The 260,500-nt window shown below is 51.6% G+C and overlaps 6 protein-coding genes across 14 annotated transcripts; 4 read left to right on the top strand and 2 right to left on the bottom strand.

Annotated features, from left to right (window-relative positions):
* The first annotated feature begins 56,805 nt into the window (after positions 1 to 56,805).
* SMTN (smoothelin) lies at positions 56,806 to 125,792 on the top strand. 3 transcript variants are annotated; one of them, XM_090062087.1, is made up of 22 exons: positions 56,806 to 56,876; positions 58,071 to 58,271; positions 80,779 to 80,939; positions 83,138 to 83,231; positions 84,000 to 84,078; positions 84,209 to 84,306; positions 87,621 to 87,723; positions 88,226 to 88,596; positions 91,149 to 91,215; positions 94,138 to 94,239; positions 94,928 to 95,620; positions 96,482 to 96,609; positions 110,103 to 110,261; positions 113,192 to 113,267; positions 113,578 to 113,742; positions 115,165 to 115,227; positions 115,537 to 115,597; positions 116,291 to 116,461; positions 116,548 to 116,671; positions 117,006 to 117,157; positions 118,882 to 119,051; positions 125,653 to 125,792. In XM_090062087.1, exons 2-21 carry the CDS (start codon positions 58,221 to 58,223, stop codon positions 119,024 to 119,026), a joined length of 3,063 nt encoding a protein of 1,020 aa, XP_089918213.1. In that variant the 5' UTR covers positions 56,806 to 56,876; positions 58,071 to 58,220; the 3' UTR covers positions 119,027 to 119,051; positions 125,653 to 125,792. The 3 variants fall into 3 exon arrangements, with proteins under 3 accessions (XP_089918213.1, XP_089918216.1, XP_089918214.1); XM_090062088.1 differs by lacking the exon at positions 56,806 to 56,876 and adding an exon at positions 57,289 to 57,489; XM_090062090.1 differs by lacking the exon at positions 113,578 to 113,742.
* A 3,750-nt stretch (positions 125,793 to 129,542) lies between these two features.
* On the bottom strand, positions 129,543 to 135,544 carry SELENOM (selenoprotein M). The gene is made up of 5 exons (XM_090062091.1): positions 135,342 to 135,544; positions 133,597 to 133,632; positions 133,156 to 133,190; positions 132,583 to 132,661; positions 129,543 to 130,571 (listed from the first exon to the last, which is right to left on the bottom strand). Exons 1-5 carry the CDS (start codon positions 135,450 to 135,452, stop codon positions 130,332 to 130,334), a joined length of 501 nt encoding a protein of 166 aa, XP_089918217.1. The 5' UTR covers positions 135,453 to 135,544; the 3' UTR covers positions 129,543 to 130,331.
* Positions 135,545 to 142,926: 7,382 nt separating this feature from the next.
* INPP5J (inositol polyphosphate-5-phosphatase J) lies at positions 142,927 to 175,441 on the top strand. Of its 5 annotated transcripts, none has more exons than XR_016444061.1 (14): positions 142,927 to 143,190; positions 147,159 to 148,006; positions 149,777 to 149,887; positions 152,427 to 152,535; positions 154,469 to 154,585; positions 154,670 to 154,845; positions 158,412 to 158,523; positions 159,718 to 159,827; positions 160,233 to 160,422; positions 160,899 to 161,036; positions 169,750 to 169,827; positions 171,349 to 171,453; positions 172,068 to 173,463; positions 175,305 to 175,440. XR_016444061.1 is itself a non-coding variant. In XM_090061818.1 (14 exons), exons 1-13 carry the CDS (start codon positions 143,035 to 143,037, stop codon positions 172,704 to 172,706), a joined length of 2,889 nt encoding a protein of 962 aa, XP_089917944.1. In that variant the 5' UTR covers positions 142,927 to 143,034; the 3' UTR covers positions 172,707 to 172,712; positions 175,305 to 175,415. The 5 variants fall into 5 exon arrangements, 4 of the variants coding, with proteins under 4 accessions (XP_089917944.1, XP_089917943.1, XP_089917945.1 ...); XM_090061818.1 differs by having other exon boundaries at positions 172,068 to 172,712; positions 175,305 to 175,415; XM_090061817.1 differs by having other exon boundaries at positions 172,068 to 175,441.
* Positions 175,442 to 175,491: 50 nt separating this feature from the next.
* Positions 175,492 to 213,361, bottom strand: PLA2G3 (phospholipase A2 group III). 3 transcript variants are annotated; one of them, XM_090061823.1, is made up of 10 exons: positions 212,480 to 213,361; positions 201,910 to 202,054; positions 200,907 to 201,014; positions 182,530 to 183,008; positions 181,814 to 181,946; positions 180,979 to 181,113; positions 179,034 to 179,617; positions 178,589 to 178,718; positions 177,652 to 177,786; positions 175,493 to 176,557 (listed from the first exon to the last, which is right to left on the bottom strand). In XM_090061823.1, the coding sequence occupies exons 4-10, from the start codon at positions 182,867 to 182,869 to the stop codon at positions 176,272 to 176,274; spliced, it is 1,743 nt and encodes a 580-aa protein (XP_089917949.1). In that variant the 5' UTR covers positions 182,870 to 183,008; positions 200,907 to 201,014; positions 201,910 to 202,054; positions 212,480 to 213,361; the 3' UTR covers positions 175,493 to 176,271. The 3 variants fall into 3 exon arrangements, with proteins under 3 accessions (XP_089917947.1, XP_089917949.1, XP_089917950.1); XM_090061824.1 differs by lacking the exon at positions 212,480 to 213,361 and adding an exon at positions 202,701 to 202,947; XM_090061821.1 differs by lacking the exons at positions 200,907 to 201,014; positions 201,910 to 202,054; positions 212,480 to 213,361 and having other exon boundaries at positions 175,492 to 176,557; positions 182,530 to 183,453.
* A 128-nt stretch (positions 213,362 to 213,489) lies between these two features.
* LOC149857463 (2'-5'-oligoadenylate synthase 1-like) lies at positions 213,490 to 226,883 on the top strand. The gene is made up of 6 exons (XM_090061825.1): positions 213,490 to 213,754; positions 220,302 to 220,584; positions 221,143 to 221,318; positions 221,724 to 221,974; positions 222,989 to 223,136; positions 224,420 to 226,883. The coding sequence occupies exons 1-6, from the start codon at positions 213,575 to 213,577 to the stop codon at positions 224,591 to 224,593; spliced, it is 1,212 nt and encodes a 403-aa protein (XP_089917951.1). The 5' UTR covers positions 213,490 to 213,574; the 3' UTR covers positions 224,594 to 226,883.
* Positions 226,884 to 229,067: 2,184 nt separating this feature from the next.
* P2RX2 (purinergic receptor P2X 2) lies at positions 229,068 to 256,054 on the top strand. Its single transcript, XM_090062766.1, has 12 exons — positions 229,068 to 229,282; positions 234,650 to 234,785; positions 238,053 to 238,124; positions 238,936 to 239,011; positions 239,180 to 239,276; positions 239,677 to 239,757; positions 240,282 to 240,420; positions 249,741 to 249,871; positions 250,361 to 250,451; positions 251,671 to 251,736; positions 251,825 to 251,902; positions 255,842 to 256,054. The coding sequence occupies exons 1-12, from the start codon at positions 229,068 to 229,070 to the stop codon at positions 256,052 to 256,054; spliced, it is 1,395 nt and encodes a 464-aa protein (XP_089918892.1).
* Positions 256,055 to 260,500: the final 4,446 nt, after the last annotated feature.

Raw genomic sequence — 260,500 nt, 5'->3', positions numbered from 1 at the left:
ATGAGCCAAAGCCCCCCCTTGCCCAACCTTTGCAACCCTTTCTCTCAGGCGCCTGCAAATCTCCTGTCCTTCTGGAAAGCAGGCGAGCTAAAACTGTTATCTGTGGAATGCAAGGGCACCGCTGGGAGGGAGAAGGGAAGAGGGAGGAGGGAGGAGGGGGCTAGCGGGGGAAAAACACTGACAGTGAAACTGACCGGGGTATAAAGATCTCGCTGTTGCAGGGTTAGGTGTGCAGGATTTGAGACAATACAGTCTCCCTGTGCCTTTTACTTGAGCTCAAATAAACTCTGTCTGCTTCTCCCCCAGTGTGTTTATTTGGTGCCACGCACACCGGGCAACGAACCCAATTGTTGCCTCCCTCGGGCACCTTGTGCCGGCAACATCGGGATGAGCTCTGAGAGGGAAGCGGGGAGGCGCAGTGCGAGCTCGGCCACGTGCCGGTCTCGGGACCCCGGGCCAGGGCAGGCGCCCCGCCCGCGCCGCTCACCTTGACCACCTTGAGCACGCGGGGCCGCGGCGGCGGGCGGGCGGCGAAGCACTGCTCCCGCAGGAACTCGCACACCTCGTGCACGGCGCGGCCCACCTGGGCCAGGAAGACGGCGTCGGGCTGCAGGCTGTCCTGGATCAGCCAGTCCAGCCTCGACGAGGCCGTCTCGTACAGGGCCATGGCGGCGGGCGGCGGCGGCCCCGGCTCCCGGCTCACTCTCGTTTCCTCGCCGCGGGCGGCGGCTCCCGGAGGCGGGGCGGGGCTTGCGGCCGCCCCGCCCCGCCCCGCCCCGCCCGGCCGCAGGAAGCGGGGGCCAGCCGCGCCACTGGCGCTGTCGGGTCCCCGCTGTGTGGTTTGAAACGCAGCCTGTCTGGACAGGGCACAGCTCCAGCCCCGACTCGTCCAAGGCCAAACGCAAGTCAACCCCCTGGGGGCTCCTGGAGAAGCTCTTCTGGCACCAGAGGATTTCTTCAGCCTATTGAGCAAAGACAGACGCCGCCCGTGGCACCACGGTCTGGCCCCTCTGTGGCATGGGCCCGGGCCCGGTGCCCGCAAGCCCGTGGCAGTCGCTCTGCAGCCTGCGCCGGGGAGGAGTGACTCCTGCCCTGTTTCTGGTGCTGCACAGAAATCCTAGGGGCTGTCACGCGGCTCTTCCATTAAAAAGCGGCACAGGGCTGGATTCTGGATGTACCGGGGGACCGACCACTTCAATCCAGCGCCTCACTTCCTGGAAGCTGGCTCCTTGCGCCTCACTCCAGGCCAGATACTGTCTCCTGACAACCAGCTCCTGGCTCTTGGCTTTGCTTTGGTGACTGCTCACATCCCAGTCCCTTGAAAGGCACAGCCACCTGTTCCAGCCCCCTCGCTAGTGAGTCCAGTGGATCCCTTTGTCCTGTTCCTGATCCCCCAGCTCAGTGTTTCTCAACCTTTTGAGTAGCAAGTACGCCCTAACTTCTGATAATTTTAATAAGTACCCCAACACTCACTTTTCCAGGGGATTTCATACAGGCAGTCCTCGACTTACAATGTTTTGCGCTTACAATGTTTATAAATTGACACCATTTCAACTTTCTGACGTCAATTTAGACTTTACAACACTTTATCCGATGTGACGCCATGCCAGCGAACAAGTTCATTCTGTTGCCCATCTCCCTGGGGAACATCTGTCCAAACTTCCTTATAGTTTCATAGTTAGTAGGGTTGGAAGGGACCTGAGCAGATCATCAAGTCCGACCTCTGCCATGGCAGGAAAGAGTACTGGGGTCAAACGACCCCAGCAAGGTGACTGTCTAGCCTTGTCTTAAAGACCCCCAGGGTAGCAGCCAGCACCACTTCACTTGGAAGTTGGTTCCAGATCCTAGCCGCCCTGACTCTGAAGTAGCGCCTACTGATGTCTAGTCTGAATTTACCCTCTGCCAGCTTGTGACCATTATTCCTAGTCACTCCTGGCAGTGCTCGGGGGAACAGGGACTCCCCCAGTGCCTGCTGGTTCCCTCCAACTAGTTTGTAACAGGCCACTAGATCCCCCCTCAGCCTTCTCTTGTGGAGGCTGAACAGGTTCAGGTCCTTTAGCCTGTCCTCATAGGGCCTGCCCTGCTGTCCCCTGATCATGGGAGTGGCCCTCCTCTGGACCCTCTGCATGTTGTCCACATACCTCCTGAAGTGCGACGCCCAGAATTGGACGCAGTACTCCAGCTGCGCCTGACCAGTGCCGCATAGAGGGGGAGGATCACCTCCTTGGACCTGCTTGAGATGCATCTGTGGATGTATGACAAGGTACGGTTGGCCTTCCTGACTGCATCCCCACACTGCCGGCCCATGTTCATCTTGGCATCAATGATGACTCCAAGATCCTTTTCTGCCTCTGTACTGAGGAGAAGGGAGTTCCCCAGCCTGTAGGTATGCTGCTGGTTCTTCCTCCCCAGGTGCAGCCCCTTGCACTTCTCAGTGTTGAATCCCATCCTGTTCTCATCCACCCACCCCTGTAACCTGTCTAGGTCCAATTGCAGCCTATTCCTCCCTTCTAGTGTGCCCACATCCCCCCATATCTTAGTGTCATCAGCAAATTTGAACAGGGTGTTTTTTACCCCCTTGTCCACGTCGCTGATGAAGATGTTGAACAGTGCGGGCCCAAGGACCGAGCCCTGGGGGTCCCCACTGCCCACATCCCTCCAGGTCAAAAATGACCCATCAACCACCACTCTCTGGGTGCGGCCCTCCAACCAGTTGGTGACCCATTTGACTGTGTGGGTGTCGACACCACAATCCCCCAGTTTTTTAATGAGAACGGGGTGAGAGACAGTGTCAAAGGCCTTCCGAAAGTCCAGGAAGACTATGTCCACTGCTACCCCTGCATCTAAGAATTTGGTGACCTGGTCGTAGAAGGCACCAGGTTGGTCTGACAGGACCTGCCTCTAATGAACCTGTGTTGGTTGCCTCTAAGCATAACCTCCCCTGCTGGCCCCTCCTGGACATGTGCCAGGATAATTTTCCAAAAATCTTACCTAGGATTGAGGAACTGTCCTATAGTTTCCCAGGTCCTCCGTCCTCCCTTTTTTTGAAGATGGGAACCATGTTGGCCCTCTTCCAGTCCTCTGGCACCACACCAGAGCACCACGAGTGCTCGTAAAGCCGTGCCAGGGGTCCTGCAATGACCTCAGCTAATTCCCTCAGCGCTCTGGGGTGGAGATCGTCCAGACCAGCTGACTTGAATATGTCCAGTCCCTCCAGAAGTTCCATGACTAGATCCTCCCCGACCCTTGGACTAGGTGCACCTCCCCTGGGCCTGAGGGGGGCCGGGTGTGGGGGCTGATCCGGTCCCTGCTTAGGAAAATGGAGGCAAAGAAGTTGTTAAATTGGTTAGCTTTGTTGTCTGGTGTGATGACCAAATTTCCTAGCATGTCTTGCAGGGGCCCCATGTTACCCAGTACCTTCTTTTTGCCCCCTACATATTTAAAAAAGGACTTCTTGTTGTCCTTGATCCGGGAAGCTAGTCCCAGTTCCATCTCTGCCTTGGCCTTTCTGACCATCCCCCTGCAGCCCCGAGCAACCGCAGTATAGTCCTCCCTGGTGATGGCCCCTCCCTGCCATTGGGTGTGAGCCTCCCTTTTAGCTAGGAGACATTCCCAGATGCTTTTGGTGAGCCATGGGGGCTCGTGTGCCCACCTGCTCCCTTTGATCCGTATTGGGATTACCTCCCTTTGGGCTTGGAGTATCATCTCCTTAAGGAGCAACCACTCTCCTTGGACACCTGGCTCCCCTCCCCTCTGGGAACTCAGTGCCTCCCCAACTATTCTCCTTAGCTGGTTGAAGTCCGCCCTCCTGAAGTCCAGGGCTGCTGCCTTGCTGTAGGCCTTTGCCACCTTGCGCTGGATGATGAATTCCAGCAGCCGATGATCACTGTCGCCCAGGTGGTTGAGCACCCCGCAGCCCCCTCACCAGGTCATCGCCCGTGGCCAGCACCACATCCAACAAGCTGTCTCCCCTGGTGGGGCTGTGCATCTCCTGGGTTAGATGGAGGTCCTGCATTTGGGCTAGGAACCTACATGAACGATCAGACCGGGCTGACTGCTCTTCCCAGAAGATGTCTGGAAAGTTCAGGTCATCCATGATGACCACGGCCTTTGACCTAACTACCTCCATGAGCTGACTTAAGAATTCCTGATCTAGCTCTTCCCCTTAGTTGGGTGGTCTGTAGTAGACCCCCATCGTTAAATCCCTTTCCCCTCTACTGCCTTGTATTTTAACCCAGAGCACTTCCGTGTGCCCCTCCTCCGACTCTGTCCTACCTGGTGAGGATGTGTATTCCTTCTTAATGTAGAGCACCACACCCCCGCCTTTCCTCCCTGTCCTGTCCCTGCTGTACAGCCTATAGCCCTTGATATTCACCACCCAGTCATGCGTTGGGTCCCACCATGTTTCAGTGAGCCCCACTATGTCTGGGTTGATGTCAGCTAGCAGGAGGATAAGTTCCTCCTGCTTGTTTCCCATACTCCAAGTGTTTGTGTAGAGGCATTTGAGGCCTCCTATGGATATGTGCACTGGCCCCCTAATATCAGCATTGCCCTGGCCCCTGTCACTTACCTGTGTATATGTTCTGCTCGTTGGCCTAGGCTGGGCTGTACTTGTGGGTGTTGCTTGGTCTGGCAGTCCAATGTTTCCTCCGCCCTCATCTTCCCCTTCCCCCAATGAGCCTAGTTTAAAGCCTGCTGGAGGAGATCCACCAACCTAGAAGAAAACACACGCTTACCTTTAGGGGAAAGGTGGAGCCCATCCCATCCGAGCATGTGTCTTGTTGTGATGTGCCAGTCATTGTCAAGGAAGCCAAAGCCTGCCTCGAGACACCATTCCTGAAGCTGCCAGTTGGTCTTTGTGATGCATGTCACATGCCGTCTTCCACGTCCGCTCACTAGTAGGACAGAAGAGAAAACCACCTGTGCACCTCTCTCCTTCAGCACGCCCCCCAGAGCATGGTAGTCCACCATCAGGTGATCAGGGCTTCTCCTGGCTGCATCATTAATACCCACATGGATTAGGACCATGGGGTAGTAATCGGTGGGCTGGATCATGGCCTGAATCATCCCCATCACGTCCTGAATCTTTGCTCCGGGCAGGCAGCAGACCTTGTGTGTCGAGGGGTCCTGGCGACAGATGGGGCACTTTCTTTAAGAAAGCAGACAAGGCTCCAGAAAAACCTGCAGCTAAGACTTCCAAGAAGACTCCAGCCAAGAACCCTTCAAAAAGTCCAACCAAGAGCCCTTCAAAAAGGCCAGCAAAGTCATCTTAAAGAAGTCCTTCCAAATCAATATGGTTGCTATTTACAATATAAATACATTAATGTAGCTATATTAGTCATCTTTAATTGATTGCGTACAAAATTCTGGGGTATTTTTGGTGAGAATAGGCTATCAGGCCTTAGTTCAGAAACGAATCCCCATTTATAACATTGTTTCTTATGAGAAAATTGGTTCCAAGTTACAACGTTTCGACTTAGGACACAATTGGTTCCTGAAAACCGCATCTTAAGTCCAAGGACTGCCTGTATTTCCAGACTAATGTGTGCTGTATGTTGGAAGAAGGGCTGTGTATATAAGGCTGTTATATTACATGTCTGAGCTGGTGTGGGTAGGGTTGCCACCTTTTACACCAGGGGTGCACAACTCAAGTATATACCTGGGCTAGAGGTGATGTTGCCCAAAGCTAGGAGGGCTCAACCCAGTGCCATGCAAAACTCAGCATGCCAAACTCTTACTGGGGAATTTAAAGCACTGCACAATGCACAGCACACCAAATATTTGCCATAGTTTTGAGAGGAAAAGGTGAGAGAGAGCATTGAGGTACTTGTGTACCCCCTGCCTGTGTCTTCCGTACCCTCAGGGGTATGCGTACCACAGGTTGAGAAATTATGCCCTAGCTCATGGCTCTGTCTTGGTGACTACCCATATCTTGGTCCCTCAGCCTCCTGGCATCAGATGCCTCCTGACCTGTGTGCTTCCAATCCCATGGCTCATAACCTAGCTTGGACCCTTGCTTCCTGACATTGTTTGCTTCTGACTCCCTGGCTTATGACATTGTAGTCTCGAGCATATTCATGAGAGGCTGCATGGGTTTGATCACACTAGCACAAAGACGGCAGTTCAATCAGCTAACCCTGACCCAGCTCTAACCCTTTCCTTAATGTAGACCCAGGCTTGCGCATCTCACCTGGCACAGGGAATACTACACGTTAAATCTACTTTGCTATATGCACCTGAATAGGATATACACAGCTGTCAGCTTGCAATTTTGGCACTTGTGCACACGCATGCATATGTCTGCTGAATATTCAACAAGTGCTGTGCTCTGGTGGGGAAGTACATGGTGCTGGACACTTTCCTAGGTGTGCACATAGGACTGGGCAAGTTCCCAAATTATATCTGTCCAAAAAACCATGACTAGCAGGTATTAAATGCTGATTGGGTGTAGGGAGTCATCCCTTAGTTTAGCATGATAATCTAATGCAGGGGTTCCCAAACGGTGGTATGCATACCCCTGAGGGTATGCAAGACATCTCAGGGGGGTATGCGAGATAAATTGTGTAATGGCAGATTTAATTTTCATTATAATGACAATTGGCATTTAAGGGGTTTAAATAGGTCAAAACAGCAAAATCAAAATGAAACAAAGGCTGTTGAAATAGCCTTGAAACAAACCAAGGCTAGTCAAAATGTTTCACAAGATCCAGCAGGGTTGGCGAGTCAGCCACAGCTCAAGAGATAAAGACCTGAGAAGTGGGAGCTACTGTCATTTCAAGCTGCAGCCTCAGAGCCACACTAGGTCATATGCAGAGTGTTCACCTGCACCTGTACGTGCTGCACTGTGGAGCTAGTGGGTCTGCCAGAGAGCAGCAGAGCCATGAACCCAGCAGACCTTGACCTCCCCCCTCCAGAGAGAGCCATGACTCCTCAGAGTGCTGGGTGAGATAACATCAGTCATCATGGACAGAAGCACAGTTCATATCCCCTGCAGCTTCAATCCAAAAGCTCCAGTCTGCATCTGTTCTCCAATGGGAAGTGTACTGTCATCAGCAAGGCCCCCAGGTATGTGAGCAATAGCAGGATTAGGCCCCAAAGTCCAGCTGCCCTACTGGAGGAGATGCCCACAGCTCACCCTTCAGACAAAGTATTTCTGGAGTTGTGATGGTTCCTCCAAAAGGGGTAACCGAAGGATAAGGCAGGAGACATCTTCCTGTGAGCTGTTCGGAGCCAGATGAATGGGATGGGAGGTCAAGCAGCCTATGCCAAGAGCTCTGCATGCTTAGCTTGTGCCATGGTTCAGGGTTCATAGCTGGATGCAGGGGTATGAATTGGCCACCATATAAAGGAAACTCAACAACATAATTCCATCTGGGAGCTGGCCAGCTCAGTGAATATAATGTCCATAGCATGCCATGAAAGCACACAGCTGTGCACCAGAAGCCTACATTTGTCATTATTCCTTATCAATATTGCTATGAGAGCACAAGGGAACCAGTGCATTTTACGGAGAGGGATGTTGGTCAGCCGGCAGGTGGCACTCTCGCTTCTGAGTCAGCCAGCATCCAATGAACAACATGGTTGTTGCGGCTGCTGTGCTGCTGGAGCAGTGATTCTCAGCTGGGCTGCTGTACCACTGTGCCTCTGTTTCAGTGAGACCCTGAATGGGACTGGATGGGGAAGCAGCTGCAGCAGGAGTGGGTACTGGCCTGCAGCTGGGCCCAATGGCAGCGGCTGCTGCTGACAGCCTGGCTGAGATCCCAGACTGGCAGCACCTCTAACTAGACAGTAGTCAGGATACAGTAAGTACCACTCCTGTCCCTGCACTTCCCAGGCGTGGGGGGGGGGAGGAAGACATGAGTCTAAGGAGTTTGAGAACCATTGCACTGGAGAGTCCAGCTTCAAGTGAGCCATAAAACCATGGTCCTGATATGAATGGGCACTTAAGAGTCCTCTGGTGCCCCATAGGCCACTTACATGTGGTGCTACAGAGTACCCACCTCTAGAAGCCTAATGGTACCTACAGTCACCAGTCTCTCCCCTGTTCAGTAGCCTCACCCTCCACACCTTGATGTTAAAAGTAGTAGGGGAGGCTGCACAGAGGGCAAAGCATGCTTTTGAAGAGGTTGGCCCTATCTGGTCTGAGGCTCTCCCCCCACCAGCCTCTTCCTTGCCAAGGGCCGCAAGCTCCTGGCTCAGCTTCACTCATGCCCCATGAGTTTGCCACTGGCACAACCACTGAAGCACAGGCAGAAGAGACACAGATGTGAAGTGGAAGGAAAGAAACAAGAGGGAAGCAAGGCCGGGGCGGGGGGTGGGGGTGGGTCAGAACCACATAACCAGAAAACCAGGGAGGGAGGGACCTCTACACCAAGGAAAAGATGCATTGACAAACACACAAGAGGTAAGAGAGGAAAAGGTGGAGGGAGAGGCGTGAAGGAGAGGAAAAGGCCCAGGGACCCCTGGATCCCCTTCCCATTCTGGTAATGGGGTGGGGACCTCATTACAGGCCCAATGTAGGAGAATGGCCATTAACTTTCATGCTTGTATGCTGGATGAACTCCAGCTCCATTTCTGCCTGCCTTATAAATTCCCTGCCATTCCCAATGGATACAGGTTTCTTATTTGCTTCCTGCCCATTTAATAGTTGCTTGGTATTATTGCGTGCTGTTAGGCGGGTGTTACTTTCCATCCCAGAAGTAATTGCATTCCGTACCGCAGGAAGTGATCAGTCCTTATCTTCCATCTGCCTCAGAGTAAGGTTACCATATTTCCAGTTTCAAAAAAGAGGACACTTGTCGGGGCACACCCCACTCCCAAACCACAGTTCCTGGCTCTGCCAGTGCCCCTCACTCCCGACCTGCAGCCCCTCACTCCTGACCTGCAGACTCCTCTTTCCTGACCTGCAGACCCCTGGCCCTGCCAGTGCCCCTCACTCCTGACCTGCAGACCCCTGCTCCCCCCAGCCCAGCTGCCCCCATCCTGACTGGGCCAGAGCAGTGACGGCTCTGGCTCATGTGGGCAGCAGTGGAGCAAGTTGAGCCCCAATGCAGGCTGGAGCGAGGAAGAGGGGAGGCCTGTGGCACCCACTCCCCTCCCAGTCTCGGGCTTCTGCACTGCACCAGGCAGCCTGGCTACACCCTCCTCCCCAGGGCAGCATCTGCCAGGTGCCACATCCCTGTGAGCACAGGCACTGAGGCTAGTGCCAGCAGCCCAGCTGAGCAGCTCCCTGCTACTCTTAAAGGGCCCCCCTGCTTCCTTCCCCCGCTGGAGGGGCAGGCACCTTCCCCCCTGCCCCTGTGTCCTGCCACAGCCCTTGCACCTAGATACCATTCCCCAGTACCAGCAGGCACATGGCCCCCTTCACACCCTTCCCCTCCCCCCCAGCCTAAGCCCTGGCCCTCCAGCTCCTGCTCCCTATAGACTCACCTGCATGAAGTTGCTCTGGCTGCAGACATGCATGATGCCTCTGCCTCCAATCACTTTCCCCTGCTTCCACCAGTGGAGCAGAGCAAAATCCTGGATATTTGTTCAGATTTATAAAACTGCCTGGATGGAGATAGGAGGACTCAAAGGGAGGACGTGTCCAGGAAAACCCAGATGTATAGTAACCCTGCCTCAGAGCATTCAGTTTCTGAGTGGAAGGGGCCCACATGCCGAGCTAGTTGCAGGACCCGAATCCAGAGCTATACACCATGGGGACTGCACAGCACAAGGGCCACCACTTCCCAACTAGCACTGGACCCCTACTGCACAGGCAGCATAAGACCACCACCCCCATGATGGCCACACAAAGTTTGACCCCAGTACTCTTTCCTGCCATGGCAGGGGGTCGGACTTGATGATCTGCTCAGGTGCTTTCCGATCCTACCAGCTATGGAAACAGTATGAGCACCAGTGTCCCATCCCTCCCTCCCCTTCCCCCCTGGCTTGCTGCCATGCAAGCAGTACAACCCCTCTTGTTGCAGCTGCCCAGGGATCCCTCCCACCATGCTGCCCTGACCCAGAGATTCCAGCCAAGCAACAGGGGTGTGACAGCCCTGGATGCAGCCCATGGACCAATTGTACATCCCTCATCTACCTTGTAGGCACACTGGTAAGCTGAATTAATGGTTGTGCAGAGCTCCAAGAGCCTTGGCTGAAAGTTGCTCCAGGAGTATTATGACAACACCATGCTCACAGGAGGGGATCTAGAGTACTTCCACAATGGTGAAAGCTACCAGGTAGATTTAGGCTGAGGAAGAGGTATGCTCTTAGTAGGTGCTTAACTGGCTCTTTAGGCAGGGTATGGGAGAAATAAAAGGCTGTTTCTTCACAGAGATCCAGCAATGATGAACTGTTGTGGGTAAGAGGTAGAGGTGTGTTCAAACAGAAACCTGGCACAGGGAGTGGTATTATCTCATAGCATAACTCCTACAGGGCAAGACTGAAGGCTTGAGGAAGTCTGCACGTGCAACCATGAGTTTAAATTCCTTCATCGCAGGATGTGAGTGAGGCTCAAATCAGCAAGGGTTGCTGTGACGCATGCTGTCATAGAGACTGAATACTGGGCAGCACGTGGGCTGGTGATGTAGGCAAGCTGCCTGCCTGCAGGATATGAGCTAGACATCCCTGCTAGGAAATCAGCCCTTGTAACTGCATCCTGTTCTGTACTGTTGATGCTTCCTGACAAAGACAGCAGGAATCATGTATTTAGTGTACAATGGGGGCCACACACAACTAGGAAACCCATTCTAAGACCAGATATGATATTAAAAAGAAGCTCAGCACAGGTAGCAGCAAATGCCTTTTCCACTTGAACCCTCTGATCAGATCATTCCGCTTCCCAGAACGCTTTGGATGTGAAGCAGCCTCACCCAGCCCCAAGCTAGGAGCCCAGCAGGAACATGGAAAGCATCAGCACACAGACTAGGGCTTGGAGTGACCCACTTGCTAGAAACAGGCAAGGACTGCAGAACACAGCAGGGGTTCAATTTTGCTAATGCTGTGTGGGATGTAAACCAGGCATAAGGGAACAGGGAAACAACACACGACAGGCTCAAAATAACAGTAATGCCAACTCATAAGATTCCTGATTCCCAAGTCAAATTAACCCTGACTAGTGGTCTCCTGATAGAGAGGGCAAATCTCAGGATTTTTTCTTCTGGCACATATAGAGAGCACAAAGCTGGTAAGTCTGTGAAGGAAGGGAAATCAAGGCCCCCATAGTGGGGCAGGGACTGAGGTGGCTGTGTGCATATGTGTCTGTGCATCTGCCCCTCAGTCTCAAGCCATGGCCCCCCCAGCCCTACTGCTGCCCCACAGAGTACCCTGCATCCTGCTAGAGTGTGCAGGGACCCCCACCCTCCTCGGGCTCCAAAGTCCCCAGCACACATACCTACAGCCCCCCACACCTTCACAAATAACACTCACCCCACCACACACACACACACACACACACACCCTCATCTCATGATTTGTATTCCAAATCTCTTGATTTTTAAGAGTTTCTCTCATGATTTTTGACACGGTTGGCAATACTGAAATAATTTACCTGTAGTAAGATAAGTCAGTATATTGCAATCACCAATCAGGCCAGGCAGCTCATTTAGCATGCCAAATACCCAAGTTAGAAAACTCAGGGCACATGACAGTATCACCCTCCCCATGGGCAGTGTGGGGGCTAGAGACCTGAGAAGTGAGGGCTTTGTGATATAGCATCACTTCTTTGCTCATAGCCTGATCCAACATCGTAAGTCCAAGCATGATGCTGTGGCACATAAGCCATGGATGAGAAGTGAGAAATTAGTCATATATAATACTGCCCTGCCCAGTCTTCCTCCAACCAGGACATGAGTCATGCCTAAGAAATGAGAACCTCAACCTGTGGAACAGCAACACAATCCATTTCCTTTGTTCAAGGGATGAGCCAGACATAAGTACTGGGAAATACTACACAGGTAATAAGCTAGCTCTCTACAGGTACAAGTCAGATCAATGCATGGGAAAGTGCCCCTGTCCAACTCCTGCATGCAGACAAGAATGGCCAGAGAGGAAGTCGGTGTAAATAAGTGCCACAGCCCTGTAATCAGAGAAATAAGAACAGAGACTCAGTACAAGCATGTTGCCACATAAAGTGAAGAGGCCCAAATTGGCTTCCAGCAAGGAGAGAGTTAACTCCAACTGCAGAGCTCAAACAGAATGATTTTAGTAGGGGAAGATTTCACCTTTAGAGCATCTTGTTCCCAGCATCCTCTCAGATTGCCCCAAAGCCATGAAGCTTAGAGAGGAGGAGGAGGGAGGGAAGTGATGAGAGTTCATGACCTTCCTTCACCAATGACTCCCAGCCCAAGCACAGGCTTCTGAGTATGAACTGCAGCTTGCAGCCTGGCACTTTAATAAGCAGATCACCTTATGGCTCCCCCTTCACACTGTTGTCCCTTTTCCTCAGAAGGTGGGTTGCTCAGCTGCCCCTGCAGTTTTTTCTGATGCAGGGAGGGCAAGTTATCCATAACAAGAGGAAATGTGTCCATGCCAAAGTTAGAAGGACTAGAAGGCTGGACTACCCTGCTTTCTGCAGCATCAGCCTCCTCCTGGAGCCTGACAGGTAACTCATTCGCATACACAGAGGTGAACTAGCTGTGCATCATCTTCAGACCACTCTCTGGGCCCTTCACTCACTTTTCAGACCATATGCCACACAGATGGTGCTTGAATTGCACTCTCTACATCAGTCACTCAGCTGTTTTAGACTCAAGGCACACTATAACTTTTCTGAATTTAGTGGTACCCAATTTGAAAATATAGTTATTACAGTGCAAAAAAATATCATCATGACTGGAAACAAATGAGAAGAGACATGCATAAATAACCATAATATTAAAATAATGCAACACTGACCCTAGTAGTGAGAACCACTGCTCTAGACAAATAAAATTATGACTCTGAACATCTCAAGCCTTTGGTGCATTTTATGCCTGAAACAATGTTATGATCGGCATAGAGATAAAGGGTCAGGTTCCCCTCCCACTCTGAAGATGCTCTAATGGCACATATGACCTTGTGTGTAAAGTTTAGACATTGGATTTTTTAATCCAAAGAAGATTCCTGCTTGGAAAATTTTTCCACAAAAATTTCCAATGCCCTAAATAGAGCGTGAGCCAATTTAGCATGTTTATTTGACTTGTATTTAGTAAACAAAACTAAAAAAGTACCCCCATGTTAATTTTATGTCCCAAAAGCCATAAGTATTTGAACTGAAATATTTGATTGGGGAAAAAACAAAATAACATTTAAACCATACTAAGTGTGCTGTACATTCAAACAAATTCAAAGCTTTCTGTTGAAAGAAATTATTTTTATTGGCATACTTTTAAAAATGTAAAGACAATACACAATAGCATGTACTTCCCTTACATTGTTTGTTTAAATTTAAGGGGAAAAAACGAAGGCACTGAAAACTGTTGACAATAACTTTAGCACAGCCAAGGAACTGTGCATATGCCATGGTTGTCCACTCATCTACTTCAACAGAGTTTAACTCTCGTCCGCTGAGGACATTGTGGCATCTCCAGTTTCACTGTCACTGTCTGGAGAGTCACTTGCACTACTTATTCGTTCCATTTCAGAATCAGATTGAGGCAAATCTGATTCAGAACTATTTGAAGCACATTCTCTTTTACTAAAGGATGGTTTTTCCAATGAGTCTATGGGCACGGGCAACTTATCATCACACTGCGTCTTCTTCACTAATTGTGCTTCTGACTAATTCTCCAGAAGCAAGAGATTGAAAAATAGAGACAAGCATAGCAGTGCGTTCATTTGTTAGTCTGTTCCTCTTTTTAGCCTTGATTGAGCTGAAAGCCTTCCAGTTCCATTCCCGAGAAGCTGCTCTTGGTGGAATGCTTAGGATCCTTAGAGCATAGTTTCTCAACCTGTGGTACGCATACCCCTGGGAGTACGCGAGACCCAGGCAGGGGGTATGCAGGTACCCCAACACTCTCTCTCTCTCACCCTCTTTTCCTCTCTCTCTCTCTCTCACCCCTTCCTTCTCTCAAAACCATGGCAAAAGATTTGGTGTGCTGCACATTGCGTGGCGCTTTAAATTCCCCAGTAATAATTTGGCATTCAGCCCTCTTAGCTTCCACCAACATCACCTCCAGCCCAGGTACATACTTGAGTTGTGCACCCCTGGTGTAAAGGTGGCAACCCCAGCCACACCAGATCAGACATCTGTCATACCATGGCCTTATATACCCAGGCCTTCTCCCAACATATGGCACACATTAGTCTATAAATATAAAATCCCCTGGAAAATTGAATGTTGGGGTATTTACTAGAATTTTCAGAAGTTAAAGGGGTACGTACTACTTAAAAGGTTAAGCAACACTGCCTTAGAGCTATCCTGGACAACAGCTGGGTGTTACAGTATCCCTTCCACCATGTGAGAGGAAACATTCTCTGCTGCCCACCAAAGGATGTCTTTGCTCCAAAGTTTTTTCTTGTGTGTGGTACTTGGCAATGTATGTCATCACGGCTACTTTGTCAACGTTAGTGACATTCTTAGCTACTTCCATAATTATAATCAAGAGTGATAGATAATGCATCTTCTGATAAATGTTGCCTTCTGTGTTGAGATCCAAAAGGTTTGCTGCCATATAGATTTCATAGACATTAGGGCTGGAAGGGACCTTGGAAGATCATCGAATCCAGCCCCCCTCCCAAATGGCAGGAAGTCAGCTGGGGTCATAGGATCCCAGCACAATAAGTATCCAAATTTCTCTTGAAGGTGTTCAATGTAGGTGCTTGAACCACCTCCGATGTCAGGCTGTTCCAGACCTTGGGGTCTCAGACAGTAAAGAAATTCTTCCTTATGTCCAGCCTGAAACGATCTTGTAGTAGTTTATGACCATTTGACCTCGTCATCTCTTGGGGTGCTCTGAGGTCAGAGCAAACATTCCCCCAAGTACTGGTGGTCACCCCGATAAACTTACAGGTGGCCATCAGATCACCCCTGAGCCTGCACTTTTCCAGGCTAATGAGCCCCATGGCTCTCAGCCTGTCGTCGTAAGGTCTGTTTTCCTGACCTCTGATCACGTGCGTGGCTCTTCTCTGGACTCTCTCAAGCTCCTCCGCATCCTTTTTGAATTGTGGAGCCCAAAACTGGAGGCAGTACTCCAGCTGCAGCCTCACCAAGGCTGAGTACAAGGGGAGAATGACATCCCGGGATTTGATTGAGAAGCATCTATGGATGCAAGCCAGCGTTTTGGTCGCTCTTGTAGCCGTAGCATCACACTGCAGGCTCATGTTCATCTTGTGGTCAATGATGACCCCCAAAGTCTCTTTATTCTGTAGTGCTAGCCAGCATAGCACTGCAGAGCCTATAAGGGTGCAGCAGGTTTTTCCTCCCAAGGTGGAGAACCTTGCATTTTTCAGTGTTAAACACCATCAGGTTCTCGTCCAACCATTTGCTGAGCTTGTCCAGGTCAGCCTGGATTGTCCTCCTGTGTTCAGGTGTGGACGCTTTGCCCCAGTGTTTGGTGTCATTGGGAAACTTGGCCAGTCCGCTTCTGACTCCAATGTCCTCATCATTAATGAAGATGCTGAACAATATCAGTCCAAGGACAGACACTTGGGGGACCCCAATGGTCACAGGACACCATGATGATTGACTTCCATCAATTACTACCTTCTGGGTCCGACCATGGAGCCAATTTTCCAGCCAGTGGATCATGGTGGACCCAAGGCCACAATTGGCCAGTTTCACCAAGAGGTGATCATGGGTGTAGCAGGGCACTAGGGTGCTTGCTACTGGAATCGGAGAGTGCAGACTTAGCTGTCAGTCAGCAGGGCAACACAGCAGGAGGTTGCCAAGGCAACTGACTGGGTCAGGTGACTGAAAGGGGGCAGGGCCTGGCCTTTATAAACAGCCAGGCCTAGGCCAGAGAGTCAGTTCCCCTCTGACAGGTTGAGAAGCAGGAGCTCTGCTGCAGAGCAGAGCTGCCTGAGCATCTGCGTGTTGACGGGATGGAGAGGCCTTTATCACGGAGGCTTGATGGAGAGCCAGGGTGGCGCAGAACGTTATAGCCAGTAGGCTGATTTTGTGTTACAGCCGGTGGGCTCAGGGCTTTATGTTTGTTGTTGTAATGTTTGTGTAACACCGGAGGACCAGGTGAGGCTATAAGGGGATGGTGGAGGCCTCATTAGGAGCGCCCCAGTAATGTGGGGTGTTCCTGGCACCACAGAGGGTGCAGTGTTTTGGGGTGTTCTAACCCCGGCGTGGCAGTATTGGAGAGGGCCCAGATGGGCAAGACCCAGAGAAGGGTCTGGGGCCAAGTAAGGCTTAAGCTGCCTGAGCCCCAATTGAGAGAAACCCTGAGAGGGCACAGTATTTGGGTGCCAGAGGGAAGGCACAGCAGTGTGGCGCCAGGGTGGAACTGCGTTTGGGGGTGTGTTGACCCCAGCCCTGTGTGGGCAATAACTGGAGAAGCCTGAGCAGGGCATAAGACCTGCGAGGAGGGTCAAGGGGGCCAGGCATGGCTACACGCCACCTGAGCCCCAACCACGGGAAGCGCGGGCGACGAAACCCCACTGTGGGGAACCTACTGTGGGAAGCGCGGGCGACGAAACCCTAGTGGGGGTAATCGGGGTGCAGGAAGCGCGAGACAGAGGCCTCAGTGTGGGCAAACACAAGAGGCACAAGCATAGGCCCCAGAGAGGGTGTGAGTATGCGAGGCCGTGGGGAATGTGGAGAGACAAGGCCCGAGTACGGGCAACGGGAGACAGGCCCCAATGGGGCACAGCCCGTAAGGGAAAAGACCCGAAGGGGGGGCGCAAAACCATTGAGAAGCCTGAGTACAGGTGGATGTGTGGGTAAGAGCCTGGAGAGGGCGCATACAGAGAGTAGCCCCAGGAGAGGGCGCGTACAGAGAGTAGCCCCAGGAGAGGGGAGCAAGCCCATTGAGAAGCCCGGTGAGGGCGAGGGGCGCGTACGGAAAGAAGCCCCAGCAGAGAGGCGCGTATGAGAGTGAACGGATTGAGCCCAGGGAAAGTGGACATTAGGGCGGAGGTCTTTGGCAGGATCTCTAGGGAAAGTATATAGGCAAGACAATGTCTGGAAGTACTGCGAGGCTTGGGGCATGCTACAGGGGAGGTAGGAGGCACACGACACCCATAGGCTTAGGGCACCAAATTCATCTGGTACAGAGCTGGGACCGGTAGAGTAAGAGCACTGGGTCCAAGGGGCCAAGTAAGGCAGCCTCCCATTAATCTTAGAGAAACAGCAAAGTCGTGGCGGGCGAGAAAGAGGGTGCTAGATCGGCAACTTGGCACGGTAGGGGCGCCAGGGGAGATCACGGCCACTCCTAGGTCCCACGCTGTGACAATGGGATACCGGATCGAAGGCTTTTTTTGAAGTCAAGATATATTACATCAATCTTTTCTCCCTTGTCCAGATGATAGGTCACCTGGTCATAGAAGGAAATGAGATTGGTCAAGCAAGACCTACCCACAACAAACCCGTGCTGGCTATCCCTCAGGATGTTGGCGTCGGCCAGTCCATTAAGGATGGCCTCTTTAATAAACTTTTCTAAGATCTTCCCCAGGATAGAAGTCAGGCTGATGGGCCCATAGTTAGCTGGATCCACTTTCCTCTCTTTCTTGAAGATTGGAAGAAGGACGATGTGGTTCCTGTCTTTGGGCACTATACCAGAGTGCCAGGAGTTTTCAAAGATCCATGCCAGGGGCTGGGCTATGATGCTTGCCAGCTCCTTGAGTACCCTGGGGTGCAGACTGTCAGGGCTGGCTGACTTGAAAGTATCCAGCCTCTCAAGGTGTTCCTTCACAAGGTCAGCATTGATGGTGAACTGAATGAAAACAAAACTCAGATCTTAGTAAACATTTGTTTTACTACTACTACTTTTTTTGGATAGAGGTGAAGGCAAAATCTCAGTTAGATTTTCATTCAGTTGTCTGAATATCTCTGGAATATTTGAAAGGTTTGGTGCATCTCCTTCAAGTTTCTTGATAGCCACTGAAACTGGTAGTAGCAAACTGAATGCTCCTTGAACTCAAACCCAGAATACATTGTTGTTGAGAATCTGCTTCCAAATGGTCATGGGAATAATCAGGGATACTGTGTCATCTATTGAAGCACACTGCAAACAGTTCTTTGTGTGCAGCAAACAATGTAAACACTTTGTAGCTGAGCCCCGCCTAGTTTCTCCTGGCAATAAAAGTGCACTTTCCTTCCCTTGCTTCTCTGTCTGTAATTTCTTCAAAGTCTGATTAGCAACATGATGATGGTTGACATGTTACTGTCACAAATCACTTTGCAGTTTGCCAATATTCTCTTCAATGTATTCACACTTACCATGTCCTTTGCCAGAAGATTCAACCCATGAGGATGCAGTTCAACAAAGATAAATGTAAGGTACTCCACCTAGGAAGGAGGAATCTCCAACACACCTACAGGTTGGGGGATGTCCTCCTCAGCAGCTCAGAGGCTGAAAGAGATCTTGGAGGCATAGCTGACTCCAAGATGAACATGAGCTGGCAGTGCAACAAGGCCAGTCGCACCTTGTCATGTATTGGCAGAAGCATGACTAACAGATTGAGTGATCCTTCCCCTCTGTGCAGCACTAGTCAGGCTGCAGTTGGAGTACGGTGTCCAGTTTTGGGTACCGCACTTCAAGAGGGATACGGAGGATCTGGAGAAGGTTCAGAGGAGGGCCACTCGCATGATTAGTGGTCTCCATGAAAGACCCTATGAGAGAAGATGGCTGAGGGGTGACCTGGTAGCCACCTATAAATTTATCAGGGGAGGACAGCAGGGAATTGGGGATGCACTGTTTTCCAGAGTGCCCCACGGAGTAACTAGGAATAACGGGTGCAAACTAGTGGAGAGTACATTTAAGTTAGACATTAGGAAGAATTTTTTTACAATAAGGGTGGCCAGAGTCTGGAATGGGCTTCCAAGAGTGGTGGTGCTGTCACCTAACTTGGAGGTTTTCAAGAGGAGGCTTGACAATCACCTGGCTGGGGTCGTCTGACCTTGGTCGTCTTTCCTGCCAGGGGCAAGGGGTCGGACACAATGTTCCATCGTGGTCCCTTCTGGCTCTATAATCTATGAGCAAGACAGTCAAATACTATTAAATAAGGATACTTTCCTCTTTAATATTTTTGTCATGCAATTTTCATGTTACTCTCATTATCAGTTATAAGGGCTTGTGCCCTGGAGGGACCTGCACTTTCAATCTCTTCACTCAGTAATTTAGCTATGTATTCACCTATATGACAAGACGATTTGGTAGCAATTGCTTTCAGGAATATTGGTTCAAGTGTTACTAACATAATGCTCAATAAATTATTTCCTTGTATATCAGTCCATCCATCTGACATCAGAGTCAGTGATTCTGCTGACCAATCCTCTGAATAACCATTTGAGTTTGTTTGAATTCTGTCATACTCTGTATTTAAGACAGAATGTGATAAGCAATAACATGACGGTAAGTTATAGGATGGGAGAGTTAGTTTGTAATGTTCCTTCCAGTATTAATTATCAGTTATGGAAAGAGGTGTACTACTTGCAAATATACCTTGAGCTAGTGTCTCGCATGCTTTTTCTTGATCTTCTTTTGACATTTTGTCCACAAACCTTGATAAAAAGCTTGACTGTCTTGAACTGCTACTCATGGTGGATCATATATCTGGTGACAGGATCTTAAAAGCGAGAATCTTGCTGCTTCTTCCCCCAGACCTGGCACCTCAACATTTTCACTTTCCGTTTTTTGCAAATTCGCTATTCCACTTGAGCTACCAAGTTCCTGCAACAAAAGGGGGAAAAGATTTTTAATTGTAGCCTATTTTAGTCTGGCCTCATCCATCAAAAGAAGGAGAAGCAGCAGGGAGCTTGCTTCCCCCCTCCCTGCCGGAAAGAACACTGTGCTGCTCAACTTGCTGCTCAGTTGCCCTGCGACTGCAGAGCCAAAGGGAAGTATAGCCCGGCCTCTGCCATTGACCAGAGGACTAAGCTTGCACTGCTGGGTTGAAATACTTAACTATTTATATGTAATTTAAAAAAAAAAAAAAATTATTGTTAAGCCTAAGCCACTTTGGGTGCTTAATGCAAGCAGAAAAAGCAGGATACAAGTCTTTTAAGTAAATAAATAGTCCAGAGTTGCATTAACAATTTTTATAATTATAATGTTTTAAAACAATATAGGTGTTATTTTATACTGTGTGGTGTTTAACATATTAATTTGTTTACTTACATAGGATTCCTGAAGTAGACTTTTCTCAGATTATGTTGTTCCACCACTTGGTTGTATTAGCTTTATGTATATGGCTTGTACTCTTTCGGGACAGTTTCTATATGTTATTAAATGTTTCTTCATTCTCACTGCATGGTTAGCATATTTTTGCTCCCAATATTGACATCTACCAACTTTCTTCCTTCCTTCAGTGGCTTGAACTTCACTATAATGATGCAACAGGCTTGTTTTTTTTCTGATTAGGCATTATTATGCCTTCTTCAAACCAACAGCATTAAAAAGGTAACAGATCTTATGCAAACACTTCCAACTTCCCCAATTCAGGAAAAGAAATGAGAGACTGCTCTGTGTGTTTGCTGAACTGAAAGTGAATAAAAAAATTAATCAGTTTTAGTTTTGGTTTGGTTTTCACTTACAGTCTGAGATGAAATAACAATTTTAGCTTTGGTTTTGATTTGACCTGCACAGCCAATTAAGTGAATTCATAACTTGATTTTTGGTTTGTATTATTATGTGAGTGTATTTACCCTCCTGTTTACAAATTAATAAAACATACACACGCATATATATCCCTAGGAAGTGAGAGAGAGAGAAAATATATACATATACACAAATATACATATACTCCCTCTCTCTAGGAATCATCACCAGAAAAATAATTACAGTTTTGAAACTGCCAAGCTTGCCTAATATTGTATAGGAAACCATTCATTGTTACTAATGAACTTTATGAAACAATGAATTTTTAGAAATGGAAAATTTCCCAAGGGAAATTAAAGCACTGGAAAATTTTCCATTTTGGAATATTTTCCACCCCACATCTCTGCTGCTGGCCTATGAGGACTTGCCAAGCAGGGAAAAAGCAGAGGTACTGATGGGAGCAGAGAATAAGTATGTGATGGGCTGAGGGCCTGAAGCCAGTCCCAGCTCAGGAATCAGCATGCATGAGGATGCCAAGAGCAAGTGGCTCTGGCTGAGCATAAATCAAGATGGGCATGTCTGCTGACCTCAAGAGCAGAGCACTCACCAAGGCAAGACACGGATTAGCCCCAGAAATGCAGCAAGAAGAGAGAGCTGAGGAGACAGCAGGAGAGAAGAGAACTAAGCAGGGGTTGACCCCCACACCCTGATGTTCCCTAAAAATGATTGGGGGAGGGGAGTGAGATGGAACAACAAACTTGAACTCACTGCAGGCTACAGGAAGTCATAGGCAGACCTCAGCAGTATTTTGGACTGATTGAGTGGGCTCTATATTGTACTGTCTGCTAGAAGAGGAAAAAAAAGCCAGCGACTCCCACAGAGAAATATGACTGAGTTCTTAGGAGTGAGTTCCTGAGTGCATATGGGGAACCTGAGAGTCAGAGAATGGGAGCAGCAAGAGTAGCTCTTACAAGTCCTGAAGCATCATTCATTAGTAGTTGTAACACCATGCGACCCTAGATGGAAGAGGCAGTAGCATGGCAAATTGTCACTGGCACCTGAAAAATCTGTGGGGTGAACTAATGATGGTGACTGTTTATAAACTCACTAGGGGGGACCAGAAGGGTTTAGGGGAGACACTGTTTCCCCTAGCACCCCCTGGCATGACAAGGAACAATGGACACAAATTATTAGAGAGTAGATTTAGATTAGATGTCCGCAAGAACTACTTCACAGTTAGGGCGGCTAGGAGCTGGAACCAACTTCCAAAGGAAGTGGTGCTGGCTCCTACCCTGGGGATCTTTAAGAAGAGGCTTGATGCCTACCTGGCTGGACTCATTTGAGTCCAGTTTTTCTCTCGCCCAGGCGGGGGTTGGACTTGAAAATCTACAAGGTCCCTTCCAACCCGACTTCTATGTTTCTATGAATGAAGCAGAGACAGGACATAACTCCAGTCCTTCCCCCTCTGAGCCGTGCTTTCCTCTACAGGGATGGCTATGAAAGCCAGGGGAGCAGAAGCACAGCTGAAAGCAAAGGATGGGGGCAGAGAGGGTGGGGGCAGGAGGGAAATTTATGCATCACGCAAAAATACGAGTGCGGGAGGAATTTTGCAATTACTCCATCTTTGGCCTCATTCCAGAGTCCCAGCAAACACTTGTACACCCATCACCTTGTGTGCACAGGGAATCAGAGAAAGGTAGGGCTGAAAGAGACTTATAGAGGTCATCCAGTTCAACCTCCTGCTGGAGGAAGGATCATCTTTATATAAATCCTGTCTAACATGTTGCTACATCTACGCAAATCAGCCTTGTTGCACAGCTACAAAGCATATTGCCCAAAGACACCATAAGCACCCTAATCTACACCACAGGTAAAGCAGGAGACCAAGGGATGTCAGTGTCCCACTGCTGCAAAGCTTCTTAAAAGGAACTTGAGAGATGCAAGGAAGAGGAACATGTGTTCCTGCTGCAGAAGGCAGAACATGTCCCCAGGTCTGTACCAATCTGACCATGGGATAACAATTCTTTTCTGATCCCAAATGTACCCACCAGGATGACCCTGAGGGCAGAAGCAAGACCCTACAACTAAGAATCAAGTCAAGTGTGCATGCAGCTCTGCATCATTCTTCTGTTGCTGAATATGGTCTTTCCCAATATCTGCCTGCCCTGATTACAGAGCTCTTATTGCCTAGCAATTGTGATGAAGCAGGGGGATGCTCCTGGGCTTCCATCTGTTGCAGTTTACAGAGCACTCCAGCCATGGCTATTCCTAAACATTCCTGACTAATGCTCATTCAACCTCTTCTTGGACACCTCTAATGGCAATGCAACCACAACATCTCTAGGCAGTCTATTCCACTGCCTCACCACTCTAACAGTGAAGTCCTTCCCCACCTCCGAGATCCAATCTAAGCCTATATTCCTGCAACTTCAGGCCACTGGTATGTATTCTACTCTGCAGCAACAGAAAAAAAAAAATGTTCTCCCTTTTCTTTATAGTATCCATTCAGATACTTGAAGACTGCTATTAAATCTCCTCCTAAATTGCAAGAGGTAAGCTAGTTGCCTGCAGGACAAGCTGGGCCCTCCATTTGGGCCTTTGTTGCTCAATGCCTCACACACACTACAGCAGCTCCCAGCCTTTACCTCTTGTGCCTTGTTCCTGCCTAGCCACTACCTTGGACCCCAATACCTTGCTCCTGCTTATCACAGTGTGTGTTCTGGACTCCTCAGTACCCAACCTCTGGCCTAGTCCCCAAGCTTGGATATCACTATGGACTAGGAACATAAACTCAGACTCCCTGGTTCTGACTGCTTTATGCCACCTCAGCCCCTAATCTGGATTTCCAGACTCAGATACTGATTTAACCCCATGCTCTTTAAGATTGCTTATGCCTCAATCCTAACAGTTTGAGCAGCCACACAAGGATCCTTCCCCTACAGTCTCAGGGAACTACTTGACTACCCCCATATAGACTCCTGTTCTCCCTGCACCACTCCCCTCTACAATGGGTGTTTTGATTGCTAGCCTGCAGAACCATCAGGCCCAAGAAGAATCAAATAAGTAGGGGTGGAAGGATCCCCAATAGGTCCAAACCTCTGCCTGAGGCAGGGTAATCTCTGTCCCAACCATCCTATTCAAAGTAGGCACAAAAAGCAGCTCTTAAGTTGAAGGAGGAAAGTGTGGCCCTCTGGTTTGCTTGACTCTGATATCTTAGCTTCCTAACTGCTTGCTCCTAGACCTTGCCCTCAGATTGACCACCTGGGTCCCTGATCTGGTTTGTCCTTGGACTCTGCTCACTCATCCTGCCCCTGGTTGGCATCTCAACCCCTGAGTGACTCCAGACCTGACTGCCCACATGGCAGTTTGCCAGCACCCCTATTTGGTGAAGAAGGTCCAGCATGGAGCCTAATCTCCTGCCAGTACCCTCAGACCTATGCACTTTGGATAGTACAACTCAGGGAGACCCACAGATAAAGCAGCACTAGCTAAACTACCTTTCCTTTGCCCAACAAACCCTGGAAGACAGGGCACAGCAGCTGCAGGATATAAATGAATCCCTCCACTCCAAGACAATGTACCACCAGAAGAATAATCAGTGGTAGTATGAGGAACCACAATGGCTATGGGAAGAGACTGTTGTGCTCCAGGCCCATTCCATGGAGTCAGAGAAGTAGGGCTGGCAGGGATCTCAAGAGGTCCTATAGTTTAACCTCCTGCCTAAGGCAGGATCATCCCTATCCGAACCATCCCACACAACCATAATCCAAACTCTATATAAGACTACTGTCAAACCTGATGCAACATAAACCTAACACCCTAACCTGCCACAGGTAAAGCAGTGTAACAATGGCAGCCAATGCCCTGCTTCTATGAAGTGTATGCTCAAGAGGTCCCAGGTAGATGGCCATGCCCCCTGCTCCCTCTTAACTACAAAGGCAGGCAGAAAAACTCACAGTCCATACTGAGCTGACCATAAGGTAAAATTCCTTCCTGAATCCTAATCTGTCGATTGGTTAGACCCCAAATATAGGTGCAAGACCCTCTAGCCAGGAGCCTCCAGCTTTGGCCCCAAGAGAAGCATTGGCACACCCCAGTCAAAGTCCCCAGCCCTGGGGACCCAATGCCTCTGAGGCAGCTTTAAAAAAATCATAATATACAGCAGAACAGGGGGCAGGTGGTCAGGAGCAACCAGACACCCAGAAGCATGGAAATATCCATGGTAGAACACAGGCATAGCTACACTATAATCATCCCCAACCAGTGGCTATCCAACCTCTTCTTGTAGACTCCCCATCACTGGAGGTGTTCAACTTCCCTAGGCAGTCTATTCCCCTGCCTCGCTATTCAAACAGTGACATTCTTTTTCCTGTCTAAACTTACTTTGCTACAACTTCAAGCATTTGGTCTAGGCCATCCACTCTGCAGCAAGAGAATAAAAGGTGCTTTCCCTCTTCTTTATGGCAGCTGTTCAAGTATTTGAAAACTGCCATCAACATGTTTCCTCTTAAACATCTCTTCTGCAAGCTAAAAAGCACCTTTTCCTGTGCCCCATTCCCATTACCCAGAAGGTACAATGGGGACTGCAGCAGAACCAGACCCCAGAGGTGACCATGATGCCCCCTGGTGACTAAGGAACTACTGCTCCACTCTGGGTCTTTGGAGTCTTCCTTTTTTTCTACCTCACCTGCACACCTTGATGTATTTTATAATACTTAGAGAGGCTGTCCCAAGGTCCCAAAGTGGGTCTCAGTCACTCTGCTGTCTATTGTCCATGTGCCTGGCTAGCACCAGCCTCTCTGGTGCCAAATTGTGGCCCTCCTGGCCACAATCCCTTAGGGGCAGTAATTGTGACTTCTGTTCTCCCCCGTAGCTATGCCTATGCCTCACAGGTGTTATTCAATTCATGTACCAGCTTGTATAGATTACAGTCCTCCTGGCCATAGCCCCAGGTCACCCTAGCTGCTGGCTTTTAGCCCAATCCCACCTCCTCTGGCCTGGCTTCAGCCTCTCCTCTGTTGTGCCTCACTCTCTCAGGGCACAAGCTCTGGCCCTCTCAACTCTAGCCTGCCCCTTTCCCTTGCTCTCAGGGTGTAGGCTCTGGCCCTCTCAGCTCTAACCTGCCCTGTGTTGTTCACACACTGTCTCACCCTTTTGTGGGGCATAAAACCCTGAATGTCCTCAGGCACCCTGGTGTGTGGCCCCCAGTCCTCCCCAACAGCCACAATTTGGTCTTCTGGTGTTAAACATAAACACAAATATAAGCAACCACTTCAATTAAAAATTATCCACACTCTGGGTCCAAGCCATTACTTCCCCCTTAGCTGTCTCTATCCAGCTCCCCTGGGTAGGTTGGGTTTCCATGGGCTGGTTTCCTGAAGCCTCTCTCATAGGAGCACCCTCCCCCTGCAGCCTAGTGTCAGACTGCTCTCCTTGCTCCAAGCACTGAGTTTATATGCCTCTGAGCACCTCCCTGTCCAGTCAGGTGGCTCCTCAGCCACTGTCCTCTGCTATAGCCCCACCACAAAAACTTATCCAGCTTCAATTTCCACTAAAAGCAAGAGGAGGCTCTGGCTCCTTGTCACAGCAACCAGTGGCATTCTTGGGGGTTCCTTATCCAATATCACCTTTTGTTCTTAGCCCAACCTACTCCGGTGATCAGGTGAAGTGAGCCTTGTCATAAGTCTCCTGATGGGGATGCTCTGAATTGGGCCTCCCTGCTGGCAGAAGAGAATAGTCCTATTCTATGGGACTAGGAGGCATTCCTTTGGAAATTCTCCATTGTTTGGGGAGCCCCACCAGGCCCTGATAGTGGAATATGCATTAAGGAACCTTCACCAAGAGTAGGATACTACTCCCACATGCACATCTCATTTCTGCTGCTATGCAGCAGACACCCACTGTAGCCCAGCTTTACCAGTTCTGGTGGGGTCTGCAGGAAAAGGTAAAAACAAACTGGCATTGGGTGGAACCACCCGCAGGTGCCTTTGTGCACCTGACAATCCAAATAGCCTGCCATCTCTAGGAGTGGAAGGAAGAAAAATGGTATTCGCTACCCCTCTGGTTCCTCATCCTGCTGCTGTTATTCCCAAACTTACGAAGATTGATTGGAGATGTCATAATTTTACCCCAGATTAACAGGAGCAACACCAGTCTCTGTGGTGGAGGCTTCAAGTGTATCCACTGCCCTGAGAGCAAGGACAAGGGAAATAAGCCACCCTAGACCCAGTAAGGGGGGTGGCTTCCTTCACTCTCTCAATAATGGCGATGTGCAGCAAACTGGACTCTTGGACACCTTGAATGGTAGTGGTCACACCCCACAAGTTCTGTCACAGCAGTGGTCCAATAAAGGACAGCGATTATAGGTGGCTCACTCTTTGCATCTGGCCATATAGAGTGGGAAACCACCAGCCTGAAAATCCATGGTCATTGTAGATGCTGTGCATTGGGGCAATCCATTCTCTGCATAATCCCTTGATTCTGGGATTCCCTTGGCTTGCTACCACATCTGCCTGTTCCCGTGGAAAACCCAAGAAGTTCACTTTGATTCCATTTAACGCTGACAGCACTTCCTGAAACCTGGGGCAGGCAACTGTCCTGGAATTCAAGAAGGGATTCTGACCACTGCAGCTCCCCAGGGGAGCTCAGCCTTGTGAAGCCATACACAGCCAGCCCTGGAAATACCAGGATTACGCTGATATATTCAAGAAAAAACCTAGAAATTCTTCCCTCCTCCCCCACCCAATACTGGTGGTCCTGGGGTTCACAAGAAAGTCAACCTCATTAGCTACCCCGCCACCCCCATCCTATTCATAAAAAAGAAGGATGGTAGTCTCTGCCTCTGTGTAGATCATCAGGCCCTGAACCAGGTTGCTATCTACAATCAGTTTCTCTTCTCTCTCATAGATTTCATAGACATTTGGGCTGGAAGGGACCTCGGATGATCATCAAGTCCAGCCCCCTGCCCCAGGGGCAGAAAGTCAGCAGGGATCATAGGATCCCAGCAAGATAAAGATCCAGATGTCTCTTGAAGGCATTCAAAGTAAGTGTTTGAACCATCTCTAGCAGCACTCTATTCCAAGCCTTGGGGGCTCGGACAGAAAAGTAGTTCTTTCTTATGTCCAGCCTGAAACGGTCCTGAAGGAGTTTGTGACCGTTCGACCTTGTCATCCCTTGGGGTGCTCTGGTGAACAGACGTTCCCCCAGGTCCTGATGAGCACCCTGATAAACTTACAGGTGACCATCAGATCACCCCTGAGCCTACACTTTTCCAAGCTGAAAATTCCCATGACTCTCAGCCTCTCATCATAAGGTCTGTTTTCCTGACCTCTGATCATGCGCGTGGCTCTCCTCTGGACTCTCTCAAGCTTCTCCACATCCTTTTTGAATTGTGGAGCCCGAAACTGGATGCAGTACTCCAGCTGCAGCCTCACCAAGGCCGAGTACAAGGGGAGAAGGACATCCTGGGATTTGCTTAAGAAGCATCTATGGATGCAAGCCAGTGTTTTGCTCGCTTTACTAGCTGCAGTATCACATTGAAGGTGCACGTTCATCTTGTGGTCAGTCATGACCACAGTCCCTTTCATCCGTACTGCTAGCCAGCATAGCACTGCTGAGCCTATAAGCATGGTGCAGGTTTTTCCTCCCAAGGTGGAGAACCTTGCATTTTTTGGTGTTAAACACCATCTGGTTCTCATCCACCCATTTCCTGAGCCTGTCAAGGTCAGCCTGGATTGCCCTCCTATCCTCAGATGTGGACGCTTTACCCCATAGTTTGGTGTTGGCAGTGAACTTGGCCAGTCCACTTCTGATACTAACGTCCACATCATTAATGGAGATGTTGAATAGTATAGGCCCAAGGGCAGAGCCTTGAGGGACCCCACTGGTCACAGCGCACCACGATGATTGACTTCTGTCAACCACCACCCTCTGGGTCCGACCATGGAGCCAGTTCCCCAGCCAGCAGATCGTGGTGAGGCTGAGGCCGCAGTTAGCCAGTTTTGCTAAGAGGTGATCATGGGATACCAAATCGAAGGGTTTTTTTTAAGTCAAGATATACAACAATCTCTTCTCCCTCGTTCAGGTGATAGGTCACCTGGTTGTAGAAGGAAATAAGATTGGTCAAGCAAGACCTACCTGGAACAAACACGTGCCGACTAGCCCTCAGGAGCTGCTCAGTTAGACTAAAAACTGCCTGTGTATGCACTAGACTCTACTTCCAGGAAGCATATAACCTGGTATGAATCAGTGCTGGTGATGAATGAGGGCAAACCATCACACACCCCAAATACAGTTTGGACTTGGTACAAACACTTTGAGTATTTAGTTATGCCCTTTATGCTCACCAGTGGTCCAGCTAAATTCCAGCACTTCATCAATGATATACAAATGGGACCTCTTGGACCACTTCGTTATAGTCTACCTGGATAACATTTTAATCTTCTCAGAAGACCCTCACCCTTGTGTGTCTGGGCAGCGTTGAAGAGGTTACACCAACATGGCCTCTTCCCAAAGCTGGAAGAAATGTGCCTTTGACCAAGCCTCCACTGGGGTTTTATTTCATCCCAAAAGGACATAAAAATGACTTTAGGCTGCAGCCTCAAGTAGGGTGGCTATTAAGCTACCTCAAGAATAAAGGACACCACCATGAACACTGTGCGCCTTCTGAGACTGGGGGGTCACAGCAAGTTCCCACAGGCAGCACCGTCGGTGGCAAGTTCCTGCAGGCAGCTGCGGTAGTGGTGTCAGTGGTGGGGGTGGGGGGGCAAGTGGTGAAAAATAGAGGACATAGAGGCATCCGGTTTCATATCAATAGGAGGACAGAGGACCAGACTGTCCTCTATAAAACCAGACAAATAGCCATCATAGCCTCAAGCCTGAGACCTAAGCCTGGCAGCACACCCACTCACCAGGGACCCAGGTTTCCAGTTCCCCATGGAACAATGAGGATTTTTCTCTTTAAGAAGAGCAAGGGGGGGAAAACAGCAGGTTTCCCCTTGCAGACAGGCAGAGTCCCAACCTTCAAGGGGCACCATGTCATGTACCTGGCAGCCAGGCAGCATAGGGAACAGCTCCCTACAGGTAAGTGGGGGGGATTGAGGTGCCTATATTGAGGGAGTTGGGCAGCAGTGGCATAGTGCTGGAGGCCCAGGGTGGGAATGTGGGACCACAGGGCCTGAGCAGGGAGTGGGATGGAGCTGTAGGAGGCTGATCTGGGGTGCAGTGTAGGGGCTGACTCCCTGCTGCTACATGCACTGCTGGAAGTGGCATGAAAAGGCACAAACCTCCTAGACCTGTGCACAGGGCAGAGGCAAATGCAGACTGGCAGCTGCAGTCAGGACTCCCTGCCCTACTGCTCCCCCCCAAGGCCTCTGCAGCCCAGTGGGTGGGACCCAGTGGGGGAGGCTTAGTGCCACTGGGAGCCCAGTGCTGCCATGCAAGGGACCCCACACCTGCCTGGCAGCAGCACAGATAGCAGTGCCCAGTTGTACCCCCTGCTGCTGCTGGGTGGGCAGAGAGGGCCTGGCCATGGTGGCACAAGATGCCCAGCAGTGGCATGGAGTTTCCCCACCCCACTCTGCTCTCCTGTGCTAGGTTCCACCCCTGGGCTATGGAGGCCCCTTGGAGAGATGGCAGCAGGGGAGAGAGCCCCAAACCTGCAGCAGGCAGCCCATAGCTGCCTCCACCCCACAGGTTCCTCTCCAACCATGCTGCCTGTGGGCCAGGGGATGCTGGGCTCCGCGCTTTGCTTTGACTGCAGCAGGCACCACCTCCCATCTGTAGCAGCCAGGGCTCAGGTGCTGTGGACCTGGGTCCCTGGCCCTGTAGTTTTGGCAGGGCTGGGACAGAGGGCAGTGTAGGGCAATGGCATGAGCAGGGCACCCACTGGCATATCAGGGCTGCTTAATGGTCGCACCCAGAGAGTCGTGGTGGATGGGTCGGTTTCGACCTGGAAGAGTGTGGGCAGTGGGGTCCCGCAGGGCTCGGTGCTTGGACCGATACTCTTTAATGTCTTCATCAGCGACTTGGACGAGGGGGTGAAATGTACTCTGTCCAAGTTTGCAGATGACACTAAGCTATGGGGCGAAGTGGACACGCCGGAGGGCAGGGAACAGCTGCAAGCAGACCTGGACAGGTTAGACAAGTGGGCAGAAAACAACAGAATGCAGTTCAACAAGGAGAAATGCAAAGTGCTGCATCTAGGGAGGAAAAATGCCCAGCACACCTACAGCCTAGGAAATGACCTGCTGGGTGGCATGGAAGTGGAAAGGGATCTTGGAGTCCTAGTGGACTCCAAGATGAACATGAGTCGGCAGTGTGACGAAGCCATCAGAAAAGCCAATGGCACTTTATCGTGCGTCAGCAGATGCATGACAAATAGGTCCAAGGAGGTGATACTTCCCCTCTATCGGGCGCTGGTCAGACCGCAGCTAGAGTACTGCGTGCAATTCTGGGCGCCGCACTTCAAGAAGGATGCGGATAACCTGGAGAGGGTCCAGAGAAGGCCACTCGTATGGTTAAGGGCCTGCAGTCCAAGCCCTACGAGGAGAGATTAGAGAAACTGGACCTTTTCAGCCTCCGCAAGAGAAGGTTGAGAGGCGACCTGGTGGCTGCCTATAAGTTCAGTCAGGGGGGCACAGAAGGGAATTGGTGAGTATTTATTCACCAAGGCGCCCCCAGGGGTTACAAGAAATAATGGCCACAAGCTAGGAGAGAGCAGATTTAGATTGGATATTAGGAGGAACTTCTTCACAGTTCGAGTGGCCAAGGTCTGGAACAGGCTCCCAAGGGAGGTGGTGCTCTCCCCTACCCTGGGGGTATTCAAGAGAAGGTTGGATGTGTATCTAGCTGGGGTAATGTAGGCCCAGCACTCTTTCCTGCTTATGCAGGGGGTCGGACTCGATGATCTATTGAGGTCCCTTCCGACCCTAGCATCTATGAAACTATGAAAATAGTAGGGGCAGGGAAGGACAGACACAGCTGACCCCGCGCACCTGGTGAGCAAGGGAATAGAGGAAAGCTCTAATCCTCCATGGTAAAAGAACCCAAAAATCAAAATACCAAGGTATATAGGTATTTAGAATTTATTTTAGTGTAGTGATTGAGAAACTGGTAGGCTTCCACATTTTTTTTTTTTTTTAAATCACAATTTTTTTAAATCATCCCCTCCCCAAATCCACACTACACCTCATGTTGCACACAATATTTTATTGATGTATTTACAACTTTTAAAACAAAGAAAACCAGGATCCCCAATTCACTCAGACTGATCCATGCTGGCCTGAACCCTCTGCCTTCTTGCTGAAACTCGAGTAGCTGGCCATGGTCAAATGACCCTCCACTTCCCCCCTAGAAAATCCTTTGCAGGAACAAGAAGCATCTGGGCAACAGACCTCAATCTGACCCAAGACTGCTTTGCTGTTCCCTGTAGTTTACTCCTCAACTCTGCTCCAGCTGATCTCCTGGCTTCCTGACTCGGCTCACTCCTGGACTTTGCTCTCAGATTGACCTCCTGACTCCCTGCCATTGTTTGTTCTCAGACTCTATTCATTCATCTCATCTCTAGCCATGATTCCTCATCCCCTGCCTAGAGCACTTGTTATCAACCTTTGACCCCCACTCCTGTCCCTGCTATTGTTTTAAGTTGTCCCAAGAAGTCAGTTAAGGCACACCTCTAGCATGGGGAAGGGGAAGGGAGGTAAACCATTCCTGTGGGGTCACATGCCCATGATCTTACTGTGCATCAGTTAGGTTTAACTGGTTAGTGCCTTGATCCCCTAGTGGCTCCAGACCAAGTCACCCATGTCCCAGCATAACAGCCTGGACTTCAAAAGTTAGAACAAACACATAGGTGGAAGAATCAAAAAAAAAAAAAAAAAGTTTCCTGGGGGGAGGGGGGAAAAGGGGGGTTGCTTGGGGGTATGCCCTCCCCTCCCCAGGCAGGAAAGTCTGCAGGGGGAGTAGAAAAGGGCAGGACTGGGAGACCAGGCAGGGATCAGAAGGGAGTAGAGCCAAGCCAGGATTGGCTATTGAGTGGCCCAGATAAGGGAAGAGGCTGCATTAAGAAAATATCTATTCGAGTCTCCTGGTGAGCCCCAAGAGGGGGAAAATGCACTATGGAGGGCCCCAAGAGGATGGACCCACAAAGAAGGGGCTGGCAGCTGGAGGACTGACCCTGGGAACCTTGATTGGCCTTCGCTGGGTCCAGGAAGGACCAAAGGGTGAAACAGACCACTGTGAGAGACTCCCAGAACTGGGAGCCTGGAGTCTCAGCTGGCCTCAAGGTGGGGCCAGGGCCTAGGAAGACCCAAAGGTCCCTGTGAGGCCACATGCAGGGAGGGGTCAAGGGGCAGGCAGCCCAGGATGATGATGGCTGGTGCTAGGCCAGTGGTTCCCAACCTTTTTAGACCATGCACCAGCATATGGTGGAACAGCAGCCAACCCTTTACAGCCTGGTACTGGGCCATGGCCTGGGGCTTGGGAACTTCTGCTAGGCAATCTGAGGAGGATAGATCAAGGACAGGGGTCTGAGAGTGAGCTGGTGGGCAGAGATAAAGGACTCAGGTGAAAGACTGAGACAGGGCCAGGGGACCCAGTGGTTAGTTGCCCAGGTGGGGCATAGGACATCTAGGGGAAGCCCAGAGAAGGATGAATAAGGTCAGATAGACCTGAAACTGTACCCGGTTAGCATGGTGGGGCTGCCTTTATTTAAAAAGGCATGGATGAGCCACTCCAGAGAAAGGTAAGGATGGGGTGCTAGAAAGCCTCAGCTCCTGCTGCTTTGTAGGTTACCTTATGGAAGTGAAAGGCTAGGGGAGCGCACACACCAACCAAAAAAAAAAAAAAGCACTTGTCAAGGAAGATCATGTAGACCATGGTTGGGGAAGGGGTGTCCAAGGGCCAGTGAGGGGCCTAAGCCACACAGTAAAGCCCAGTGAAGGGCAGGAATAGAGTGCAGGACTGGATGAGTCTGAGGGCCTGGAGAGCATCTAGGAAAGAGGAGAACTGAATGGGTCCAGGACAAGGGACCAGAAGAGGTGCTGGCAGCCCAGAGAGGGGCCTAGTAAGCCCAGGGAGTGGTTGCACAAGACTGAGGGGCCAGAAACCCCAGAGTTGGACTGTTTCAGTAATTAGGTGAACATCAGTAAGGATGCCATCTATGGAGGTATAGGACATAGTGTAGGGAATTTATGGAGCCATGTGATTGGCCCATGAAGCCCATGACCACAGTTCAGGTGGTCATTATAGTAAGATACATCAGGGCAGCCTCATATTAACAGATGTAGTGCAGGAAGGTATGACAGGAAAAAAAGCAAGGCAGACTGCCCTCAGAGCAGGTATTTCAAAAATTTTAGAGTACCCCATGACACCAATACCTCCTGATGGCCCCATAACCTGTGCCCTGTTCTGCCTCTGGGTACTCTCCTCACCTTCTTGTCTGCCATGCCTTAATGTACTTATTGGATTGAAAGGGAGGCTGCCTAGGAGTCCTAGAACAAGCCTCAGCCTGCCCAGTATCCAGGAGGGACCTTCTGGCTATGACTGGTCTCAATCCTGCCCTTAAGCTGCATGGGCACTCAGCCCATCCATGCCCCAGGGCACCTGTAAGCCTCAAGGGCCAATTACATGGCTCTGATCACCCCTTACACCATGCCCATGCCTAGCAGATGTCACTGTAATCTCATTCCTTTTGTCAGGACTTTCAAGCCACCCCTCAGTTCCTTCCACAAACTACTAGTAAACCATAAACAAAATATGGCTATAAAAACACCAGTTAACCTGCCTCAAGTCCAAACACATGCAGGAAAGTAGCCACTGCTTATCCAGGCCTCTATACTCCAGGTAATACCCCTCTGTTCCCAGGCCTTCAGAGTTGCTTAACCCAGCTCCAATGTTATCCCAGGAGCCCTACTAGTCCTGAGAGCAGGGCTGCAGACTGCCTGACTAGCTGAGGCCCTGGGCTTATATGGTTCAAGCCCGGCCCCTTTCTGGTTAGGTGGCTTGAACAGGGCAGGCAGTTTGGCCCCCCTCCCCCTTTTTGCAGTGAAAGCTTCTCAGCTTGGTGTGAGGAAGCAGGGGAAAGGAACAGTAAGTGGGCCAGCTTCCAGGAGAGGTCACTAAGGATGACGAGTTTGGAAGAAGGGCAATGAGAGAGAAGAGAGGTATATTAAAAAGAGACCAAGGGAAATGGTTGGAGAATATCACATCACAATGCTGGAGCTACTGCCCTTGCTTGCACCCATGAGGCTTCTGTCCAGGCAGGACCACTCACCCTCAAGGCTTCCACTGAGGTCCAGGTTTGACATGTGGGGACTGTAGCTTGCAGATTTCTTCATTGCCAGCCAGGTGGGGGATTGCCTGCAATGTGAGTAGTGACTCCTGGTGTTGTTTCTCAGGGAACAGACAAGAGCTACAGGAGGAGGTGGTGGGGCTCCAAAGCCTCCTCTGCCATGAGGAATCCTTCCAGAGTCCTAGAAGTCTCCTCCAGCACTGAATTGATGAAGAACTGCTTGCAGCCCGTTAGCAGGGGTGACTGATGGATACAAAGGGATCCCTGTTAAGAGCTTCCTTCCTCCATGTTTCTGCTCAGGAAGAGCAGGGGAAGTGTCAATAAAGCACGAAGATAATGAGGAATTGGAAGAGAGAAACCATTTCTCTGTAAACCACAAGTCTCATCGAGATTTTTCTTAACTGGATAAAAGGGGTGGGGCAGGGTAAGCTGAGAAAGATGGTAATAGGAAACAAAACTTTTGTTGGGGTTGTTCAACATGTTTATTAAAATGATTCAGATGCTGGCATAGCAAGTTTGCCCATGACATGGAACTGGGAAGGATTGTGAGCATGTTTGAGGATACAAGCTCAATTCAGAAGGACCTTAACCAATTGGAAAAAAAAGTTGAGCTAGAGCTAACAGGGTGAAATTCAATGCAGACAAATGCAAAGTGCTACACCCTGGGGAGCAGTGCTGGATTTAGGCACAAGGCAAGTAAACTACAGCTTAGGGCTTCACATTTTGAGGGGCCTTTAAATATGAAAAGAATATAGTCAAACCTCACAAATCTGACATGCTTGGGACTGAGCACATGCTGTTAGTTTGAAAATGCTTTTTTTTTTTTTAAGCTAGCACTGCAGCTGACATGTGCACACATGCCTGCATGCTGGACATTCACTGAATCTTGTTGGGTGAGCTGCAGTTGATTGCTGCTTAGGCAGTACTTTTTTTTTTTTTGGCGCTGTTGTGCAACAAATACATTCTTTTCTGCCTCTACAAAATGTTTGGTGATACTCAAATCACTTTTGGGTCCTGATTCCACACAGTGCCAAAACTTCTCTCTGTATATGCTTACCACCTAGTTGCAAAGGCCACAGCCAAGTTATGATTCAATTATTGATGCTCTTACCTTTTTCACTCTCATCAGTACGAACATGAGTGATACAAGGAGAGAAGCTGGCATTCTTCAAGAGAAAAAAGAAGAAGAGGATATCCCAGGGCAGAATGGGGAAAAGGACCCCAAACAGTAAGTGGGGATCCCCTGGGGCAGGGAGAACACGGTAAGAAGTTAAACATAATGCAAAGAAATGACTTACCGGCAGCAACAGGACCCACAACGCAGCTGGAGGGAGAAAGGAAATCCGTGCAGGTCATAAGCTGTGCCTTTATCCAGCTGAGGCCAGCTGCTGACATCATTGGTAAATCACTGGCCGGCAGGAATAAAGGAAACCGCCAGGGAAGCTGGCGAGGAGAGCGGAGCAGGGACAGGGAAGTCTCTGACACTGGGCGCTGCCTAAAATACACTAACAGGAGAAGGAACAAATCGTCAAAGACTCTCAAGCCCAGCGCCATGAGAGATACTCCAGGGGAGAGAGAGCCAGCAGGGGCTCTCTCTACCTGCGGAGATCAGTGGGGCGAGGAGGCTGTCTACACCAAAGGTTGGAGTGTCAGGGGGATGAAGGAGCCAGAGGAGACTCTCCCTCCTGGCAGGAACAGCCATGAGCAGCAAGGGAGGCTGAGGAGCAGGACGGCAGAAGGCTAGGTACCGGCGCACAGTATAGGAGGTCGCCAGCCACTTGAGAAGGTACCACAGGGCATTGGAAGCGAAACCCCTCCAACAGCATCCGAGGAGAGCAACACTGCATGCCGCACTTGGCAGGGTGAGGGGAGAAATGACCTGGGGCAAGGGGCTGCAGTCAACCCTGGCCAGATGATGCGTCAGTCCCAGTGGGATCCTAGGGCTGGAAAGATGCCCTGTTATCCTAGCAGTAGAGCTGAAGAGAAAAATCAGACAGGTTTTTCCCAACTTTTAGTTTGTTTTGGTTCCTTTCGTTTCCCCTTTTTGGAGGGGTTGAGAGGCAAGGCGTGATGGCACAGGCAAAACAGCTCTTCACTATCTTTCTTTTCCTTTTTTTCCCTGCTTGATTGTTGATTTAAATTTAGAGTCCTAGGTCCGAGACCGCTTTAGGGCTGGTGGAGGCCCTTCTGAAACCAAATGGCTAAGTGATTGAGTTATACCAGGAGGAAGTGTTGAGGGTGTAATAGGGCTACAGAGGTTGTCGAGCTCAAGAGACATCATCATCATGGGAATGGCCCAGAAGATCTGACAACTCACCAGAGGTTGGCATAAGATTAGGGCTCCACCTCCCCTACAACCCACAGACTACCACCAGGCAGCCTCCATGCTCCAACTGAGCCCTGGGTGGTTGGCCCCTCCCCCACTGGTATAACATTCAAAAGTTGTTACAGGAAAGATTGGGGGAAGCCACTCAGGGGATAGACAGCAGCCCACAGGCCTACAGGAGACCTTAGGATGCCCTCTACCAGCTGCCTAGACCAAGGCTGCACATGACTGGATGTTTGAGACCTGGCAGGTACAGAGGAATTAGAATTTGTGTTCTGTTAGAACTTTGGAATCATTTGTTAGATCAATTCCAGAAAGCCAGCAAGGCCCTACAGGATACACAGATAGCCCTTAGTACATGTGCAAAGCTTTACACACTCACTTCCTGAAAGAAACCAGAGAAAGTTTTGATGAAACTGAACTCAAAGTAAGAGAAGAATCTGCCTAATGTAGACTACAAGTGTGTGAATAAAAGAAAAAGAATGAGGAAAAACAAAAACAAAAAAAAACAAAAATACCCCACAGAGTCAATGATGGTGATGCACCTAATGCCGATGAAGCACTTCCTCCAAGAGAAGTTTAGAGTGAAATCCTTTAGTCCTATGATGGATGCACGTGAAACCCACTTGAAGAAAAGAGCAGTCATATACAAAAATTTTGCAAAATCATTTTTAGTTGGTTTAGATGCCTTGGAAGAGCAGCTGAGTGAAGGTGTAAAGCTTCAGATGAAAGACCATCTTGACAATGTTGATGTTAACCTCATTGGAGAAATAAAGCATTTCCATGCTTATATCAAGCAAAATTATTCAGATAAAGGACATTTATGCCACCAGGACCTGTATCAAGTCATCATCCAAGATAAGATTCAGTTGGCTTTCCCTAATGTAGAAGCAATATTGTGGCTCTTTTTGAGTCTAATAGTAACAAACTGCTCTGGAGAAGTTTTTCAGCTGTGAAAGTGACCTAAGAATGAACTACAAACAACAAAGCCGCAAGAAAAGGGGTCTACACTAAGCATTATGTAGATAGAACATGATAAACTTCATAGCTTATCACTTGAGGACATCAATGACTTTGCTCTCCAAAAGTCATGAAAGAAAAGGTTTTAAAATTTTAGGTGATGTGGAGATAGACATAGTACAGGTTGTACTGATGCTTCCATTTGGCAAGTGCTGATCTGTGCAACTGTTCTTGTGTTGCTAGAGCAAATGTTTCCATATATGCTAATTATGAAATACTTTCAAGTTAAAATATTCTATGATTTCTTAATACAAATAGGCTTTTTGCAAGATGTATGTTTTAGTTAGTATATTAGTTTTGTTGTATCTTCACCTATGCATATATGCAAACATAAAAAGCTTTAATATTTTGTATTTTCATTGTCCTGTTAGAATACACTTTTTTTGGTAAGCTATGGGGCCTCTTGAGCTTGACATAGCTTTGGCCCCCAGCATGTCATAATTCAGCCCTGCTGGGGAAGAATAATCAAGAACACAAATACAAAGTAGTCTAGAAAGCAGCTCTATGGAAGAGGACTTGGGAGTCTTGGTAGACCACAGATTCAGTACAAGTCTGCGGTGTGATGCAGATGCATAAAAGGGGAATGAAGTTTTGGCATGCAGCAATAGAAACATTAGGTGCAAGACATGGAAGGTAATAGTGCTTCTACCTGGGACTGGTTAGACCTCACCTGGAGCATTGTGTGCAGTTTTGGACTCCACTTTTTAAAGAGGACATGGAAAAGTTAGAAATTAGAGGGTTCAGAGGTAGGCAACAAAGATGATCAAGGGCTTGGAAGGCAACTCATAGGAAGAGGCTGAAGGAGCTAGGCACATTCAGCTTGCAGAAAAGGTGCTTATGAGGGGACATAATAGCAGTCTTGAAATACTTGAAGGGTTGCCATAAAGGAGGAGGAAAACACCTTCTCTCTTGCTGAGTGCAGACCAATGGCTTGAAGTTACATCAAAGTTTAGCTTGGAAATCCAGAAAATCGTTTTCATTGTTAGAACAGTAAGGCAGCATAATAGATTGCCTAGGGTAATTGTGTACTCTCCATCACTGGAGGCATTCAAGAACATTGGACATCCACTGGTCAGGGATAGTCAAAGCACGTGTAGCAGGTCCAGGGTTAATGCTTAGCTCAACTAGTCATCTTAAGTCTCTCACACCATATACTTATTCCTGGGCACCCTTGCCACACAAGAATCAATGTAAACTAGTCCTTAAAACACACTGTCCATAGAGGGCAACTCAGTCCTGAGGTCTCTCACCAGACTCCAGGAAGGTCCTGCCAACTTCATACTGCTCCCTTAGTACTGCATCGCAGTTTTCCTTCCCTCTCCTGGCTTCATAGTGCTATTGCCTCCACTAATGTTCCCTCTAAGGAATAGCAGTCCATAAGCCTGCTGCTTCAGGCCCACCTCCCCCTTTTGGTTCAGCATGGGACACTTACCAAAGGTAAGCTCCTCACTCTTCACCCAGGGCATGCAGCGAGGGCTGGGGGGCTGATGGAGGCTCCGCAAAACTGCTCCACTCCCCTGCATCACCTCAGGAAGCAAGGAGGCATGTGGCATCAGGGCTGATGAGTGGAGTACTTGCCAGAGCCTGTAGAGCAGTTCCCCAGGGCCAATGGAGCCTGTGCCAGCCCCCCGCCTCAGCCTCCATCCCTGCCTTACTTCAGGTAGGAGCCTGCCCTGAGTGAGGCTCTGCCAGCCCCAGGGAACTGCTCCACTTCCCAGCCCTGTAGCCACATACTTCCTCACTCCCCGAGGCAATATGGGGGAAGCGGAGCAGTTCCCTAGAGCCAGCAGAGCCCACGCCAGCCTCCACCTCACCTTGGGGAGGAGATTACCTTTATAAGTGTCCCATGCTGCAGCCCAGCTCCATTCTTGGTAGATGTGCAGCCTGAAAAAGTTGGTGCATGGCCAGCCTTTTACTTGTGTACGGCCATGCATGTGCATACCTTAAAGGGAACCTTGACCTCCACCCTTGCAGCCCTGAGTCTTTTGCCAGACCCCAGAAGAGCCCTTAGCTCAGTTCTGCCACCACTAACAACTCTTTTTCTCTTGAGCCCCCCCCCCCCCCCACTCTCCTTAGGAGACTAACTTTCTCTGGCCAGCTAATCATCCTCTGCAGCTGGTCTGATTCTTCTAGGCAGCCTACAATTACCCTTAACTGCCTTCAGCTGGCTATAGTATCCTGCAAGCCTACACACTCCTTCAGCATGAAGCATGCAGTCTGCTGCAAGCCAGCCTGTTATAGCATGGTGTAGCAAGGTAGGGTCCCTAAGGGTGGCCTTGTGTTACCCCTAGGCTCCTTAACCAAGCTAGTCTTGCCATACAGGCACTCTCTCACCTGCCATGATATAGGGAGGCTGCCCTTGATTTTTGGGTTTAGACATGGTCTGGCTAGATCTTACAGAACCCTGTGGTTCATAAAGCCCTTGGCATCCCACACTACAGCAGATGGTTCCCAAGCTTTAACCACCCCTTTACCACACCCCAAGCCTCACAGATGGCATTGATGTTGTCTGGTCTAGGCCCTGCTGTCCTTTGGCACTCTTGTCCTCTCTGCAGCCCCGTCTTTGAGCCTCACTGGCACCTAGGCTCTCTGCAGCCCCAAATGCTGTGCCCTCTGGTACCAGGGTCTGTACACCTCAAGTGCTACATCCTCTCTGGCACCAGGGTCCCCATGCTGTAATGGGTCCCCAATGAGGCCTCCTCTTTCCCCAAATAGCCTCACCTAGACCACCAGTGTTATCAGACAGCAACCAAACATAAGCCCCTGGGCTATAATGTAACAAAGTGCAAGGCATGCTCTACCCCTTTAAAAGAGTAAAACTCCTTCTCTGACACTGGGTGCCTGTAAGCAAGGGTACCTTATGGGCTCCTGGTGCCCCAGTAGCCCTGAAGGTACTTCATCCAATAGCTGTTGTGTCACTAAGCCCCTTCCTTCCCAAAGGCTCCTTCCCCTTCAGCTGCTGGCAGGGAACTAACAGGCCCAGTCCCAACCCTAGGGTTTATATGGGCCTAGGGCCCTGCCTCTTCTGACCAGCTGACCAGGTGCAAGTGTGGCCAATTCCCTCATTAGCCAGTTGCCACGGCCACCTGCACCTGGGCTCTTATCGGGCCCTTTGTGTTCCCTCCCTGGGCAATCTCTGCTCTAATAGGAGCAAACACCTTAGTGCCCTGTGACACATGGATATATCTAGTTTTTAATATGGGTATTTCCCATGTTTTTAGGCTTTACTGTTTGTTCCTGCCCCACTCCCTCTTTTTTCTGTTATATGTGTCAGGCTCTTTTTAAGCCTCCCTAGAGGCACTGCTTGTTGACTACAGCCAAGGCTGGGGACTTTGACTGAGGTATACCTATTCAGCTAGGAGGATATCAGAGGTTCCAGGCAAAAGGATCTTGCCCCTCCACTCACCATCAGACTGACTGGCATATTTGGGGTCAGGAAAGAAATTTACCCCATGGTCAGCTTGATACGGACTGGGAGTTTTTGCCTTCCTCTGTAGTGGGGGGCACAGCCTTCTACCCGGGACCTCTTGAGCATATATTGACAACATTTTATAGAAGCAGGGCATTGGTTGCTGTGGTTCCTCTGCTTTACCTGTGTCGGGCTAGGATATTGGATCTATGCTGTGTCAAGGTTGAGGGTAGCCTTATACAGAGTTTAGAATATGGTTGTATGGGATGGTTTGGATAGGGATGATCCTACTTCAGGCAGGGGGTCAAACTAGATGACCCCTTGAGATCCCTTCCCAGCCCTACTTTTCTATGACTTTATGGATGAAGGCCACAACCACACTAGGGACAGTATATTGCACGGATTAACAACCTTCTACAGTGGTGGGCTACTGCTTGTGACCCATCTGTTGATGCAAGTTGCTATTCTGCTTTGAGTTGTTTCCCTCCATGGTGACTCCCTCCACTGCACCCCGGCTACTTGTTGCTGCCTCCATAGCATGCCATGTACTGCTGATCCCTGTCCCCAAAGGCAGCAGAGGAGCTAAATTTGGTAGTTAAGGTGAGTGGTATATACCCTAGAGTGCAAGAGGAGTGAAGGGGGGTGGCAGGTGGAGAACACTGCAGGGGAGAACGGTGGCATAGCATGGGGTGGAAGGCGGGGTGGGAATGAGCTGATCAGCTGCAGAAAATAACATCAGAAAGATGTGCTTGAACTTTTCACCAATCTCCAAAGTTTACTGGTCGACTCAAAACTGTAAACAAGCACCTCCATCCACTTGATGTCCAGAGCCTAGAATCCTGCTGTGAGGGGTCAGTGTCTATATCTTTTCTTCAAAGAACTGAGCAAGGTTTGATGGTAGTGGTACCACCACCATTTTTAAATACTAAGCTAGAGGTTAGAACCCTGACCCAAGAAATGGGAGATTTGGATTCAGTTTTCTCCTCAGCCTGCAGAGGTTCAAACCCACCTCTCAGACCTTCCAAGAAACAGTCTTAACCATCAGACTGTAAAATAGTTCAGGGCAGGGCAACCTTAACTTCTGCTGAAGCTGAAAATGTAAAGAAGTCACAAATTCAAAAGGAGAACTTCAAGAAGTTGTTTTGTGGCCTGGTGTTTGAGGCACTTATCTGGGAGAGGAAATTCTTGACTTCTACTTCCAGAACTGTTTGTTAACTTTGTCACATAGCTATTAGATTAGAACACACATACACGCACATGCACACGCACAAATAATCCTTGGCAGGAGAGCCCTGAGTCCAGAATTCTTCCCTCCCAAGTGAGCGTCCTAACCACCAGCCGACAGATTCAGGCTCCCTTTTACGTGTTCTGCTGGTTCCATAAATCTGACTTTCCTTTCTGCATGGTAACACAGCTTCAAGGAAAGAGAGGGAGAGTGCCCCCAAATCACCCTAGTTCATATCCTGATTCTTAGGGTATTCTCCTGGGAGATGGGATATGGGTCAGAACCCTACAGGCTGAGGCAAGAATTAAACCCAAGCCTCCTTCCTGGTTGAGATCTCTACCCACCAGGGACATATTAAAAGGTAGGCACTGCCAACCTTTTTAAAAGAAAGCAACTATTACCCCTTGGAAGACTATGTCATATCTCTACCTAATTTCTGGATCACAGCAGGCTTAAGCACCCCATTTCTAAAGCCAAGGTAGTTCTGGGTATGTAGAGAAGCAGAACTGAAGGCTCATAGGGAACTTTCCAATCAAACAGGAGGTACCTACCAAATTTATTCACCTCCAGGGTTTAGTGGATACTCAGCAGAAAATTTTGGATTACAGTTTTGGATTTAAGTGCATAAAACCTGCCCAGTTTCTAGTTTGGATCTGGCTCTTACCCACTTAAGTCCTTTAGAGGTTAGAAATCAACAAGATACAAGGCTCTGATGCTCTAAATGCTTATGCACATGCTCATCTTCAGTACCAGATATAGGTGGATCAAGGATTTGTTAAGTGGGATGCAGGAGCAGAAATCACTGCTTCAGGGTAAGTTGCACCCCTGTCCTAACTTCCCTTCCAACTGGGGTAGGCCAACCAGGCTGGGAGGCCAGCAGCCAGGGGCTTCTTTAATGTCTCTGAATTCACCCTGCTTGTGGCATTGCCTCCCCTTTGTGATCAGCAGCATCTCCCCTCCCCTCCTATTCCCACTTCTGCTGCTGCCCTTGACGGCTCCAGGGGTGGGAAGAGCTCCAGAACCATTCCTGCCATGCTCTAGCTCAGTAGTCTCCAAACTTTTTTGGTTGTGCACCCCTATCAGTAAAAATTTTTTGAGCATGCACCCCCAATATATGTATATTTATATTCGCACACCCTTATCAGTAAAAATTTTTTGAGCAAGCACCCCCCACTATATGTATATTTATATAAATAGAAATAGAAGTTCTAATATTTTCTTCCCACACCCCAATGAATCATCGTGCGCCCAACTCACTTGGAGACCACTGCTCTAGCCAGGCTGGGCAGGGAGCTAGGGACAGTAACAGAGGTGGGTAAGTTCCTTGTGTCTGAGCTTGCTCCTGGGCTGGTGGGGAATATTCAGGGGACTGGGCAAGGCGGAGGAACATACTCACGACTGATGTGGCCAAATGTGTCATTGCACCCCTTCTAGATCTATCCCTGATACCATGCATTCAGTATAGCTGTAAGCCTTCTGCTAGGCACAGGTCAGCAGTGAAAGGGCCAGGCTTACATTCTGGGGTACCCGATGAGTTATACAAGTGGCTCGAGCCTCCACCCAGGAATCTGGGTATACTAAATTTGACTGGGGTATCCCAGACAAACAAATCCCCATTTTCACAAGCAATATAAACCAACACATACAAGTTTATTACCAAAATACAAACAAAAGAACAAAACTTTATACACAATATAAGCATTATCTCTATAACTACAGTTCATAGTTTGAACCCCTTTAGAGAGCCTTCACTCCAGCCCAGGCCAGTCTGGGACTTGGGGCTCCCCAAAGGGAGCAGAAAGTGACAAGCCTCACCTCAGCCCAAAGTGGGCAGAGCCACCAGCCTTGCCAGTCTATCAGAATTAGAAACTGCCAGGTTTCAACCATGTTTAAAAGCCATCAGTCCTAATTCCTGGCTGGCCAACTCAAGGAATCAATACCCTCCTCCCCAGTACTAACCCCATAAAACCTCAGAAAAGAGGAGAAGAAAAGGAGGAGAGAGGCGTTCCCAGACACGGGACAATTCTCCCTCTCCTCTCCCTACGTTCCTCCTTTCTCTAGATGCAGATTCCTTCTCCCCTTGGACGAGATTTCTCTCTTCAACAGCTCATAACAGCTTCCCTTCCCCTCCAAACCAGCCTATCTGACCTTATACCCCTTAGCATGACATCACCTTTGCCTTGTCCAGGCAGGGAGTGCCACACTTCAGCCTCTCTCTTAACCAGTCTGCCTGGAGAAGCTTCTGCTTTCCCCGACCAATCAGGCCAGAGGATTTTACATATCTTACCCGGATACATGGCCCCAACTTTCCATGTGAGGAGCACAAGACCAGAACAACAGGCACCATCCTGCCAGCCAGGCCACATGTTTTCTTCTTAAAGCAACAAGCCAGAGGAGAAATGAAAAGAAAAGAAAAAAAGCTGGTAAATAAAAAAAACAAACTCTCACACAATACACAGCAAGAATGCGCGGGTGTTACATAGCAAAGCCAGTGAATACAGGATCAGGGTGTTATTAGGCTAGGCAGGGTAAAGAGTGGTCTAGATAGGTGAAGTGATATGCTAGAAGTCACACGGAGTAAACAGTCCAAGAACAGAATTCATGCCCACCTGGAAGAACTTACATATACCAATAGGAACACGACTGAAAGGGACCTAGAGAGGAACGATGAGGCAGGGAGTGACAAGCTGAGAATCACCCAGGGAAATACATTTGAAAGCTAGAAGGCACTGGGGAAAGAACAGTGCTTAAGATGCTGCAACAACACATATTTGAGAAGCTGCAACAGCATGGTGGAGGCCAGAACTGTGCTGTTGACCCATCCCGTGCGAGAACCTTGCAGGGAGCTGTTAACTTGTTCCTCCTGATTTGCTGAGGTAGTGACAGCTATTGACTCCACCATGGGTGTAAAGCAGTGGGATTAGGTCCATGGAAAGATCAGTTTTGGAGTGCTAGAAAACAAGCTAAAAAACTGCAAAAACTGGAGTCTGTTAATAAAGCCAAAGGGAGGGTTGATCTGGGCACTAACTGAAAGGTCATGAAGCCCATACTGGAAACTGTATTGCTTAGGACATTTAACTACATAGTTGGGCATTTTTACATGTGATCTGGGGTGGGGGCACTTAATAGAGCAGTTCCCGAGAGCTGCTCTAATTAAAGTGCCTGCAGCATCTCATTTATTTAGTGTCCACCACTCAAAAGGCGCTGGGGGTGCTTTAACTAAAGCTTGTTTGAAAAACTTTAGTTAAAGCACCCCTGCTACTATTTTCAAGTGTGGGTATGCTTAATACATGAGATGCTGAGGCTGCTGGAGCATGCTGAGTGATTAGTATGCTTCAGCCATAGGCACCGACTTTTTTGCCAGGGGGGTAAGATGATGGACATGTGCTTCCAGCCCCCCAGTGTGTGTAATGGGGTGAGTGTGTGGAGAAAGGTGTGTGGCCATAGGCAATGTGTGGTGGGAGGAGGGGGCACAGACAATGTGGCAGGGGGCCATGTGCCCCCTGAGATTTCTGCACCCACAGTGGGGTGCAAGGCTGCAGCTGAGCCAGATTAGCTCTGGGCAGGAGCCGCCCCTGTGGTCCCGTGGGTTGCACCTGGCACAGGAGGAAATGGTGCACCGCCATGTCCACCAAGATGAGGCATCCCTGCCCTCCTGGCACAGCTCTGCCCTGCTGCCCTGAGGTGGATTAACACATGGGCCTGTGGAGACCCTGCCAATCAGGAGCCCCCTGGGAAAAATTTCCTGCTTCAGCTTGGGGGTTGTGTGTGGATGAGTTGGTGTGGTGCCTGCAAGGGCGCTGCAGGAAGAGCTGGGGCTGCGCCACACCCTGCTGCCATCAATGGAGTGGTGGAGTGGGCATGGCCGCTGGAGCCGGCCCGGGGGTCAGAGCATCACGGCTCCCCAGCACCTCCTGGACAGAGCTGCAGCCCGGCACCTCATCCCCACCCAGGAGCTGGGCCCACCGCCCCCAGCCCAAGCTCCTTGCAGGCACCACGCAGGTCCTCCCACATGTTCCATGCTCACCCTGCCCACTGTGAGCCCTGCCTGGCCAGAGCCAGTGCCTGCTGCCCATCAGCCCTGCCTGATGCAGCCCCCATGGCACTTGGCCTGCTCTGCCCGCCTGGCTGCAAAGCGGGACAGTAGCACTGCTGACATGAGAAGAGGTAGGGGGTTCACATTGCTGGCTGCAGCTCCACTGACCAAGGCCATCCTGCAGCATGTGGCTCCCTGTTGAGTGCAGCCCACAGCCTGGCAGGTCCTGGTTCAGCTGGGGGACAGCACTCTGCTGCCCCAGCTGCAACCTCTCTGGGGGTGGCTGGCCTGCCAGGGGGTGCATCAGGGCTTCTGCTTCCTGTGCTCTGGCCCTCCTGAGGCTCTGGGCTCTAGGCCAACCTGAGGACGCCTTTTAGCCCCATGGGGGAGGATGAGAAGACTTTATCTTCCCTGGCTGCCTGGGGACTTGGGCACCTGCCCTGGGCCAGGTGGCTTCCACTGTGTGTCTATGCCGTCATGGAGCGGGGCTCTTGCCTGCACCTCTGACCTTCAGGGACTCCGCTTGGCCCCTCCAGTCACTGGCCTGGTGCTGGGGGATGGCAAGATAGAGTGAGGCCCCCAGTTCCCATGAGCCAGTTCTACAACAAAATATTTAAACAAGAGTCTACATGACCACTAAACTAAAACATCATTCCTTTTGTATTATTATACATTTGTGGCGATCCCATGTGTCTGAGTCATTTTCCTAAGGCAGTTGTTTTATTCAGTTTTGTGTGTAGCAAAATTGAGTAGTTAATTTCAACATTGCGTGTCCTGCCTTGTAAACATTTAACAAGTCTATTTTGTAATGCTTGTTGATACATTCGTGTTTATAGTGGGGTGTGGGGGCACCAATTTTCTGTTTGTTCAGGGCTCCAATAAATCTTAATCCGCCACTGCCACTGCTACACCTCACCTTGGTGGCCATGGCGGTGTGGTGCTCCTGCCTGCACAGGGTCCTGCCCGCTGGGCCATGGAGGCCGCTTCTGCCCAGAGCTGGTCTGGTCCAGCTGCAGCCCCATGCTCCATGCCCCACTGTGGGCATAGAAATCTCAGGGGTCATGTGCCCCTCCCACCGTGTCACCTTGGCCCCCACGCCCCTCTCTGCTGTGTCATCTGTGCCCCCTCCACCTCCCCCAATGTGTTGCCTGTGCCCCTTCCCCCTGCGTCCCCATAGACTTACCTAGAGGGACCTGCAGAAGTTTTCCACTTCTACTTGGATGCCACATGCATATGCACATCCACGTGCATATGCATGTGGTGCCCCCTGCCTCCAATCACTCTCCCCATTCCCCACAGCCCCAAGTGCAGGCTGCAACTCTGCCAGCCTACAAGGGGAAACCCACAGTTTCCCATGTTTTTCTCCATTAAAGGAGAAAAATCCACATTTTCCCTCAGTGAATGGAAAACTCAAATCCCAGGCCTCAGTCATCATCCCTGAAAACAATAATTTCCCTCAAGTTTGAGCCCTGACAGCCTTCTTGTCACATACTTGGTACCTATGACTCCAGCAGACTTGATTTAAAACTAGTGATCCCTCTTGGAAAGTAGTGAAATAGTTAATGATTGCAACACCAAAAGCACAATCTCAAGTTATATTTACACCCAAATTTGGGGTTTTATAGAAAGCTGTCACAAAAGGCTAAGCTGGACAGAAATCTTTCCATGATGTGTTCCATTTGTTTTCAGTTCCAAATAAAAGAGTTTTTTTAAAATAAATAAGCTGTTCCTTTGGTATTTGCATTGCAGGACTGAGCTAATGCCTGAGAACTAGGAAGCAAAACATGTTGGAAAATCTAATGAAATTCACAAGTGTGCAGTGTCACAAATGCACAAAGCGACCAAACCCCACAAACATCCAGTAGTCTGAGTGCCAACCATCCAGGTTGATTAGTTCTCCGGTAATGAGAAGACAGCCAGATCCAGGGCTGTGGGCAGGGAACAGCTCTTGGGGAGGGGGTAAGTGTAACTTAATACTTAAGGAGCTGTCGCAAGCATGGGCTCTTCAGTGTGCTGGAGGTGGATCTACATTGCAGCAGCGGCGTGGTGGGGTGAGCCACAACGGTGGTGAGCATGGGCGATTGGTGCCTCTTGAGTCAGCAACAGATCGTGCTGATGGGGTGGGGGTCCCCCAATGGCCCATCTCACTGACCGGAGGGGGTCCCTGACACCTGATCAAGATCTCACTCACTACAAAGCAGCATGACTGCTTTTGCTGTCAGCCCCGCTCCTCAGCCAGTGCTCGCAGGGGGGGCACTGGCACTCCTGCCTGCCCCCCTGCCCATTGCCTAAACAGGGAGCGCAGCCTGACAGGGGGTGCACCAGTGCTCTAAGGGGGTGCACATACACCCCTGTGCACCCCCTCTGTGTTGCCACTGATGGTGGGAGAGAGGTTTTGAGTGACCATAGGGGGATGTCTCCAGAGCTACTTCATCAGGGTGTCCAGATTTGTCAGGTGCACATAAAGACAGGTCTTCAGGGTATGCTCAGTAGCATCTCTACAGAGACATGCTGTTGCCATACTCCAGACATGCCCCCAGCAGTTCAAGAGGAAACTACCCCGATTGCTTCTTCACTTCCAGTCAGTTTTCCTGGTCTCTGCTATCAGGGGGAGTCTATACACTTGCTCTGGAATGGAGGCAGGGACACTTTAATTAGAGTGGCTCGAAGAGCCACTCTAATTAAAGCGCCTGCAGCATCATGTATATTCAGCATCCCACGCTTCAAAATGGTGGTGAGAGCACTTGAACTAAAGCTCATTCAACAAGCTTTAGTTAAAGCACCTCTGCTGCTATTTTGATGTGGAGGGACGCTAAATAGACATGACGGAGAGGCTGCTGGGGTGCATTAATTAGCATGCTCCAGCAGACTTGATTAATAGTCTTCTCTGACACATGCTAATTTGCATACATTGAAGCAGATGTCTAGCATGTGTATAGGTGCCCAGGATTCCTAATCCCTGTACAGTTCCATCCCTTTCGATAGTAAGTCTCTAACAGCACCTTGTTTTTCTTGTTAGGCCCAGTTTTCAGGAAAGCAATCAGTGAACTTCCAGGGGCCTGGTCATCCTATCCACAGGGAGATTTACCCTGACACCAATCCATCTCTGATTCCTGGCTACCATAGGTAGGTCCACTATGCCTACATAACACATAGACCTGGCTACCACAGGGCTTTTATCTCACCAGAGGCAAGAGTACTTGATTCTGTCTCCTAGTCAGTCCCCACACCACTCTTTTTAACTTCCCTCTTCATGCCTGACACTTCCTGCAGGTATATCAAATGCATGGTTGAATGATTAGGCCCACAGGCACTCCTTAACTTTCTCCTGGCTAGTATTTGACTTGTATGCTTCGGCCAGTACCTCGAGTTATATTCCACTCTGGGGTTGGCCAGCCTCTGAGAAGCACTGTGCTAGGCTAACTGTCGAAGGCCATCCACAGTTATCCTTCTGAAGGGGAGACAGGAGTGCCCTGAGCCTGTGCCTTCTGCTACAACTAGTGGTTCAGCAGGAACCGTTGAAGCAATCTATGTTGCAGAAGGAGCCCCTTAAACTAGGGTAGACCTGATGTAGCTGTCATGCTGCAGGGAATTTGGGCCATGATTTTCAATTTGACAGTGTGTCTCTCAAAGGGCTTCAAGGTCTACCACCCTTAAGATACACCAGTTGGAGTAGGGATATCATAGGCTGGTGATTCCTAGCTGCACAATGCTGCAGATAGACCTCAAACCTAGATTCCTAGACTCCCAGTTGTTGAAAGCTTAGGGGAAGTAAACATGTGGGTTCTTCCAGGAGCTCCCTGTGGTGAGAAGAGCTTGTCCACTGGGATCTCTTGAAGCACACTTTTAGAAAGCCTCCCTTCTGGCTTGGCATGGGTTTGAGTGCCTTTTATCACCAAGGATCTGTGCTGATAAAAGGGAACTAGCCTCCCAGCTGTAGGATCTGTACATGGAAGTAGAACCAGACAGAGAAACAACCACTTTGCTTCAGTCATATACAAGTGACCTGCTAGTATGCAAACCTCCAATGACTTTCCCGGTAATATTCCCTGCACAGCCCCAACTATACAGCAGACTTCTGCACAGTTCTCTATCCATTTCCTCTACCCTCAGTCCCAGAACTTGAGCTAAGCCACTAGGCCAAGAACTATGAAGAAAGCAGAAAACATAGCCAAGAATGCTGTGTTCTCTGTGCAGGAATCTCATGGTTTGTGGTCTCAGTCATATATTCTGGCTTCCTTTCCCCCACCACCAGCATATCAGAAGGGCTGTAATCTCAAAGAACAGGCAGAGGAGGAGGGTGCTGAGGGGGCAAAAATAATGGAAATGCAGGTAAAAACAAAGTCTGGAGTATGGGGTGCAGCTGCAACCCAAAATAAAGGACCACGTGTCTATATTCCATAGATTTCATAGATTTCATAGACATCAGGGCTGGAAGGGACCTTGGGAGATCATCAAGTCCAGCCCCCTGCCCAAAGGGCAGGAAGTCAGCTGGGGTCATAGGATCCCAGCAAGATAAGCATCCAATTTACTCTTGAAGGTGTTCAATGTAGGTGCTTGAACCACCTCCGATGGCAGGCTGTTCCAGACCTTGGGGGCTTGGACAGTAAAGAAATTCTTCCTCATGTCCAGCCTGAAACGGTCTTGCAGGAGTTTATGACCATTCGACGTTGTCATCCCTTGGGGCGCTCTGGTGAACAAACATTCCCCCAGATCCTGGTGGTCACCCCTGAGAAACTTATAGGTGACCATCAGATCACCCCTGAGCTTGCGCTTTTCCAGGCTAAAGAGTCCCATGTCTCTCAGCCTATCATCATAAGATCTGTTTTCCTGACCTCTGATCATGCGCGTGGCTCTCCTCTGGACTCTCTCAAGCTTCTCCACATCCTTTTTGAATTGTGGAGCCCAAAACTGGACGCAGTACTCCAGCTGCGGCCTCACCAAGGCCGAGTACAAGGGGAGAATGACGTCCCGGGATTTGCTCGAGAAGCATCTATGCATGCAAGCCAGCATTTTGGTCGCTTTACTAGCTGCAGCATCGCATTGCAGGCTCATGTTCGTCTTGTGGTCAATGATGACCCCCAAGTCTCTTTCTTCCATAGTGCTAGCCAGCGTAGCACTGCTGAGCCTATAAGGATGCTGCAGGTTTTTCCTCCCAAGGTGATAAACATAGCTGGGGCTGGGAGCAGGAAGCTGCCAGGCTGCAGCCATCTAGTGCAAACACAGGCCAGCTGTCTGTATGGGACATGAAAATTTAGTTTGGAATACAGGCTTATTTTTGAGACCCTTTGACCTAGCTCATTAGCTCCAGCCCTCCCCCGCAGGGTTCCAGTTGCATGTATGCTAATTGGACCAGCAAGCTGTTCCCCAAAACAGCAGCCACTAAAGACATTTTCCTTTGACCCAGGGGTATCAAACATGGCCTGTGGGCTGGATTTGGCCCATGGAGCTCCACCATCCAGCCCCAGCTGCCTCTGGGTCTCATCAGATCCACACAGGGTACAGCACGCACCCATGCTGTGGGGTTGGTCTCTGGCCAGATCAAGCCCACAGACCCCCTTCCCTCCCCCTTCTCCTTTTCCTTCTCCTCCCCCACCCCTTCCCATAGCACACCGGATCCTGCGACTGCTTCAGCTCTCTGGGATTCGCACTGCAGGTGGTGCAGATCTGGGAGAAGCTTGAATGGGGACTCCACGGGTCGCAGCCTGGCTGGAGCAGCAGCCGCACTGCATGCAGTAACAACTTCAGCTGATTGTACCACATGTGGAGCATGTTCTGGGATGTGCATTGCATGCAGGGGTTACTCCAGCCAGTCTAGGACCCATGCCACGTGGTGCTCACAGGAGCTGCATGCAGCACAGGTCCCATACTGGCTGGAGCAGGCACTGTGTGTGGGGCAGCCCAGAGCTGGAGCAGCTACTGGATTAAGTATGCTGAGAGGGGGAGGGGGAGGGAAAGGGGTCTGTGGGACCCCTCTGACCAGCCCCATGCCACTCATCTAGCCTGCAGGCTAACCCTTGCTCTAACCCAAGAATTCACAAATTTTGACTGTCCAGCCTTTGAGTTGAGGGGAAATTAATGTAGCCAAGAGGGGGAGGAAGCCACCATGGCCTTTGTGCTCATATGAGCAGACAGCTGATTATTACAGGAACAGACATCTACGTATCAGAGCACATTTTGTTTCCATGACATCAGGGTAGTCGGGGGCCTGCCTCCAAGCCTGACTCCTGCACACTCAGACTGGACAGGAAGGAGCTGTGGCTAAGCTGTCCTCAGCCTCCACCATCAGCTACATGGGAATACTCCAGTATGTCTCACTATCCTTCCTTTAAGCTGCCCCCAGCCACACAACACAAGGGCCCTCCTCTCATACTGCCCATGTCCTGACAGTCACCTGCCCCAGGGACTTGCCCAACCATAACCTATCTTCTCACTCTTCTCCATGGTCTCACCCACCCTCATCAGTTTCCCTGCCGTCTCAAGGTTTGCCTGGCCCAGGGGGGATGGGGACCCAGGCCCATCACTCAGGTTGACTATCACAGACAGATACTGCTGCACTCTTATGCAGTATCAACTAACCCAGGAGTGACCAACCCACTGTATGAATGTCACAGGTCACACAGGCAGCCTCTGTGCATGCAGTGGCATGAGGCTAACTGGGGAGGGGGCAGTGACAAATAGGCCAGGGAGCAGAAATCAGAGAAAGAGATCAGGCAGGCAGCATAGGGCAGGGAGCAGAGCAATAGATCAGATAGGGAAAGGGGGTCAGAGGAGGGAGGGTGTGGGGCTTACTTTGTGGCACACCAGCCAAAACGGTTGACTCCCACTGACCTAATTCAAAACCCAGCAGTGGCACCAAGAGGGAGAGAACTTCCCCAGGAGCTGGCACTGGAGTGGCTGCCGGGGCCCTCCAATCCTGCCAAACCAACGGTGCGGGGTAGGGGGGCAGAATGTGACTAGCACGACCAGTTGAAGGCAGGGTGGGGGAGGCAGGAGGAAGGAAGCCAACACTGCGTGGAGAGGAAAGGGGAAGATAAGGGGTCTGCTCAGGGGAGACAGGCTTGGAAGCAGAGGGAAAGGGGTGGCACCAGTCAGTAGCATAATCATTGCTGGGTTACCGGGACAGCAACTCTGGGCACCCCCTTAGAGGCAATACAAAAATAGCAGCTACTGCTACTGCTGGACTAATTGCCCCAGCTGCTACAGCCCCTGCTACCACCCCTGCTGCCCTGCCACCCAGGGCACACGCTCTGCCACCACTAGTCCAAACAGGCAGTCGTAAGAGCACAAGATACTATTCAAGAGCAGAGGAGGGGATGCCCTGAGAGACAGGAACAAGAAAGGGACAGCAAGCCTTAGCAGTAACAACTCCCAACAGCTTTCTTTTTTCCTTTATAACTGCTGACTAACGGAACAAATACTTCCTCTCAGCTCTCAGCATACTCCCAAAAACCCATAGGATTGTCCAAATGTCATTGCTCTGGCTGCCACTACTGTCCAGTCTCCCAGGCTACAAAAGTCTGGGAACCTTCTTTACAGTAAGGATTTGTTTCTGGGCAGGACTGGGCCTCTGGCTTTGCTACTCACTGACCCCATGGCACTCACTACATCATTTTGCCTCTCTGCACCTCAGCCTCCTCCATCAAAAGTACCTTTTCAGAGTTAATGGGTAGTTGTAGAAACACTCCAAATACATAAAATGCTGCTGGACTCCTGGGTGGAGAAAGAAAGTACACAGTGAGGGGAGAATGGAGCATGGTGGGATGCCAGAATACTAGCAACCCCCTATTGTGCCCCCTGGCTGGAGAATGCCAACAGAACTCACTTAAATCTCCCTTCGAGCATGGACGACTGGTGCCTCTTGAGTCGGGGGGACACGTGCCCCCCCTGACACCAGTCAGCGACCAGGCAGGGGCTGATCAAGATTTTGATCACCAAAAAGTGGCGTGGCTGCTTTTGCTGGTGGCCCCGCTCCCCAGCCAGCACTTGCAGAGGTGGGGCACCAGCGCTTCTGTCTCCCCTGCTGCCTGTTGCCTAAACAGGGTGTGCACTAGCACTCTCAGGAGGTGCACGTGCACCTCCTACATGTCACCACTACCTTTGAGGGAACTTCTTACTCACTTCAAGATTAGGCATTGTGCCTGTCCTTTCCAGTTTGGCCAGTAATTTTAGGTGGATCTTACTGAAATTTGCTGGGAGCTCATCTCATGCATATTTTTTTATTTATGAAATTTATATGCCGTCCTTCCCCCTCCCCACTTCACCTTGAGGTCCGCCTGAGCCCAAGCCTCAACACTTTCTGGACCAACCTGAGCAGGTGCTTAGCACACAAAGCTAAACTAGGATATTGTTTATGGCAGGAGTGGGCAGCCTGCAGGCTGGATTTGTCTGTCAAGTTGAGGGGCTTCAATGGTATTTAGCAGTGAGGGACTTCAGCTGAGCTGCACTGTGCCATGCCAAGTCGTGGTGTGCCATGCTCAGGAAAGAGGGAGAAGCAGTTGCGTTGGTGGCGTTAGTCGAGTCCTAGCACTAGCCAGATCCTAGCACTGGCCTGCCTTGGACCTAAACTGCCAGAAAATCATTGCTGGTTTAAGGTTTTTGGTTGTAGCCGTGTTGGTCTAAGGACATAGGCAGGCAAGGTTCTTTAGGTAGATGCATTGGTGATGCGTAGGGGGTGTATGCAGGTACACGTGCACCCCCTGAGCTTGGCGGTGCATCCCCTACAAAAAGTGCTGGTGGTGGTTGCTGCTTGCCACCCCGGCCCCCCTCCCCTCACGCTGCCGGCGGTGTCTGTGGGTGGTTGCCAGAGCTTGCCACTCCTCCCCACAGCTACCGACAGCACCACGGCTGCCTGCCAGCCTCCGGGGGCACACGGTGTTCATGGGTAGATGCACTGGTGATGTGTAGGTGGGGTATGCAGGTGCATGTGCACCCCCTGAGTGGCAGTGCACCCTCTGCGAAAAGCCGACACTGACACTGCCAGCAGTGCCTGCGGGCGATTGCCACTTGCCTCACCCCCGCTTTCCACCAACACCGCTGGTGGCCCCTGTGGCTGGCCAGTGTCTGTGGGTGGTCTCTGACTGCTGGTCAGCGCATGCCACCAACCCTGTGGCCACCTGCAGGAGCTCGCTGTGCCCCCCCCCGGCCTGAAGGGGCACACGGTGTTCATGGATAGATGTGATATATTTTATTATTACTCAGTTGGTCTAATACAATATATCACGTCTACTCAAAGAACCTTGCCTTGCTGGTTTAGGGGCCTTGTGTTTTATACTTTTCTTAATATTTTAACTGCTGTTAAGGTATTTATCTCTTCCTGTCAGCTGCCCCAAGCCTTCCTTGCGCCAGTGGCTCTGGGAAAGGCCACAATGATGCTTGCGGAAAAACTAGACGAGACGAAAGGTGGGGCGGTCAGGGGGCAGCGGGGATGAGGGACGCTGGAGGCAGTGGGGCGGCCCCAGAGAGTGTTTAATGTGCCAACAAAGGGAGCCGGAGGGGCTGGCTCAGTAGCGGGCTCCCAGACGGGGGCCCGGCTCCGGCATCCTGCGGTCAGAGCCCTTCGCTTCTGCCGTCCCCCGAGGACCGGGCCCCTGCCACATCCCCAGCGCCTCCCCCTCGCCCCGGCACTGCCCTGGCGCCGCGGCCGTCCCCGCGGCCGCGCCCGGCCTACAACTCCCGGCATGCAGCCACAGGCGAGGGGCGAGCAAGGGGCGGGACACATGAATTGAAACGACCCAATGGTACAAGAAAGGCAACCCAAGCAGGCGGATCGGCCGCCGGCTGCGGCGGCGGATTGGCTGTCGGGAGACCGGGGGCGGGGCGGGCCGGGGCGGGCGGCGTGGGGCACTGGGAGCTGCCGCGGGAGCGGACTCGGCGCCTGGTCTCGGCGGAGCGGAGCGAGGTGAGGCGCGCGGGCGCTCTGCAGGGCTCGGGCGGGCCGGGGGCAGGAGCGGGCGCGGGCCGGGGGCGGGCCGGCTTCGCGGCCGCTCGGGCTGGGGCTTGGGGAGCTGGCGAAGGCGGCGCTCGTTCCTCGGCCTTGGAAACCCGGGAGTGGCGGCGGCCAGTGCTGATGCTCCCGGCTGGTGCTGCAGATCCCAGCGGAGCGGGGAGCCTGCCGGGCCGGGCCGGGCCGAGAGGGAGCCCCGGGCCAGTGGGCTGCTGTTCCCGCCTGGGGGCGGCCGCTTGCCTGACCTGCTGGGGCAGTTCCTAGTTCGTGTACTGCAGCCTGGCTGGGCGGGGAGAGCAGGGGCTGGGGCAGTTTGGACGCGGTGAGGGTGGGGCGGGTGCCGGCTTGGGTCTGCTCCCTCGGGTTGCACGAGGTGGCATCGCTGGACAGCTGCTGGTGGCTCTTGGGCGACTTCTGCAGGAACAGCTGGGGCCCAGGTTCCCATGGACGATGTCCACATGGCACCTGGCACCCACCACGGCCAGGGATGATGTGAGCTGATTTGCATCCTCCAGGTGCCACTACAGCAGAGCTGTCTGCTTTGCTTGCCAGCCGGGTGGCTGAACAGGTGTGTGCATGCAGGCAGGGAAACGCCATACAAATACCAAGTTGTTGGGTGGAGCTGGTGCAATTGGTCAATGTGGGTTAATAGAGGGGTGAATAAGAGGGCCAGCCGATCCATGTTGGCCAGTTTCTTTGGTCATGCTGAAATAGTGTATAGGGCTGGGGTGGAGTTTCTTGTATTTGGTTTTTAAGAAACTGTATTTGAGATCCCTGCTCTTGGCATCAGAAGCTGGTTGTGGATGGCAGATGGAGGGTGTCTCCAGGTAAGCAACTAGGGCAGGAGCAGAATTAAATGGTGCTGTCAGATCTGGGCATGCATGGCTGATGAAGAAGCAGGAAGTCCTGTGTGTGAGTGGATGGGTGTACTTAGTGCAGACTCTCCTTTTGGTCCCTGTAGCACATTGTTGATGCACTTGGATTAAGTAGTAGATTGGGATTTTTTTTAATGATTTGGTTGGCTCTGGGATTAGCAGCCAATAGCTGTTGATTTATTCCATTTGCTTTTCAACAAAGGTTTAAGAAGTCCAGGAATTTTTGTGAATATTTCAGCATCACTGACCAGCCTTGCAATGTGTTTCTTTTCAGAAGAACTCCTGTAAGCTGGCAGTCTTATCACAGCTCAGGATCTTACCCAGCACTTGAGTCACACGTAGCATCCAAGCCTTCAAGCTGCGACAGTCCTGAGAGCTGCCTAGAACAGGACAGTAACACTGGCTTGGAGCTGAAGGGAGCAGGATGTCTCAAGAGGATCTTTTGAGCCTGGATGAGGGAGCTCTCCGGAAACTGGTGAGTCTCTCCCTCCTGAGAGTCAGTCTTGTGTGACCATGAACATGTTTCCCAGAAGACAGCTTGTCAGTAGATCCCTAACTTCAACTGTTACCGTCTAGCAGAGTAATATCCCTCCAGAAGGAACATACTTGATTGAAACTCACCTTCCTGCTTTTGCTTTTTAGTTGATAAAGGGAGAACAGCAGCCCAGGGAAGTAACTGACAGCTGTAGCCACATGGGTGGTTGAGACTCGGTGTGAGGGTTTTACCTCTTGGGGTAGGACAAGGAACCACTCTGGGCAGAACAAATATACAGCTTGGATCTGTGGACAGAGCACAAGAATAAGGTGCTGCTGCTGAGGTTTGTGGCTCTATTCCTGCCTGCACTGTAACAGCTACTGCTGCCTTGGGGCACCTGAACCCAGCCGACTTTGGTGCAACAAAAGTTAGTGTAGATAGGCCTCTTTTTGAGGCTACCATATTCGCCCAAATCCAGGACAATTTAAAATGACAGCCAATGCTTACCTTCTAGTTATCTATTTACACACTATTTACCTTCTATTTGATACAATTTTCCATGTCTAGAATCTAAATTGGAGGTTTGTCTTAAATTATATCCTCCCCAACTGCTGTAGCGGGGAGAGCAGTGGCAGCTTATCCTCCTTCCTACCTGTTCTCCACACTTGTGCCTGCCACACTGCTGTCTGTCCCCTCTGCCTCCCTGGACACTTACTACTCCTGCCTCTGCTTACTCTGTGCAGCTCTGGCTCTGGCCCCTGGCTAACTCATGGCCACAGCAGTTCCTCTGTGTACTGTACACTGTCCCCTCCGCTGCCCTGCCCCTCTCTACACCATGCAGCATCTCCTTTGTTTCCCCAGGCCCCTGCCCTGCTCATTGTCCACTGCCCCCTTGTGCTGCCCCCCCTACTCACCTTGAGGTGTCCCCTACACAAGCCCCCCTCGCACTCTGCCCCCATGCACTGTGCAGTGTCCACTGTGCTCCCCACTGCAGACCATGTGGTAGCCCCTGCACCCCTTCCACACCATGTAGTGTCCCCTATACCTCACATCCCCTCCACTCACTCTGTGGTGTCCCTCTCACCTCTCCATGCACCGTGTAGTGTGCTCCACACTTCTGCCTCACTCTCCTCCCTGCACTCACCCTGTGTACTCCATGTGCAGTGTCCGCTGTGCCCGCTCTCATTGTTCTCCCCACCTGTGCATTGTGTGGTATCCCCTGTGCTCCCCCCTGCCCCTCTGTGCACTGTATAGTGTCATCCCCCACAACCCCTGTGGTGACCCCTGTGCTGTCCTGTACCACTGTACCTCATGCTGTGCTTCACATACCCCCTCACTTCCTGCCCCCCACTCCATGCAGTGTTCTCCACTCCCCTCCTCCCCACTCTAAGGGATTTCCCTCCTTCCCCCCACACACTGTTTCCTATCCAGTGTCCTCCATGCTCCGCTTCCCCCCCGCCCCTGCTCTGTATGTTCTTCATTCCCCCTCTGTGCACTCTGGTGTTCCCAGTGTTTTCCCACCCCCTGCCCATGCCCCACCCTTCTGTGCACCATGCGGTGTCCACTGTGCTCCCCATTCCCTGTCATGCACCCCTCTCCCACTGTGTAAGCCATCTCAAGAAGCCTGGCCTGATACTCAAATCCAAGGTGAGGTGGGGCTGGCTTTTCCCCCCGCCCATGTTGAATGGGACCTCATCTTGGATTTGAGTAAATGCTGTATTTGCCTATTTCCATTTCCACAACTTGTGTACTGTATGCTCATGCCTTGCAGAGTCTCACTGTGAAAGAGGTCATGTGATATGGCTGTGGTCACAGCATGAGTTGGTTTGGCATTGCCCAGGTCATTAGGAAGTTTTCCATTTGTTTAACATTTCTCTGCCGGCTTTTCAGGAGGCTGCGCACCAGCCCTGGTCTTGGAATGCTTTGAACATTCCCAGCTGTAGTTTGCACTGAGGCTTGCGTGTAGCAATAGTCTAAGACCACAGCTGTGTGGGGTGGGGATGGTGAGGGGAGCCTATGAAGCAGTCTGGCCAGGCAAAGACCCTGTCAAACTTTCCTGAACCTGAGACTGCATACCGTTTCTGTGCTGTGGAGCTCAAGAGTTTGAATTTGAGTGTAAAAGGTTGAGGGTCCCTGTGCTTTGGCTGGGATGTTTCTAGTTCCATTCAGTTGGTGGTGTTTTCACTGCCATGTTAGTCACCCCTTACCCTAATGCCTGGAGATGCTGCTAAATGATTTTACTGGACTTTGGCCTGTGCAAGTTCCCAGCCAGCATTCTTCTATGATGAGACCACAGGCGGGCAAAATACAGTCCTGCAGGTCGGATCCAGACTGCCAGGCCATTCTGTCCAGCTTGCTAGCCCCCTTCAAAAAACAATTACTCCTCCATGGCTGTCCCTCTGAAAGCTGGTGGGACGCATGGGCTTTCAGAGGTCAGGCACCATTGGACCTAGTGGGCTCTGTGCTTCCATGTCCATGGGGCTCCCAACACTGCATTTGGGAGCCCCATGTGGAAGCACTGAGCACGATGGCTCGCAACTGGACAGCTGGAGAATGGGGAGAGAACCTCCTGCTGCAGGAGGGAGGGATGGGTATGGGGTTTGTAGGTGGGCATAGGGGTGTTTGCAGGTGGGTGTGAGCCCCTTGCCATGGTACGTCCCCCTGCCCCCACCCCACACACAGCCCCTGCTCCCAGCAGCAGCAGGCAGTGGGCTCTTAGGGCACTCATTGCTGCAGCAGTCAGAGCCCCCTGGCAGTGTGCAGCTCCTTGAGTCCTCAAGCTAAACCAAGCTGGCTCTATGCCAATATGTGGGGTTTGCGGCACTGCAAGTAGGAGTCTCACATCATTGGGCTGGGCCAGGCCAGCTCCATGCATCTGCACAGGGCTTCCAGTCCTCTGTGCCCCCACGTGTAGCTCCTGAGACTTAGCTGAAGCTGCATGCCACTGGGGGGCTCTGCCTGCTGCAGCCATGAGTGCCCTGAGAGCCCACTGCCTGCTCCTGTTGTTGGTGGTCAGGGCTGTGTGTGTGTGTATGGGGGGGGTGACAGCAGGGACTGTGTGCATGGGGGAGAGGGCCATACCACCCCTACACACTTCCACACCCACACTCTCCCACAAACTCCACAGCTGCCCACAAACCCCACACCCCTTCACAATTTCCCCCCACAAATCCCCTTCCTTACACACAGAGACACCCCACACACAAGAGTAAGACTTTATTTTGAGCTATTATGTAATCATCTCTATAAACACTATGCAAATGCATGTAAATCAGGATAGTTTTTTAAAAAATTAAATTAAAATATATATAGTAAATGTTTGATTTTTAGTATATGATTTGTGGGGGGGGGTTCCCGGTTCCACGATGCACCCTCCCCCCCGACTACTTCCAGGGACAAGGGGAGGGACTTCTGGTGGCAAAGGTCAGAGGTTAGGAGTTGGGCCTCCCAGTCCCCAGATGACAGGTACCCCACCCCAATTGCCAAGGGGTGAGGCTACCCTTGTGGCCCTCACAGCTCACCAAAAGTTGTTAAGCAGCCGCACAGCCAAAATAATTGCCCATCTCTGGGTTAGACTCTAGCAGTCACCCACATGAAAGCTCTTTGTGGCTTTCAGGCCTTTTGATGTTGAATGAAGGCTGTGTGACTAGCCTAGTACAGCCCAGCCCAGGAGGCAGTAGTTTCAAACTTCCTGGAGCAGCTGCTGATGCTTAGTTGCAAGGAGGAGGTCCCTGGGGGATCAGATCAACCTTTTTCCCTTCAGGGCCAAATCATGGGGCATGTTTATATGCAGAGAAGACAGTCTATACACAACAAGCAACAGGATCAGTACATGATTTTTTGTGGGAAAAGGGTCTGCCCCCCTCACCTGCCGATGGCTTCATGGAGGATCCCAGCCTCCTTCCTCTTGAGCTTGGGGAGGAAGGGGTGTTCTCTGAATCTCTCATCTTTGCATGGTGGCACTATGCTCTGCGGTTTGCTAACACACACTTATCTCTTACCTTCCACTCTGCTGGCTGTGGGGTTACCATATTTCCAGTTCCAAAAAAGAGGACACTTGCTGTGCCAGGGAAGGGAGGGTATGTAACTGGGGGGGTGCAGTGGTATGCCATGACCTGCCCCAGCCGCCACCTCAGCTGCCCCCACTCATTTCCTAGCATGCAAGAGGCATTATAGTGTTTGAGAGACAAAATGTGTGTATGTGGGTTCAACAGAAATGTCCTATTCTTGCCTCTCATTTTTTTTTATAGTATTTTACAGTATATAATACCCCAGACTACTGAGCTCTTCTGCAGCAGAAGTGTATCCACCATTGCCCTGTTTCTCATTCCTTCCATTTTGGGAGGAAGCTGGGTCCCCAGGTCAGGACGTTTCTGCATCCCGCCCCCCTGCTCCCTCCCAAGTAATGACGCCTGGCTTAACTGCCTTACTGTAAGACCCAAGCACACCCCCATCAGTGTGTCGCCTCTAAAACAATTAGGACACTTGTGGAGATCTAGCATTGTAGGAAAAGGAGCTCTTCTTGGGATCATAGGAAAGTAGGGGTGGAAGAGATGAGGTCTTCTAGACCAGTGGTCTCCAAAGTGGGGTGCGCAACACTATCCATTAAGGTGCAGGAAGAAAATTCTAGAACTTCTTTTTATATTTATATAAATATACATATATTGGGGGTGCATGCTCAAAAATTTTTTACTGATGGGATGCACGATCAAAAAAGTTTGGAGACCACTGTTGTAGACCAATCCCCTGCTCAGGGCAGGATCAACCCTGACTAAAGGCATCCCAGTCAAGGCATTCCACCCAGGAATCTGCTCCAGAGCAGACCAGTGAGACAGAGTTTGGGCAGGTGAGGCTGCACCCAGCTGGCCTATTGTCTACAAGACTGGATAACTTCTTTGGCCCTCTGGGTTCTATGCTTTTGTTAGCTTGTGATATTTTTGGCCCAATTGGGAGGCTGAACCCTGCTAAGAAGAGGGACATCTGGAGGCCCCCTGCAGCAGAATTTTGAGTCCTGGCCCAGAGCTGCAAGAATAGAGTAGATGTACAGGGTGTCATCTGTGAATGGTGCTGGAGATGGGGAACTATGTGCTGTATGCAGTGGCTCTTGCCTGTTGAGCTGTGACTGGTCAGCAGGAACAGATCCTGGCTGTTGCAGGGCAGAGACACCAAAAGGTGCCACTTTTCTGCTTGGGGCCAAACAAAGTTTCATTGCTGCCCAGTCACCGGTGTTGACTCCTGCCAGCTAACCTCTAGGTGGAGGGTTTTGATCAAGTTGCCTGGAGGCCACCTAATAGTAAACAAGCTGCAGGAGCTGGAAAAGAGAGAGAGCTTGAGAGAGTCCAGAGAAGAGCCATGTGCATGATCAGAGATCAGTAAAACAGACCGTACAATGACAGGCTGAGAGCCATGGAGCTCTTTAGCCTGGAAAGGCGCAGGCTCAGGGGTGATCTGATGGCCACCTACAAGTTTATCAGGGATGATCACCATGATCTGGGGGAATGTTTGTTCACCAGAGCGCCCCAAGGGATGACGGGGTCGAACGGTTATAAACTACTGCAAGACCATTTCAGTCTGGACATAAGGAAGAATGTCTTTACTGTCCAAGCCCCCAAAGTCTGGAACAGGCTGCCATCGGAGGTGATTCAAGCACCTACATTGAACACCTTCAAGAGTAAATTGGATGCTTATCTTGCTGGGATCCTATGACCCCAGCTGACTTCCTGCCCTTTGGGCAGGGGGCTGGACTCGATCTTCTGAGGTCCCTTCCAGCCCTAATGTCTATGAAATCTATGAAGAGTGCTGCAAAATGGTAACAGCAGGAAGCTGAGCCAACTTAGAGAGAACATCCATGTCAGCAGTGGGGGAAGGCTGAGGCAGAAAGTGGGAGCAGGTGAGCTAGGTCTGCTCTTCGTGTGTAGTGGAGACCAGTGCTTGCAGTATTCCATCCTCTGCATCTGTGAGCCTGTACCCAGAAGCTTGCTAGCTTCCAGTGCTGTCCTATATAGCAATGTGTATGTGCCCACATGCCCTCCATTGAGAGGAAAAGTAAGGAATGGGACAGGAAGGGATGTAATCAAAGAGGCTTTCAGTGGAAATGAAAGAATGTGGTAAAGAAGGCTTTTGAAAACACTAGGAACTGCAGAAGGCTGTCACTTGTGAGGTAGGTGCTGGGGTGACACGAAGGAATGGAAGAATCTGACTTCAGTCGAGCAGAGTGCAAGGCTCAGGGCAGTAGATAGCAGAGTCCCAGGACATCATTTGTACTCAAACAAGGGAATGGCCTGTATACTGAAGTGACTGGAAGCTAGTTATGAAATTGCACATCCTTTTACATGTGCAGGAGTCTAGAGAAGGCTGGGGCTCAGACGAAAGATGGACCTTGGTGGAGATGGAGCAGGGTTGGGATGTGCTGAAACCATGCAGCCAAGAGAAAGTTTGCTTGAGCCATGGGTGATGCCAGCAGTAGAGCCAGGAGGCAACAAGCGGTTTTTTCCTTACCTTGAAAGAATGCTAGTCCTTGGAAGTATGTTCACTGATGGTGGAGGTAAGCTTCCTAAGTATGTGGAAGCAGAGCCTTGATGAAGAGGGGAAGCAACCATGGAGAGAGACCAGCTCATGATGTGGGAGCAAGGCCTTGTTGGTGATATAGCAAGGGCAGGTGCCTAACAATAGAAAGAGCAGCCTGCAGTGCTAGAGGGCTGGAAGAGTGCAGAAGGGGGTGATCACAGGTGAGATGCTTTTTGTTCACGCCACACAAAATAAGGCATTTTTATGTGATGCTGAGAGAGAGACCAGAGAGCTACTGCAAGAAACAGTGGAGAGGTTGGGTCTGCTTCCTCAAGGCCCTACTTAAAGCCCAAGGTAGGCAGCACTGGGGTAGGTCTTGGCAGCTGCTGGAGATGAGCAATGTGAGTGAGGTGGACTACGGGTGATTCCCAGGATGTGAGGCTCTACTCTGCAAAGAAGAGCTCTAGACAAGGATAGCAAGACTGTTTTTCGCCTGGGGCGACCTGAGAGCCTTCCCACCCTGTGTTGCTGTGCTGTGCTGTGCTGTGCTGTCCCCACTCAACCCTGACAGTCTGCGATATGCTGTGTTTATCCTGCCTGGTGCTGGCAGCTGGGAGGCAGGGGAGTACTGGGTGGAGTGGCAGTGACAGAGCTGTGGCCAGAGGGGCTGGACAGAGCAGTTGGGATCTCCAGCCAGACCCCTCTGCGGCTGTGGGGGGAACGTGCTGGGCTGCCTCAAGTTGTGCACTCTGTGTCAGCTTGGCTGGGGAAGACCTGTTCCAAGCTGGCATGGGGGAGGGATTTTTCTGCAGGCTTTTGGCTCTGCTAGGGCCCTACTGCTCTCTGGGCTAGACTTGCAGGATTAGCCCATATAAGGAAAAACGAAAAACTTTCAGCTGCTTCCACCCCCGCTCCTTACAGCGGTTGCTTACCATGCCCAAGCAGCCTTCTGCTCCCTCTCCTTGCCCACACTCCTCGCATTTTCATCTTTCCCTAAACTGAGGGGTGAGGAGTGGTAGGTTTTTTGTCGTGCTGTTTCCTCCTCATGTATTCCTCAAGGGTGGGCTTGTGGAGTGGGGGACTGTGCCTTTAGGGGTTGGTAAGTTTTGTAAAGAGGCAGCTTCTCTCACCTCCCTTTCTCACTGCTTTGCTTTGCATCTGACCTAACGAGCTTGCTTGGGAGTCCTCCTGTTCCCTAGCTGGATACTATAGCCTGACCACTGGATTGCTGGACTGGCATTCTGGCCCGTGTACCCTTCTGATCTCAGATGGTGCAAAGATTATCGGATGGTTTTAATGTTCATGCTGCTGCATCCTTTGAAACAGGAGATGGGCAGATTCCTGGTGCTGACTCAGCTCCATGAGGCAATAAAGGAAGTATGGGTATGGCTGTGATTGGAGTCCACCCAGTCTCTGGGTCCTGCACCTAAATGGAGAAGCAGCTTGCCCCAGGTCACTCATCCTAACAGCCCCGGTCCTTGCTGGAGTTTCTGGGTCACCTGATTCTGGCAGAGTTGTGGCACAGTCCAGGAGTTAAATATCTTGGAGAAACACAGATGGCATTCTTCCCACAGTTGTACTCCCTGAGGGAGCCCCCTCCCCCAGTGTAAGGTTGGGACAGGCCCAAGGTGAAGAACGGAGTTGCTGTTACCTGGTTGCCCCTAGTAGAAGTTCCAGATGCACCTGTGGATTTTGTTACCAGCTTGTTAAGGTGCATGAGACCTGCCTCATCTGATTCTGGTGGCAGAATGCAAATCTTTTTTGCACTCAGGGGCAAATTAACAACAGGCACAGGGCCAGCATAGCCCCAGGTGTAAGGTCCACCTGGTCTTGCACTGAAACAAGTTTTGAGAAGGCTCCCCACCTCCTCTTCCTCTTCATAGAATCATAGAAGTTGGGTCAGAAGCGACCTTGTAGATCTTCAAGTCCGACCCCCTGCCTGAGCAGGATAAAAACTGGGCTTGGATGACTCCAGCCAGGTAGGCATCAAGCCTCTTCTTAAAGACCCCCAGGGTAGGAGCCAGCACCACTTCCCTTGGAAATTGCTTCCAGATCCTAGTTGCCCTGACTGTTCTTACGGATGTCTGGTCTAAACCACCTCTCCAACAACTTACGGCCGTTATTCCTTGTTATGCCAGGGGGCACTAGGGGAAACAAGGCCTCTCCCAAACCCTTCTGGTCCCCACTAGTGAGTTCATAGACGGTCACCAGGTCCCCCCTCAGCCTTCTCTTGTGAAGGCTGAACAGGTTCAGGTCCTGCAGTCTCTCATTGTAGGGTCTGCCCTGTTGTCCCTGGATCATGCGGGTGGCCCTCCTCTGGACCCTCCATGTTGCCCACATCCCTCCTGAAATGGGGAGCACAGAACTGGACGCAGTACTCCAGCTGTGGCCTGACCAGTGTCGCATAGAGGGGGAGGATCACCTCCTTGGCCCTACTTGAGATGCACCTGTGGATGCACAACGAGGTGCGGCCAGCCCTGCCAGCTGTGACCTCGCATTGTCGGCCCGTGTTCATCTTGGAGTCAGTAATGACTCCAAGATCCCTTTCTGCCTCCGTGCTCTCAAGAAGGGAGTTTCCCATCTTCTAAGTGTGCTTCTGGTTACTACTGCCCAACTTGTCAGTATTGAAGCGTATCCTGTTTTTGTTAGCCCACCCCTGTAACCTGTCCAGGTCTCTCTGCAGTCTTTCCCTTCCTACTAGCTTGCTCACCTCATCCCAAATTTTGGTATCATCAGGGAATTTAAACAGGTTGCTTTTCACCCCATTGTCCAAATCGCTGATAAAGAAATTGAACAGTGCAGGCCCCAGGACCAAGCCCTGGGGGACTCCGCTGCCCGCTTCCCCCCAGGATGAATATGACCCGTCCACCACCACCCTCTGAGTGCGACCCTTCAGCCAATCTGCAATCCACCTGACTGTGTAGGCATCGATGCCACAGTCCCCTAGTTTTTTAATGAGGATGGGTGGGAGATGGTGTCAAAGGCAACTTGCTGAAGTCCAGAAAGACTACGTCCACAGCGACACTTGCATCCAATGCTTTTGTGACCTGATCATAAAAGGCAATCAGGTTGGTCTGACATGACCTGCCCCTAATGAAACCGTGCTGGTTGCCTTTGAGCATCATCCCAGAGGCCAGCCCGTTGTAGGTATGCTCCTTGATGATCTTCTCAGAGAGTTTCCCTAGGATTGAGATAAGACTGACGGGCCTATAGTTGCCTGGGTCCTCCCTTTTTTAAAGATGGGGACCACGTTGGCTATATTCTAATCATCTGGCACCTCGCCTGAGTACCACGAGAGCTCGTAAAGCCATGCCAAAGGCCCTGCAATAACCCCTGCTAGCTCCCTCAACACGTTAGGGTGGAGAGCATCTGGACCTGCTGATTTGAACATGTCCAGCTGCTCCAGAAGCTCTCTAACCCGGTCCTCCCCAACCTGAAGTCTGGAGGTGTTCCCCTCGAGTCCATCTTGCGTTGTGGTGGGGAAGTCCCAGTCCTTGCACAAGAAAATGGAGGTAAAGAATTGGTTACAGAGGTCTGCTTTCTCCTCTGGCACAACCACCAGATTGCGCAGAGAACCTTGCAGGGGCCCCACATTTCCCAGTGCTTTCTTTATTCTCCCTATATATTTGAAAAAGGACTTTTTATTAACTTTGTTCTTGGACGCTAGTCCTAGCATTTTGTCCTCCTTAGCTCTTCTGCCTGCCATTCCTCCCATTTGTTGGGAACCATTGTGCAAAAGCGCTGTTTGTGTTAAAAAGCTGCCACAACTTGCCCCAGAACTGTCTGCCTGGTGCCAGGCTGCATGTGGTTCTTTCTAGAATCGGGGGGTGCTACAGCAATCCACCCAGCTGTTGTTTCTAGGTCTGTTTGGAATATCAGTCCATCATCCATGCATCTAGGATCCCTTCTGCTCCTCTCTCCATTCTGTGCCTGTTGCATAAGCTGTGTGGCTTTGGAAATAATTATAGGCCCTAGCAACAGCTGCCTATAAATGTTCTCTAGCCTGGCTTTAGGGACAAGCCTGTGAATGGAATAGTGCTCAGGTACTGCCAAGAAAGCTGCCCACCTGTGACTCACCAGCACCCAGTTTACAAAGCTGTGTTGTGTTTCACAAGGCAGGAACTAGCTTGTAACTGTTAACATTTTTTGCTTGCTGGCAGGGGTGTGCAGGAGACTGCTGTGTCCTGAGCTCTGTGTGTGCTGCTTGGCTAAGCAGGCTGGCTAGGGTGTGATGTCCTATCCTCTTTCCATAGATGGGAACAGTCCGTGGTTGCAGCGCATTTGTTTCCCGTTCACCGCCGGCCACAGAGCGTTCAGGGAGAACAAACAGTCCTGTCTTGGGCTCTCTGCTGACGTGGGCTAGGGGCATGGATACTTCTCTCATGCTTGTTGCAATGGTCCACAGCAGACCGAATGTTTTCTAAGTTCTCTAGGAACTGAGCACAGATCAAATAACATCTAGAGCCAGCATGGAGCTGCAGGAGAGCCTGGCTGATAATTCTTTCTCCGTCCTGTCTGTCTGGCGGTGAGCTAACTCCAGGCTCCTCAAGTTCAGACAGGAGCTGGGCTTCTTGGGCCAAAACAGCTCTTGGGATATCCCTGCTCAGTATGAGGCAGGTTTCCATCCTCATACACCAGTATTTAAATAGGGGGTTTGACCCCCAAATGGAGTGTGGACTGTGAAGCCCATGCCAGTATCAGAAGATATGCATCATGGCACATGGCTATCAGCAGAATGGAGAGAGCCACCAGTATTGGGACATCAGAACCACTCTCCAGTGAGTACTCCCATCAGTGCCAGGGGTGTTTGTTGTATACCACTCACTCTACCTAGCCAAGGCTTTTGAGGCAGAGCTGTGCTTGAGACCTGAGTGGGTACACAAGCCTGTCCCAAGTGGAAGTGGTGTGCCATCCCAGCATCCAATGAATGGGGGCAGTTTCCAAGAGTGGGACAGCAACCTTGTTGAGTCGGGCAGTTTTGTCCCACTGCTGCGATCATAACGCTACTGTTCCCTGTGAGCCAGCATGACCCACCCTTCCTGTATCTCGGAGCAGCTGGAGTAGGGGGTGTGGACAGCTCTGGAACTGTCAGGAAATGGAGCTGACAGAAAAGGCGATCTCTGGGAAGTGTGATCCAGGAAGCACTGCCAAGGCCAGATACTGTGACTGCTGAGGGAGAGGAGGCATGGGTCTCTACAGCCCTGCAGCTGGGAGATGAAGGCTGGGCAGGAGGATGCCCCTTCCTTCCTGCATGCATAAGGAGCAGGTGTACAGGTATTGCAAGAGAGAGAGGATCAGCAAAGCATTTCTGGCTCCACTCCATAAGGCAGGGGTAGGCAATTATTTTGGGCGGAGGGGCCACTTACCGAGGCTTGGCAAGCTGTCAAGGGCCATGTGGGTAGCCCTGCCCCATGACAGGTGCCCTGTCCCCTGGTTGCCATCTTGTGACGTGAAGTCCTGCCCCCTAACCCCTGGCCTTTGCCACAAGTCTCTCCCCTTGCCCCCTTTCAGCAAGAGGTTTTGCAATCTCAGAACCAGAAAAAAAACAAATTATTTTCTAAAAAGTGACATCTACAACATTCATTCATTAAATATTTTTGTTCTGCTTTACATGTGTTTGTGTAGTGTACATAGAGGTGATTGCACAACAGCTTAAAATGAAATCTTACACTTGTGGGCTGGGGGGTGTAGGTTTGTTGGGGGCTGAGAGTGTTGGGGTGTGGGGGTGGATAGGTGTGGGGTGAGAGAGCCTGTGGGTGTGTGTAGATGTGGGGTATGGGGTTTGTGGGGAAGAAGTGCATAGGGAGGGGTGGCTGGGGTGGGAGGGATGTGTGTGAGGGGAGGGTGGCTGGGGTGTGTGAGGGGGTATGAGTGTGGGGGTCTGCATGTATGGCAGTCAAGGGGGTGTGGATGCATTTGTATGGTGGCGGGTGCGTGGGACTCACCCTGTGAACACACACATACATGCATACACTGCAACTCCCTACACACGCGTGTGCTGCTCCTCCTTACAGACACACACACATTGCCCCCCCACATGCACACACACACATGTACGTGCTGCCCCATCCTACACATGCACGTGTGCTGCCCCGCCCTACACACATGCACATGCACCCGCTGCCCCTCCCTACGTGCACACACTGTTTGTCAGATGAGAGGAGAGGTGCCAGGGCCTGCAAGAGCTACTGTGGGAACTTTATTGGCCCTACTCTCTCTGGTGAAAGCCAACCCCCTAATTTTATTTCAGATCCTCCCTGCTTTCAGTTTATCCTTGCTGGTAATTTAGACTGGCTCCTGCCAGGGCCACAGTGGTGCTCCATTGCCTATTGTCCTATGGTTAGCTCAGCATTCTGCACAGTCTGTGGTCAGTGGTGTCTAGCCTACCCTTGCATTTCTTGCTTGGTCCCACATTCCTACTGTGCGCTGTACCCCACTCCGTTTGTGTCAATGGGAAGGGTCTGTTTGCTCAAGGGTCATGGCCAGACTTTGACTCTAGGGAAGGCTTCTGGCCTGTTAGGCCTTCCAGCTCCAGGCTACTTGTTGAGCCAGCAGGATGTAAGGGTCACAGGCCTCTCTCAGGCAGCTTTGAAGCTTGGTCTCACAGGCAAAGGCTCTAAGAGGGGGGTGGGGAAGGGAGGTGGCTCCCAAGCTCAAGGGATACAAAACTATGACATTTCTTTTTACTTGATAGATGTTAAAATATAATCAGTAACATAATGTGGAGGATTGTGGGCTTAACTCTTAAGACAGTCAGGTCGGTGAAAAACTGGCTGCAGGATAGATCCTAGAAAGTCGTAGTGAACAGATCTGTGTCATCCTGATGAGAAGTGGGCAGCAGTGTCCCACAGGGGTCAGTGCTCGGTCCAGTACTTTTCACATCTTTATTAACAATTTGCATGTAGATAGGCTCCAGATACAGGCAGACCTAGGCAGGCTAGCAAGTTGGGTAGATCGGAACCAGATGAAGTTCAGCATCAAGAAATGTAAAGTGCTTCACCTCAGGATGAACAACCCCCAACACCCCACCAGGCTTGGCAGCACCAAACTGCCTAGCACTATGAATGAAAGGGACCTGGGGGGTGGTAATAGACTACATGTGAATGAGTGGGCAATGTGATGCTGCAACCAGTAGGGCAAATAATACTCTGGCGTTCATCAATCGATGCATCTCCAGCAAAACCAAGGAGGTGATTCTTCCACTGTACTCAGCATGGGTGAGACCGCAGCTGGAGTAGTGCATGTCATTCTGGGCACCACTCTTTAACAAGGACGTGGACAAGCTTGAGAGAGTCCAAAGAAGAGCCACCCATATGATCAGAGTTTTAAAAGGCAAGCTATATGAGGACAGGCTAAGACATCTGGGACTCTTCAGCCTGAAGAAAAGAAGGCTGAGAGGGGACCCATAGCAGCTTATTGCTACACTAGGGAAGTACATCAAGGGCTTGGTGAGCAACTGTTCACCAGGGCACCCGAGGGGAAAACCAGGAAAACACAGTTCTCCCAATGTTTCAAGGCCACAAACTCCTGGAAGATCAATTCAGGCTCAACATTAGGAAAAACTTCTTCACACATGGTGTCCAGACTGTGGAATAAGCTCCCTCCAGAGGTGGTGCAATCACCTACCCTGGAAATCTTCAAGAGGAGACTAAACAGTCACCTTGCTGGGGTCACCTGACTCCCAGTTATCTTTCTTGCTTGGTGCAGGGGGCTGAACCCCATGAGATCCCTTCCAGCCTTACAATCTATGAATAATGCAAGTAACGTGTGTAATAAAATACAAGTGTGATCTATGGATATTTATTTAAAAACTTTAGACTTGGGCTTAAAGTTCAAATAAATTCCTCTACTTTCTGTGTCCAGGATGGGAGGGGTCACTATAAGGATACACTGGGCCCCCAAATTTCTCTCCCAGCTCTGCTCACAGGGTATAACTGTAACTGTCATTGCCAGTTACAGAGCAGTCCTCCAGCTCAGTCTCCTAGTGTTCCTCCTGGCCTTTCTTCCTCAGAGGAGAGAGGCCAAGCTTGTCCAGACTCCTGTCCTCCCTTTTGGAGCTACTGTTCACATTCACATAGGCTCTGGTTACACTGCTCTCCCAATGCTCCCATCAAAGGTACAGTCAGCACCTACTCCTGGGGGCACCATGTCCCACACTTCCCTAGTTGGTTGGGACTTTGTCTTTGTGGTACTGTATACCCTTCCACACACGGGAGTCCTTTGCCCAAGGACCATGGAAGCCCTTGTGATCGGCAGTCTGATTTGCACCTTTTGTCCTGTGGCTCAGGCAGCTGCCTTGGATGGAAATGTCCCATTACTAGGGGTCTACTAAAGGAGGCAGCCACCATTTTTGTGGGCTGAGTGCAGTGCCCCCCCCCCAATGCCTCTTATTGGTTGAGGGGCCCTGGTGGCTCCATCCCTCATTGCTGATTGGTTGTGAGGGCTGTCCATCATGCAGCCCTACCTCACCCCTGGTTGGTGAAGAGAGGTGGGGCTGAATGACCAGCAGCCCCCCTCCGCCCTTGCCCACTTGTGCAACTGGGCTGCAGCACCACGAAGACTGCTGGCTACCTCTGGGGAGCCAGCATTTTATTTCCAGTAAGTTTTGGGTTTCTTTTCTTTTCTTCTCTTTTTTTTTTTTTTAGTGAGCCCGCCATTTTTGTGTGGAGCCCACCCAATTTCACATTTGCTGTGAAAATAATGCAATTGCAAATTCAGTAGGTCCTTACTTATTACACTGTGGCCTGTGCACCTGCACTGAAGATGCTTAAGAGCATAGACACCTTAAAAACAAAAGCATTTATTGGGGTGGTTGCAGTTACAGCATCATAGGGGCAGCTATTGGCAGTGAAGGAATCCCAGCTCCCACAGACTGGCTGAGCCCAAACAGACTCGGTCTACTTTGGGGGCAGTGTGAGAGAGATAAAAGACTGCCCATGATGCTGTGGGAGAGGGACGCTAGGACTCCGGCAGTGAAAATGAAACAGGTCTGAGAGAGACCCCATTAGAGAGCGTGTTGGAAGGACCCTCCTGCCCAGACATCCTCCTGGATCCAGTGGGCCTCATGGTGATCTCTTCTGAGATTCTCTTCTGTCAAGGCCCATTTCCTGCCTGCAGCTGACCACAGAATGGGCAGTCTGCCTTGGCTGAAAAGGAGGGCTAGAAGGGACCCCTGGGACCACTCCCTGCCTGAAGTAGGATCTTCTGTATTCAAACCATCCCATACAAATCTTGTCTAACTTATTAGTAAAACTACATAGTTAACCCTCTCACTCTACCACAACACATAGTATTCTAACTTGCTGGAGATAAAGTGGGGGACAATGGTGACTAGTAGGGGTGTGCAAAGCGGGCCCTATTCAATTCAGGTTCAGATTTGGCCCGAATCGGGGACAGTGATTCGATTAATTGATTTGGACATAGACACATTTTTAAATGTTTTTTCTACATACCTCAAGGTACCAGGCGCAGCTCATGATCACTGTGATGCTGGGGCACATGGAATGTCCCACAGGAGTGCGGGAGGGCCTCTACATGCTCAGTGGTGAACCTGGAAGTACTTCCAGTCCATTTTCGGGTCTGCCAGGGAATGCACTGGGCCCCCCTCCACACCTCCCTGGCTCAGTGGTCAGCCACAGAGGGACCCCAGGTACCCCACGCAAACCCAGGAGGCACCAGTCACCAAGCTGGGGGAGCATGAGGGACCCCCCCCATGCACTTTCCGGCAGACCTGGAAGGGGTGCAGCGGTTCCAATTCTATTCAGAGAGATTAAAGGGTTTGCTGGTTTGATTCGGAGATTTGGCCACTGAATAGGGCCAAATCTCCGCTGAATCGAATTGGGGACCAAAGCTTTGCACAACCCTAGTGGCTACTGTCCTGCTGCTGCAAGGTTTGTTAAAATACACTTAGAGGTCCAAGGAAGAGGAAGGTAAAACCTCCACAGTGTGTACCAATATGACCATGGGGTAAAATTCCTTTGTGACCTTGAAATGTAGTGATTTGTGTGACTGAGTAGAGGGGCAAGATCCTTTAGTTAAGAACCTCTGGGTTTTAGTCCCAGCAGCAGCCTTGGCATGCTCCAGTCAAAATCCTCAGCCTCAGCTGCAGGCAACTCCCAGTGCTTCTGAGAGGAGAAAAAAAACCCTGACAGATGTAACAACAGGAAAGGGGGGGAGGGGTGGAAATCCTTCCCGGCAAAGCCCAGGGCATAGGATATATGGGTAGTAGAGTACAGGCAAAGCTACTCCTCGATCATGTTGAACAGTCCTGAGCCCAGGATGGATCCCTGTAGAACTCCACTCAGAACATCCTGCTGTTCTGGTATGGCACCGTTTCTCATTACCCCTTCCTTGCACCTGCCGAGCTAGTTGTTTATCCATCTTGTAGCGGTTTTGTGTCTGACATGTCTCCCGTCTGTAGCATCCGGATAGCAAAGCAATTGTCTAGGAGGAAGCTGCATCTATCTTGTTTTGCTTTAGGAAAAACTTCATCCCAGGGGGGAGGTCAAACCACCAACCTTTTGGTTAATGGTTGGCTAAGAGCCACCAGTACTAATTGAATGAGCTACAGTGATGTGGGAAGGTCAAGCCCTCTCCAGGCTGGTCAGCTGTGGGTTCCTTCTCCCTCCACCTGACTTTTTGCCAAGAGGGCTGGAACCGCTGCTGAGGAAGGGAAGGGAAGCAAGGGCTAATTTCCTCCCCAGCTCCCTCTCCCCAAGCACAGCCCACCCTGAGAGACCCAGTCTTTTTCCAGGTGTTCTCCATGCTCCAGAATTCTCTCTGTCCTGTGCCAGGATTCTGGGTCATTTGCCTGCTCCAGGGGTTGAGGCAGGACACCATCCCTGGTTTCCAGCTCACCATGCCTAGCTGTGTGCAAATCGATTAAACTGGAATGGGGCTTGCAGTCACCCTACTGCTCATAGGCTGTTTCTGGCTGGGGTGAAGATGTGCAGGTTGCTTTGGATTTTGGTCATCAATGGCTGTGTTCAATATAAACTATGATGACAGGCAGTTTGACAGGGAGGGAGCGCCACAGCTTGGAAGCGTTCAGGAATAGGCTCAGTTTGAACCAGCACCACTGACAGCTGCAAAAGGGAGGAGGAAGTTCTGCAATGTCCATGCTGTTCCTGGCATGCTAGGCTGCCCTGTTTAGTGTGCCCCCTGCCATGCTCCCTACCATGTCTCTGGAGCTCCCAGTCTGAATGAGAGTCCATGCCCTGGTGGTGATAGTTGGGAAACAAATTCCCAAGGTGTGGGTGCTTTTTCCAGTGTTTTCTAGGCAGTCACTGAGTATTGCTAATAAGATGCCATGTTCTGTTCCTGGCATACATGCATGCCATGGGTGAATGGGAGAGGGATGTGCAGGACTCGGCTGCCATCCCCTCATTCCTGCATTAACCTTTATATCTTCTCCAACTTCTTCCCAGCTCTCCTGTTTCTCTCTCTGATCCATCCCTGCTTGTCATAACTTGCAGATGCTGGGGAAGAGCTGGGAACTCTGGGGAATTCTCTCCTCTTCTCTCAGATCAAGACCAGGTAGATATCTGCCAACTCAGACCCCCAACCTCTGCATGGGGAAGAACAGGAACAGCATTGACTTGGTATCAGTATAGCCTAGTTCTCTAGTCCCTATTGGTAGCCTCCTCTGTTCATCCGCTGTCTGTAACCTGGTGCCTCAGAGCTGCTCACTGGGTACTCCATCCTATAGCATCCTGGGACTTGTGCAGAACAGGGGACCCCACAGCAGCTGTCCATCCAGCTGTGCTTCTAGAGCCCAGAACAGAGTAGAGGTGCCAAACAGCTATGGATGCCTCTCAGAGTGACACTTAGGTGTTTTTAAGCTGAGGTTGTGCTTTGCTTCCAGGAGGCAGCTGCCTAAACCCATCTTCTGCAGAGTAAGTCCCAGAACAGTACTGCAGCACTCACTGGTGTTGAATGTGGTCAGGACCTAGCTTACTGAAATCTGGTCTCAGTCTATCCTTACCCTATCTACACTGGAAGGGAGGCCAGGCCAGGAGCTCCCAAGGGCAAATGGGGCCTATTAAAAACACATGGCCTCAAAGTCTAGTATCCTGGGATGGCTTTTTTGGGGAATTCCCTCTGTTATTGGACACAGCATTCCAACCAGGAGTCTGGAGTGAAGTTCCTCCAAGAAAGTTAAAGGAGGGCTATAACCCTCCACTGCACATCCCTTCCTGCCTGCTTGCACAGAGCTAGGACTTTCCCAGGCTACAGGAAACTTGAGACATTAATACATCCATACCCCAGTCCCTCAGCTGAGGAGGATAGGACTGGTGCCCTGTGTTAGTGGGCCAGCACTGTCCCCATGGGGAAGATTGAGAGGCTTTCCTATGGGGAAAGCAGGTGCCCAGGCTGGGGATTGGCATTGATGCTCCCAGCCTTTGAAGGCATTATCCCCAGCAGAAACTGTTTTGGGTCATATAGTTTATTTTTAACAAATTCCGTGAGAAATAGCCATGCAGCAGCTGGAGCCAAGGTTTCCTTTGCTGCAGGTTGATGTGAGGTCAACTTTGACGCTCTGCAGCTGGAGAAAAACTCATGATGATTACTTGTATTCCTGCTCTCACTTTCCAGTTCTCAGAGCAAGCCTGGCCTTCTACCCATGGACTTGTGTCTCTGTGGGCTGCCCTGATCCAAAATGTAGGACTCATGCTTAGGGACATACCGAGTTCAAGATTGCATGTTTTTTGTGGAAACTGAATTCAAGTGGGCTCTGTAAAAAAACGGCGGGCTTGCTGCAAAAAAAGAAAACTGCAGAGAAAAAGGCGGGAAGCCTTGCAGGCTTGGGATGTGGTCAGGGAGTTGGGGGGCAGGGTGGAGAGGCTGCACAGCAGCTGGACTGTGGTTGTGGGCTGGTTGTGGCAAGCAGCCAGAAGGCTGCAAGTGGCTGCACTGGGGCCATAGGGATGGCCTTAAACTGTGGCTTAATTACCCTGATTAAACTCTGGAAGCTATTAATCCATATTTAGCACATGGATTAATGGCTTCCCCAGGTTTATTCAGGATAATTAAGCTGTGGTTTTGGGGTATCTGGCAATCTGAGGGGAGGGGTGGGACTGCCCAGGTCCCTCGCCAGACCAGAGGCATGGGGGGACCCACTGTGCTCACCACATGAAAATGGCAGCTGCCCCTGAGATTTGCCTGCAAAATCAGCTAACTGCTTCCTTGAGTTCATTAGACCCCAGGCCTGGACCTGCACAAACCTATCTACAGAGTATCCCCAGAGACCTTAATATCTCCCCACTGGCCTGCTGCTTGTTCCAAGGAAGAGTCCAAGCTTTGCCCTGGGATAACTCCTTATCCCTGTAAATCTCAGTTCCACTGGCTGTATACTGGACCTCACATATGCAGCAGGGGAATCTTTGCCAGCCCTATATGGCTTCCCGTTTGGGCTGTGGAAGAAAAGTTAAGTCCCCCCTTTCTGTAGAACGGGCTAGCCTGAAATATCACTCACCTGGAGATCACTCTTTCCATAGGCAATCAGTTAGGACAGCATTTCTCAACCTATGGGTTGTGACCCAAAAGTGGGCTGCAAGTATATGTGAAACAGTTGTGAACAAAGTTTAAAAATGGATCATATTTTGCATGCATTTTTGAAAAAATAGATGCTGCTTTGTTTCACCATATGTTAACACTGTGCATACTAATAAACGGGTATCTGGGTTTTCCATTTGCTGTGGAGAAACATGGATTTTCTCCTTTAAAGGAGAAAAATGTTGGAAACCACAAGTTTCCCCTTGGAGGCTGGTGGAGTTCCAGCCTTCAAGAGGCTGCTTGGGGCTGGGGGAGTGAGAGGCACCAAGTGCATGTGCATGTACACACATGCCTGTGGCAGCCAGGTAGCATGGAGAGCAGCTCCTGCAGCTCCCTGCAGGTAAGTCTATGGGGCAAGGACATAGACAATGCATCAAGTGGTGGAGGGAAGCAATTTCTCCCCCTGGGACACATGGTATTCCTCTGGCTGATAGGTCATTTTTCTCAGATGCCTTTTCTACAGAGGTGTTGATTTCTCTATTACAGGCAGATAGTGCCTTAGGTGCCCAACCCAATAATGTCTCCTTCTGCCTGACACTTAGCCCCTGCTACATATTACATATATTGCACAATTTAATAGTCAGTCGCACAATACATTTAGATCAGGCACATGTGCAAAGTAATTATCACACAATAAAAATGACTATGCAGCTATAAAAAGAGCCAACCAGATATAAAGCTAGTACTTGAAAATGTATAACAACTGTATAGCTGGTTTCTATCCAGCTTTAATTTAAATGTGTAGTAGGGTCCTCACTTGCTTTCTTGTCGGTCTTTGTCTCCTTTTGTCATGTTGCATCTTTGCCTATCCCTTCCAGATAACTTTTTATGTTATCTTCCCATCATTGCTTTAGTTTACCTCACAGTCTGATACCTTCCACCTCAGATTTTAAAATCTGTCTCACAAGTTTTCTCTGTCACAGTATACCCTGTTGCTTTTATCTTGTTCAGTCCATCAGGCCTTTTGTAAAGATCTGCAAGCTGTTGATTATGTCTTCTCTTCCAAACTCCATTTTCTTGTACTGCACCAAATATTTTATTTGGTACTTTGTTTTCAAACAAAGCTTTTTTTTTCATTTGCCTTTGTCAAGGTCCAGGATTTACGTCCATATAAAAGGACAGGGTGAACAATTGAGCTATAAATCTGGATTTTAAGGTTTCTTTAGATTTTCCTTGACATTTTATCGAGGCTCAACAGGCATATATTAGCACTGTAAATTCTTGCTTTAATTTCTTCAATTATTTGATTATCCTCAGCATCTATTGTTCCTAAATATTTAAATTTTTCTACCTTTTTCACATTGTCATTTCCTATCCTTATCTTCCTGTGATCTTGCAATTTATTTCAAGATATTTATGGTCCTGGGCTATGGCAATCTGCTCATGGCTCCACACCTTCAGGTGTGCAGTCATACAAAGGAACTTATGCCCAGTTCTTGAGTGCTGTTCTGAGTACTGTCCCCCTACCCCTTATCTTCTCTGGGCATCCTGGCTTCAAATCACATGCTATCTAAGTCTTTTCTCCCTCAGGTGAGGAATAGAGAACTGCAACAGAGGCCCAGGAATGTGAGGAGCTGATGTTCCTGCTGGATACAACAGCAGCAAAAAAGATTCCCCCTGGATCCACCCCCACACATATACTTCCTGGATAGTTGGATCCCAGTAGCTCCAGCTTCTCCTTTCTACTGCTGCAGGGCTAGGGCCCCTCTGGCTACAGGGAGACAAAGGCTATGTGATCTGTCAGCCCCAGCCCATCACAGTCCTTTCAGCCTCTCTGTCCGTAACCCTTGTATTCTTCCACTCTCAAAGAGGCTAGTCCTGGGCTTCCACTCCTAACCAGGAGAGACAGGCCATGTTCACTGTGCGTTGGGGCTCACTGCTTGCTTTCCTTGTGTCCTACATCTCTTAGGCCTGTTTTGGCAAGGCAGCAAGTCCTATAATGTGACATGAAACTGCGTGAGATGGGTTTCCTGTGGGTGTGTAGTAAAGTCCTGCTTTATAGTTCGTTCTTTCCATTCTGTGCCTTGGCTCTGCTAGCTGCAGGGCTAGGAAAAGTCTACAGTGCCTTCTCAGATCCTGGTGTCTGCTCCAGGGTGGAGTACGCGTTCATATGAGGCCATCTTTTGAAGCCCTTGAGTTGTCAATGTGCATCCTCTGCTGTACTGTGTGGGGGTCAAAAGGCTGCATGCCTGGAGGTTTGGGGGGCAGGCTCAGTGGCTTAGAGGATAGTGCCAAGCAGTGTGTGCCGTGATGCTGCCATACAGATAACAGAAGAGGACAAACAGCTTCATTGTGCTGAGTGCAGGCGGGCACAGGCTGGCATGTGGGGTGGGGGAGCACAGTACATACAGTACAGAGAAGAGCTCTCTGATGGGTGGGGCCAGGATAAATAGGCATCTCTGTCAGTCCCTATGTGAACCCCTCCTTGTTCTGTTTTACTGCCCAGCTGGAAGCCACACTGGACCTTGCTGAACGGCGCCAGATCCGCTCTGCCATTCGGGAGCTGCGGCGGCAGCAGCTGGAACAGGATGAGGGGACGTTGGCATCCAAGCGCTTCCGATCTGAACGTGGCAGCCACCGACAGGAGAACAAGGAGAACTGGCTGCGGTGAGTGTGGGCACATGGTATCTTTGAGGCACAAGGTCCTGCCACCTATTATTTGAGCAATAGGTTTTCCTCACCCTGAGAGGGACCTGGATGCTGGCTTCCTCTTTCTTCTTAGGTTTCAATTTCTCCGCTCATGGTACTTGTGTGGCTTCCCAGGAGCTCCCATGCTGTAGTGTGGCTCTGTGCTGCAGGTCCAGCTGCCACAGGGCTTAGTAGAAATACAGCATGATGCCAGGAAATGGGTATCGGCTATTCCCTGTGTCACTGGGTACCCAAAACAATTTGAGATGCTCTGCTCTATGAGCAGTCTGCCCAGCTCTCACCTGCTATGCCTTGGTGTTAGTTGATATAAAGAGCCCAGACCAGGGCTTCAGACCCCTTGGCCTCTCTGAGTCCCACTCTGGGTGTTTAGACCACTCAGCCTCTTTGCACGGTCTCTTCCTGGGTTACCAGACCCCTCGGTCTCTCCTCTAGCCCCTTTGTGGGCCCTCAGTCCCTTCTGTCTCACACAACTGCTTCCTAGACTACCAGGCCCCTCAGTGTCCCTTCTGCCCCTTCTCTGGGCTACCAGCTCCTTTTTTGGTCCCTTGTCCTGGATCCTTTTAGTTCTTCATTTTCCCAGCCACTTGCTGGGTTTCTGGACACATATAGCCCTGGTCCTCCCCAGCCCCTTGCCAGGCCACTGGACCCATGTGGTCCTGGTCCATTGCCGGCCAAGTGCTTCTCTGTCAGGGTGTGCTCCCCTAGCTTTCCCCCCATGGGGTAACCCACAAGGCAGTGGCAGCTGTGGCTTTCCAGTACCACATCCTTGCTTTTCCTTGGAGTGGCCCATTCATAGCATTTCATGGAGACTGCCTTGTCACAGGCAGCCCCACCACACTAACCAGCCCTAGGAGGGTGCTGTTTGAGGTCTTACCCAGGACCTGTCTTCAGATCTGCGTGACCTTATTAGTCCCTCTCTGGATTCCCCCTACATGGCCTATACACCTCCTGGGCTGCTAACCACTGGGTCCCTGGCCCTGACTTAATCTCCCATCTGAATCCTCCCCTCTCTGGCCACCAGCTCACTCTTGGACCACTTTCCTTGATTCCTCCTCATCAGATGGCATACCACCAGCCATTGTCATCCTGGGCTGCCTGCCCCTTAACCCCTTCCTCTCTGCTGTGGCCACACAAGGATCCTTGGCCTCTCCTAGGCCCTGGCCCTGCCTCAGGCCAGTCAAGGCTCTCCCAGCTCTGGCAGTCTCTGCCATGGTCTGTTTCACCCTTCAGACCCTCTTGGACCCTGGCTTCACCCAGGCCAGGTCAGTCCTCCGGCTGTCAGCCCTTTCATCTCTGTGGGTCCGCCCTCTCAGGCCCTCCATAGATTGCTTCCTTTCCCTGGGCTCACCCTGATCCCTCCATAGACTTTCCTTAATGCAGCCACTTCCTTCTCTGGGTTCATCCTGACCCCTCAATAGGCCCCCACACTCTGCCCCACTCACTGGGTTCACCCAGACCCTCCAATAGGTCTCTCAAACACTTGTCCTCTCTCTCAGGGCTCACCTAGCCCCTTATTAGGCCCACAGACTCTCAGCCCCTCTTCCAGGGCTTGCCTGGCCTCTTCCTAGGCCTCTGTGCATTCAGCCCCTCTCTCTCTGGGTTCATCTGGCCCCTTACTAGGCCCCAAGCACTCATCCCCCTTCACAGGGCTCTGGACTTCCTCTCACATTGGGTCCCTCAGGAACCTCCTCCATCCCCTTAGTTCCTGCCAAACCTCCCAGCTGTTTCAGATGTTATTCTTCCAGCTGGCTGATGTTCCTACACCAGCTCCCAAGATGTTACTGCTAGCCCTACTCTCAGAGTCTGGGCTTGTACCCTGTCTATACCCAGCCCTCCTCCAAACAGGTGAGTCCCTTGATCAGGCCTAGCCTCATCTGCTGACCCCTGGGTCTGCTGACTCTGCAAATATGCCCTGACCCCCACCTGCCGGTGGCTCAGCAAGCTGCCTGATCTCTTCATTTGGCACACGCCTCAAGTGCCCTGCCACACCCTGGCCTCACATACCTTAGGTGGCACAAGAGAGTGAATGTCTGGTACTTGTGGTGGTAGTGTATTGTTCATTGGAGGGAAGGTCACATACTCATCCCCAGCCAGCAGCCTGACCACCCAGTTTAGTTCCTTTCTAAACTGCTTCTTGGCTTCTGTTCCCCATTCAGGTCTCAGCAGCTAGAAGAGGAGAAGCAGAAATCCCTAGCTCTGTTGTCAAGGAAGCTTGAATCCATCACAGATCTGGAGGAGCTGACAACCCTGGTGAGTTGCTCTCCTGAAGGCATCACTGCTGCCCTGCTAGGAAGGGATTAACCCTGTTCTGAATCCATGCTAGGAGGAAGTCCTGCAGTAGGCCTGGTATAGGATTAGAAGGCCAAGTGCAAACTACCATGCTATTCAGTTCAGCTTTAACCACTCTTTCTCCTTTCCATCTACAGAGTGGCCTTTAAGCTGCGAGTGGGAGAGGGAACTCTGTGCTCTGCTCCCAGCTGTGCCACTGAATCCTGTGTGAGCTTGGGCATGTCAAATCCCTTCTCTTTTTTGTGCTTTTTTCTCTTCTGCACACCAGGATAATGTCCACTTACCAAAGAACAAGGCTAAATCACAGTGTAGGATGCACCATGTAGCTGGTATTACTCACTATGCCTTGCCATGCACCATGGACCCCATTGGCATGGCAGGGTAATGCCCCCAAGCATGACAGGAGCCTGTGCTAGTGCCGTGACTAGAACCTAAGAGTTATGGTTCCCAGCTGTACCATTGGTTTGTACTCTGTTCTGTCTAGGCCCAACAGAGTAGTCTAACACCCGTGCACAGAGCAGCACAAAAGATCCATGGGGCCTGCACTGAGAATGACTGATATAACTGTCAACACCAGTGTCTGGAGAGCTTCTGAACCCTGGCCTATGTCGGAGGGGGCATGTTGTCGGGAACTGGGCCTTGCACTGGTGTTCTTGTTCTTCTGTGGGGTGGTAAGCCCAAGCCCTTCAATGTGCAAATGCATCACTCATGAGTCCTTTTCTCCCATAGCTGCGAGGAGCTGGCGAGTATGAAGAGCGCAAGCTGATCCGGGCTGCTATCCGGAAGCTGCGGGCTGAAGAGATTGAGGGTATAGCACTGTGTGTGCACAACTACTGTCCCAGTTCCCAGGACAGGCTGAACCAGATGCTTCTCCTCTCCAGGGGATGCAGTGGAGAAGCAGCTCCTTGTTAACTGACTCCTTCCTTGCTTCCTTTCAGCTGCAGCCTTGGCAGGGCAGGTGTACAGCAGCCGGAGAGGTGATGATGAGCTGTTGGGTGCCAAGGGGAAAGAGAGTGCAGATGGGGGCTACTCTGTGGTGAGTGAGGAGGAGGGGCTGGCTCCCAGTGTGGCCAGGGGGCTCAGAGAGTGATGTGGAACTCCAGTAGGGTTGGGGGGGTTGTCAGGAGCGGGGTGGGTTACTGCAGTTGAGCGTTATCTAATGAATGGGGTGCACCTTGCAGTGTAAGGTCATCTGCTTTGAGAATTTTGGGAGCCCAGCAGCATGGGGGAGGTCTCGGGGGTAAGCAGGAAGAACTGGGTGGTTGTTTTAGTGAGTAGCAAAGCCACAGAGGCTCCTTCTGGGGTACAGGGATCTGCATGTGTCCTGCTGACAGGACAGGGATCTACACACCACAAGGGGGATTTGCCCATCCTTAGAGGGCCTTCACTTCTCCACTATTTTGCCCACCCCTGCCTTAGAGTCTGCTGTACACTACAGACAGTGCCCAGACTGACCACAAGAGGCTCCTGCACTCCAGGGAAGAGATTGCTGCTATGGATTTCTGTACCCTTCTACTGTAATAGCCTTCCTGGCTATGTCCACCATCCTCCTTGGAAGGACTGTGGTTGTCAGGGGCACAAGGCTACAAGGCACTGGGGAAGTGAGTGGGGAGGAATGGGTTCTGCACAGTCGTCTTGTCTCCCTACATGAGGTTTCTGAGTATTGGTGAATGTCTGTTTCTCCCTGTGAGTCACTGGTGATCCTTGGGTCAGGAGATGAGGTGGTGGTTTTGATCCTGCTTTGGGTACACAAGTCAAGACAGAGTTATAGCATGCATCTGTGGCATGGGCTGAATTGTTTGTCTACTCTGACCCCCAGATTCTGTTCTGAGTCTCTATTCTAGGATCCAGTCCCTTCCTTCTGCAGGTCTGACCCACATGCCGTGTTCCTAGTTGTCAAACTTTGCATTAAAATGTTTATTGTTTGAATAAGCTCAGCTTGTCAGGTGATCCAGATTGCTCTGTATGACTGCCCTATCCTCATCATCTTTTACTATTCCACCAGTCTCTGGGTCAGCCACACATTTGATTAGTAGTTATTTTATGTTTATTTCCACATCACTGATAACAATGTTGAGTGGCAGGCAGGACATGTATACCTGGCACAACACAGAAACACCCACCCAGCTCTGAACAAACTAGATTGGGTACTAGGCTGAAAAAAAGGGCCTGTTAGACCAGGCAGAACTGTACTGTGGCTATTCTACTTCCAGTACCCAGACTTGCTCATTCGGAGCAAGTTTGGATATGTCTACATACCACTGCGCGAGTGTGCATACCTAGCCTAGACCCAATCCATGCTAACCCTCACTGTAACAGCCCCTCTAATGCTAATTCCCAATTGACACCTATGTTTGCTAGTCTGTCACTTTACCAGTTGTTAATCTGTTCATCAGGTGCTTTAGTGATATTGTATAAAACTGATTTTTTAAATTGGTGGCACCAAGGCAAACACCTTTGAAAAGTGGCTGTGAGTTTCTTTAGCCCCCAAAGGGTCTGTGTCTTGCCCATAGCCATCTCAGATTGGAAGGGCTGGACACCTATGTCTGTGGCTCCCTGTTAGTTTTGAGAAGAGCTTTCCACAGCTGTTGCTTTGCTGTCATCTGCATTTTTGCCTGGCCTCAGTCCTTGGGGAAAGGCTGTAGTGGTGTGATGATACACAGCTGTTTCCTGGTGTTTGTGAAGTACTTGCTGTGAGCACAGTGGCTGATTGCTCAACATAGCACAGCTCTACTGGCAGAGAGGCAAAGGGAACAACTATGGAAAACCAGGAGAGAAGCCCTAACACTGACCCAGGCCTGGAGGCTGCTTAGCATGAATTCCATAGACTTTATAGAGAAGTAAGGCTGGAAAGGACCTCCAGAGATCATCTAGTCCAGAGCTCTGCCAAGATGCACCTGCTCTTTTGTCCCTTCCCCAGATACAGGGGCCACTACTACTCAGTAAGAGGTGTTAACTATTCTGCCAGGTGGTTAGCTGTTGGTAGAGGCCGCAATATCCTGTAGACTCAATCCTTCTTGGTGGCCGCTGCTGCTGTACCAGGCAGGTGGGAGGGCCTGAGAACACTGGGGGGCCCAAAGGGAGCTGCTCCCCTGGGACCCTATGCAGGAGAGTTGCATACTACCCCAGTGCAAAGGCCTGACTATATCAGGATAAGCTATTGCTAGGGACCCAGTCTTACTTCCATTTAGATGAATGGCAGCCACCTATCCGTGACATAGTGCTGGGCCTTTTGTGTCTATGCCTTTCCAATGTCCAGTGAGAGGCTTGTGCCTGTCTGCCTTTCCAGGTACCACAGGTGTTTGGACTTCTCTGTTCTGTGGGACCATGAGAAGGATCAGTGTTGGGGTGGGTAGGCAGGGGCATAGAAGAAAGGGGCCTGGTAAGTGGCAGGAGGGCAACTATGAGAACCTCTATATCAGCAGTTCTGTTTGAGGATCTATTGTGAAGGGAACACATGCCCCAGCAGCTCATTTCTTAGAGTCTTTGGGGGAAAAAACAGTGCTCCAACACCAGGAACCCGGGCTGTCCTTGGCACAGAGTTTGAAGTATATTTATGTGAATGCAATGTCCCCCCTACTATGGTGTGTGGGTGCATGAGTCTTCCACTAGTGTGGGTGTGACAGTAGGGCACTCAGCCCCAGAGGGATGTGGACACCACAGGCTCTTTTATCATCCTTTCTGGCATTGGAGCCACTTGGGAGCCTAGGTTCACACAGACTATTTCTATCAGTAGCAGAGCCCTTGTGGTCTTCTAACAGGTTGCTGTCCCCCTCTTGTCTCCTTCCACCCCTCACACCCACATCTATGGAGGGGTTTGGGCCTGGGGACAGTCAGGAGGTGAGGGGGCTGCAGGAAGACGGGTTTTGGAGGGCAGGTGGGATGTGGGGTATGTGAAGAGGTGAGGCATGGTGGCAGAGCACGTAGAGAGGTGAGTGATTGATGAGCAGGGTCTGAGTGCTTGTGGACAGTGTATGCACAAATGAATGGTAGGACATATGAGAAGCATGTGGGGGGAGGGGAAGGGACATGAGGGGACTGGATGGGCAGGAGGTGTCTTTCATCTCTGAAGAGTCTTCTCAGGTGTATGGAGCGTCAGTTCTGGCCTCTAGCTGTACATAGGGTTGGTTGCTTCCTAGTGTGGCTGGGTGGGGATCAGGCACTGTCAGACCCCATTTTGCGTTTGGCTGTGCTGCTCTGGGTCTCAGTTCCTTCCTAGCAAGGTTGAGCTGGCAGGTCCTTTTCAGGGCCAGGGAGTGTCAGCAGGGGGCTTGTGGTTTTTGCGTACTCCTGGGGTGGGGAGGAGAGACTGATTGGCTGGCTGATCTGGCCCTCATCCCTCTCTCTTAGATTCAGGAACTAGAGAACCTGGAGGAGCAGGAGAAGATCCAAGTTCAGATTGGGGAACTGCACAGTGAACAGAGAAGAGAACCCCAGAACCCTGATGGGCAGGGTGAGTCTGTCAGCCTCCTGCAAGGGCCCAGTTTCCATAGGCAAAGAAACAGTAAAAGCATCTTGCCCTGCCCAACCTCACCTTCCCTGGTTGCACCCCCTGAGTAGAGTGGGAACCCTGAGGGGATGGGGTAGACAACAGCAGTCCCCCCCCACACCAAACCCCTGAGGTTCTGTGCTGGAGTATGGGCAGGTGCAGCGGGGAGTGCAGCATAGGCCAGGGGATTCCTTATGACCCTGCCCTTTCTCTTGCAAGAGGTGCTGGGTTGGCATAGGAAGCATTCTTCTCCGGTGGCAGGGAGTGATCAGGAACAGAAGTCTTGTCTGCTGCTTTGTCCCTAGGAGGGAGTTTAGTATGTGGGTAGTGGTGCTCAGGGAGGACTGGCATCATTGTTGCAGGGCAGAAGCCACAGTGGGGGTGGGGGGTCTCTGTGGAGAGGGCTTTGCTGTGGAGAGTGGTTGTAAGGTCTTCCCCTGTAAGAAGCTAGTTTTATGCTCTGCAGATACAGCCTCAGGGACTCTACTACTACTGGATCCACTTCCTAACCAGCATCCCCCAAGCTCTTCCTTGTCCTTGGAGCCAGAGCTGGAGCCAGAGTCTCAGCAGAGAGCTGAGAGTCCAAAGTGCAGCTCTCAGGGCACTGACTCTGAGCCTGAGGCTGAGCAATCCTGCAAATCCACCTGGAAGGAGGAGAGTCTGGAGAGCTCCTCTACCATGAGGAAGAATGGGAAGGAGTTCAGCCAGCCAGCAGGAGTCAGTGACAAGACCAGTCAGGAAGAGCCAGAGCAGCAAGGGGTACCTGCTGCCATAGAAGACGGCCAGGTTGAGAAGTCTTGCCCAAGTCTGTCCAGCACTGCAAGCCAAAGCAGCCAGGTAATTAGGGCCTGCAGGGCCTAAGGCCTGGTGAGGGTGGGATGAAGGGAGAAATGACTGTCTGGCTACTGCTGCTTCTGTTAAGAACCACAGGTCTTGTGGAGTCATGCTTAGGCAGGTGTGGGAAAAATATGGACCATGGACCAGATTTGGTCCACCAGCCCATGGCCAGTCCCTCAGTCTTGCCCAACCCAGGTGTGAGTGGCAGTTGGTCCTGTATTTTGGTCAGTGGGGCTGGGACAGCATGGCAGCTGGACTCTGTTTCCCAGCAGCCCTGGCAGCGGTAGCTCCTTCTAGCTGCCGCAACAGCCAGCCCCAGGCCCGCTGCCTAAGTTCTCTGGCCTGTCTGCCTTGCACCCACTGCCAGAGGTGTGACCCGCATGGGCAAGGTGTTTGGCCAAGCATCTGGGATGGCGCCACAGGCAGTGTCTGAAAGCAGGACAGGCTGGCAGGGCCAGGGAGATTAGAGATTTTGCAGGCCAATACTGATAGCCAAATTTTAAAGAGGCGTATCAGCCAAAACCGATCAGATTTCCGGTACAGCTGTGTGCAGTTTGTGTGTTGTAGTGGAAGGGGAGTGGGGAGGGAAGGGGCATGGTGGTGCAGATCAACGTCCTCCGCAGTGAGGGAGGGAGTGGGGTAGGGGTAGACGCTGCCCAGCTGGGGCAGGGCAGAGCACAGGACAGAGCCACGACTCGTCAGGAGGGGGGGGCCACTCCTGCCTCTGTGTGCGCCCCTGAAGGGCATGGGGTGGGTGTGCCCCTGGATCTGCATGGGGCGGGGTGGGAGGGCTGCATCTGTGGGCTGAGCCAGGGCTGTGCTGGGCTCTTCTCCATGGGGGCTGGGCACAGGGTGGGTGGTGGCGATGCTGGAAGGGGACTGTGTGGGGGAGGGGGTTATGCCCGTCCTAAGCCCAGAAAGAGCCTGGCACAGCCCCGGCTCCAGCCCACAGCTGCAGCCCGCCCACCCTACCCTGCAGATTCAGGGCACAGCCCCATCCATGCCCTTCAGGGATGCATGCAGCAGCAGGAGCTGCTGCTGCTGCCACCACCTGCGCACCCCCCCCCCCCAGTGAGCCATGTCTCTGTCCCGCATCTTGCCGCACCCACCCTAGCTGGGTAGCGTCTACCCCTGCCCCTGTTTCACTCCCTCCCTCCCTGTTGGGGGTGCGTGATGATCCTCCCTCATCCCCTTCCACTGTAACTGCCTTACCAGCTGCACCCAGCTCTTCAAGATGCTGAACTGTGCTTGCTGCTTGCATGCTGTGCTGTGGCTGCACGTGCACACAGGCATTTATTGGCCAAATTATTGGCTGCATTGGGCAAATTTCCGACGCAGACAATTTTCTTTATATCGGTGCCGATCCAATATTGGACCAATGTATCGGTGCACTTCTAAGAGAGACCCCAGGCTGCTGGGGTGGTGACAGCACGGGCCTGGGGCAGAGCCATGATCTGCTGCCCTCATGCCCCTGCAATGGGCACCAGTTCTGTGGGCAGGAGCATGTGGGGAGTGGCTTGTGGCTCTATTCAGGGCTCTATCCCCACGGTGTCACTGCCCTCTGATCCAGGGGTCTCCATGGAGACCTGCCAGAAGCTGTGCAGGCAGAGTGTGTGGGCAGGTGGACAGGGACCTGGGGTTGGGTCCATGATTTTCAGGCAGTGACAGTGGGGTTAGGGCCAGGGCAGAGCCCCGCCCATCCTATCTGGGGAACTGGGGCCATCATAGGGACATGCGGGCAGCGGACTGTAGCTCTGCCCTGGGCCCCAGCCCTGCACTGTCACCACCCCAAGATTCTGCCTCGTAATCCCAGCCTTGCCTGCCTATCCTGCTCCCAAACATCGCTCCCCTGCCCGCCTGCAACCCCATCCCACATAGGGAGTTTTGGTGAGCTATTGCATGGGCAGGGGGGATGGGAGTTCTGACCCAGCCCAGGACAACTCAGCAAAACTCCCTGTGTGTCCTCCTGTGGGCCCAAATAAATTGCTCACCTCTGTGCTTAGGGGATAAACAGGACAAAGTGAGTGTTTGCCACTAAGTGGCATTCTGGGTTAGCACACAACTGCTAGCCAGAGACCTTGCAACCTGCCCTAATTTAGGGCACAAGTGAAGTGAGTTCAAAAGGCACCATCACAGTCCCCATTTAGCAGCACCACACAGCCCCCTGTGTCTAGCAGAGTCACCACTTGCCAACTAAAGGTCATGGGAGGGATTCAGGTGAGGAGTGAGGAATGTCAGCAAATCTAGAGCTCTGTGTGTCGGGCTAGGATAGCAAGACAGCTGGGCATCAAGATTCAGAGCCATCGGCAGGGCTCTGGTGGAAAGCACAGAACTGTGTTAGCCCATGTGTGTCTGGATGGAGGGGCTTCATCAGAGCAGTATGCAGGTTGAGAAGTACAAAGGCAGATTAGCCAGAAAGCTGTGCTTGGAAGGGCATGGACCTGCCCAGCACCTGACTCACCAGCATCTGGTGTCCATCAGTTTCTGGAGCAGCCTGTTAATTTGAGCACTGTGACTAACTCTGCGCTGTCTTCCTCCTCTCCCCACCCCAGTTCATCATCTGTATCAAAGACCAGGTGTCCAAAAAACCTGCAAGCATCACAGACCAGAAGCAAGCAGGTAAGAGCAGGTCCTGTGCTGTCTTGTTCCAGCAGTTACTGTGCCCAGATCCAGGAGACTACAAGGGCCCAGTAGCTAGGGTGCTTCATGCTAGGACTTGTCTATAGCTGGTGTCATCGCTACTGTATGGACTGGGTGGTATAAAGATTTTCCTGCATGTAATAAGCCTTTTCTTGAACATAGGACATGCCTTGCAGTACTGCCCTTTTCTCATGATGCTATGAGCTGCTACACCAGAGGAGCTCTTTGGTATCCACGTGCCCTTGTGTGAGTGGCTCTCACCCCCTCTTTGGGGGTAGTTTTTAGATATATGACAGTGCTTCTGCACAGGGTGCTTGTGTGGGTAGGGCTGGGCACTACTCATGACAACACCCTCCCCAAGCATGATTGTTGTCCATGCTGCAATGCCTGTTCTGGTGTGGTAGTGCTAGTAGTGTCCTTGTTGTGGCAGTGCTGTGTCACTGCAGAACTGCCCTAGGGGCTGCAGTTAGATCTGAGCTGCCTTCAGACTTGTCATGCTGCTAGGCAGTACTATGGGCTTACAGTAGTGCTGCCCTATAAGATGAACTGCTGTGGGCTTCCTTCCCTGAGGCAGTGCCACCTTGCTGGTGGTGGGCTGTGCTGGGAGATCCTTATCCCACATTGCTCAGATCTGGCTGTTGGAATGAGCCGAATCTACTGTGACCAGTGGCTAGGCTCCAGCTGCAGGTTGCAGAGCAGAGAGGGGCTGTGGAGGTTGCACTCTTGTCCCCCACTCTGGATGGGATGGGGTGGGCTTCCCTACCAAAATAAACACCAAGAAAGCAAAGACAGGAGGGGTGGACACATGTAAGCAGAGTTGGGGGGGGTGTTAAAAGTCTGTCCAGCTTTTTCCTGGATGAACTGGTAGGAGAGGGTATCCTGTGCACCTCTGCCCCCCCCCGTGTGAGATGGAGCTCAGGGTGGCTCTGGGTCTCAGGTCAGTGGCCTCTCCCTGAACCCGCTCTTCCACTCTCTCTGGCTGAGGTTCATCTTTCCACACAGCCAAGAGGCTGGAGCACTGTTTACAAGTTCTCCCGCCTGCCTGCTGTCGGGCCATGAAAGGGAATTTCTGCCTGCAGCAAACTCTGGCCTTTTACATTCTTTATCCCAATAAGGCAGGAAATTGAGCATTGCTCCATCCTCTCCTGGCCACCAACCTCTCTGCTATATGCTTGGTCATTACAGGCATATCAGCACGCCAAGCAGGGGGAGCTGAGGGCACTGCACTGTGCTTTCAGGCGGAGCAGCATCCAGCTCCCTGTCCACTGAGCAAGGCAGCTTCAGGCTCTGGGTCTTTCCCAAGCAGCTGTTCACCCTCTGCTAGGCCCCCTGTGGGTCAGCTGCAGGGGCTCTGGGTTTCTCAGAGCAGGGACAAGAGATAATGGGAATAGCTGAGATCCAGGAGCAGGCTGTCTTGGGATCTCCCTGATTCTCCAGAGCTGCTGGGCTCTGGGCCTTGTAGAGGTGCTTTACCTTTCCCTGAAAGTTTTCAGAGGGGCAGCCAGAAGTGCAGCTCTAGCACTGGCTCTTAGGGCTCACTTCCCATTGGTGTCCCCTGAGGTGGAGTAGGGAAGATTCTTTTCAGGAGCAAAGTAAATGCCTAGCCCTTTTCCAGCATTGTGCGCTGCATTGCTTTGGTGGGGCAGACTAGCATCCCATTTTGAGATCCCAGCTCAGGACAGGCTGGGCAGGGGCAATGAAAGAGACAGACTGTCTGTCTGGGAAGAGGAACGTAAGTCCTTGGCACCTTGTGTATCCAGTAAGCCCTGTCAATGCTGGCCTCCATATAGGATGTAAAAACCTGGCTCCAAGCCCCTTGGAAACAAGCTTTCCTAGGCACTATCTCTGGTGTGGTGAGATCCCTGTAGGGATGAAGGGTAGAGTAGGGTAGGCCAGTCTTTGTGGCCCGTTCTGCTGAGGCTGCCAACATGGGCTGGTTGATGTGATAGGGACCCCTATGGAACTTGGGCCAATTCCCAGGACACCCAGCAGCCTTCAAATGGATCTAGGCTGGTGCCCTCCAGCATGCAGCCAACTCTGCTCTGTGGTGCCAGGTGACTGCTGGGATGCTAGTGTCATACTCCCTGCTGCCACAACTCCTGGGCTGGCAGGGGTACCATGGGTGTGACAGTCAGCATTTTATGGGCAGAATGTAGAGAGCAGATGAGGCCCAGCACACAACTTGGGGACTACATTCTCCATCCTACAATCATCATGGCTGTCTTTTCAGGAAGGTGGATGTATCTTGCCCTTTCTAAGAAAAAGTGCCCCTCTCAGCTCTGATCAGAGGACTGAGCCTTGCAGGCTTGGGATTGGGGCAGGAAACTCACTCGGTATATAACTATGGCATGTTGGTACTAACCCTTTTGTCCTCAGCTGTGTGGTAAGGCCAGTCAGTGGCAGAGGGACTGGGGAACTAGTGTTTAGAGACAACCTGTGGAGGGAGGGCTTGGGTCCCTGTTTGCCGATTTGCATGGCATCCCATAGGGCTAGGTCATTGTCTCAGTCTGAGTGGTGTATACAGGGTCCCCAACTCCCAGAGCCTGCCTTCCTTTCCTGTGCGCTCCAGATATGTGTGGGCTTGGCTTGCAGGCTGGTGCCCTCTGCTGGCTATAGACCCACCCAGGCCCAGTCTAGCTTGTGACCATGGCTGAGGCCTTGGTGCATGAGGGCAAGGCAGCCTGTGAGCAATATGGCTTTGCTGTGGATTTTGCTCTGTGGGGGTGCAGCATAAGGGGTGGCCTGTGCTGGGGTGAGGAAGAGCCCTGGGGCACTGATCCAAAAAGAGGCTATAGTGACTCTGGTCTCTGCTGTTTTAACATGGTTGTTGCTTGACTGTACTCTCTGAATGTCTAAAAACTCTGCCCCTTCCTTCTTCTTCCCAAACATTCTGACTACCAGCATCTACCCATGATGAACCAGGAGCCCCTGCGCACCTGGGTACCCGCCAAAGTGAGCACACACAGTCCATGCTGTTCTTCCCTCCCCGAGCCAGCAGCACAGGTAATACCGCATTCAACTTTCACTGCACTCAAGATACCTTGCCCAGGCTATGCTCCATATCAGCCTATGCTCTGCCCTTTCCATTGCCCTCAGTCTCTTATTCATCCTGTAGAAGCAAGACACCTCTAAAGAGAGCCCCCTGTGTTAGCTCACACTGCTCCCTTGGGCACAAAGTCAGGAGGTGGGAGAAGGAGGTTGGAATTGGCCTCTCCAGGAATCTTACACGGCTACTGTCTGTCCTGGCATGAATGCCAGATATCACATAGTGGGTGCTAGTAACTGTGCCAAGCCCTTGGCATGTCTGTCCCTCATGGCATAGCTGATTCCACTTGCCTCTTCCCTTAACTACTGCACTCATCTCGTTCTCACATGTCAGTTGCAAACACTGTACAATCACCAGATGCCTCTACATCCCCTGCCCTTATCTCTCCCAGCAATCCCATCCCAATTATTTATGGGGAGTGGCATCTGCCCTCCCAATATGAGGGGTTGTCCACTCATCCAGTCACTCCTCTTCCCGTTTTGGGATAGTCTGGAGTCATCAGGGTTCCCCTGAAGGGCACTGATCAGAGCTTTGTCTGGCTGGGAATGGCACGCCACCCCTCCTGGACAGACTGGATTGGTACCAATCAGGTTGGGTGCCTGTGGCGCCCAGCAGCCCAAGTTCTCAACCTGTCTCCTTTCCCAGAACCTCTGCGGGAGCAGCCTTTCCAGAGAACCAACTCCGTGCGGGAGCGTGCCCGCAAATTCACCTCAGAGTCTCTGGGGCCATCTTCCCTGGCCAGCCCCAGGCCAGGCAGCCAAAAGTGGGAGAGCATTGGCAAAGGCTCCCGGGTCCTGCAGCAACAGCAGCACTTCTTGCACCCCGAGAGTGCAAGGGGCTTGCATGGGGCCAGTGCCCAGCACATGGTAGACTTACCCACAGGCGTTCGATGTGGACTCAGCCCGGCCCGTGCCGTGCCCCCTGGAGCCAAGGCAGGTGCCCAGCAAGCCAGCAGCCCTGCAGAACAGAGCACCTCCTCTTTGGAGGAAAAAGCTGCAATTGCCAGGCATCCCACTGGGCCCCCAGTCTGCCCTAAAGAGGAGGGCAGCTCTAGGAGGAGGGGCCAGGCTGGCCAATCACAAGGCGGCCTGCTGACGTCCCCCTGGAGGCCCATTGAAAACTCGGAGGGAAGCACAAACAGCTCAGAGCAGCCCAGCATCCAGCAAGTTGTGTTGCCGCCCTGCCTCCCTGCCCAGCCCCAGCTTTCTGCCCCTGACACCAAGGCTGGTGCCAAGGACAAGGACACCATGAAAACGTGCTTCACCATTGAGATCAAGGATGGCCGAACCCAGCCTGCAAGCAGCTGCATTGTGGGCAGACCGGGCAGCCAGCAGGCAGGTAGGTGCAGCATGGGTAGACAAGCAGTGAGCAAAGGCTGTCAGTTATCTCGGGGCTGGGAGCAAGCAGCAGCCACTTCTGATCACTATCAGGTTGAATCTGTCTCTTCAGGATGTACAGTCCATCCCCAGTCATGATCCTCCAGCTCTCTGGGACATGGAGTGCTCGCCTCAGCCCCAGCCATCCTCATGCTGACCCTGAAGCTTGGCTACTGTAGGGAGCACAACCCAGACTGTCTAACTTCATGAGGTTGCCTTTGAGTACCTTCCCCATGGTTTTCCAAAGGTTTTCTGGGATGCTTGTGAGAATCAGCAGAAGCTTGTCCCTGTTTTGAAGCTGGGTTTCACAGGCTTTACTGTCCCTGCTTTCCCAGCCAGGACAGTCTTGGGTCAAAGTGAATTGTCATAGGAAGCTCCCTTGGGTTGGCTCCCAGACTGCTTTGGTCCTTGGTCCTAGGGACAGATCCAGCCTGCTCTTGCCCTGGGGTTGGGGAGTCCCTGACGTAGTCTGCATGCCCGAAGGTCTGGTTGCCTTTCTGCATCTCCTTTCATGGCTGGACTGTTCTTGGACCTCTGACCCAGGTCAGACCCATGCAGAGGCTGATGCCATTATCAACTGTGACAGGATACACTCTCATTGATGAGCCCTGGTGGTAGGAAAGTTTGTGGGAGGAACCTTTCTCAAGCCCTCTTTGGAACCCAGGATCAGTATTGAGCTCCCATAAGGTTCTGGGTAAAAGTTGCTGGATTATCAGGTTGCTGTAGAGAGCGTAGTGGCTTGGGGTGAGGGTAATATGCTGAGCTAACTGTGCAGTAGCCGCAGGCCATCTCTGCACCTCTGCCTCACATACTCTCTTTCTAGAGCTTACCCTGGGGCTGCGAAGCACTCCCATTCGGATCACCACTACCACCACCAGCAACATCAGCAGCACCAGCAATGCTGGTCCAGCACCAGTACTGCACTCCAGCAGCATCAGTAATGTCAGCAAGGTAAGAACCTCTGCTTACACCTGCACTGGCAAGCATGCAGCTAGTGCGGCCAAGCATGCCAGCATTTGAGTGCTGCCCAAGCCGTACTACCAGGGGAAGAACCATTCTATGCTGGATACTTGTCAGCCTTTGAGTACACTGCAGACTACCTGCCTCCAAGTGGATATAGCACCTCCTTCTGCCCTGCCCAGCATTGTCTAAGGACAAGAGAAAAATACTCAAGCTTTTGAGCCTGCAGGGATGGGCAGTAGAGGCTGGTGCAGGGATTTGTCTGCTTACAGGTGGGTGGTTCTTATGGAGTGTAAAAGAGGTGATTGAGCACCAGGAGGCTCAGGCTGCCTCAGTCTGTACTCAGTGGAGAGTAAGCAAGTCCCTTGACTTCCAGCTGTGAAACTTGATCAAATTCCAGCTTGGCTGTGGGCCCTGAGCCCTCCCTTCTGGAACTGGGCCAGTCCTGCCTCCCAGCCCCTGCAGGGCACCAGTCTGTGCCCTGCAGTGTATACAGCAGTTGCGGGAAGTAGGAGGTATTGGCACATGGCTTGAGGTCTCTGGTGGAGATCGAGTGTGCAGGCTTGGAGGGAATGGCCAAACCCTGCATAGCACTTTTGATAGGTAGGATATGCCCCAAGGAATGGGCCAGGTGCCAAAACTTGCCCTCAAGCTAGGGTCAAGTCACAAGAACTGAATGACCTCCCGAGCCAGGGGGCTCCTTCCTTCGGTCCAGAATTCTGGAGCCATGTGCTAAGGGCAGGGTGGGTGCTGCTGGGGCAGGTTTCTTTGTCTGCCTTGGAACCTGGGCACAAAAGGGAGCTGGCCAGGACCCTGCTCAGCCTTGTATTGGACAGGGATTCTTGGGAAAGACTAGAAAATATGCCCCACTCCCTCTGCCTTACCCCTCCTAGTGGCCAGAGCTGGCCAGCTTCAGCAGGGGAGTATTTGCCCATAACCTGGGGCTGGAGATATGTGCCATGCATGTGCTCTGGAAGAGGGGTGTAGATGTGGCAGGGAATGTTGTTGATGAGTCTGCTGGAAGCATACACACATGGTTGGGCTCCTGCTCTAGCTAGGCAGGAGGATACAGCCACATATTTGCCCCAAGCACTGATTTGGGCTGTGGCAGTGGGGCCCCAAGCTGGCTAGATTGCCATTGGTGCTTGGTGTTCCTGGCCATGTAAGGGAATAGAGAGCACTCAGGCATGTTGCTGTATTTGGTAAGAACAAAGGAAGCAGGGCCAGACTGTTGTGTTATTAGGGGCTCAGCACTGGGCCTGGTACATGCTCCTACAGCAACCCCTTGGCATAGGATTTTGCTGCATCTCCCTTTCCCCAGGGGTGAAAACACCCCACTTGCAACAGATCTGCTCCTGGCACTGATAGGAACAAGAGCCTTGAGAGCTGGACCTGGCAGCCGAGTCTGTCATCAGGTTACATGACAGGCCTTCGGAAGAAGGAACCCCTGCTAAGCCCACAGCCCGGATTCTCTGCCTGCTCCCAGCATGTCAAGCACTCTGGGGCAGCAGTCAGAAAACACAGGAACTCCTGGGCTGTGTTGCTATGGTCAGCCTGGCAAATGCTGCCCTAGGCTGTGCACCAATGGTTTGGGCAGCCTTGGTCTGCACTGACTTTCCCTGATTTCTGATTCCCCCCTGGTTAGAAAAAATCTTTGAGTCATGGCAGCTCTTCTCCACCAGCCATACATTACAGTTCTTGAGAGAGAGAGTGTATGTGTGTGTGGAGGGGGTTGGGGGGTCAGTAACTCCTGTACTAATGAGCTCATCTGGTTCTTGTGGCCTTGCTGAGGCACAGGCTCATCTTGTCAGCTTTCATTAAGTTCTTAGCATGGCCATCACAAAGCTAACTGCACTGGGGAGCTCTGCCTGCCTGGCTCTGACCAGCAGGAGAGAACAGCTACTAGGGGGGCACAAGACGGGCCTGTAGAGCAGAGGAGCAGCTACGGCCCTGCCAGGTAAGGACTCTGGGGGTCACCAAAGGGTAGGGGCCCATGCACTGAGCTGTGAGTCTGCCAGCTGTGTGGGCAGTGGGGCTAGAGCTGCAAGGTGTCATGAGCCTATGCAGAGGGCAAGGTGTTTTTGGCTGACCAGGGAGCGTAGCATGGCTGGTGGGAGGTATTTTATTCTGGGACCCACCATGTGCTGCCTAGACCTTGTGAGCAGACTATGTAGCCCCTGTTCAGAAGCAGGGAGGTCAGTATGGCCAATCATTGTCAGGAAACCCACTCTGCCAAGATGAGTTATTTAGCATCTGTGGGGCTGGGACTGCCTGCCCTGCTCTGAGTGCTGCTGGAACCCCATGAGCAGCAACAGTTGAAGGGGAGGAGCCCGTGAGTCAGGCTGCGTAGAAGACAAAGGGGCTTAGTTCAGGTGGGTGAAGCAGGGTCTGTAGCAGAGCTTGCTCCCTCCCCCTTCCCGCCAGCACTGAGCACCAGGCAGCATATACAAGATGAGGCGGTTCTATATTTCGGGGACCTACGGGACGGGGTAGGATGGTCCTAGCATGAGTAGAGGGTCCCGGAGCAGTGGGCATTCCCTGAATGGCTCATGAGGGCACTAAGGTGAGTGGGCAGCCCCAGTGAAGATAGCTGTCTGTGTCTAGAGATCCAAAGTAAATAATGCAGTTGGGGCTTGCAAGAGAATGGAGGGCCCCAACCCTGACAGTGTCACTGTTTCCTGGCTCTGCATTTTTCTAGCTAGGTACCTGAAATAGGTATAGGCTTGTCAAGGAACCTACCTGCTGCTTCCCAAATGGCTACAAACTGGTTATCAACAAAGTCAGATTGGAAATTAGAAGGTTTCTAACTAGCAAAGAAGTGAAGTTTTGGAATGATCTGAGCAAAATATCATGAGCAAAGAACCTGAATTGCTTCTAGATGGAACTTAAGAAGTTCATGGAAGGAAGGGGTAGTATGACAGGACAGAGCTGTTCTGGGGTCAGTAATCAACAAAGCTGATATGGGGTGTTGAGTGTTTGCAGTCTTGTTTGAGCTGAGACGTAGCTTCCTTCTGTACAGGAGGTACTTGGCAGTCCCACGCTTCAGGGCATCTGCTGGTTGTTCATAGGGGCTAGGGGCCAAATCTATATGTTATACAGAGGTGGTGGACCTAAGCCAGGGCTCGGCAAAATACAGCCTGCTGGCCGGATTCAGCCCACCAGTTGATTGTATGCAGCCTGCGGCTGGCTGCCCATGCAGTGTACTGCATGGGATGGAGCCCCACCCACTCCTGCTCAGGATGGCCTGTGCCACACTCCTGCCCACACCCACCCTACCGCACCAATGGCTCTGGCTCCAGTCAGCACACAGAGCTGCCCAGTGAGGCTGCTGTTGCTGTGGCTGCAGCCACCCCGTTACTGCTTGGCTCCTGCCGCCTCCAGCAGTTCCTCCTCCTCCTGCCTCTGCTGCACTGCTTTAGGCTGGGGAAAGCTGTGCTACTCCAGGTGGGGGCAGCTCCTGCCCCAGTGCGTGGGGCTCCAGCTCCAAGCCACCTTACATCCACTCTGCCAACCCAGTGTGATGTGCAGCCACCTACGGGCAGCCAAGTGGGTGGAAGGCAGCTGGAGCTGGAGCCTCATGCGCTGGGGCAGAAGCCACCCATCTGCAGCTCCCCCTGGAGTGGTGCAGTAGGGGCAGGAGGAGGAGGAGGATCCACTGGAGGCAGGAGGAGCCAAGTAGTACCTGAGCAGCAGGAGCAGCTCTGTTGGGAAACTGTGCATGCTGGCTGGGGCCAGCACTGGGGCTGGGGCTGGCGCCGGGGCCAGAGTGGTGCCGTTAATGGGTACAGGACAGCAGCGTGGCACAGGCTTTTCCAGATGGGATTGGGCAGGGCTCAGCCCCATGTGGAGTGCCATGGGGGCAGCTGTGGACCTGATTGGCGGGGGCAGATGCAGAACGCACCAGCACTGCCCTGCCCAAGCAAGCTCTGCTGCATGCGCCCCCTGCCCTCCCCACAACCTCCTTCCCTTCTCCCATCCCCTGCTGGCTCCTAGGACCTAGTGTGTGGACAGCCCCCCCCACACAAACACCACCCCCATCCCCCCACATGCACAGCCCCCGCTCACACACAATATACCAGAGAAGGACTTTATTTTGAGCTGTTATGCAATCGCCTCTATATATACTACTCAAAAAAACATAAATCAAGACAAAAAATATTTTTTGAAATAAAAGTAAAATAATTGATAGTGGATGTTTGATTTTTAGTTTATGATTTGTTTTTTAGCTCTAGTTTGTTAAAATGATATCTTCTGAGATATTTAATATGTGTGGCCCTTGACAGCTCTCCAAAACTCATTAAGTGGCCCTCCAACCGAAATAATTGCCTACCCCTGACCTAAGTCTCCCTCAGTTAGGGAGAGACTGCTGAATGCACAGTAACTAATGCTTGAGACAACAGATGAAACGTAGGAAAGGGAGTGCAGGTGAGAAGTTAATAGCAAAGGTTCCAAGGGGACGCCACGCAGGGAACACCCGCTGGCTCCTACTGCCCCTTACACATATCTGTGGAGCATGTGGACACTGCCTAATGAGACTACATGGAGGAGTGAGAGGAAGATAGCGCCATTTGTAGGGGCCAGGAAGGGATCAATTTTCCCTTCATAAATGGTTTATTAGTTCCAGGTTTTTTCTTTTGTTTTGTTCCCTACTTTGGTAGAGTTGACTTGCAGCTAGAGTTGGCAGTTTTGATTGGGGTGGACTGTTGCTTTTGCTGGTACATAGATAGGTTCCTGAGAGGTTTCTGTCTGAAGGGTCCTGCTCTTCTGCTCAGGATGAGACCAATCATCAGATTTGGGAACAGGAAGGAATTTTCCTCCAGGTCAGGTTGGCACAGATTGCAGGAAAGTGGAAGTGTTAACGTGTCAATACTTTAACTGGAGTCCACAGATGAATTTATATAGGGGTAGGCAGGCAACTAATTAAAATACTCAGGTGAAAGGAGTGGTTAAGAGCCATCAGGTTTTGCCAGGTAACCTAAGAGTTAAAGCTTAAGCTGGCTTTCTGCTGGGCTGTATGTGAGAGTTTGCACAAAATAAATACATGCACAGGAATATATTAAACTAAATGTAAGTATATTGTTAGTTATAATAGAATATAAAAGATAGAACAGACTATAACAGTAAAAAAGAAAAGTTATATTAACATATACCAGAGTACCACAGCAACCTTCAGTCTAGGAACACAGTGATAACAAGTTGCCATTGCTTCATAACCCTGGCCATTGGACCACAGATTCACAAATTCATGTTCTCTCTCATGCAGAACAGGCTCTTCTTTCTTAAATGGTCAGCTATTACTGAGGTTATGTACACCAAACCTTTCTATAGCCAGACTTTAAACCACTCAGGTAAATACTTCACGTAGATTATTAGGCAAATACACACCACCCCTGCTCCTGCCTTCTTGATCCTTAGCTTCACTTTCTCTGGGCTCCCCCATCAGAAAGCAGAGGCTAAGTCCTCAGTCCTGGTATCAGGGTTAGGCCTATGCAAATCGGCAGTGATCCGATCCGGCTGCTTCGGATTGGTTTGCCACTTTGATCTGGCTGAAGCGGCTTCAAAGCCGCTTTGGAGATCCAGCTATAGGCTATAATGGGGGATCAGTGAAATATCTATAACTTTATAGTTTTATCTCCAATTTGGGTGCAACTTGCAGGGGTGATAGCCTCTGCTGAGAGCATGCAGCCTGCCAAGTTTCAAAAAGATAGGTGCAGGGGTTTGGGGGGAACTGCACCCCAAATTTTTTAAAGCAAAACTCCTGTTATGTCTATGTGTTACACCACAGGGGGCTGAAAACTGCAAGGATGGTAGCCCCTGGTGAGGCCACAAAGCATACCAAGTTTCAAGAAGATCGGTGCAGGGGTTTGGGGGGAACTGCATCTCAAGCTGGTGACAGGCAAAACTCATGACACAAATGATCCTGTGTGCGTTAAGGCACAGCAGGCTGAAAACTGCAGGGGTGGTGGCCCCTACTCAGACCTCAAAGCCTGCCAAGTTTCAAGAAGATTGGTGCAGGGGTTTGGGGGCAACTGCCCCTCAAGCTGCAGACAGGCAAAACTCGTGATGTGGGTGGGTGCTTGGACGACTGCATCTGTCTTGGGGCATAGAGGGGTGGTTTGTACGTTCAAACCAAGCACCTAACCTCATCACCAGAACTGAAGCCAACTTCCTACAGCTCAAAACATAAAACCTGCCAACTATCTCCAGTACCCCACAAACTGCACACCAGAATCTGTCAAAGACAACAAAACCCAACTACCTGTAGGGGCACATCCCTCACCGAAAAAACACTCTGCCTCCAGTCTCTCAGGCTTGATCCTGAGAGGGAACAAATGACAATGCAAACCATTTTTCAGAGCTGGGTCTATGAACTGCACTTCATCAGCCTCCTAGGTAGTAGGTACAGAAACTCATGGACTCAATATAGACAGTGGAGTTGTGGCACACGGCGACCTGCCGGACATCTGACACCCCAGGCACCTCTGCACTTTTACCTGCACTGCTACATCCCTTTTCCCCACTACCCCCCACCCCAGCCTGTCCCTCCATTTCCATTTTCACTGACTGACTTTCTTGCCTGCATTGCGCCAAGCCAGCCTCTAGCTTCTTTACTATTCCTTCCGTCCAGGACCAACTGCAGGTGCTTTCTCAGCCTGACAACGGGGTTTTCAACCCTAAAGCTAGCATCCCGGGCAACTAAGCTGAGCTTACTGGGAGCCTCACAACTGCACTGCAACCAGCAAGCATCAGGTCTGTCAAAGGGTTTTGGGGCTGCCAGTGAACGTGCTCCCCTTCACCTTTGGGTCACACATGCCCGCCATCATGTGGACCTTACTGGACTGCAAGGGATCCAGCCGTCTCCTGATGCCCTCCTTCAGCTGCCTCACCAGGGCCTGCACATTTGGTGACAGCAGCTTCCCCCAGCCAGGAACACTGATCCCCTGGAACTTCTCCATTTGGTTCTCCAGTTCCCTTACTAGGGGGAACACCTGGGTGAGGAGGTCATCACCGGTGCTGAGGGTCTCAGTGGCCTCGAGGAAGGGCTTGAGGACCACCGAGATCTGGGAGATGATACTCCACTCAGCTCTGTTCACAGGGGCACTGATCCCAGTCTCCCCAAGCAAAGCCATCTCATGGATGGCCTTCTGTTGCTCCACCAATCTTTTGAGCATCAGGTATGTGGCGTTCCAGCGAGTCTCCACATCCTGTATGATTCTTTGCTGTGGGAAGCTCAGCTCTGCCTGTTTCTCCTGCAGCATCTTGTCCCCCTTGATGCTGTGGTGGAAGTAGCCCGCCACCTTCCTGCATTTCAAAATCAGCTGGTTTGTAGCAGTACTGGTGGTGCCGCCGTCACCAGCAGCCCTGTCTTCCTCCAAGGTATTCCTCACTATTAGGTGCAGCCTGTGTGCCACACAGCAGATGCCAACAAAGTTGGCATCATGGACAGCCTTCACCACGTTGGCCCTGTTGTCAGTAACCATGAACCCTCGGGTGAGCTCAGCCTGCCCAACGAGCCACCCCTGCACCCTGCAGTTCATTGCCCCCATGATCTCCCTTGCTGTGTGGGACTCATCCGGCATCTCAGCTTGCAGTAGAGCCCACCAATGGCCTGACTGATCGCACCAGTGCCCCGTGAGGGAGAGGTAGGCATGATTGCCACCCCGGCTGCTCCAGATGTTGGAGGTGAAGGCCCTGCCTTGCGCAGCTCCTCTCTCAAGTACACCCTGCATGCCTCATACAGGGAGGGCACCACTGCCCTACTAAAGGAGGTGCATGTGGGCACTTTGTAAAATGGGGCCAGAAGTGCTATGAACTGCCTGAACCCTGGCTGCTCAACTAGGGAGAAGTGCTGGCTATCCAGAGCAAGCATCTCCCCAGTGCTCTGGGTGATTTTGCTTGCCTTGGGAACGCGCCCCCCTTTCTGTTCACCTTTTCCCCCACTGGCCCAGGGTGGCTTGCCTCTGCTTTGGGGGAAGGGGGCTTTGGAGCAAGTGGGGGACTTCCCTTTCAGCACATTCGCACTGGTGCCAGACTGAGCAGGAAGAAGGGCAAAGGGGTGGGGCCTCCTCAGATGCAGCAGCATCGCCGTGGTGAAGTGTCTCACATCCTTGCCACAGCTCGTGTGCCTTCGGCAGTGCTGGCAGATGGCAAACCTGGTGGCAGATATGCCACCTCAAAAAGATCCCACACTACACTACTCCCCCACTTCTCGGTTGAGGGTGAGGATCCTGCCTTTTCCCCCTTCTCAGCAGGCTGAGGCTCAACGGCAGGAGGAGCTGCCTCAGCTGAGCCACTTGCTTCCCATCCCCAACCTCAGCCTCCCCCAAGGTGCTGCTTTCTGGAGGAGACCTGGGTCTAGGGGAAACTTGCGGGGTGTGGAGCACAAACTCTGATTCCCCCTCAGTCCCCAGAATTGCTTGAGCCAGCGCGCTCAGCATCCCTGGTTCCAGCTCCAGCTCCTCCGCTGGCAGTGGGAGGCTCACGCTGAGAGATGACATTGGGGTGGAGGAGACAGTGATTCCGCTGTGGTGCCCACTTCTGGACTGAGCGGAGGTGGTGCGGTGCAGGGACGTCAGGTGCAGACACTGCTCCCACCGGCAGCACTGATGTCATGGCTGCTTGGGAAGAGAATGCATCTGTTTGCAGCCCTAGCTCTCCCCCTACCCCTTCTCCCTCCGCTGCCAGAAGACCTGGCACCTGCCTTTCCAGCACGCTTCATATTGATCTTTCCTGTGCTGCAAAAGGTCTCTGTGAGTGTGTGAATCCTTTTGTATTGTGCATTTTATTCCCTCTGTTGTGTGCATGCACTGGCCTCTTCTTTGATTGTTTGCTTCAGTGTTAAGGCGTATGTAAAAATTGTGTGCTGTCTGTCTGTCTTCTTCTGCTATGAATATCTGATTTTTCTCTATATTGTCTGTGTATCTGTGTGTCTGTGCAAGCAAACTATGCCTACCTGCATAGTGATAGATCACACTGGCAGGGAAAACACACCTTTCTTTTTTCAAAGTTTCCCAAAAAAAGAGCAAATATAAATTTAAAGAAATAAATTGAATAGTAATACTAATAATAATTGAATAGAATAGCTAAGCTAAGCTAAATCCTATCCACTGGTTTGTAACAAGAAAAAGGAGCAGGCAAGTTCAACTAGTACTGACCAGGAAGCCACTCAGTCTGAGCATTCCTCTGTCATACAGTCGCTGACAGGGAACAAGCTGGGGAAAGACACAGCATGCCTCCAAACAGGCTGTTATGCTGTTTCTAGTCCCACCCCACAGACGCTGTCATTGGAAAGGCATCCAGGGAGAAATCCTACTCACTGGCCACCTTCACCCCCCCACCCCCCCCCGCTCTCTCCCCTCCTTCCTCCCCTGCTCCCCCTCCTAAGAGTAAGTGAAGCTGTCCGAAGCGCATCCGAAGTGCTTTGGATAGCTTGCCTGAGCCCTGTTATTGCAGTGGCAGTGCTCTGTTCACCCCTGCTTTGCAACTGTGGCATAATGTCAGGGGCTTTTTGGTTTTATAATCTGCTCTGTGGTTGTGTGTGCAAGATATTAGAGTGAGCTGACACTTTTTTGGACTTGTTGGATAAATGATTGCTGGCAGACTTGGGGAACTGGATGCAGTGCCCAGGAGGACCCTTCCAGGCCTGCGTTCGTGTGGGAGTTGGCACCTGCAGGGAGTGTCACCTTCTTGCAGGGATTACCTTCATGATTGGGGGACAGCGCAGGTTCTCCAGTAAGTGGTTGGCACTATCAGTACCAGCCACTTGCTGGAGATGGCCTGTGGCAGCCCCTTTCTGACTGTTCATAATAGTTTAGTCCCCCCTCCCCAGCAGTGAAGGCACATCCTTAAGGAGCGGCATGGGGGACTCAAAACCCTGAGGTGGGGTGGGGGGGTCATGTTCACATAAGGAGCCTGTTTAGTTCTTGTCCCATGTTAGGTTGCATGTCCCCGAGAAAACCCCTTTAGTGAGCCATTCAGCTTGGCTTGCTTCTGTCACTGCCCAGCCTGGGCTGGGAACTATCAAAGTGTCAGCACTTCCCCACCTAGCTCCTGGGATGTCCCTTCACTGTATCTGGGAGCCCCCATCCCTACGTGATAAGAATAGCTGGGCATGAATCCCAAGCCCTGCAGCAGGCTTAGCCCAGCCTTCTGCTGCAGGGGAGGGACAGAGCCATTTGAGCCCCTATAAAAGGGGTAAGGTCAGCTGTGAGGGGCTGGGAGTTTACAGAGTGACAACCTGGTATTGAGAGTTGCCTGGCTGCGCTGTTTGTATCTCGGTGCTCGAGAGCCCACTGAGGGCTGGGAGGGTTCGGCTGTGCTTGCACCTCAACCTCGCCAGCACCATGCCTGGAGTCAGCCTAGACAATGCGAAGGTGGCAGCACTGAAGGAGATGCAGCTGGACCTGCAGGAATTCCAGCTGGCAGTGGAGAAGCGCCTGGAGGAGGCCTTGCAGCAGGTGCAGCCCCTGGCCAGAGCTCTCAATGACCTGAAGGAAGAGCACCTGGTGCTGCAGGCAGAGCAGGCACGCCTCAGCCAGCAGCTAGAGAAACTCACCATGTGGTTGGGAGTTCAGGAGCTGGAGGAGAAGGACCTCAGCACCCTCTTCCTGGAGGCACAGGATCCCTGTGACGACTTCGTAGGCACTGAGGAACCAAACTGCCCTGTGGCACACCCACCCACCTTTTCCAGCACTCGCAGGCCATCCGTGCATCTTTCCAGGAGCAACAGCTTTGTGAGTCTGCAGGCTCTAGGGAATGGGCAGGTACAGATTGGCACAGAGAAGCGGAACAGGTTACCAGGCCAGTTTTCACAACTAGGGTTTCCCTGAAAGTCACCGGAGGGTTGGTGTCTGGCTGCACTGTGTTCCCCATTGTAGGGAAAGGGCAGTCATGGTTGGGTCATAGAGCTAGGGGAGGGAGTGTATCTGCAGCCTGCCCTTGTTATATGCTCTGGTCAGTTCCTGCAGAGCACTGGGCTCCTCCCTTCTCCAAGCACCACTAGCTAATCCATGAATCTGCTCTGGGCACCTTTTGCTGGGATCTCATGTCCCCTCCCCCACTTCAGGGCCTATATCCCTGGCTACCCTAATGTGGGGCAAACAAGGGCATGTACCTTCTGTTGACACTAAGCCTGGATCCCTGAGTGAGGAACAGCTGTTCCTGGGGGGTGGAAGGCTACTTCTGGCCCCAGTAGGCACAGTGACATGGGGGAATAGTGAGGTTGGTACAGAAGATTATAGCCTGTTGCTGGGGAAAACAGTGCCAGCCAGAGCTGCCATTCCCCAGAGCCAATCCAGACTGTCCACTATGCATTCCTAACATGCCACCAACAGCCTGTTGTGCTGGGGCATTGCTGCCTCTGTGGGTGGGGGGGCTTTGGTGACAGCTGTCCTGGGTTTCTTTACATTGGCTTTGGCCCAGTCCCTCAGCTATGGAGCTGTGCTCCACTGCAGGGGCTGGGGTGCTTTGTGTAGTCAGAGTCTCTGGGCTGGGTCAGTGTGAGTGGGACCTTGCCCTGGATGCTACATGTGTGCTGGACCCAAGTATAAAATAGTCAGCTTTAATATAAGTATTAGTAAGACTTCTGCACATTAATGGTAGGACAGGCATTTGCCTGCATTCCTCTGGCTCCCGTTATTGGCATTGGTTCAGATTCCTCACCCGCTACTTGTAAAGGGAACTGATAATTTGTCCCTAGGGCTGCTGAGAAATCCTAGCACTTGGTCCCCTGGTACCATGAGCCAAGCTAATCCTTTCCCAGCAGGCTGTTCAGCCAAATGAGGGACCTCACTGTCCCCTGGAGACACCATGCTGCCAGCATATCACACGCACTTGGCAGCAAAGACTGGGCCAAAAGAGAGCGAGAGAGCTGCTGGGTTCGGTGTTAAGATCTGTGTATCACCCTGTGTTTCCAAGGTTGCAGCCCTATCACTATCATCTCCATGTGGCACCTTGGGCTAGCAGGGGGGCTTCTGCATGGGAACTCCTGTCCCACTGTCCAGACTGAGCCATTGCTGGAATGGGCAAGGAGAGCTTAACCCAGCAACACCCGAACTTCTCACTTCTGGGAAGTGCCCTGGGGAACAGAGGTGGCCTCTGGGGCATATGAATGGAGCCTCCCCACTGCTGGTAGTTTGCTCCTTCTTCCCACTCCCCCTGCCCCCCGCCCCCCCAAGTCCTTTGTGGTGCTATTTTGGGCCTGCTTGGCTGCCTGGCATACATTGTTTGGGGGTCATGTTGACAGAGAACTGGCACTGCAGTGGTCATCCTGGAGGAGGCTGGGCTGGCCTAGTTCCTCTGCAGAGATGCCAGGGTGGCTCCTGATCCCCAGAACAGGATCCTCTTTCCGATAAGCTCTTTAATCTCCTTAGAAATCCCTTGCTGGGGCTAATGGTGCACGCTGACCTCTTCAGTTCCATGCCAGTGGCTCCTCCGCCAGGGAGCAATGGGCCCTGTCTTCTGCAGCCCTGGGCAGTTGTACTGATGAACTGTGGGCCTGACTGGCCCCAGCTGCAGGCCCCCTCATTATGGGGAGTAATATGACTACCTGGCACATGTTTTATACAAGCTTTTGTTGGGCTGGTTGGTCCCCATGTTCATGCTGTAGCTGCAGCTGAGTGACACAGCCTGTCACTTGGCTTTTCTATTTCTATCTCAGGGACCAATCTGCTCTTTGGGGGGAAGAATAGATGGATATGAGTGCAGAGAAGCCCCAGTTCTCTCAGCAGGAGTAACACCTACCTATCTGCCATGACATCTCATTTGAGGTGACATTGTCCTGATGTTTCTAGGTAGCTGAATATGTTTCCATGGTTGAGGCACAAAGCTAGAAGTCAGGACTCCCAGGTTGTGTTCCCAGCTGTGCTGTCAGCCTTGGGCAGGTTGTGACACTACTTTCATTCCTTCTGGAGGCATGTAGATGGTCCCAAGTGAGTCCCAGTTCAGTTCTTCTCGGTGTTCGTAGGGCACTTTTGGGATCTGAGAGGAAGGGCTGGGAGAATGGTAGAGACTATGGCTTTAAATTCCACCCCCCCCCCCAGTTGTGACTGGGGGAATCTCTTTGGAGTTGTTAGGAAAGCTGAGCGGGGCAGGGTGGGGGGTGGGAAGGTAGGGAAAAGCACTTGGTAGGTGGTACTCTTCTCCCTTATATTCCTGAGCTCATATGCCACAGCATAGTGCCAGGCTTACAGTGGTTCTGATGCTGCTGTGTCGTGTAAGCTGGGAAGCCAAAGCCCTGAACACTAGTGAATGTGATCTCCTGCCGCATATTTTTTTTCAGAGCTGTGTTGCTTAATTTATTGTCTTGCATCAGTCTTGGGCAGTTTTGGTGTTTTGCAGGGTCTTTGAACCTCAGGGCCTCATGTGCTGTGGGGCAGGGTGTGTGCTACCAGCATCTGCTTTGTCCAGTACTTTGTGCACCCAGGCAGCACAGGAGGCTGTAAAACTGAAAGAGCTGCTCTACTACCCATCTTTTCTCATTGCAGATGGAACCTCAGCTGGTGGAGCAGCCCCAGGTGATAGGGAAGAAACCGGAGCTGTCCAATGGGATGGAGAAGGCTCAGGTGAAGGAGCTGGAGAAAAGGAGCAAGCTGAGTGCTGAAGAACTGAGCAGAATTGAGGATGAAGACATATTGGATAAGATGGTACATAGCACCTGATTGATGCTTTCTCCCGAACTAAATGATGCTGTGCCTGACCTGTGCTGGCCACTGGCAAAAGCTCTGGGTCTCTGCTATGTGGAGTTAGGGGTATACCTCCATCTTGGAGAGTATAAGAGTGCAGTATGGTTGGACTTGGGTACGTGAAGGCACAGGAGAGGGGATGGCATGAAGGAGGTAGAGATTAGGTTGCAGTGGAGTGTGGTTTGGATATGGGGTGCAGAAGAACCTGGGATGGCTGGGTTGGGATGGGGTGCAGAGGGGTCAGGGGTAGCCGGGAGGTGAGATGCAGAAGGAATCTAGAGTGGTAGTGGGGAGACCACCATACATGCATTACTCAAATAACATGAGATGAGTTCTCCAGCACAGAGCAAATGGAAATTGGAAAGGACCATGCTTAGTAGCAAGAGAATGAAGCAGAGCTCCACAACTGGCTTAATTATGAAGAAAAGATTTAAAGGGTTGGAATAAATTTATGGCGAAGATTAGAGGGTGAAAGGGGGAGTTTTGATGTGTGGGGTTGTGTGTTCGGTCCCCAGATGGCAGAACAGAATGGAGGGAGTTCTGACACTTCTGAGCCTAGTTCTGGTAAGGATTATTTTCTGCTGCTGCTGCTGCTACAGGTGTCAAGGTTTTGTTTTCCCCTTCCTCAGAAGCATCGGGTGTTGGCTGCAGCCAAGACTGGGGATTTAGATTGAGACCTAAAAAAACAGAGATTCCTGGCTAGCATGTCTTGCTGCTCCATTCAGGATCAGACCAGTTGCCACATTTGGGATCAGGAAGGATCAAGAAAGCATTTTACTCCATTTTACTGCTGTACATGGTTCCTCTAGCCATGATGACACAAGGGAGGGTGTTCACATAGTGGACACTCAGATAGGTACTAACATCTTGAGACGCTGGCAGAGTGACAAGTGACAGAAAACCTGAGGTGACTAGGGAAGAACTCGGGTATCTTTATGGGAACACCAGAAGCATGGGAAATAAACAAGAAGCACTGGCACTCCTGGTAGACAAGGAATTTGCCATCATTGCGTTGATGGAGACCTAGTGGGACAACGCATATTATGGAGCAGTAGATATTGAGGTCTATAGGCTTTATAGAAAGGATCAGGTCGGGAAGAAGGGAGGAGGTGTGACCCTCTGTGAAAGATCACTACTCCTCCCTGCAGGTCATGTTTGATAGCAGGAAAGGGTGTCTTGAGACCCTCTGAGTCAAGATATAAGGGAGATCAGGAGAGGGAGACCTGATGGTGGGAGTCTACTACAGGCCTCCCTCCCAAGAAGAGGAGAGCGATCAGGCATTCTCCAGGGAACTGACTGAAGCAGCTAGCACTAAAGACATGATTGTCATGGGTGACTTCAGCTACCCTAACATTTTCTGGGAGGACCATTTAGCCAGCTCCAGCACGTGAGCTAACATCTTGGCAGCTATAGACAATGTTCCTGACACAGGTTGTGGAAGGGCCTATTAGGGGTAAGGCCACCCTGGATTTAGTGCTGACCAAAGGGGGAGGACATGATAGGCGACCTGAGGATTGGAGGTACTCTGGGCAACAAGGATCATGATATGATTAAGTTCACCATCCACCAAAAGGCTGGGGAATCAGTTAGTAGAACAGAAGTCCTAGACTTCAGAAGGGCATACTTTGGCAAATTCAGGAAATTAGTTGGAGAGGCCCTCTGTGACCAGCAGCTGGACAGTTCTTAAGTTTGCAGATGATACTAAGCTGTGGGGAAATGCGGGCACATCTGAGAACAAGATAAGGATCCAGGAGTGACCTTGACAGACTGGTTTTATGGGTGGAACAGAATCAGATGAAGTTTAACAGGGAGAAGTGCAGGGTTCATCATCTGGGTAGGAAGAACCTTCACCATAACTGGCTGGCACAGCATCTGAATGGGACCTGAGGGTCACAGTCAACTGGAAGATGAACATGAGCCAAATACAGCTCTGGCTGATGTGTTGCCAATAGATTCAGGGGTGTACTTTGCTTCTCCCTCTCTATTCAGTGTTGGTGATGCCACAGCTGGAGCACTGTCCAGTTCTGAGCACCACATTTCAGAATGATGTGGATAAGCTTGAGAGGCTACAAAGAAGGGCCACCCATATTAGGAGCTTGGAGGATAGGCCCTGTGAGGAGAGACTCCAGGAACTGGGCCTGTTCAGTTTCCATAAGAGAAGACTGAGAGGTGACTTGATATACACCTACAAGTATTTAGGGGTGAGCACCAAGATCTAGGGGAGATACTATTCAGAAAGGCACCTCAAGAGAGGACAAGGACCAATGGGCACAAGCTAATAGAGGGAAAACTAGGCTGAACGTAAAAAAAAAACTTCTTATCTGTAAGGGTTACTGGAATCTGGAAAACACTCCCAGCAGAGGTGTTGCAGTTTCCATCCTTGGAGGTGTTCAGGAGGAGGCTGGATAAACACCTTGCTGAGCTCATTTGAGCCCACTAACTACCTGCCCATGGCAGGGGACCAGCTTTGATGATCTTGCAGGTCCCTTCTGGTCCTTTGATTCTATGATTCTATCTTCAGACTGGCATGGATTTGGGGGTTTTTTTGCCCTCTTTTGTAGCAGGAAACGTGCTCCTATTTCTTGGATTTCTTGAGTGTATTTCACAGCTATTTCCTGTCCTTCCAATCACAGGTCATTGACAGTGCTCTCATCCCTTTGCTTTGTGTGTGATATGGTAGGGAGGGGTTTTTTTTGATGTTTCAGGTATTGTGACTGGTAGTTGTACAAGAGTGCTATTTGTGCAGTTTTACAAATAAGTTAGGCAAGCATTTGTCTAGGTTTGTTTAGATAGGGACAACTTGTGTTGAGCAGAGGCTTCGGCTACATGACCTCCATAAGTTCCCTTCCAGCCCCACTTTCTATGTTTCTGTCTCCTGGTTTCCCCTTCAGTTGGACCAAAGAACAGACTTTGAAGAACGGCGACTGATCCGTGCTGCCATGCGGGAGCTGCGCCAAAGGAAGCGAGGTAGTGGCTCCTGTGCACCACCACCCCACCCCCACCCGCCCCTTACTTACCAGCCCCAAGTTGAACTCCAGCTCCCTGCTGTAGCGGGCAGGGACTCTCATCAAAGCTCTCCAAATCTTTTCTGAAGATTCAGAGAACTTTGAATCAATTTGGTCCCCTGATTCGATTGGTCCTCCGAATCAAATTATCACCCGAAGCTTCACACAGCCCTGCTAAGCACCCCTTAAAGTACTCTGTGGTAACTTCATGTCCACTGCCCCTTTGCATACTCAGCTCCCATGTTGATGCCATCTTGCACGTGCATTTGCAGAGCAGCGGGAGAAGGAACGGGATCACCGGCTGCAGGAGATGAAGAGCCAGCCCATGGCAGGGAGAGCAGGCCATGCCACCGAGACCACCACCAGGCAAAGCACACAGTCAGCCGATGGCTCAGCCCACAGCACCATCACCAAAACTGAGCGCCTCATCCAGTCCAGTAAGGCGCCCTTGATGGTGTCAGCAGAGAACATTGCTGCTCAATGCACAGCTGGCTCTACTGCCCATGATGCACTGGCTCCTCCTCAGTGAAGAGGCCTGCCTCTCTAGCTGCCATGCCATCTCTGATGCCTATTCCTCTGGGCATCTTGTAAAGCTGAGACTTTGCCCTTCAGCTCTTTTTCTTCTTTGTCCTTTGTTGCCCTCCCACTCAGCCAGTGTTCAGACCTTCAGCAGTGCCCTCGGTTCCTCTGGACCCAACCCCTCTGAGAGCTGGCAGCAGCAGGACCCATTTCCTACCCTCCAAGATCCCGTGGCAGTTAACCAGCCAGTCTGGGCCAGCATGCCATGTTGTCCCACTTCTTGACCCCAGTTGGGCTTTGAAAGTACAAGCTCTCTGCTGTGCCTGTCTTCTTCTGCATGGCACCAGGATTACATGCTTGTGGGCTTGCCTCACTCACTGGTGATAAACACCTTGGCATGCTTGTGGGCTTACCTCACTTACCGGATGATAAACACTGGTGGCAGTGGCTCTATGTAATGAGGGGCCTACATGAAGACCTCTTAGGAAAGCACAACCCAGCAGTAAGGACAGGCAAGTTCCTTGCCATAAGCCAGTGGGAGAGCCATTGAGGCCTCTACTTAGAAGACAGGTCTAGCAGCTAGCTGTGCAGAGCTACCCTACCATTACCTATCCTTTCTCCTGCTTCTCTGCTGGCCAACATCAGCCACATGGGCTGGGTTTTCTTCCTGAACCACCTCATTTCCCAGAGCTTGCACCTGGTGGTTCTGCCTGCTGCTAAGCCAAGAGGAGCCCATCCCAGCACAGTCCCACTCCTTTCTCCAGTCAGGATTCCAGCCAGCTCCTGCCTCATTGTCCTTGACAGTCTGTACTCCTCTGCCTATTGTTGCTACCCATCATTGTCTCTGGGATCCAAATTCTCAGGGCTTTTTTTGTCACCACTCCTCTCAGGAACAGGAGGAAATGTAAACCCCTCTGTAGTTTCCCTCAGCTGTACTGGCCCCTCAGCCTGTCTGGATCTAGCTGGGTATTGCTCTTTGGTGCTGGAGCTGCCATAGCTACCTTCTTCCTTTCTGCTCCCTTTACTTGATGCCATTGGCCTCTTTTCTTCTCTCTCTGGGCTGCGGGGCTGAGATCCTTGCTGTCTGCAACTCTAGCCTTTTGACCTGGCCTCTCTGCCTCTCTCCTGTTGCCTTCTCCAGATTTTGCTATACATGTGGCCTATCATTCTGCAGTCCTCACAAAGACTAGGTTATACTGGTCTTGCCAAGAATTTTCCTGGTTTTAGTACAATGGGAGCAACTCTGGAGTTCCTCACTGTGCCTCTCTGGGACCAGTCACTTTTTATGTCCATCTTGTTCTGCCCCAGCTGACTTCCCTTGCCTTTTCTTCCCTTTGCAGATGATGGCAGCAAGACTTCCCGTATGACCACAGTAGAATCAAGCTATGTGAAGAGATCAGAGAGTAAGAATCCCTTGCCATGCTTCTGAGCTTCTCCCTCCCCAGTGCTGGTAACTCTATCCCCTTGAGCCTCAGTATAAACTCCCACTGCCTGTAGACACTGTTTACCTCCCTGGGGGACAGATACTGCCCTTTGGTACTTCATCTGTGGGAACAGCCACTCCCTGTTTGCTCTAGTCCCTTTTGCCTCTAGGCACAACTGCTGTATGCTGGTGTTCAGCCCTTGGTAGGCATAGATGCAGCTATTCTAGGCAACTCATTCCTCTTCAGCTCCTGTGCTGGTGTCTGAGATTTTCCTGTTTGTTTCTACAGATGGGAGCACATTTCGCCAGACCAAATCCTCCTACAGCTCTTCTTCCAAGAAGGTGGGCAGGTGAGTGATGCTCTTCAGCATGGTAGTGCTCTGCTGACTGGGCAGACTCTTCCAAGGAGAACACCCCACAGTCACCAGTACAGCCAAATCCACACCAATTGGCAGGGAGAATGGAGATGGGCAGCTTAGCTTTGGCAACACAGCTCCATGTCCCTTGGGCCAGGTCTCCTTCAGTCAGCTCCAGGGGTAGCATGGGCTTCCATGCTGTGGTGTTGAAGTATCTCTGGCATCAGCAGCTTTCACTGCCACTGCAGTCCAGCACCTAATGCTCCTCATCCTTTCCTGTGCATTTCCACTGGTCATCATGGCATGTCAACCTTTGGGTCCCTGATGATGAGCTTATGTGGCTGGATCAGTGAGGTGCAGTGCCCTGGGGGTAAAACCCCTCTGCCAATCCATTATACTGTGGCTTGTCTGCTGTTTAGGATGTTACAACCCACTCAGTAAAGCTTGTTCAGCCCCAAGCCATATCATCACCATCATGGGGTGCGTGAGCAGGGAACATCTCAACTTCTTTACAGGCTTTAGGTCCCTAGACCTGCTGCTGAGAGGGGTTTAAGGACTTCCACCTGCAGCTCTGGATGTTGCTAAGCTTACCCCTAGACTTGTGTTCCCTCACAGAGAGGCTGATCACACTGACTGTGCAAAGGTTTCTTACCTTTGGATGAGCCTATATTCATCTTTCTCCCTCAGTGTCTTTGACCGTGAAGATGACACCACCTCACGGCAGAGCAGTTTAGCTGCACTGGAGAGGCGCCAGGCAGAGAAGAAGAAGGAGCTGATGAAGGCTCAGAGCCTTCCCAAGACATCAGCCACACAGGCGCGGAAGGCCATGATTGAGAAGCTGGAGAAGGAGAGTGGAGGGTGAGGGTGCTAGCATGATGGGCAGGGCTGGAGAAGGTTGATGTTGTGATGCTCTAGGAACATTTACCTGTGTTTGCTTACTGCAGTGCCTCAAATCCAGCTGTCTCCCGTGTAGCTGTGCAGCGCTCTTCCAGCTTTGGTGTCCCCAATGCCAGCAGCATCAAGCAAATGTTGCTGGACTGGTGCAGAGCAAAGACTCGGGGTTATGAGGTCAGTACTTTCTCTTCTGTCCTCTCCCATTGCTCCTATCTAGGCCTTGCTGCCTCTCATTGGGTGTGTCTACACATGTATTAGGACTCTTTTCCTAAAGTGCATTAAATTTAGTAATTCAAGTGTGAGGTACTAAATAAATTTAAATCTGCGCTAATGTGCAGTAGCATAAGCACATGCTTTTTAGGTGATGCATAATGCTCAGTAGCCTATTTTACTGCACATTAGAGTAATTGAAGTTTTTTACTTGACATGTTAATGCACAGTAAAATAGGTTACTGCACATTAAAGTACATGTGTAGATGCGCCCACTGACCTTCATTCTGCCCCACAGCACGTAGACATCCAGAACTTCTCCTCTAGCTGGAGTGATGGCATGGCCTTCTGTGCCCTTGTCCACAACTTCTTCCCTGAGGCCTTTGACTACAGCGAGCTGACACCTCAGAACCGCCGCCACAACTTTGAGGTGGCTTTCTCCTCTGCAGAGTACGTATCCACCCCAAGCACCAGGTAACACAGGTTACAGGAAAGGGCCTGGTGCCTCCCTGAGTGTGGGCAAGCAGCCTTCACAGTCCACTGCTCCAGGAACATGTGCAGGACTCGCTCAGGGGCAGGGCAGCACCAAGCACCCTCGGGTAAACCTCAGTTCTGGGTTGGCTTCTCTCTTTCCTGTAGCCCTGATGCTGGGACTGGCACAGGCCCTCATCCTGGGGTACCTGTTGATGCAGGTCCCTCAGATGCCAACCCAACCCTCTGCAGACATGCCTAGCCAAACTTCTTGCCTCACAGCACAAGCCCCACAGCCCCATAATTCTGAAAATCCTTGAGCCCCAAAGCCCAGGGTGGTCCTGGCAAGGGATTGAGTGCCTTCTATGGCTCTCCTTCTCCATGTCTAGCAGCTACCTCCCTACCATGCCAGTGTGAGCACTGGCAGTGCCCAGCTTCCCTATCTAGCTTCTGGGTGCATGGAGCCCCCTCCTCTGCCACAGTCCCCCTTCTAACTGCTTTAACACTGGAGCATAAACTTGAGGAAGGCCAAGTCCTCTCCAGCAGTCTGAGCCATGGTTAGTGGGGTCCTAGGGAACCCCATTGCAGCTGGGGGGCTGTGGCACTATTGCAGCTTCCTGAGCTCCCCCTTTTTGCTTCTAGTTTTCTGGGGTGTTGAGAGAAGGGAGCGGGTCCTGCTGGAGGGCTGGGAGTCGGACCCTCTCTCCTTCCTTCTGTCTCTCCTTCCATTCATCGCTCCTTCCCTGCAGCACCAAACTGGTCGCACCCGCACTGAGCAGACAGGATAGTTTTTCTGCGGTGTCCACAGCTGGGCAGAGGGGTCTCTGACCCCACACCTTGGCATGGGAAGGCTGCCCTATTTGCCTGAGATGTTATTCTGGGTGCCCAGTGTCAGTGCAGGCCTGGAAGTTGTGCTGACTCCCCTGGGCCCCAGCACTGTGTCTAATCTGCACAGGGTGGAGTGAGCAGGGTGTGCAGACTCGCCACAAGGGAGTGACCCACCGGGGCTGCGCACCTGGGATTTCTGCCTTCCTAGTCTTATGTCTTTTTGTCTTAACCGGGACTGGTGTGTGGACCATGAGAACAATCAATCCCTCCAGCCTGGAAGCCAGGTGGCCCTCTCCCCTCCTCATCCTCCAGCCCTTGTGAGCTTCCTCTCCCGAGCTTCCTGCACCAACCGCCATGCCGCTGTGCGATTCCAAGCAGAGCCAGGCGAGGAGGGAGCAGGGTCTGGGCACCCCTCCCCCACCCCAAGCCCCTGTCTATATACATGGCTATATAGAGCAAGCCGCTCAGCTCTGGAATCTGCTCCTCAACCACTGGTTGGCGCCAGAGCACGTCACTCCCGTCCTCTCTTCTTCCTTCATCTCCTGTCCTTCCTCACGCCTGTACCTCACGCTCCTGCACCTGTGACTGCCCCTCCCTCCCTCCCTCCTGCCATGCTTGTGTAGCCCCAACCCCTGTGAGTCTCACTGTACCAACGAATGGCCTGGCAGCGCAGCACCACGGTGCCCGGTGCTGCCCCGCCCCTGCCTCGCACACCCTCCCAGAGCATGTGTAATGGATTGGGGCATTGGTCTGGCACTGGGGGAATGGGAAGTAGATTTATATATTTCTCTTGTTTTCTCTCCCTCTCTCCCCCCTCTCCAATTGGGCTGTGATCACTTGCTTCCCCACCTTCTCTCCCCTGTCCCCTCCCCCAGGAAGCACGCAGAGTGTCCGCAGTTGCTGGACGTGGAGGACATGGTCCGGATGCGCGAGCCGGATTGGAAGTGTGTGTACACATACATTCAGGAATTCTATCGCTGCCTGGTCCAGAAGGGGCTGGTAAAAACCAAAAAGTCGTAGCCTATTAACAGCCCTGGGAGCGATGGTGAGAATCTTCCTGTCGAACTACTGCCCGCACACATGCACCCGCCTGCCCATTTGCAGCTTCACAGTGCTTTTTCAGCAGGAGGGCCCTCAGGGAGCACGAACTTGTGCTGGGAGGATGGGGTATCAGCAGGGTAGGGGCAGGTGGAAGGGGGAGCAGTGGATGTGTGGTAAGGTGTGCAGATGTGTGGTAGGAGAGGGGGTGAATCAGGATCTAAATCCAACCTGTGCTCCTTCTCTCCCGAGGTTCAAAGGGGACTAAATATGAGAATTGTTAGCTGGAGGCAGATTTTTGCTGGGTTTGCCTTTCCAGAAAACACTCCTCAAGCCAGGAGCTTTGTAACAGGGTGGGGAAGGTATCCTAATAAGAAGCACCTCAGAGTAGGGTTCACTAGCCAGGGTGAGCCTCCATGTGAGCCACAGCCTGGGCATGAGCTGGGTGGCTCTCCCTGCCAAAGAAATGGGCACTGTGCTCATAGATGATGTGCCAGTGCCTCTAATCAGATTTTCCTCACTTGCTCCCTGAGACTGGGGGCAGAACGGGGACGAGCTGCTATGAACTGCTGCTTTAATTACACTTGAGCACTTTGCAGCAGGAACTGTGACTGGAGCAAAGAACAGCATGCTTGGATTATGGACGAGTCCCGGAGTGACTCCCAGCAGCCCTTATCCTTGCTTCACCCCCTCCTCCAGGCAGACCTCCATGATGCACTGAGCTCCCCACATTCCCATTGTTTTGTGCTCCTCTCACTCCCAGAGTGAAGGCTTGGATGTCCTCCGGCTTGAGTAGGGGGCTGATGAACTCATGAAGTAGCAATGGGGCTATTGTGTGCTTGGGGCTTCTCAGAGACCAAAGCCTTTGCATCCTGTGAAAGGCAGTAGTCTCTTTTCTGTACTCCCATTCCCCTCTGCCACTGCCACAGTCTTTTGCTGTAGGTCCCTGAGGTCTGTGACTATAAGCCAATTAGTCTTACCTCGATCCTGGGTAAACATTTTTGAGAAAATTATCCTGGCTCATGTCCACGAGGGGCCAGCGGGGCAGGGTTATGGGCACTGCACTTCAGGAGGGATGTGGACAACATGGAGCAGGTCCAGAGGAGGGCCACTCGTATGATCAGGGGACAACAGGGCAGGCCCTACGAGGAGAGGCTATGGGACCTGAACCTGTTCAGCCTCCACAAGAGGAGGCCGAGGGGGGATCTAGTGGCAGTTTACAAACTAGTCAGGGGGGACCAGCAGGCTTTGGGGGAGTCCCTGTTCCCCTGAGCACTGCTGGGAGTAACAAGGAATAACGGCCATAAATTGACAGAGATTAGATTTAGACTAGACATCAGGAGGCACTACTTCACGGTCAGGGCAGCTAGGATCTGGAACCAACTTCCAAGAGAAGTGGTGCTGGCTCCTACCTTGGGGGTCTTTAAGGGGAGGCTAGATGAACACCTTGCTGGGGTCGTTTGACTCTTTCCTGCCATGGCAGGGGGTCAGACTTGATGATCTACTCAGGTTCCTTCCGACCCTACCAACTATGAAACCTCCAGCACTGGAACCTGCCTTGGCGGAACTGGTCAGCACCTATGTAAGAACAGCTGAACGGAGTTACACTGTGAGATCCAGTGCAGGGACCAAGCATGCTGACTGTGAGGTGCCTCCTAGTCATATATGGTCAGGAGAGGGAGCAGGGAGTCTGGAAAGTCTGACTCAGGCACTTCCATCTTTCTGTCTTTTTGGTAATGTTTGTGCCTTTCTTCAGAGGGATCCCTACTTACAGTGGAGCCTCCTCCCCCCGGACACTGGCTCCACACTGCTCTGCGCAGGCTGAAGGATAAATAATGCCTTTATAAGGACAGGGATCATCTCCTTAAGGTTGTCTCAGCTTTTCCATCACACACCTGACTGGGGCTGACTGCACTGGGGTGTACTTCACTGCCTCTGCCCTTAGACAACCTGGGTTAGCATTTCCAAAGATGCTGAGCACTGACAGGCCAGAGGTGTTTGCTGTGGACTCCTAGGCTCCAAGCCAGTTGTAGCTCACAGACCCACTCTGATATTTGGAGTACTTAATTTCTCCTATTTGTCTCACTGAGAAGGGGCCAAGAGTTGGGATAGTGAGGGGCTGTGCTTCAAAACATAGAGGTGCTGGCCGAGCAGGGATAGTGGCTACTAGGGTTTGGGACTCAGTTGCATTAAAAGCACGATGTAGGGGTCCCAGAGTGAAGCAGGTGTATCAGCAGAACTCTTTGGGGCAGTGAGTCCAGAACTGGAATAGCAGGGGGCTGTACAGGAGGGCTGCTGGCCCTGCCAGAGGTTCAGTGGATGTGGCAAGACGGCAGAAACTATGACAGAATCTGCTGCATGGGACTGATATTCCTGTCCATACCCTGCAGCACCTTGCCCTCAAAGCACCCCCTTTCCAGGCATTTTCAATAGGGGGCATTTTCAAGGTTTTAGGTGGTGGTGGCGACAGGGTGTAACATACTGATCAGTGCTATGTCCTTCTCCAGCAAATTACACACAAGGATCTTGTTGCTCCCCAGCTGCAGGCACTATGCATCAGCCCCTGTTACACACCAGGTGTGTGAGCTGCCTAAGGATACCCAGCTAATTGAGGTCAGCATGAGGCAGGGACTGCTCCCTTAATTCTTGCCCCTTCTTGGCAGTTTGTGCATCAGCTCTCTCATTCCTGTATAGAGCTCCCAAGGTCCAACTGGAGCAGGTGGGACTGACCAGAGACCTCTGCAGCCCAGGGCACTACATTACCAAATGATCTCTGCCCCAGCCCAGGGCCCTGGGTTCTTTTCATGCTTTGTGCAGGGCTTGCAGGACACCCCTTTGCAGACCATGGCTTGACACATCTGAAACTCTGGAGTCCCATTGCTTAACCTGATCACCCCATGGTTTATCCTGATGCCCCATTAAATTCATCCTTGCTATGAAGGACCCTGACTGAGCCCTAAATGGCATACAGGTGCTGGTACAGCCTGGAACTCCTCCCCCATCCTCCAGGGAGCCCAGTTGGCCAGTATTGTGGTTTCAGTTAAGAAACTCCACATCAGCCTTCTCAGAACCTGTTTGTGATGTCTGCCAAGGTCCTGTTGATGTCGACAGAGCAACAGATCCCAATGAAATCTTCCCTGGGAGATTGTGCTGGACCTCAGGGCCCCTGGAGAGGGTGATAGCTGACACATCCGATCTTTCTCCTCCCCAGGCTGCAGTAGCAGAAGCCTGTCTGATCTTGCAGTGTTGACTGGGTGTCCTTGTGTCAGGAGCAGGCTTGGGAGTGGAAGTGGCACGGCCTTGTCAATAGTATGGCAGTTTACCCTGTCCTTTCACTGTGGCCCAAAGCCACTGTGCATGCACAGAACTTCCTCACTGGGGGTTGTTTCCCCAATAGGTACTAACATTTCAGCTGGCAGCCCCGATAGATCACATTCCCAGGAGCTTTTGGCACTTCCCCTATGAAGCAGCTGTTTAGCAGGAAGGAGGTAAGGCCCTGCCAGTAAGGGCAGAGCCAGCCAGAAGCGTTTTAGTGTGTGGTAAGGTGATGTCTAGCAAGTCCAGGGTCTTGCTCCCTGGCCAGCAGCTGTTCCATTGTGTTTGGGTCACTTTGTTATAGTGTGAGAGTGATCTGGGCAGTCTCTGACTCTGCTTTCCAGGCACCCTGCCACTTGGGTTGGTAATGGCCCAAAGCTGATCCCTCGCTGACTGCTGTTTAGTGGGGTGATTAGCTATAGGCCTCTGCACTATCGACTTCACCAGCTGCAGTTTACTGAATGATGGATAGCTCCCAGGAACAAAGACTGAAAGTTTCCAGGGAATGAGGGGGGTGATCAGTAGTAGGGAGGGTCCCCATTAGGATGTGGGAGATGTATATCAGCGGGCAATGTTGGATACACTTAGCTTGCCACTACTTTCTCACTTGGACCACAGAATATTTTTGGCAGCATCTCAGGCTTAGGCAGTGTCAGGCCCAGTGGACAGGTGGTTAAGTGGGCAGCTCTGAGGCCAGCTGTGTCAGTTACTGATGGAGTAAGTTACACTGGGGTGTTAAAGGATAGTTCCTCCATCCATAGAGAAATTGCAAGGGTTCTCCATGTTTGCTCCGGAGGCTTGGTTTCCAGAGCCCTCAGTTGTGAGTGGATGGGTGGGGTGGAGCTGCAGAGGAGGGAGCACTTGTTCATCCAGGGTGAGTAACTGAATGCAGCCATACAGCTCAAACATATCACAAGTAATATGGTACTTGGTGGCTCTGGCTCTTCCAGCTCTGCTGTTCCTTGTACATTTCTGCCATTACCGAAAATGTGTGTTGTCATGACTTTGTGTGTTGTCATGACTTTCAGTGACAATAAAGTCATCATCATATTTTGCTCAAGAAGGCTACCCTCTTCCTCTGCTCTATGATTAGGCCACTTAGGCAGGAACTGTGAGAGTGTGGGGCAGGGCCGTGCAATTGTTTGGACCCAAGAGCCACATAGGAATTTCTGGTGATCTGTTGAGGGCAGGTCAGCGTCCTCCCCACGCAACAGCTCACCAAAACTCCCTATGAGGCTTTGGGTGGGCGGGGAGCAGTGTTCTGTAGCAGGAGGGCTGAACAAGGCTGATCCACTCCCTGTATGCCCTGCCCTGGGGGAGGCGGTGTGCCTGGGCACTGGGTTCCAGAGGCCAGTTGGGGGTACGGGGGTGTTCTGCTCCCCTCCTCCAATGGCAGCCCGTCCTCCTGCTGCTGCACCACTCCAGGCAGGCAAGGGGGGCAGAGCAGCACTGGGAACAGCCCTACTGAAGCTGTGTGCACTAGTTGGGGTCTGGGTCAGCAGTTGGGCATGCAGTGAGCTCCCTTGGCAAGAGCTGGCAGAGCACTGCAGGGGCAGCTGTGGGCCGCATCCAGCCCACAAGCCATATTTTGCCTACCCCTGGTATAGGGAAATCTATAATGCAAACAAAACTGGAAGCACTGGGACATAAAGGGACAGAGAGAGAACAGTGCTAGGAAGATGAGGGAAAATTGGAGAGTTGCTGGGGGAGGTGGAATATGGTAAGACAGCAGTTCCCAAAACTGTGGGTTGTCACCCGAAATGGGGTCACAACATCAGCAGATGGGGACGTGGGGGTGGGGAGCTGTGGGTTGGGAGTGAGGGGCTATGCTAAGGAAATGGGGTCATAAATGAGGCCATGCTGAGGATAAGTTTGGGAAGCATTGGTGTAAAAGACTGGCATAAAAAGAGAGGGGGAAGGCCTGCCTGGGAAATCCCTGTGTGCTGGCTAGGGTTGGGGGTTCTGTGTATGTGTGAGAAGGTGGCACCATCCAGAGAGCCCAGGCAAGTTAGGGCAGGACTCTTACTGTGAGGTTGTGGCAGGGACAAGGCAAGGAACGCTGTGAAGAGAATTAGTCACCATTTAGCATATAGCTGGATGCAACAGTACCCAGCTGGAGGAGATGGGCCACAGTTCTGGCTAATGAGTCACATGGGGGGGAAAAGGGATTGGGGGTGGTGGGACATGGGCTGGAGGGCACAGCTGCTTGAGACAGCAGCTGTCTGAGACATTGCACTGAAGAGATCTGCTTTCATAGATTTCATAGACATTAGGGCTGGAAGGGACCTCAGAAGATCATTGAGTCCAGCCCCTGCCCGAAGGGCAGGAAGACAGCTGGGGTCATAGGATCCCAGCAAGATAAGCATCCAATTTACTCTTGAAGGTGTTCAATGTAGGTGTTTGAACCACCTGCAATGGCAAGTCATTCCAGACCTTGGGGGCTCGGACAGTAAAGAAATTCTTCCTTATGTCCAGCCTGAAACGGTCTTGTAGTAGTTTATAACTGTTTGACCTCGTTGTCCCTTGAGGCGCTCTGGTGAACAAATGTTCCCCCAGATCCTGGTGGTCACCCCTGATAAACTTACCGGTGGCCACCAGATCACCCGAGCCTGATGCACTCTTGCGCATTTGCTCCAACTAAACCTAGGGAGGTCATGAACTTTCTGGGAGGGAATGGAGGAGGACCCCTGTGTAAGGACAAAGCCCTGGTGTGTCTCTGGATGGGGGGGGTACATGGGATCTGAAAAAGGGAGGAACTTGGTGTTCCTGTACAAGGAGCCCTCTGGAATCAGCCCAAGTATAGAGGCTCTTCACGGTTTCAGCAGAGGGGAGCTCAGTGCTCCTGAACTGAGAACCAAGAGGAGTCTGAAAAAGGGAATTGGGGCCTGGTGTCCTTAAGCTGTGTTGATTCTCAGTGAACTTGGGTACCAAGCAGGTTTTCTGTAGAGGGCTTGGAGCCTGATGTCCTTATGCCATGTGAGATCTCAACAGACGGAAGAGGTGGCTGGGCATGTGTGGTCTCAGTTTTGGGATTGGAGTCTGGTGCCAATGGACTGGGACTGTAGGGAGGAGTCTTAATGGGAGAATTGGCAACTGGTGTCCCTGCACTGCTTAGGTTTCGGCAGAGGGGGGATGGAGGCCCATGGCCCAATCAAAGGGATCAAGCCCTGGTACCTCTGTGCTACCAGGGTCTTAGAAGAGGGGGAGTTTGTGTGGTACAGGAAGGGCTTTGACCTTTTTGTTAAGGGAGTGCCCCTGTGGCACACTGTACTTACCTCCATGTCTCCCCATAGGATGCTGGTGGACTGTGTGCCCCTTGTGGAGGTTGAAGATATGATGATCATGGGGAAGAAGCCTGACCCCAAGTGTGTCTTCACCTACGTACAGTCTCTCTGCAATCACCTGCGGCGCCATGAGCTACGCTTGCAGCAGAAAGAGTTCTAGAGCCTGCCCTGTTGCCCTGTGCAGCTGCAGCGGCTAATAGACACCCTCCCAATACTCTGCCTCTCCCCTCACAGGGACCCAGTTGTGCAGAGTGGGGCTTCACTTGTTCCCAGCAGTCTAGCCCTGTGGGGAGGCTGTCACGAAGGGTCCGTGTGATGCTGAGGGATTAGCACTGCATTGACTTCAGCTTTGGCCTGAGCTCCCTCCACTGTCTTCTCTGCTTCAAGGCAGGCTGAAACTGAGCTTCCTGGCCTGGCCGATTGCCCAAAGCCAAACCAGGCCAATAGTGCTGTAGAGGGCTGAGGAGGCAGCACTCACTTCTGCAAGCTTGGGTCTCATCCTTCCCTCCTGCTTTATATAGTATTAAGTTATTCATCTTAAAGGAGTTGCCTCTATCTTGTACAATAACAATGCCCCACTCCCTGGGTGTGGGGAAGCACTGTGTGTGTCTGTTTCAGGCTATGGATGCATTTGTTTCCAAGGCCCAGAGTGACCATCTGAGACCCTGGGGGTTTGTCTACCTGGATCCATGCACCCCCAGGGTGTCTGGATGTGCATGGATCTCTCAGTACTGGCCTCCAGGGCCCACAGAGATGTCTCTGGATATGGTGCATTGTATGCAGCCCTGCAAAGTTGTGGTCCTTAGAACTTCAGAAGGGAGTCTCCCTGCCCAGTGCAACCTTTACTTGGTGCCCTCTCCCTCAGTAAGTAGAGGTGCGTTGATACATCGGTCCATATTGTATTGGCACCGATAAAAGGAAAATTGACATTATTGGCATTTGGCTTTTTTTGGCTGAGGTGGCTGATAACGTCACTGATAAATAATGTGTGCATGCACACAGCCACAGTATGCACACAGTGCAGCCTGGCAGCTCAGAGAGCAGCATCCAACCAGTAAGTCTGTTGGGGAGGAAGGGGCATGGGGCAGGGAAGGAGTAGATCAAGGCTCCCATGGTAAAAGAGGGAGTGGGGCTGGGGCAGGCAGTGCCCAGCCAGGATGGGTGCCCAGCAGAGCCGGTGGCTTATCCAGAGGGGAGGCTTCCGCCGCTATGTGCACCCCTGTGGGAAGCATGAGGAGCATGTGCCCCCATGGATTTGTGTGGGGTATGGGTGGGCTGCCACTGTGCACTCAAGGCCAGTGCTACTCTAGCCTATTCCCTGCAGCTGGGCTGGGCAGGGAGGATATGGTGAATTTTGGGGTGGCTTTAGCCCCTTTCCTCCCCCTCTCCCCCTGTAGCCCTCTCTCCCAGCACTGCCACCTGCTCTGCTTGACCTGAGCGCAGCTGCAGGGCAGAGGCTGGAGCAGCTGCAGTCCCAAGCGGGCAGCCTGCCCTTGTCCCATGCACAGATCCAGTCAGGCACATGCCTCCCCCGGGGGTGCATGCAGCAGCAGGAGCCATCTCACTGCACCCCCTGGATGAGCCACCAGCTCCGTCCCACACCCTGCCCTGGCTGGGCATTGCCCATCCCAGCCTCACTCCCTCCCTCACCATGGGGGCCTCAAGCTGCACTCCCCAAGAGACTTACTAGCCAGATGATGCTCTCCAAACTGCCGGGCAGCATATCAGCAATCAGATCGGTATCAGCCGATATGACTGGTTAATAATCAGCCATCAATATCAGCCCAAAAAATCATTGGTGCACCCCTATCAGTAAGCTCCATCCAGTGTTATGAAGGTATCTGGCTACAGCACCTACCCTTGTGTCCTTCCTGTTGCTCACTCCCACACCCAGGGGCTGCCACTTCTGTGGAGAGTAGCATCACCTTTGCCCTAGGGGATCTGGACCAAAGCCAAAGATGGAAGGGATTGAGTTTATGTGGAGCAGGCCCTTTCCAAAAGGGATGGGCTGGATAGCGCCCCTGGGATGGCCCTCTCTCTGTCCCACTTGTTCCCTGCACTGTGTCCTGGCTCTAGGGCCCCCTATGCTCTGTACCACATGCCAATTCACCACTGTTTCCACACCTTTGAAGACACGTGCCGGTTCCAGCCAGACAATAAATTCTACAGACAACTGTTCAACTGTGCTTCTTGGTCTCCTGGCACCGGTCTCACTGCCTACCATGTTCTTGAGTGGAACAGGGCTTGGCCCAGCTGCAGTATGCCCTCTGTCCTGTCTTCCTCACATTCCAGGGTTGGTGCTGATACATAGTGTTGTCTATTGCCTTTCTGCATGGGGGATGGCTATGGACTGGACTGAGTCATGACCCCAGCAGAGTGAGCCTTGGCCTCCCTCTTCCCCAGGATTGGGGGCCCACAAGGTTAGAAGGTCCTCCTTCAAAGAGCTTATTCTTAAAGCTTTGTTTCCCACATTTTGCTCCATGTCTGTGTTTGTCTTGTTTCAGTTCACCACAGCTGTGAGGGGACACAACCCACAGAGCAGATGGGTCCAGTTGGCTTCTTAGGCCTGGCATGCATGTGACTTGGCTTGGGGCCAGTCCCAGGATGTGGCCTCTTCCCCTTCACCCATGGGTGAAAGAATAGGGACAAGTTGTGGCCCCCTTTGCACCCTGCCCATAGGATTACAGGATACTCCTTGCAGCTCTCAGAAGACCCGTGTGTGAAGCAGCAGCTGCCATACTGCACCCCAGAGGTCATACTATGGCTGGTGGGAACTGCTCTGTCAAGTGATTTTTCTGGGGCATGACTGCAAAATCTATTGCCTGAGCCCATCTCCTCTGCCCCCCAGGTAGTGCCTGGCCCTCTCCAAAGCAGATTCTAGTAACTGCAAAGCCCATCAGGCTTTTGAAAGGACCCAGAGCAGATGGGTAAAACCCTGGCCACTGACCTGAAAGCAACTTTTTCTTACACCAAGGGATTCCCACCCAAAGACAGGAGAGAGGAACTGAGCACATCACAGCAGTGAGGAAGCCAGGCCCAGGGGCTATGATTTCATAGATTTCATAGACATTAGGGCAGGAAGGGACCTCTTGAGATCATCGAGTCCAGCCCCCTGCCCAAAGGGCAGGAAGTCAGCTGGGGTCATAGGATCCCAGCAAGATAAGCATCCAATTTACTCTTGAAGGTGTTCAATGTAGGTGCTTTGAACCACCTCCGCTGGCAGACTGTTCCAGACCTTGGGGGCTCGGACAGTAAAGAAATTCTTCCTTATGTCCAGCCTGAAACGGTCTTGCAGGAGTTTGTGACCGTTCGACCTCGTGATGGCTGTAGGGCTTCCTAGCTGTGAGCTGGTTTCAGGCTTAGCCAATGGCCCCATTTACAGAGTCTTACTCTAGAAGCTCTGGGCTTTTCTTCCCAGACTGCCCTCTCCAAAGTGGGAGCTCTCCTGGTTGGCCAAGTTTGGGAGCGGTGAAGGTGCTTTCAGGCCTTCCCTCAGGCGTTGCAGCAGGACATGTGACCATACTGGTCTCTTCCCCTTGCCCACAAATTCCAAAGAGCAGCCCAGCTCCTACTTCCCAGTACCAGCTCCCATTTATCTCTGGTTTTCTGCTGCAGGGAGAGGCTGGTGCTCCCTCTGTCTACCTGAGAGAAGGAGGGGTATGGCAGAGCAGAACTGTTGCATTTGAAAAGGTTCTGCAAGTCCCTCATCCCCTGCTGCCCCAGGAAATCCAGCAGGTCTGAGCCACTTACCCCTCTTCCCAGCTGGCATGTGTGACTCAGCCACCCAGGAGTGGTGCTAACCCCCTGGAGCCAGGCAAGCTCAGGAGCAGGAAGGAAACTTTGGGAAGATCTGGTAGAACCACTCCTACCCAGAACCCTCAAGAAAGAAGACAACTGGCTGCAGCACTGGACAAGAGACTTTACTCCAGTTGGATACAAGCAATCAGATTCCAGCACCCTTGGGACCTGGTTGTGCTTTCCCACATGCAGCTCTCCCATGCCCTCTGGGACTCAGCTCTTCTGCCCCCAGCACCCAGAGCTTTCACTGAGGGCTTCATTCTGTCCCTTGCAGACAGGGGTTGCCTGTGCATAGAAGCACTAAACCTGGTCCCCCACACCTTGGGGGTTCCTGCTAATGGAAAGCACAAAGGCCATCATGTTCCAGACAAATTAGTCCCCAAAGAGACTGGAGAAAACACCCTGAGCTTAGCAGTCAGGCTACAGGGAAGGAAGGGCAATGGCAGAGCAGGATGGGGAGAGATGAGGATGCTCTCACATGGCACAAGTGACACTCCCTGCGCCTGACACATCAGCTCCATTTAGCTGCAGCTGTGGGCGAGCACACAGAATGCAGAGTGACTGCTCTATAAAATAGCTGTCCAGGAACTGAAGCTGCTGCTGGCACCACTGGGGGGACAGGCTGTGTCACCCCAAGCAATGGTGTGGGCTAACAGTTCTCTCTCCAACCCAACTCATCCCATGTCCTCCTCACCCTATCCCAGATCTGCCTGTGCCCTTGCTCCTGTCCCAGCCAACCCATTGCTGCTGATTCAAACTGCTACAGACATCTAAAAGCTCAGTTACTAGCATGCTAGAGACTGAAGCAAATAGTTTCCAAGCCACACCCCTAACCCTTTCTCTTGCAAGCCCACCCTATGCACCTGACCCCACAGACACCCTGCTGCTCTCTAGAGATCAGGGTGTTCCTGGTTGTTGGGTTCAGCTGGGCTCTCATTCTTGGCTGCAGAAGTTTCAGAGGGTGAGACTTTGGAGTTCTCCTCTTTTGCCTGCAGGGGGAGCGGGGGCTTGGCTGGGGCAAGCCGGAATTCCTCAGGCACTGGGGCATCTTGTGACTCCTTGCGATAGAAACCCAGCTCCTGGACCATCTGGTTGATCTCCTCCCGGGTCATGTCACTCAGGGGAATTCTCTGCAATAAACCAGGAATACAGTGTACTATAGCATCCTACACCTCACCCGTGACACTGCATCCCAGTACCTGGCACCATGACCACAATCAGGCCAGTGATTCAGTCTCCTGGAGGGACAGGAGCCCATCCCCATAGTGAGCAGGCCATCTCTTACTGGGAGAGGTTAGGGATAACTTAGTCAGGAATTCTTCCCATAGGGAGTACTCCTTTCCTTTTAAATATAGCACTCCCAGCTGGGGGAGGCTGGACTGAAGAAACCAGGACTAACTAGCATTCATGACCACTCTCTATAGGATCCTCTGCTATGAGATAATGTAAGTGAAACAGCTGGCAATTCCTCCCTATCCAATGCTCCTACCTCACTCCCTAAAGCAGCCATGTCTTTAATGCAGCTACAATGGGCCTAGGCACACCAGGAAACCATAAGCCTCCCTCAGTGATTAGAGGGAGGCTATTATTTGCATTTGTTTCACTGGGCAAAAAAATGAAAAAACAGACATGCGAGTGCAGGTTGTAGGTTAATAATGAGAATGAATGGGGGACTGAGCAGAGAATGGTGACTAGTGTCCACTGCCCCTCAAACAACTCCCAGTAAAACTCTGCATGGAGACATGCATGAATGAGTGAAAAACAGCCCCAGTCACCGTGATTCCCCTTGGCCAGGGCCTCCTTCCTGGTCTGGTAGATGGAAAGTTTGACCAGGGCCAGGAAGTATCTGACCAGGATGTCCTAGGACAGGGGTCAGCAACTCCTGGCAGACATGCCAGAGCATGGCACGTGAAGGCATTTTGCTTGGCACACATGCCTCAGGGTGGACAGTGGGCAAACGGCCAGTGCTGTGTTGTCACAAGGATCAGGACTTTGGCTCCTCCCCCTCGGGGCAGACAGCAGACATAAATGCACCCACCACTGGCAACAAACCAGGCCAGGAAGCTGCCTGCAGGCTCCCTGCTACCTGATGTATGCAGCCCAGGCTCCATGGCAGCAAGCAAGCTGCACCAGGGTTTGCAGAGTTCTGGCCAGGCTTGTTGCTGTTGGTGGATACATGAACAACTGGTGTGGATGGCAAGTAAGCCACAAGGAACCTGATGCTTCTTGTGGCAGTACAACCTCAACCCCTTTCCTGCTCTCCACCCAGAGGCATGTGTGCATCCATCACAAGCAATGAGTAGACCCCACTGCAGCTGCTTGCAGCCTCCTGGCGGCCTGCCACAGCTGGCCTGAACTTCGGGCAGGCCCCTGCCAACTGCCATAGAGCCTGGGCTGTTCACAGCAGGCAGCAGGGAAGCTGCAAGCAGCTGCACCAGGGTCTGCAGAGCCCTGGCCTAGCTCATTGCCAGTGGTGGGTATGTGCGCCCCTCTGGGTGGACAGTCGTGGAGCCGCAAGGGGTCCGATCCTTGTGGCAGCGCAGCCCCAGCCCTTTTCCTACCATCGGCATTGAGACACATGTGCTGTGTAAAATGCCTTTGCATGCCAAACTTTGGCATGCATGCCAAGGGTTGCTGAATCCTGTCCTAGGACCTCCTCATCAAACACGCCTCAGCATGGGTGGCAGGGAAGGGGCCTGGGCTGCGATGCCACAAGCATCAGGCCCTTGTTGCTCCCCTGCCATCTGCCCCTGGCCAACATCTTCCAAATAGAGGCTGCAGGTGTTTTTGGCACTTGGTAGATCTATGTATGTGGTGTGCATAAAATAACAGGTGTGGGAAAAATGCAGCCAGAACTTTCATGGAAGGTTCCTGAGGAGCTGGTAGAGGGGCTGCAGCCTAGCACACTCAAGGTCAGCTTGTCCCAAGGTCTCCCTCTGACCACAAGATGGGCAGGTGTCTGGGGAGTCTGTAAAGTATCTTAACTAAATGCCAGTACTGACAGCTCCATGCAAGAGCCACCACTGTAGATCCCTGATGACTTGTGGAGCTAACGTGGAATACAGGCTGGTACTGCCTTCAGCAAAGGTGTCATCTGGTGCTGGAATACGCAGGAACACCAGACACCCAGTCAGCTCTTACCTCTAGTTCCTCATATCTGACGTTGAGGAGCACCAGTTCAGGGTCGGCTCCAGGGAGATGCTTCATCACCAGGTTGTGGCTGGAAGGCACTGTTAAGGATCCTGGAAAAGTGAGGTACAGGGCCTGCCCCTCCCTTGACACAGGAAGCTTCTGGGTGTAGGGGAGCCCCCTGCCTGTTGTTTGCAGGAACCACCAACCAGGGGAACTTAGAGGCTGTGCTTCACACCAGAAGGGCTTGGAGACAGTTTGGGGTACAGAACTTATTGCTTCCTTCCTGTTAGCAAAGGTAACTTCACACTATATCTGGGGAGGAGGGGGAACTTGAAGTCCTAACCCCAGCTATGGACACCAGACCCAGTGGCTGCTGCTACAGCCCACAACACTACCCTGGGAGGATGAGTAGCAAATCATCAGGCTCTGGTACCAACACCCAACCAAAAGACATAGGATGGCTCCCACTTGCTAAGCTCCCAGTCTAGGCAGCCTGCAGACTCAGATGACAGGTGTACGTGCTCACAGCAACCAAGGCTGGAAACAAGCCTGAAAGTGACTTCTGGAGCAGGGAAAGGATACTACAGAGGGATGTCCTCGGTGACAAAGGCCTTCACCTAAAAGAAGCAGAAAGCATGAATGCCATGGAGGGGGAAGGGGAAAAAGGAGAAGCTGGAAGAACTCCTTTCTCTTCAAACAAAAGCAGATGGTAACAAGACACTCCCCCAAGAAAGCAGGAAGATACTTACCTCATAACTCCTAGCAGAACTACCTTTACATTAGTGAAACCAGTGAAATAGATGTGCCTTGTGCTGGAGATCTGTTCCCTGGGACAGATGTTGGGGAAGCATCCCAACAGCTCCACAGTGGCATATGATCCCAGAACACACAGGACAGGAGCTGGGGAGGGCCTTGGAGGAGGTAAGAGTGATAGAAGACCAAAAGGCAGGCTTGTTCCACCCACACAATGCATAAAGCCAAGGTGAATTCAGTTGTTCTATGCCCTGGCATGGCAGTGCTTACCTCTTTCATGCGGTTCAGCCGTCATCCTCCGCAAGTCTGAAGAAGAGGAGAGCATATAGTCAGAGCCACCCCAGGCCCAACTCCATCCCCAGCATATAAAGCCTGACCTAGCCCAGACCCACTTTCCTTCTAGAGTCCTTATTCTCTGGCCCGTACTGTCATGAGATCCAAGCCCCTCATGCTCCTCATTGTAATTTTTTCTCCTACCCCTGGCAGGGCAGATTTAGCCTCCCATTGGAACAGATGGGCACAGAATTACATAGAAGCTTAGTTATTTGCCCAGACAGGGACAGAGCAGCTAGTTGAATCCAGCCTCCCATATCCTAGACCAGTCAGGGCCAAACTTATAGGCAGGCTCGCCACAAATTACACCCCGTGCCCTCCCTGAGTGGCACTCTAATACCCTTCCCCCTGCCTGATCTGCTGCTCTACTTTCTGCTCCCTGCCACTGTGCTGCCTGCCCCCTCCCTAATCTACCACATGCTACACACCGAAGCTGCACCTTTGCAACAGGTTTGCTGTCCTTGTTTTGGACCAGTGGTTCCAAACCTTTTTTCTTGTGTACCCCCTTCCCGATTTACCAGCTGCTCATACCCCTACCAACATATTTTATATTTTAACCCCTTAAATGCACATTCTTATTACAATAAAAATTAAATCTGCCATTACACAATGTCTCCCATGTAACCCCAAAGATGTCTTGCATACCCCTAGGGGTTCAGGTACCACAGTTTGGGAGCCCCTGTTCTAGGCAGTGCTGTAACCACTGAGATGCTGTCCCTCTTTTCTCTCAGCTAGTGAGGATGAAGCATACTGCCCCAGTTGAGGGCTGTCCCTACCTATGTTTCAGGACTACTTGGTTTCAGGAGAAACTGAATGCCCCATTGCCACAGTAACAAAGCATCTGTCAAGTTATCCTAGAAACAGGGCCAGTACTAGTTCCAGGGGATTTCAGAGGGTATTTCCCACCCCAACCAAGTTTGGGTTTTTTCCAGGGGAAGGGAGAGGAGTCACCACCTCAGAGTGGGGTCCTCTCTCTCGCTCATGGGTCTTCAGGCTCCACCAACCTCTGGCAGTGGCCAAGGGGAGCTCTGAGGAGGAGTCGAGCCCCATCCTAGTGCCACGGAAGTGCCAGCATGGCTCTGCTGCTCGGCGCTGATGGGAAGGCTCCCATGGACCAGCAAGAACGGACAACTCCCACCTTCAGCAAGTGCTCCCCCACTTCTGGCTCCCAGCACTTCGCCTTCAGCCAGCACTTGCCCCGGGGGGCTCACCTCCAGCCCCCCCATCTCCCCCGGCTGGTGCAGCGGCAGGAAGGGCAGCCGCTGGCTAACCGGCTTCCCCCACTCACGACGGAGCAGCCCGGGGGCCGGAGGGGGACAAGACAGAGCCCGGGAGGCAAGACTTGTTTTTTTAATGTTTGTGTTGTGGACCAAATCAGTTAAACCAAGTCCAGATCCGTGAGCCAGCCCAGAACCATACGTGGCCCTACCGCCGGCAAACACCCTCCACCCCGCAGGGACTCCGGTCATTTCAGAAGTCTTTCGAGGCCGGGAGGGAGGCAAGACCCCGGTCAAGGCCCTGGGAGCTGAGGCAACCTCTGCGCTCCGGGCGGCCGGGCCGGGCCCGGCCCAGGCGGATGCTCTGCCCCGGCGGCGCCAGCGAGGCGCTCCCCGCCCGCCGAGCTCCGCGGCCCCCCGGGTGGTGCCGGAGCGGCTCCGGGCCGTGCCTCGCCCCTGCCTTACCTCCACCTTGCCCCGGGCCAGGCCCAGGCCCTGCAGCCGCTGCGGGTCGGGCCGGGGGGCGCGCGCGGGCGCCGCCAACACCAGCAGCCGCAGCAGCACGAGGCGCCGCATCGGGCCGGACGCGGGCGCTCGGCTCCAGCCCGCGGCTCTGCCACGTCAGGCCCGAGCAGCCGCAGGTCCGCCCCGCCCCGCCCCCTCCCCCGGGGCCGCGTGCTGGCGGGGGCGGCCGCCTGAAGCCCCCCTGCCCCGCCCCAGTCCGGGGCAGGGCCATCCCCACGGAAGAAGGGCGGGACTGTGGGAAAAGCAGCCTGCACCGGTGCCTGCAGGGCAGCGCGCCCTGCCTCGGAAGGTGCTTGAGCGAGGCCTGAGGCTTGCCTTGCAACCAGAAGGACCTTCTAATCAAAGCGTCATTTGATCCCTAAGGCCGCAGCTTGAGCTACCCAACTAAGTTTCACAGCATGCTAAGGCTGGTGTCTTGCAGGGACTGGCTGCTGCAGGAGGGCACGTGCCCCACTGGCATAGCAGGGACTGACCCAAGAGCGGCAGGGCTGAGCAAGAGTGCAAGATGGTGGCTAGGACCATGGACAATAAAGCAATCCCAATTCACTTCATGCTAGTTGCAAATGTATCCAATGTTTTATTATGCCAAATGGTCATAGTGTTTGTGATCATCTGAAAGTTTTAACAGCTGGGAAAGAAGCTGTCCTGTGCAAAAGACAGTGGCTGGGGCAAAACTGGGTTGTAGTGACAAGACTGCCACAAAGACAATCAGCCTCCGCTAATAACTCATTAGGTGTGGAGAAAGTGGAGCTTGTGGCATCCAGTACCAGAACCATGCTATGAGACAGTGGTCACCCACCAGTCAATGGATCCACTGGTCAAGCCCAGGGAGTCAGAGTCCATCTGAGGCTGGGAGCACAGCCCTGCCCCCAGCCCAGCAGGTGGGGAGGGAAGGGGCAGGGGCCAGATCAAGGCCTCACAGTGAGGGAGGGAGCAACACAGAGGCAGGAGCAAGTGGTCAGGTAAGTGGGGCCCCAGGGGATGGGAAGACGGAGCCCAGGGGGTGCACCCCGGAAGGGCACAGGGGCCGTGTGCCCCTGGATCTGCATGTGGGGCAGAGCAAATTGCCTCTGCAAGCTGGGGCTGGGGCTGGAGCTGGGGCTGTGCCAGGCTCTCCCTGGCAGGGCCTGGATCATACCGCACTCAGGGCAGACAGCAGTGCTGGGAGGGGGAGTTGGGTGACTGCAACCCCACTCCCAACACCCCCGCCTTCCCTGAGAGTGGCAGGGCCCAGCACACACACACACATACCTCCCCCCCCCCGGAAAGAGCCCAGCACGGCCCCAGTCCTCAGCGGCGCCTCCACCTCGAGCTGTACACAGGGCAGGGGGGCTGGGGCAGTTGGCTTGTCTGGAGCTGCATGGGGGGGCTCCCACGTGGCCCTGGACAGGCCGGTTGTCCCAGCACTGGATGTAACAGAACACAAACTTAAACCTGCGCTGCTCAAAGCTCAGGCAACACGGTAAACCTTGAGCTGACAAGCCCATGGTAACTTCAGAGTGATTGTCATGGGAGACTCTGCTGTGGGGCACAGAGGGAGCCATCTGCCATCCTGCCCACCTAAACTGGTCTGCCCTACTGACCACTACCCCATGTCCTTGTCCATGCGGGAACCAACAACATAGCAAGAAGCAGCCCTGAGAGGATCATGAGGGACTACAGGACCACGGCGGCAAAGCTGAAGAACCTAGGAGTACGATTTGGTTTCTCCCCAATCCTCCTAGTCAGGGGCCATGGCTGTTGGAGGGAGGAATGTATCAAGGAAGTCAACTGACGGCTCGGAAGACGGTGTCACTGCATGGGCTTAGGATACCTTGACCTTGGTGTGCAGTTTAGCTATGGTGGCCTCCACGCAAGGGACAGCATTCAGCTCACAAGCAGAGGGAAGAAGCTCTTTACCACGAGAGTCACCGACTTTTTGAGGAGGGCTTTAAACTAGGTATATCTTGGGGCAAGGGAGGTTCCAGTGCAGAAGCAGAATCCACTAGCCACAATGACACATGGGAGAGCGTTCAAACCACAGATGTCCCAATGGGTTCCAGCATCTTGAAGCAGACACATCTTGACAGAAAACCTGATGTGACTAAGGGAAAGCTCAGATACCTTTATGGGAATGCCAGAAACATGGGAAATAAACAGGAGAAACTGACACTCTTGTCTGATGAAGACTTTGACTTGGGTTGACGGAGACCTGGTGGAATGATATGCATGAGTGGGCAGTTAATATTTAAGGTTACAGGCTTCACAGGAATGGAGACCACGTGGGATGATATGCATGACTGGGCAGTTAATATTGAAAGTTACAGGTTTCATAGAATCAGATTGGGAAGAAGGGAGGAGGTGTGGCCATCTATGTGAAAGAGCAGTATTCATCCCTGCAAGTCACCTTTGGCAGCAGGGAAGGGTCCCTTGAGACTTGCTGGGTCAAGCTCCAAGGGGAAACAGGAGAGGGAAACCTAATCTTGAGAGTCTACTACAGGCCTCCCTCCCAAGACATACTGAGTGATCGAGCATTCTCAGGAGAACTAACAGAGGCAGCTAGCACTAGAGACATGATCATCATGGGTGAGTTCATCTACGCAGACATTTGCTTGGAAGACCATTTGACCACCTCTTTCAGGTCAGCCAACTTTCTGGTGACAATAGATGATCTGCTTCTGACACAAGTTGTAGAAGGGCCTACAAGGGGAAAAGCTACTCTGGACTTAGTGCTTGCCAAAGGGGAGGACATCATAGGCAACCTGAGGAGTGGCGGTACTCTGGGCAACAGAGACTATGACCTGATAAGGTTTACCGTCCACTGTAAAACTGGAAAGTTAGTCACCAGAACAGAAGTCCTGAATTTCAAGAAGGCAAATTTTGGCAAACTCAAGAGGCTCATTGGAGAGGTCCTCTGCAACCAGCATTTGGATGCATCGGGGTATGCAAGAACGATGGTGCTTCTTTAAGGAGACAATTCTCATGGCTCAAAAACAGCCTATCCTTACACATACAAGAAGCAGGAGAAGAGCCAGGAGACCTGCTTGACTCACCAGTGATATTAGGGAACTATTGAAAAAGAAAAAAGAAGTATATATGCAATGGAGGAATGGCTGAGCAACCAGGGAGGAATATACTCATATCACCAGGGCCTGCAGATACGAGACACAGAAAGCTAAGCCAGGCCTGGAGATCAAACTGGCAACCAGTATAAATGACAGCAAAAAGTCCTTCTACAGATACATATGGAACAAGAAAAAAATTGGTCTCCACTGTGGGACCTCTACTGAATACTCAGGGGCAGCCCACAGTCAACGCATACAAAAAGGCAGAGCTTCCTGAATACATACTTTGTGTCAGTATTTCTGAAACCCAGCGGGGGCTGCTCATCTGAATAGAGGCCCAGGGAACAAGGGGAAGGTAACAACCTACACTAAAATCAGCCCAGAACAGGTGAAGGATCTTTTACAACGCTTGGACATCTTCAAGTCCACTGGACCAGATGACCTGCACCCAAGAGTCCTGAAAAAACTGGCTGAACTCATAGTAGCACCATTGGCCAAGCTATTTGAAGAGTGGTCCCAGATGACTGGAAGAGGGCCAACGTGGTGCCCATCTTTATGAAAGGGAAGAGGGATGACCCTGCAAACTACAGGCCAGTCAGTCTGACCTCAGTCCCGGGTAAAAATCTTTGAAAAGTTGGTTAAGGAGGCCATCAACTACAAGCTGGTAATGGATGGGGTACTAAACAGCAACCAGAAGTTTTGTCAAAGGCAGATCATACCTGATGGACCTTGTGTCTTTCTACGACCAGGTCACTAACCATCTGGATGAGGGACGTGAGGTCAACGTCATTTACTTAGACTTCAGTAAAGCCTTTGACTACTGTCTCCCATGGGATTCTCTCTAACAAATTGGAGAGTACTGACCAGTCTACAGTGAGGTGGGTGGACAAATGGTACAGAGGCCACTCCCAGAGAGTGGTGATCAATGGGATGGCCTCATCCTGGAGGGCCATTTCCTGTGGAGTCCATTAGGAATTGGTGCTTGAACCTGTGCTATTCAATATATTCATTAACGATTTGGATGAAGGGGTAGAAAATGCAATGGTTAAGTTTGCAGATGATACCAAGCTGTGGGGAAACATAGGCACACCAGAGGATAGGGCAAAGATCCTGTGGTCCCAGGGGTGGGGAGCAGCTGTGGCTGTGGCTGTGGCTGTGGCTGTGGCCACTTCTGGGAGCAAGCACCAGCCGATTGCTGCAGCTGCTTCCAGAAGCGGCCACAGCTGCTCCCAAAAGTGGCTGCAGTGAGTGCAGCGATCGGCTGGCACTTGTAGGGGGGACATCGGTGCTCCTGCCTGCCCCCCCTGCCCATTGCCTAAACAGGAAGCTTAGCCATCAGGGGGTGCACTGGCACTCTTGGGTTGCATGTGAATCGCCACTGTTGTACCCAGTTCTGGGCACTGCACTTCAAGGACATAGATAAACTCAAGAGGGTATAAAGAAGGGCCACCTGTTTGATTAAGGGCATGGAGGGTAGGCCCTATGAGGAGAGACTCTGGGAACTGGGCCTGTTCAGCCTGTGGAAGAGAAAGCTGAGAGGTGAGTTGATAGCTGCCTGCAAGTACCTCAGAGGGGAGCATCAAGAAGTAGGAGAGCAACTATCCAGGAGGGCATCCCAAGGGAGGACCAATGGGCCTAAATTAATAGAAGGTAAATTCAGGTTGGATATAAGGAAACATTTCTTCTCTGTAAGGGTCATCAGAATCTAGAACTGCACTGCCAGCAGAGGTGGCGCAGTCACCCTCTTTGGAGATGTTCAAGACAAGGCTGGACAGGCACCTTGCTGAGCTCATCTGAGCCCAATACTTCCTGCCTACGGCAAGGGACTGGACTTGATGATTGTACAGGTCCCTTCCGGTTCTATGATTGTGTGATTCAACTCTGACGCTGAGCCTGTTGGTGACAACCCTTGCCTCTTTCCCTAACCTGCTTAACAAGTCCATATGACCTCAAACTCTTGTAAGGCTTTTATCCTTGCAAAGAAATAATATGACCAACAGTGATGTAGACAGCCAGAATGGAACCGAGTGGAGGAGAGCTGGCCAAACCTCAGGTCAGAGCCTATCCTTGCAGAGCAATGTTGTCCTGCATACCAGCAGTTTATGGGGATCCTCTCTTTCATGGGCTTCAAGTCTCTGGCCTCCTGTAGCCTTATCCTGGGCTCTGTAAAACTTAAAAAACACTTTTGACTTTTCAGAGTTTTCTTGTCACTAATAGTTATACCAGTCACTGGAAGCATTGATGTGTCTTCTGGAGTTCCATTCACATCTAGCTTATTCCAGTGGTCCTCAACCTCTTGGCCCTGTGGGCCATATGAGTGGTACAGGACTGATCCACAGACGAGATCAGATCCTGAGCACCAGAATCGTGCCTGCAGGTGCCTGGATTAGGCCCTGTGCCACCTCAGCTGGGCACCAAGATTGGCCCCGGGGGGGCTGCACCATCCCTGCCCAGTCCCCTATGCTGAAATTGGGCCCTGGGCCCCTTTGTCACCTCCTTCCAGCCCCATGTTCCAACAGCAGACCCCACACCTCCATATGTGACTAGTCTAGCTCCAACAGCCACGGCTTACAGGGCTCCCACAGACTTGTGGGGAACCCCGTGGGTCAGATGGCAGGGTATCAGGGACTGGATCTGGCCCACGGGCCAGGGGTTAAGTACTCCTGGCTTATGACATTCTGTTCCAGAAAACCTATTTCATACCAACCCAGAAAGCTACAGTGCTGTTCATTTACATCACACTTCTCTCTGCCCAGAGGCTAACAATGTCATTACATAACAGTACACAGGAAGGGGACTGGAACATGTTGCCATGATCCACCTATCCAATATGACCCACAAGTTGAGCCAAATCCAGAGAGGATTTCCTGGCAATGGAAATTCACTATCTTGGTGGTGCTATAATTCCCAAAAATGACTGTCTATATGGGAGTTATCTAGATATATCTACATTGGTCTATTTATACTGGAAACGCATAGCAGTACATTTCACCAAGTAGATGAGTTTTTAAACCAGTAAACTTAAAATAGTGCAAGTCAATGTGTAGCTACTAGTTTAAACTGCTGTTTGAAAGCAATCTGTACCTTGAGCAGAGCTGCCTGGTTTCAGAGAGGCACCACCTACAAGGGTCAAACTAATTGGCTGCAGAGTAGGCTGGGCCTAATATATAAACCCAAGCTCTTAATCTGGCTTTTGGCTGCCTATGTTCCAGGTACTGCGGCAGTTGTACCCATTTCTCTTCAGCCTGGCTCCTGGCTGGTTCTTTGCTCCTGCTTACCCTTTTTGTGTGTTCTGGATTCTCTGGTGCTTGACTTCTGGCAATGTGTGGACTATGGATGCACATATTGCTTACTGACTAGGACCTGGACTCTGATTTTGACCCTGTCATGCAGCCTTGGTCCTCCTCTGACTCAAGTACTTGTTTACCCGTCCTCTTCCTGCACCTATGACTCCAACTTACAACTGCATTCCTTTTGATAGGGATTGGTTTAAGCTACACAAAAATGATTTACTCTTCTATCTATATCAGTGTCCAGGCAGCAATGTTCCAAACCAGTTAAAATTGGTGTGAATTTGTGTTTCCCCTCTAGTATATATATGTACACTTCTATTTTCTGCCCCCAGTATTGCCAACCCACCACGTCAAAATTTATGAGACAAACTTTTTAAAATCAAGAGACTTAGAATGTAAATTATGAGATGATATTCGGTGGGGGGGGGGGAGTCCCTGCACACCCTAGCAGGATGCGGGGTACTGTGGGTCAGGAGTGAGGGGCAGAAGCAGGGCTACATTCCTAGAGCAGCATCTTCCTTCTCTACCTTCCCCACTCTCACAGGGCACCGAGGTGAGCCGGCCTGTTTGTGAGCTCCAGCCTGCCCAAAGGGCTTTAGCGACTCCTCAGCTTCCTCCAGAAATGAGCAAGCGGAAGAGAGTCCTGTGCATGAGGGCCAGGGAAACTGCACTGACTCCTGTGTCCACTTCAGCCTTCCAAGGCCATGGTGCCAGGACCTGAGGCCTGTCTGGAAATAGGACTGGTCCCTCCTCCAGAGAAATGGGGTGATTTCATTTTGAGCTCCAGCACAAAAAAGCAGGATAGGAAGAGCCAAATAAGGGGGGGGGGGGTGACTGCAGGGGCCTGGCTGGGAGCCCGAAGCCCTTCTCTCTGCCCCGCCGGGCTGCTCCCGCCCTGCCGCCGGCTCCTGCCTGTCCTTGGCCCCAGGGCCGGAGCCGCGGGCAGGGCCGCTGCTGCCACGGCATCTCGGCGGGCGCTGCGGGGCTGCGCGGAGCCCGCAGCGGGATGCTCCCGGCCCCGGCGTGTGCCCAAAACGGGGGCGCGGGGCGCGAGTCGGCCCCGCCAAGCGGGCACGAGGGCGCGGGCTGGCAGCGCAGCCTCCGACTCGCCAGCGGCACCAGGGGCCCCGAGCTGTGGGGGGGAGGCGCACGTGGGGCGTCCCTCCAGCAGTGCCGGGCCGACCCCGGCATCCAGCCCCGCGCGGCACGCGAGGCCAGAAGTACCGGATCCATCCTCGCGTCCGCCCGGCTCCGGCTCCTTTAAATCCCGCAGGTGGTGGTGATGGTGGGGGGGTGATGATGACGTCACTGCTCGCCCGGGCTGCGGGAGAGACCCGAGCATCAGCGGCGATGGAGCAGCGCGGCGGCGGCGGCGGCCGGAGGAAGGGGCCGGCCCGGGCCCGGGGCGCTGCCCCGCCGGCGGGAGGCGAGCCCGGCAGCGGCCAGCGCAAGGTGAGGGCCCCGCACCTGGTGGCAGGCGGCCGATGGGGAGCGGGCGGCCGGGCCGGGCCAGGCCGGGCAGGGAGGCTGGCGCTGCCGATGGCTGCCCTGGTCCCCGCCTGGGCAGGGCAGCGGGGCTGCTCGGGGAAGGGCACCACCACGCCGGGCTGCCCCAGAGCCCGGGCTCCCGGGAGGCTGGAGGGAGCTGTGGGAGCCGGCAGCGCGGGCCGCCCCTCGCTTCCCCGGGGCTCGCGCGGGCCGGCCCCTTGGCACCGCTGTCGGCCCGGCTGTGCCCCGCACGGGCCCTGCCGGGGAGGGACCTGCTGCCTCTTGGCAGCGCCACCTGCCTGCTCGCCCACGGCTGCCAGAGATTTGACAGGTGAGCAGGCTGATAGCTGGTTTTGCCTGCTCTGCCTCAGGCCTGGGGGAGTTTGGTGCTGGGCCTGGGCCATTTCATGCCAAGGTAGCAAAGGGTGATCTGGAGCCGTGGAGAGGCCGAGCGTGAGGTGTGCATGGGGAGCCTGCTTTGGGCAGAAAGGAAAGCAGTTCTGACCCTTGCTCCTCATAGGGGCTGAATGCCACTCTGTGGCCTGAATCTGGAGCTTCCTGTCGCTCCTCCTTCTGCAGGGCAAGCGCTCACTGGGGCAGGAAAAGTTCACTGATGTGAGGTTAGGCAGGATCTGCCTAGCCCTGACCTTCAGAGTCCTCCCTGCTCCATCTCCCCCCCCCCTTTCTACCCCTCCCCAAGTGGTCGTCTTCTTGCCTCACAATGGACTTTCTTTGACCTATAGCAAACCTGTGTGGCACTTGCAGCTTATCTAGTTTTAGGTGCAAATGCCTTTATGCCCGTCTCCCTGCTGCACTCCAGTCTGCTCCTCAGTAGGATGACCCTAACTGTCCCTTCCCCTTCTCTGCCCTCCTCCCTGCCCACTTCACACCATGTGAATGTCGGCTGAACTGACAGTGTTATCCAGGAGCCCACAAATTTGTGGGGCAGAGCTCATTCCTGGAGCTGAAAGTATAGTGCCTACCCTGAGAGGAAGCAAAAAAATCCCAAAGGAGGGTTACCAAGAAATGAAGGAGGCATTAAGGGAATGCTATGAGTGTCAGCAGTTTGGATTTGTGCTCTTCCAGGAATGAGAGGGGAAATGAAGGGCATGGAGGGGAGTAGGGCTCCAAGGGGGGAGGTGAGTATTGGTACTTGCCTCTAAAGAGCACCCATAAAATCTGCAGCTTGAGATATCTGTCATACCTTGTTATAGATCTTCAGCCTTGGGTCCAGCCCCAGGTGAGCTGCATCAACATCCCCATGTTGCAGAGCCGAGTTGAGCACAGAGGCAACTGAGATGCCACTGCAACCTAATGTAGAACACTAAGACCAAGCTGTAGCCCAAGGATAAGTAGCTTTTGGGATCTAGCCTGAGAGCACTTCTAGGAATCTGATCTTGCCCAGTGCTAAGTTAGCACGTGGACCTTTGGGCTGTCTGGTTTCAGTGCCTGGAATTGTTAACCATTGCTGGACCTTAGCCCCATGTCCCAATATTGCACTTGTGCCATCTGGAGATGAAGGGCTGTGTCCCTGACACTTGCAGCCAGTGGGGCACCTGTGCTGAGTGATTTACTTGAAAGCACAGAATGAACTAAGAATAGAACCCAGGAGCCCTGGGCTTTCCTTTTTGTAGAGAGGATACAATGATTCCACTAAGGGGAAGATGATAAGGGACAGCAGCCAATGTCCATACCACCCCCGCCCAATCAATCTCTCCTTAATTGGATTAATGATGGCTGGGGGATCTTGGCTGCTGTACCTCATCCTTTGCTCTTGCCTAATAGGCCTTCTGTCCCACTAGAGCTTATGAAAGAGGACCAGTTCCTCGGGGTGGGGAGAGAACCCCCCTTCCCTCTCTAGGGTTCCATGGTTGTTGAGCAGAGATGGAAACACAGCCCCTCATTGAAAAGGACACATGGTGTGAGCCAGGCCAGAGTGTTGGGACAAAAGTGGCTGTGGGGCTTGCAAGTACCATGGTCAAGCGGGGAGGAAGCCAAGGCTCTGGTGGAGTGGGGTTCATTCTACCATGGGCCTTGGGCTGTGGCATTGGGTGTTGCCCCTCATCCTTCATATTCTGTTCTGTGTGCAGAAGACCCAGGCTAGGCTGGGCAGGGAAAACAGCAGAGACAGCCTGAGGATTGGGAAGAAGCATGGCCTGAGAGCTGTCCCTTGCTGAACCCTCAGTGCTCCGCTCCATCAGTCAGAAGGAAGGGATCAGGCCTGCTATTTTGTGTGTGCATTACACCCATACATTGTGGGACCGTCACACACCAGCAACCAGTAGGGGGCAAGTGGAAGTGCGTGTGGAAGGCCAGGTCCTTTCATGTATATCACTCTTCATAGTGTGAATGAGTCTGGTAGTGTTAATGACCTTTTGCTCCCACAGAGCAGGCACACTGCTTATCTTCTTCTATTCAGAGGGCCATTCCTTCTGCCATCAGATGAGCTTTTGCAGCCTACACCACTCCATCTGGAACAGGCTCACTATGCTCACTATGAATGCAGCAATGGCAGCTGGGAGCTGTGGCAGTGAGGGGTTGTTCTAAAGTCAGCTCCCCATCACATGTCCTTTGGTGCCATTGTCTCCTACACAGCAGTTGGATCAACAAAATCTGGACCTTTGTTCCTGGTTTTCAGTGTTCAACATTGCCTCGTGTATGGCTGTGGTCTCCTTAGTGTTTATCTGAGCACTGGTGAATCTTCTGCCCTATGCTTTTACAAGGTCTGTCACTTTTCAGGCCTTTGTACTCCCAACCAAGCTCCTAAAATCTCATGCTACCCCATCATGACCATTTGAGGTTGCCTCTGCTCCTCTGCTCTAAGCTGGCTCACCAGGGCTGGAATGGCTGAAGAAAAGATTCTTTTCACACTGTTCCTTACTGCACGCAGAGCCCAGTGCCTGTGAGAACAAGACAGCAGGTGTCCAGCTGGTGCTGTGAGTGCCTGTGCAGTGCAGACATGGTTACTCACAACTCGGTACCTTGCTGTGCTGCCCTGAGACCATGATTTAAAGAGCTAAAAAGTGCTTTCCTTGCTGCTATACAAGCCTGCCTTTGCCTCTGAGTCAGCCTTTGCAACAGGAAACCCTCACTGCTCTGATTGCTAGGGAGGAAAGAAAACTGAAGTGGTGGGGGTAGCAGTGTTGGGTGGTGACCCAAAAGGCTGGCTGGAGGGACAGAAGTATCTGTGTCAAGAGCTTATTGACTTGTTTCTCCCAGGGCTGGATATGGGCTGCCATGAGACCTGGATCTTTTTGGCCCCTCAAATTTCCTTTTCTCATGCAAAGTGGCTCTGGAATGCAAACAACCTGACAGGGTAATCTGTACTACCATCTTGGTTATTTGGAGCTTCCCATCCTGCTTTCTTGTGCTGGAGCTCACAAACACACACTGGCTCACCCCAGTGCTCTGTCCCAGTGCCCTGTGAGAGTGGGAAAGGTAGAGAAGGAAGATCCTGGTCTAGAAATGTCTTGTCTGCCCAAAGGGCTTTAGCAAATTCTCAGCTTCCACCACAAATGGAAGCAATAAGCAAATGGAAGAGAGCCCTGTGCATAGTGGCCAGGGAAACCACACTGACTCCTGTGCCCAAGTTTCAGTCATCCAAGGCCACAGTGCCAGGGCCTGAGGTCTGCCCTAAAATAAGACTGATACCCTCCTCTTGAGAGAAATGGGGTGACCTACAGAGGATACAGATAACAGCATATCCTCGTCCATCCTTATCCCAAGTTCTTTGGATCTTCTAGGCTTCCCCATCAGCTGTAAGATGAGAGCAGCCCTGAGTCAGGCTGGTTCTCGTGTTGGGTTGATGTATGCTGTTTTTCACAGGATGAATGAGTAGCAAGTACAAGGGCAGAAAGGAGAGTCTACATTCAGGGTGAAGGGGACACCTTGTGCAGCAGAGTCTAATGTACTCTCTGTTTTTTCTCTCTAAGATGGAGCTGAGTCACCATGACAACTTGGATCAGGGATCATCCTCGTCCATTGGGCCCCAGTCCATATCACCAAGGGGCTCCATTACAGCAACCTCCCCTGGACTGCTTGGTCCCATTGTAGCCCAGTTCAGCACAGAGGGGTCTGTTAGATTCCAGCCTGAGGGGTCCAGTGGGGCCCTCTCAGCAGCTTTCCCTGGGGGGAGCATACCTCCAGTGCAGAGGGGTTCCTGGCCAGACGTGCTCTTTGACCCTTTTCACTCTGGACCCTCTCGCTCACAGCCTGATGGATCACAGTACAGTGGGCCAGAGGACAGGTCCCCAAGCAGGCCTAGTCAGCCCTTGTCTTTGGAGGTCAACAGAGCCCAACCTGATGGGGCAGGCGGGGTCCAAATGTTCACACTGCCTAACTTGCTGTCCCCAGGGGAGTGCAGGCCTCTGTCCCCTGGCTCTGGCAGCTCTGCATCCCATGCTGGTATTTCACCCTCCGTCAAGCTCAGCCAGTCACCCAGCCGGTCCCCACTACCAGAACTCTGCACCTTTGATCCAGCCACCTCAGGAAAACTGCTCCTCATGGAGCGGAAGGAAGCGCTTCCCAAAGCTGAGTCCAGCGACTATCTCTCAGCAGGCAGAACTGGCTCATCCCACAGACCTGTGGGCCTCCCCAAAGCCATTTCCAGTGAGCTCATCTCAGGAGGAAGGATAGGCCCCTCCAAGCCTGGGATGCTGTTGAAAGCTGAGTCAGAGGAGTTCACCTCTTATGGGAGGGCTGGCTCATCCCCTGGCCTGCCCAGCTGCGTGGACGCCTCTGAGGCTCTGCAGGGCCGGGCCGCCGAAGACGCGACGTTCCGGTGAGCATGGGTCTGTGAAGCTGGGGCAGGCTTGCCAGCCTGTCACCCCTGTGGTGAGGGGGGAGGTTCAGCCTTTCACTGGGGCGCTGGGCAGACTTTTGGGGGTATTACATAAGAAATCCGAGCCTGTTCCAGAGATGTGTAGTGCTCCAAGCTAGGAAGAAGGAGGTGCTGTGGGCTAGGAAGGAGGAGGTGCAACACTCCAAATACTAAGTGGGAGCCTGGTTATGGGCATGCTTCTCTTGGTGTTGAGAAGTAGAGAAATCACTGCTTTTGTCCTCTCTAAACGTAGCTTCTGGGTCTTCCACTCAAAGCTGAGGAGGCCAGCAGAGGCCATCCTAGCCTACATGGGCTAGCAGAGTCCTTTCCATAAAGGCAGGGACAAGAGGGAGTAGAGTGTATATGGGATGGTCACCTGCTTCCTGACCTCAAGAGTTGGGAGTGGCTGGAGATATGCTGCCCAAGGGGATATGAGCCTAAAGGGCTATGGGGACTGGCACGCCCTCCTTTCATGTAACATCCCAGCTCCCAGATCTCTGGAACTGCCCTGTCTACTTACCCTGGAACCATACCATGCTTTCCACACCTGCAAGGGAACTGTCTGCCCATGCTGTCAGTACAGCAAGCTGGTTGGTGTTTAGTACATGCTGTACTATTATGTTAAGGCATTGTGTTAATATCAGCGCTCCATCAGGAGAGCAAATTCCTGCCCTGGGCTCTGCCAGACACTGAAAACTCAATCCGTTCTCAGAGTCGGTAGCTGTTTCAGAAGGAACAGCTAACTATGCTGAAATTCTGTCCAAACAAGGACCATTTTTCCCAGACCTCAGTTGACCCTTTCCTCCCCAGAGACCTAAGAAAGAAGTTGAGCTCTGCCTTGAGGACAACCAAGTTGAACCAGGCTTGGGGAAACAAGTTTTGGGGGATCAAATCCCCTGAAGATGCCCTAACCCAAGGAGGCTCTCTTGACTTGAGAAACCTTGACTTGCCTCTGAAAGTACTATATACAGAGATTGTACCTAAAGTCCAACCAGCTTCCACATCATGTGCTTCCCTGTGAGATGTCCTGCTTCTGTGACAGCATCTGCTCCCTGGCTGGCTTCCCTTGCAGCCTCCAGTATGACCCATTACTATAGCATAGGCTCTGGGGCTTGAACCCACTGCCCTTTGGTGCTGTTATGTGTTGTGCAAATGTCTTAACATATTCATGTATGTATTTGAAAATAATTTGCATTTGCTATAAAAACAATGACATGTTCTGCCCTGAGTAGCATAAGGAGTAGTCAAGGGGCTGCATAATAAGGGATATGAGTGATAACCCAGTCTAGGTGCAGGACTACAGGGCAGGGTTGACCAGAGCTGAGCACTTTGTCTTCTGCCTGCTTATGCATGCCCTGTGCACAAGGGCCAGCAAGTTCAGAAGTACTAACTATGCTTCAGAGGACAGTCTTCCCCAGTTGTTTTGTGGGTGCTTAATGTAGTGCTGTTAGCCCATGCTCCATGGACCTGAAAGGGCTCAGCTCCCCTGGTAATGTCTGTGGACAGAGTGCCTAACAGCCTTTTCTTGGGTTGACCCTCTTACCTTATTCCTCAGCCTTGGCTGTGACTAGACATTTCTTCTTCCAAAGTGACAACTTCTGGATGAAGAGCTAAAGAAACTGAAGGGGAGGGGGGAACTGGTGAGCAGGGCTGAAGCAGGGAGAGCTGGAGAGGGGCTGAGTGAGCACCCTGTATCGGAACACAAGCATGCTCTTCCTTTGTCTTTCCAAGTATCACTGTGGTCACCTGGAACGTTGGCACAGCCATGCCCCCGAGTGATGTGACATCCCTGCTGCATCTCAACATGGGTGACATGACTGACACTGATATGATCGCCATTGGGTAAGGAACAGAGGTGCCAAGGGCCTTTGAGCCAATGAATCCTCCCCCTTTTTAGGTCGTATCAGTGCATCAGGGGCTACTGAGGGAAGCTGTCCTGTATTGGCTAGGTCCACAGACAGGTTAACAGACCTACTGCTTGGGTTGCCTCATGGGCAGATCTAGAATTTTGAAAAGTGGGTGCAGGTGGTGAGGTGCATCATCGCATGTAAAGCAATACATATTTTTCTTCAGTTTCAAAGAAACTAGAAGTGTTTTAGTATGCTAGAGGCCTAGGGGTATACTATTCAGTTTAAGATTGAAACAAAAACAAATATAACTTTATTGGAATGAGTTAAAAACAATCTGTAGGGCTGTGAAATAGGACCTTCATTATCAGGAGCAGCTAACAGATAGCAGAACTGCAGAAGAAAGGGTAGCTTGAGTGGTGGAACATAAAGACCATTAAAAAGAAGAGAGGTTCATTAATACCTGTGGAATTAAGAGTTTAAAAGGGATCAGGTAGGTTATAATGATGCCCCAGAGTCAAGAGAGTCGGCACTGCCATAAAAATACTGCTACCATTGTCTGACAGTTGATTTTAAACTTTGGGTGCATCAGGAATGAAAGGGGTATGAGTACACCAGTGCATATGCCCTGGAGCCACGCCTGAGTGTCCTAAAGGAGTTGTGTGCCTGAAATGACTGAGGCCTAGCCTTTGAGCAGACAGATTGGTGTTCTAGTACTGCTTCCCTAATTGTGTGTATTTTTATGTATATTTTATTACATGTTCTAGAATAGCAGTGAAGAGGATTAAAAATCAGACGCACACAAATATAACATTAAAAGTAGTAAGAAACACTCTAGCCCAGGGGTGGGCAAAATACTGTCTAGACACATTGTCTGCCCTCTGACTCTCCCCTTCATACTTGCCCAGCTTTCACACAAACCAGCGACTACAATAGAAACCAACGGCAGCCTGCATGTCTCGGGGTCAGACTTTTGGATAGCTAAACCTCCCTTCCAGTGTCCCATAGGAACTTCATCCTCATCAGTCTGCCTTTGTACATAGTAAGCAGGCCTCAAGGGCAAGATTTTGTTGTCCTTTATTGCTGACACCAGTAATAGTGCAATTCTACCAATAAGGCAGCGCTCAGTTCAGTGCAGTGAAATTCTGTCGGCAATGCTGGTCTAGTTTTAAGACAGGCCACTTGGGTGTTATTTTATGTATTTTAGTAGGGCCAATTGACTGTGGCTGGGATTGTGGTCCTCCTGTGCTAGGTGCTTTGCATGTGTAGAGTAAAAGAGCTAGCCTGAATGAGACTGCATTTGGGCTTGGTTTGTCTCTGCTAGGGGCCTGGGAAGGCAGATATGCCCTTGCTCAGTCATATATTAGGCTGGTGGTTTGGTTCCCTATATATGTTTGGCATGGTTCCTCATTCCTATCAGTCTCCAGGGAGCCATGGCTTCTCTTCCCTCTCTTTTATCTGAGTTAAACCAGAGTTCCCCCAGGGATCTTCACTTTCTACGTATGTACTTTTTTTATTTTGTCTCATTATTTCACATGACATTGTTAACAGTCCTTGGTTGTTCTCTGGAAACATTTCCCACCCATTTCATTTTGGTAATAATTGCTAAGGCTGAGCTGGGGCATATAATTAATAATCCTGAGCTGCCATTGATGCAAACCTTGGCATAAGTGTGATGGAGATGCTGGGACATTCAAAGAAAAAACTCTGCAGTTTGTCTCTGTGCAGAGATCCTGCCTGAGGTTGTGACTTACATTCTGTGGGCTTTTTTCTGGGCTTATTAATGATTCTTGTTTTAATAAATGCAGATTTGATTGTTGGAGTCAAATAAGTCAATAGGTTGCTATATCCATCTACTCCATCTTCTGTTGGTAGGTTTATAAGCGTCTATAGCACACTTCTCATGTCTGCCAAATGTTTGTGATGTCTGTTAATTGTTTCTGAGCCTTTTAGTGCCTTAATATTTAATGTGACCATGATAACTTTGTGATTTATAATAAGCCTTTGAAAAGCTATTCAGATCTCCCTGGGCTTAGACTTTGCCAAGTGCTTGGCACATTTGATGTATGAGAGACCTGAGCTCCTCGTGAATTCTGGCCCCAGTTTTAAGCTTGGCACCCATAAAACCTAAGACCTTTTGAGTCCCAGAGGTCTATGAATCAAGGCAGTTGACTTCCATTTACTTCAAGGAGGTGTCTTTAGTCTCCTCAGACAACCCCCACAAAGTGCAAACTCACCCTCAGGTTACCGTTTATCCCTGTGTCTAGCTTGCAATGCAGAAGGAAACGGGTAGACCACTTCTGCTGGGAATAGCCTCTCTGCCTAAGCCACATGCTTGGAATCTTGAGGCTGGACAGAGTAGAGATACATACTCGTCTGTCCACTGTCAGCAGCGGGGACTGTCCTGGAGGGATAGAGTCTACATGCTGCCAAAATCCTGGTTTTTTAGGATTGGACTTCAGCTCCTGTTCAGAGGGTGACCAAGTACCATCTTGGCAGCCCTGTGATCAGCTTCCTGTCTGTCTCCATTCCAGGCTGCAGGAGGTGAACTCCATGATAAATAAGCGCCTGAAGGATGCCCTCTTTATGGACCAATGGAGTGAGCTCTTCATGGATGTGCTGAGTCCCTTTAACTTTGTATTGGTAAGGGTGTGTGTGAAAGGAATCCTGGGCTCAGGAGCCTGCTTAGTTTGGGCAGAAATCTGATGAAATCCACCTGGACATCCTACTCAGAAGTGCAGGATGTGTCCCTTAACCCAGTGAGCACTCATCAAGGATGAAGAACTATTGAGAACTCCCTGGAAGAGCACAGGGAGCTATTACAAAGGAGACAGTCTGGTGTCACCACCAGACTTCTGGCCATGGGCCAGCAAGAGGCTGTATTGCTTAAGAGTTAGAGCACAGGGCTGGGAGGGCTTTGCCAACAACTTTCTGGGTGATTCTGGATAGAGTGCTTCCCCTCTAAGTGTCTTAATGTCCCCAACTGTAAAATGGGAGTTAGGATGTAGCAATTCTTTGGGATGTGCAGCTAAGGCAGGCTAACTAAGCACTAAGGTAATGATTGTAGTTCTGTAGGTCTCCGCTGCAAACCTGGTAGGTACAAATGCCTGAATGACAATTAACTGCCTCAAAACACCTTTCTTGTGTTCTGAAAACTGAAAATTCACTGACAAAAATCTATATTAATGTTGAGCTAAGGTCACCCTGTGGAGTCCCGTGCTCTTTCAGAATGTCAAGGTCAGGAAGAGTCAAGCCTCAGAAAACCAGGAAATTCAGAGTGAAGGTAAATGCTTAACTTGGGATGGGTAAGCAGAGCACCAGCCCCAGGGTCATATTAGTAGGGTCTACAGAATCACCCCCACTCTTATGAAGCTTATAACCCATGGGCAAAGTAGCCCCATGGTATTGCTCTTGCAATAGCAGCTGCAGATAGACCTTGTTGCTGCTGTGGCAGAAAGGAGCCAGGGACTGTTTGAGTGCCTGCTGTAGGTAAGACTCCTGTGCTCCCCACTGGGTCTCAGAACCTCCACCCCCCTGGTATTCAGCAGCACCCCTCTGCCTACCCCCATGGTTTCATAGATTCATAGAAGTTAGGGGTTGGAAGGGGTCTCATGAGGTCATCAGGTCCAGCCTCCTGATCGTAGGCAGGAAAGACTGCTGGGGTCAGATGACCCCAGCAAGATGTGCATCCATTTGTCTTTTGAAGATCTTGAGGGTAGGTGACTGTATCACCATTATGGGGAGTCCATTCCAGATTTTGGACACTTGAACCATAAAGAAATTTTTCCTTATGTCCAATCTGAAGCTGGTTCCCCACTCTCCTGCAGGGTTTGCCCAGAGTGCAAAAACACAAAAAATTCTCGTTTTCCACCTGCCTGCTGACAATCTCACAGCAAACTCCAGAGCCCTACCATGGACACAGCCTACATGGCACAGGCCTGACATGAGGCCCACTGGATCTCTGTGTCCACAGATACCTCTTTGGACGGAGATACCTCTAGGGTCGGAACGTTCTTCCCTTACTTATGGGGGAAGATTAGACCCTGATCACATCATCACAATCGTGGCTCTGCCAGGCTGTTCCAACTAATCCCCCACTATTTAAAATAGTGCCACAAAATACCAATGCCTTGCTATCATGTTCTTGGCAAATGATTCCCTGGGGTGCCTGTTGCCAGCTCCAGGGGACAGTGTTAAAGTTGGTTGTACTGAATTTTCTCACTTTCTGAGGTATGAATCATACTGAACTCAACATTGTGGAAGAGTACAGCATCTTGCAGGACAACCTTAGCTCTGAATTCCTGTTAATGAATCCTCATTAACAATGTCTCCCCACCCCACCATCCTACTCCCCACAAATTCTTGATAAAAGAATTTTGACTAGGGGTATAACTCCACCTTGGCCTGATGTTCCCTGCAGTAAATTGTAGCAAGGTGGGAGGAACCTGCCCTGCCACAGGATGTGTGGCCTCTTCACTCATTTCATCTTCTAAAAAACCTGCCCTGCATTAACTTTCTTCCCCATGGATTGCAAGGGGCTATGCCCTGCTTCATGCTTCTCCTCTGCCTCTTGCAGGTGAGCACAGTCCGGATGCAGGGAGTGATCCTGCTGGTGTTTTCCAAGTACTATCACCTTCCCTTCTTGCAGGACATTCAGACAGACTGCACCAGGACAGGCCTAGGTGGCTATTGGGTGAGTGGGGCCCCCAAGGGAAATAGCTGCAATAAGTAAATGAGGGTTTCCTCAGTGACATGGCTTGCATTCCTGTTGGTGCAGGGCAATAAGGGTGGGGTCAGCGTGCGACTCTCCATCTTTGGCCACATGGTCTGCTTTCTGAACTGCCACCTGCCAGCTCACCTGGAGAAAGCTGAGCAGCGCAAGGAGGACTTCACCACTATCCTCAACATGCAGCAGTTTGAGGGGCGTGTGGCTAGCGGCATCTTGGACCATGAGTACGTACAGCCTCCCATTCTCCCCCAGCCCTGATCCTTTCCACTTTCCCCCTTACCACCCCAAACACTAGTTTGGCACTGGGGTCCAAGTTTAAAGCTCTTTGGTGATGCTATGTCCCACACTATCAGCCCAGCGTTTGGGCTGTGGAGTCCTGAGTTTGAGAGGATCAGAAGCCAGCATCTTTCTCAGGGTGTGCTATGCAGTGCAGAGCAGGTATCCAGACCTACCCACCCCAGGTTTGTGTAGCCTTGACTTTCCCCAGGCCTTTGAAACCAAACCCAGCCGGGCAACCTTCATGCTTGAGGGTGCATTCCATCCAGCTGTGTACAGGGCACTGCACTACTTCTCCATAGCCTGTGATCATTTAGAACAGGGGCATCAAATGTATGGCCCACAGGCCAGATCTATCCTGTCAGGGTACTGATGGGCCAACAGCAGTTGAAGGATATGGCTCGAGGGAGCAGCTTGCAACAGAATTCTGGGCCCTTGGGCCTTGGTGGACATAGTGATTGGCAGCAGAATTGAAAGTGAGGTCTGATATTGGCCTGATTGCCCTTCAGCTGCTTTGCCTGTTGCCACTGCTGCAGCCTGACCTCCTTGGCCATTGGCCCCACTGCTATCTGGGCACTGGCCTGGGAGATATCGATTCAAGGCCTAGCCATTCCCTGCACAAGCCAGCCAGTACTGGGGCTAGGCTGGTGGTCTGCTCTACGCTAGCTGGGAAGCAGGGAATCTGCTTTGGGTCTGCCAGGTGGTGGGTTACTTTACCATGCTGTTGTGCTTGGCGCTAGCAAGGTAGAGGCCTCCAAGAAGCTGATGTTGGCCTGACCATCTTACTTTGGCAGGCACCTGACAATGGAAGTTTTCACCATGTATTCCTGCTCTCCCATGTGACTTTTTGGAAAGTCTGACTTAAACAGAAGGTTTTGACTATTTATACCTAGGGCCTGGTTTAAATCACAGGGCCAGCTCACTAATATCTTGCCCTGATTGTGGCTGGGACCACTATTTTTGCACCCAGATTGTAGCACCCCCCAACATCTCCTGACTGGCTTAGGAGGGAGGTTTAGGGCCAGATTTAGTTACGGCAACAGAAGGCTTGCTCCCAAGGGCTCTCTGATCACTGCTGAAAAGCCCCCACTCCACACTCCTCCCCGCCTCACTGGAAGAGGCAGGAACAGTTTCAGGGCTGCCTTAGCAGACCACCCTGGTACTGGGTAGAGAAGGGGCTGTTTGCTCCTCCATGTATGTGTTCCTGCCTTCACAACTCCTGTTACCTCAGTTTTCCCACCTGGAGGAGCAAATAGCCTCTCTCTTACCCATCCCCAAGCTTTCTCTTTCTGCTGACCCTTTTGTGACACCCCCCCACCCCTTTTGTTGCTGGCTGGGGAATGCTTTCACCACATATTCCTGCTCTCCCACATGACTTTCTGGAAAATCTGACTTAAGCAGTCACATGGGAGAGCAGGAATATGCAGGGAAAATTTCTATTGGCAGGTGCCTGCCGAAGTAAGATGGTCAGGCCAACATCAGCTGTTCTGGGTCCTTGACCTTGCTAGCACCAAGCTCAACAGCATGAGAAAGTATGACATCATTACATGTCATTGCAAATTGCATTTTTTGTAAAAATCACTTAATTTCATGATTCTCATGAAAAACGCAAAATGTTGTTTTAAACCAGGCCCTATTTATACCCAGGGCTGTGGGGCTTTGCACGTGAGCTGTTTCAGCAGCTGATGGGCAGGGCTGGAAGCCAGCTGAGGAGTTATCAGTACAGCAATGACCTACATTCCCTCTGCAGCAAAGGATGTGCTCTGGAGGGCTGAGAACATTCAGGCTGCTGCCTTAGCCTGGCTGCAGTTCTCACATCTGCTGAACTGCATCCTGCTTCCCCCTGCATCTGCCCAAGGACCCAAGCTGCTCCTCCCCATCTCTTCCAAAGACCATCTCTCTCTCTCTCTCTCTCCAGGCTCCCCCTAACTACTCCAGTCCTGAGGGTTCCCAGAGCCTGAGAAGCATCCATCTGGCTGACCCCACAGCTGTGCTCCTCACTGGCTTTGCCAGCACCTGTGGGGTGGGGGGAGGTGCCAGCAGTAGAGGCAACCTACTTAGGACTTCCCAGGGATCACCATCCCATGTCTTGTATTTCCTCTAAACTCTGGGCCTGGTTTTAGGGAGATGAGCAGACTTAGCAGGACTCTGCAGTCCCAATTGCTGCCACAAATCCTCTGGCCCCTGAGCAGAACAATGGTAGGAATGGGACAGGCTGCTAAAGCAAGACTTTTCAACCTTTTTAAAGAAGTGTACCCCTTCTGGTGGCAACAACTGGGTGTGGATGGGGGGGGCTGCCTCCGGTACCACCCAGTGCCCCATGCTGCCGCCATACGCTGCTTTCCCACGGCTGGTTGCATGTGCAGCTCCGCAAGCTGCTGATAGGCCTCACACCCAACCAATTGCGCACCACCCGTCAGCAGCCCGTGGAACCACATGCGCGACCAGCTGTGGGAAAGCGGTGTAGCGGCGTGGGGTGGTGGATGGCAGCAGCGGCTGCCATATGCAAGTTGTCCCCTGTCCCTGTCCCCCCCAACCCTGCATCCAGCCAGCCAAGCAGTACCTTTGTGGCGCACAAAGGGATACCGCTGCCCTCGCCCCCTCCCTCCCCCTGGCTCTGCTCCTGGGAGGCAGTTGCATGGGGTGGTAGGTGGCAGCGCTCTATCCCTGCCCGCCCACACGTACCCCCAGTTGACAACCCCTGTGCTAGAGTAAAGCACTCCTTTTTACCCAGGGTAAGTTCCTAAGGCACCCTCTCTGATACCGTCTGTGTACTACAATGTACTGAGAGGCTCCACTCCGATGTCACATCCCATCATGCTAGGAATTTTCATGCAGCACTCAGTCTGGTCTAGTTGAGGGAATGGCTTCACTCCACACCTTCCCAGTGCCCCTTAGACAGGGTGAACTTGAACTGGTGTCAGGGACAGCACAGGCAACTGGTAGGGGGATTCCAGGGGGGCACATGCCCCGCCGACAGCGCTGCCCCCGCCACCGACAACACCAGCGGCGCCTGTGGGAGCTTGATGTGCCCACCCTGACAGGACTGTCCCTGCCCCTGCCGCCACCAGCAGCATTGGCAGGAGCTCACCAGCTCCACCCCCCCTGCCAACAGCACTGGCGGTGTCCACAGATGCTCGCCAGCTCTGTCCCTGCTGCTGCTGCCCCCAAACTTAGGAGGCACCAGTTGTCCATGAGGGACAGGACCCACCCCACTAGGTTACCCAGGGCATGTCCCTTGTCCTTTATTTTCAAGAAGACAGTGCTGTCTGATGTCTCAGTCAAAAACCTGGGATGCCTGGCACTCTCCCACTCTGACAACATGACTCAGTAGCTGGATCCCAAATCTGGAGCAGGACTCCCAGCACTCTCTTTCTGTCAATCAGTCACTGAAAACTGAGAGAAAGTTGCTTTCTGTCTCCTTGAGCCACAGGCTCCTGCTCTGTATAATTGGGTTGCTGTACCAGTGCTACCCTTCTTCACCCTGCCCATGCTTTGCCCTCCCTTTCTCTAGCATTGTGTTCTGGTTTGGGGACCTCAACTTCCGCATTGAGAGCCTGGACATCCGCTTTGTGAAGTATGCTATTGACAACAATATCCTGAGCCAGCTGTGGGAGAAGGACCAGGTGAGACCTAGACTGGCAAATCATCTACTAGGAGTAGAGGCATGCTCATGTATATGAGTGCCTTGCTTTCCAGAGATCAGAGTGCCTAGCCATTGAGCCTCAGAGTTAATGCTCACCTGAGCAAAGGAATGGGGTTTATTAACACTCTCACAGCCTATGTTCCTCCTGTAGCACCTCCTGCCTACAGACAGTCCCAGGGTCAGGGGAGACATCCCTGTACCTATTTTCTTCCAGGTATATCCACCCTGTAGTCATATAGTTTCACAATTTCATAGTTTCTAGGGTCGGAAGGGACCTGAGCAGATCATCACCATGGCAGGAAAGAGTACTGGGGTCAAATGACCCCAGCAAGATGTGCATCTAACCTCCTCTTAAACACCCCCAGGGTAGGAGCCTGCACCACTTCTCTTGGAAGCTGGTTCCAGACCCTAGCCGCCCTGACCGTGAAGTAGCGCCTCCTGATATCTAACCTAAACCTACCCTCTGCCAGCTTGTGACCGTTATTCCTGGTCACTGCTGGCGGTGCTCGGGGGAACAGGGACTCCCCCAATGCCTGCTGATCCCCCCTGACTAGTTTATAACAGGCCACTAGATCCCCCCTCAGCCTTCTCTTTTGGAGGCTGAACAGGTTCAGGTCCCGTAGCCTCTCCTCATAGGGCCTGCCCTGTTGTCCCCTGATCATATGAGTGGCCCTCCTCTGGACCCTCTCCATGCTGTCCACATCCCTCTTGAAGTGCGGTGCCCAGAACTGGATGCAATACTCCAGCTGCGGCCTGACCAGTGCCGCATAGAGGGGGAGGATCACCTCCTTGGACCCGCTCGAGATGCATCTGTGGAGGCATGACAAGGTGAGGTTGGCCTTCCTGACTGCCTCTCCACACTACACACCAATGTGTAATAGAACATGGGGCCCATTCTATTTTGCCCCACACCAGAAGATTGAAAAGATTATTGGGTCCCAAAAAATTCTGTAGGTAAAGAGGGTGGTCCTGGGTTAGCTCAGGAAGGGGCCATACGAAGAGCACTTCACTTGGTTCTCCCCAGCTGCTTTCCAGCTACCCATGCTGTTCAATTCTGAGGTTCCTGGGAGAACATAACAATGGGGCTCTGGCCATGCAGGGGCTGTGGGTCTGAAAATGGGGCTATGTGAATCACCAATTTTTGTCCATTTCCTTTGTCCCTTGCCTTCTGCAGCTGAACATTGCCAAGAATACCTGGCCTATCCTCAGTGGTTTCCAGGAGGGTCCCCTAAACTTCCCACCTACCTTCAAATTTGATGTGGGAACCAACAAGTATGACACAAGGTAGGAGAGTGGAGGCCAGGGTGTGATGCACCTCTGCCCTGAATGGACACTAGTGGTCAGACCAGGGGCTGGGAATTGTGGGACCCTACTCTGTAAAATGGGTGCTGGTGCTTTGTTGACTGGTGTGGTAGAAGCACAATGGTAACAGAAATGCCTGCACTGAGGGTACATGTGGGAAGGGATGTGGTAGGCAGAGAGGAAGGGTATGGAAAGCTGGGTTGGAGGGAGTTATGGGGAAGGATCATGTCCTTGTCTCTCTGCTGGCAGTCTATGCCTCTACCTGCAGCTGTACTAAGATGTACTAGGAGAGAGACACTACTTTCCTCTACCCTAGTCTCTGCTGAGACATGGGAGGGGGATGCTTTGCTCTATGGCAGCCTAATGACTCTCATCCGTGCCATGCAGTGCAAAGAAGCGAAAGCCAGCCTGGACTGACCGGATTCTCTGGAAGATCAAGTCCTCAGGTGCCTCACACAATCCCAGTGGCAGGCGACCCAGCAGGAGCATCCTGTCTGTGACCCAGCTCTGTTACTGCAGCCACATGGAATACATGGTGAGCGACCACAAGCCAGTGGCTGCCATCTTTGCAGTGCAGGTGAGCCTGATGCGTCTTTTGGAGCTCCCCCACGCTCAGGGTGCCCGTGCTTCTAACCCTAGGTGTGGCAGGGCCTAGAGCTCCTGTCTTGCTCACGACTGGGGTGGCTCTCTTGCCTGTTGGAGGGGGTTTCATTCCTGGGAGGAAGGCAGTTTCCGACTCCCCTGTAGTGTGGCTAAGAAGAAGGAGAGTCACAAGGTAGCTGAAGGTACCAGGGACTTCAAGAGAGGGTCATGAGTAAGGCCACAGGCAGATGCAGGAGCCTAGAGCCTCCTTGCATACTTGGTCAGTCCCTTGCTATGAGGGGGATTTACAACAGAGCCACCTGGGGCTGCCTTTGGTGCATCTCTAATGAATGCTCGGGCAGAGGAGTTGCTGGCCTAGTGGCTGTGGCAGTCATCACCGACAGACCTCTCTGGTGAACCAGGCTCAGTGCCATTTCCCCTCCCCACTTATCCTGTGCTTCTCCTTGACAGTTTCCCTCCAAGACTGACAAGCCCCTGGTTGAGATTCAAGTTGCTGATGAGTGGTCCAGGCCAGATCAAGCTGTTGTCAGATACAAGATGGCCAGCGTCTTCCATAGGAGCTCCTGGGACTGGATAGGCCTCTACCGGGTAAGAGAGTCATTCATCACTAGGGGCAGGTGGAGCGAGTAGGGACACCCCTCGCCTCTCTGGTGGGTCACTCCATATTCACTACATGGGCCAGGGCATCGAGTGCTGGGGTGTTGCAGTGTGGATATCTATCCCTTTAAAACTCCCAAGTGACAGGGGAGTTAGCCTGACCAAACAGCCTTGAAGCCCTCCTTCCCCTACTCCCTGCCCTCAGGACAGTAATTCCTGCCCCTCTACATCTCTGTCGTTTGCAGTGTCTGAGCAGATGAATGGGGAGCCCCTAAGTCCTGGCTCTGTATGGCATAGGGAGTATGAGCTGGGCAAGAGGCCAAGTGGTGCTGGGAACCAACATAGGGCAAGACAAGAGAGAGGGCCTGGGTTCCCCTGGGAGTGCAGAGCAGTGAAGCTATCTGTTGCCAGGTCCCATGGTGGGACAAAGCCCAGATCCTTGGCACAAAAAGGGTACAGAGCCCAGCAGAGGAGATCTGACCTGATCAAGCAGCCTGAAGACCCCCTTGGTGTAATCTGGCTGGACAATGTGGCCTGCTAGGAGCTGAGCTGCCCTATAGGAAGGTAAAGCTTTCCAGGCCAGGCTGATGTCTTGTCCCCATGAACAGCCATTGCCTAGTGCTATCTCTTCCCTTCCTTGTGTTCCTGGCTGGTGCAGTGTGATATAAGAGGATGGTTAGAGATCTGTCTTTCCTGACCCATGGTAAGCTGCCTATGGCCTGAAACAGCAACATTGATTCGCCTGGTACTGGCATTCGTAGCTCCAGTGCTGCTGCCTGCAGTGCTAGCAGCCACTCTGAGCTTTGCTGCCTCCTGACAGTGCTCTCTAAAGGCTAGCTTCCCAGGCAGTCACCAGTGAGCTGCAGTGACTTGTGGGTGCAGACAGAAGTGCAGCGCCCAGCTGTAACTCAGAACAATTTTTGCAAAACGTTACCCTGGACCAAACAGAAGTGCACTGCTGGTTCCAGCAGGGAGGTGAATCTAGCTGTGCTGGGAGCCGCCAGCCAGGTTCCCATAGCAACGGCCAGGCTCTCTGCTAGTGTTCACTGTTTTCAGAAGGGGAGGGGGGAAGGCAGCAGAGGGAAGTCGTTCTTGGGGCTCCCCAGCTGGTGCTGAAGGGTGGGTGAGTGAATTTGGGGGAATCCTGTACACCTGCCCCACCCTCCAGGGGGGCTGAAAATCCCCTAGAATAAACTCCCTCCATTCCCTTTCCCTCCTCCCATTCTGAAAACAGCAACAGGCTGGGAGCTGGGCAGACACAAGTTACAAAAGTAGCTACATTTTGAGACCTCTTTCTTTGATACCTGAGGGGTCAGATTTTCATCTGATCTGCCAAACTGTCTGCAGCCATGCACTTGCATTTGGTAACAGCTATAAACTGCTTTCTGTGCCCTGGTCAAGTGAAAATTGTCACTTCTGTCTGCACCTGTGCTATGCAGATAGACCCAGAACAACCTGCCTTGAGCAGGGTGTCAGCTTACAGCTACAGGAGGGAGGGGACCTCAGCAGGAAGTTGCCATTGTGACTTTCAGCTGGTGCTCAAACACACAGCAACCAGGGATGAGAACAGGGATATGCTCCCTGGACCCTTCTCCAGCCTCTGTGCAGAGGTAATAGAGCAGAGCTTCGCTCAGGACAGCCATGGCTTGTGGCAGCAGCACAGCCATGGGCAGAGGCAGCAGCTATTCTTTTTGAAGCTTCTTCCTAAGGCAGGACATGGGGCTGCTCCCCCGGTTACCCTCCCTTAGTTACACTACTGCAGGAGCAGGCAAAATTTGGCCCATGAGCTGGATCCAGCCTGCCAGGCGATTTTTATCTGGCCGAAGTGTGGGTGCCTACCAGTTCACTGTGTTCAGCTGGCCCCAGGCTGCCCTGCTGTGCTCGCATGGGGCCGAGCCCTGATCTCTCCCATGGGGGCAGAGTGTGCTGCGCTCCCAGCCTCGGCTGCAGGATGGCCCTGACCCTAGTCCCACAGGTAGGGAAGAGGTGGCAGCGGGCTGGCTGGTGAGGGGGTGGGAGGGAGTGGTAGCAGAGGGGGGCAGATGGAGTGGGGCAGTGGCCGGGGAAGGGCAGCAGCAGCGGTGGGTCAGGGAAGTGGTGGCAGTGGTGGAGGGGGAATGGCAGTGGTAGTGGCAGGTGGGAGTGAAGTGGCAGCTGGGTGGGAGTGTGGGGCCCAGACTGGTGTGCCGAGGCTGGGGCCAACAGGGACCCAAGGTGGGGCAGCAGGAGTGTGGAGCCTGGGCTGGCTCCACACAGGGTCCACCGGGCTCCATTGTGCGAGGCTGCCCAAGGCTCACATGTAGTTCCCGGGTTCTCCACCTGACTTGTGTGCCTCTGGGCAGAGCCCCGTGTGATGAAGCTGATGGCCTGACCCCGCTCACTGGTATGCACACGTCATGGGGAATGGCAGGGAGCTCTGCGCTGTGGAGCCAGGCACGCTTTGCCTCTGTCCCTGCCACCCTGGCCAAGCCCTATGATCTGCATTGCTAGCTTCTTCACACAGGGCTCCCCCTGGTGGTACAGGGCTGGGACACGAGCCCTGCACAATGGAGCAGGCAGCCTGGCCACATGTAGTCCTGGGGCTCGGCAGGACCATGTGCTGCCAAGGGGCTCTGCCTGCCATGGGCTGTGATCACCCAAGGGCCTGCACCCACACTGTCCCATGCACACCTCCTCCCACATCCCTCCCCCAGCCATCCTCCCCCTTCTCATACCTCACAGCTCCCCACAAACCCCATACTTATACACCCATACATCCCACAAACACACCCCCCCCACACCCTCCCCCCACAACACCCCCCACATCCATGCATGCCCCAACCCCCCCCACACACATACACCCACCCATACCCGTGCACACACCCCCATGATATACAAGAGTAAGACTTCATTTTGAACTATTATGCAATCACCTCTATATACACAATGCAAACACATACAGATCAGGCCAAAAATATTTTTTGAAATAAAATTAAAATATTCCATTGTAGATGTTTCATTTTTAGTATATAATTTGGTTTTTTTCGGGTTCCAGGATGGCAACTGCCCTTCCCAAAAGGAGTACTTCTGGGGGCAAGGGGAGGGGCTTCTGGTGGCTAAGTCAGGGGTTAGGGGCAAAACTTCTGGTCCTAAGCTGGTGACCGGATGGCAGGGCACCTGTCAAGGGGTGGGGCTACCCCTGTGGCCCTCCGCAGGTCACCAAAACTCGTTAAGCGGCCCTCCACCACTGCACCTCTGTGCTCCCTGAAATTCAACCTCCTTCTCTGAGGATTGGTAGTGCCAGGTTCTCCTTTGGTTCATCCCAGCAACAGATTTCTTCTCAGCATGATTTGCCCCAAATCCGAGTCTATGATGTCAGTGAAGCCTGGTTTGGAGGTCTTCTGACTGTCCAGCAGGAATCAGGGTGGATTTTATTTAAATCATGATTTAAATCACTGGTCAGGAAGCTTTGGTTCAATCATTGTTTTCTACAAAAAAGTGCATTCTTGTTGTTTGATATAAGCTTAATACATATTATTCACAACTCAGAGAGAGATGTGAGTTTTCATTTTAGAAGGTATATGCTATACATTTTAAAGCAGTGATTTATTTTGATATTTTTTCAGTTGCAGCTAATTTTGCAGCTACATCAAAAAACTGAATTATGATTTGATTATTTTATTTACCAAGGCTAATTGAAGTCACTGGGAGGCGAACTACCTCCAATTCACTTGACTAATGAGGAATATTTGGGGGATATTTTTTGTCAAGTTTATTAGGACAAGAACAGTTGTCACCAAGACCAATAGAGATCTAAATTGTTTTATTTAACTAAAACAGCAAGCTTATTTATTTGGATATTTTTCTTCAACAGCAAACATGTATAATTATTTTAACAAAACAAGCGTATGTATTTTTGAATTTTTAACTATTTTAGTTATAAATGTGCAATGTGTTTTTAACAAAAATTAAATAGATTATATCAGCCAGGTCAACATGAGAAACTTAAAATACTGGGTTATGCAACAAACTTAGTCTCTACCTTCCTTTTCCTGTTTTATTCATAGACTGGGTCTGAGAAAGAAAGACAAGCTTTCCTGCTTTTTCAGTTCCCAAGTGATTTCTTAATTTAGAATGAATTAATCCAAAGAAAGAATATTTTTTCCTGCACCTGCAGCTACGGCTATTAAAAGCTGGGTTATCACTTCAATAGACTCTGATGGATCCAGGTGCTCAAGTGACTTCCACCAGCTCACTGGTGTGACTTTCTTTAAGACCTCATCAGCCAACTTATATTTCTTGAATGATTCATCCTTAGCCCTGATATTTATTATAGTTGGTATTATGGAGGCATGATTGCTGGATGCCCAGGTCACAGCCAACTCCTCTTCTTCAGAAGTTAAGGACTGACCCTGTTACTGAGTATTGAGACTATTGGCAAGAAAATGAACTGGAGATAGTGCTCGATCCATTTTGTTTTAATGCCTGTAATTTAATTCTGTCATTGAGTATTTCTCTTTTCAAGGTCTCACTCAGTTCCTTTCAAATTTCAACAGCATCAGCAATAAAACAGTGATTTTTCCCTGCACTTTGTTCAAGGCTACAGAAATAGGCTTCAGGATAGTCAGCATATGTTCTACATTTCTCTTTAGCCCCATGTTGAAAATCTTGGCTATGACAGTTCCATCTATTTTGTCACAATTTTTCTCACAAATTGTCACCAGATTAGACCAGTTCTCAATATACTGTTCAAAACAGTCCACTAATGAATTCCATCACACATCTTGTGGATGAGTTAGTTTGGCTCCTCCTGCTTTCTTCAAAGCAACTGCTGCAAAATGGTTGTTATAGAAGTATTTTGCCTTTTCAACAATATTAGCCTTTATTTTGGGAGCACTGAAGTCTTTGGCTAAGAGGTGCATCAAATGAGTGCTGCAGCCATGTGTTACTAGCTTGGGTTTTTTTTCACTTTCTTCTAGATTTCTTCTCATCTTTGATACATTTGCAGCATTGTCTGTGACAGCTGCATACTAGACATTTGTATTTTTTTCCAGTTTGTTATAGCTTTTATTGTTACTTCTACTTCTTGTAAGTATTCTGCTGTGTATGCATTTCCTGATGTATGAGTTGTTTCTGTAAGGTAGACAGTCCCTTCTGCTGTCACACAAGCACATATTACTGGAACTTTGTGGCCATTGCTCCACCCATCAAGACTCAAGTTAACAATTTTCCCCTCTAGACTTTTTGTACACTGTTCAGTTTCTTTCTCATGCACTTTATCCAGCAATTTGCCTGCTATATCTGCTCTCAGCGCTGGTGGGTGGACTCAATCCTGGTCTTAATGACTAAAGCATCTCAATGAAGTGTGTGTTCTCAACCATACCGGCAGGAGAGTTTGTTGCATAAACAAACTGAGCAATTTTTTCCCATCAATTAACTCTTGCTGTAATCTGCTAGTTCTTATTACAAATGTATCTATAGTTGTTTCTAGATGATGGAGATTTTTTTTCTTTTTGCTACAGGTGATATACTACACATCATACATTTGACTGGAACACTGGTATCGTTAGCAGATAAGGCAGGGGTGGGCAATTATTTTGGCTGGAGGGCTGCTTACTGAGTTTTGGCAAGTCATCAAGGGCTGCATGACAGGCAGCCAGGGGCAGATAAATATTAATTTTCTAAATGTTTTAGGGGCCCTGCGGGCCAGATAGAATGGCCTGGTGGACCGCATCTGGCCCACGGGTCGCATTTTGCCCACCCCTGAAATAAGGCCTTGCACTTCTTTGTTGCACTATTTGCGTTTTGCATGCAAGCCTGTCTTACCCACAGGTAGAGGAACGTTATTAAAATATTTCCAAATAGGGTCTCATTTCTTTTATGGCCTAGAAGCTGACTGCCATGATAGGTTTTTCCCTTCTTCCATATCATTCCCTCACTAGAGCTCAAATTAACAGAGGGGCTATACTCAGAAACTTATCCCTCAGGATTTCTGGAATATTCTGCTCAAATTGTTTCTCTCGTGTTTCTACTGCCCCTCCCTCCTTGCATTTATCTCTAGACTCCTCCTCCTTGCCCAGATCTATTCCACCTCAATAATTCTCTGTTCATTTAATTTCTTGAAACTTTGCACTTTTAGAGAGAGGCAAGGGCTTGACTCTGCGTACACAAACTTGCAGAGAGACAATAGGGCTGATGGGTAGGTAATCAGGTCTGTTATCTTTCATCTCCATATACTGCTGTTAACAAGGATGTTATCTTTCCAGTCACAAATCTGCAGTTTGAGAACTGAAACCTAGCATACCAGAGATGCTTAATGGAATCTTCTAGACTGAGTCCTGTTGGGTATAATGGTTTTCTTTAATCTTGACTAATCTATAGAGGAACCTCTGGAACCCCATAAGATTGGGCCCCTAATATAGTCCATGGCCTGTTGTGACCTATTTATAAAACTTTTCTAAAAAGGGGTATATTGTCTCCAATAGTATATAATTAGAAGCTATCACCCCTATTCCATGATGATATCTTTGAACTTTAACATATCTTAAATTAAACCCCACTGCCCATGTCCTTCTCAACCTGGAAGGACGTGGGCAGTGGGGTCCCCCAGGGCTTGGTCCTCAGGCCCGCACTGTTCAACATCTTCATCAGTGACTTGGACGAGGGGGTAAAAAGCATCCTGTTCAAATTTGCTGATGACACTAAGATGTGGGGGGATGTGGGCACACTAGAAGGAAGCAACAGGCTACAATCGGACCTAGACGGGTTACAAGGGTGGGCGGATGAGAATAGGATGGGATTCAACACTGACAAGTGCAAAGTGATGCACCTGGGGAGGGAACAACCGGCACCATACCTACAGGTTGGGGAACTCCCCTCTTGTCAGCATGGGGGCGGAAAAGGATCTTGGAGTCATCATTGACTCCAGGATGAACATGGGCCGGCAGTGTGGAGAGGCAGTCAGGAAGGCCAACCGCACCTTGTCATGCATCCACAGATGCATCTCGAGCAGGTCCAAAGAGGTGATCCTCCCCCTCTATGTGACACTGGTCAGGCCGCAGCTGGAGTACTGCGTCCAGTTCTAGGCACCGCACTTCAAGAGGGATGTGGACAGCATGGAGAGGGTCCAGAGGAGGCCACTCGCATGATCAGGGGCAGCAGGGCAGGCCCTATGAGGAGAGGCTACGGGACCTGAACCTGTTCAGCCTCCAAAAGAGAAGGCTGAGGGGGGATCTAGTGGCCTGTTATAAACTAGTCAGGGGGGATCAGCAGGCATTGGGGGAGTCCCTGTTCCCCCGAGCACCGCCAGCAGTGACCAGGAATAATGGTCACAAGCTGGCAGAGGGTAGGTTTAGGTTAGATATCAGGAGGCGCTACTTCATGGTCAGGGCGGCTAGGGTCTGGAACCAACTTCCAAGAGAAGTGGTGCAGGCTCCTACCCTGGGGGTGTTTAAGAGGAGGATAGATGCACATCTTGCTGGGGTCGTTTGACCCCAGTACTCTTTCCTGCCATGGCAGGGGGTCGGACTAGATGATTTACTCAGGTCCCTTCCAACCCTAGAAACTATGAAACTATGAAAACTAGCTTTGTATAATTTTTTAAAGCGTGTTAACAAAAAAAAAATCAAACCATATTATTAAGTCAAAAATCTTATTTAAATTAAAAAAAAAAAACAGGTTTTTTTGTCATCTTCAAAAAAAAGATTTTTATCCACCCTGGCAGGAATTACAGTTCCCGTAGTAGGCGGGTACCAAGGTCACTGTGTGTTAAGACCCTTCCTGGGCTCTGCAGGAGGCATCACTTGCAGGCGAGGAAGGAGTGGGTGGAGGGTGTCCTTCATAAATGACTGTAACATAAGGTACTATTGCTAATGCTGGAGCGTGAAAGGACATAACTGAACAAACCCTAGCCAACATGTTTTCCTCTCCTGACCCCAAACAGAGGCAGACAACCACTCTACACCTGATGCTCCAGTGCCAGCTAGGCAGGGTTGGGGAAGGCTGGATTTCTGGCCAAAGTCTCCACTGAGTTTTGGGTGCCCAAGTCCTGGTTTCTCAGCCCCTGTTTGATCTCGATACTCTGGCTGTGATGATCAGTGGAGCCACTGCTGTCCTTTCATAAAGCTCCAGGTCTTGGAGTCATGGCTGGAAAAGAATGTATCTTTCAGTTTTTAAGTGAAATCTCCTCCCCCCTGTGGATGGGGAAGAGAACCTGAAAGTACCCCCCGAGTACTTCTGAACCCCAAAGGCAGAGAAGGCATGAGATTCCCACCACCAAAGGTACAGTGGATGTGGGGTCCCTGATGACCCTGGCTATCACAGGCAGAGAGAGCATGGGTCCCCTGGCTTGCACCCCTTGCTGTTTCCACATCTTGGAGGCAGAGGGAGAACAGCCATTGGCTTAAAAAACCACAAGATTTTAAAATGCCTCAATCCCATGGTTTCTGGGATCTGGCCTGTGCTTTTTGGATGCTGCAGCTGGCAGTGCTATCAATGAGAGGGAGCTGTGGGTGTTTAGCACTAATTGAAAGTTCAGACCTCATGTGGCCTTAATGGAACCCCCAGATTGGCTTGGGCCGTGGTAGAGGTGGTGGGAGCTGAGGGTTTGCATTGGAAGTCTTCATAGGCTAGGATTCAAATTGGGCATTTAATGGGGGCAGGAGTAGGTTCTGTGGTTGGTGAACTGTGGGGGTTCTAGCCTGCTAGCTGTTTCTCTTTCCTGCAGGTAGGCTTCAGGCACCCTAAAGACTACATGTCCTATGTATGGGCCAAGCATGAGGATACAGATGGAAGCATACACCAGGTCTGAATCGGTCTTTCTGCAGTAGTATGTATGGCCTCACGGTGGAGATTGCCCTAGCCTCATGAGTTGAGGTATTTCCTAGTCCCAGCCAACCTGTAGACCTCTGTGCTTGAGCAGGGGGTATGCATCTCCAAAGGGTGCTAGCATCCTCTGCTGAGGCAGGTGATCTGCACTGCTGTCCTGTCAATGTGTGGTGCCAATATCACTGTGCTTTTCCTCCCCAGGGATCTGGGAGCAAGGCTGTGGCATTGGCATTGGGCTCTGCTGGGCCTGGAGACCCCACATGTGTGGGAGGATAAAACAGAGCCTTCATCCCCCCATGCAGCCATGTGTGTGGGAGATGCCATGGCCAGCATCAGTCTGACAACTGGGGAGCTGCCAAAATGTTTGCTGGGTTGCAGTTCCACTTGTGTCAGCAGTTGAGCCATGGGGTGAGGTGTTGGGGAGCAGAGACTGGGAATACTGCTGACTGCAGGCTCTGCATCCTACTGGCCTGGGCTGGGCTGGCCCTCCTACCCTTGGCTGTGTTCCCAGGTCCTAGGCTGAACCTTTCCCATAGCTGCTTCATTCCTTTCTGGCCTAAAGGGAAGCTAGCACCTACCTGCTGAGATCAGAGCAGTCTCTCTAGCTTCATACTCAGTTTAAGCTCCTGCAGTTGTTTAAACAGTCTACTCCATGCCAGGGGAACACACACAGCTGAATGGGAGGCACCTGAGATCAGTGGTGATCCTACCCCAGAATGGAGTGGGTCACCTGTGGGCCACCAGATAAGAGAAACTGTGGAGGATGTGGAGTCCCAGCCCTGCTTGTAAAGGGATGGGTCACTGTGTGCTAGAAGGACTCTGGAGGTGAACTGGTCCCTCTGCATGTGTGTCCCCATGGTGGAGATGGCCCTGGCCTCATGAGTTGGGGCATCTCCCAGGCCCAGGCAACCTGTTGAACTCTGTGCTTGAGCAGGGACTGTGCATCTCCAAAAGATGCTGGCATCCTCTGCTGAGGCTGGTGATCTGCACTACTGTTTCTGTCAATATATGTGGTGCCAGTACTGTTGTGCTTTTCCTCCCCAGGGATTTGGGAGGAAGGCTGTGGCACAGGAATTTGGCTCTGCTGGGCCTCTGAACTCCACAGATTTGTTGCTTAAACCTGAGTCAGCAGATCACAAAGCATTGACTAGAGCCATCCAGCCACAGAGGCTAGCTGAGGGTGAAGATGGGACCTGTTCTGAACCTAAAACAGAGGTGCAGGGCAGATTGGCTTTGTTCTGGGGTTAGGGGCTTCTCTTCTTCCAAAGTTTCCCTGAGAGGGGCTCCCCATTGTGGTGCTGCTGTACATCTTGGAGATTATTTTTTTTCTGGTTTGGTCCTGCTTTGTGTTTGCCTATCATTTTAGAAATGCATTTGGATACCAAGTGCACATTCGAATGCCCATGTTTGGGATCCTTGCCATTACATGGAGGTAAGCCTAGTACCCAGTTTCTGCTCTATGGCACCCTGACACCCACTTGCTGTCTCTGGGCTTTAGGTGATGTTTTCTGAGGAGGCACTACCCAAAGGGAAAGGCGAATACATTCTTGGTTACTACAGCAACAACTGCAGCAGCCTTGCTGGGGTGACAGAGCCCTTCCAGGTCAGCCACTGCCCTGCAAAAGAGACGGGGCCTGGGCAAATTCACAGGGGGAGGTTGTGGGGGAGATGCAGGGTGCCAGGCAGGTGGGAAGGAGTGCATGTGCACAGTGCAGGAAGGGGAGTTTTACAGGTGGGGTAGGGGTAACTGGGCAGGGTCTGACTGGGTGAATATCATTCTATGGAAAGAGTGTAATGCCTTTTGTGGGGTTGGGGAGCTTCATAGAGGCTGAGGTGATGCAGTGGGAATGGGAGCTTGCAGCTGAATGAGGTGGGAATGTATTACTACAGGTATTTTGACGGCATTGTGGAGCTCCTCTGTGCCAGGCATTACTCAGGCATGAGAAAAATAGAGATGGCCCTATCTCAGGAGTTCCTGTGCCATTTTCCCAAACTGTATCCCAGAGTTGCTGGCTACCAGCCTAAGTGGCCTGCTCAAGTCCTCCGGTGTTGCTTCTATGGCCCCAGTACACTTGGTGGCTCCAGACCTAAGCACAGGAAGAGGGCAGAGGTACAGGGCAGCCTAGGTCTTCTCTCTGCAAAGGCACATTTCTCCTACCATTGCATTCCTGCTGAAGCAGTGCCATCTAGCTGTTAATTTTCTCTTTGGGTGTGTAGATCTCGCTTCCCACATCTGAGGCAGGCAGCAGCCCAACGGACAGCTCAAACACCAGCTCTGATGAAGAGGATGACAGCACCCTGGTTCTGCTGGCACCCAAATCCCGTAGCCCCAGCCCTGGTAAAATGAAAAGGCACCGGAGCCGGAGTCCTGGCCTGTCCAAGTTCCAGGGGCTCATCCTGCGGCCATCAAGCCGGGAAAGAGTGTCCAGCCGCAGCCCATCGCCGCAAAGCCGCTGTGGCCTCAAAGGAGACATCCCCAGCATCCACCTGCCCCAGGACCAGCTACCCCGGTTCAATTCCAAGGGCAAGGAGCCAGCAAGGACCCTGGAGAGTAGGGAGAGCTGTATTGGACCCTCCTACCGGACTGTGGGGGAGCATGGGGGCACCCGTGACAGTCCCCTGGCCAAGACTGACCCCAGGAACCTCAGTCTGTTACCCACTCTCTGCTTGGAGACCTTCGACCAGGCCATGGACCAGAGGAGAGGGAGTGCTGACCAGGGTTACCCTGCCAGGCGGATGAGCCCCACTAGCCCCACAGCCATGCTGGCAGGCCTGTTCAGCACCTCCCCCAAAGAAGGGTCCAGTCCCAAGGAAGCCAAGGACCTGGAGAGCTATGTCCGCAACATGAGCCACTGAGGACAGGTGGGCTGGCACTGAGCAGCAACTTCTGGGTACCAGCCATTGTGAAACCACTAGCAACCATCCCCATATAGAGAGCTGCTGTCTGCCTCCCTATGTGTTGCCTTTCTTGCCCACAATTTGGCCACTCCAGATGCTCCAGTCTTTCCTCCCGTCTGGTGTTCCATAAGAAGCATCATCAGCAAGTGTCCATGCAACATGGTCACATCCCTGGGAAGCTGCTGCCATGCGGCACCCATCTTGACAATCACCCCCTCCTGGTGTGGTGCTAAGTGTTGTGAGTGAAACGCAACGTCCCAATGGAGCTGCCCTGAATTTTCCTCCTTGCTAAGTTATTCTAGTAATTAAATCTTCCCCAAATTTCTGTGCACCTGGAGAGCTGGGACCTGGTGCTGACTCTATATTCTGAGAGAGATGAAATGGGCAATCTGGACTTTTCTCTGGGAAGAGCTTGCAGACTGTTATTCTGTGACAGTTAGTATGGTACAGATGAGACCAAGAGAGAAGCACAGACCAGTCAGAGTAAGGATCAGCAAACCCCAGGCTGGAAGGATCAAACAGGGGTCAGTAGGGAAGGGACTGCTATGTCAAGTGTTGTACAAGCACTGTGATACAAGTGTGGTGCCACTGGGATTCTTTGGACAGCTGTGGGATAAGCCTGGTGTGACTGAAGGTTTGTCTTCTCTAGGGTGGAGAAGGTCCTGCCTAGGTCTGAGAGCTGAGCCAGGACACAGAAGTGACTGTCAATTGCAAGGTACCTAGGTGTAAAGTGGGAAACAGCTGAGACAGAGTTTGGGGACAGAAGCTCCTTGAAGCCCAGACAGTGACTCAAAGATGGACAGGGAGGTGTCTTGGGATGTCCCACTTTCAGAGCAGCCTGCTTGGGAGCCAGCTGGCCTCTTCAATGGGACTCAGAGAAAGGGTCATGGTGACCAAGCAAGCTGAACATTGGCCGAGGCTTGGCTGGCTTTTGGCCAATCAGGGTGTCCACAGCAGCATCACATTGTCACAGCAATGGTTTTGGCAGGCTGATACTTGGGTGAGATTTGACCCAAGAGGCTGTGGGAGGAGGGGGGAGTGATGAAGCTCTGGTTGTAGGAAGCTACTGTGGAGGTGGTAAGGGATGGCAGAGAGGAAATGACTGCCTTCATGTGACAGAGAATGGTTTGAGAATGGTGGCGGGGAGCTATTAGAAGTGACTAAAGCAGGAGCTCAAGAAGGGGAAGGAGTGCTCCTCCCCATGGTGCACAGCTGTGTTCAGTTTGCTCTCCAGAGCCTGGTGTGCATCTAGTCAGCTTTTGTATGTGCCCTGGGATTAAGGAATGGACAGAAGCTGTTAGGGGAGTGTGTGAGTCTGGATACCCCATGCCTGTGGCTCAGGAATAGTATAGCTCTGATGCATTGTGTCATACCACACTGCAAGTGACGGAATAAACCACCCTTCCACCCTCTAGCCATGCTGGGCTTTCATTCGTTGACACTGTGGTGGCAGTAAAAGCAGAGGTTGAGAGAAACCCAAGACTGAGAAGGGGACAAATGGCAAGGTTAGGACTTGGGCAGTGTAGCTGGCATGGTGAGGACACCAGCTGTGCTAGGAAATATCATAAATGGGGTGCTAAAGGGCCTTGTGCTGCAAGAAGTACGGTAGAGGGTGCTTTCCCTTTCATGGGCAATGCTGACCACCATGCCGCAGAATGGCCCTGAGGGGACTGCTGCTGTGTGGAAGGGGGCTTGTAGAAGATGCCCTTATGTTTGCAGTCAGTCTTGACCCCAGTGCTCAAGTAGGCTTCCAAGAGGCTCTGTGCTGAAGTAAATTGGGTGAAAAGTTTGATAGAGGATGGGGCACAAGTTCTCCCATCACAGTCGGTTAGTGCTTATCCTATACTACAACAGGATGCCAAGGTTTTTTGTGAGCCAGTTCTGCAGCAGCTGCAGTCAGTGTGTGGGTCCTGTGTAGGATGTGACCCCTGGGTGCACAGTTTTTCTAAGCTGGCTGGGGAACAGGAAGAAGAGATTATGCCAGTAGGCAACGAGACACATTTCTTCCCGGCTGTGGAACAGGCAGGGTGTGACAAGAATGCGCCCAAGCACTGAGGCAGTGTAGGGACGTTTTCCGTACTGGGCTGCCTTTGCCCTGGCTCTGTCCTACCTTTGCACCAAGGTATTGGTAGATTCCAGTCAGGGCCAAGTCCCCACAGGCGCTTTGCATCCCTGTTCACATGTTCCACGTGCCCCTTCCTGCATGAAAGCAGCAGCTCCCCTGCTGTGCTTAGCTTTGTACTGGGCTAAAATTAGCAGCAGTCACTGCTCAGCAGAGCGCAAAATAGCAGGGTCCATGTCTACTGTGATGCCTGCCAGCCACAGGGAACTGGGGTGAGGAGCCATCCCTCCCCTGCCAGGGGCTGGGAGAGGAAGTAGATGGGGAACAGAACAAGATTGGGGAGGATATGAGCAGGGGTGGAACCAAGGCTGTGCCTAACAGGGTGGCTGAAGCATGGGTGCAAGGCAGATCCCCGTGTTGGTGGCTTTACCAAGACCAGTGACAGGATATGGCAGGACTGAACTAAGGTCTTTTTATTTCTGCATTATTTACAGGCCCACCAAGGGGTGGAGACCAGCAGAGGGCACAGCTCCAGCCCTGCACATAAATCTCGTAACTTTGCTATCATATGCACCACAACTGCAGGCACAGAGTGGATTGCAGCAGCAGGCACAACCCATTCCAGGAAGAGTGCAGTGTCAGGCTGCAAGGCCCCGAGAATAGGGGCAAGGTCATAAGGCTTACAAGACCATGCTGCAGTGCTATAAAAAGGGGGATAAAACATACCTGGCTATAAAGGTAGAAGGAGGCAGCAGGCTTATGCAGCAAGGCTGAATTCCAAAGACCTAGCTCAGAGGACCCCCCCTCTGGACACTCCTGCCCAGAGCCTCAGCTTCCTGACAGCCTTGGAGAGATTCAGCTGGGCCTTTGGACACTCCAGAGTTAGAGGTAGGGGAATGGCTACTGGTAGTGCAACCTCTGCAGGATATCAGATCCCGGGCAGGACAGAGACCTAGCCCTCGACCCCTATTACCTTTGGTGAACAGTGGCCTGACCTTGTGAGCGCCCTTGTGGAGGGGAGGTGTCCTTGCATCCAGCTGTGGCACATGCCTTTAGGGCACCCCTGCATACTGGGCTTCTACCCCAACACAGCCTCTCCCACAGAACTCGGGCTGCTTAACTTCTTGGGGGAAAAAAGGGGGAAAGGGGGAACACATGTGCCTCTTACACACAAGGATGCTGGGAGGAGGGGTTCTGCTATCCTGGGTTGGTACCAACCAGCATCATTCCCTCCTGCTTCCAGGACCACCCCAGCCCACAGCAGGGTAAGGACAAGAAGGGGACAGACACCTGTGCCATCTTGTCCTATCTCCCCAACTTTTGCTGTAGGGGGCTGGGGTTATCCCAGATCTCCATGTGATGATGCATACTGTCCAACCAGGGCTCAAGTCCAGCAGACTTTGCTCAAGGTCACTCTTTCTCTTGTCTCAGAGCCAAGTGATGCTAGTGCTGGCTGTGAAGTCAGTATGATGCACTATCTGTATGTGCCTGTGGATTTTCACATGCTGCGTCCACATGCTCTGAGGCTGCCTTGGCTCGGGGAAGCGAAGTACCAAGCTTTGCATTGCGTCTCTGCACTGCCCTGGCCAGCTGGAGACACTTGTTATAGAGCCTGACTGTTCCACCTTGTGCCTCCCATTCTTGCCGCTTGACTTTGACAGAGGCTGGGGGTTGTTGCCCCCATCTCTTCAGTGTGTTCTTCAGATGCCCTGCAGGCACAAGGACAGCCCGGCCATTGCCAACACAGCTGCCAGAGAGAACACAGAGCAGTTTACTTAGGGGGATGTCCACTAGCTGCTGCTCCCCCCACTTCCCTAACTTTGTACATAGTCCCTGCTATAGCTTTCTGCCCTGGAGCTAAGCTGGGGCAGTCACCCTACCTGGGGCTGAGGAGGCCAATGGGTGGGGGGCAGGGGAATCAACCATGTGTAGAGGCCTGCAGAGAGTTGAGGCCCAGTTCTTGCAGTCCTACCCTCCCCAGTCTGTCTTGGGCGGCCAAACCGAGGCCTTGGGGCCTTCCTGGTGTCCAGGACTCCCCAGAATCAGCCTTCCACACCACCCCCATTCAGACTATGCCCCATGGAGCAAGGACTGTGCCTTCTTCTAAGTCACATGTCAGCATCACCACTGCTAACAAGGGCTGTGAGCAGGGTTTGAATTACACTTGGACTATGAGGGTCTGCAAAAGAATTGGGCTGCCCATCATGATACCCTAATAAAACTGGAACCCCTCTCCCCCACGTTATGGTTTTTAAATCTTGCTGGGGGCTCTTGTCTCTTATGCAGGGGGCTCAACCTCCCTTCCTCTTTGGACTCCCCCCTAAGTTCCCCCATAATGCAAACCCTGGCTGTGATGCTGCTGGCACCTTGAAGAGGCAGAGGCCTGAGTGGGGGGTTCTGGGCCAGCAAAGGCTGTGGAACTGCAGTGTGCAGCTGGAAGTTGCTTCCAGCAAGCCACTGCCCCCAGCTCCAGTGGGGACGGGGTCCCTGGGTACACAAGAGCAGGACCTACTTTGTCCTCTCCCAGAGCACATGGTGGTCCTGTGCTGCCACCCAGTGGTGAGAGAACAACTATGCCCAGCCTTTGCTGTCTCCCTCAGCACCATGAAGGAATTGTCAAACAACAGTTAAAGCCTTGTAGCACCTGTCCTTGCAACCTGCTCTTGGGAAGCAAGCCCTGTTCTTGTGCTCAGCACCAGCCTGTGTGGCTTCCCCACCTCAAACCAGAGCTCAGCCCCTGGAGTGCCAAGTGAAGCACCTACTTCTCCTTCCCAGAGGTCCTAAGGTCTGACCTGGGCAGGAATCCCCCTCCTCTGTCCCCACAGCAGAGGCTGCACTCACTTGGGTTGCTGGTCCTCTCCAGCCATGCAGCCTGCAGGTGGCTCCAGCACGAAGCAGCCCATGGAGATGTAGTCAGACAGCACCAACTCCTCCACCTCGTTGGGACTCTGTATCCTACGCAGAAACCGTGCCAGCCTGCAAGAGAGAAGAATAACTAGCAACAGCACCATAATGCCCAGCGCGGGACAGAAGCATAGTGACAACACCAGAAATTGGCCAGCACCGCATCTCACCCCACATATCCCAGTAGGGACAGCAGATGCTCTGACGTCCTGCACACACCTCCATTTAGCAAGCAGTAGAGTAGGGTTGCTCAGGAAGGAGGGCACAGGCTTGAAGGTGGTGGGGGTGGGACTAGGCAGGGCTAGCCCCAGAATAACTGTCAGGTTTGAACCTTGTGCAGCTTGGGGACTGGTGCCACAGTGGGGCTGGGAATTTGCACTGCAAACTAAGGCTTCAGCTGTGCACATCCTCAGGCAGTATGGGCCCACCCATCTCTTGGGTAACATCCAGCACTGTGTCCAACTTCCCATCTACTCCTGCACTTGGTAAGAAACTGGTCTCCACACTCTGTCTCCCTGCTTAGGTCTCCCCAGCCCTCCTCAGTGCCACTGCCAGGCTGGCAGATCCCCTGTGAGAAGTGCCCTTGTGTCTTGCCTGACTGGGCAAGGCTGGATCCTATACACAGAAGGTTTCCTCCTCGGCAGCTCTAGACACTTCTAGCTTGTCTTTTCTGCATCTTGCCCTGGAGATCAGGGATTCATTGGTCCTGCTCCATGCAGAGTTGGAGGAAGGCACATCCCAGCCCTGTGCCCTTGCTTCCTTCCCATCAGAATCAGGCTGAGTAATGCCTGCCTACACAAGGGGCACCTTGTGCAACAAATGTCCCAGTGTTTGCAAAAAAACAAGGCCCAGCGCCTGCAGAAGCAGGACTGACCTGCGGGTGCAGTTACAGTGGAACAGAGTCCGGAAGTCGAGGTTGTGCAGCTGATACTTAAGTTCATTGGGCGCAATCTTGTGCTCGCATTGGTCAAGGCGCTGGTAGCACCTGCAGCTCCTTGATGTACCTGGTAAAAGAGAGAGGAGGCAATATGCTGAAAGCAGCTGAGACATGTTATGTCTCATCCCCAAGGAATCACAGGACCAGAAGCGGTGTACATGCCCTTGACCACACACTGGACACTATGCCAATGCCATGGGCACAAGCTGGTTACCAGACATGCATCACAGGTAGTCTCTAGGAGCATCTATGCAGGGCATACTGTGTGTCTGCTGTCCTTGAGAACTAGCAAAGCACCTTTGCCGACTGCTCCGGGCCACCAGCACTGCACCTTTGCCTCCCCCTTCTCCCCCCAGCCCCATTCCTCTTTGTAGTCACTCACTCAGGTGGTGCTGTTTGTCCTGATGTGGTACAGGGATTCCCCTGTGTGTTTCCAAGGCTGGAGGGGGAATCACTCCCTGCTTCACAGAGTTGGTCCTTTGGGCAGAGTATGCTGGACCCCTGGTTTGGTGCTGTACCATCTGCTGCTCCACATGGTACCTTCCTGTGGACAGGTGTTCTTTCCCTGTCATGGTGCCCTGCTCCAATGAGGTACTTGTAACAAGTGTATCTGGTTTTTGCCTCACTGATGCTGGGACATGCCCTAATGTGGGTGAGACTCTGCTCTTGTTAGGAGTAGGGCGCAGTGTGTCCGGCCTCCTGGGCAGCAAGGGTGTCACGGGCTTCTGGTCCTTCCTGTGGCTCTGCAAACTTTGGATGCCGTCACCATGTTTCATGGTCCTAGCAGAGCTTTTCCCCATCTGCTTTTTGTGCTTCCTGTGCTTCTTGTCCAGCCTGGAGGGCTTCTTGCCTTTGTCTGGGGAAGGAGGGTATGTAGGGCTGCCTGTCTTCCCCAAGGCAGGGTCATAGTGGTACTGGCCTTGCTCCATTACCCGTGCCAGAGGCACCAGGCCATAGCGCTTACACCTGAGGAATCAGAGAGGATGTGAGATAACATAAGCCCTGGCTCCCTACTCCCCACACCCTACGCAGGCACCCCTAAGGACACGGTACTGTTCCCAGGGGTCCCCCTCAGGTACATACACACCTGCTTCTCCCAGTGCCAACTGGCTCTGCTGGGGAGCTCCCAGTAGCTGCACCTGCTGCACTGCTTTCCCAGCATGTGGCAGCACTTTTTTTGGTGTAATGCAAAATGACTGTTAGAGGCTGGCTTGCTCTGCCTTGCCCTCCTAGCCGCACCACCCACAGCAGCCAATCAGAGAGAGTGGCAAAATGATATGCTTTGCTGGCAGCTGGCCAGCCTACTCCAGCCACAACAATTCCTCACCACACCAGGCAATGGAGCCACACGGCCTTCGCTAATGCTGGGCCTTTACAGAGCCAGTCTCTTGACCTTGGGGCTGCAGAGCAAGGGAGCCAAAGCACTGGATTAGCCCCAGGTGGGGGATGGGGATGGGCAGTCCATGCCCAACAGGAGAGACGGTAGCAGCCTGCTTGGGAGGCTGCACAAAGTGGTACCACAATGGTCTTGTGGGGTCTGCAGGGACAAGCTGAGCACTGGGCATTGGTGGGACTGTAGAAAAGCCCACCAAGGACAGCTGACCTCCACCACTGAGCCTCTTCCCCCTCTGCTTCTGGGGTCCTGCCTTGCCCTCTTCTATTTTGGTCACTACAAAGGACAACGTGCCCCACCCATCACCATAGTCCAGGGCCACGTTCTGGGCTGCTCTGGCCTTAGTCCTCCACAGCCTGAGTCAGAGGTAGTTTGGCCAAAGTCCCACTACATTTCTGGAGCTCATATCAAGCCAGCACCTTAAGTACGAGGACCTTTATTCTCACCTGAGTCCCTGAGTAGGGTGGGGCATCTTGGCTGAGGAACAGGAAAGTGCCCATCTCTGTTTAGCCCACTGCCCACTGGGCGCAACCTGACTCTGCCTGGTCCTGCATGAGCTCTCAAGGACCCAGTTGGTTAGGAATTTCTCACTCACTGCGTTCAGCCTGCATTTCATGGGGGTCTCCCAGGCAGTCAGTCCCTTAGGGGCACACAGGTGTTTTCCATGCCCTGGCAGTCAGAGACAGTCATTTCTGCCCTCAGGACATTCACAACTCTTCTGCCGATGATAAGGGTAATGACAAGCTGGAGAGACACCCAGCCTGCACTGTACAGAGCAGGCACAATGGGTGAATTGGTGGTGGGATGAACTTGATCTGGGAAAATTGGTGCCTGGCAAAGCTATAGCCTATCCTAACCTGTTAGTTCTTAGCTCAGGAAGCCCTGCAATAAGGTGAGTTCAGGTCACTGTTCTGGCCCTGGGATGGGTACTCACCCTCCCCACCAGTGCCACTCCATGCACTCTTCACTTTGCTCCAGCACAAAGCATGGGATTTCCAGCAGGTTGAAGAAGGTGATGCCAATGATGTTGGAGATGGTGTCATTCAGATCCAGTAAGCACTGCTTGAACCTGCAATCAGCCAGGTATGTCAAGCACATAGCGCACATGGCAATGTGACTAACAGAGGGAAGCAACCAGGACTTGGACAGCTAGGAAGGAAGGGATGGGCTGGCTCTAAGAAGAGGGAGCAGAGAGGAAGGCTGCCACAGAGGGGGGTTGATGAGCATACCCTGATCCTGGCCTCCAGTGACAAACCCCGCAGGTCAGGGATAAAGCTTCTTAGCAGATCTCCCTGGCAGGGACTGCAGCACTTCGGCACCCTCACAGCACAGGCCCAAGTGCTGGAGGAGAAGGGATGAATAACGAACAAGCGGGGCCTGGTAGTCCTGCTTTGACGGCAGCTGCCTTCAAGGGAGCAGGGACTGCTGAGTCATTTCCATTGACTTTCTGCTGGTCTCTGTCTCTGGCACAACAGAGGGGTAGGAATCACCTGTCCTTTGGAAATGCCACATGTGGCAGGAAGGGCTGAGCTACTGAGGGATCCCAGGCATTTCCAGGCTTCCCTTGACCCACCCCAGCTCTGTTGATGCCCCTCAGTCCTAGCCCATAGCCCAGCTATTCCAGCCCTGGGCATCTCCTGAGCCTAAGTGACAATGCTGGTACCCTGGCACACTATGGGATTTGGGATGTGGTGGAGCTGACAAAACCAGGCTCCTCTACCCCTAGCCAGGCCCCTGGGCCATGCTGCCCTGTGATCAGCTCTACTCACCTGGCATCACAGTCACAGTGGGAGATGGTGTGCAGACGGTAATTGCGGATGCCATAGTTGTACTCCAGGGCAGTGATCTGCTCTGCACATTGGTCGTGTTCTCGGCAGCACAAGTCTGGGCCTTGAAAGATTCCTTCAGGGGAGGGATGGGCAGGTCAGAAAGGCTGATACAGCACTCCTGTAACAAAGCAGGGTGGCACCTGCAGAAGCACCCTGCCTTTGTTGCTTCCCCAAAGCAGCAATGGCTGGAGGGAATGTGGACTTTTTTTTGCTCTCGCCCTCCCAGTAGGAGTTTCATGAGATCTGTCACTCTCACATGTAGGCATTGCAGTTCCTGAAACTTCAACACTGCCAACACATCAGTAACACCCGGCATGAGGACAACAGCAATAAGGACGCTGGTGACCCTGATGACACCATACACAGTAAGGCGGGGAGCCCTGGAAGCTCTAGAAAAGGGTGATGCCCTATTCCAAAGCCCTTCAGTTTCTCAGATATCTTGGACCTGCTCCAAGTTCACCAATATGTATTGGGGCCACAGAGCCCGGGATGGGAATAAATTGAGGCCACCATTAAGACAAATTCAGAGGCTTTCAGCCTGGAAACACCAGCTTCCTTTTGCTCAGAGCCTTGGGATCCAGCTTTGCTGGCTCAGTCCTAGGGGAGATGGAGGCACTGGGAGCTGCACCAAAAACTTCTGGGGTTTAGATTCTTACCTAACTCAGTGAAGTTCTTTGCTGAGTCCCCAGCTCCACACCACAGTGTCCCTGGCATTGTCCAGCCCCGCCGGCTCCTCCGGTGCCTAACCTTCTCTGGGGGTGGTTCTGCCCTCTTTTCCATGAGTGCTCTCCTTATTCTGGGTCCACCTGCTCCCACGGTTTCAATCCTGGTGCAAGCATTCCTCTGTTTGTCTAGGGCATCCAAGTCCCGCTGAAGTGCTGGGCTCCAAGAGCTGCCAGCAAAGTCGTTCTGTAGATGCTGGGCACAGAAGTCCTGGTACAGATGTGTTACTGAGGCCTCTTCCTGGATGGAGCATGCCAGTAGGTGCCTGTTCATGTCCCATGTGCTCTGGAAGAGCACTAAGTCTTCAGAGCTCTGGCTAAGGAAACTCAGATATCTGGTGCCAGCAGCCCCTGTGCTCCCCAAAACCTCGTGATAGCAAAAGGTACTGGTCCTGCTGAGGGACCCTGGAGAGCTGCAGGTACATGGGGCAGCCAGAGAAAAAATCAGCACCCTAAAGAACAGCCACAGGGAGCAGTACATCAGCCACATCGGATCCAGTCTCTCACCCTCCCAGCCTCATCCAGCTTATCAGCCAACCACAAAGCCCCCTGAACTCCTTCCAGCCTTAGACTACGGCCCTGGCAGGAAGAGCAGCCGGAAGGGAGGAGGGGGCAGCACTCAGCAGGAATGAATGAAACTCCCTCCCTCAGTTGGGCTTGTAGGAGGAAGCATAAGCGTGAGCTGATGTGTAAGGAGGGTCTGGCTGGGTAGCTGGGAGCTGATTGGCACCTGCAGGATGCCGGCTCCAGGCCACTCCCTCCTGCTAGCTTGCTTCCTGCAGCCCTCAGCCTGGCACAGGGCGTGCGCACACTGCGCACTGGGGAATCGCCTGCCAAAGGTTTCCCTCTGTCAGGGAAACAAGGCAGGGGAAATACCACAAACATGGCAGGGAGGTGCCTTACAAATGACTTTGTGCAGTGCAGGGTGCACCCGTTTCTAATTGCAGACAGGCCTCCCTACAAGAGCCTCATAGCTCACTGGCCAGCTTCCAGTGGGAGGATCTCGGCTACACACATGGAAATGGGAGACTCGTCCCTAGCTTGCTCCTATGGCCTTACGGCTGAGGACAAGCGAAACTGGGGGGCATCTGAACCCCAAGCCTCCAGGCTTGGGCCTGCACATAGGATGCCTGCCAAAGAATTTGGAAGTATCTGAAGTCCCGGGTGGGGGTGGGGGATACTTGCTGGTAGTAGGGCGACATATGCTTCTTGGATGATTCAAACAGATGTGGACCTAATCTGGTTAATTTGACCTGACAAAAAAAAATCCTTTAAAAAAAAAACAAAAACAGGGAAAAGACCTGCCCTGGGCTGTTTCTGAGGGATGACTGCACACCATGTTTTGCTTGTCCTATCTGTTTAGTCAAATGAACAGTTTTGTCCCATTTTCAGAACCCTCCATTCTCCAGCCAGGAGGCATGAAAGAGGCTTTGCTGGTCTCGGGCACTTGGAGACCAGGGGAGGAGCACAGTGACCTGGTTTGCGACTCTACATCAGTGTAATGACACTGGTTTGCCCTGAAATAACCCAGGAGCAGGGGCACCGTCCTGGAGCACAGGGGAAGGGATCCTGCCCATGGACCCAGTCCCCAGGAGTGCAGAGGGAGAAGAGTTAGGTCAGGGGTTTTCAACCTTTTATTAATAAGTGTACTCCCAGTGGCCCCTTTTTAATAAGTGTACCCCTGGGATGGGGGTGGCAAGTGTCCGGACGCAGAGCAGGGGTGTGGCGAGCGGCGGAGCTGCAGCAGTGCAGAGTCTGTGCGGCCCTGCTCTCGCCCCACCTGGCCTGCTCCTGGGAGGCAGCGGCAGGGGGTGGCAGCACTCTGTCCCTGCCTGCTCCCCCATACCCCCTGGGACCTTTCAAAGTACCCCCAGGGCCTGAGCTAGGTAAACAGGAGGACGTGTGCAGAGATAGGGAGCCCCTGCCTGGAGCTGCCTGGCTGTGCTTATGCAGGTGGAGTGCCCTCTGCTCCTTGCTGTGGAATGGATGAGCGGGGAGATGTGGCTCCATGTGTACAGCCAATCAGCCCTGGCCACTGCCTTTGTGGTAGGAGAGTAAAAATAAAGCAGCAGCTGATCTTGCCACACAGTGAGGCTACCCTGGGCATGGAGCTTCCTGGCTACTCTGTAGGCAGTCCTGTGCTGAACAGAGGCCAGGAGCAGCCAGGAAGCTCCAGGGCTTTGGTGATCTTGTGGCTGCCTATAAATTCATCAGGGGAGGGCAGCAAGGAATAGGAGATGCTCTATTTACTAACCCTCCTCCCCCTCACCCCCCCGAATAACTAGGAACAATAGCCACAAATTGACGGAGAGCAGATTTAGGTTGGACATAGGAAAGAACTTCACAGTAAAGGTTCCCAGGATCTGGATCGGGCTCCCAAGGGAGGTGGTGCTCTCCCCTACCCTGGGGGTCTTCAAGAGGAGACTGGACAAGCACCTAGCTGGGGTCATCTGACCCCAGCGCTCTTTCCTGTCTCGGGCAGGGGGTCGGACTCGATGACCTACTGAGGTCTCTTCCAACCCTAACATCTATGAATCTATGGAGATGGCCCTTGCTCAGAGGGCCTGTTTCCTATTCCACTCTCCCCTGAGGATTGCAGTACCTGCACTTTACACACACATGTAACAACAGTTCATCCAGTTTGATGCCCTGTGCATGGCTCCTCTACCCAGAACTGTGGCAGCAACAGACTGGATGTAAGAGCCTCCAGACACAGAGAGTTTGGCTGGGGGTGGAGAGGACAGAATTCAAGACCACTTCCCTATTGGACAAGTTCTAATGATCTCTAGCACTTGCTGCTTCAAAACTTCTCAGCATACTTTGCAAACTGGCCTTTTGCTGGTACTGAATTGCAGCCACCTCTGGAATGCTGTGCCTTTTAACAGTGCACTGCATCATCACAGCAGTTTAGACCAGCAACTAATGGAGAGCCCAATGTCTTACTGGGTGATAAAGGGCAAATGTTAAGAAGGCAGAAAACAGCTGGGGATAACATTATACAGGAGCATGCTCAGGGGTCAGAGCATGGTGGCAAGAGGTCATGCACAGCTGTAACACTGGCTGTCCCTTTGATGCTCAAAGTCTTCACTTATCCCAGGGATGCTTGGCATTTATGTAGTGCTTTTCATCTGGAGTCCTGAGTCTGGATAGTCATGGGACTCAAGAACAGTCTGTTTGCAACCTTTCTGTATAATAAATGCCTTTATTCCCATAAGGGTCACTGTTGTGACACTGCACCCATGGCTGAACACTTGGAGGCTCGCCAGAGTGTTCTCCTCAGCAAGCCAAAGCTCACCTAGCACCCCACAGCAGGCAGCTACACACAATGGATTACAGCAGCGGGATCCTCCTAGAGGTCCTAGAGGCCCTGAGCCTCTAGGGATAGTATGGGTTTTCACTAGCTTCATTAACCTTCTGCCCTTGACAGTCAACAGCATCTCTGTTTGATGCTGCTTCCTTGTAACTGCTCCTTCCTTCCTGGATCCAGCAGGAGAGAAGTAAAAAGGTTATCACAGAATAGGTACCACACTGTCTCCAGGTGCCCAGGAGGAGTAACTACAAAATCATCCCTTCTGCCCATGTGTATGAGGATCTCACTGGTCTAATGGGGGGAGGGGGGTGACAGGGCTGCCAAATATCAAACATGATGCTTAGTACTTGACATCATGAGCTTCTGCAAAGCTAGCTGGTCCTAAACATACGATCTAAAAACAAAAGACACTAAATGAGAGCAGACAGATGAATGGGAGCATACAAGCAAACAATGAAGCACAGTGCTTGTTGGCAAGGCATCAGTTGCCTAAACATGTTTTGCAGGCAAAACAAGGAAGGGGAGGGTTAAGGACCTAAACAAATGCAAAAAACGTTTGCCCAGGAGGCTGCACAGAAACACGGAGCCAGGTAAACATCTAGCCTCCTCTAACCCACTCAGCACTGACTTGGCTATGTCTCAGCACCCTGCCCAGAACACAGGGTGGGCAATCCAGCAGGAGTGGACAGCACTCAGACGACTAGCAAATAAAAATCTATGGTGAACTATAACAGTCCTCCCAGAAGCACTACTGTATTCTGAGCCATCTTGAAACAGACAGTTTACCTCTAGGCTGGGGTGACACCCTACACTGTTCCACCAGTGCTCCACAGTCCACTTGCATTTTATGTGCTGCTCCAGCTGATTTGGAGAACCTCAGTGAATGTACTGAGCCATGGAAAGAGGCCTGCTGGTGCCAGAGCCATGAGGCATCAATCCAGCCGGGCTTTGTCAGGGTTCAGAATGCCCCCTCCGCCAGCCAGTGCCAGCCCTCCAGGTTGCTGGGAACACGGCTGGTGCAAGGCTGTGAAGAGGTTTGTTCTCAGCATTTCTCATTCTGAGGTTTGTAAAAATTCCTGCAAGTTCCTGAGTTCTAGGGAAGTTGCCTGTTTTACCAGTCACTGTACTTGCCCAAGAGCTGTGAAACCAAGCAAGGAGAGGATTCCTCTTTAGCCAGGACTATGCACTGAAACATTAGATAAAGCATGAGTCACAACTTCAGAAGTCGATCAGTGATCCAAGGTCTCACCACAGAGATGGGGCTGCAGTTCCAACCTGGCTTTTCCCAGACTACACCCTGCTCACACCTCCAAGGACAGATCTATGTCTAGATTACTGAATGGAAGCCACCGCTTGAAGGAGGAGAGGTGGTATGGTGGTGGGAGGGAAGAGAGCTCTGAAAGCAGGGGTGTTGAAGCCACAATGGTCTAGAAGCAGGGAGCACGTGGGTACAGTTGCATGTGCAGTAGGATAGTTAGTCAGGCCTCTGGTGCACAGTTGTGTTATCCCTGGTATATATATGGGAGGGTGAGGCTTATCATCTCCTCACACCAGAACTGCATGGGAGATTGGATTTAACATGCAGTCCTGAAGGCAACACCCCAACAGAGCCTTCCCCCCACCAAGTGCAATGCTGGGACACTGGATTCAGCACTCATCACAAAAGAGCTGGGGATGGGTGGGGGGCAGGGGGCAGGGCTCAGGGACCAGAAGAGGAGGGCAGCCGCACTCCCAGAGCTCTGGGAACATAGGGAGAGGTGAGTGCCACCCTGGGCCCTGCCACACGTACCTGGCCTGGCCTGAGCAGGACACTGCTGGCATGGGGCTGGAGCCTCACTGTCCCTTGCACAGGTAAAGGTTCCTTGTTACAGTCTCCTTTCTGTAAATTTTGATTATTACTGATGGAAATATGTTCCATCTTTCTTGTGTGAGGTTAAATCTCTGTTTATCTTCAAATTCTGCCAAGCCTAAATATAGCACAGTTGCACACAGCCCTACTGCACACTAGCCCTGTAACACCAGGATGCTCACAGACCCTGGCCACACACCAACCCTGTAACAACAGCCTCACAAACCCCACGCCAAAGAGACAAATGAGTTGTTACAATGCCATCACAGACACCATCTATAGAACCCTAACACCTCGCCCTCCCCACAACATAAACGCACAATACCTTCACAGGAAATTTCTGACTATATTCTCAAGACAGCAACACCCTCACAAAGAAGATCATTGCCCCAAACAGAAGAATTCCTTAACAAACAACACAACATGCCTTTACTTACCCTCAATATACAACATGCTCCCAGCCACCACCGAGCACTCACAGACAGCCCTGTAATACCATCAGCTTCCCATTCAGCCTCAGCACCATGCAACTCATTGTGGCAGGCACTCCTTATGGCTTGGCGAGTGCAAGGGGATTGCCCACGCACCTCTCAGTTACTTCTTTGACAGACTCGTCAGTGATGAAAGAACAGAATAATTTAAAGCAGGTATGAGTTATTGATTTATGGATATTTGCTTTTTATATTTTGACATTATTTTTATGAAGTTTTAGCAGTATATTGTCATTACTAATGTGTCGGCCCTCCACATCCCTAATTTTGTACAATCCTGAAAATATAAATTGATAAAAATTGAAATAAATGCTTAAAAACAAAGATAGATTTTAGCTGTTAAAATTATAAAAACATAGAAATCAAATTCTACTATGCCTAGCTATACTTACAGGGTTAATCTGTGACGGGCCTTTTGAAGGTGCTAGTCTTACATAATTGGTGTGTGTTTAAGGTGTGTGTAGTGTGGTACTGTGTGGTGGGGGTGTTTAAGGTGGTGGTATGATGAGGATATTTGGAAGGTGATGGTGTTAAACATACAGGGCATCTTTACATGTGTTCCAGAGAGGAGGAAGGGGGGCGCTTTAATAGGATCAGCTTGTGGGAGTGTCACATTCTTGTTTGAATAGTTTTAGGTAAAGCGCCCTTGCCTCCGTTTTGAAATGTAGGGACGCTGAATACATATGACGTAGAGGCTGCTGGAGCTTGCTGATTAGCACAGTCCAGCAGACTCAGTTAATTAGCACGACTTGGAGCAGGTGTCGCAAGCACATGTATAGGTGCCCATAGTGCATGGCAGGGACGTTTAAAGGATGTCACCATGTGGTGGGGTGTTTGGAGTGCAGTGATGTTGTCTGGAGGATTCAGTTTGTCAGGATGTGGTTGGTAGGATGTGGTTCAAGTGCCTTTGTGTTGAGTAGCCACAGGAGCTCTTCAGGCTGGGTCCCTGGACATGTGCAGGGGCAGCTGCTCTGTGTTCAATGAGCTGGTTCAATGATGTGGCACTTGGGAATATTTCCTAACACTGCTGATAAGGGAGCAGATAATGAAGGTACAAGGCTGGTTCCTGCAGTATGGAAATATGCAGTCATATTGGGTAGGAAATAGACTGGCTATCTGTTCCCAGGACATGGATGAGTACAGTGTCCCCCTAAAGCAGAGGGACATAGGGAGTTTTGCCGAGCTGTCGCAGGCTGGGTCAGCACCCGCTCCCCCTGTGCAACAGCTCACCAAATCTCCCCATATGGGATGAGGCTGCAGGTGGGTGGGGAGCAGTGTTTGGGAGCAGGACCAGCAAGTGAAGCTGGGATCACAGGATGGGGTCATGGGCAGTGACAGATGGGTCCAGGGCCAGGGTAGAGATGCTGCCTGCATGTCCCTGCAGTGGGAGCTGGTTCAGTGGACAGGGGTGTGCAGGGAGCAGAGTGTGGCTCTACCTTACGCCCTGCCCTGCACTGTCATTGCCCCAAGATCCCAGCCCCAGACACAGCTCCACACCCACCTGCAGCCCCAGCCCATTCACCCGGCTTCACACCCTGACTGCACAGGTCCCGACCAGTCTCCATGGAGACCCTGAGATCATAGGGCAGAGACAGCACAGGGCCAGGGCAGAGACATGATCCACTCTCTGCACATCCATGCCCACAGAACCGGTGCCCGTTGTAAGGGTGTGCACGCAGCAAATCGCAGCCCTGCCCTGGCCCCAGCCCTGCACTGTCACCACCCCTAGATCCCTGGTTCTCCCTGGCCCTGCTGCTCCCAGATGCCTCTCCCTGCTGGCCTGCATATGGCTCCATCCCAGCCACCTGACCGAGCACCTGTTCACACAGGTCGCACTCCTGGTGGTAGGTGTGGGGTGGATGGGCCGGGTGCCCAGGCAGCAAGACTGGGTCAGTGGCTGTGGTAGCCAGAAGCTGCCGGGAAATGGAATCTGGCCACCATGCTGCCCGAACCCCGGGGGTGGTGGGACCAGCCACATGCACCATGGCCCGGGCTTCCCCCCACACCTGGGCCAGGCAGGACTGAGGGTTCCACTGTGGCACAGACAAAATCCCTCTGCGGGCTGGATATGGCCCATGGGACATATTTTGCACAGCCCTGCTCTAGGACCATCATCTATGCTGGGCTTTGAGGCTCTACTATCATACTCAGTGTCCAGGACGAGTGGTTGTTCCTTAAGGAAACGATACTCAGGGCCCAAGGGGAGTCCATCCCAACAAGAAGCAAGAGGGGCAAGAGTGCCCGAAAGCCCCCTGGCTTACCAAGGACATCTGGGAATGCCTGCTTACCAAAAAGGCGGCATACACCCAGTGGAAGAGGGGTGCTATTTCCAAAGAGGAGTATAAGTCCTCTGTTTGGACCTGTAGGGGGGCTGTCAGGATGCTAAGGTGGACATAGAGCTAGGACTAGCGTCCAAGATCAAGGATAATAAAAAGTCCTTTTTCAAATATATAGGGAGGATGAAGAAGGCACTGGGTAATGTGAGGCCCCTGCAAAGTACGCTGGGCAATCTGGTGGTTGCGCAAGAGGAGAAAGCGGAACACTTTAACCAATTCTTCATGTCCATTTTCTTGTGCAGGGACCGGGACTTCCCCACTGTGATGCCAGATGGACTCGAGGGGAACGCCTCCAGACCTCAGGCTGGGGAGGACTGGGTTAGAGAGCTTCTGGAGGGGCTGGACGTGTTCAAGTCAGCGGGTCCAGATGCTCTCCACCCCAGGGTGTTGAGGGAGCTAGCTGGGGTTATTGCAGGGCCCTTGGCATGGCTTTACAAGTGCTCGTGGTGCTCGGGCCAGGTGCCAGATGACTGGAAGATAGCTAACATGGTCCCCATCTTCAAAAAAAGGGAAGAGAGAGGACCTGGGCAACTATAGGCCTGTCAGTCTTACCTTTATCCTTGGGAAACTCTTTGAGAAAATCCTCAAGGAGCACATCTGTGATGGGCCAGCTTCAGGGATGATGCTCAAGGGCAACCAGCACAGTTTCATTAGGGGCAGGTCATGTCAGACCAACCTGATTCCCTTTTATGATCAGGTCACAAAGACAATGGATGCAGGTGTCGCCGTGGACGTAGTCTTTCTAGACTTCAGCAAGGCCCTTGACACTGTCTCCCACCCCATCCTCATTAAAAACTAGGTGACTGTGGCATTGATGCCTACACAGTCAGTTGGACTGCAGATTGGCTCAAGGGTCATACTCAGAGGGTGGTGGTGGATGAGTCATATTCAACCTGGGGGGAAGTGGGTAGCGGAGTCCCCCAGGGCTCAGTCCTTGGGCCTGCGCTGTTCGATTTCTTCATCAGAGATTTGGACGATGGAGTGAAAAGCAACCTGTTTAAATTCCCTGATGATCCCAAAATTTGGGGTGAGGTGAGCACTGTAGTAGGGAGGGAAAGACTGCAGCAAGATCTGGATGGGTTACAGGAGTGGGCTGACATAAACAGGATGCGGTTCAATACTGACAAGTGCAGGGTGCTGCACTTAGGCAGTAGAAACCAGCAGCACACTTATAGAATGGGAAACTCCCTTCTTGAGAGCACAGAGGCGGAAAGGGATCTTGGAGTCATTATTGACTCCAAGATGAACATGGGCCAACAATGCGCGGTCAAGGTTGGCAGGGCTAACCGGACCTAGTTGTGCATCCACAGGTGCATCTCAAGTACAGCCAGGGAGGTGATCCTCCCCCTCTATGGGACGCTGGTCAGGCCACAGCTGGAGTACTGCATCCAGTTCTGTGCACCCCATTTCAGGAGGGATGTGGACAACATTGAAAGGGTCCAGAGGAGGGCCACCCGCATGATCCGGGGACTACAGGGCAGACCCTACATTGAAAGACTGCGGGACCTAAATCTGTTCAGCCTTCACAAGAGAAGGCTGAGGGGAGACCTGGTGACTGTCTATAAACTCACTAGGAGGGACCAGAAGGGTTTGGGGGAGACACTGTTTCCCCTAGCGCCCCCTGGCATAACAAGGAACAACGGACACAAATTATTAGAGAGTAGGCTTAGATTAGACATCCGCAAGAATTACTTCACAGTTAAGGCAGCGAGGAGCTAGAACCAACTTCCTAGGGAAGTGGTGCTGGCTCCTACCCTGGGGATCCTTAAGAATAGGCTTGATGACTACCTGGCTGGATTCATTTGAGTCCAGTCTTTTCTCCCGCCCAGGTGGGGGGTCGGACTTGAAGATCTACAAGGTCCCTTCCAACCCGACTTCTATGATATGATTCTATGATATGATATGAACAACAACAAAGCCTGGCACAGGCCTTTCTTTTCCAAGCCCCTGGGAGAGGCAGGTTCCTTCAGACCCATAGCAAGATGGGGGTATGCAGTATTCTTCCAGGACTAATGCAAAGGGCCTGCATTTGTAATGAGCTGGCAGGTTCTTGGCCCCAAGCCTTTTGCAGGGGCTGGGGCAGGGTCCAGGGCAGGTATGTGCCATACTACAGGGCAAGGGGAAGCACTGAGATCACCTCTGTCTCTAAGAACCCCTGCCAGGTGACATGGCAGCCAGATGACCTTTGCAACACCTCAGGTGATGGCAGGATGTTTGTACAGTGATCACGCCACAGCTGGGAGTGGAGTTTGCACCTGCCTGTGTTGTCTTCTCTGCCGTGTGCACTATTGTGGTAAGCTCTGATAAGGCATGATTGATAAGGGGCTGGCAGACAAACCTTCACTTGCCTGATACACAGCAAGGAACTGGCCATGCTGGGTTGCTCCTGCCCTTGGTGAGCTCCTTACCTCACCACCTCTTCCTAGTTCTGGGCCCCTCCTGGCTCCGGTTAGCAGAAGAGGCCTTGCCCCTTCTCCGTCCTGTGTTAGATGGAGAGGAGAGAGGAATAAGCCTTTCCTTTTCTAGTCAGAGGGGAGCAGAGGTGCTGGTGGAAATGACTGCACCTCTTCACCCCCTTTGTACTTACTCCTTTGTTTCCCCACATGCTCCAGACTGAGAACTCCTCTAGACAGTGCATATTGGAAAAGGCTCTCCTCAGGTCTGAGGGCTGACTGTGGTGGGAAAAGGGGGTTATGTGTGTCTGGTTCAAGGTAGAAAACTGTTTAGGATCTGATCTTCTGGTAGCAAGGGTGTATCTGATTCAGAGACTGTGTAGTATCTTGCTCAGGGGCCTGTTCCCATGGGGGCCGATCTCAAGGGGCTGCATCTAACTTTGAAGTGGGGAGGTTTGTGGGGGGGGGGGAAGAGAAGCTGAAAAGGGAAATTCTCCACAGCTCTGCACTAACATATCTGATTCCTGCTAGATGCAGCCTAAAGCTGTTCTTTCCTTTTAGAAAGAGATAGATAGCCATTTTAGTCTTAAGTCAGGCAGAAGGCAAGGCATAGATGCACCTTACAGACTAAATGCACGAAAAGAAGTCTCTTACGGGAAGGCCCTGCAAGTAGAGAACATCTGAAGTACAGTCACGTGGAAATTCACCCCAGCGCAGTGTGTGAGGGAAGAACTAGGCGCCACGTAAGTCTTACCCATCAGGCGTAAGTGTCTATTCCTCAGCCTAGGGGTGAACTTAACCCAGAATTCCCACAAGATTCCCCCCTCCCACTCTGCCTCTCGCTGATGCCTTCCTCAAGCTAGCAGCATCCAGGCTTTCTGACCCCGAGGCTTTGCAGCCATTTGGAGCTATTGGCACAATCTGTTGGTGTAGAGGCTGTGTATCTAGAGTGATACTGCTTTGAGCTGGGATAGGGGTATCTACACCACAACTATACCCCCAGAAAGACAGGGGGATGGCTTTTATTTTATGGGCCTGTTCTATTTATAAGGAGGCAGGCAAAAACGTCTTCCACTCCTTGGGAAGAGCTCGTTGGCAAAATTTGTGCTAGAATAGCGCTGATGTCAGAGCCCTATTGTGCTGGGTGCTGCACATATACAGAGGCCCAAAGAGCTTCTAGCCTATATATAGGCACAACAAAGGAAGGGAAGGTAAATTTAAGGACCAAAACATTCTGCAGGTACTGAGGAGATCTTAGCTCTGCTGGGCCTTCAGAGCCACTGCAATTCAGTCCATGTGCCCTTAGCTGTGGACAGCATGCTGTGGGAGGCCCCATAAAGTGTGAAGGGCTCAAGGCTTTGGGAGGAGGTTTTGGGGTGAGGCATGGACTTTCACAGCCATATTTTTCTCAGCTTCTCTGACCCCCCAGATCAGAACATAACCCCTGTCTGCACTACCAACCCTATCCCTATGCAGGGACAGATACAGGCAGGTGTAATCATGCTTCAGCATGGTCTGTTGTGTAGGGCATGTGCAGTGAGTACACTGGCATGTCAGGTCACCAACTGTTTGGTGCAGGCTCTGGCAGAGCCCCTGTTTTCAAGTGGCTCCAGAGCCCAAGGGATGAGTGTTGCAACTACTTCTCCCTCCCTTTCCCCTGCTGCTCAATTTAGTGAAGGGGGAGGAGAGTGAACAGAGGCCACACTCACCCCTGGACCCCAGAGCTGTGTGAAAGCAGAGACTCTGCCCAGGACCTGCACCAATCAGCTGGTGAGCTTAGAGAGCTCACAGCAGGTGTGAGGCTCCAGTAGGAGGTGTGCTGACATGCTGGTGCACTCTGAGATCACCAGACATGCCCCATGCAGCCAAAGAGGGTGTGGCTGCGCTAGCCTTGCCAAGATCCTGGACCTAGGCATGTCCCTCTCTGAGGGAAAGGGGCAGAGCTGTAGCATACTTCTTCAGTGCCCCAAGCAGGGCAGGGTTGGTGTGTGTCAGCCATAGTAGATCAAGTTGCAGGGTGTGTGGGGGAAGGGAAGCACAAGGGTACCCTTATAGTTGGTGCCCATGACTGGTTATGTTACTGGGAAGGGATGGGCAAAGTAAGCCCAGGGGCTGCATCTAGCCCATGGCATAATTTTATCCAGCCCACGGCAGGTCCCTCAGCCCCAGTTAGTCCAGGCACGGGGGATATCCTGGGCTGTGGCATTTGTGGCTGGTCCCACTGCACCTGGGCACATAGGTGCTACCTAGCATGGCCCATCCCATCCCTGCATGCAGTTCTTGGGCACGCCGGGAGCCGTAGTCTGCAGGGCTGGGTGGTGGGGTGGGGGTGGCACAGAGGCCAGAGTTGGCTTCCCAGCAGCCCCCACCACCTGGGAGCAGGTGCATGCCCATCGCTATTGGACCCCAGCCCTGCAGTGTTGCCCCACATCCACTGCCAGGAGTCCTGGATGGAGTCGGTGGGTGGGGTCTCCATGGAGACTGGCCAGGTACCCCCGCAGGCAGGGTGCACTTGGCTAGGAGGACGGGATGGGGCCGCAGGCAGGAAGTAGCATCTGGGAGTGGGATGGGTGGGGCTGGAGCCAGAATCGCAGGGACGTGACAACATGGGGCCAGGGTCCATCACAGGGATGTGCAGGGAGTGGATCGTGGGGCCTGGGCCCCAGTCCTGTACTACCACCACCCCACAATCCCAGCCCTGCCTACCTGTCCTGCTCCTGGATGCTGCTCCCCACCCACTGCCACATCCCATCCCATCCACCTGGCCGAGCAAGCCCTGCCCATGGGGGTCCTGGGCTGGTCTCCATGGAGACTCCACCCACCTGCCCACTCCATCCAGTGCCCCCAGTGGTGGGTGTGGGGTGGACAGGCCCAAATCCAGATAGGATAAACTGGCATCTCCCTAGGCCAAGCCCCCTCCCCCCCTCCCTGCACCAGGTGGTATAAACAGCTCTGACAGGTGGCCGAAACTGGGTCACCGCCCCCACCCCCAAGCTCTCAAAAGCTTACCAAAACTCCATATGTGACCCTCCACCCCAATTGCCCACCCCTATCCTAGAGCGTCAGGCACAGCACAGGTAGTCCTCACCCTGAAAAGCCATGTCTTCCAAAGAAAGGCTAGGAGGGAGAACTGAGGCATTGAAAACTGTTTCAGCGGTACTAAGTGGCGATTGGAGACCAGGGGCTAAATCCTATTTCAGTGTTCATATTGGAATGGCATGTACATAGGTGTATGACTGCTGTGTTTGGCACTTCCACTTAGTTTCTGGTTCAGCATTGTTTGTGGGGCTGTGCTCCAGCTGGCTAGATAAGCAAAGAAGTAGAGTTGCTACAGTACGTGTATAAGGCTAGGCAAGTCCTGACATTTGGCTAGCAAAGATTGTATTTTTACTAATCACTGCATAAAATCAATAGAGAGTTCAGTTTAGAAGTTTCAGCCCCACTGGAAATATGGGTCAAAGGAAAAGGTGAGGTGGGGGGGGTGGCACAACGGCCAGACTTGGCTTCCCAGCAGCCCCCACTACCTGGGATTTAGCTCCAGGGGTTCTGAGTCTGAGCCCCATGTCTTCCCCACTGAGGCACACTGTTCCTGCTAGACCCATCCTCTTTGCTGCACTCCTGTTTGGCTCACTAGTACCCTTGCTTTATTGCCTGAAAAACCCTCTTTCTTGGTGGTACACCCCCAAACTATTCACACTGCCCCAACCCCAGGCTGCCATTCCCAGCTCTGGCAAAAAGGGATGACTCAGACCAGTGAATGCGCCTACTGCTGCACTGCTCTCCCAATTCCCAGATGCTTGCTGCTACTGGATGCCAAGTATGTGTGTGTCAGGGACTCTAGACTACTTCAGGCCCCAAACCCAGCCCCAGTTTGGGTTTGTCTCAGAGATAACACAGGGTAACATGGGACATGCTGTGCACTGGCCTTCAACCCTCTTCTGTACGCAGCTAGCTGGGAAAACCCTAGATCACTTGGCCTAGCAGTGCACAGTCATTAGCTTCCTCCCTGGGCAGCAACATTCAGCCTTGGGTGTAGAGATCTTCTAAGCCAATCTGCAATGTTTGTTAACCCTTGCTTGGCAGGTGATGGTGAGTGCTGGGCCTGGAACAGGGAGGGTATACAGCTGTATTCTCTCCCCACGCTTACTGTGGAAAAGACTGTGCCTCTTTGGCCCTGTGCCCCCTTGACCTATGGTGCACAGTATCTGACACTTCTTGGCCTGAGGACCTCATCCTATCAATATAAGTTGACATCCACTGGTTAGCTGGCCTCTGAGCCTCTTATACCACAGTTGTAACTGCATGCTTTCATGTTAGACGAATACTCCCTTAAGAGGAGATGGTCACTGTCCTGGAGATGCAAAGGGATTGGGGGGAGGGTGCAGGGTGCTGGGCAGGCAGGATCACTGCTGTCTTGGGGGGGGGGGTCGGGGCAGAGGCGTCACTCAAAGGGTGCTGACTCAGTGCTCATGAGTGCTGCAGGCTGGGGTGCCTCCTGCATGGCGGGGTGAGGGTGGGGGCAGGGTAACTCTTATATAATCAAACTTGCGTGAGGCAACCTGTTGGATCTGATCCCTCCCTGGAGTTGTCTCTGCCTGATCTCAGCAGTGTGCAGTCACTAGATCCCCAAGCAGCTGGTGTTGGCTGAACCAGCTAAAACATGACTATCACTGCTCCCTACAGACTCAATATCCAGCCACTCTCAGTGCCTGCCTCACCCTGTACACCTGCTGAACAAATACAGAAGCTGAGACAACATGCTAGCCACTTGCCACTGGGTGTGCTCTGCCCATCTGTCTGTCTATAGCCTGGGGTCTGTTTAGGCAGCAGAAGCTCAAAAATTCAGCTTTAACAGTCGCTCTTTCAAGCCTGCTGTCATCTGGAAGGCCATCCCTGTTGGGGGTAGAGGGGGGGCACTCTGAGGTGCTCTGGGTTAGAGTAAAAGGCAGTCCAGGGGAGAGAGACTTAACGGTGGGAGTCTACTATAGACCTCCCAACCAGGGAGAAGAGCTCGACCAGGAATTCTTAGGTCAGCTCACAGAGGCAGTGAGGGCTAAGGATGTGGTCATCATGGGGGACCTGAACTTCCCAGACATCTGCTGGGAGGAGCAGTCAGCCAAGTCTGATCGCTCACGTCGGTTCTTAGCCAGAGTGCAGGACCTCCATCTAACCCAGGAGGTGCACAGTCCCACCAGGGGAGACGCCTTGTTGGACCTGGTGCTGGCCACGGGTGATGACCTGGTGAGGGGGCTGCGGGTGATGGGCCACCTGGGAGACAGTGATCATCGCTTGCTGGAATTCACCATCCAGCGTAAGGTGGCAAAGGGCTGCAGCAAGGCAACAGCCCTAGACTTTAGGAGGGCTGACTTCAACAAGCTAAGGAGGATCGTTGGGGAAGCGCTGAGGACCCAGAGGGGAAGGGAATCAGATGTCGAAGGTGAGTGGTTGCTCCTTAAGGAGACGATCCTCCATGCCCAAAGGGAGGTAATCCCAACAAGGGTCAAAGGGAGCAGGAGGGCACATAAACCCCCATGGCTCACTAAGAGCATCCGGGAATGTCTCCTTGCTAAAAGGGAGGCATATACCCAATGGAGAGATGGGGTCATCACCAAGAAGGACTATGTTACAGTCGCCCGAGGATGTAGGGGGGCAGTCAGGAGGGCCAAGGCAGAGATGGAGATAGGACTAGCTTCCCGGATTAAGGACAATAAGAAGTCCTTCTTCAAATACATAGGGGGTAAAAAGAGGGTCCCGGGTAATGTGGGGCCCCTGCAGGACACGATGGGCAACTTAGTCATCACGCCAGATGATAAAGCTAACATATTTAACGATTTCTTTGCCTCTGTCTTCCTAAGTAGGGACCAGTTCAGCCACCTCCCTGCTGGGCCCCCCTCGGGCCCCGGGAGAGACACGCCTGGGCCAGGGGTTAGCGAGGAGTTAGTTAGGGTACTTCTGGAGAGGCTGGACGTGTTCAAGTCCGCTGGTCCGGACGATCTTCACCCTAGGGTTCTACAGGAACTGGCCGAGGTCATTGCGGGACCCCTGGCACGGCTCTATGAGCACTCGTGGTGCTCTGGCGAGGTGCCGGAGGACTGGAAGAGGGCCAATGTGGTCCCTATCTTCAAAAAGGGAAAAAAAGAGGACCCGGGAAATTACAGGCCAGTTAGTCTTACCTCAATCCCGGGTAAGCTCTTTGAAAAAATTATCCTGGCACACATCCAGGAGGGCCTTGCGGAGGAATGTATGCTCAGGGGCAACCAACATGGGTTCATCAGTGGCAGGTCTTGTCAGACCAACCTGGTGGCCTTTTACGATCAGGTCACCAAATCATTAGACGCAGGGGTTGCTGTGGATGTAGTCTTTCTGGACTTCCGGAAGGCTTTCGACACTGTCTCTCACCCTGTCCTCATCAAAAAGCTGGGAGACTGTGGTGTCGATGCCCACACGGTCAAATGGGTTGCCAACTGGTTGGAGGGCCGCACCCAGAGGGTGGTAGTGGATGGGTTCTTCTCGACCTGGAAGGACGTGGGCAGTGGGGTTCCGCAGGGCTCGGTCCTCGGGCCCGCACTGTTCAACATCTTCATCAGTGACTTGGATGACGGGGTAGAAAGCACCCTGTTCAAGTTTGCTGATGACACTAAGATGTGGGGGGATGTGGGTACACTAGAAGGGTGCAATAGGCTACAAGCTGACCTTGACAGGTTGCAACGGTGGGCGGATGAGAATAGGATGGGGTTTAACACTGATAAGTGCAAGGTGTTGCACATGGGGAGGAAGAACCGGCACCACACTTACAGGTTGGGGAACTCCCCTCTTGCCAGCACGGAGACGGAAAAGGATCTTGGAGTCGTCATTGACTCCACGATGAACATGGGCCGGCAGTGTGGGGAGGCAGTCAAGAAGGCCAACCGTACCCTGTCATGCATCCACAGATGCATCTCGAGCAGGTCCAGGGAGGTGATCCTCCCCCTCTATGCGGCACTGGTCAGGCCACAGCTGGAGTACTGCGTCCAGTTCTGGGCGCCACACTTCAAGAGGGACGTGGACGATATGGAAAGAGTTCAGAGAAGGGCCACTTGTATGATCAAGGGTCAGCAGGGCAGGCCTTATGGGGAGAGGCTACGGGACCTGAACCTGTTTAGCCTCCACAAGAGAAGGTTAAGGGGGGACCTTGTGGCCTGCTACAAACTGGTCAGGGGGGATCAGCAGGTATTGGGGGAGTCCCTGTTCCCCCGTGCGCTGCCAGGAGTGACCAGGAATAACGGTCACAAGCTGGCGGAGGGTAAGTTTAGATTAGATATTAGGAGGCGCTACTTCACAGTCAGGGCGGCTAGGGCCTGGAACCAGCTTCCAGGGGAAGTGGTACAGGCTCCTAGCCTGGGGATTTTTAAAAGGAAGTTAGATGAGCACCTTGCCGGGGTCATCTGACCCCGGTGCTCTTTCCTGCCAAGGCAGGGGGTTGGACTAGATGATCTACCTAGGTCCCTTCCGACTCTAGCTACTATGAAACTATGAAACTATGATGTACATATTTCTGAGTGCGAATCCAAATTCTAGAGGAGCTGCCTCAGTCTAAGGTGAGAATGATTCATATGCTAGAGACAGGTGCAGCGTTCTCTACAACACAAACTCTGCAACTAGCCTCATCAGACATGCCCTTGAGTAAGGCTTAATCCACTGAAAATCCCAATACCTTCCCCTTGGATGCTTGACAGTCAGCCAGCTGGGAACTGATGTAGACTGAAGAACATAATCTCCTATTTCCATCTACTGAGGCACTGTCTGAAAAATATGAGCCTCAAAAGGACTATATGAGTTGCTAGGTCAGGAAGGATATTGGCCCTCAAAATAGAGCTGGGAAAGGAGGCAGGGTCTTAGATAAAATTGAAATTTAGGGCATAAAGCACACTGAAAAAGAAGGTTGCTGCTAACCTGTGAAAGGAGCTGTAGAGGAAACTGCTATTCCAGGCCTGTCAGAGATGCAGCTGCTTTCCCCAAGTATCTTGCATCAGGCTAGGAGTTGTGGAGTGGTGCTAATCCCTGCCAGAGGGAAAGAAATTATGAGGAGGTGCTGGTATTCCAGCCAGTGCAAGAGGGGTACTGATATGCAGGCCAAGGGAGGGGAGCTCTGGCATAGTGTCTCAGCCAGGGGAGGATGGAGCTCAGGCATGCTGCTTTCTGTAGCCAGGCAGAGGAGAACTGTGCAAGTTCTGCAAGCCAAAGGCTGGGAGGGGGCGATGTGAGGTGCATTTATCCCCCCATAAGGGGGTCGTGAGACTGGAGGAGGTATGCTGTTCCATGCTGAGGTAGGCTGAACATATGTCCCCATTTAGCTGAGACAGTCCTGGATTTTGTAGGCTAGTCCCAGCCGGCTGATGAAAAGTTGTGGAAGTAGGGGCAGAGGCAGGTGGAGCAGGGGCATGGGACACAGTTCAGTGAAGAGGCAGAGTGGCATGTTACACCAAACATTCAGGCGAGTAGTCAGCACTGCTGCTTGTGCAGGAGCAAGTTGGGCTGACTGCAGTGTGCCCAGCCCAGCCCAGCCCACCTCCCACTGCCAGGAGGAACTGGGCCAGGCACACACCATACCACTCTGCCTTCCTGCCGCACTGCATCCCATGCCCCTGCCTGCCTCTGCCTCTTTCTGCAGCAGCTCCCACTGACCTGGGGGGTGGGCGCTGTCCCAGATTTCCTTAAAAATATTATGGGCACCCTATGCTGAGGGGATGTGGAACTGAGAGCCTACTGGGAGTCCACAGTATACCAGGAGGATGTGGTGGGGGCCATTGCTATCCCAGCTGGAGTGAAAGGGAGCTATATGGGGTGCTTTACCTCTTGCAGGGAGAAGGGGAAAACAGTGGAGGGTCCTGCTAACCCAACTTTGATGGGATGTCTCTACCCTGGCCTAGGTGGAAAAGGTCCATGGAGATAATACCTTCTCACAGTAAGCAAGAGGGCTTTCCATGTGGTCTGCACTTGGGTTGCTCCTGCAGCATCACACTAGCTCCATCCTCTGATCTCACAGTCTTCAGCTCCATCAGTGACTCGGCTCTGGAGTCTGAGAGTCCTTCTATATAATCCTGTAAAAGAGGTGAATAGATGGCACGCTCTGTTAGTCCCTTCCTTCCAGCTGCCAAACCATCCTGTCCTAGACACCTGTGGCACAGGTCTGCTGAGTTCTCTCCACCTTTTGCTGCCTTCTAGTGAGGCTCTGTGATACAATATAACTCTATTATCTACAACATGTTACCTACAACTAAGAAGCCAGACCACATAGTGGCATGGGGTCTAAATTTGTACAACATAACATCATCCCCAGGAGACTTACCATCGGCAGCCCTCTGGCTTACATGCATAACTCCAACTAGTACTCCATGTTGTGATATGACCAGACAAGTATGTATATGCACAAAATAACCTATATAAGAATGGTAACATATACACTTATAATAATAGAAATATTCACTTTAAAGTTATGCCAGCTTCAACATTTACAGAAAAGGAGAAAGGTCATAACAATGAAATGTAAAAGTTTTCATGTTGGTAATCATCAATGTAGCAAGTAAATATTTTGTCTAAAACAAATTTGTGTACATTTAAGTATATGCCTATATTATGTCCTTTTACTGTCACGCACAAAAATATGACACAAAATAGGTAACTAGTAATGTTATATAAGAACATAAGAATTGCCATTTATTGGGTCAGGCCATAGGTCTCTCTTACCCAGTCACCTGTGGGCACCAGGGGGTGCCACCACTTCCCCCTGGATGCTGCTGGAGCTGGGCAGGGAGCCATGCTGAGCTCTCTCCCCTGCAGAGCTGCTGGGGCTGCTGCTGCCTCTCTCCCCAGGGAAAGTTCCTGCTTGCTCCCCACATGGCCAGCCCCTGCCTGCTCCACTGGGCTGGCCATGGACTGCTGCTGCCCCTGCTACTGGTGCTGACTCTGCCTCCCTACCCTCTTCCCGGTGGGAGGAGGCTATCCCCTTCACACACCTGTTTCTAATCAAGCTTCTGCTTCCTGCCGCTGCTGCTGAGCTGCCAGACATTGAGCAGCCCAGGGGACCCTGCAGCACCAGTGGGGCACCTCCAATATTACCACCAATGCCAACCCAGCTGCAGCACCCAGCCCTGCTGTGAGCTCAGGAGACCCTGTGCCTCAGCCTCTGGTGGGCTCCCAGGGCAAGGGGTAAGAGGCAGAAGAGGGGAGGGAACAGGGCACTCCCTCCCCTGCAACCATCCCACACCCGCTTCTACCTCCTCCTTCCAGAGCTGACCACCTAAGGACCACCCCATGGCTGAGTGGATGTTGGTCCCATTCGAGTGGCACATAGCTGCCAAAGCCAAAAGGTGCAGCTTGGGCCCTCTAAGGTGGAGGAAGCCCCCATCAAGACCACCAAGCGGGGCAGGGGGGCAGAGTTAAGAAGATTCTGGTAACCTTCCGAGCTACACCAGACACCCCACCTCTGGGGACGATCAAAAGGGTTGCCCCCACAGAGGAGGCTCTGGGACAGCCAGGCAGCCCTGGAGAAGAACCCACAGAGGATACCCCCCACTCTGATGACCATGACACAGTGAGCACCGAGGCAGAAGCCAACCTGGTGACAGGTCCGATGACAAATCCCTCCCCCTCTGAGTACCTTGGGGAGGTGGGAGCCTGGGTCTCACCCCAGTGAGCCCTAATAAAGAAGAGCCCCTTCCCCAAGGCTCCAGGGAGGGTACCAACTCACCCTGGTGCCCAATGGGTCTCCTCTACCCCTCAAGAAACAACCAAGATATCACCCTGGGCCCATCCTGTGGCCCCAGCACAGATGGGATCAAGGCAGGGTTGCCCAACGAGCAGAACAATCCTGTGGGGGACCGTACACAGATTCCACCCACCGCACCCCATAGTCGCTGTGCCCTGCCGGGGCTGGCCTACTGGCATTTCAGTAACAGCCTGCTGGAGGATGTGAGCTTTGGGGCAACCTTCTAAGAGTTCTGGTTTGATGTAGGCAGTGGCCAACCTTCCCCTTGGCTCAGAGATGGTGAGATGTGGGGAAGGTGCATGTCCAGCTCTTTTGCCACAGTCAGCAGAGGGAGGTGGCCAGAGAGCAGCTCAAGAGGGGGGTGCTAGAGCTGGAGAGGCACCTGGCCACCAACCCAAACAACCCATCCCTCTGCAGAGTGTTGAGAGAAGCAGGAGGAGCTTTGCTTTCTAGATGACCACGCGCCTGTGGCAGAGTCATCTGCTTGTGTGTCCAGCTCCTTCAGGAGATGGACTGTGGCTCCAGCTTCTTCTATGCCTTGGAGAAGAGGAGCGGTACCAAGAAGTACATCGCCTGCCTCTTGTTGGGTGATGGCACCTCCTTCATGAATCCAGGTGAGATGCAAGAACAGGTGAGAGTTTTCTATGGAGAGCTCTTCTCTCTGGATTTGACCAACGCTGATGCCCACTGGGTCCTGCGGGGAGGGATTGCCACAGGTCAGCTACAGGCAACTGGGACCAGTTGAAGGTTCCTCTCACCTTCACCGAGCTCTCAGATGCCCTCCACTTAATGTCCACCAATGAAGCACCAGGCATCAACAGGCTGACTGCAGTTCTACCAGGCCTTCTGGGGCATCCTTAGCTCAGATCTTGCTGTAGTCTGGGCTGAGTCCAAAGTGGGTGAGGAGCTCCCCCTGGCATGCAGGAGGATTGTACTGACCTTCCTGCCCAAGAAGGGGGATCCCTGTGACCTGAGGAACTGGCATTCTGTCTCTGTCCTTTGCACAGACTACAAGGTCACAGTGAAGGCCATCTCACCGCGCCTGAGGTCCATACTCATGGACACAATCCACCCTGACCAATTATACATGGGGAGATCCATCTTTGATAACCTGTACGTGGTCCTGGAGCTCATGTCCTGGGGGGCCTGTCATTTTCCCTTGTGGCCCTCAGCCAGTAGAAGGCATTTGACAGGGTGGATCATGGGTACCTCACAGGCATGCTGAGGGTGTTTGGCTTTGGTCCTGCTTCATGCGGTTTCTCTGAGTGCTGTATGCCTCTGCAGACTGTATGGTCAAGCTCAACTGGACACTGATGGAGCCCATCCCATTCAGGCAGGAATACATCAATGCTACCCACTGTCAGGCCAGCTCTACGCTGTTGCTCTCAAGCCCTTTCTGTTCCTCCTGTGCAAGTGGGAGGCAGGGCTGGTGCTTGAGGAGCTGCCTATAAGCATTGTCCTGTCAGCATACGCTGACAACATGCTCCTTACCATCCAGGACCCGGGCAACCTGGCAATGGCAACATGTAGGTGGTGCACAGGGTGCACATGCACCCCTGAGACTGTCGGTGCACCCTGACCAGCCCTGCTCTCTGCTTAGGTGATAGACGGGGGGGCAGGCAGGTGTGCTGGTGCCTTGCCTGCAAGGACCGGATGATCGCTGAAGCTGCTCCTAGGAGCAGCCACAGCCACTCCAAGAAGTGGCTGCAGCGATCGGCCACAGCGATTGGCCGTAGTGGGACTGGGCAGTAAGATCAGCCATGGGGGGAGTCCTCCTCATCAGCAGGATCAACTTGGTGCAGGTGGCCTAAGGTGGCACCAGTCACCCATGTGACCTGATGCAGGTGGAGGCCTGCCAATCCATCTATTAGATAGCTTCCTCTGTCTGGGTCAACTGCATTATGAGCTCTGGGCTGACAGTGGGTGATGGGAGGCAAGTGGGCTCAGTCTGGCCAGTGTGCTCTCCTTGGTGTCTCCTTCTGGATCCCTTGTTATTAAACTGTGACCTCACTCCCATTCCTGTTTTCTTTTTAGTTGCCCCAAGTAATCAATTGATATGTCCTCTGTGGCATCCCTTTTTAAAGGAGGCTTATAGTTTTTTGCGATGTCCTGAAGCCCATGACCCCATGGCACATAAAATAGGCTTCTGTAACATAGTGGCAGAGAGCAGATGCTGAAAAGCTATGACCAGGGATTTTTTTTCTTACTGTTCCTTTCTCACTTGCAGCCTCCAACATTTAAGGTCTAGGAAGTTCTAATTCAGAGGTTGTATCTCTAATTTCCATGCCCAATAGCTACTGATGCCCCTTTCCTCCAAGGATTTGTCCAATTCCTTTTTGAATCTGGCTAAACTGTGAGCTTCTGCAACATCTGGTGGCAGTTTTACACTTTGTGTCGTACTTTTCCAATGTAAATTTGTGGTTCTTCTTAGTTAGGGAATTCCAAACCAGTACCATGTAATTAACTCTTCACACAACTAATAGTGCTTCATTTCCAGGGATCCCCTTCAAAAGCCTTTGCAACTTGTCTCTCACTTGTTGGCCTCCATCATGTGGAACAGAGTTATATTCAACCTCCTTGGTTTGCTCATGGGAATTGGGGATTGAGAGGCCCCATGTCTCAAGTTTCTTGAACAGTAGAGAGGAAGAGTGTGCCTCAACCATTGCAAGATCCCTTCTGACTGAAGGGCTTTCATAAGCCATTTGTATAGCACTGATGGAGGCTGATAAGATATTTTAGAGCCTCAAAATGCTGAGCATAAAATAGGGGTGCATATAGCTGAGTTCCTCAATGTGTCAGAACAGGCTCTGGTGACAGGGCATGTCAGGCAGAACTTTGTAATGCTGCACCTTCACTCATTGGCAATGTGTAGGGGGTGCATGCGGTTGCACGTGCAGCCCCTGAGATCAGCCATGCACCCCTGGAAACGCCAGCCACAAAACTGAAAGTGCACTTCCAGTTTCATCACTGGCTCAGCAATCCGCCGCTGGGGAACACCCCCCCCCCAGCAATTGGCCACTGGGGAACACCCTCCCTGTTGGCAATCTTGTGCCCCACCCCGGCCTTGGGAGGCACCAGTCACCCATGACTTGGGGTGCAGACAAAAGTGAGAATTTTTGCCTGATCTGGTCACAGAAAATCTATAACATGATCATACACAAATGCATAGCTGCAGACTGCTTCAAAAATGGCCAATTGGGCTACAGATACCTTCACCTATGTATCTCACAGGTGGTTACAAATTGGTAACCTAATCTTACAGATGGACACAGTGCAACTAAGACCACGCAGACAAGCAACATTCAGACTAGGATCAAAAGCCAGGTTTGCTGCGCTGCCCTTAGACCTGCCTGCTGCACCCTGTATCCTGTTCTAGAGTGGGATAGACATGGCCACACTGCCACTTCCACAGAAAGCTGATGTGTAGTATACAGGTTGAATCAGGGCTCAGATGGGCTTTTGCATTCAGCTATGCCAAAATTATTATAAACAAGCCACATCAGCAGAAATTTTACTCAATTCACTGTAATAGATTGCCATCACTGCAGGCTCAAATCAAGCCAAAGGTTCACATTTTCAGATAGCATCACTTGCCAGCTTCTTAGCCATGTTTGAAGCGGACTCCTGTGTTTTCCCCGCATGAAGAAAACAGATCAACAACTACTGTCTTTTCCCTTAGAGGTTTAGGTACCAGGAGAAGATCCCAGGGAGCTTATTAGTAATTAGTTTCCTGATGGGATGGGTCAATCCCATGGGTGATTGCAAGCGTCGTGTTGAGATTAGATCAGCTTGAGTCAAAGCTGTCAGTACTCACTGCCCAGGTCAACACAGGTTGTTCAGAAATCTGCAGAGCGGTGAGAGTCCTATGTCATCAGGGTTCTGCTGGTGCACTGTGTGCCCTTCTCTAAACTCATCCTAAAACTTCCTAAAGACCTATTCCTAAAATTAGAAGAGGGCCACACACTCCAACTGCAGAAAAACACAACCCCCTCCACAGTCCATATCAATCTGACCATGAGGTAACATTCCTTCCTGATCCCATATATGACAAGCCTGACATAAACATTGGGCTGACCTTAGGTGGAGGAACAAGGCCTTCTAACCAGGAACCTAAGAGTTCAGTCCCAGCAGAAGCATCAGCACATCCCAGTCAAAATCCTCAGCCTTGGCTTCAGCCAACACCCAATGCTTCTGAGAATGAAACCCCGCTTAACTTTCCCACCCCCAAATGTAGCAACAAAAAGGGGAAAAATTACTTCCCAGACCCATATGTGGCAACCAGCAAAGCACAGAAGCATGGAAAAAACCAAGTATCTTCCATTCTGCTCTGCATCCTGGAGACAGCAAGCGTAAGTCCATATTGTACCTTCTTACTGGACAGCCAGAACTCCCCTTTTTGTATCCCCTGCGTAAAATTATTTGAGCTCCTTTAATCTTCTGTCATAACTTAAGCCAGATTGGAGCTCTGCTTCATCCTGCTGCTGAGCATGGTCCTCTCTAATACCTGCTTTAGGCTGCAAAGCTCTTCTTATTATCTCCTAGCAATTAGTTTGTTGCTTTTCATATAGCCCTCCAACCATAGATACTCCTAGATCACCTCTGCCCAATGCCTGTCCAACCTCTTCTTGAAAACCTCCAATGAAGGAGATTCCACAGCTTCCCTAAGCAGGCTGTTCCACTGCCTCACTTCTAACAGTGAAGTAGTTTTTCATGATATCCAATCTAAGCCTACTCTGCTGTAATTTCAAGCCACTGCTTTGTATCCTGTGGTTTGCAGCAATGGACAAAAGAGGCATGTCCCCATGAGCGTACATGTACAGTTTGTGATGTCTCAAACCTGTTTGAGGCACTGCAAATCACACATGATGCACATCTACCCATTCACCGAGATGAAAATTTGCAGCATGGTGGGGTTTTTTTGACACAGGGGATCCTGGTGTCAAAACTGCCACTGAAAGAAGCAGAGCTGAGCACACGGCAGCAAGGAGCACCAGCAGAAACTTGAGCCTGGACAGCAAGAGCCACTCTCTGGCTGCCAGCCAGGTTCCAAACAGCTGGCTCGCTGCTGCTGCTGCTACCCTGGGAGACCCCCAGGACCCCAGGCCTTCCCTACCCTACCTGGGACAATTTGCCCCACACCAACCCCACACTCAGGGACATGCACAACAGCAAAAAGCAGCAGCACAAATTTGGACACACCTCTCTGCATTATTGCAGCCCCTCACATATCTGAAGACTGCTATCATATTCCCTTTTAGTTACCCTTTCTGCAAGCTGAACATGTCTGTTGCTTTTAACTTCTCCTCATATGACTTGCCTTCTAAAACTTTTATCATTTTTTGCTGCCTGCCTCTGGGCCCTCTCTAACTTCTTCATGTCCTTTTCTTAAAATGTGGACTCCAAAAGTGAACACAGTACTCCAGATGAGGCCTAACAAGTCCAAAGTAAAGATGCACCATCATCTCCTATACCTTGTACCTAATGTTCCTCTTGATGCAACTCAAAACTGTATTTTTGAGTATCAGTCTTCTTCTTGAGATGCAGCACCTTGCATTTGTCAGTATGGAACTTCATCTTGTTGGTTCCAGCTCAGCTTTCCAATCCATCAGGAAGGATCCTTCTGAATTTCTCTCGTGTCCATGATCTTTCCCAGTTTCACGGCATCAACAGATTTGGCCAGAAAGATTTCTATTCCAGCATCCAAATTTTGATAAACATGTTGAACAGAGCACAGCACAGAACAAAACACAGCACCAGCCTTGGGACAGATTTTAGTGGGGCTCCCCTCAAAACCTTCTCCTATTCTGACACCATCCGTTTATAATTACCCTTTGCCTGTCAGTTGGTTCGACTTTATTGATTTTGTGCTGAGGACTTCCATCCCAAAGCTTGGTGCTGATTGTAGCAGAATCTGATCCCCAAGCGCAGCTACGTCACCCGCCAGCGGCCAAGCTACTCCTGCCCCACTCTGACTTCTCAGCGTACCCTCCCTTTCACCTCATCTGCCACATCTTGATGGATCTTATAGTACTCAGGGAGACTGTCCCAGGTTCCTCCTGGCCTTTCATGGCCCTCCTGGCCCTTTCCAAGCCTCAAGGCACAAGTTGACCTAGGGGCAGTAATTATGGCCTCCTGCCACCCCAACAGCCATGCCAATGCCTTACAGGTGTTACTCAGTATCAATTTGGATGGCCACTCCTGGCCTCGACTTAGCACTTGGCCCTCAGGCCTCAAAACACTGTCCAGGCTTCAGCCTTTCTGGCTTTGGCCTTTTTTCTCTGGCTGTGCCCCTCAGCCTTGGTCCACCGCCTTGGATCTTAGCTCCTGGGCCTCAGCCCTGTCTCTCGCTCGTGTCCTCTAGGCCCCTGGCCCTGTCTCTGTGATAGCCCCCTGGGGTCTCTGACCTGAGCGTTAGACTGTTTTCACTTTGCACAGCCACCTCCTCTGACCCAGGCAAGGCACTGCTCAGCACCCCTCCCCCTGCTCCCAACCCTGAGCTCCCTGACCCCAGCTGCCATGGTCAGGGGGCACCAAACATACACATGCACATATGTATGAGCAGCCTGCACTCACAGCTGCACTTTCCCTCAACCCATCCCAGCTGATCCCTGCCCCAGGCAGGAGGAATGGTGCTCAGCCCAGCCTGGCCGCCCCCAGCTGCTGTTCTGGAGGAGGTGGGCCAGGCACATGGGGGGAAAGGGGGCACCTGCTCCTCTCTACCTGCTTTGTTCCCACACAGCAGCAGCTGTGCCTGCCCACCTGGCACACCATGCCGCTCTGCCTCCCCATAGGACTATGACCCATGCCCCTACCCACCCACCTCTGCCTCTGCCTGCAGCAGTAGTGCTGACTTCAGCGGGGCACCAAAATATGGGGGCAAGGGGCAGAGTGCCAAAAGTTCACCCAAGACACCTTTTTACCTCAGGCCAGCTCTGCCTGACCCTTACAGGGCTATATGCTGGGTTCTCCTGAGGCACCCCTGTGGTCTCCATACCATCCCTGTTGCCACAACCTGGCCCTCCAGTAAAAGTTAAACACAGGTGTAAGCAAACCACTTCCAAACTAAAGTTCATCCCCACTCCAGGTCAATGCCACAGCACGAGCCATATTTCCCCCTTAGCCTTCTTCTAGTCTCTCAGGTGCTTGTGGACCTGTTTCCTGATGCCATCTCCCCCAGGAGCCCCTCTCCCTGCAGCACCCAGGGCCAGACTGTCCCGCTACTTCAGGCACTGAGTTTATATGCTCTGAAGCACAGCCCATTCCAGTCATGTGGCTTCTCTTTCACACACAGGGGGTTCCCCTTTTGCCCAATATGGGGCTGGCAACCCAAAACTGTCAGGAAATGTACACAATAACCCAGAACACAAACATTAGAAAGGCACTAAGCACAGAGTTAATACCACATTCCTTTCAATCCCACAGGTCAAAATCTTGATTCATTTTATACACCAATGTGTCACCAAAACAGCTGTGCAGAGGTGAAACAATGCAGCCAGGCATCTGGGGCAGCAGCCATACACAGGGGCAATGGCCTCTTCCGGTGGCTGCTGCACTGCCAGTGAGATTGTAAGGCTGTGGTGGGGTGGCTGCCCCATTGCCCTGCCCTACTTGTGCCACTACCACCCTGGAACTGCTGCCTTTGAACATACACATCATTTTAGGCCTTCGCATGTATTTAGCCCAAGACCCTTATTAGTGATTAAGGAACTGGCCCAAGAAGCAGGAAGTCCAGTTCTCGGCCCTCACCCTGCAGGGTTTGAACCTACATGTCCTATTTTCTAGCACAGAGCTCTAAGCAACATGTACTGGTTAGGCATTATGCTTCTCGGCCTTTTATAGGTTAAGTTCATGTGAATTTCTTGTGCCAGATGAGATGTGCAAGCCTGGGTCTACATTAAGGAAAGGGTTAGAGCTGGGTCAAGGTTAGCTGACTGAACCGCCGTCTTTGTGCTAGTGTGATCAAACCCATGCAGCCTCTCATGGATATGCTCGAGACTACAGTGTCACAAGCCAGGGAGTCAGAAGCAAATAATGTCAGGAAGCAACGGTCCAAGCTAGGTTGTGAGCCATGGGATCAGAAGCACACAGGTCAGAAGGCATCTGATGCCAGGAGGCTGAGGGACCAAGACATGGGTAGTCACCAAGACAGAGCCATGAGCTAGGGCATAGTTTCTCAACCTGTGGTACGCATACCTCTGAGGGTACGCAAGACACAGGCAGGGGGTACACAATTACCTTAATCCTCTCTCTCACCTTTTCCTCTCAAAACTATGGCAAAAAATTTGGTGTGCTGCACATTGCGCGGTGCTTTAAATTCCCCAGTAAAAGTTTGGCATGCTGAGTTTTGCATGGCACTGGGTTGAGCCCTCCTAGCTTTGGGCAACATTACCTCTAGTCCAGGTACTTGAGTTGTGCACCCCTGGTATAAAAGTGGCAACCCTACCCACACCAGCTCAGACATGTAATATAACAGCCTTATATACACAGCCCTTCTTCCAACATACAGTACACATCAGTCTGGAAATACAGGCAGTCCTTGGACTTAGGACACAATTGGTTCCTGAAAACCGCATCTTAAGTCAAAACGTTGCAACTTGGAACCAATTTTCTCATAAGAAACAATGTTATAAATGGGGATTCGTTTCTGAACTAAGGCCTGATAGCCTATTCTCACCAAAAATACCCCAGAATTTTGTACTCAATCATTTATAGATGACTAATATAGCTACATTAATGTATTTATATTGTAAATAGCAACCATATTGATTTGGAAGGACTTCTTTGAGGTGACTTTGCTGGCCTTTTTGAAGGGCTCTTGGCTGGAGTCTTCTCAGGAGTCTTGGCTGCAGATTCTTCTGGAGTCTTGTTTGCTTATGTTCCCCAGGGAGATGGGCAACACAATGAACTTGTTCGCTGGCATGGCGTCACATCGGATAAAGTGTTGTAAAGTCTAAATTGACGTCAGAAAGTTGAAATGGTGTCAATTTATAAACATTGTAAGCGCAAAACATTGTAAGTCGAGGACTGCCTGTATGAAATCCCCTGGAAAAGTGAGTGTTGGGGTACTTATTAAAATTATCAGAAGTTAGGGCGTACTTGCTACTCAAAAGGTTGAGAAACACTGAGCTGGGGGATCAGGAACAGGACAAAGGGATCCACTGGACTCACTAGCGAGGGGGCTGGAACAGGTGGCTGTGCCTTTCAAGGGACTGGGATGTGAGCAGTCACCAAAGCAAAGCCAAGAGCCAGGAGCTGGTTGTCAGGAGACAGTATCTGGCCTGGAGTGAGGCGCAAGGAGCCAGCTTCCAGGAAGTGAGGCGCTGGATTGAAGTGGTCGGTCCCCCGGTACATCCAGAATCCAGCCCTGTGCCGCTTTTTAATGGAAGAGCCGCGTGACAGCCCCTAGGATTTCTGTGCAGCACCAGAAGCAGGGCAGGAGTCACTCCTCCCCGGCGCAGGCTGCAGAGCGACTGCCACGGGCTTGCGGGCACCGGGCCCGGGCCCATGCCACAGAGGGGCCAGACCGTGGTGCCACGGGCGGCGTCTGTCTTTGCTCAATAGGCTGAAGAAATCCTCTGGTGCCAGAAGAGCTTCTCCAGGAGCCCCCAGGGGGTTGACTTGCGTTTGGCCTTGGACGAGTCGGGGCTGGAGCTGTGCCCTGTCCAGACAGGCTGCGTTTCAAACCACACAGCGGGGACCCGACAGCGCCAGTGGCGCGGCTGGCCCCCGCTTCCTGCGGCCGGGCGGGGCGGGGCGGGGCGGGGCCGCAAGCCCCGCCCCGCCTCCGGGAGCCGCCGCCCGCGGCGAGGAAACGAGAGTGAGCCGGGAGCCGGGGCCGCCGCCGCCCGCCGCCATGGCCCTGTACGAGACGGCCTCGTCGAGGCTGGACTGGCTGATCCAGGACAGCCTGCAGCCCGACGCCGTCTTCCTGGCCCAGGTGGGCCGCGCCGTGCACGAGGTGTGCGAGTTCCTGCGGGAGCAGTGCTTCGCCGCCCGCCCGCCGCCGCGGCCCCGCGTGCTCAAGGTGGTCAAGGTGAGCGGCGCGGGCGGGGCGCCTGCCCTGGCCCGGGGTCCCGAGACCGGCACGTGGCCGAGCTCGCACTGCGCCTCCCCGCTTCCCTCTCAGAGCTCATCCCGACCCGCTGGAAGCTCGCGGGTAATGATGCCACGCCCCGGAGAGAGAGAAGTTCATTGCTACTTAATATGTACACAGAGCCCCACATGAAGGTCAGATTAGGATGGGGCAAAATACTTCTGGGGCCACCCCAAACTGCCTGCCAGTGCCACTGCGGGATTGTCCCAGAGAGCCCTGACCACGGCCCTCTCCGGCCGAAAGCGCGCTTTGGCCATGCCAGGCTGCCAGCGTCTGTGTCAGCTGGACCACGTATAATGGCTCGACTGAGGACCTGGCATCTGGGCTGGAAGGATGGCTAGAAATCCTGTTTGGCCCCCCCACGGCAAACCTCGGTGGCACCGGGGGACTCTGCTGGACACCCTGACTAGAGTCATGCCCTGCCCAAAACCCAGCTTGGCCGTGCCAGGCTACCAACTGACGACACCCCAGACACGGTACTAAGTATGATGGCTTGAATAAGGAACTGGCATTTGGGCTGGGATTATGTCTGGAAATCCTTCTTGGGCCACCCCACACCATGCCTCCGTGGCACTGGGGGACTTGCTTGGACATCTGTGACTAGAGTTTTGCCTGGTCCAAAGTGCACTTTCGCCGTGCCAGGCTCTAATTTACTCCCCATCCCTGTGTACTATTTACATTGCTACCTACCAGTTAGGAGCTGCCTTTCCACTGGGATCAGGGGCCAAAATGCTCTTAGAATCATCCCAAAACATGTCCCCACTACCAAGGTCGCCTCCTGAAGAAATATGGGCGTGTTCCTGCTCAACCCAATGCTTCGTTTTTGAGTGTGAGCCTGCCAATTGACACCCCACCTTTAAGATCTCTATGTTGCTATTCTAACAGGCCCTGGATGGCAGGAAGAATGGCTGCATGCAAATATAGGGCACCCCTATACATGATAGACCTCTGCTCCTCTATACGGTATTTAGCACATGTCAGAGCAGTCTGCCAGTCTTGCTGTAACGATAATTAGTGTGCTGCAGAAGCCTCTGCATCGTGTATTCGCTGTTCCTGCATTTCAGAATGGCAGCGGTGGCACTTTAACTAAAGCTCATTGAACAAGCTATGTTTAAAGCACCCCTTCTGCCATTTTGAAGTGCAGGATGCTAAATACATGTGACACGGTGGGCGTTTCAATTAGAATGGCTCTCAGAGCCATTCTAAGTAACGTGTGTGTGTGTCCCCTGTCGTCCCCCCCCCACCGCATGTGTATAGACACCCCTAGGGATTTGTCAGCAGTTTTTCACATTTACCTCCAGCCACCACCCAGAAACTTGGTAAAGTAACTTGAAACTGGGTGTGGTAATTTAAAGAAATCTGCTCACTCACTAGCAAATGTTAAGTTAAAACAAGTTTAGTACAAGGGAAAGGGAGGGCAGTGGTACTCCCTAAGCAACACCTGAACTATTAACCTTTAACTAGCTCAAAACTGATCACAGTCAAACCAACCCGGGGAGCTCCCTCCTGGCCCAATCACTTCAGAAGGAAGTCTCACCCAGGGCTTCCGCTCAGGGACTCGACCACCCGCACCGGTTTAGTAGTACGCTCTGGGTAGGGAGGACCACACCAGAGGCTCTGTTACTCCCTGCTGCCAGAGGCTCATAGACTTATTGAATCATAGAGAAGTGGGGATGGAAGGGACCCCCAGAGGTCACCTAGTCCACCCCCCTGCCTGAGGTAGGATCAGGTTGAGGTTTCCAAACCTTCCCATCTAACTGTTGCTGCATTAGCCCACTGGTCATGGAATTGGGCCTTTGGTTCTGCCATTGGTCCATTGATCCATGCTGCATTGGTCCATTGGTCATGCCATTTGTCCATGCCCCGCTCTCTGCAAAGGCTGCTACTTTTCTCCTGGGCTTCTACCACCTATGACAGCCAAAGTAGCAAGAGCCGGCTAGTGAGGGCCACAACTATGACTTGATACTGGAGAGTGTTGCTAGAGTTTGATGCCAGGAAGTGCTGCTGTGGATGCCACCTCCAGGGGCCTCTGTAGCTCTGCTGGGGGTCTCTGTCACCCTTCCATGCTGCTTGGGGGTCTCTACCACTACTTCATGGTGCCAGTGGGGGGTGTCTGTGTTGCTGTGCTGGGGGTCTCTGCCACTCCTCTAGACCACTGGGGGGGTCTCCATTGCTCTTCCATGTGGCCGGGGGGTCTCTCTTACTCTGCTGGGGGTCTCCACCACTCTTCCATGCTGCCGGAGGGTCTACACCACTCCTCCATGCCACTGGGGGCGGTCTCCACCTCTCCTCCATAGTGCCAGAGGGTCTCTGTTGCTCCGCTGGGGGTGGTCTCTGCTGCTCCTCCACACCACTGTGGGTATCCATCACTCCTCTATCCTGCCAGGGGCTTCTGTTTGTCCTCTTCAGGTTGCCATGGAACCTTTTAGATGCAGCCCCATATTGGCTGTAGTCTCTGGGATTTTTTTCCCAGCTTTTTTCACTCTAGTATGATAGTACAGTATCATGTACAGAGCACTGTATTCAGAAGCACTTTTATTCTAAAGAGTTCATTGAAAAATCCAGGGAGTGACTCCTGTCTGGAATCTTTTCCTTTTACCCACACCTGTGCTTTTCATCAAAGCTATGACCACTTGGACCTGGGTTAAAGAGCCCAGTCTACCCTACTATGGAGTGGACTTTGGTGCCACAAAGTTTTGGTGGGATTTTCCTCCACCAGGAGTAAGACAAATACCCCCCTAAGGTGGTTTTCTGCACAAGGCCATTGACACCCTAGAGGTTGCCAGGTTATTTAACTGGCGCTCGGCATTAACAGTCACAGGTAGTACCATCTACTGTAGGTTATGGTAGTAGGTGGACCCAATCTGACATGCATCAGCACCAATACAGCATTCTTAATTCCCTGAGAGTGAGGTGTTTGAGTATCTGTGATGTATCCTTGCAGGTGTTCTTATTGTTTCTAACTAGGGGTGCACTGATAGAGATTTTTGCAGCCAATAACAATAGCCAATTTGTAAGGAGGCATATTGACCAATACTGATTTGATTCCTGATACTAGCCCAGCAGCATGGAGAGCTGCCTCCAGCTGGTAAATCTGGTGTGGTGGGAGGGGGAAGAGAAGGAGCATGGTGCAGTTCAAGGGGCCCACGGGGAGGGAGGCATGGGGTTGCCAGGCAGAGCGGGGCGGGCACAGGATGAAGCAGTGGCTTGTCCGGGGGATGCGGGGAGGGTGGGGAGCGGCTCCCACTGTCGCATGCCACTTGACCAGGAGCTGCTGGTCCGGTGGCTCCTCTGGCCCTCGCTTGCTCATCCAGCAGCTCCTGCCACTGCTGCCACCACTCGTCTGGGAGGGCATGGGCAGGGGCGTGTGCCCCTGGATCTGCGTGGGGCGGGCTGAGGCTGGGGCCGCACCAAGCTCTTCCCGGCGGAGCAGGTCTGCACCGGGTAGGGGCTATGGCGAATTTGTGGCTGCAGCCCAACCCTGTAGCCCCCTCCCAGATCAGCTCCTGGCCAAGCCGTGTGTGGCAGTGGGAGTCGCCCCCCGCCCCCGCACCCCCTAGACAAGCTGCCGCTCCATCCTGCACCCGCCTCACCTGGGCTGGGCAGCCTCTGCCCCAGCTCCACACCTCCCTCCCCGCGGAGGCCTTGATCTGCCCCACACGCCCCTTCCCTCCCCTTCCACCACATCAGACTTACAAGCAGGAGGCAGCTCTCCACGCTACTGGGCTGTGCTCCCTGCCGTCTCTGCTGCGCTGCAGCTGTACACATGCATGGGCCATTTATTGGTCAAATTATTGGCCTGATATTGCCAATTACCTGTATATTACATTTTGTTTATATCAGTGCCCATCCGATATCGGACCAATGTGTCGGTGCACCTCTATTTCTAACACATTCATACAGCAACAGCATGGCTTGGTGCACTTTCCTTCCTAAGAGCTTTGGAGAACTCCTCTTCACTTGCTGATGTGTCTCCTTATCCTAAATTTATGAATTCTAAAAGCCCATCATAGCAACACTAGCTCTCAGTATCACCAAGTTTGTGGAAACATACAAAGTGCTCACCGATGTTGTACCTTTACCCCAACTTCTTTATACCTGCCATGACAAAACCTTTGTTTTAGTGAATTCTGATTGATAAATTTGCGCTTTGCATGTTTTCTGTTGAACTGATTGGGATTAGTGACATGTTTTAACTAGCAACATGCCATCTACTTAAATGCAGAAAACATAAATACAAGAGGCAAGAAAGCAGGGGGGAGGCTGAGAGCTCTGGCTGTGGAAGGGTGGAGGGACCAGCAGTGCGAGCTGCCAAAGGACAGGAGCTTGGCGGTGGCCTAGGTACAAATGATAGTGATGGAATTTAATTTGTCACGTGCTGGTAGAGTGTAGAGAAGGCCCTAATGCAGTGTATTTGCTTGGTGCATGAAGAGGGGCAGTTTCCTCAGATGAAGAAAAACACTAGCAGAGCAGAATTCAGTAAACATGTTAAAGTATTAAAATAATTGATTGAGGAGTTCTCTGAGCCATGCATTTTGATTTTTAACAAGTCTTGGAACAACGGAAGATGAGGATGTAATGTCCTGGTGTGAAACGTCAGGCTTGCTTTATGAGATAATTTGTCTTGTGGAAGCAAAACTTTTTTATTTACTAAGACCAGAGCCTAATTCTAATATAAAAATCACTTGCAATTAAACTAATTATCACAAATTGCTGCTGTTTATGAAGAGTTGCATTTTTTCTGTCTGGAACACCAGATATAATACTCCAAACATGACAACAGACATATACTCCAGATATGGTGCCATCAAGTTACAAATTTTAGAAAAGAGAGTGCCAGCAATTTTTACAGTTGCTGCTTTCTCATTCATGTGAGCCCTCTTAAAAGGCAAGACACCCCTTAGAAACAAGATTAATTTTGTAAATACCAAATTTGCAAGGAATCTTGTTATACAAATGAAGTTCCCCATTGGGAAGTTGGGAGGCGCCAACCACTGCCGTCCAGAAGTTAGCTACACCTTTCCTATCTAGGCAGTGCGAGTATGTTAGCTATTCATGTTAGCTATTCTTGTTATTAGGCATATTTCTGTGCTTATGCTGTCTATCTTCATTGAATCCTGCCTAGCTCTTGAGCTTGGCTTTAGAGTCAAGGTGATAGATAAGGAGGGCTAGAAGGGACCTCTAGACATCATCTAGCCCAATTCCCTCCTACAGGTAGGATGATGTCTATCCAGCCATACTAACCTAATCATAAAACTAAAGTCAACCCTGAAAGACACACAAGGTGTAACACCCTGGCCTGCCACATGTAAAGCAGTGGAACAGCAGCAACTAGCATCCTGCTGCTGCAAGGGTTGTTAAGGCACGCTCATGAGATCCAAGGAAGAGGACTGTGCCTCCTGCTGAACTAGAGGAAGGCAACCCTCCTCCCCACAGAGTTCAAGCTGCAACTTCAAGCTTTTGTTTCACATCCTGCTCTCTACAGTAAAAGAGAAAAGGTGTTTTTCCTCTTCTTTGTGGCAGCCTTTCTGATATTTGAAGACTGCTATCATGTCTTCTTTTAATTGCCCTTTCCATGAGCTGAATACACCTATTTCCTTCAACCTCTCTCTGTATGACTTGCCTTCTACGCCCTTCATCATTTTTGTTATCCACCTATCCTGTCCTCCAGTGTGTTTGCAGTCCATCAGTAACAGCAATGATTAGAGGATGGGAAACATGACTTACAAGGACAGGTTGAAAGAACTAGGATTCTTGCTTAGAAAGAACTAAGCAACCTGGTAGACGTGGGAAAGTGAGAGAGAATTCAGCCCGGGGAGCTAGCCAACCAGAGAGATGGTAGGCACAGTGCCTGCCTCTCAGCCAGGTGGGCAGGTCAGGGAGCTGGGGAGTTGGCAGCTGGAGGATGCTTGGAAATAATTGTTATTTTGACTCTGCAAAATGACATTACTCAACCTCTGCTGTGTAGCAAGTGTGGAAGTCTCATTCTTGAAATAAGATTCAGAAAGTTTTTTTATTTCAGAATTTCCGGTGTGTTGGGAACTCCGAGTTCACTGACTCTAGTGTTCGCGTTATAATGTGGAAAGGGTCCACAAATTCAATATGTGAATGATTTGTGGCTTGGAAAACCTCATTATGGTAAGGATCTTTAGAAGCTCAGGCTAGTAAGTTTCTTGGAGAGAATGGTAACAGGTGACTCCATCAGAGCCACAAAAATCTACATGGGGAGAGATTTCTGGTAGGATTAAAACAGTGTTTTAACCTTGGAGAACGAGAGAGAATGAGATCCAATGATTGGAAGCTGAAGATCGAGAAATTCAGGCTGGAAGTAAGATGCAGTGTGGGAATTATGGGAAGAAGTGGCCTGCAGATGAGGTGGATTCTGTGTTCCTTAGAGCTTAGGCCCACGTGGGATGTCTTCCCATTGGGAGGAGGGGGGCAGGCATGTCCCAAGTGTTGCAGGGAGTAACTGTCTTATCCTCTGCAGGGTGGCTCATCAGGCAAAGGCACTGCTCTCCGAGGCAGCTCTGACGCTGACCTCGTAGTGTTTCTTAGCTGCTTCAAAGGGTACAAGGACCAGGAGGAGAACCGCACAGAGATCATCTGGGAGATCAGGAGGATGCTGGAAAAATGCCAGCAGGAGAAGCGCTTTGAGGTGATCATTGAGGTGTCCAAGTGGAAGAACCCCCGAGTGTTGAGCTTCCAGCTGCGATCCAGAAGGCTAGAAGAATCCATAGATTTTGACGTGCTGCCGGCTTACGATCCCCTGGGTAAGACTAGCAGCCGTGCACTCCACCAGGGATGCATGCCTCTGACTGGAAGCCTGCTCTCGGGTCATTGCCAAAGGCCAGGCATGCTGTTCTGCTGGGGCTGTGCAGGGGAGAGCACGGCATTTACTGTGTCCGGGGCATCAGTCTTCATCAGTAGTTCCTTTACCTTTAGACACTTGTTCCACAACCGTGTCCTTTTTCCTGCCACAGTACAGTGCTCTAAAATGGATATGGATCCCCTCTCCTTGGGGCCATTCCTCCTATAGCAGCTTAAATGTTATGTGAGCTGCAGGAGTGGCTGGATGGGTATTCGTGTGAGACTGATGTTGCACCCAGTGCCCTGAATCTGTGGCAGTATCCACAGCCTCTCATGTCAGCAATCGTCTAGTGCCCACCCCAGGCCTCTGTTTTGAACAGCCGCAGATGGGGTCCCACTGTGTTCCTTCATCTGGGTTTTCACAGCAAATCCCACACCCTACTTAAGTGGAGATGCAAAAAAGGCTTCTTTGCACAGGTGGTGATCTGTATGTGTCTTCCTGCATTTGTATTCCTTGACAGGCCATCATGTTTCTGGCTACAAGCCCAGCCCTGATGTATATCTGGACCTGATAGCCAGCTGCTCCCAGGGCGGTGAATTCTCTACCTGCTTCACTGAGCTGCAGCGGGATTTTGTCATTGACCGTCCCACCAAAGTCAAAAGCCTGATTCGCTTGGTGAAACACTGGTACAAAAAGGTATTGCAGGCAGGCCAGACTCCCTTGAGCCTTTGGAGGGGAATCAGGCCTGCCTTTCCCCACACCCTCCCCCACTTTACTTGCTTGAAAAGTGCTTCTTCCCTCAGTGCTTTTCCTTTTGAGTCTCCAACTGGTGAATGGAGTCAGTTGATAAAACAGAGCTGGCACCAAAAGGTTCTTGCCTGACCCGGCAGCACTGCCAGGGCACTCCTGAGAGAGAGCAGGACTTTGTATGTGGTCTGGCATGGACAGAACCGTGTTGCAGGAGGCCCTCCAGGCTCTAGCCCCAGCTGCTCTGTCTCCCAGCCCGTCATCTTTACTGAGTAGATTTCAGGGAAGGTTCAGGCACTGGATCAATGTTTTGCTCTGTCTTTGTCTTATCTTTTCCCCTCTTTTCCATTTCAGTATGTCCGTCCTTACAAAGCGCAGCTGAGACAGGGAGAGTCCCTGCCACCCCAGTATGCACTGGAGCTCCTGACTATCTATACCTGGGAGAAGGGGAGTGGAGAGACAGACTTCAGCATGGCCACGGGCTTTCGGACAGTGCTGGAGCTGATCCAGCAGTACGAAGAACTCTGTGTCTTTTGGACCATAAATTATGGCTTTGAGGATGAGGCCCTGGGACAGTACCTGCAATCCCAACTCAGAAAATGCAGGTCAGGTTAATTCCCCCCTCTGTGCATCCCAACCTGCCTGTGTGCATCCAGGCATTTCCCTCCCTGGCATCTCTGTTCCATGCCCCAGATACTGCCGTGCCAGTCTAGGCTGGGAGGACCAGATGGGACCATGAAACAAGCATTAGTGCATAGTTGCAGCTTGTCCAATCTGAACAGGAGAAGAGAGTGCAGGGCAGAGGGCACATGCTAGTGTTCTTGCTTCTTGGCAGTTGGGGTCCCTCTGGGTTGGAAACAATGTGCCAGGCAGGGGCGGATCTGACACTGGGACAGTTCCAAGGTCTTTTGGATCTCTCCTACCCTTCATGGTCCAGAGAGTACAAATCTGAACCCAAGGCGCATGGTTGTTTTAAATCATACTGTATGTGTTTGACCTTTCTCCTCATGTCAGGCTGCAAGGAAAGCCCGAGGCATCTGCCTTTAAGCGTAGCCCTTTCAGAGGACATGAATTTCATTGCGCTCACCAGGTCTGGATTTTCTTTGCTTGTCCCAGGCACCGGTGAAGAGCAGCCAGTGTGAGTGGACCCTACATATGTAGAGAGACTTGCACCTTAGAGCAGAGCCTAACTGGCTGCTCTTCCCCCGGAGGCAGGGAGATGTGGAAGAGGGCAGCTGGCACTGGAGCCAGAGCTGGAGTTTGCATCACCCTAGGGTAACTGGTAAAATCCTGTCATTATAAAATTGGTAGTGCTGCAAAAGCAGACCAGAGGAAGGGCTCTGGATTGCAGTGGAGAAGGCAGAGAGAAGGGGCCCCAAATTAGCTTCTGGAAGAGGCATGGAAAGGTCTCTTGCAGGGTCCTGGGTGTGGGAGTGACCTGTGGCTGACCTACTTCCTGCCAAGTGGTGAACCTCAGAGACCTTGGGCTTTGGGGAAAACCACATCCCCCCAGAGGACCAGAGGTGGGGATGGGGCAGCAAGATGCCTGGCTAGGCTTCAGTGCGCTGAGCCCCAGGCAGAGTCAACACTGTACCTTTTCCTGTCTCCTTGAATTTCAGACCCCTCATCCTGGACCCGGCAGATCCGACAGGGATTGTAGGGGAGGGGTGCCGTTGGGACCTGATTGCAGAGGAGGCCAAGTTCTGCTGTATCCAGCGGTGCTGCATGGATACCTACGGAGTTCCTGTGCAGCCTTGGGATGTCTCGGTGAGGGAAGGATTAATCAAGAAACTAAAATGGGCCAAGCCATCTAGCTGGGAGAGTGCCACTGGTTTGGGGGTAAATTGTTCCTTCACTGCAGATGACACCAAAGTCTGTCTACTTCCTCCCATATCTGGGTCGGGGTCTCTGGGCCTGTAACAGGTCCCAACCCTTGTTACTGAGAGTTGGGCTAGGCAGGAGAGCTAAGGGGCTCTAAGTCGGTACAGAGTGGTAGCTTACGAGAGCTAGAGGTGTGAGCCTGCTGGTAGGGATACAGGCTGCAGAGAGGCAAATCTGGAGGTTGGATGATAGAAACCCCTGTGTCTGGTTCTGAGAAGCAGGGATGAGGTGAACAGAAGGGGAGGAGCCCAAGAGAATATGAGCTTTGCTCCCGAGACACCGAGGTTACTCTGGCCCTGGGTGTTTTGGGGAGAAGAGCTCCCTGGTGAAGAGTTCAGCCAGTGGGGAAGCTCTAGAGATGGAGTGAACCCCAGAGAAGGGCAGCCAGTGTAAGTGGACCCTGCATATGTAGAGAAACTTGTCTGAGACCAATTGGACAGACTATTACACCTTGCTCCAGGAACAGGAGCAAAAAATGAGGCCAGAACAAGGCAGCCCAATGATGAGCAGGGCAGAGCGAGGCACCTAATGCCAAGGTCTGTTTTTTTGAGGGTAGTTTCCCAACTATCAGTTGCATCAAGCTGCGGCAAGGCAACGCTCTGACAAACCGAAGTGGGAGAATGGGCTTCATGTGACTGTGAGGGGACACCACAGTTGCCTTCAGAGGACAGTCCCATTACCGGGCTCCCTAGAAAGACACAGCTGCAGAGGCAAGCATTGGCCTTCCTCTCTGCTCCTAGGGTCAGCAAATCTCCCCTCTCCCTTACTTGTACAGCTATGTTCACATGCTCTGGCATCTCCTACGTCCCCAGAGACCTCCAACATTGCAGGGGAAGGGTGAGTTCTTAGGAACTGGGTACTGCCAAGCTGCAGGCCCAGGACTGGGCACTGTGGGGTCTGGATTTATTTACCCCATGACAGTGTCATCAGGAGGTGGCAGATGCCTGGGATGGCTGTTTCCCTCCATGGTCAGGTTTTCTCCTGTCTGGCTGGGGTCTATCTACCCTTCTGTATTCCTCCCAAAAATGTTGTCATTAATGCTGTACAGACTAAGAAATGGCCTCTGTGCCTGAGTGCTGCCTGCTCCTGCTGGTCCTTGAAACCCTGGGCAGAAGGGATGCATGGCTGACTCATTACTGCTCTTCATTGACTGTATGTTCCTGTTGCAGCCTGAACAAACCCTCAGAGGGAGCAAGGGAGTCCGTGTTCGCTCTGTGGCTAAGCATGAAGCACGAAAAGAGAAGGCTGCAGAACTTCAGCCTGTGCTGGTGTCTTCCTACAGCATCCCTGCCTTGGCCCCACAAGAGTTGGAAAAGCAACCCTCCTTTTGCAGCATACTCTGAAAACACCCTTTCCTTATGAGCCTTTTGGCAATTAAGCCAACTTCTCAGGACCAAGGCAATGTGGAAGGCAGGCTTTTGTGGGGGGTGGAATTCCTGGGGTGTCCAGTCCTATCATTCAAGCCATCCTAAGCTGGGTAAGTCTCCCCTCTGTAAGGATGTGGATAGATGCTATAGCTCTCTTGCAAGCACAGGGCACAGTCTATCATCTCTGTCATAAATGGATGGGACTCCCTGAAAAACCTCAGTATCCCTGTCATCTATAGCAAGCCATAGGATAATAATGCTGGAAGGACTTTAGGAGGTAATCTAGTCCAGCCCACTGCTCTGGGTAGAACCATCCTGTCAGATCTATCTTTGTCTAGCTGCAAGAGATTCCAAAACCTCTCCCTGCTTATGAGTGGAAAGGTCTTCCTAAGTAACGTTTGTTTCCCTTAATGCAATTTAAGCCCACTCCTTCTTGTCCTGTCCCCTGTAGACACAGAACAATTGATACCCTACCCTCCACTTTCATCAGCATTTCTATCTGCTGCTAGACACATATCTAATATACCTCCCTGTGCTGGGCTGGTTGGCTCCCTTATCTCTTTATAATTTGCCTGAAGCAGGCCCATAGACTTATGTGATTCTTTCTCTGCTGAGCAAACTTGCTATTGCACCCTTCTCAGTACAACAGAAGGGTTTGTGCTGTCCTAAAACTTAAGAACTGTATCACTTTGTGCCTCCTCCTTGGGATGGCATTTGGAAATGGCCTGACAGAGCAAAGGGAATCCTAAGCATTTGATCTCAAACTCCCACCATTCCTTGCAATGCCAGGGGATATCCATCCACCAAAAATGTCCTTAAGGCAGGGGGCAGAAGGTTGGGACCAGTGCAGTGTTCTGTGCTTTGATGATGCAGTGTGGCTGCGTGGACACAGACATGGACAGTCAGTAGCCGAAGTGACATGCTAGTTACACTCTCAGCATGCAGAGCCTGGAATGGACTCCTACTTGGAGTCCATTCCTACGTGAAGTCTTCCTACTTGGAGGACTTCATTCTCTTTGCCCTGTGATCCACAGCACAGGGAGGGCCCGTTTGTGCGGTTTTGCCAAGATGGAGAGTCACAGCCTGTCTATGCTCGCTCAGTGCCATTTCCAGTTTGTCTGCCAGCTGGCATCTTGGCACTGAAGTGAAGCCAGCATAATGAGGTCTCTAGAAAAGTACCTCCTTGAGCTGTGCTACCTTACCTGTGCCATAAATGCTTACATGCCCAATGAGGAGGATGACATGTAGAATAGCATAAAGGACAATCTTCAGTAGGACCACTTGTAAATGTGTACCTGTGCTTCTGTGCTGGGAAGATGAGATCATTCATGGGAGTGTAAAGTCTCGTGCACCAGGGATGACAAGTGGCTGCAGAACTTTCAGATAAACCGTGGAAATCTTCATGGAAACCTGTACTGACCTGGTCCATCACTCCAGTGGCAAGCCATTGGTATGAGGGCATCCATTGCTGTGGAAAAGTAAGTGGCCTTTGCCACCTGGAAACTCTGAATCCTTGACATCCTTCAGTCTGTGGCCAACCAGTTTGGCAGGAGCAAGTCCACAGCAGGACCAACTTTGCAGGAGGTATGCCTGAACATCCAGAATATGCTAATACTGTGGTTCATCCTCCTTGCCAACCTACAGAAGATCATTCCTGGATTTGCCCATGTAGGTTTTTCCAACTTTATTGGAACCAGTGATCCCCATCATCATCCTGGGCCCTGCCCCTCATGGCTTAGACTGCATCAACCAAAAGGTCTTACACATCACTGCCAGCTTGGTCAGTCAAGGTGTACAACATCAGGGTTTTTTCCCAACTCCATTCTACCCCCTGGGGAAAATTTGCCTGCAGCTGAAGTGAATAACTGCCCCCCACTGCTCATCAGGGCCCTGGCATGCCCATTCTTACCCTGGCTTATGAAGCCTTTCACTGGGCACATGCATGCCAAGAAGAAATTGGTCAACTACTGGCTTGATCATGGAAGGCACTTCAAGGCATGGTGGAAGGCAGTGGAAGCACACCTGGATGTCAATGAGGGCTGTCTGCCCTGGGCAGTTGTATCAGACTGCATCCTGCACAATATTTCTGAAGCCAAGGGGGCAAACTCCATAGCCCTAAGCAGAGGGAGTGTGGCTCCTTGGTGACTTTCACAGAGGTTGGGTGTGGTGGCGGGGGGGGCACAAGCAGATGGGGAGTGAAACAGAGGACACAAGTATGGCTTGTAAACAAACCAAAATATGTATTAAATGATGCAGATAGTCAAAACTGTCATTGCTTTATTAAGTGAACTCAGAAAAAGTGCTTAAGTAAATGAGGGGAAAGAATTGGGAGACCTGCGTACTGCCCAGTCATGGGTAGAATCCCACCAGGTTTCTGTAAGCGCAACCAGGTCTGGGTTTTTGCTAGCTAGGTAAGGAAGTTGGAACTTATTGAACAGGCGGCAGAGACTAAGCTAGGCAGAGGGACTACTTCCGGGATGCAGGAAGAGAAATATGAAGGAAATAGGGAACAAGTGTAAGGTGAAGAAATGAGATCAGAGGAGACATTAGGGGAAGACTGGGATGGGAAGTGGTGAGGTGAGGAAGTAGAAATCTGATAAGAAGCAAGAGTGTGGGGGACAAGCTAGATTGGTTAAGAGCACAGCCACTGAGCTGAAGACCTGTGGAGGCAAGGATATTGAGGCTGGATGAGGAGAGAGATACTGGGACTGGAAGTTAATAAGGACAGGAAATATAGAGGACAGCAACCTGAGGCCAGGGAGGGAATAGAGGCACTGATCAGGGAATGGAGGGACAACAAGAACTGCTTGGGTAAGGAAATTTGGAACAAGGAGCTGAGATAGGGTGAGATATAAGGATTGGGAACACATGGACAAGATGACTGGAAGCAGAAAAGGTAGGAAGACTGGGACTGAGATTGGGGAGACTGGTCCTAGTGCAGCTAGTCTGGATCAGAAGATTGGGAGTTACTGGAAAGAAGACCTGGACTGGAATTGTATATCTGAAAAGTACAGAGTAGAATTACATCAGGAGAATGGGACTGGAATAAGGCAGCATTAGTAGGGAAAGGAAGGGTCCAGGACAGGGACAGATGGAAGAGATGGAGCAGAAGGCTCGAATTTGGGATTATGGGTAGAATAGTCCATGTGCCAAACAAATCACACTCCTGTCCAGAGTATGTAATCACATAGCTGATTCCTGTACTAAAATGAACATGCACAAGGGGATGAAATTAAGATTGCACGGACATCCTTGATTCTGGCAAAGTTTTAAACATTTGGCTTTGCAACCTTAAAAGTGTTATCTTAACATAATCTATTTGTGTGTGATGATAAAAAGGTAAAATTCATACTTTTGAAGGAAAAACTTGACCAAGGTCCTGGTTCAAGCACTGCCCTAGGACCCAGCTTTAGTTCCTTTGCTGCTACCAACCTTGGTCATGTCTCTTGGACTTCAGGAATCTCTCTTCCCATCTGTACAATGGAAAGAATAACCCAGCCTTGCCATAACTGGAGGCTGAGATGGAAAAGAAAAACATTAAAAATTGTGAAGTGCTCAGATACTGAGGGAATAGGGGACATAAATATCCAAGAGACTGCAATGTGGAGCTGTAATTGGTATTTCATGTAAGCTGGGGACAGGGAAGGCAAACATGAGCCCTAATATAAAGGGAAGAATCAAAAGCTGCAAGGATGTTCCTTTTATTGCCTGTTATCATGCATCTATCTGTTTGTATCATAAGGCTAATAAGGCCAGATGTGACTTGACAATCTCACCTTTATACCACTTTCACAAAGATGTTTTTGCATTGCATTCAGATTCCTCACTGGAATCACTTAGTGAGACAGTTTACATAAAAGACCATACATCTGTTGCAGCAGTGGGACCACACCCCCTTCCCTCACCCTGCATCCTGGAAGTCCTGTAATGCTGAGAATCCTGCTGGCACATGCTGCTCTTTGCCATGGGACCTTCTCTAATCCTACTAGAGCTCAAGTGCCAAAGGGTTAATTAACATTCCTGACCCCAGTTGCTGGCTTCTGGCATGGAAGGCCATAATGGAGCAGGATGTATGCACAGAATACAGACCACGAGAGGGCATCAGTGCTACATAGCAGGGCTGATCCAGCCATCCAGAGTAAAGGATCTTCTCTAAAGCAGTCTGGAGCTTAGTGTGCCCAACACACTCAGTGCGGTCAGCAGCAGGGAGGAGGAACTGTGTTGGCTGCTACAATTCTGCTCTTAGGGCACTAGAGAGGCTCAGAGCTGAACTCCATAAGAGTCTTTAGACAGGGAGAGAAAGGAAGGGATTCCAGTATCCACTGGCATAGCTCCAGCTTTAGAGAGAGAAGAGGTAGTGGAGATGCAATATAAACCAATACAAAGAGGCAGCTGCTGCTGATCTAGGACCGGGATACTCACAGTGATTCTCCCAGGATAATAAGCACAAATGGAAAACTCAGTATTTCCACAGAGGCTTCCCTTTCATCCTCATCCCCCAACAGAGGAGAGCACAGTGATTGGGAACACAGACAGTGTGCGCTGCTGGAAATGCTTCTGGGAGATCTGGAACTACGAGACCCCCAAGGTGATTGTAGTGAAGAACCACAACCTTGGCATCCTGTACAGGGCGATGCAGCTTCTCATCCTGATCTACTTCATCTGGTAGGTACATACTAGTGCTAAGTCGGAGAGGCATGGGGCCCCAAGGAAGTGGCAGAATGAGGCTGTACGCAGGAGTGAGAGGATACCGTCCCCAATGCCATGAGCATCCTGCTGGCCCCATGACAAAACTTGGAGATACACTGTTAGGTTTGGGGCTTACAGTGGGCACTTTGCTAACTGTGCAACTATGGAAAGCAAGGTGAGGAGAGGATTAGGAGGAACCTTATTCAAGAGAGACCAGACATAGACAAAAGCGATAGTAAGGCCAGACCTTAAACCGTAGGTGCATTAGGGCATGGGCCAGCTGGGCCCAGGCCCAGGGGCCCCTGCCTCGGTGCAGATGAAACAGGAAGCCGAGCCGGGCCAGGCATATGTGACATGGTGGGCCATGGCTGCCGGGTGCCATTTGCTGGGTACTGCTGCAGCTGGACTGAGCCATGGTGGGGTGAGGAGCTGCTCCCAGAGCTCGGTCCGTGCTGCACACGTCTGGTGGGCAGTGGCTCTAAACCCGCGGTGATGGCTCCAGGGATGGAGCCTGTGGCTGCAGGGCAGGGGGCAGGTTGTGGGGGTCATGGCCCAAGGTCCAAATTAACCTTAGTCTGTCCTGCTTTGAACTCTTAAACCAACCACACTCCACACCCAAGCCCTTTGAAAAGTGACTGTTTCTTGTGGTTTTTTGCACATAACCTTTTCTACTTCACAAACACTAGGGCTTGCAAATAAAAGAAACATAGGTTTCAGAAAATTTTTAAGAGCATTTCTCATTAAAATGTCATTTTTCTCCCCAGCAAAAACCAAATGTGGTAACAGTTTTTAATGTTAATATATAGTACTTGGTAAAATAAACCAGTATGGAGTAAAATAATATTAGATTTTGAAAAGCAGTAAAACTTTAAAACTTTACTAAAACATTTTTTGGCTTTCAACATGATTTCAACTAAAATGAAAATGCCCAGGTCATTTTTGTCAAAACAGGTTGAATATGTTCTAGCAAATACATGCACTTTTGTCTCCCTGTAACTTGTTCTTTATCTTTTTCATATATTTCTCCTTCCCCTCCTTGTCTGTAATCTATTTTTCTCAAGCTTCTTTTTCTAGGTTAAGAATTGTTCTTTCATTCAATGTCCCCCAGCTTTCCAGCTTGTGCTCTTTTCTTTCTTCTCTCTTCAGGCTCGCTTGCTTTCTCTTCCATTCCTTTCCTTTTTTCTTGTTGCAAGTTCCCATTCTTTCTGGCCTATTTCATCAGCTCTCACACATCCTTCTGCCTTCTCCAAAAAAGCAGGTGTTTGTGCCCTCACTTTTCTTCTCCTGACTCCTTACCCACAGTCACTGTCTCACTTTCTGTTGTACAAGCAAACAGCATGCCCTGCACAACAAAGCAAGTGCGTAACACACTGACTCTCCTACTATCTACCCAGACATGTTAGTCACTTTTCCTCAAATTCATGTAGGCATAGGATAGCAACATTTGAAGCAGCTGCAGGTATGGCATTTTAAGCACATAATTTAATGAGCTAATTTGCATATAACCCATGTGGATTTTGTGCAGGTAATTATGATCTCCCCTTAGAGCAGGGGTGGGTAATCATTTTGGCCCAGGGGTCACATAGGGAGTTTTGATGAGCTGTTGCAGGCCAGATCAGCACCTCCACTCCCCTCCCCACCCAACAACTCACTGACATTGCCTATGTGGGATGGTGCCGCGGGTGGGCAGGGAGCAGTTTGGGAGTAGGATGGGCAATTCATTCCATGCACATCCACTCCCTGATCACCCCTGCCCTGTGGGTGGGGAGGGAAGGGCCGCATGTGTGTGTTTCGGTGGGGCTGCCTGGGTGCTAGGTCTCAGTAGCTGGCTGGGGATGGAGGCAGGCAGGAAGCATGTGCAGCAGAGCTCACCCAGGTGGTGCAGCAGTCCATGGTGCTGCACATAGGGATGAGCCACGCTGGTTCAGGGGCAACCCACACCACACTCCCACCCCTTGCCACCAATGGCAGCTCCTGCCCCTGCCGTGCCGCTCTGGGTGGGGGGGGACGCTTCAGCCAGGCAGCTTCTGCCCCAGTGTGCAGGGCTCTGGCTCCAGCTCCCACTCACCTTCCACTTGCTCCACTTGCCCACAGGTGGAGCCGGTGGAAGGAGGCTGGGAGGAGGAGCTGCCACTGGAGCATAGGGGGATTAATGCATGGGCCAGGGGCCCCCAGATGCCTGGAGGGTGGGCATGGGGTGGGACAGAAGGGGCAGCTTGGGCCGGGCTGGGCTGGCCATGGCTGCAGGTCCCGGGGGGGGGCACAACCGCGCTGGAGCCACCAGGGGCAGGAAGCAGGGCCGGTCATAGTGCGTGGCCAGGACCTGCTGGCAGCAGGGTGGTCCCAGTGCAGCCAGGTCCCAGCCTGGCCTGGCCACGATGCTGCACATTTGCCAGGCAAGTACCACTGCAGCCAGACTCAGCTGTGGTGGGGTGAGGGGCTCAGTCCTCATCGCATGTGCCCGGTGCCACCCGGCTGCAGGGCGATGTTGTGTGGGGCCCCGGCCCTGGGCTCTGGCTCCAGCACAGACCTGGGGGTGAGGGCGGTCATAGTCCGTGCCCTGGGCCCAGGTAGCAGGCCCTGCGTCCTGCTGCAACCACTGTTCCAGTGCGCTGGGCGGGGATGGAGCCCACGGCTGTGGGGCGGCCATGGCGGGTGCCCCAGGCCATGCAGGTTGCCCCAGTCCCAGTGAATTTTAGTCCACCTCTACACTGCAGGCTTGGCCTGGGGACAGTGGGCGCTGGGTGTTGGCAGGGGCACAGTGTTGGCTGCTACAGGCTGCGTTTGCCCCATCCAGAGTGCCGTGGGGGCAGCCATGGGCCGGATCCAGTCAATTGGTGGGCCAGATCCAGCCTGTGGGCCATATTTTGCCCACCTTTGCCTTAGAGCATTAGCTTGGTGACCTTCACATACACACTGCTCAGTTAGCTGGCATAAGTCTAGCAGAGATTTCATCTAATGCAGTTTCCTTGACCCATGCCGTTCTTGATCTCTTGGCTGAATCTTCCCATAGGGGAAAGCACAGCAGTGAGTTTGTGATGCAGCTGTTGAAATACAGACTCACCAAACTCCTCTCACATAGGGACCACCAAGAAGCTATTAAAGAATAACAATTTTAACCTCTGTTGAGCTGGATGGGATTTGAACTGGAGACCTGCAGCTGCATGACTGTCTTTAACAGTGCCTTGGCATGTCCCTGGCACTAATATTGTGCTACCAGGAATTAGGTTTGCTTTCTGGAAAATATTAAGTCAAGTCAAATCAAGAGGACTAGAGCACTGGGGGGACATGACATACTTCTCAGGGGCTCATCCCACTATTTATGATAGGTGTCATGGTCTGTGAATTCGACCTCCAGGTCTAGGAGCGGAGCAGCATAGTATTTCTCCACGGTTTTCCTTCCCTCTCTGTACTGGGACTCTTCTAGGACCTGCTTTCATCTATCTGGGATCTGGCTTGGAGGACTCTGCACTCATTAGTAATGGACAGGATGGTTTCAGGCACCTGATACCTGTTTGCAGTGGCCAGGTTGAGAATTCATGGGTCCGCAAAGCAGCCCAGACAAGCACACACCTTGTCATGCTCCATCTGAAACACAGGCTGGCGATGGGGACAAGATGTCCTGTACATGCAGGGTTTGGGTTCTATTCCCACCCTGCCTGCTGTGATCTTGTACAAGATTTCAGTTACTGTGGCTGTACAATGGACCATAGTGGCATGTCAGCCCTTGGTTAACAAGGAGGACACTGAAATACACAGCTGTATTAACTGCAGTTATGGGAAGATCTGAAAATAGTACCTTGACCTCCTGCTTTGCAGGCCAGTAACACCCAACCTATACTGGGTGATGTATCATTGTGACAATATTTGGGTTCCAGGGATGGCTGTGACAACCCCTGCTGGCTATGAAACCCTCACCCTGCTTTGGCTTTATAGTATCCCCTCCCCTTCTCACCTGCCACACTTTGGTGTAACTATTAAATGTTAGAAAGGGAAGCTGCTTAAGGGTCCTAGAGCGAGACCTCAATTCTTCTGACACCCAGCAGGTCCCACCTGGACCCCACTGGTTTTAGTCCTCCTTTGAACTCCATGGGCCCTCTCAGCCCAGCTGTGCCCCTCAAGGTACTTGTAGCCTTAAGGGCGTTTCACAGTCTCCAAACCTCCCTTCAGCCATACCCATGCCTTGCAGGTGTTATAGTACTATCGCTCCTTTTTCTGGGCCTTGGCCTTCTCAGCCTCACCCATTTTTGTCTGGGCCTCCTAGCCTGGGTCTGCTGTACAGGACCTCACTTCTGGGCACCAGGTTGTATTTTGATTACTTTAGTCCTGGGCCGCCAAACCGTGTCTCTGCCCTGTTTTGGGTGCTGAGCCTGCTTTGGATCTGTCAGGGCCCCCTGGCCCTGTCTCAGCCCTGCTCTGGGCAAGGAGCCTGCTTTGGTTCTTTCTGAGCCTTCCTCTGCATCCTCCAGCGCCAGATTGCCTGTGTAGGCTCAGGCCCTCAGCGTATATACATATTAAGGCCTGCCCCCTTCTGGCCAGGTGACTCAGCAGCCATCACAGGTATGTTCATTTTGACCCTAAGGACCTGCCTGCCTGCCCTTGCTGCTGCTCAGCTACAGTTTTCAGCTCCCAGCCCCAGAGCAGCCCAGCTGTCTGTCCCCTGTGCCTACCACTGCTGGTCTTTAGCTATAACTCAGCTAGCTGCTAGCTAATTCCTTAAATGCTAGCTTTTCCTGAGCCAGCTCACCCTGCTGCAGTTTCCTCTTGGGTGTGTCTACTTGTTCATTAATGTGCTTTAGGTAATACACATTAAATCTAGTACCTCCATTGTGAGGTACTAGAAAAGTGTGCAGTAGCCTATTTTAATGCACATTAGCTAAAGAGCATATTTTTGTGATGCTTTAATGCGCATTAAAATAGGCTAATGCACATTAAAGTGCACATGTAGATATGCTGTAAGTAACAGGAGCTTTCTTGCTCCCTGTTATAGTCATCACATTAGAAGACTGTTGTGCAGTGAATGGTTGTACCACCAAGCTCATGTCCTGCCAGTGCTGTGTGTGCATGATTTGGGAATCTGTACCCTAAGCTAAAGGGATTCCTGGTATGAAGGGTCCCTCTCCTAAGAGACAGGATTTCACCTCGTCTGCAGACAAGGTTAACAGGACTACGTCATACACAAGTACCGCACGAGAAGTATATCCCCTGCTTGATTGATATATAGTCTCCCAGACCTGCGTAAGAATTGTTAACCAGACTGCCTACGTTTCTGCAGAGGCTGTGCTGAGCTCTGGTTCCCAGGATGGGGAGTGAGGGTGTTTCTAATGGCTTCTGTCTCAACAGGTATGTGTTCATGATCCAGAAGGGATACCAAGAGAGTGAGACAGGCCCCGAGAGTTCAGTCATCACCAAGGTTAAGGGCATCACCCACTCACAGGACAAGGTGTGGGATGTGGAGGAGTATGTCAAACCCCCTGAGGTGAGACTGATTCTGTCCCTTGTCTAAAACAAGGCTGTGACACTGCCCTTCCTTACCCCTTCCTCCTGACCTGAGGCCATTACGTGGCCTACACTTCCTCCCAGGAGAAACTGTGACACTGCCCTTCCCCCAAGGTAATGCTAAGATATTGCTGCACACTCCCCAAGGCCTATCCCAATGGAGACTAGATTCATAGATGCTAGGGTCGGAAGGAACCTCAAAGGATCATTGAGTCCGACCCCTTGCCAGTGGGAGGAAAAAGTGCTGACCGCAGCCAGGTGCCTGTCCAGTCTCCTCTTGAAGACACCCAGGGTAGGGGAGAGCACCACCTCCCTTGGAAGCCCAGTCCAGGTTCTGGCAACCCTAATCGTGAAGAAGTTCTTTCTGATGTCCAACCCAAATCTACTCTCTATCAGTTTGTGGCCATTGTTTCTGGTTATGCCAAGGGGTACTCTGGTAAACAGAGCATCTCCTATTCCCTGTTGCCCCTGCCCCAGTGAATTTGTATACTGGCACAAGATCCCCCTCAGCCTTCTCTTGCGGAGGCTGAAAAGGTCCAGGTCCCTCAGCCTTTCCTCATAAGGCCTTTCCTGCATGCCTCTAGTCATATTACTGGCCCTCCTCTGGACCTCTCAAGGTTGTTCACATCCTTCTTGAGTTGCGGTGCCCAGAATTAGACGCAGTCCTCTAGCTGTGGCCTGACCAGTGCCGCATAGAGGGGGAGCATCATCTCCCTGGACCTGTTCGTGATGCACCTACTAATGCATAACAAAGTGTGGTTAGCTCTGCTAATTACTTCATCACATTGACGACTCATATTCATCTTGGAGTCAACAACAACTCTGAGATCTCGTTCTGCTGCTGTGCTGCCGAGACGGTCATCTCCCAGCCGATAGGTGATTCCCTCTCCCTAGGTGCAGCACCTGGCACTTGTCCTTGTTGAACTGCATCCTGTTCTCTGCCTGCTTTTCTAACCTGTCCAGGTCTGCCTGGATTCGTCTTCCCATCAGTGTGTTTGCTTCGCCCCATAGTTTGGTGTCATTTGTGATTTTGGACAGAGTGCTTTCCATGCCCTCATCCAGGTCACTGATAAAGATATTGAACAGCAGCAGCCGAAGGACTGAGACTTGGGGGACCCCCACTGCCCACATACCGACCTGTCCAACACTACTCTCTTGGTACAGCCCATAAGCCAATTTGCCAGTCACATGACTATGTAATTGACTATGGCACAGCCATTCAATTTGTTTATAAGAAAAGGATGGGATGCCATGCCAAAAGCCTTAAAGTCCAAGTAGATGACATTTACCTTGACTCCTGCATCTAAGCATTTAGTGACCTGGTCATAGAAAAAAACAAGATTAGTCAGGCAAGATCTACCTGCTGTGAACCGGTGCTTGTTGCCCTTCAGCATTACCGGCTGGACTCCTAACAGATTTGATCTTTGATAATTTTTTCAAGGGTTTTCCCAAGGATAGAGGTGAGACTAACAGGTCCATAGTTACCCAGATCCTCCTTCTTGAAACTAACATTGGCCCTTTTCCAGTCCTCTGGGACCTCACCTGAGCACCACAAGTGCTCAAACAGTTATGCCAGTGGCTCTGCTATGACACTGGCCAATTCCTTCAGCACCTTTGGGTGGAGCACATCTGGTCCCACTGATTTAAACACATCCAGCCCCTCCAAGTGTCCCTTTACTAGGTTGGTGCTGACAGTTGGTGGGCTGGTGTTTCTCTTGCTTCTGTTAGTAATGCATTTGGGAGATTTTTCTAGATCTGAGTTCAAGAACACAGAGGCAAAAAACTCATTGAAAAGCTCTACTTTCTCCCTTCTATCTGTCACCAATTGCCCTTGTGTATCCTGTAGGGGTCCTATGCTGCCCTGCACCTTTTTTTTGCTCCCTCTATACTTGAAGAAGTACTTTTCGTTGTCCTTAATTTTTGTCGCCAGCCTAAGTTTTAATCCTGCTTTGGCCTTCCTAACTGATTCCCTGCAAGTGCAAGACAGGGAGGTATACTCCTCCTTGGTAGCTACCCCATGCTTTCACAGCCTGTATGCCCCTTTTTTTGCCCTTAGGCTTTTCTGGATTTCCCTGTTTAGCCAGGAGGGTTTTTTGGCCCCTTTGCCCACTTTTATGTGCAATGGGATTGCCTCCTTCTGCGCCTGAAGGATCGCTTCCTTGAGGAATGACCACCCTTCCTGAACCCCATTTTGACAATGCTCTTGAGCTTTAACACCTCACTAACTAATCTCCTGAGCAGACTGAAGTTAGCCTTTCAGAAGTCTAGCACTTCAGCCCTGCTGGTTACTTTTTCCACCCTTCGCCAGATAGTGAATTCAATCAATTGATGGTCACTATCCCCTAAGTTGTCTTGTACCTGAAGATCCCCTCCCAGGTCGTTCCCTGTAGCCAGCACTGCATCCAGCAAGGCATTCCCCCTAGTGGGCTCCTATTCCTCCTGCGTTAGGTGGAGGTGCTCTGTGCAGGTTAAGAACCTACGTGAGTGGGTAGATTTGGCTCACTGCTCCTCCCAGAAGATGTCAAGGTAGTTTAGGTACCCATGACAACCATGTCTCCCGACTGTACGGCCTCTGAGAGCTGTCTGGAGAATTCCAGGTCTAGCTCATCCTCCTGGTGTGGCAGTCTATAGTAGACCCCCACTACCAAGTCCCTTTCCCCTTGACCCTCTTGTATCCTGACCCACAGTACCTCAGTTTGGCCCTCCTCTGACTCCATCTTGATTATGAATGTATATTGCTCCTTAACATAGAGAGCAATACCCCACTCCCCACTTTTTCCTCATTCTATCCCGTCTGTGCAACCTATAACCTTCAATGCGTACCGCATAAGTAGGGTCCCACCAGGTTTCAGTTAGCCCAACCAAGTTGAAGTTGTTGCCTCCAAACAGGAGTGCAAATTCAACCTGCTTGTTCTCCATGCTCCGAGCCTTAGTGTAGAGACATTTAAGCCCCCCTGGTACTCCTCTGTCCTGATGTCTGTCAGGTCCCCTAGTGCTTACTTGGGCTGCATATGATATAGGAATCCCATGTATTGTCCTCTCCTCATTGTAATAGAGGAATGGTGTCCTTACTAGTTTATCAGCTGATATTTAAGGATCAGGCACTCTCCAGTGATGTGCAGGGCCCTCTTCTATGAGACCACTAATTCAAAACTTGTCAATGCCTCTCAGAGCTGGAAAATGGCTGGGAAAGCATGCAACTGGGAATCCACAAAGAGTGTTGTTTCTTTCCCTGTCTGCTTCACAGGGTGGCAGTGTGTTTAGCATCATTACACGGGTTGAAGTCACACACTCCCAGACCCTGAAGACCTGTCCTGAGGTAAGCCAGCCTGAGTCAGACAGAGTTTATAGAGGTGGTGGGTAGATGAAGGTAAACTGGTTGTAAGGGAGGGTAATGAGGAAGAGAAATAGATTAGCTAGGAGCAAGAATGGGAAATGTTTGGATCCAGTGTAGGACTGATCCAGACATTTGTCACTGGGCTGTCAGGCCATGTATTGTTGCTCTGACATTTCCCTGCCCATAGTGCTGCATTGCAGCTTGTGTTCCTGACTGATCTGCCCTGTGAATGAGCTTGTCTGTGTCTGATCCGTGGGCTGAGCATGACTGATATAACTGAGGTTGCTGGGGTAGACAAACTGAGTGGGAACACAGCAACACCATTGTAGGTAAGATGGACTGAGTTATGCTGTGGCCCCTTGACTCAGAGCTCATTGGGCCCTGTCTGCCAGCTCTTGGCTTTGCAGTGAGGGGCACAACTGAGCAAATGCCTCCCTTGTCCCTGTGCCATGTTCTGCTCTCATATGGGACAAGGCAGGCTGTGGCACATATCTCCCCCAGTTCCCTGCTGAACCTTTGTGAGTGGCTGCTGAATGGAGATCACTAAACCTTTGAGAAGGTCACACTTTGAGGGGATCACAGGATGCTGTGAGGTGGCTGAGGTGTGTAGCAGGGGGTAGCAGGGAGAGACCTGCATAAGAGCTGCTGCTGCTAGTTAATGCGGGACAAGAGTTGGAGAAGCACTGGTTATAAGGCCAAAGGGTCTGGCCCTGCACCAGAGCCCCCAAACTTTGCATGCAATGCCCCCAGTGCTTGCTCATTTCTGATCATGATCCTTTGTCTAACCCTACAGAGCATGGCAGTCCCTAATGCTACCTGCATCTCCGACAGTGACTGTATAGCTGGGAAGATGGACATGCTTGGGAATGGTGAGTCAGAAGCACCCTGTAAGCATCCAATTGCACTGGGGAGACAGAGACAGCAGCAATGCCCCAACCCCCTCCCCTCTCTCCCCACCCCCTGGCAGCCATGGGGCTAGAGGGTAGCAGGGCTTCACATTCCAAGACGATGGAAATTTCACCTGTCCATCCCTGCAGGAGAGAGGACTGGGCGCTGCATTCCGCATTACAGTGGGACTGCGAAGACCTGTGAGATCTTAGCCTGGTGCCCAGTAGAAAATGGAGGAACCATCAGGTAAAGAGGTGCCGCTGGAGGCAATGGAGTAGGTAGAGGAAACAATAGTCACCACCCTTGGGAAGCCTGAGCCAGATCCTCAGCACTTTTCATCCTCTTCCAACTACCCTTGCCTTAAGCTATACTGTGCAGCTCCACAAGAGGATATGGAGCTGGGTGGAGGCCTTTTTAGACTTGAGAGGTATGAAGCCTATTACTTTTGGAGGACAGCCACCCTCCATAGCACTGGGAATGGGTATTGTCTGCATGGGGCAGCTCCTCTACCTGATGGGAAGGGAGGTAGTGCTTCCACCATGGGGGATCTCTGTCCTGGGATGGGAGTCAGTGCTCCTCCCATTGGTGAATGAGGTGGCATATCAGACTGCCTGGAATGCTGATGCTTTTTCCCCCTTCTTGCTAGTGACTCCCTGGGGAAGATGGCTCCGGAGTTCACCATCCTGATCAAGAACAGCATTCACTTTCCCCGCTTCGGATTCTCCAAGTAAGGGTCATCTCACTAACAGGGCCTAAAGGGCAGCTGGTGCTGTCCAGCTCTGCTCCTTTTCACAATTCACAGCCCTTTCAGTGGTAGCACTTGAACTGAACAGTTCCAGCTGAATGGAACTTTCCAGGGGAATGCAGTCCTGGTCGGAGGAAGAAAGAGAACAAGGGGCACATGGTGGGGAGGGGATATTCCCTGGATGATGCTGTGTGTGTGTGGACGGGAGTGGTAGGCTTTACTAGGAGAATACAGAGAACTGGTGAATGAAGGCAGTTAGCCTGCCTCTGCCAACCTGACCCTAGTCACTGGAACTAGATTTTGCATTGCTAAGGCCCTACAGAAGAGCACAATGTAGAAATGAGTTAATAATAGCTCTGTAAGTTTGGTTGTGTGGATGGGCATGTATGTCAGTGTATGTGGTTTTTGTGAGTGCATAGGTGTATGTACCTAGGTGAGTGTTTTTGTGTTGTGCCCATAAGTGTCTGTGTGTAATACACAACAGCTTTAGGTTTGTGTCTCCTCAGAGGGAACATTAAGGATGATGAGAATGGCTACCTGAAAGGATGCACCTTCAATGAGACCTCTGACCTTTACTGCCCCATCTTTAGGCTGGGCTTCATTGTGGAGCAGGCAGGAGAGAACTTCACAGAGCTGGCTGAGAAGGTAAAGCATGCAGTTACAAGAGTGCTCCACCCGCAACAAGATGTAGTCTCTATCCTAGTCACTGTCCTGGTGGAGCTCTTTGGAGGCTGTATTTTCCCCAGTCTTGGTTCATTCTCTAATTGATTTCCCTAAAGATCACTCCACTTCAGTCCCTTTGTACATCTTCCTGGGGATGTCAACTGAAGTGCACAGAGTAGATCTCCCTTCTCTAGGGTGGGGATATTAGTATGTGCCTGTCTTGAGTTACCAGTCACACCACAGATGCCACCTGACATTTGTGCTACAAATGGGATTGCTGAAGGCTGCAAGCTTCAGTAGAGCTTTCTACCAGATATGAGAAGAGGGGTGGGCTGGCAGAATGCTCTGCACCTCACCTGTCATCTCCAGAGCCTTCCTGTCTTCTTCAAGTGACTCTGGCTTGGCAAGATCCTTTCCCCAGAAGTAAGCTCATGGTTTTTTCTTCTCTTGCTGATTCTAGACACAGCGTACTTGCTTTATGCATCCAAAGCTGTTCTGCCAGCTGTCCCTTTCTTCCACAAAGGCCACCAGAAGTCCACCGACCCAGGTGCAGGCTTATGACAGAATCTGTGTCTGCACCAGCAGCCCCTCTCTGAGGAGTCTGACCTGTCTTTTGCAAGTGCCTTGAGGAAGTACATGGCAGGGAAGTACTTGTGGAAGAATTTGTCAGCAAAAGGGAACTATCAGAGCAGTGAATGTAGGTGAAGGGGAGAATCACACACACACAGCTTTCATGCAGGTTGCAATCTGACTTCTTTTCAGGAGTTGTCCAATCTTTATTTTTGTCCCTCTAGTACAGCTTTTAGTCTGCTCTAGTGGGTGTGGAGGACCACGATTCTCTGATCAGTCTTCATCTTCTTTTTGTTATAAGGGATGAGATTAGATTATAACTCCTTATAAATGATTAACAATAAACAATAACTCTTAAGACTATTCACATAGCTACACCAGCTTAACAATATATACATACATACGAGACATGAATATCTAAAGGTCAAGTCTCTGAAGGTCTTCTCAGTCTTTCTGACCTTGTTCTAACTCAGGGGTGGGCTAAGTGATGGATTCAGCCAGTGGCCAGACTCCATTTCCCAGCAACCCCGCCTGTGTTGCTGGGGCTGGTTTCCAAGGAGACCCCAGTAGCTGTGACAGCAGGGGCCAGAGTTTCCCTGGAGACCAGTCCTAGCACCAGTCCTAGCAATGCTGCAGAGCATGCAGCTAGGTGGGGAGCTGCTCCAGGACTGGGGCTGGGATCTTGCAGTGGTGACAGTGTGGTCTGGAGCTGGGGCAGACCTGCGATCTGCTGCCTGCAGGAACCTGCCTGGGGTGTGCAGGCAGTGGATCACAGCTTTGCCACAGCTCCAGACCACACTATCATCACTGCAAGATCCCAGCCCCAGAGCAGCTCACCACCCAGCTGCACACCCTGCCAGTGCTGCTGGGGTCAGTCTTCATGGAAACCCTGGCCCTTTGTTGCCAAGGTGTCACTGCTCTTGGGATCTCCATGGAAACCAGCCACAGTGACGCAGACAGGGGCTACTGGGAAATGGAGTCCACTATGGGCTGCACTTTGCCACCCCTGTTCTAACTTCTGTAGGGCTCCATTTCTAACTGAGCTTTCCTGCAGACTTCCTCTTGCTAAAGAATCTAGAGCAGGCTTGTCCAACATACGGCCCGCGGGCCGCCAGGCAGCCCTCCAAGCTGTTTTCTGAGGCCCGAGGTGCTGTGACGGGAAACGGAAGTAAGCACTGTACTTTCATTTCGGGGTGGGGGTGTGATGTGATACCGCTTCCTGTGAGGTCCTTGAATATGGCTCGCCAGCCCACTGGGTGATAAAAAGTTCATGATCTGGCCCCACTTTCAAAAAGGTTGGACACCCCTGATCTAGAGCATTGCTTAGTGTCTGTATACCTTGCCATAAATGCAACAGGCCTCTGGTGTCCTCCTGGCTGTGTTTAAATGAGTACTGCACCCAGACCATACGCAGATGCACCCGTTGTGACTACTGTTGGGTAGTTTACTGAATACTGTGCCAAAACAAGTGGTGATGCCAGCAGTCCCTTGATTGTGTATTGAATGCTGTTTGTTGTACATTGCCATTTACCTCCAGGCCACATACTGTGTCCATTAAAGAAGTTTCTTAATAGTTTTGTTAGCTGGACTAAGTTCAGTAAAAAAATTCCAAACTGGTTGGTCATATCCAGGTATGACAGGAGTGTCTTATGGCAGGAATGTCACTGTAGCAGGGAGCCAAAGGCCCTTGTTTCTTAAAGGGGAAGTGTCACCAGGCTAGCCTTGCTGTGTAGGCAGGTGGCTGAGCCAAGGCTAGCTGCACCGTGATGAGCTGGATGAGTGGTACAGATTTCCAGGTAGCCAGAAGATAAAGGCTGCAAGCAGTGGGAAGGGGCAGGATGTCTATTAAGTAAAAGGAGAAACTCCTGTGATTGGTTAGGGAGTCAGCGGCAGAGCTCCATGGCATATAAACCCAGTACCTGGAGTAAAGGCAGGCAGTCTGGCCCAGTGTGTTTCAGGGAATGGAGCTCGTGGGAGAGATTGCTACAGGAGACATCCTGGCAGGCACTAAACCGCCTTCAGAAGTGAAAGCTCCAAGGGAAGGAGGGCTGGCCAGATGACTTTTCCCCAGAATGGGAGAGGTTTCTGTTGAAAAGCAGTTACTTGTATGTTTGTTGCAATTAATTTTACAAGAGGACCAAGCGTAGCTGGAAGGGGCATGCCAGAGTTGGATCCTGGCGGGGGCAGGGGATTGAGATAGGGAGACAGAGACAAGAGGAAGTTAAAGCGAGGTTTAAGGCCTGAACAGGAGAGTAGGTATAGGTGGCCTCAGGCTGAGGAAGGCTGGGGGCTGAGCTCTGAGGGGGCAACAAGGGCCAGGCGGTAGGTTATGATAAGGCTGGGACTGAGGAGCCAGGCCAGTGCAAGGGAACCCAGACTGAGGAGTCCATAGATAGAGTAACCAGTGGGCCAAAGTCAAAACGGCCAAAGCCTGTACAAGCCAGTGTCAGAAAATCAGTGATAGCTGCATGGCTGTAGGGGAGGATGGAGGCCATTTATGAACACTGCTCATAAGGTGCCTGGTGTTCTAGCACACTAATAGGGCCAGAAGGGCTGCCCAAGTGGCAAATTTGCAGTGGGTTGCATCAAGTCTGGCTCTTGGGGCAGCCTCCCAAACCCTTTGAGCAACACCAAGGTGTGGCAGGAAAAATAACAGGGAATGGCACCCCAAGGAGTCAGAGTGTGCAGGAGCCACATGTCAACCAGGGAGTGCCACAGCACCACTGGAGCACGGGTCCTGTCACAGTCACATAATACCCTTTTTATCAGGACCTGGCTGAATTTCATTTTTGCTAACAATATGTCCAATAGCTTCTGTGTATTCCTTTCCTTCTTCCCAAATTCACTTTTCTCCTTCAAAGTGAGACCAGATTGTTGGAAATGTCTCAAGACAACATATAGATGTTCATCATAATCCTTTTGGTTTTTGCCATGTGCCAACACATCACCTGTGTAGCAAAGGATGACAAGCAAACCCGTCACAATCTGAGATAATCTTTTTTCGAAATGTTCTGACGCTTCTGATATGCTTAAAGCAGGGCCGGGCAATTGTTTGGGCAGAGGGCTGCTTACTGAGTTTTGGCAAGCTCTTGAGGGCCTAACAACAGGCAGCTGGGGGCAGATAAATATTCATTTTCTAAATTGTTTAGGGGCCCCATGGGCTGGATAGAATGGCCTGGCAGGCTGCTTCCTCTCTGTGAGCTGCATTTTGCTCACCCCTGGCTTAAAGGAAGCTAGTTGAAACAGTATCTTCTGAATGGGGTAATGTATATAGTTTAATGGCCAAGATCCTTTAAAAAGAGTGATTTGTCAAAAACCTGCTGCAGCAATTTTGAGAGTTGATTTCTAACAACTGGGCCAATGTCTGTTTTACTCTGCACATATTTTTGTTAAGTAAGATCCACAGAAATGCAAATTTTTCTACTGGATTTAGGTACTATAACTATCCTTGTATACCAGTCTGCGGTATACAAGGATATATTAGATATATCATCTATTCCTCTATTTGGGAAATAACTCCTAATTTTTCTATTCTCTTTAATTTTTCCTTGGCTTTCTTTTGCAAAAGAATGGGGATTCATCGAAGAGCTATCAGAGCAAATTTTTCCAAATTTTCTCTTATGGGAGGAATGTCACATAAATGCTTTTGTGTTGCTACCAATTTAACTATATGTTCCCCTGTCCATTTCCCCAAACCTGTGAAGACCTGAAGATACATCTCTTGTATAGTTAATCTTTTGCTGCTAATAGAGTCCAATTTCTCTACCAAGCATAGTCCTTGTATTGTTGGCAATCCCACTAGGGGAACTGTTACCATTTGTATTGCATAGATGGGTTTGTAGCAGAATTTTTCCATTTCTGGTTCTGAATTAAGTTCTGGGTCCCCATGTCATAGTAGTTTCATAGTTGGTAGGGTCAGAAGGGACCTGAGCAGATCATCAAGTCTGACCCCCTGCCCTGGGAAGGAAAGGCTGCTGGAGTCAAATGACCCCAGCTAGGTATCTATCTAGCCTCCTTTTCAAGACCCCCAGGATAGGAGCGAGCACCACTTCCCTTGGAAGTTGGTTCCAGATCCTAGCCGCCCTGACCGTGAAGTAGTGCTTCCTGATGTCTAGCCTGAACCTACTCTCTATCAACTTATGGCTGTTATTCCTTGTTACTCCTAGTAGTGCTCGGGGGAACAAGGACTCCCCCAGTGCCTGCTGGTCCCCCCTGACTAGTTTGTAACAGGCCACTAGATCCCCCCTCAGCCTTCTCTTCTGGAGACTGAACAGGTTCAGGTCTTGTAGCCTCTCCCCGTAGGGCCTGCCCTGCTGCCCCCTGATCATGCAAGTGGCCCTCCTCTGGACCCTCTCCATGCTGTCCACATCCCTCTTGAAGTGCGGCGCCCAGAACTGGACGCAGTACTCCAGCTGCAGCCTGACCAGTGCCGCATAGAGGGGGAGGATCACCTCCTTGGCCCTGCTTGAGATGCATCTGTGGATGCATGACAAGGTATGGTTGGCCTTCCTGACTGCCTCCCCACATTGGTGGCCCATGTTCATCTTGGCATCAATGATGACTCCAAGATCCTTTTCTTTCTCTGCACTGATGAAAAGGGAGTACCCCAGCCTGTAGCTATGGTGCCAGTTGTTCCTTCCCAGGTGTGGCACCCTGCACTTGTCAGTGTCGAATCCCATCCTGTTCTCATCCGCCCACCGCTGTAACCTGTCTAGGTCCGATTGCAGCCTATTCCTCCCTTCTAGCATGCCCACATTCCCCCACATCTTAGTGTCATCAGCAAATTTGAACAGGGTGCTTTTTACCCCCTTGTCCACATTGCTGATGAAGATGTTGAACAGTGCGGGCCCAAGGACCGAGCCCTGGGGGTCCCCACTGCCCACATCCCTCCAGGTCGAAAATGACCCATTCACCACCACTCTCTGGGTGCGGCCCTCCAGCCAGGTGGTGACCCATTTGACTGTGTGGGTGTTGACACCACAGTCCCCCAGTTTTTTAATGAGAACGGGGTGAGAGACCGTGTCAAAGGCCTTCCGAAAGTCCAGGAAGACTATGTCCACTGCTACCCCTGCATCTAAGGATTTGGTGATCTGATCATAGAAGGCCACCAGGTTGGTCTGATGGGACCTGCCACTGATGAACCCGTGTTGGTTGCCCCTAAGCATGAAATCCCCTGCTGGCCCCGGCTGGATGTGTGCCGGCATAATTTTCTCGAACAGCTTGCCTAGGATTGAGGTAAGACTAACTGGCCTATAGTTTCCCGGGTCCTCCTTCTTACCCTTTTTGAAGATGGGAACCATGCTGGCTCTCTTCCAGTCCTCTGGCACCACACCAGAGCACCACAAGTGCTTGTAAAGCCATGCCAGGGGTCCTGCAATGACCTCAGCCAATTCCTTTAGTACTCTAGGTTGGAGATCTGGACCAGCTGACTTGAATACATCCAGTCCCTCCAGAAGCTCCCTAACTAGTTCCTCACTAGCCCTTGGCCTAGTTGTGCCTCACCTGGGCCTGAGGGTGACCCGGTGGGGGGGCTGTTCCGGTCCCTGCTTAGGAAGACGGAGGCAAAGAAATCGTTAAATATGTTGGCTTTATCGTCTGGTGTGACAACCAAATTTTCTAGCGTGTCCTGCAGGGGCCCCACATTACCCGGAACCTTTTTTTTACCCCCTATATATTTAAAGAAGGACTTCTTATTGTCCTTGATCCAGGAAGCTAGTCCCAGTCCCACCTCTGCCTTGGCCTTCCTGACCACCCCCTGCATCTCCGAGCAACCACAGTATAGTCCTCCCTGGTGATGTCCCCTCATTTCCATTGGGTGTACGCCTCCCCTTTAGCTAGGAGACATTTCCAGATGCTTTTGGTGAGCTATGGGGGCTTGTGTGCCCTTCTGCTCCCTTTGATCCTCGTTGGGATGACCTCACTTTGGGCTTGGAGGATCGTCCCCTTATGGAGCGACCACTCTCCTTGGACACCTGGCTCCCCTCCCCTCTGGGACCTCAGTGCTTCCCTGACTATTCTCCTTAGCTCATTGAAGTCCACCCTCCTGAAACCTAGGGCTGCTGCCTTGCTGCAGGCCTTTGCCACCTTGTGCTGGATGGTAAATTCCAGCAGGCGATGATCACTGTCGCCCAGGTGGTCGAGCACCTGCAGCCCCCTCACCAGGTCATCACCCATGGCCAACACCAGGTCCAACAAGGCGTCTCCCCTGGTGGGGCTGTGCACCTCCTGGGTTACATAGACACAGCTTTAAATGCCTTTTCTACATACCTCAAGGTACCAGGCAGCTAGTGCATGCTGAGAAGGTAGGGTGGATGGAGCATCCCACAGGAGGATGGGGGTGAGGGGGGGATCCTCAGCATCTCAGTGGCGGACCCGGAAGTGGACCAGAAGCACTTTTGGTCCATTTCTGGGTCTGCTGTCAAGCATGCAGGGAACTGCCCCCTCCCCCAGCTTGGCGACTTGTGCCTCCTGGGTTTGGTGGTGGGGTACCTGAGGTCCCCCTGCAGCTGATTGCTGAGCTGGGGAGGTGTGGGGAGGGTCGCCCCTGTGTGTTCAGTGGTGGACCTGGAAGTAGACTGGAAGTATTTCTGGTCCACTTCCGGGTCCACTGCTGCGGATGTGGGGGGCCCCCCTGTGCTTCTGTAGGGCACTCCATCTGCCCCACCATCTCAGCATTCATGAGCTGTGGTGGTACCTTGAGGTATGCAGAAAAAACATCTAAAGCCGCATCTGTGGCCAAATCAGCTTTGAATCTTCAGATTCAGATTTGGCTGAATTGAATTTGAGCAGTGATCTGAATCAAATCAAATCACTGTCCTTTGAATCGGGCCGAATGTGAATTAAATATGGCCCGCTTCGCACACCCCTAGTAAGCATTGCTGTCTACACGTGCTGACCCTTACTGAGCACTAATTTCCTCTACTCGGCAGTTAATTTGCTACCTGCAAATGCAAGTAGCAAATTAACTGCCAAGTAATTACTGTGCAGTACAGCACATGTAGACAGCCAATGGGGAGCAAATTTGCTCCTGGTCAGCTGGGCAATGGGAGGCAGAAGACTGCTCCCTGCCCCCAGAAGCTGCCTGCTGCTAGGGTGGACTCTGCCACCAGAGCTCAGGCAGGGACGATGTCCCCCTGCCCTGGCAGCAGGAAGCTCCCAGCCCCAGCTCAGTGATCATGGAGCAGGGGCTGGGAGATTGTTCCCAGGAGGCTGCATGGCGAAGTCTGCATGTGCCGTCTGGAGGTGGCTGGGGACTGTCCTGTTTCGGGCGGTCTCCACCCAGCTCTGGCCTGCACATGCAGACTTCCCCACACAGCCTGGGGCTGGCTGGGAACTGTGCTAGCTGCTTGTCTTCCCACAGTCAAACTTCTCTAGTAGAGCCATCTGTGTTATGGCTTCCAAGGTTGCATTAGGGTTTTAACCTGTTTCCTACCCACTGCAATGCATCTGTCTTCTTGACGTTTGGGGACTCCGCTCTCCATCTTAGAAAGAGAGATTGGCCTTCCTGATACCTCTTAGTGCAAGAGAGAGAGAGGCACATGCAGTCATAACATGGGTAGTAATCTGGTTTCACTGCAGGGGCTGTTCAACCTTTATTACTATCCCTCTAGCACATCCTCTGGTCCTCTCCAGTGCGTGTGGAGGATCAGGACTCTTTGATCTCTCCACAGTAACATCCCTTGGCATAGCAGGGCTGTAGAGGGAGTGCTTCCCCCCCGGCCCTGCTCCACATGACAGAGTACGATGGTGCTCAGGACAAAGTGTAGAGATGGATTATTGCCTCCTACTGTCCCACTGCTTGTGAGTTTGGGGGATAGCAGCAGCCCACAGTGAGGGCTGTGAGCAAGCAAGTTCATATTTGGATCCTGGCCTGACTCTTTCAAAGCTGTTGCCTCCTCTTTCCTTAGGTAGAGGAGCTCAGCTGCCCTCCAGTGGCCCAAAGCCAGGTGCCTCCCCCACCCATCTCAGCATCAGCAGGGACGTTCCATGCTACCAGGCCTGCTTCCTGGCTCTTTTGGGAAACTTCTCATGTAACGAAAAGCCGGATTTGATGTTTGTGGGACATCAGTGGACACTACGGCAACCAGGAGGCCTACTGTTTACAAGCACTCTTCCTGTACTAGTAGCTAGTTAGCTCTTAATCACTCTCCTTGCCTAGTCAGTGTGTGCTCTTTTCTCCTGTGGGAGGTAGCGCAGTATCAAATGCTGTCCTGAAAGCAAGATTCACTTCTTACCTCCATCTGCCAGCAACATCCACGGTGGGAGGTACCTTGATTCTATGTTTTTTCCCCAGAAGGTTGGTAGCCCCTGGATACTGTTGCTTTGGAGATGGGGAGGCTAGCAACTGGACTGCAATCTGGCATAGCTGCTCTTTTCTCCCCTTGGACCATGGCATGTACGTACAGTGGTATCAGATGGGGGCTCTGCCAATCATCTAAATCCCTTGTGTCTGGACACTAACTGGTAGGCCACTCACTACTGCTGTTTTCCCTGGACCTCTTTCCTTCCTTAAGACACTGACTGTTTCCCACCCCCACAGATGTTCCTGCTTTTGGATTTCTCTTGGACAAGGGGTGCTGACCAATCCCCAGCTCCAGAGCATGCCTGGGGCGGTATACAGATCAGGGGTGGTTTACAGCAAAGTTAGCAGATTTGGTGGTGAAGCTGCCCACATGTGGCTGGTGTCATGAGGGTACTGTGCTAAGTCTCTCTGCTTTCACTCTCTTCTTCAGGGTGGTGTCATCGGGGTGATCATAAATTGGAACTGCAACCTGGACCTGCCTGACTCGGCATGTAACCCCAGATACTCCTTCCAGAGACTTGATCCAAAAAGGATTCAGGAATCTTCTGGCTACAACTACAGGTGATATGAGCATACCTCTGGAGCAAAAGGGAAAGGAAAGGGTGGGTTGTTTTTTTTTTACCTCTTTTAGAGTCCCTGGAGGTTCTCACAGCTTGGTCTGCGCTAGTGGGGGTGGAAGAGGCTTGGGGTACATCCAGCCCTGCATGCAGGTTGCTGTTTCCAGAACCCCCATTTTTGAAATACTGGATCTGCCCCAGTCCCCATCCAAGCCATTTCATACAAATCCATTATTAGAAAAACTACACAGTCAATCCTGACAATCATAAGCCATACCACCCTAACTTGCTACAGGTAAGGCAGGGGGATCATAGTGGCCAGTATCCTACCACTGCCAAGGTTGTCAAAATATTCTTGAGAGAGCCAAAGAAGAGGGCCATGGTCTTTGTGACAGAGGAAGGCAAACTCCCTCCCAGAGTCTCTACTAATCTGACCACAGAGTGAAATTCCTTGCAGGCAGGGAAATTCTCATTTCCCCTCTTTCCTTTTCAGGTTTGCCAAGTATTTCAACTGTAATGGGACAAACACACGGATCCTGATCAAGGCGTATGGGATCCGCATTGATGTCATTGTACATGGCCAGGTAGGCGTTGGAGGGTTTTTGGCCTCTGCCTCCTTGGTGTACAGAGTGGCTGATGGGAACTTGGTGTACTGTAACCCACTGCTTCTGCTAGGCATTATAAAAGTAATGCCACTGGCTCCACCAATAAAAAGCAACAACACCTAGGAGCCTGGAGAACTCCTCTGCAGCAGAGCTGGTGCAAGCACAGCTTAGTGATCTAGGTGCTGCTTGCAAAACATCTTGGACTCTCCATGCTGAAGGGTCTCAGCTGAAGGGACTTAGCCCAGCCACTTGCTGGTGAAAGGTTTTGCTTGAAGTTTGCTGCAGCTCTACCTGTTCCACCACATGTTGATCTGTAGCTGGAGGATGGTAGAGTTTGTTCAGGAGTGCTCTGCACCATTTGTGCTTTATACTGCCCCAGGGCAGCTGCATTTCTATGCTGCTACCTGCCTGCAATGTACTAAGGGGATATGGAACATTATGGAGTCTCAGCAGTGGCTCCACACCTGGGGCAAAGGAAAGAAGTCTAACAGATTTACTCCAACCCTGACTAACCCACTCCTCACTTTTGAGGGAAAGCCCCCAAATCTTCACTTTGAAGCCTAATATTCTGCTGCCTTAGGCTTAAGCAGTGGGTTATGGGATGCCTGTGGGTGAAGTTGTGTCTGAAGTTGGGGCCTGGCTGCTCACATGAGCCACGGTCTTGGTAGATGTCTTACACAAAGATATGCAAGTGCCTCAGCTGTTGTTCACTTCAGACTCCAAAGCTGCTGGCCTGCAGACTGTTTCCCTGCATATGGGCCTGGGCTTAGTGTCTCAGTACTGAATCTTGAGGGACTTTCATATCATTATCCACAAACCACACCAATGTGGTAAAATATTCCTGTGTGACTTCTGAGCCCGTAAACCCCATGGAGCAGTCTAGGGCTCCAGGACCTCCATAAGCTCAGCCTCTGCAGTATCTTTTTCAAGCCATCAGGAAAATGGAAGAAGAGAACCCATCCCAATTCTCCCCCTAAGCTCCTGTAATTGCAGGGACCCTGCCTGCCCTGCCCTCACCTCTGTAGTAGACTTGGTGCTACAGGGACCCTGTCCAGAACCCTTCCTTCACACTGGGCCTGACATTTCAGGGCTCATGAGATACTTGGCAAGGTTGAATTTCTGAGAGTCACTGGTCCTTGTAAATGAGGGGTGCAGGAACTGAGGAGTGAATTCTGACTTGGGATGTCTTGCTGCCTAGGCAGGAAAGTTCAGCCTGATCCCTACAATCATTAATCTGGCCACGGCACTGACCTCTGTGGGAGTGGTGAGTATCTATCCACTTTGCAGTCTGTGGACCAGTTGACTGGTGCTCACTCCCTTGAGCACTAACACCCCATCATCTTGTTCCCTAGGGTTCTTTCCTTTGCGACTGGATCTTATTGACCTTCATGAACAAGAACAAGGTGTACAGCACTAGGAAATTTGACCAGGTATCTGCCCATTTATCACTCCTTTGTTATAGACCATGCCCTGCTCCATCCTGACCCTGCAAGGTTACTGCTGTTACTCCCATTTACAGGCATACAGAGGGGATGGGACTTGTCCACATCACCCACTAAGGTAGCAGAACTGGAAGTAGAACCCGGGAATTCCAGCACCTTGCTGTCCTCCTGACCCCATTGCCAGATCTCTGGGCTCCCTGTTTGGGAAAATGCAGTGTGGGAGGAAATGAACCTCCCAGGGACCCACCTGTACTGTCATTCTTGAAGTAAAGGTGGTATTAGGGTTATTCCCTCAGCAGTTCTGAGGACATCCTCCAAGTGAAGCACATCAGTAGAGCTGAGTGAGTCACCCCAAGGGCCTTTCCCTCCTCCAGCTCCATGTGCCTGTGCCTTGGCAAGAGTCTATTGAAAATCCCCAGACACTGACTGCTCCATCTCTTTTCTCTCTGGCCAGATTTCTCAGTGTTGGGATGGAAACTCAGTGCCAGAATCCAGTATCAAGAATTGTTCCACACAGGACTTTTCACTGGGTGACCCCAATGGCCCCATTCAGTTCTGAGGGCCTACCTCTCGTCCCATCCTGCTGCTCCAACTGGACTAGGCATTACACATGTGGCCAGTAGGCAAGTTGTGTCTACCCTGTAAGAGTTAGTGCTTGGCTGCCCACAAAGCTAATGCGGGGGAGGGCGGGGGGGAGGTATGGATGGAGCAGGAGACCTTCCCCCCACCAGCTTTCATTCTATAGGTATCAGAGCTTCTAGACAGCTTCTGCCTGTGCAGTAACCTGGACGTCTCTCAAAGGGCTGGTGGCTGAGTGAGCCCAGGTGCATGGGACTAGGATGTTTGTATCTTCCACCGAGGAATTCCCTAACTCTTCCCACTCATCCTAAAATCTCTGCACACACCCTGAGGTACTGTCAGCTACAGCTAGCACATACTAAGGAAAAGAATATTTAAGGGCATGTGCAGAGTCATCCATTCTCTGCCTCTCCAGCATCCCCCCTCCGGTCTGTTAACACCTGCCACTTAGCCTATTAGATACATTCATAGCATATGAGCTGCAGGTATCAGGAGCCCAGTAATGTTTGCAGAAGATATTGTTTCCTTCTCCTCCCTGGCCAACTCTAGTTCTTCCTCTCCCAGAGGATATATCCACTTTTAGGTCCTACCTGCTGAGGAGGAAGGGAAACAGCAATTATCACATGGTGGTCACTGTCCTCTCTTGGGGGATTGCTAATTCCCTTCTACTCCCTTACAAAGGGAATCCCCTCTGCTCTTCTTCTCTGGGCGCCTCTTTCCCCCATGGTCTCAACCCACTTTAATACTGTTCTTTCAGTCTGCTCACACTGTTTAAAAAAAACCACCTTCTTTCTTCTCCCTCAGTTACAGCACTCCCAGGACCCTGCCAGGCTTATTTGTGATCTCCGACAAAGACACACACTTAAGACAGTTCTGTCACAGAATGATCAGCATGCAGCTTTCTCTCCAGGACTGAAACAGTAACAGTGTTGATAGACTTCAGTAGGCTCTGGCATTAATACCCCATGGAGATAATCAGGACGCTCTACTTCTTTGGTTGCTGTTTCAGGCTCTCTACAGACCACTGTCAGTCACACCTGGGTGCTTTGAAGAGCTGTGTCACAATGGGAAAGAGACAGTGCTAAACCAGTCCCATGGGACAATTTTGCATAGGAAGGAGGGAGGGGCCTTCAGCAACTTTGACAGGACATGCTGAAGGAACCCTTTGTCTTTGCAAACCATGCCTTGACAGCTGTATCCAACTGGGAAGCATAGCAAGAGTCTTGGCATGCAATGGCAAAGTGGTCAAGCAATAGATATGAGAGGACAATGCATTAGAACATTTGGGGCCAGTTGCAGGGAAGCATATGCCAATTGCTTCAAGGGCTTTATGACAAAGTTGGCAGAACTTCTTAACAACTGGACAGGGACTCCTAGTCATTTGATTATAGTTGCTTTTAAAAGTAAACATTGCCATGTCTCCTAATTGGCTTGGTAATGGGTGCATGGCAGCCATGCAGACAGTTACTGTCACCAGCTCTGCTCTTCAGCCTGACACCATCTCCTAACTTGAAAAGTGGAGAGAACTTCTTCACAAATATTGTAATGGCCCCTCTCTCAACCCTGCTTGGGAGTCTCAACAAGAGACTCCTTGTCCAGGGGTCTGCTCCTCCATCTCTGGTATTTTTCCCATCTCCAGTTACTCTTTCACCATCCTCCACCTCCACTCAGCATGGTGTTCTAGCCAGCACTGCTGGTGCAACTAAGAGCTTCACAGGCCATGTTCACTAAATCAATTAGAAAGAGCCATTTGGAAGTAACTGAGTAAGTGCAAGGAGTATGTTTCTGAGCATAATTGGATTTTCTGGCTCTCCTGTTTCTGCAGAAAATCCTAGAGCATTATCAGTTTCTCACCAGTTTTTTTCTGGCCCCAACACCCTGTTTGAAGCGTGCACCAAACACAGCAGCTTAGATCCAACAGGCTGTTTGGGCATCTGCAACTTGGAACCAGGATGTGGGTTTCAAGAGGGCTGGCCCCCTCCAAAAACAGTCATTGCCCAGGGGTGGGGGAGGCTCACAGCTGAGTTGAGAAGGGGTCGTACACCAGTTGCAGATGTGAGATGGGAAACAGAAAGGAAGGCTAAGGAGAGGGCCTTTCACCTGTTCAGAGGTTCGGGGCACTGGAGAGCAAGCAGATAAGGGCTTTGTACCAAAGAGCTACTTGTGGCTGCTCAGAATAAACACCCCCGAGAAGGGCAGGAGCAGCAGCCAAGTAACCACAGAGAAGCTTACCAGGGGAGCATTTTAGCAAAGTGGCACGTTTGAGCTAAAACCAAGCCAAGAAACCACTTGCTTTGCCATGCTCTTAACTGTATCCCCCACCACATATGCTTTCTGGCAATGGTAATAAATGTTAAGAGCTCACTAGTGTCTGTGGAGGAGGTAGAGGAACCTCAGCACCTACATTCCCTTGGTATCAGGGAGGACTTGTGGACAAGGCCCCAGTAGTTAGGGCTTTAGGACCTCCTTAAACTGCCTCAGAAGCTGCTAGGTGCTAGCGCCAGCTGAGAGGAAGTAGGATAGGGCAGCATGCTCCCTGTATGTAGTTCAGTTTTGCCCCAAGTCCCCTCATGCCAGGTACTCAGGATTTAAGGGAAACATCACAAGGCTTGGAATAGAAATATGAAATCTGGCAACACTGGGTGCAGCCCTCTGCAACCCAGCTTTCTTTCACCCAAACCACAAAAGTCTCATGCCCCCACAAGCAGGAGTAGGGCAGCCGTCTTTGTTGCTGCTTATGCTAGTATCTGGACAACTCCCAGGAACCCAGGAACAAAGCCAGGAGCAGCCCCTTGCCCTCCTAGAACTGCCATCTGCATAACCCGTCTGCCTGGGCAGACGGATATGACCACGCCAGCCCCAGCCATGGGCAAGTGAAATGGCAGTATTAGTCCAGCTGCCTGTACTGCTAAGCAGGCATTCCTAGCCTGGCTCCCACTCCCGGAACGTGCTGGTCTGCAGCGCAAACGGACATGATCTGAGCTGTCAGTCCCTCAGACTGCATTATCTGACATGACAGAGACAGTGGGGAGCTAATGAGCTAACAGGGATGATTTAATCCTTGAGGAGCTTGTAAGATGAACCCCTCACCCCAGCCAGTGAAGGGCTTCTCTCCCCTATTTCCCAGAACAGAGCTGCCAGTTCCTCCCAGTAGGGCTGGGCAGATGATGTACTAATTCAATTCTATTGCTCTGTGATCCTATTAGAGTCAAATTTCTCTGCACCTTTAGAACAGCTCAAGTTCTCTAATTCCTTCCTGGGGAGATGAGGAGCTGCACTGGGCATTTTGCCCAGTGCAGACACAACATCCTGCCCCTTCCCACACCACTAATTCCCTTTTATTTACAGGGTCCCATCCTGCAGCCACTGACAGTGAGGGGATCATGCACAAGTTGCCAGGCAAAGGCCCCACCATTGACTTCCACCTGTTTCTTGTTCACTGCAGACCCTCCAGGCAGGTCCAGCCTGCTTTCCACTGCCACTTGGGCAGGGCCTTGCGTTAGCAGGCAGCAGGGAGGCATAACTGGAACCATGACAGAAGATAAGGCAATAATGACTTAGTGATATAGACTAAAAGCTAAGATGATTGTTTGGGGTGGATTTTAAGTGGAAAATCAAAACAAAAGCTTTCATTAACCAAAAGCCAGGCAAAAGTTGACTGTAAATACATTGGGATTACCTAAATTCTTCAGCTGTTTGGTGTAAGAGTTTGCTGGGCTACAATACTGTATTATCCCGAACCTGCTGGAGCCTCAATTCTCTTTAAAAACTGACCAATAAGATACAAGCAAAATATTCCAAGTTGCTGTCAGTTTCCTTATTGGCTGGCAAATACTTCTTCCCTAACTCTAATGATTTGTGTGTTGCCGACCTGAGACAGAACTGTGGCTTGCTTTAGTGCCCTGTTGCTGCTCCATCCCTGAATTATGAAATGCATGCTGCAAAGTAAGAGGACTTTAGTCACCTCCCAATGATGTAAAAGAAAGTTGGCAACTGACATCATGGGAAGTTCAACTATGGTGTAAAGCAAGGGATGACACTCTACACCCCAGGGGCCAATTCCAGCCTGGAAACCATTTGTATCCAGTCCACAAAACTGGGACACTGTTGGCAAGTCAGCAGCGGGAGGAGAGTGGCAAGGGCAGCAATGTGCTGGGGAGGAGGACCTAATCCATTAAATTCAGGCTACTGTTCCTATAAGGTCACCAACCCCTGCCATAAAGACCAGATCATAAGACAGTGGGAATATAATAGTGATGATAAAACTGCTAGAATAAACTATCAAGGGAAGTGATGGATTTTCTACCTCTTTGGGTATTCAGATCAAAGTGGATGGCTTTCTGGAAGATAAATTGTGTTTGGCTACAGCATCTTGTTCTCAACTGAGGGGTAGGGGGCTAAAATTGTATGGCCTGTGTTGCACAAGAGGTCAGACTAGCCGATCTCTAGTTTCTACTCTTAAACTTTATGAATCTGTAAAAGGGGGTCAGTAGCTCTCCCTGCCACAGGCAGCCAGACATTGTAGGAATAAAGCAAGCGGTTAGGATTTCTTAGGGTGATACCAACAGACCTGATGAAGAATGTCTTGCATTCAAAAGCTTGTCTAACTCTATCATAACTACACAGCTTGTCCAATAAAAGATACCACCCTTAGAAATCCTTGCCTCTCGTATAATTCCTAGACCGTCACAGCTACATTACTCTAACACTACCAAAGCAGGAATAAGGCAGGGTAGAATTGCACTTGATAGACTACACCAGGGGTATGCAACCCCCACCCCACAGGCCAGATACAGCCTTTGGAGCTATGCTGTCTGGCACACGGGGTTCCTCAGCCTGGAGATTTCTGGAGGGGGAGTGGTGACAGCTAATTGCCACTTCCCTGCTGCCAGATTTCCAGACCCGTGGGGAGCCCTGTGGGATGGAGAGCACGGCACCAGATTGAGTGCAAAGGCTGATCAGGCCATGGTGCAGATCTGGCCAGTACGGGTGGCACAGGGCTGGCTGGGCTACTACAGGGGGACCAGAGCAGCATGGAGCTGACTGGGGCTATCCACAGCCTGATTCAGCCTGCAGACCAGCCCCATATCACTCATCCAGCCTGTGGGCCAAAATGTTAAGCACCATTGGATTATACCATTAGCAATTACCATATTTTCTTGCACACACCCCTGTCCCCAAATATAACGCACACCCTATTTCTGGCACACTCCAAAAAAAAAAAAAAAGTGGGGAGGGGAGGGGAAAAAATCCTTGCCTAGGAATAAAAGTAAGCAGAGGGTAGGGGGCTCTGGGCTGTGTGTTAGGGCTGGAGTTGTGCACTGGGATTAGGGCTGTGTAGCTTGGTGGGGTCTGGGGCCTGATTCAGCACACCCCTCCATGGGCCAGTGCTCTGGTGCCCAATCTGGCATGTGATGTTGGGGCCATCCCACATGCTGGCTCCAGGGCTGAATGCCAGGGATAACCTTGTATATCGGTTCTGGAGATGTATGTCAGATCCAGGGCAGCGTGCTGGGTCAAAACTTGGTGCTCCAGCCATGGACCAGCCTCATACACCATCCCAATTTGGCATGTGCTTGGGGAGAGGGACTCATGAGTCTGGAAATTAGGTGGAGGGAAGCAGCAAGTGGTGGCATTAACTGCAGTGGTTCCAGGAGCTGGAGCAGTTAATGCAACCACCACTCCACCTTACCTCCCTTCCTACTCTGCAAACTTTACAGATTCATGGGGAGCCCTTTTCCTCACATATAATGTGTAACCATTTTCCCCAACTGGTTTTGGGGGAAAGGGTGAAGATTCTATGTGAGAAAAGATGCCATAGTGCCTCTTCATAAATCCCACCCCCTCCTCAGGTCCTCCTCGAGGAAGACGGGATTTAACACACATCTGAAGGGCCCCGAGCTCCAAACCAAACATCTAATAACTCCTGTCTGCCCTGAGGGCCACCTCTTGTGTCACAGCTACTTCATGTAGGATGCAAGTGTTTCTGTCACTTGCTGGCACTTAATATCCACGTGGCGGAGGAGTAGCTATTTGGCGTCAGGACCAGTCTCAGCAAACTGTGGAACTCCAGCCTAGAGCTGAAACAAGTCTTAATTGCTCTTTTATTCATTCACACTTACCAAAACCTCCATTCAGTGGAAAAAAGTCTGCTTGCCCAGCGGAGGGCAACAAAAATGGTTAGGGGGCTGGGACACATGACTTCTGAGGAGAGGCGAGGGCTGATTTTAGTCTGCAGAACTGGGTTGATTTTAGTCTGCAGAAAAGACTGGGGGGGGGCCCCGCGGTGGTGGAATTTGATAGCAGCTTTCAACTACCTGAAGGGTGGCTCCAAAGTAGACGGAGCTAGACCGGTGGTGCTCAACCTTTTTTGTACCAGGACCCATTTGTAAACATCGATGACCCGTGCTGACCCAGTGCCCTTCACTCCTGACCCTAGGCCCCAGCCCTCCAGTGTGGGGGGCAGGGGGTGGGTGTGGGGTAGGGGAGCCCCAAGCAGCCCTTTGCAGGCTGGAACTGCCAACCTGCAAGGGAAAAGCCATGGTTTCCCATGTTTTTCTTCTTTAAGGGAGAACCCATTCATAACGTTTGCTGATCCATTTTTAAAGTTTGTTTGTGACCTTTTCATATACTCTCAAGACCCACTTTTGGGTCACACCCCAGGGGTTGAGAAACACTGAGTTAGACTGTTCTCAGTGGTGGCAGATGACAGAACAAGGAGCAATGATCTTAAGTTGCAGCAAGGGAAGTTTAGGTAGGATATTAGGAAAAAATTCTCATTAGGAGGGCAGTGAAACACTGAAATGGGTTACCTAGATGAGGTGGTTGAATTTCCAACCATGGAGGTTTTTAAGACCCAGGTCAACAGAGCCCTGGCAGAAATGACCTAGTTGGGGATGGTTCTGCTTTGAGCAGGGGGTTGGACTAGGTGATCTCCTGAGGTCCCTTCCAACCCTAATTTTCTATGATTCTATGTCTTCTGAGCACCTCATGCTTGCAGATAAAGGGATTGGTAAGGGAAGAGCTGGGTCCTTCCTCTGCTGAAAAACCTGGCAATTCTGCTGTTGCGCAGCCAAGGTAACAAAGCCAGCAAAGGGAGGAGTGGGGTGGAATGAACTGCATGGGGTAGGAGGCTAGTGCTCTGCAGGAACAAGGCATTGCACAATCAGGAGCACACAAGTGAGGAGGAAGAAAAACTACCCAGGCAGTTTCATATAGAGCATTAAAGAAGCCATAAAATGCCTTCCAAATTCAGCACATGGTGTGATCAGTCATTGCAGGTTTACCCTTTGTACCAAAGGAGCATTTATACATACCTTTGTCTGCTCAGATGCACCAGAAATCCAGCACATCAGAGCAGACTTGATTAATCTGGTCCGTGGAGCACGTGAGCAGATGTGCCTAGCGTTGCATCACATGCATTTATGTAAATGGCGAAATGCACATCGGCACACAGAAGGTGGAAGCAGTGCATTTTTTTTTTTAAACTAAAACACTGATGTCTAAGCCTCTCTTGCACAGTTGCAGTACACTTTCTAAGTGTTGATGCACATTTCACCATTTACACAAATGTGTGTGCCGCAGCACTGGGCACTTAAGAGTGCCCAGTGCTGCTGCACATGCATGTATGCAAATGCCCAAGATGCACAACCAAGGGAACACCAACACCCCTCCCCCCACCCTTCACTTAGTCATTAGAACCTGAGAATTTCAGATAACATCAGCTTCTCAACACTACTGTGTTGACACTGCCCATTATGGAACTGAGGCATGATCCTTCCACCTCATGCACTAGCTGGGGCCTTAGGCACATTAATCCCCAGCAGAGCCTACAGGCAGTGGCATAACTAGGGCAGGGTAACTGGGGCAGCTACCCCAGGTGCTGACATGGTGGGGGTGCTGCTACTGCAGCTGGAAGTCACCACTGCTTCTATGCTTGGCAGTTGCAGGTGCTGGCTGCATTGTTATGTCTCTGCCTACAATCAAACTGCAGAAGCACTTTCCTTG

The sequence above is a fragment of the Crocodylus siamensis genome, chromosome 9 (assembly GCF_052110815.1).
Source record: "Crocodylus siamensis isolate JL-2025a chromosome 9, ASM5211081v1, whole genome shotgun sequence".
Classification (NCBI taxonomy): domain Eukaryota; kingdom Metazoa; phylum Chordata; order Crocodylia; family Crocodylidae; genus Crocodylus; species Crocodylus siamensis.
This window is presented reverse-complemented; position numbering and strand designations above follow the sequence as displayed.

Bases quoted from the DNA above. Each gene is read 5' to 3' on its own strand.
- SMTN (XM_090062087.1), top strand. From the start codon at position 58,221: ATGTCTCAAGAGGATCTTTTGAGCCTGGATGAGGGAGCTCTCCGGAAA. The intron at 83,232-83,999 runs GTGAGTTGCTCT...TTTCTCCCATAG, and splicing joins TGGAGGAGCTGACAACCCTG to CTGCGAGGAGCTGGCGAGTA. The intron at 87,724-88,225 runs GTGAGTCTGTCA...TATGCTCTGCAG, and splicing joins CCAGAACCCTGATGGGCAGG to ATACAGCCTCAGGGACTCTA.
- INPP5J (XM_090061817.1), top strand. From the start codon at position 143,035: ATGATGACGTCACTGCTCGCCCGGGCTGCGGGAGAGACCCGAGCATCA. The intron at 143,191-147,158 runs GTGAGGGCCCCG...TTTCTCTCTAAG, and splicing joins CCGGCAGCGGCCAGCGCAAG to ATGGAGCTGAGTCACCATGA. The intron at 159,828-160,232 runs GTAGGAGAGTGG...CGTGCCATGCAG, and splicing joins ACCAACAAGTATGACACAAG to TGCAAAGAAGCGAAAGCCAG.
- PLA2G3 (XM_090061821.1), bottom strand. From the start codon at position 183,085: ATGTGGCTGATGTACTGCTCCCTGTGGCTGTTCTTTAGGGTGCTGATT. The intron at 179,618-180,978 runs GTGAGTACCCAT...CTGATTCCTCAG, and splicing joins GAGTGGCACTGGTGGGGAGG to GTGTAAGCGCTATGGCCTGG. The intron at 176,558-177,651 runs GTGAGTGCAGCC...TCTCTCTGGCAG, and splicing joins GGAGAGGACCAGCAACCCAA to CTGTGTTGGCAATGGCCGGG.
- LOC149857463 (XM_090061825.1), top strand. From the start codon at position 213,575: ATGGCCCTGTACGAGACGGCCTCGTCGAGGCTGGACTGGCTGATCCAG. The intron at 221,319-221,723 runs GTATTGCAGGCA...TTTCCATTTCAG, and splicing joins TGAAACACTGGTACAAAAAG to TATGTCCGTCCTTACAAAGC. The intron at 223,137-224,419 runs GTGAGGGAAGGA...TTCCTGTTGCAG, and splicing joins TGCAGCCTTGGGATGTCTCG to CCTGAACAAACCCTCAGAGG.
- P2RX2 (XM_090062766.1), top strand. From the start codon at position 229,068: ATGGAAAACTCAGTATTTCCACAGAGGCTTCCCTTTCATCCTCATCCC. The intron at 238,125-238,935 runs GTAAGCCAGCCT...CTAACCCTACAG, and splicing joins CCCTGAAGACCTGTCCTGAG to AGCATGGCAGTCCCTAATGC. The intron at 239,758-240,281 runs GTAAGGGTCATC...GTGTCTCCTCAG, and splicing joins CCCCGCTTCGGATTCTCCAA to AGGGAACATTAAGGATGATG.